The following is a 275730-nucleotide window of genomic DNA, read 5'->3' as shown; positions in this document are numbered from 1 at the left end:
TCCTTTAGGTCTCTGTACTCTGCTAACATTACTAAACTCATTTTCATAGGTTAATCTCTCTAGAATTTGAGGGCTGGATTTTCAGCCACTGGTTCAGTACACTCTGCATATACAGATCCCTGCACTTCATTTTGGAAGCATTCTGAAGAGGACTCATAAAAAATAAAATAAAATAAAATAAAATAAGGCATGGTAATCCAGAAATAATCTGGTACACTTTTATATATCTGCACTGCTGAGAAAGAAAATAATACTAATTTAGTCTCTTTAAAGGCATGAACATTTTAAAGATCAGAGACAAATTTGTAACAGAAAAGAATATATTTGCTTTATTAAAACAGATTTGGAACACATGTGAACTATATGGAAAAAACAGCCGAATGTGTTCATGGAGTAAGATACTCCCACACCCCTTCAGTGTTCCAGCTACTTTATGGAGCTGATGACTTGGCTTCCCTCCACCACCCATACATACTTCATGTCATCAGATGCATGAGTCACTCTGCTCTGCTGTAGAGCTGCTAAATGTGATGCCACAAATGTTCATTTGAAAAATGGATGAGCCCTTGAGTCATATTTCAGTATAGCTGGTGTTTTAAGGAAAGATCTTTTAGTAAACTTGTTACATATAGTCCACAGGACAATGGAGCTGTAATTTGTATCATAGTAATGAAAATAAACATGGATAGTGGTGGTGACAGAAAACCTGGAAAGTCTCAGGGAAGGAGGGAGCATCTATTAAGGATAGATATTCTATGCAAAAGCAGTATTCAAAAAACCTTACAGACTAAACAGGAGTTTCCGTTTTATCCACCACTACAACAGGTCACTTAAATGTAAATTTAAAAAGTAACTTGCAATGTCATTGGGTTTTCCCTCATTTTGAATGGGCACAGTTAAGTTGCTGGCAGAACATTATTTAGCTGATGAATACATTGTTTTATTCCTTTGGTCATGAGCAAGTGCATGTGACTAGACATAAAAGAGTATATGTGTGTAAAACTCAAAGGGATGTTTAAATCCCACTCAGTAAATGGTAAAACCACAAGTCTCACTTTTATTGGTCTAGGGGTTCAGTGTTCTGGCAGAGGGTGTTTTTCTTAGATGTAGGGGAGGGAAAATAAAGCAGAAGAATTGAGATGCAGAACTAAACTGTTTAATTAGCTTACGTAGTTGGCCTTTAAAACTCTTAAAATGTTTCAGCTAAGAATATTTTAAATGCCTATAGTTTTTGCATAGGTAATAGTCCCAGATTTGTTAGGGCATTTATGTAGTAGCTACTTCAGCTCCATGTCCAACAGCATTCTTGCTGCAAAGAAGAACTAAAGAATAATATTCATGCTTCCATTCTAAATCAAATGCATAATTTAGATTAATTTTCAGACATGCATACGAATGAATTATTTCTTTGACATATATTCTTGTGTATTGGTTGACTTTATCCCACTTTCCCTAAACCAGAAAAGCTAAAGAGCAAACCTGTGTTATCATAAGTCCTGTCTAAAGGCTAAGACTTGTGATCAACTGGGGAGATACAAGACCAGCACAGCTAAGGCCTGCATAAACAAATTAGACTGTTTTTCATATATTGAAGAACATACAACAAATATATAAAGGTCTTTCCTTCTTCTTTCCCAGCTAGAAAATTTGGCATGCTTTGTATGATGTATAATAGAAAAGTCCTATGACTATATTTCTGAATATAAGACTACGTTTTTTTCTAAAGTGGAAAATGCTTTCTCCTCTGTCACCAGTCAATAGAGTTATTTACATATATTTATAGCAGTTGGAGATGCAACAAATGAGTACAAACAACCCTTCTATTCAAAGCAGTTGTTTAGAAAATAATTTCTTCAGGAAATAATTGCACTTGAAGCACTAAGAATTAATTTTTCTCATCTAAATTTAGCCAATATGCAAGCTAAGCCTTTAGTCTAAAGTAGTCTCCCATGTTTCTACTGTGTGTCATGGAGAGAGATGAGTGATTCACTGTACTTACCTTGGACATCACACCTAAGGGGAATAGACTTCTTCCTATAGGATATCTGCTCACTCTGGGGAGAGTCCAGATGACTGTCTTAGGTTAGATATTCAATTTTAAGGTACGACAGATGAGTGAAATGAGCTATGCCTGCGTTATTTGTTAACAGCAATCCCAAATCTGCCCTGAAGATTAAACTTACCCATTGCCATATTCACACATATGCAGCACATTTTCAGCATTTCAAAATCTCTGTGACCATTTGATCTCATAGTAATCAGACATGCCTGGACAGGCTGGACACCAGGCAGCATTGTGGAGGAAAAGTTCCCTGGACATGAAGCACACTGCTCATATAGCTGTTTTGTAAGTTGTGCTTTTAATTGTGGTGGAAACATATCTGCTATCATCTGACTGGTTTGAAGGAGAGAGGAAAAGCAGTCTTTTGCATTTTAAGAGGAGCAGAGGTGAAATTCTGGGGTTTTGTGTGTTCTGAAAAATTTCCAAAACCAAGCTAGAGCTTCTGCTCAGTACTCATAAGCATATGGTAGTTTTTGCAGGATCACATTTAGAATTCTGACTTGCTATGATATGAAAGAGAAAAATTTAGTTTTTGATATTGCTGCCTCATTATAATAGCTTGACTTCAATAGCCTTCTGTTCAAAGAATTGGAACAGAATAGGGTGTGAGAAACTACTTAGGACTACATCACTCAGCAATATGCAGAAAATAAATTGAACAACTCTTCATACTGTATGGCTTCTGAGACTTACTTTTTTTTTGAAATTCCTAAAGTGAAAGACCGTTAATGGAAGAAGTTCGAGTTACCTGATCTTTTAAAAGGATATTGGAAAGATGGTTTAGACAATGAAGGAGTATTTGGCTTGTCGCTCTTGGATGGTAAACACTAAAGACTTCACAAGCTGCAAAGACATACTTCAACTACCCAAGAATTTTTAGAAATCTAAAGCAAAAAGGACCTACTCTTCCTCTGAGATTTTGAACCTTAAATCCATGTTTCAAAGGAAGCATATATGCTCAGCAACTATAATAGCCAGGCATTAAAGGATACAGCACTCTGGTTGACAACTTAAGCAATGAGCTGTGGTGGTTTTGGAAGACAGGAACAGAAGAAAAAAGACAGGAGTATGGTTTTTCATCACTATATGGATCACCATATCTATGTCCTGCATGTGGCTGCATTCTTTTAACCAGTTGTACCTATGTGTTGGATGGTTTTTACTCTGGTTATTTTCCTTCATCTGACTGTAAGGATTTGTTACCTCTTTATGCAAGAAGAAAGTTATTTCTTTGGGAGAACAACCATCTCTTGTTTGTATTTATATAATATGTCACAGGATATTGTGGTCCATGACATTAAGCCAATTACAGCAGTAGAGCTACATTAGTCACTGGTGATGGCACCTGGATGATAAGAAAGTCAAGGAAACCAGCAAGACTCTAGAAGTCTAAATTAAGTGATGAAAGCATAAGCAAATGCCATTACTAAAAGGAAATGTTGTGATGGACGGGTTAAGATTCTACTAGTCAATTACTGACAGAATTTGACTGACATTCAGGTTTTCCTCTACTCTGACCAGTGCTTCTCAATCAATCACAGTACCAAAACCTTTCCACAATTTGAAAGCTTATCATTTTGGAGTGATGTTTAAAGGAATTGTATTTTAAAAAAATGTATTTCAATTTTTTGCTGGAAAATGCATATATCTTTACAACAGGTGTTTCTCTGGTCTGTGCTGTTATTTGTGCTTTGTCATTGTCATGTGTCTCCAGATATTGAACTTTTTTTTTTCCCTCACCTTTTTCTTAAGATATTTAGAAAGTTTAAACTTATAAATTAGCTTAGTTGTAACTTAGTTTTTAACTTATAAATTTTTATAATTTCATAGGAAAGTCAGAAACAAACCCTGAGGAAGTACAGTTAATAGACAGGAGGTTATCACACATTTAAATATGCTGCAGGGTCTAAATATATAAATACTGATTACACAGCTCTCCTGAACTTTGGACACTGCCACCCAACACATGAAAGTACTCTAAAAACTGGGAGATATGTGCAGAGCTCTCAATTTTTGCAGGGTTTTTATAACTGTAAACCACAAGCTCTTGTGAAATAGCAACACCACAAAGGTTTGTTCTTGCTTATATTTCACCAGAAGCTGTTACCACAAGCGCCAACTGTCTACAGATGATACAGGAATTAATTTGTAAAGAAGGAGATGCAACAAATTATCAAGAAAATACTTTTACAAAATCACTTGGGGTGTTATTTCTGCTATTGGGACTACCAGGTAACAAATATGATTTGTAGTGATATTTTGCTCTGCTCGCAACCACAGCAAGCCCTGACAGACCAGTAACCTTGAATCTTGTTTATTGCACACCAGGGCATGAGCTGGGACTTTTAAAACATTTCTGTTTACTGTTCTGTCTGTGGAAGCTCTGCCAACTTCTCCCTTCACTCTCTAGTGTGTTTAGTAAAGAGTTTGCATTGCTTTTCTTCCAGTTCTAGGCCTTAAGTTTACCTGGTGGCTAATACACATCTCTGTCTTCTGCTGGGAAATCAAACACCACCTCAGATTGATGCTTCTGAGATTGTTTCCATCCTAATAAATCAGAAACTTATTATGTATTAATCTTCTACATTAATGATTGTTTGAAATGTATTTACATTTATTTTAGACAGACAAAAACAGGGAAAATAATTTCCAGAAATATTTTCTTTGAAGTTTATATTACTTTTTTTTTTTGCAAAGTTTGATCATAAGTGGACATGTTAAAACTAAACATTTTTCTTGGTCCATCCATTTCAATCCATTTAAGATTCTTGTTTCTGACAGAGATAGCTATTGTATTTCAGAAAACAAAATAAAGATTGATACAGACAGTTTATGATGTCCTTCATTAAAAAACCCTCTATCCAAGCCTTTGGATATCACCACACAATAAGAAACTGTTATGAGTTTTCACCTTGGAGACATCTCCTGTTGAGTTCTACCCAGCAAAAATTTCAGCCAGAGGTGAGTGAAGTGCTTCAAACCTCATAAACTGTGAAAACAGAGGAGACCTTGAGGTATCAATGTATGGAGGAAAATTTGAAACTAACTTGAGAATTTTTGCTTGAAAATGTCATTCTTAAAATGCCCTAAATGTAGATGATAAACTGCTTGTGAAGCTATTTGCCTGTGTTTATATCGAAAGGATAACATATTAGCTTTCTTTAGATTAAAAATAAAACAAAACAAAACAAAACAAAAAAACTGGAGAAAAAAGGAGTGCTGTTTCATATTTTTGGTCACTTGATGGCACTAAACTAACACTGTATACATATTAATCACCAATAGCATAAGAATATTTCCTTGCCAGTGTTTTGTTTTCTTTTTTTATTACTTGGCCTGATCAAAGTGCTTTGTTTGGTTGAGGGCAGATTTCAGACACAATGAAGATTAAAATAAACAAACATAAACCCAAGAAGCAGTAGTGAAATCTGGCTGATTGTGTTCCGTCTGTCTTGTTAAAGTTCATGACATACTGCAAATACCACAATGGAATGGAATATGTAGCATTTCCTAGCAAAAAAAAAAAAAAAAGAAAAAAGTCAGTTTTTCACTGTAATGCACCAAAGACCAAACCAAGTTTTCCAATACAAAATCTGACAGAAGTACCTGCAAACTTTGGACAGTGGCATTTGCACCAAAGTCTGTGGCCATCAGGTGGCCACCCACACAAGGCAGAACGTATGGATATCCTGGACTTTTCCATATCTCAGTGACTTTGGGGAAAATGCAAACATTTCAAGGCTAAATGTTTGGTTTATTGTGTGAATTGGAAGTGAAGCAGGGAGCACTTTGCTTGGATGGTCTCAGTCATGTAATAGGAAGCCTCTGCTGTGATATATGTGTGAAGAAGGGATTGCAGGACCACTGTGTCTCCTAACAAAGGCATGTCCTCACAGACTGTCCAGCAAACTGTCTGTATTGTATTTATTTGTACTGAAATCTGAGAAATCCTCAGTTAAATGGATCTTTTTGGGGTGACTTTTCGGTATCTAATAGAGTAGCAAGGGAGCATTTTTATTCAATTGTTGGAAGTTTTGCCTTTTCAACATATTTTCCACTTCTACAAAGGAAACAAAACTGAATTTTTTAAACAATCTTCACAGATCAGCAACCATAAATACTTTTGTTGGCTCAAGGAACATATTTTCTCCTGATAATGCTTTTTCTCTGCATGTTTTAAACTTCTTTTTCAACACAAAGTTACTTGCATTTCAAAATCCAACTTCAGTCCTACCTGGACTTTGGCCCTTCTAATTTTCTCCTGAGTTGCCTCCCCTTCTTCCAAAGATCATAAAGTCTGATTTTTTTCCTCAATTCCAGCCAAAGCTCTCTGTCCAGTCAGGCTGGTCTTCTTCCCCATCATCTTGTCTTTTGGCCCTTGGGGACAGCCTGCTCCTGAGCCTTTAAGATTTCCTTCTTGAAGAATGTCCTGCCTTCCTGAGCTTCTTCTTCAGGACTGCCTTCAACAAGTCTCTTATATAGGCCAAAATCTGCCTGCTGGAAGTCCAAGGTGGCAGTTCTGCTGGCCACTTTCCTCATTTTGAGAACTGAAAATGTAATCATTTTGTGATAGCTGTGCCCCAGATGGCCTCCAAGCATCACATCACCCAACAGTCCTTCTGTGTTTTCACAAACCATAGATCCAGCGAGTGCATTGCCTAGTTGGCTCACTCACCAGCTCTGCCAGAAACTTTTCTTCCACACACTCCAGGACATCCTGGACTGTTTCATCTCTGCTGTGTTTTATTTCCACCAGTTATCTGGTAAGTTGAATTTCCCTATGAGAACAAGGCCCAGCGATTATGAGACTTCTCCCAGCTGCTTATAGAATATTTATTCTGCCTCTTCATCCTGATTAGCTTGTCTGTAACAGAGTCCCACGAGGATATCTGCCTTGTTGGCCTTCCCTCTGGTTCTTATCCACAAACACTCAACCCTATCAGCACCATCATTAAGCTCCAGACAATCAAAACCTATGCTATGTGTTTCCATTCTTACTACCTATTACATTTTCATCTATGTGCAGTGTGGGACACTTGGATGGTACTCATCCTGAAAGGGAAAATATGCATGATTTCACCACTTCTGGAACAGTGAAATATTTATGTGCAGGGTTTTTTTTTCACTGTGTTGTGGTTTAACCACTGAAGAGATAAGGCCATGATGGACTTCACTTTCTCATGTACTCATAAGCTCCTATCTTCAATTATTCTGCAACTACTGAGAAATAGATCACAAATCACAGAATATTCTGGGTTGAATGGGGATCCACAGGGATCAAGTCCAACTGTGAAGGGGCTGAACCAACAACCTTGTGATGTTACCTCCCTGCTCTAACCAACTGAGCTAAATAAATATGGTATTTTGGGGGAGTTTTTTGACCTTGCAAAGAGTTCAATTAAATTGAAGATTTTCAACTTTCTAGCCAATGAATCCATTGTCAAAATTTTGGTTGCATTTGTCATCTCATATGATCTTAACCATGATAAGCTTAAGGAAAGAAGTTGCAAAGCATTGAAGCGATTTCCACAGTATGCAAAACCAATCTCAGCTCTCCTTTCTACTCATGAAAGTTAATGGCTTTCCACAGGAGGTAAATGAGGACAAATTTGGCTATCTTGGTTTAAAAAATACCTTGTTTTCATGGCTATCTGCACTAAATTTAATCCAACTACAACAAATGAATCTGTTCACAAAGTTGGATAAATGTGAGCTAAGTTAATATAAGCTGTGTGAAAAGTCACCCTGTTCTATGCAGTACCAAAAGCATTTGAACTTCATAATATAGTATAGAAATATATATTAAAATCTTTAAAATAGTAGATGAAAGTGTCGTTTTTAGATGCATGTCTATTTTTATATGATAAATAAAATCGTAAGATGTCAAATTTGAATTTGCAAGCTTGCTGCCAGAGAAGCAAAGAAGAGAAATGAGCAAAAGCTCAAGAAAATGTCCTTTCAATATCACACACTGTCAATTAAGTTTTTCATTGTTGCATTTCTTAGTCCCTTGTGTTTCATATGCATGTGTTGGAATCACATAGCACAAATCCAAATTTTTTATGGGCCTGGTAAAAAAATCATCATAATTTTAATTGCATGTGAAGGTTTGATTATAGTTGTAAGTATGCAGCTCAGAAACTGCCCTCTCCTTATGTTGTTTTTAAATCATCTTTTGTTCATGCAGCATACAGTTGGTTCTACTTCTATAAATTTCTAAAGGGTTTTAAAAACATTGCAAACTTAATCAGTCTGTAAAAATTTTAATCAAAAATCTAGCATTCAATGGAAGAGCTGCTAGAGGGACTTTCAGGAGGACAAACACAGGGAAACTTAGTGGCTCTGCCTGGTGGAGGGGTGAGTGCACTGCCTGAATGGTGTGGGCCCTGCTGCTTTGCCTCTCTGTGTCTTCATGGAACCTTGTGATCCCTATTCAAACCATTTGGATACCATTTCTACCTGAATAAAAAGGGATAAAATGCAGAAATGACTGTGACTTAACCAGAAACATTCCTGGAATCTCTTAGGAATACTTTCCATATCCACTAACTCCATTGCTTATCCCTTTTAGCCCTGATCAGCCTTTAGCTACCTAACAGGTCAGACCCACAGCTCTGCTGCATTCAGGTCTATCTTATAATTATGTACACACAGATACACTAAGATGTATGCATCTGACAGATCTATAGCCTAACTAACTCTTTAGGTATAGGCCATCCTGACTGGACAATGTGCAAATGAAAAGGTGAATCTTCCCTTCAGAAAGCCTACTAGTTTTCAAAAATTCACACGTCATATTTTAAAATATATATATATTTTTAAAGGCATCAAGTTACAGACTACAGACAAATTATTAGTTTATGAGTACCAAAACGAAAAAAATGTGGGGAAGCCAGATACTATGCTAATGTGACTTGATATAGCTCCGTTAACATCAGTGGAGTTCTTCTGATTTACACTAACTGAGAATCTGGCCCATAAAAATATAACAATAAATCTACAAGTACCTACTAAATTTGACCTTTGTACTTTGAAATATAAAGCAGACTTTTTATCCACAGGTCTGTGCAGTCCTTGGTTAAAATCCACTGGGATTAAGACACATTATTTTTGGGCACTGGAAGGTGTTAATATTGTTCACTGAAAGAAACAGAAATGTGTTGTGAATTCAAAAGAAAAATTAATAGAATTTTAAAAAGTCATTAAAATAAAGAAGCCTGTGGAGTTCAAATGAATCACATTCCTTCAACCCAAATTAATAGCTGTGTGCATGAAGATCTGCTCAAGAAATCAGACTTAATTTATCTGGCTTCCCTTAGCCCTTAAGTGTGGTAAAAGGAGCAAAGACTTTCTTTGCCTTTGTTGATAACTGCTCATGCTCCTCTTAATCTCTCAATTCCAGTCCTGAATAATGTGTGAAATTTTGGAAAGAGTTATCTTTAGCAAAGAACTGCAATTATAGTTGTGTGCATTGCTGGTGACGACCCTCTCTCCAAAGGAAGCCTTTGCAGCTTCTGTGCCTGTCAAGAACCCCTGTGCCCTGCAGCCCCTTGTACAAGCTGCCTGGGAGGCTGTAAGGTCCCAGAGGAGACCATGGCAGAGGGCAGACAGGCACAGCCTCTCTAAAATTACAGAATTATAGAATCATTTAGGTTGAAACAGTCTCCTCAGACTGTTGAGTGCAATCATGTAACCTACTACTGCCAAGCCCACTACTACTAAACCATGTCCTTGAGAGTCCTACCTTGAGTGTCCTATCCACCTACAAGTATTTTGAATAACTCCAGGGATAGAAACTCAAGGACATGGATTGGGCATGTTTATGAGACCAAGTAGAGTGCCAGATTTCAGAGCTGAAAATAGGCATGGCTTCCCAGTTATTGTGGGTTAAACTTGACAAAATGAAAGTTTTGACTTTCAGTCACCAGTGGAAATCAGGAATAATTAGATAAAAATCAAAAATCAAAGTTAATGGCCCCATTTGGAAAACTGACCAGAGGATGTTCTTACTCAAATAAATGCATACATCCTAATGCTGCACTCTTGAACCACTGGAAGCCAGGGAAGTGTGTAACACACACCCAGCTACATAGCAGGAGTCATGGAGAAACTCACATTCTGTTTAGCCAGTAATCTGCATGATTACTCAGTAGCCTGCTGGCATGATTTTTTCCTGTGCCAACTGGCATGCTCTGCCATAAGGTCAGACTCAGATTTGGAGTGTGGAGTCATTAAGGACCATTCTCAAAAGGGCAGTGTCAATAAGAGTGACACAACTTGGCTCCCTCCACCCTCACCCTCCACAGTTCTTGCAAACTGTGCTAGCAGCTAGCAGCTTTTTAACTTCAAACATATCAGCATTTCAAATCCAATTTGTGTAACCCTAATTTTATTTTCATGCAGCAAAAGCATTGTTTTGGTAAGTTGCAGTGCCTTCTATATTACAGAGAACAGTGTGAACGCTCACAAATACGATGACAATCGTATGTTCGATCCTCAGAGGCACCACACTGGCCTGAAGGAGACCTGAAGGACAGGAGATACCTGGTGTAGACAGGATCAGGCCAGGCCACCTCACTTCAGAGCAAGAAAATGGTCCCTGAACAGGGGTTGTTTGGCAGTTCAGCCACAGTCACAACCACTGCAGTATCAGGGACAAAGAATGGATGTTGGTGTTGCCAAGTAACATTTCTCTGAACTGAAATGTCACCTGACAGAACACAGCAGGTACAAACATAGGAAAGGCCTTTATCCTACACATGGTTTAGGAAACCACATAATGCAAACACATAAAAATAAGCCATGATATCAAAGTAAAAGTCTACCATGCCCTTTTCATTACACTAATTCTTTAAAAAATATCCCTTTTAAAATAAAGTCCTAAATATTTAACAAGCACATCTCATTGATATGCTGTATTATGCCTAGCAAACCAGAACCCAACAATAATAAACCTCAGTGTTTTATTGGACAGAATGCATAATGCAAACTTTTCCATCTAGAGAGGTTCCTTTTTTTCTCACTGGGATGAAGTAAGAATATGAATAATAAACTACGTGGTATATGTAAGAGACCAGTGTTCTTTCTTTCTTATGTAAGTTAGAAAGGCAGGGAATAAAAAAAACCAAACCAAACCAAACCAAACCAAACAAACAAACAAACAAACAAAAAAAAAAAACCACAACAGGAAAAGCATCTTCTACCTGAGAGATGGCTATTTTTGAAAATATTAGGTAGGAGAATAGTTAAGTCCAGGTAGTCATTACTCAACTATGCTCACACAATTTTTATTGCCTTAAATGTGCATTTAGTGCTGATCTGTGCACTGCAACTTCTAAATATTCATGTTCAGTTCTTGAGAGTAAATATTCTTGAGACAGAAAACTCAAAGCCCACTACAGAAAATCCACTTCAAGTGTAGCTGGAAAAACATTACAAATCCTGGGCCTGGAGAGACAGAAAACATCCCAGCAATGAGAAATCTATATTCAGAATGACCTTTAAATTAGTTTCCATTGTGATAGACATCTTAGTCTAAAAGGGTCAGATTTTCTTAGGAATTTCTAATCAATCTGACTATGGGCCTGATCCTCATGGGACAATTTAGATGAAATGGTGTTGAGTGAAAGTCACATTTTGTCAGTGTAGGGACCAAAGCAAAGTCTCACTAAATCCATTAGATGACTGGTTTGAGCAATCATTTGTCTACTTGCTTCATGTATACATGTAAATGTGTTTAGAAAATTATAAAATTCTGTTTGACATTTTATTTAAGATCTTTTGCCACATTGCACAAAAACTTTCTTAGGACTGCTCTCTGCTCTCTCCGTCTGCAACCTGCAAACAGCATGGAATGTACACAGAAAAGTGCATGGGGAAATTAAACTTTCTGAAACACTTTCTCCTCTCAGGGATAGATAAATAGGGCAATTAAAAAATATTAGCTCCTGAAGTTAGGCACCTGAGTTGTCAAATTTTAAGATTCTTAGTCCTGGTTCCTGGTGAATTTGAGAAGAATAAGTCTAGTAAATAAAGGACTAGTCACCTAATTCTTAGACAGACAGAATTCCATCTAAAAATTAGGTGACTAGTCCTTTATTTACTGGATTTTTAAAAATGCAGACAACTTTCTCCACTGCAAGATGGCTCACTGTTTTGCAGATTAAGTATTCATAGCAGATTGTGCATTCCTAGCAGATTGCATTTGGCCTTCAGTTATCGATTACAAAAGCATGAAAGCAAGTAAGTTTACATGTATAGGTTTAGCTAAAATAACAACAGCAAAAAAATCTTTCTTAATCCTGTATAAGGCAGTAAATGGTAACTTAAATAATTTCCATTTGCCATATGGTCTTCAGGTGATTTGATGTAATTCAAAACAAGCATTCAGTAGCCTAATGGTTTTAGTGTACCACAGATGTGTCATTCCCTTGAAATATATTTTTAGTTTGCTTCTCAGGCCTTGATTCTGCTGGCATTAGAAGTCCAATTACAGAAGCAAAGCAAATTCCAAAATCAGTCCACAAGGCTACATTATCAAAACCCTTTCCACTGGAAAAATATTCATGTCAGGCTTGAAATACCTTAATCATATTTCTCTTCATTACCCAACACAGTATATGAGGATATGATGTAGAAGAGCTAGGAGCTACTCAGGAAAAACTCTTCCCTGTTTTGTCCAAGTCATTTCAGTGAGCTGTGATTTGAGCCTGAGCTAGGCTCATGGGGTCACAGTTTTAACATGATTATGCACATGCATGACTAGCACCCATATTCGAGTGCACATACTGCAGATTTAAAGTCAGTGGTTCCAAACACATCTTAGTTTGCTTTGTTGTTGTGTCTAAAGCAGTAATGATAGTTCTGTGAGAGGCTTTAGGGAAGAGGTTTTTTTTTTCTCTGCTGTTTTTATTTCTTACAAAAACAGAAGTATTAGAAACATTTAAGCTCAGATAAGAAAATTCTTAAACTGAATGACTATGTATTCATAGACTGATGAAGTTTAGATACCTGTGAAATATGTGCATGAAACCTTGGCTGGGCAAGTGCACTTCATTTTGTTTGCATTCAACTATATGGATCAAAGGTGAGTGTAACAGACATCATAGATGGCAATCCCCTAAGAAAGCATGTCTTTTCATTCAGATGCTTTTCTCAGCATTATATCTATTACATCTAGTATATACTTCAGGTGATTTTATTTTGTTTTAAATGACTGGGATTACTTGGTTGGAACAATGACAGAGTCACTGGTTCTTTAAAAGATTTTCAGATTCCTTCTCAAAAATTTCCAGAACTACCATTAGCAAAGTGGGACTTCACACACACATCTCACCAGGGGCAGCAGCATATACGAAAGCAACTGCAATGAAACTGAACACTGTTTCTAACCTTTCATTAATGAGATCACTTTGCTAGCTCAAAGCAGGTGATAGTTTGAACAGAGAAATTTTAATGGTACACAGAATTACTTATTACATAAAAAACAAAAAATTTTATCACAGACATGTTGCTTCTTGCCAAGCTCTTCTTGGTATTCCAGGAAAATTAATAACTGACCTACTATAAAATGCTATTCTTCTATTACTTTCTTAAAGCTTTCATCAAAAATAGATATCTTGAGTGTCTTGGATATTTCTGGTTCTTTTGAGGATTTGCTGTAACGTTAATCTCCACAGTGCAGTTGTGTTAACACCTTCCTGCTGTTAAACCAAATTTCACCTTCAGACACAGGGGGACTGAATTTTTAGACAGGGATAATCCAGGACTCAGCAGCAGTGGATTTTGGAAAAGTGAGTGAAATATAACCCAAGCTGGGCTGATTCGGTTGGCAGGCTGAAGCTGAAACAGCTTAACAAGAAATGAGTCTTTAAAGATCCTGTGTGTTGATACTTCAGAAGTATGTTACTTTTTCTGAAATATCCAAGGGACTTTATGAGGACTAGAAAATGTTATTTCATAGCTGCAGAGTAACAGGGTTTTTTTTCCTTAGAAACAAGGTATGTCCATCTCAATCAATTCTGCCTCATCAGCTGTTTTGACAGAAATAATCATTGGCCCTATTAAAATGTCTGCAGATTCCTCTTTCTTCAAGAGTACATAGAAATTAGAGTTGAATGTTTGCTCATGTATTACAAGTTACAGGCATTACAGTGCTATGCACTGTATAAGATTGATAGATGGATAGGCAGGCAGATAAACATGGAAATGTTCTCAAAAGTTGATGCCATCAGGATATGTGTGACATCAATTAGATGCAGGTGAACCTCTCCTCAGGCTGCAGTCTGGGTAAGGGATTGCTTGGATGAGGCTAGACTATCAGAGCTGCAGGTTGTTCACTAGATAAGAGCAATTCCTGAAGGACACAGTGGAGGTGAAATCAGAATTTAGGTATTTCTGTAGCTATTGCAGATGAGGAGGGAATTTTGTCCAGTTACTTGTACCTCAGCTCTGGTAACAGGAATAAACTGCTATGGTGGTTCATTGGCATGGGAGTGTAACTTTTCCATTCAGCTCTTAGAAGTTCATTATGCTCATACACAGAATCACAGAACCACAGAATCTCAGAATAAGCTGAGTTGAAAGATACCCACAAAGACCATGAAGTCCAACTCTAGGCCCTCCACAGGACCATATATATGTGTACACAATACATAGCAATGTGTTGTGTCACCCTCTGCTTGGTAAAAAAGTCTAAGAAGAAACTCCAACTACCAAGTTTATTTTGTGCATCTTGTTTGTGCAAAAGAGTTCTTCCATTCATTTAGTTTTTGAAATAACAGATTGTCATTTAACTTGAAAAGCTCTTTGGCTACAACTACCTTAGCAAATATGCAGATGAATCCAGGAGTGGCTCTGCAGACATTTTAATTCTATACATTTCAGAAGGTGTTGCTTTGGGCTCATTCTATGCTGATCATGTAGGCTGAATGCCTGTCAGTGACTGAAGTGCACTAGGTGTGCTGTGGAAGGGGATTCCTTTGGGTTTTTTGTTTGTTTGGTTTGGTTTTTCGTTGTTGTTGTTTTGGTTTCTTGTTTTTGTAAAATAAATCTGAGAAGTATCCACAGTTCTCATTGTCCAACCATTATCCTTTGAACATTTGATGGGTGGATCTCAAGGAGCTTTGTAAATATTTGCAGCTTCAGAGTGGTTGAAATAACTGCTGTTATCACATTACATTCAGGCAAAGCAACATACTGAAGTATTGTATAACTTGCCAATACAGAAAGTCTTTGTTTGAACCAGTTGTATGTGCCATATCTGTTGACTACCAGCTGATTTTTAAACTACTCTTCAGTAGTTTAAGCACAGCATCTTTCACAGCAACAAGCCACTATAGATTCCTACTTTAGCTTGTGTAAAACAGTACTGCTTATCACCTAATGAACAAAATGGGCAAGAAAGAGCTAGGCTGTATATCAGATTTGTTCTTTGTGATGATATGATGTGAAAGCAAATGCCAAACACAGCCAAAACAGAATGGTATTTCAGTCAAACCACATTTACCTTGTGTACTCTGAATATCTATACAATGTGCAGGATTATAGAAATCAGGCATGCAACTTGAAAGCAAAGATATTCACCAGTAAAATGTAGCAACTGTCATATTTAAAAATGAATGAATAAAAAAGAACCAGACTGGGCAATAAAATAACAGAGATTTTCAACCTCAAAACCAGCAGTGACATACCTCTGATTTACAATTTTTCATAAAGAAAAAAAACCCTTTTAAATCTTGTTGATGTTAAAACTACATATGCAGTAACTTTTTGTCTTCTGCCAAAAGCCTGCCCTCTATTAGATCAATGGCATTTCCTTTGAAAAGCATCTGGCTTCTGAGACTGCAGTGTCCATCAATGAAATTCCTTGTTGTGAAAAAGCAACAAGGAGATGATATAGCAGGTAAGGTTACTGACATATCTCCAAATAGGATTCCCTCTGTGGCAGTCCTGAATAGTCAATTTTGAACATTTTTTATAAAGAGTTTCACAAATAGTGAAACTTCATTATCTGCAACTGGTGAGGAGATAGAGTACTCTAGAGTAAAATAGATGGCTACCCCATTCAATCTATCATCCTGCCTACACGGGTTCATTGTCTGATTCTAAAAGTATAAAAAAAAGTCTGCACAACAAAAACAAAATACACCTGGTCAGTTGTGAAATGCTGATTTACTAAAACATATTCCTTTCTGACTTATATAAGTAATGTGTTTATATCAAGAAGCATGATGTTTCATTACACTCAATTATCTTAGCATAATTATAAATGCTAATGGTCACATAATTATCTAGATATTTTTTAAAATCCAATCACTCAACTCACTATTTCACTCGAAAAGTCTCTTGGGGCTGTAAATCCCATGCTTTGCATGAAATAATATTTCCCTTAATTTGTTCTTAATTTAACTGCCATTAATTACATCATATAACATCTTCTCATATTTTGGAATACAGAAATACTGAGTGCTTATCATAGTTTTGTATTAATAACACTACATTTCAGTGCCTGTTTTATAAGTTAAAACCATAAAAGAATACATAAAAACCTAGTGAATGAGATGATGACAATAACAGAAAATAACAAACTTTATGAGCTCTGTTACAACTGCTACCTTAAATCATCATACAAGCATTCCTGTTCAAAAATATGTTGGGTCTGCAGTCAGCTCAAAGTCTAAGTGTGTAGGTGAATGCTGAAGAGATGAGTCCAGACTTTAGCACTGTATGACAAGCATTTTCTTCACTATAGGCACTATAGAGAGGTCCTGCATAGTCTGAAACTGTCAGGTCGTCTCACAGACCCCAAGACCCCAGACCATCATAATCACAAGTTGATAGTTAGGAAGTTTTTACTCCTTCATTTTAATGTCTCAGTTCTGGACAGTCCACCTCTTGTACCATTGTTGTACCAACCATAACAGTGTTGCCCTTCCTTCTCCCCCATGGCTCCATGACACCGCTGCTGTCATCACACAAATTTGGTTCATCCTCACAAGTCACTGAAATCATGGCATTTTTTCACTTCAGAAATCTGTCCCTTACCATTAAAGCCCACTACAGGGTCTCTTTAATTAGCAGTACAGGGACCTGCACCAAGCAGAGCAGGGAAGTCTACATGCTGTCCCGAGGTCATTGTTTTTGCAGCCTGTGAATGCCACCCTGCTTCTTGGGATCTCCTGTGGTCAAGATGACCCCGAGGTGTGTTAAAAGTCTCTTTTCCCCGCCCCAGCTGTCAAAGAAGGAGTCAGAAATCTCAAGGTTGTTTATTATTTCTTATCTAAAACATTTTCTGTCTGGCCTGCCGAGGTCTGTTCTGGAGGTCAGGCTGAGGCACACTGCCTGCCCCTGGGCTGGTGTTGTCTTTTTATACTATAAACTACATATTCAATATTTACAGTTATGTCCCAATACCTATCACCTATGCTGGACATTGACTTTCTACTTTACACCAATCCCAGAGTGTCACCATCAGCAAGAAGATGGAGGCCAGGAAGAAGAAGGAAGAAGAACAGGACAACACCCAAATCCCTCCATCTTGCCCCCTAGACCCCCATAGTAAAATTTTTCCAAATTCCACTTTTCACCCAGTGACAATTACTGTTATGCTACTTAAATTTTTGTGGCCTTTAATTCTTCATACAAAGGCGGTAATTTGTTCCAAGGGTCGAACTCAAAGCCACAGGGGTCTTTGGCTGCATGCCAGGGTCTCCGACCCCCCTGCCAGGGCTTCAAAGCCCCCTGGCTGGGGCTCGGATCATCCAGGACCATCAGGGAGACGTCCTGGGCTCCGACACCTGCTCTCCACTTTTAATAACTACATCACCTTGCCTCTCTTTCCTGCATTTGTACAGGTCAGCAAGCAGACTTGTCATCTCATCCTTCAGTGAGGCAGGGTTCTCAGAAGGTACTTCTGAAGATTGTCTAGGTTAAACTCACATGTTCAAGTAGTGTTGAATAGAACAGGCTGCCTAAGACCATGCCCAGAAGGGTTTTAAATGTCATCTCTCTGCTGTGCTCTCCTATCTTCTAGAAAGAGTTCCCATTCATAAGTTGATAGCCCATGAGGCATCTGGAGGCAAAACCTAAACATTAATGCAACAGGCAAAATATGCTAGCATAGATTTAATTTATGATGGTTTATTCTTGTATTTAATATGAAAAATGTTTGTAAATTGTTGTGGAATCCATGGTGTCAGCTGTTGTTCTTGAACTTCTATTTGAAGAGGAATTTGCTTATTTTTTTTGTTTTCATGTAAAGTTGTAACAGAGGAATAAGGACTACATAGGTATATGTGTTTATATGTGTATACACATATCCATACTCATATGCACATATGTATATATACACACATATATGAATATAAAAGGGGTATACTTTGCATACATGTGAAAAATATTGTCAAAAAATTTTTTACTGCTTTTTCCCTTTCATCAGAAAAAAATTAAAATTGTTGCCCTGTACACAAAAGCACAAACATCTGCCCAAGCTGCAAATGTTGAACCAGATAAACTTTGAAATAAATTTTATTGCTGTGCTTTGAATGGCACAAAGAAAAAAGTAACCTTCTTCTGATACCAAGCAGATTGCAGAAGAGGTATGTAAGCTAAAAATGTAGGTTATGTGGTTAAAATGTGACTAAACAAAATCATATAGACAACATGAGAAGAGCTATTAAACATTGTTGATACAATGCCAATATTGTCTCACTCATAAGTACTCCCTTTGCATTTCTACATTCTGTAGGCTGATCACTGCAAATGTTGATCATCTTAATGCCTTCTCTACAGTGAGCAAATTTTGACATTAATGGTGTGATCATGTATTGGCTGTGACCTCTTCCCAGAGAAAATCTTGGTACTGAGTTGTAAGTTTTGAAGATTTTTGCTGAAGATAATTTTTCAGTTCTGAGGAAACATTCAGCTTTATTCAGAAGTTATATCACTGAAGATAATTCTGATTAAGAAATATCTAGTCAGAATGCAAAAGCTGCTTTCAGATTTATATTCTTTCAAATATACTTACCTCTTACACAGCTGCACTGGATCCACTTTTGTTTATTATGTTGAACATAAGATACTTGTATTTGCCTTCATAACTCTTCAAATTCTCTTGATTTTTAGGCCATTAGACCATAATAAACTGACACAAATACTTTGTTATATTGTACATTTCCTCTTTATTATATTGTGCAGCTGTGTAAATGTAGAGTTTGAGGAAGCCAGACATACAGAACTAAGTAATTTCCAAAAATTTCTGAAAAAGCTGGTAGTAAGTAATTGATGTGAATTATTAACTCCCAATGATTATGAATATGGTATCCAGTAGTCTAGAAACCATATTTTCCAACTGAAAAATAAAAGCCTAAATCAGTTAAACTTACTTAAAGAAAGGATCAAAATTGTCCCACTATATTTTCTGAGAAAGGAGATATTGCTCATACTAAATATTAATCATAAATATCAATCAGAAATACTGATTTCTGAAATGATGACAAATTAATGAATAACGTGAAGCCTTCTAAAATTTGTTAATGCAAAAATGTCGAGCTATGACAGTACTATACTACCGTAAACAAAGACAAACATTTCTATTTATATGCATGTAGAGTATATAGTGTAGAATGTATCAATGTCTCATATATACTCCCCAACTGTAACTGAAGAATATGTCAGAGAACAGCTGTGGAAGGAGGAGGAAGAGGGTGGTTTCAAATCAGCAGTTTGATCATCCTGTACACATGAGTTTAAAAGAGCTGGCAAAGGTAGTCAATGAACACAAGTGCTGAAATTTAGTCAACATTGAAGCACTAAAAAAATTCCATTAGACATTTTTAACAGTTCCCATTGTATTTTAACAGGCAAGAGGAAACAGTCTAGGCAATTATGGACTTATCAGCCCCGTCCTGTTCAAACAATAAGCGCAGAATAAGTAAACCTGAGTGCTAATACAGTTCTGTGCTGTATCTCCTTTAAAGTTTTAATATGGTACTAATGAAGTTAACATTAACTCACATGCACACATGGAAAACAGATCTGGTCTGAACAGCCTGATAGTTTTATTTTAGGGAAGCTGGGTGATAAGTTTACTGGTGCTTGACTTTTAGAAGTTTTTGACAGAGTTCGGAGCAACCTTAGGGTTGAGAGCTGGAATGATAGAAAATAACATGGTATATATAACTGAACAGAAAATTTCCTAACTAGTAATGTTAGGAATGTAGGAAACATTGGGCAAAGTTACTTGTTCCCACTGGGACCAGATCTGGAACCTTTCCTGTGTCTCTCATTTCTGACTGTCTGTGTCTCTCATTGCAGAAATAAGGCATGCTCTGGGAAAAGGTGAGTGATGAAGAGAAAGGGGTGAACTGCTCATTGTAAACAAATTTTATTTTTCAGACAGTCAGATATAATGTCTCTCAAGTTAGCCCTCTGTGCAGATGAAATCACCAAGTAGTGAAGAAATAGGTCAGCTCAATAGCAGTGCTTATTGCATGGCAGTGGGCTGCAGTGCTGATGTGATCCTTGGACTGTAAACAGAGTGATCTTAAGAGCTGGAAAAATATATTCCCTCTTCATTTGGCATGAATCTGACTGTTACTGCAATCCTGTGCTAATGTTTTCTCTGCAGCCTGAGGAAAATGTTTGCAATTTGGAGAGGATTCCAGGAAGAGTCATGACAGACACAGAAGGACAAGTAAACATACCTTAGAGAGAGAGAGAGAGAGAGAGAGAGAGAGAGAGAGAGAGAGAGAAAGGAATGCAGGAGCTCTGTCTGTTTAGCTCAACAAGGAGCAGTTAGGAGGATGCCTTTGGTCACAATCTACAGCTGACTGCAGGAGGAACATAGGTTAGAATAGAGGGTTCTTTGGTTTGGATGTAGATGCATGAAAATATCCAGCTTTGAGAAGTTGAGGACACAAACACTCCATGGTAATTGAAGACTTTAATTGTCATTTCCAAATGACTTCACCAAAATCCATGGTGAAGTAATTTGGAAATATCTAAGTTGAGATCACATGCTCTTTACAGTTTTTCATTACAGGCAGGAACCAGCTGTGTGAAGCCCAATGGTCTATATCTGAATGCTGGTCTCTGAGTCAAATCCTAGCCCAAGACTCTTCCAATCAAGCATATTTAGCACTGTTTGGCAGGAGAGGAACACCAGCCATTTCAGTACCTTCTCCTGCACACAGAGAGCCTCTCAGAATCAGGAGCTTTACATTTGCATGAGCTAAACAATTAGTTACTGAGCAATTAGTACTGGAGTCATCTCCTGTGGCATCTGCTGATGGCTCGGCGCTCAGGACTGTGCCTGCATTGGAGCATAGATCAAACAGGCTTGTACTACACAGGCAGGAAAGCAGGTTAAGTGATCATGCTGTCTTCTCCTTACATAATCTTTCAGTCTAGTTAAATGAGACTGTGTGGCTTTCTTTAGTATAACCCTTTAGCAGGACTGTGGATAGCAAGTTAAGGTCCATTAGGTCAGTAGCACCAGAGGCAGCCTTATCTGGGCAGTCTAACAGCAAAATAACCTTACACACAACAAAAAGCTTCATATTTATCTGAGTGCACCAGTGGGTACTAGGTGCCCTTGCTAGACTTGGTGACTCGAAAACATTTCTTGTGATAACTTTTCCCTAACCTAACCATATCTTGGGAGATGATTTAGAGTCAGTGGACGAACCATTTCTGGGAAAAAATAACCCCTGCTTTTAATCTTCTTCACTTTTATCTTTACACTTCCAATGTAATTTTTTTTTCATTTACTAGTTCCAGAAAGTATGTAATGTGAGTTTTCCTCTCTCAGTGTCTGGGTCCAGTTACCACCACATATGATCTTTGTACAACACATGCATAATAGTGTTTTGGGCATTTAGATTAAGAATTGCTGATAGTTATCTAGTCCCATCAAATGCGAATTTCAGGGAAACACTTAGCTGTTGGAATAAAAAGAGCTTTTCAAAAAATTTCTGTTCTCTGAATATTGAGTTCATAGTATTACAAAAGCCTGAATTCTCCTCAACTATTTGTCTGCACTGTTGTAAAGCCCAGCTGTTCAAAAGACACTAGAAAATAACATAATGTTGCTTCTCTAAATCACTCAGATATAGCCACAAAGGATGGCAAACACACCTCATTGCTTTAGTAAAGGCTTTAATCTCAGAAGGTTGGAAAGAGATCTCTTGAAAAGTTCTGCTCTTTGGTCAAAACTGTAAAAAGCATTCAGACCGAAAATCAAAAAGGGAGATTACACTGAATTTTGCACAGTTTGGGAAGGAAGATTAGAGGTAGGTAGAAAATTACGTTAGATTCACAGTCCAGCCTAATTTCCAAGTAAAACGCAGCTGTCAGTTATTGTGAAAATGCTGTCTAATCCCAAAGTTACCTGCACACCTTACCACAAATATTTCTTAGAACTTTCCTTCAGGGTCATCCGCTCCACTGAAGGAAATCTTTCAGTCCTGTGTTTGGGATATTGTGCAACAATAGGTTTGTGTTCTCTTTGGAAACAGCTGGAAATGAACTCAGATTGTCTGCTCTCTGGACAGAAGGCTGCTGCTGCTGCTGTCACCTGAGAAGAGGAATTGGTCCCTCCTCAATGCTTTAGAAAGCTGTTTGGAGAAAACCCAGGGAAATCAGTGAGTGTGTCCTGGCAGCACAGAACCATGTGCCACAGGGCAGGAGATGGGAAGATGTACCTCTGTCCTCAGCTTCTCCCAGTAGCTGCCTGAACTCTCTCAGGTTGCCGACTGCTGTGGAAGCTGTTCTGAGACACAAAGCTTGCCCTGTGATCGCACTGAGTGCTTACTGCTAACTCCACGTGAAGGCTTTCATTTCAGGAGTCTAGACACATAAAAAGTAGGAACCTACTTTGGCAAACTGCTGAGCTTTGTAGTCTCAGTCTTCCTCTTCATCTCATTAAAAGCACTGTAGCAGAAATTGTGCTTGCTTGATATATCAGCATGTAGTTTTTGTACTGTTCAGGTGAATAAAGTAAAGCCTATAATCTGGACAACATTTGTTCATATTCTGCAAGGGAATGACCACAGCACTAAAATAAATGGCCATGACATTTCCTCAAATATATAGAAGGGTGTGAAATCCTTAGAGCTCTTGTAGGACACAACCCAACAAACCTACTTCACTACATGGAAAAAAATTCAGGCCTTCCCTTTCCCCACTGTTTTTCAGCTGGGTAGATTCTTCCTCCAATTCTGCTTTTTTGTTCCAGCAGTTTTCTGAATCTTCCTAAGTTCTTCAATCTCCATGCTCTCTTCCTTTTTATGGACAAAACATAGGTGTCCACATGACATCTCACCTGCTACACACGTTGCTTCTTTCTCATGTTGTTATCAAATTTCCACATAATACTACAAATATGTAATGAAATCTGTTTTGTGTGATATTTTTTCTACACTGTGCGTAGGCTACTCAGTGTGAGAAATTACCTTACTGCAACCTTTCAGGACGATATAGATATCCTTCAAGAATGCCATAGAATAGATAATGACCAGCTTTGTCAGCCCACACTTTGTAGACTGCTGTCTGCCTCCAAAGATTAGGTTTTATGTTCTATGATGACTAATGGTTCACAAACACACAATTTTTTACATTCATTCTTTACCCTTGCTGCAGCACCAAGCCATGTGCTGTGTGGCAGACCCTTGAGCACAGACATGGTGCAGCACTGACTCTCGGTAACAAACCCATTAGTGCATGTGGTGATGTTCCCACTGCACAGCCAGAGAGTTAATTTTTCATTGAAAACTACAAATCTCTTTATTTGGATCAGCCTTGGATTAATTTGTCAAACTAGACTCACAGGGCTGCTATTATCCTTTCCAGAGGATGGTGATTAGATCTGTACATACGTTGGGGGTCTAATCACTGTCTTATACAGTAATAATAAATATTATAACCTTCTTTGCTTTATGTTTTTTCCTGGCTATGCAATCTGTCAACCAGTTTATCTTCTTCACTAATTAGGCTGGGGGCTTTGGGGGAATTATACTATAACTCCTAAATCTCCTTTATGATTAGCTCCATATTTACCTTTATGATTTGTTTTGATAATTCTTTCTATTATTTTAATACAGAGTAATATAATTATTAATATCTTAGGAGAGAGGGCATTGGTACCTTGACTGTGTAACAGTGATGTAAATAGCTAAACCCCTGCTGTGCTTTCCTAGTGCTGAAAGTGGCTTTAAATGTCAGTAGGAGAACGGCTTCCCTGTGCTTCCAGTGTTTGTCAGTACCTCTCGAGGACGGAGAGTGGTTTTTCGCTTGCATTACATTTTGGAAGAGCATAAAGAAACAGATTTGTGTGGTAGATCTGTGGATTTATCCTCCAAAGCAATGGGGAGTGAAAGTCTTTACTCTGCCAGGAGACAAGTTTTCAGAGGGAGTGAAGGCACTGCCCACCAGACTGCACAGTCCCTGGTATAAATGACATCCATCATTTAGCTGACCAGCAGTTGGTGATAATGGGAATTTACCCTTTCAAGGAAAGTACAGGAAAAGTTTCCCAAGCATAATTTTGGCCCTCTTTCTTTGGGAACAGAGAACTGTAAGCAAGGGACCACATTAGTCGCTGTTCAAGGAAAAGCAAAAGGTAGAAAAAGCACTCTGAAAAATGCATTCTAAGTTTAAATTCTGAGTTTATGACTGAAAATGTCAGACTGCACATAAAAAAAACTTGGAAGAAAGTGCTTTCTATTTTTCAGGGGCAGTGTTTTAATGAGGTAAGGAAAGTATGGGCACCATAAAAATGCCCCTTAACATAGGAGCTCATGTCCAAAGAATCAATAATTTTCTCAAATCAAATTGCTCCACTATTTTTTTTTTAATTTAAAAAAATCCAACCCAATCCAGGAAATAAAATACAAACCTAAAAAAATCTGCATAGAAGAAACTTAAAAACTTGAAAGGTGTGAAAATTACATTTCTTACAGAAGCAATGCCTTGGCTGCAGAAGGCATATACAAACTCTTCTGTGTGCTCTTTTTCCAGTGGTATCTTGATATGCTGTACTGTTTTTGTGTGGTCAACAGCTATAGGAAACATAATTCAATTATATCTGAATATAAATGGTGGAAAGCTAGCACAATATTACCAAAACTGCTTGGATTTAATAAAGATCTGGAATGACAGAGAATCAGATTAATTGTGACAAAGCCCTCTGAGTGGTGCTGATCTAGTTTACAGACAAAGGAAATGTGAAGTAGTTGGGGAGCACAAGATCTGATAATCCTAATTTGGGGAATTTAGATTAACTGTGAGCTCAGAAGTGCCACTGGGGTCGGGGCCACCTGAATGAAGGGTTTGCTCTGTCCTAAGGGATACTTAACTCTGCTAGTCCCAGCAGCAAGTAATTTTGGTTGGCAGCAGCAAGGTCTGGGTGGGGAGGGGACACGGCTGCAGTCAAGGGGCTCTATGGTACAGTCAGTATGCAGGACACCTAATGCTGCTTTACTCAAAAGACAGAGAAAAGAGAAAAAGAAAGGCAGTACCTCAACAAGAAAGAGATGAGTACTGTGGATGCTCAGTAGATTTTATAGAATTTCTTCCTTGGGTTCAAATTCTAAAGGGCTTGCAGTAATTTCAGTCGGGGCAGCTTAAAAAGTGATCAACAGAGCAAGCTTGGGTGTGGATTGATCCTGGAAAGGAAAGAGGAGAAAAAGTACCCAAGAGCAGCTTGAGTGTACTGTGCCCAGCTCGCTGCCTGTGGCAGGGGCTGCCAGGGAGGTGGGGAGCCAGAGGCAGTGCCTTCCTGCAGGGCAGCAAAAGAAGTACCCCTGGGACCAGACAGGAGCAACAGGACACTGAGCACAGCAAAGGGACCAGAGGGGGAGCAAGCCAAAAGAGGCTGAACATTCAAAACTCTGTTTTACTGCCTTGACCACAGACAAATCTAGGGATTTCCAGTTAAAAGAAAAAAAAAAAAAAGGAAAAAAAATGAAAGGAAAATTGAAGAGAGATTGAACCACCTAAATCTCAGTGTCTGCGATAACAAGATTTTGAATAAACAGTTTTGAGAACTTCAGCTTAGAGCATTAGGAAGAAGAAATCCTCAGATTTCATCATAATGTGTTTGATTTTTTTAATTTTTAATATAATATAGCATGTAATTGCAGTGTATGGCTACTCTTGAATGCAGTTCAATAGACTGGCATGCTGAGATGGCCATATGTGGGGAAATAAACATCTTGGTAAACTCCTTGGCATGTGACCAGTATTGAGTATAAATCTACTGAACAAGGAAAGGCAGCCCTTTGTGTCACAAGATTATTTTGAACTTGAGCTTTCAAGTGGCTATCAGAGATTACCTCTCATCTTTCACAGTGTGAATTTCATGTTCGTATTGTTAGAGTCCTGAACAATATGGAAAGCAAGAAGGAAGAAAGGAGGAATTAAAGTACCTAAATCAGCTGAGTCATGGCTGAAATACAAAAAGGATTTCTGAAGGGTTGAGATTGAAACAGTAATGAAAAAAATCCCTATAGCTATGGGGTTACTTACTACAGTGTTTTTGATGGGCTTTATGACTCAATTCCTGGGGACTATCTTGCTTCAATTAATTAAACTCACACTGAGATGACAATTTCAGCCCTGCAATGATTATTTCTTTTTTCATGGGAAAGTAGGAAATGTGATTTGAAAAGAATTTGGTGACCCTTTTTTTCATTTTCTGATGTTGGTGACTTTGAGTGGAAACTAGAACTGGAAGCACAGACCTGAGTCTGGGAGCAGAGCATGAGAGGAAAGGTGACAAGCATTGAGGGCCATCACTGCAAGAAAACACGGACAAAATCTCTCTAATAACATCACCCCTTATATCAATTTGTTCCCCTTTCATATTTCTTTTCTCTATTCCTACCACTTTTTGCCTCACCTTGAATTCCTTTTTGTTTCCGAGTTCCAAATTGCTTTCTCCAAAAAGATAGTAAATTGTTTTTGTTCACTTATTTATTTTAAAGTTAGAGGAAAGGGTGAGTCTTCCACTCTGGAGAAAAAGGAATCACACTAGCTCCAGTGACTGCTAGGCAGAGTAATAGCTAACTCATTGGAGCTGGATGGTCTTTCAAAACAGTCTGTTATTCTCCAAGGTATCAGTTTAACTGCTATAGGAGACACCACTGCCCAAATTTTGCTCCTTTCCCTTTTCTCAGAAGAAAAACAAGTTACTTGGAACTATCTTCCATTTTGGAACAAGACACCCATCACTGCAATGTTCTCTCTCGTTGAAGTTGGACATACAGTAGTGCCTGTGGCAAGTATGAAAACACCACTGGGTGATAAGAACCCTACAATTAAACCCATGAGTGATAATGAACAGATGCTTCCCTCCCACAGATGTTTTCTCATATCAAATGAAGTGTGGCTGCAAGATTTTATCAGTATGAGGTGTTTACTCAACTTGAGAGAAAAATGTGACCTACCTCGATAATCCCCCATATGGTTATCTTTTGCCCCAGGGCTTTTTTACCTTTCTGGGTAAGTTTTTATTGCTTCTGTTAAACTGATTTTTCTGATCTCAGCAAAATTAAGAACAAAAAGGCATGTGATTCCTTGTGGGTTTACAATAGACAAAGCCAGTGCACATGTACTAGCTGATGGTGGATCTTACTCTGCTCTCATACTAACCACTCTTCAGATATTTTTCCTTTAATGGGAGTGGACAACGATAAAATCTATCAATTTGTATCAGTAACATAGCAAGGAGATGCCGGAAAAACTTATTTGTCATCATTTTTAATCCAGGAGTGGCAGGATGACTTCCAGGAGCAATCTGTCTTTAACATGTTGAAACTTCACTTTGCCCTCTGGTATTGCCACACTGTGGCACAGCAGGAGGAATCCCAGCTCATGCCTAGGAAGTGACTGGGAGCTTTTGCACTGGGGCCTGTGCAGGTCTCGAGGAGGCTGGGAAGCTGTGAGCCCCTGCAGGTGGGGGTGGTCAGTGTGGCCAGGAGGGCAGCACAGCACCCGCCAGCTCTCCAGGTCTGCCACTGCTCTGCTTAGAACCCCTGGTCAACCATTAACTTCTCTGTGCACCTGCTTCTTTATTCCTTTTTGTCTGTCCTGATGTTTTAGATGGGAACCTCTGTAGGTGAAGGATGCATTTTATCATGTGTCTCTCAAGTGCCAATTTTGGCTGGGAAATCTCAGCACTCCTGTGATATGAATGGTAATTCCAATAATAAAGGCAAAGCCTGGCCATCTGGCTGCTATTATGGTAATGTGTTGCTCTGTGACAGTGGGACAATCTGTGCAGCTGCTTCTCTGTCTCATTCGGTATTGGAAAAGACTGCTCTTAGGCTTTGGGCTAAAACTCCATGGCTTGGAGATAGAAAAGGCCTGTGGTAATGTCACCTGACCCGGGTATAGAGGCTGAAAAGAACCCCACCATCTGGAGAGTATCACTCAGAATTGTATGTCCTATGGTACTCAACTGAAAACAACTACACCACTGGGTTTACCCCCAAAGTGAGTGACAGTCACTGCCCACAAGTGAGCACCTTCTCAGACCATTCTGTCCATGCCTACCTAGGCAGATAACTTTTTTCTGTCTCCAAAGAACTCTCCTGCTTTTATTCAAACATCTATGATAATGACAGGAATCTCACTGAGTAGCAAATCTCTTCACCTCCAAGTCAGCTGCAGATCTGGCTGTGCACCCTGCCCACCTCACTCCATTTGCTGCTTGCAAAATTGATGCATTTCTGGTTGGCACATAGCAGACTCTTCAGTGCTTTGGGACTGAGGTATCACTACAGCCATGAATCACAAAATGAAACAAAACATAAATTTGAAATTACTTATAAACTGCATAATTTATGTTGATCAGAGTTATCAGACATGGCCTTTTTCATATTATAAGATGAAGCATGACAGGATAATAATTCATATGGCTGAATATAGTACTACTGGTAATAATACTTAGCAGAAAGAAACTATCAAATACTTACCCTTGCTATTGTATATTATGTTCTCCCATTAGCTGCTTTATTTTATTCCATCTGGAGTTTCCTTCAGTTTGCATGCTATGTTTGTCACAACCTACATTAAAAAATGATATTGCATTTACAAAATTATTTTTACTCTCTCAGAGAGATAGCTTGCAAACTCAAAATTGAAACTAAAACTCCTTTGCCCTTATGTCTGCATACAACTCCAGAAAAGGTAGGGGCCTAAGCACAGCTGGGTGAGAAAGAATAATTTTAGCAGTCTCTTTTCTGCATGGTGTGCAAAGCTCAGCACTGCTGTGAGGCTGATGCCTTGCTCATGGTGCTGGCCAGTGTTTTTCTGGGCCATTTAGTCCCAGTGAGTGGGGCACAGGAATGGTGCAAGGGATGGATGTGTCTATTTACCTGTGCTGCGACTAAAGGCACAAAGCACAAGGAACCACCTGGACCTATGTTTGGTGTGGTCCAGCCCCTTCCCACCCAGTCCAGCTCCCTCCCACTACCCTCAGGCAGCCTGGCTCTTCACAGCCCTAGTGCCAGGGACACCAGTACTCCATCCTATCCCAGTGCCACAACACACAGATACGTTTATATGAGGATTTTGTAGCTTGTTGGAATATACAGCAGGAAAGATAGGCTGTGTGTGGGAATGGGAACAGGCTCCTTTGGGGTGATGGCCATTATGTGGAGAGTGCTGGGTTTGGCACAGTCTTGTTCATCCTCAATGAAAAAACCAAAGGGTTTCTGTAGGAAAATGGGCTTAAAACCATACCAAGCCTGGAGTGAAGAGAAATTTCTGGACTTCATGAAGGACATGTCCCACCTGAGCAGCCTTGTGGCCGTCTATAATGGAGTGACTACAGCAGTGGACAAGGAAAGGCCTACAGATGATGTTATCTACCTGGACTGCTGTAAGGCCTTGGACAGAGTCCCCAACAACCTCCTTCTTCCTAAATTAGAGAGATGTGGATTTGATGGATGGACCGTTTGGTGGATGATGAATTTGTTGGACATCCCATTCCTGAAAACATTCAAGGTCAGGCTTGGTGGGGCCCTGAGAAGGGATTAGGTCAGGATGGGTCCTGAAAACATGTCCACACCAACTGCAGGGAAGTTAGACTAGATGACATTTAAAATGCAAGCTATTCAGAGATTCTATGATTCCAAGAAAGAACCATCAAGTGAGAAAGTTAAGGAGAAACTTAACCACTTAAGAAACACAGATATTAGGGTCCAAGACGGAACCGGTAAAATAAGTTATTTGGCAATGCTGCTATAATTTTAAATCCCAAAGATGCACTGAAGTGTAATACAGATTTTTTTAACTTGTATTTTTTTTTTAATCACTGTTCAGGGCAAACTTGCTCATATCCAGAAATCATCACAGGCTGTAAATTTTTAAATCCCCATGGAGATCTTGCTGCAGCAGTGTCCTCTGGAAGAAGGAAGGTTCTCTGCATGGCCCAAAGCAGGTGGAGCATTCATATGTCATATTGCAAATTGGATGCTTATTCCTTTGGGAGCTCTTCCTTTGTGTGAGGCAAATTAAATCTCTGGCTTGTCTGAGGGCAAGGAAGGAAGACTCTATTTTGAGGACAATAGGGAATTTTGTCTCTCTCTTGAAACACAGTTTCATTCATTTTAAGTGTTTGCTTCTGTGCCTTTACCAATTTTATCTTTTTCCCTTTGAAAAACAGCATACCATGGAATTAAGGCATTCATTCAACACCATTCAGTGCTTGGTTTCACTCGTATATTTCTGCAGGTTATATTGGTTTTCTGCTTTTTTATTCAGTTGCATTCAAAACAATGGCAAAAGTCCCTTTAATTTTGATTATAGAGAATGAGGTCTTACTTGAGGAGTACCTTCTTAAGCTTCTTCACTTGCATGTCTCTCAAGAGGACACCTGATTTATTTTGGAAAGGGCAAGAAAATCTCAAGACCAGTTTCTTTTCCAAGCAAGGTAAGAGGAACCATTTGGAAGGTAACCAATGCAGGCAAATCAGTTGCAACAGATTGTTCTCAAGATGAGTTACATTGTTTTTCTGTTTGCAAATATGTACCATGAGCCTGGTGTTTAAACAGGTGAGATGGCTGCTTCTGGGTATGCAGCCCATTCCTGAATAGTTCATTGTAATTCAACTCATAGCTCTTTTGAGGGCACACAGGTCATGGTTTAGGTCCATTTTCTCTGACTGGATACACATTATTCTTTTGGAATCTGTTTCCCTGGTATAAACATTCATCATCACAGATTCACTGTAATGATTATTTGCTGCTGTGATGAGAGTTCCCTTAGAGCACAGGTAGGAAGGGAAGTTCTGCTCACCCAAAGGAATGTGCTGAAAAATTTCCGTATAATTGGAGTACAATTCCATAAAATACCAGCCATAGGGATAGTTCTTAGTCCACCTCAGTTTTACATAGCACACAATAGTTAATTTTTCAGGCGTGACTGAAAGAGTTGGCAATGGCTGATGACCCAATTTCAAAGGCTGATGACCCATTTGACTTCAAAACACAGAGGGAGGAGCGGAGATAAGATCAGAAAAATACTGGAGGAGAACGATAAATGAAGATGTAACTCAGTAGCTTTGCCCATCCACCTGCTGCTGCACTGGTGTGCTGATGCAGCATTTTAGGTGTGGAAATCCCCCCAAATGCACTTATTAGACTCCTTACCAGCCTGTGAGAGATATCTCCTATGGTCTAAGTGTCTGCTGTACTCCTGGGTCTGGTGTCTGGGAGGGCAGGCAGTGGGACCAAGGCATTATGGTGGAATAGGGATGCCAAGGAAGGGAGACACTGACCCAAAAGAAAATAAATCTTGAAACCTTTACCTGCTGTCAAATGGAAAGCTGAGGTTCATCAATGACAAATGGAATTCACTAACTTTTAACCTTGGCAAATGGATCCACATCTCACAGTCCACACTGAGGAGCATTAGATGGGACAGTAATCTATTTCTGGTGCAAAAATCTCTGTGGGGTGTAGGTATGTCATCCAGACCTCATATATAAGAGATGAGCTTACATCTGTTTGGATTATTTTGTGAGGAGATAAACACCACAGCATTCCCATTTGCCATTTTCCTATCCAACTTTTTCTCTTGATTCAGGAGGCACACCATAAAATAAGTCTTGGATCAGCAGCTATTTCTGACCCATGGATTATTTCTTTTGCTTTTGTTTCATATCACAGGGTCTTGTGGCTGTCTTGGCCTGGCTTAGATTTTCCTGGTGCTGTTCATTGAAATGTTTAATTTTCTACTATTGCCTGTAGGCACTGACATGGATTAACCTTGGCAACACCATGCAGGGGGCTTACACACCCTGGTGCTCACTAATTACAACCTCCTGAACATCCAAAGAGCTGTAATAATACAGTGATGTATATATGAAGTCAGGGCCTGTCAATGCATTGCCCCTGTGGTGTAAACCCTGCAAGCAATATACTCATGGCTGGAAATCCCTTTATTGCACGGAGAGTTTTGTTCTCCTGAGTGGTATCTATTTACATATGGCCAGGTTCTCTGAATGTCCAACAGAATGTGATACTTCACCAACCCACACCTTGAAGACAGATGAGGATTTTATTTCCTTTTTTTACCCCTTTTTTATTGCTTTTGACTCCCTTACCTTCATCTTCCCACAGCTACTTGTCAACATTTTTTCAAACACAGTACCTGAAGTGCCCAATCCAGGAAAACACATGGAAGGTTTATTTGTTTGTTTTAAAGCTCTGTGTTAACAGTTAAAGCATTTAGCTTGCCAAATATTTAAATACCTGTCAGGTAAATACCTGTGAGGGTCTACATGTGAGTTCATCCACCTAATTGCTGGTGTGTGGATTGCTGAGTTATAGGTGATGAGGTGCAATGCAGGGGAAGACAGCAAATTTAGTCCCATGTGAAATGCCTGGACTTTATGCAGAGGAGCTGTGAGAGCTTTGCTCTCCTACATTTCTCCACCCAGCTGATCAACTCCTACTCAGCAGAATTATTTCCCAGTGTAGACATAGGTATTTAAGATCTCCATGTGTTTTAGAGAATTAGGCAAAGGAGAGAGGATTTTTTTTCCTACATAATATGGCCCATGGTGGGGCATATTATTCTCAGGCTGCAAAAGGAGGCGACGTTCCTAAGAGTGTTCCTCCATCAGGTGTTACTGTTAGGTTCTGTTGTTCTGCAGGACCAATGGGCTGGGTGCTGGACACCCCTGAGCACCTGGAGAGCCCTGCTGAAATGAAAGAAAACAGCGAAGAATATCTCATGTGGGCCAACCATGATGACTATGAAGAGATCCTGCTGTTTCCCATGTTCGCTTCATTCAGTCCCAGAAGATTTCTTTGAGTGATAGGAAGACCTCACACACGTAAAATTGCTCAGGTATGACCTCCTAACCTCCCCCCAGCAAGTGTAAAGCAGAGCCACATTAATTTCGATGCTGGGGTAATTTCCTATCCCCAGAAACTGGAGAGGATTTTGTGTGTAATGATAGTGAAACCCCTCTGGTTTTAACACACTGGATGTATTCTCCAAAGTAATGACACCAAGACAAAAAAATAAAAAGGAAAATTAAGAGTTTGCATCATTATGCTTGACAGAACATATACAGTACTTTTTTAGAGATTGAAATAATCATAACTAAACTCATGGAAAATTGCAAACACATAAAGGTTGTATGAAAAGATGCATAAATCAGATTGTGAAGTAATTTTACTGCACTTTTTTGGACATAAATTCTTTTAGAGGACTCATCAACCACATTCTGATATGAATCTTATGTGATGATGATGATTAAATTATTAGACACCAGTGAAAACGTCTCCACTTCTTAAAAAAAAAAAAAAGTTATATCTAAGCCTTGAGGCAAAAATGTTAAAAATAGATATTTCTTGTATGAATGTATGAAACTATTTGCACAAATGAAACTAATAGGTTTTTATCTAAACCATCTGGTGGAGGAAAAGCATTAAAATGTAAAGTCACATATTGAAGCCCACAGAGATTTATTCTGAATGCTATATGTTCAAAAAATATAAAAAAAGGAAAATTGTATCTTTTCCTTCATTTATCTGAGGCCTTGCTCTGCAGAGTCCAAGCTTTAATCAGTTAGTTTTGCTTAGGCAAAAGCAATACACTCCTTCTGGTCTTTGCTGAAACGTTGTACTCCCAATAATGCAATCTAAATTCATTTCAGAAAAGTGATTAGTGGATTAGCATTTATGATTTGCTTGGGAGGTTTTTTTTCCCCCTTAAATAAACCTCTACAGGAAACTCAGATAGAAATGACGTTCACTTTTGTTTTTTCTGAACATGTAAAACCAGACTGTGAAACTTCAGTTTAAAATAGCACAATTTACTGTAGCATGAGATGTGTAACAGGAAGCAACCAACTCTCACTCCCTTCCACAATCTGAGGCCAAACAACCGTGTTCTGCCGGGTTTGTATCCCATGTGTAGGGGATTTGGTGTGAAACTGAATCACAGACTAGAACTGGAAGGGATCTCTGCAGGTTTTCTGATCTATCCTATGCCCAGAGACAAAGCTGGTATAATTTAGAGCGTGCTCTTCAGGGCTATCCTGTAGACTTTTGAATATTTTAAAGTATGGAAATCCTACAGCCTCTTTGGACTCCTGTTTCAGTGTTTTCAACCTTCCCCTATTGGTTATTTTTGCCATAATATGCAATGAGGACTTCCCTTATTTCAGCTTGTGTCTGTTGTCTCTTGCCCTTCATGTATGCCTCCAGAAAGATTTGGGCTTTGTCTTCTCTGTGAAGATCCACTGTGCAGTCACAGGCTGCAGAAGGAGCTCCTCTCCTTGAGACTAACCAGATTCAGCATTCTCAGCCATCCACCTCAGCCCTGTCTTCCAGTTCCTGACCATCATGGTGGCCTCCTCTGGCTTCACTCCAGTATGTCAGTGTTTTCCTTGTACTGGGGTCACTTCTGGAAAGGTTCCCACTTCCAGAGTCATGTTCCTTAGTCTGAAGGTGACAACAGTATGAGAAGATAGGATAGCCTATTTCTGACTTCTGTTCAAATTGTCCTCAAAAAATGCTCCCTTGAGAGTTTAGAAATACTCAGCCTTGAAAATCTATCAGCCATGTGCTGCAGAGGCAGGACCTTCCCTCCAGGAGCTCACACTGTGGCTGCTTCCAGCCTGCTGGCAGAGGGCAGCTTCTGCTGCGGGCTCAGATGCAGGACAGTCCCATTCAGCTGCCATGGCTCTCTCCTGGTGAATCTAATCAGTTTTCTGGGTGGCAGATATATGTTTGTGTATGGCGCTCTGTTAGGTCTGATGTAGAAAGGTAGGTAAAAATCTTCATTGACTTCTAGGCAGAAATTCTGAAAAAAAAGAAAAAAAAAGAAAAAAATCAGTTTCAGGGATATGAATGGTATAGTCAAAATTCCAGTCTCACAAGCTTTGATATTTTAATCAAAGGTTCCAGGAACCTGGAACCAGAGATTATTCCGATGTCACTCTCTTTTTATTTTACTTTTAAAAAATTAATTTACAGAAGTTTGAAAATAGCACTCAGCTGTCCACATATGACTTAAAAGTGGAAAACTGCTGAAGACAAATAAAACCTGGCAACTTTTTCCTATTTATTATTTGTTAAATCTCACTTAAGTTAAAGCTGTGCCCATGGATCTGAGCACCACTTCACATATTTTGAACTTTAGTTATGACTAAAGCAGAAGACTGTTTTTCAAAACTCTCAGATCTCAGCTACCTTTCCTCTAAATTACTCTGTGTCCTTGGGCACATCACTTATGTCCTTTCATTTTCATTTCTTTAACAAAACCATGCAGCACGTGCTTGTATGCCAGAGGAGAGGAGAGGCTCTGCTCATTATTTTGAACTCTGAGCAAAACATGAAGGCTTCCTCTGCTAATTAGGGCATCAGCCTTATTTATTCAAGTGGTGACATGTTTTTGAATGAACTTTGGATCTTCATGTTGCTATCTAAGCAGTGCTACATAGAGAGCAGGAAAAAAATCTTTCTTGCATCTTCAGTATTTAAAAATAGGATTGTACTGATGGCACAAACAAGGATCCAGGTGTTTCACTGAAGAAAACTGAAATTACAAAAGCAGTTTGTGGGCTTTGTATCTGCAGGGGGATTATGCTGCCACAGGTATTGTGCTAGCACCCTGTGTGACCCATCCCCAGCCCATATTGCAAAGGTTTTGGACTTTTCTTTCTTTCCACTGAAACTTGGCACTATGGGAGCACCAAGGTCACCATATATGCTGTGCATAAAGCTGGGAAATTTTTGACTCCATGTATCAAAGTATGAGAAACTTGAATGTTCAGTGGAGGTTTTCTTTGTCTTCTTTTCTATTTTATTTTTTGAAGGTATTGGAGACAGGTAGATTGTAAGGCAGGACTTCTTAGAAAGCAGTTTAGAGCAGCAACCGAAATGTGGGATTCTTGGAGCCTTCAGAGACTTCTGCATTACAAAATGTGTGCCCAGCCTTCTGTGAAAAAGTGGTCCATGGAATCACCTACTTGGATGTTTGATTTAGCTAAAGAACATGGTTTATAAAGATAACAAAGACATCCATCCTTGATCTGACATTAATTTTTTTTCCCTAGGCAGTTGTGTATACACCCTGCTGTTTGGCAAATTCAGAGTTAAAAGGGAAAGTATTTTGGTTTGAGTTTGAACTAAACATCCAGCCTCTGGACACGGCTCTGAGTTTTCTGGTTCTGCCTGCTGTGTGCGCTCGGTGTCTGCCGTCTGCATCCTCACTGCTCAGCTGGCCGGCAGTCTGGAAAACCCTAGGCAGTTGTGTGAATTTGCCCTGCTGTTCAGCAAATTCAGAGTTAAAAGGGAAAGTATTTTGGTTTGAGTTTGAACTAAACATCCAGCCTCTGGTCACAGCTCTGAGTTGTCTGGTTCTGCCTGCTGTGTGCGCTCGGTGTCTGCCGTCTGCATCCTCACTGCTCAGCTGGCCGGCAGTCTGGAAAATGCTGATGTTCCAAGGGTTACTGGATTACAATTGTTCTCTGCAAACAAAATTCACATCTGTTCTGACAACTTATTTCAGCCTGATGCAACTTGAAAAGGTCGAGATTAATCCCAGAAAATCAGACTTCTATTTGAAAGGCCAAATCAACTTTAATTGTAACACATGGCTATTTGTATTGGCATTTAGCTGCAGCCGTTTATCCTTCTTTCCACTGCTATTATTTGTTTCTGAGCTTGCTACTAAAGCCTACAATGCCAGCTGAAATGTTTTAAGTAATGTAACAAAAATAACAGCTGACATCTTTCCTTTTACAGGTTTCCACTGACCCAGGGTATTTTGTGTGCATGGCTTTTATGACTTTTGTTTATCAGCAGTCTGGGTAAAAAAGTCATAGAAGAAAATGTTGGTTCATTTTATAAAGATTAATGGTGGCTACTATACCCTCCTATCCTGTTGGCTTTATCCATTAGAGCCCGAGGGGATGAACCACGTGCTCTGGAGTTCTGCCTCCTACCCAGTTTGGATGCCAGACATTAAAGGGTTTAGAGCCCCTTTGCATAACACCAGTTGCAAGCTGTGCTTTTCCATGTTGGTGAGGTGACTAAGAGCAGCACCCCTGCCCTAGGCATGGTGTAACACCTCTCCAACCACCCTGCTTCTCCTGGCAGCTGCTATCAGCTCAGCCGTTCAGCCATCAACTGATAGCTGAGCTCTCAGATCCCCTGAAAAGTGACAGGATGAAAGAGACTGGTTTGGAAATACTTTGCTCTTGCTGTTTGGCCTGGAGAAAGATACTCTAAGTGGTAAGATTGTTTAGCAACAGCTGGCAAGCACCCGGGTGTGAGCCTGATTTTCAGACATGACAAGCACTTATAGGAATGTTGCCAGATACAGCTGTTTAAAAGCCTTAATAAACAGCAAGTCAATACTAATCTTTGCCAAATTAATCTTTTCCTTGACAGCCCATCAGAGCAATTATACTCAGACTCGTTGTAAACACACAATTGTCAGAGGGTAAGGATCTTCTCTGCAGTATACTGATTTTTGCACACAGATTGTTTTCCAAATAGGTAGGCTTCCTTTTCTTTTCCTTTTCCCACCCTCTCTCTTTTTTTTTCCCTTTTCCCCCCTCCTTTCATTTTATTTTCAGGCCGATTATATGATTGCCAGCTTGGTATTAGCCTGAACAAAATTTCTTTGTTAAGTGTCTATCACAGCAAGTCCTTAATAGAATGTGAAATGATGACAGTCACAGGGTCCATGCAGATGCACATTTGCTAGTGGGTTTCTCTAATTAGGCAGTAACTGTGACAGACTCTGAAATGTTACAAGTCATTGTTCTCACTTGTCCTCCTGTTGGTGAAGTAAGAGCTACATTTGAGATGTGATTTAATGTGCTGCTGGGTAATAATAAAATACACAGGTTTGCAAAGGAAAGCAAATGGTGTCTGTGAGACCTGACACAAAGCACCTCCTGTTCTCCACGGTGCTCAGCACTTCCTGCAGCATTGCCAGCATGCTGCTATACCCACAAAACAATATTTTATTTTAATGCAAAAGAGCTTGAAAACACCTGAAAAAATAATTAACAGGATAATGGTTGTTTATCTGTCTGTCTCCCTGCCTATCTATAGCTTTTTTGACTGTATCTGTATCTCTATATCTACCTTTCAATTGGAGTCCAGGGGAGTAACTCCAGTATGGGCTACATAACATCTCTTTAGCTAATTCTCACAGTATGTGCAAAATACGGATTTTTACCTACTCCATTTTCCAGAGCACAGAAAGATATCTCTGTAGATCTGCCATGTGTTTACAGGACTGGGGAACAAACAGGCTTGGAGATGGTAGTTCAGGGTGGGGTGATGTCTCGAAAGGCTAAAGAAGGTGGTAAGAGCGTGTTTTACCTTCCAGTAATGAGCTCTGTTTTTGTTGGGTTGCCTGTTTACAGAGGAGCCTCAGAGGGAATATTTGGCAGACACCACTGGAATCAGGAGCTGGTATTTGGTGAGAGAGAGAGAAGTGGGCATGAATACATTACATTTCCCTGTGAATGGCTGGGGCCCTCTATGAATACATTACTCACTTGCTGCCTGCAGATGAGTGTGAGGGGAAAATCCTATGGCAGGCCCATTTGAATTAGAATTTGGCTTCTTGGGTCAGAGGCAGCAGCTGGATGAGATTTCTGCTTGGAGCACATGTGAGTCTGGGGATAGAGAGACCAGGATATCTCCTGTCACCAGTATCTCATGGTACACTGAGAGCAGCAGTAAAATCAAAGAGCTTTTCCTTTTTAAAACCTCTGCTTACCTTGTGCAAGCAGATGGAATTTACAACCTGCAGAATGCATATGTTGCCAACTTTGCATTCTGTTTACCATGCTCAAAAAATAATTTCAAAGTATATTATTTTCAATGAATGGCAGACCATTTCCTTTGGTTTCTATCACTGACAGATGTTTTTATTATATTTTCTTGCTGTTACTGTGTTGCTTCCATGTGCAGGTTGTTTAATTCCCGTGTGCTTTCTCATTATCATGGTTAGGCCAGATGGTGACATACAACCAGTGACTGGGGTGTCTGTGTTACTGTGGTGCCCAAGGAACAGTGCTCCAGTGAAGGATGGGGCACCACTTCAGCAATTCCAGTGGAGTTTCACCTGCTCACAGAAGGATCTCTACCATTTATTGTCAATTTATGTCTGTCAATACACAGCTGAAACCAAACAGCATGGGTGGCAACCGTTTGTTTTTCTGAGGTCAGACATGAAGAATTGACATCTATGGATTGAATCTTTCTTTTGGGGAAAAAAATGGTTTCAGTATACCCATGGCCAAAACCTGCTGTTCTTCCAGCACAGTCGTTTCATCTGAGCAGAGACTGGACACAGAATCACATACAGAGCACTGGATGGGTAAAGTGCTGCACAGCAAACACTCCACAGGTTCCCATGCTGACAGACTGAGACACCAACTAGCCAGAGGTTCATACAGAATAAGTATTTTATTCATGATGTATTTTTTTATTTACATTAAAGTTTTCTTGTATTTCGAACTCTGCTTGGATACCGAAATTAACAACTTTATGTGACTGCACACCTGCTCTAAAAGAAATGAAGATAACACAGTTCTTTTCCATAAAAGAAGAAAGAAAACTGCCTGTCAAAATCAAAGTTGATTTTTCTCATTCTCAGTAATTATCTTTTCTCTTTAGAATTAATATGAGTGGAAAATGTAGTTTACTGTAATATAATAAATAGAAGACATTGGGTAATTAGTAGTGCTGGTATATTTCTAAAGTACTAAACAGACAAACAATAAACTGTGAATTTAATCACAAGTTCTCATACAGTTTCAAGACAGGAAAATTAGAGCTCTCAGCTACAGTTATTTGAGTAATCACATCTGATCTGCATTATTTATTAGTTATTACATGCCAAGTGATTCTGATTGTACATTGCCTGAAATCATTCAGAAGCAAGCATGCCTTTGTTTCTGTTTTGTTTTATAAAGAAAAACCAACGGCATTGCCAAATGTATGTTCTATCCGAATTGCTTCCTTTATTTCACACAGAAAATACAAATCAGTGGTGGTGTCCATTAATGGGACAGGCATCTGGGACAAAATCATCCAAAAATATATTTTCAGAGATATCCCTGATCCCAAACATTGACAAAATACCTTCTTTTGGATTTTTTTATCCCTTTCCCTGTGGCTGTTGAACTTACCTTTCATTTTAGGATATATTTCTGATATACTTCCTAAAATTCTGCAGGACTTTTGCATATATAATAAAATGGCTGAAGCATATTTGGTAACATTTCTTTTGGCAATATGTTTATTCCACTTGAAAAATTAACAAAACATTATGAAGTTTCAAGAAGCAGTGTTATGCAGTTTTATTCAGTTAGTTTTGTTTGTTCAAGTTTTAGTTTTGGGGAGCTTCCTCCTACAATGCTTTAAAAAGGGAATTACTTAAAATACCTTTTTTTCATTTTCCATAACAACCAAAGAAATAGAGAAATAATTCTTGGTTACCTTCATTTTCTGCCATTAAAGCAGGTTTGTTGTTATATTTGTCACTGTAAAAACTAAATAAAGTATTCACATCATCAGTTGTGAACAATTTGTGCCAGCAAAAGTTAAAGCGTCAAAGAAACCTCTTTAAAATGCTAACAAATTTACTTACAAACACCTATATTTATTATTTCATAAATAGGCGCAACAGGTTCCATAAAAAAGATTAAATACAGACACAGTATGAAGAAACAATAATACATAGCCATATGTAGAGGTTATAATTTAGCTGTCTCCAATCTGTTTCTGCATCTAATAAAATATCAGGTAAGCATTTGGCAGTTTTATACATAAAAGGACTTAAATGACGTTTACTAACCAGTACACATAAAGTGATTTTCTTTAAAAAAAAACCATTTTTTTAGGCAGTACAAAATAAATGTTCTTGCTCTTATCAACATTAGTTTTTTCTCCTAAGTTTTTTTGTATTTATTTCATGAGACAAAGCCAATATTTTTAATTAATATAATTTGGGACTACTTTACTTTTTTTTTTCCAAATACTTTGAAAATATAGACTATCAGTCAGTTGTTTAAAAATGAAGTAAAAATATGAATGTTTGCCAATTTTACCCTTATTGTGAAATCAATAAACTGGAATGAGCCAGTTTCAATTACAATTAGCTACAAAAACATTCACATTTTATACTCTAGGAGAGTGTAACATAGATGCTATTTACAAACTTGCTATGACTGCTACATCAAGCCATTTAAAAAGTCTTTAGTAGTTTCATATAAACACCCATTATGAAAAACCAATGGAAAATCCAGGACTTTTATCCGAGACATCTACAGTTGCTAAGGCAGTTACTACCGCAGCACTTCACAGCAAAAACCAACATAAAATCTGAATGGTCCAAGTTTCCTTCAGGGAAGAAGAAAAGCAATGTCCGTTATAGGATCTCAGGGAAGGGGTGGAAAGGAGAAAGAAAGAGAAAAAATGGAGAAAAAAAAACAAAGAAAAGGAAAGAAGCAAGACTATTTTTTCCAGAGTGGGTGACCCACAAGCTCAAATAGTCCTAAGTGCTTAGCAACTTGTATTTTCTAATAAAATGCAGAACTGCCCTGACTGCATAAAGCAATCCATGATGAAAAGACTTCCCTGCATTCCTCAGTGAAAGGAAAGGAGAGGTGTTTCAGATTTTCAGGTAAGGTAGAGTGCTTTGTCCCTCTGCATGCCCCTGTTCAAAGAGAAAAAGAACAAATGTGACTTTTTTTAATATTTGAAAAATTTTTAGTTCTATTCTTCAAGAAAAAAAAAAAAGATCAGCCCCACAACCCCAGTGCATGTCATTAACTCCAAGCATATCACTGAAGTTCAGCTGCATTGCCATGGTAATAATAAGAAAAAGTCACAGTAACTTACAGCAACCTGGAGACCACATCTATGTTTAAAATTCCACAGGACTTGAACATGGGTTTGAGCACTGGTTTAGGGTAACCTGCACTAGTGGGCTGGTGGCACTGACTATCAAAAACTGCTTGGAGCTCTGGATTTAGCACAGGTCTTGGAATGATGCTCCATAAGTGCCCTATAAGAAGCAGCCAGTGTCCTTAGGGGCAGGAGAGCTTCATTGCATGAGCATGGGTGTCAGCCACTTACTGAGCCTCTGGCACATTTGATTCACCAGTACAGATATAGACAAAATGTGCTGGCTTGGCAGGTTCAGGTAAGCATTTGCAAGGGGACAGCAGAAGCTTAGCAAAGATAGTTTAAGTTCACATGGATTTACAAAGGCTCATCTACACAGAGTGGGCTATCTACAGGCATACCTTCTGGGGATGGGAAGTTACACCCACTGCACACCTGGAGAGCACTTCTGGGAACAATGACACATTGCTTTGTTCCAGAAGAGACCAGAGCTGGCTGTGGCTCGTTTGACAGGACAGTCTATTCAGAGGTCAGTGTAAGTGGTTGTAAAAGTCTGTGGGCTGGATAGCCTTCAACAAGGGCCTGCAGCACATGTCTTGACATGGTGGTAGAGCACAGAAGGGAAACTGTTCTGCTGAACAAGTGGGCAAGTCATGGAGCAACAGTGATAGGCATGGGAAAGAATGATGCTGCTGTTCAGACTAGCTAGAGTCCACCTCAGTGTCAGCAGATTGTAGCAAGGTGTTATTCTGAACTAGTAGCCAGAAAATTATTTTTATTCCATTCTAATTTGAGTTCCAGAAACAATTTAAAACAATAGGGCAAGTGAAATTTTTGGTTTAAGTAAATGTAATAGATGAAACTGGTCTTCAGTTCTGCTTTCTATTCATTTGTCTGGGCTAGATTTGGCACTTTGGGAGCAACCAAGAGCTTTTATCTGCCATTGCCTTGGGGATTAAGGCTAATCAAAGGGAGCTCAGGCTGGTGGGCATGTTCACAAGGCACAACATCTATAATTTAAAACTGAAAATATACCTTCTGTTCAGGCTTAAATGTTTCCAGGCAGTTCCTGGCACAGTAACATGGCTCCACAAAAACCATGCTGCCAGAAGTTGAAGGTTTGAAGGGGTTACTAACCTTATATTGAGGACATAGGGCTCCTACAGGTATGGTGTTTTGTTTCTGGTTACAATCATGTGTTCTTCATGCCATTCTCTTCCATGTATCTTGTATGCCATGTATCAGCCCTGCTTCTCACTGATGTGGTTTTTCATTATCCAACTTAGTTATTTTCATGACCCAGACTAGAAAATAGTTCATGTCATTTGCCTCTCATTGAGACACAGTGATCTTAAAACTTTTTTCTTACTCCTGAAATCCCTAAGATTTCAGCTCTGATCTTCTGTGGAATGCAAGTTCTCTGAGACCTAGAAAGTGTATGTGCTGTAGTAAGGTGACAACAATGTATAATAAATGTATGTATTGAACAATTGCTCTCCCACAATAGACTAACTGCTGAATAAATACAGGGCCATCACAGATGCACTTCAGAAACACTGTGGGGAAACGGGCAACAATGCTGTTCCCAAATTCTCTATCATATACTCGTGTCATGAATGTTGCTCAACACAAGGTGGCATTCACTGGCTGCTTACCCATTACTGCAGTAGTCATTATTCCAATCCACAGTCTGTGCTGGAGGATTTCTGCACCCTGAACGAACATACTCCATTGCTTGGGTCACAACTTGTGCAGCTGTTGATGTTGGATTGATGATATTCTGATAATCAGGCTGAAGAGTAAATCCCTAGAGGAGAAAACAAGTACATTACAAAGTTGGAAAAAGAGTAACAGGTTGGGTGCATTAAAAAAAAGTAAAAATGCAGACTGTACTGTGCAGTGGTAAAGAATACTTCTTTTCCAGGTGTGATTTTGGTTATGAAACCTAAAATAAGCCAAAATATGTAGGTTTTCTAAGTTTTAAAATCTTTCTTCAGTTTGAGAAATGAAACACTGCCAAAGTGTTGTTCGCTGTTACACAGTCACAGGATGGAACTAAAGGACAGAGCAGAAACAATTCAAAACCAAGAGAACAACTCAATCAGCACTGGGACAAAAAGGTCTGTTTGCTCCTTAGAGCTTCCATTTAGATTAAATGTAAGCATACACACTAGTCACTAATTCCCAGAATATGCAACAGAATCTTTTTGAAGGATGTAGGCAGCAGGTGGCTGACTGTTTTATTAGACTACACCTATTCACGTATTGTTCTCAAAACCCTTTTTCTTCATTCAGTCACAAAGGGACCATCTGCTGCTTCTTTTATTTGCACTTCTCTCTCAACTAAACGGAAATTCAACCAAAGCTTTTTAACAGTTGTTGGACTAATGTAGTGAAAGTAGCACAGAATAACTTGCTTTTGAAACCAAGGAGATGAGAAAAAAAAGTGGAAGTTACAAAGAGACATCTAACCTGCTCCCTGAATTTTCTGTCATATGAAAAGTCATAATCATTTTTAGTCCTTTTGATATATTCTGATGTTTAAATATTGTGTTTAAAACCCAGGAGAACAATTGAAATTTCAAGGCTAGTGTATCTGGTTCACCCTGTACATCATGTTCCTGTAAAGTAGGAAGAGCTGTACTGGGTAAATTCATAGGAACGTTGTATTAAAGCAATTGATGTCTACTGAAAAAATCCAGACCAAACTCCTTCCTGGGGCAAGGGCATACAATTCCCACTGAAGTTAACTGGATGTGTAGCTGCTAAATCAGAAATGGAACTTGCACCAAGATACCTATTTTGGAAACTCACTTCTTCCAGCCAAAGCCCACATACAAACAGATAGAATTAACTCTCATAGCTTTTTGTTAATTCAGTGTTAGTGCATCGTGTGTGATTGCTTTTCTTACACAGCCTTCATTAGCCTTCAGTTTTGTGGACAGATGTTTTTTCTGCAGGTTTAAGAAGGCCACACTACCCTTTGTCAAGATAAATGAACATTCTCATTTTTCACATGACCCATGTCCCACTTCATCCACAGAAGTTATCTTCCTTCAAATAGAACATCACTTCCTTCTTTTCATCTCTCTTCCTTGGCTATTCCCTGAGGTTCTGCAGGTGTTTTGCCCCACCTCTCATGTGCACGGCCACCTTGGTCCACTCATCCTTATCATGGGTGTTACTCTAGACCATAAATGACTGCAACTTTATTTCTTAATCTTTTCCATATAGAGAATACTCTGAGTAACACTTCAGTACCTCAAACACTCTTGGAAACCTCACTTTGCCCCTGTTAACTCCAAGAAACAGACCATTAGTAGTGAGCAAGTTCACAGCTGAATTCTGCATCTAGTTGCCAAGTGATTTATATACTGCCCTGTTAATAAGATTAAATAAAGCCTTCCCATGATGGGTATTACACCCATGGGGACTGTAACCCCCATGCTCATGCACTGCCCTTTCACCAGGCTCTAAACCTCTGCAGCAAGCTGCAGAGACAACCCCTATACCTGCAACAGATCCAAAGGAAAGAGTAATTGAGCAGATTTCCCAATGCCTTTAATTGGAGTTTTGTGTAATTAGAAGGCAGAAAATTTGGGTTTGTATACTATCTTCACCATTTTTATATAAAACATCAACCAGAAAGCCTTTTTAATTTAGTGGTAAGAGGACACCAACCACAGAAACACATCCTACCCCCAGGCACTCTGATTTACCTATGGTAGCATATCCCCTGATCTATCATATATACAAGAAAAACACTACATAGGGACAGTAACCAGTAGAAAAGCATGCAAGTGAGCAGGCACAGAGACTCAAGTACTCCTAAATCATAGAATGGTTTGTGTTGGCAGGGACCTTAAAGCTCATCTGGTGGGCAGGGACGCCTTCCACTAAACCAGGTTGCTGATAGGTCCATCCAATCTGGCCTTGAACACTTCCAGGGAGAGGGAGCATCCACAAACTCTCTGGACAGCACTCATGAAGCAAGGACACAGTTCCTCAAAATCCAAGGAAGAAACCACCAATAAAATATTAATTCAATTTCTTCTGGACTTAGGATAAATAAATAGCTTAGATGTCAGAGAATGGTCCTGGGTTTTAATTTAGGAACTGAGTGCAGATGCATTCTCATATTTTTTCAGGTTTTCTGTGTGACCACAGCCAAATTGCTTTGCCTTTCTCCAGCAAAGCACGTGTGCAAGTGTGTTTGGACTGAATTGGTACCTCTCATGTCAAGGTTGTGGCTGCAGAGCCAAATTTAATTCTTCTACCTGCAGAATAAGGCGTAACAATGCTTTCATCTTGTACCTCACAAGTCTATTTAGTTTACAGCTTCCTGGGATTGGGCTCTGTTTCTTAGGGCACATCCAGGTGATAAATGCTAACATGGTGCAGGGGTATCTAAGCCAGGCTCCAGTGCTAGAAGGGTCTCAGTGATCCCCCTGGAGGGTTGAGGGATACCAGAATACCTGCACTGTGGGTGATGGAAAGCATGCTGGTTAAAGTCAAATCATTTAAGCAACCTCACCTCAGTATGAAGGACTGATAAAGTATGGTACTGTTTAAGATGCAAACAAAAATTACTTCACCTTTTTCATCAACAGAAAAAGCTTTGAAAATATAAATCTCTACAACAGAGGGAAACACCTTGTACCAGGCTTGTGGTAAATATTTGGGTATTATTTATGTAAGCCTTTAACAAACAATGATGAAATAAAAAGTGCTCAGAAAATGAGTGCTTCGAGGTCTAATTAAACAATGCAGAATGTTTTTGCATTGTAATGCTCAAGAGAAAATCACCAACTGTTTTGCAACATGCCTAGAATTTTAAATTTCATTTTCTTGTCCCAGATTGAAATAAAAATAGGGAACTTGATAAAGATTAATTTGATGTCAGGAGGGACATTTGCTCTTTAATTAGATTTCTGTAGCCCTAGCAGTTTCGTTGTGCCACTGTAGCAAGTCCTAAAAAGCCTGCAGCAGAACTGAAGAGTGATCCTCATCTCCACACTTTACTAGGAACTAATTTCATTTCCTGCCTGTCTGGAGAGGTATTTTCAACAGGCATCAATGTTTTTGTCTTCACAACTGATTTATTCATCAATCTCAATGTGATATTTTAAACCTTTAAATTACATCCAAATCCTAAAGCATCTGTTTATTACACAAGGAAATTGAAAATCTGTCTGTGTGATATCATACAAAGATTTTTCCTTAAGGTTATAAAGGAAGTTGACAGATATTAATGATTTTTTTTTCTCTTGACCTCATTCGAAGACAAAGCTTAACAAAAAAGAAGAAGAAATCTGGACAAATCCAGCAGGTTCCTGAGTTTGCTGTATATAAAATATATACCAGAAAAAATGAGGTTATTATTTTTGGCAGGCTGTGCAATCATCTTGCTGTATACATTTGTTTTCTAAAGAAAAAAACCCCTAAAAGTAGACTGAAATGAGTTATTATTAAAAAAAAAAAAGTGGCATACATTAATCTTCTGGTGCTTTGTTTTGCATATGTACTTGCAGCCATGGCTACTAGACATTAAGAATCTGGTTTTGCTTCCTATACCTGTGAACTGAAATGGGACAGAGTTGGACATGGGACTGACCATCCCATGCAATGCTTGGGTGGAGGATTTTGAGTAGGGAAGGTGATGCTTCCAGTCAGGCTACTTAAAAGTGTTCTTTAACAAGATCTGGGTGTATTAAGGGGGGAGAGAATCCTCAGTTTCATCACTCTTCTCACCAAAGAGCACAGTGAACAGGCTGGGTAGAGGTGAATGCTCAGAAAGAGGCACAAATATCCATGTGAGTAGAGAAAGGAAAGAATAACCTTGCAAGTGAAAATAGGCTGCAGCTCCAGCTGCTGTTTCAGCCTGAACTTTGGAGAAATTATGCTGATTTGAATGACAAGGGTTAATAATCAAATCATCTAAGGCCAACTGAGTAAAAATTAAACATCATGTCAAACCCAAGAAACAGACTCGAGAGAGAAAACTATGTATCAGTCAAAAAATTTTACAGTGATTAGATGCTCATAAGAGCATTTAATGAAAGAAAAACCACACTCCTCAAATCTACTGTGAGTCTACCTGTATGTCAAAGGTGGATAAAAAAAAACTACAGCAAAGTGGATTTTGACTTTGAAAAGTAAAACTTTAACACAGTTCCTGTTAATGATATTTCAGAAAAATACAATGAATTTCAGAATTAGAAGTTAAAGAAAATAAAAATCAGGATCTAATTTTAAGCTAAGTATGAGAATAGAGATAATTGTAATTTTTTTACAGTTTAAAGGATTATCGCTGTAAACAAGCACCACAAAGGTCTACGGTAGTGACCCTTCTAAAATTTATTCATTAACTGTTGGAACAGAAGAGAAAAAAGACAAAATCGACTTCTGAGAAATTACAATTTAGTTAACTCAAAATAGAGAAGATTGTTTAAATGAAATTAAAAAATAATTACTAATGCTAGGCATATGACTAAAATGCTAATACCATAATTTTACATTGCATTTCAGAACAATTTGGATGCATTGCATCAGCTGCATACTCCACAGAGTTAATTGATTTTAAAAATATCAAAAATTGTGTAGCCACTGTGGTCTTTTGGCTACCAACATTTCTGATATTTTTAATGTTCTGTCGTTTTTGTGGATCCTCAAAGGAGACTGCCCTCCTCCAGCTGGCAGTCACTCTTGATTTGGCAGCTACACACGTGCAGGCAAGGAGTGCTGGATATGGAGAAGGACATGCTGTTCCCTGCAGAGCTGATCACGACCAGCTCATTGTCCTGGAAGCAGTGGGAACAGAACTGTCTCCTCAGGTCAGCACTTCTTAGCAGACCCTCCTCAAAGTTTCCATAGAAGAGTTTGTGAATTTCACACACAATGTTTTTTTGAGAACTGTGTTCCTGCCTGCCAGGACTGAAATCTGGATCTCTTTGTGGATTTTCCTGGAGCTGGCAGTCCTTCAGACATTCAACAAGATGGCCTTTGATATGAAACTATCCTCCTTTTCCTGGAGAAAATGACCAAATGTCACAGAGCCAGAGTTCAAGCAGGGGATATGTTGAGAGCAGGGATTTGCAGAGCCTGCTACTGTTGAGTGTCACACTGGTGAGACAGAAACTATTTCGAAGAGAGATGTTTGGGAAAAAAAGGACAAAAAAAAAAAGAAAACAAAAACAAAACAAAACAAAACAAAACAAAAAAACCCCAAAACAAAACAAAAAAAGAAAACCCACAATTGATTTCTACTTCTAACATGCCTCCAACATAGTCTGCAGTGAAGCTGCCCAGCCAGGTGAGCCAACACCTTCAGTAGAAAACTGCTCTGCTGGGAAGCTGTTGGCAGACTTACTCTTCTCTTGCCTATTAAGCTCCATGGATTTCTACTTCTAACATGCCTCCAACACAGTCTGCAGTGAAGCTGCCCAGCCAGGTGAGCCAACTCCTTATGAAATTTGCTTTTTTTTTTTTTTTACTATAGTGTATTAGTCTATTTAGTAACCTTCAGTAGAAAACTGCTCTGCTGGGAAGCTGTTGGCAGACTTACTCTTCTCTTGCCTATTAAGCTCCATGCTGCAGTGTGACATTATGAAATTTGCCTTTTTTTTTTTTTTTTTTTTTTTTTTTACTATAGTGTATTAGTCTATTTAGTATGAATAGTGCTGAGGGTTCCAAAGAGGAAAATGACTCCTGTTGCAAGTCACTCTCTAGGGAGTGGTATGTTAGCTGGTTTCTGCTCTTGCTGCCTTCATGCAGTCTTTGGAAAGGTTTATGGTGGCCATACCTAAGAATGGAGGAAATAAAACAACTTGAGAGAAGAGGAAGTGAAAAAAAGTTGCTTTAAAAGCAACTATTGCTCTGCTTTCTCAGAATTGATATTCTCCCATTCTTCTTGGCTTTTTATTCAGCAGAGTGCTCTACACAGCGTTGTTTGGGACGGAACATCACATCCAGACCTCCCCTTTCCTACTCACCATAGGCCAGACAGACAGTATGGTGCCTCCTCTTTCTACCCACTGCTGTTGACTCTGAGCTGCTGGAAGAGCTCCATTTTTCTTCCATTACATCTTTTCCTCTTTAACAAGCTCTGTGATCAGCAGAGTGTTTGCTCTATTTCAACCAGGAGGGAGAGCAGAGTCCTTTGACAATTGAGTCAGAAAGGTCCTTACTTTTAGGTTGTAATCTCTTGACTTTTTGCTATTTGCCTCCTGGTGACCAACTTGTCTTCTATGTTCTAACACAGTATGAAATCCTGGCTTTTTGTTTTCTACCATTTCTTGTCTAAAAAGGGTCATACCTAAGAAACTGAGCAGGATACCACTGTTCTGTTCTGTTCTGTCATGGCAAATCATGGTATTGTTAGTACACCTCTAGCCCTATAATGTAATGTATATTTTGCTACATTTAAATTCGAATCACAAACTCTATAAGCTGTTGTATGTTAAAAAAAACCCCAAACAAATATTCCAAAGTGAAATGACATAGACTTTCCAGAGCTCAAAAGCGGCATGAGTGGAAAGCAAAAGCAAGAGTGTAAGAAATATTAATGGCTTGTAGATATTACAGTGATTACAGAGACATGTAGGTGAAGCATGACAGTGAAGCATTTCAACAAGCCACAAGCACCTTGAGTGAAACAGAAATATCTCACCACGGTATCTTCATTAAAAGCATCAGCCTTTCTGACTAAGGAATATGAGTTGGTAAAAAGCATTTGACCTAAAATTTTGTGAGTTTAACAGGAACACAGAGGTACAGCATTTTTACTTAACTGTAATTTTCCCTAGTTGCAAAAAGACTCATCATGATGAAGGTCTACATTCTGACTTCTAGAGACCTGTTTTCTACAACCAAGTGTCCTGTATGTTTTTCTTAAGGTAAAAACAAGTCAGCTGTGTGCCGTATATCCCACAGATGACTGAAAGTACTTTCAAACCATGGATGCACACACCTTATGCTACAAGCTTTCAACTTGGCAAAATAAAACATTAGCAGATTCATACTACATTACGTTTTCTGCCTAAGAGTTTATTCATACAAAAATGATAGTTCACGTATAAATATGTAAGTATCTAACATCTGCATGGCATCTTTTGCTAGCCCCAACTCTACTATTAATTCATGAAATAGAGACAGATTTTCAAATCTATTCAGTAAATTATGCCTAACAATTCTGGAAAAGACATAAGGAATTCTGCATTGGACAGCTAATACACAAGTGACACTGAAGCTGGCAAACAATCTGAACTTTGAAGACTGAGTGACTGTGCAGTAAAAACTCGTTGAAATATAGCTATAGGATCTCAACAGGTGGCTGTCACAGATGTAATTTCTCATGTTTGGTAAATGAACCAGAGTATTGCTTTGTCTCTCACTGCTCTGAGACTTCAGGTTCAACCTTGTTAGCAAAGGTGAATTTTTAGAGAAATATAAATCATTGGAGCAAGTTCATGATTATGTATTATCAGCTGGTACTGACAAATTTTGTGTATACAAATTTTATAGATTCTTGCAATTCCATTCAAAAAAATTTGTTAGCAAAGGTGAATTTTTAAAGAAATATAAAACATGGAGCAAGTTCATGACTATGTATTATCAGCTGATACTGACAAGTTTTGTGTATACAAATTTTATAGATTCTTGCAATTCCATTCAAAAAAATTTTCATTTTAATGCCACTTTGCAAAGCAAGATATTATTATTGATAGTCAGATCTCATACAATACAAAAATAAATTTTCTCTCATGCAATCAACAGTTTATCTGCTCTCTTTATATTCCTCTGTAAGCCTGGAAGGCACAATACCATGGATGGTCTGCATTAACTCAGAACTCACAGGAAATATATTGAGAATCAACTCTCTAAAACATTCAGAGTAGGGGAAAAAAAAAACAAACAAAAAAGCCCCATATTGGGATGGTGGACACAGCCCATTTATTTCCAGTAAAAAGAAGGTATATCTATTTAGCAAAATGAAGCTGTGAATGTGGAGTAATGTAAAACACTCATGTTCACTTAATCTAGCATGTTCAGTGCAGCCTGGGTTGCTTTATGTTTCCTCTGATAGTTACACATCACAGTCAGCACAAGAATAACAGCATAAGCTACAATCATATTTTTTCTAGACATGCCTGCATTTTGTTTGCAAAGTGTGACTCCTGAAGGCTTTGCATTTCACTGTTTGAGGGTAGTCACAGATTTGCAGACAGATCTATGGACAGTGATGGACATTGTCGCTAGCACAAACACTTCTACTGCAGTTTTCCATCACCTAGTTAAACTCCTTTGTTCTTGCCCCTGAAAGACCAAGCCTATAGTACCATGGTTTTGGAATCTGTAAATTAAAGCTAATCTAAATCTCTCTCACTATGCCAACTTCTGGATGACTCCCCTCCCCACGCCCGCCCCAGAAATAAAATAATTCCCAAGAGAACTGAAAAGCCCCAACTTACTTGCTGCATTGTAGGTGAGTGTAAAGCAGACTGGACCTGCATTGGTAGCTGGTTTCCAATGGACTGCTGCATTGGGATCGGCTGGTGCTGCTGGATGTTGAGATGCTGGTGCAGAGGGGGGCTAATCTGAAGCGGTGGAGGAGGGGACACAGCCATGTTTGCTATGGAAACAGTCACTGGCATTTGGTTGTTGGGCTTGGGCGCTATGTTCCTGGGGATATTGGCATGCATGGCGGTGATGTGAGGATTCATTCCTGGTTGTTGGTGGTAGTGGGAACTGAGGTACAGTGCGGAGTGAGCCTGGGCAGGCCCATGAAACACTGACTGCTTTGAATTCATCATCTGAGGTTGTGGGTTGGCTTTAACATCAACAGGTTCGCTGTAGCTCTGTTGGGAAAAACAAAAATCAGAAAATGCTTAGAAGTCACCAAATATGGCTGTTCTACCCCCCTGAAGTCTGTTTAAGAGCCACACCATAGGCAAACATTTATCTGGACCATCAAATTTTCCTTGAAATGGAGTTTGGTTATTACTCTAGAAAAATAATTGCACTTTTACCTTCAACATTGTAAAAATACCCTTTGTTTCCTGGTCTACCTTGGCATTTTCTTTATCCAAACTTGGAACTGTCATCACTGATCTAATATGTTACACAACCAAGGCAACCAAGCCTGACACATTTTTTCACATAAGCAGCCACTATTATTGTCCTCAGATTTCATGGCCTAGTTGAAAGGAGAATTAGGAGGGTGGGTTACAGCAAAACTCTGTAGTGATTTTTGACATGCCTTGTTTCTCCACCTGCAAACCATGGATAAGATTTTTAAGGTCTTTCACTATATACATTGATATTGCTAAAAGCTATTTATCAAATAGTTAACATGATGAAGAGGCTAAATCCCATCCTCAGCTGTTCTGCTGCATGGAACAAATACACTAGTTGCTGTGCCAATGTCTTTATTTTGAAATATTTTGTGTTGGAGTGCTATCCATGTCATCAAACATATTACATAGGCCACACTTTAAGAGAAATAGGAATACTCTGAATAATTTCTCTTTTAGCAAAACATGCTTTATTAATCCAATTCATAAGGCTCTGAGAATTCTGTTTAAAACTTATAGCTATATAAATGTTAGCCTGCACCAGATATAGGAAAGTAATCTTTAGTCTAAAAGTAGAAGAATTCTACTTAGACAATGAGAAACCGCAGTTTTCAGAAATATTATGGTCTGACCTGATTTCTTAAAGTTACTAATAGTAAAACTTCTCCATTAATGAATATGAATTTTAATAATACTTTTTGTTCTAATATTTATAACTTGCTACATTTGGTTAAACTCAATTTACTCAATTGTTTTCATACATTTATTTTCTTAGATATCTGGAGTGCTGTGTGCTCAAATAAATGAGAAAAAACATTAAGAATTAACTCACATATGCTTATAGGTAGGAATCATAATTTGAAGTTAAGTCATACTGGGATTAATAGTCAGTGAAAGGTGAAACATGCTGGAAAAAAAAAAGGCAGAAATGTCCCTCTGGAGAAAGTCACTTCGTCAAAACAAGGCTGAAAGAGGAATACACGCCCTTATTCTGTGATCTCCGTGTCATGTTTGCTCAGTTTACAAGTCAGAGTAAGTTTCATGTTACTCTCAGCACTCCAGGGTCAGTGAAGTCTATTTGTATTCCTTCTGAAGGATGCACCATCACCAACAATCCATTGATATGAGCATTACTGAAATTGCTTCATTATATGTGATGATGAAGATGAGAATGATAACTTCCTTCTCCCTATGTGTAACTGCAGTTCCATTAGTCAAAAACCCCTTGTTTGCTTCAGTAAATGAAGGAAAATTAAATGAATATTAAAAAATTAATGCAAATCTCTGTGGATCTGCCTAGCTCTGCTCACATGTGGGTGTACACGTGTGCAATATATATTATGTTCATGTTTCCAGGATTCAGATGCAGACATAAAAGCCTGAAAGTAGCTGAAAAATCTGCCATTATTTGGATATTATTTTTTAAACACTGAATTAATGTTCATGAAAACATGGGAAGAATTTTTTTCCCCCTTCCCAGTTGTATTTTTAGAACACTCTTGAGTGTAGAAGCAATGACTGGTAGGTTTGCTGAAATTTTAGCAATTCAGAAGGTTTGTTAATTAGCAGCATGGTCAGGAGACTCCTCTTGGGTGTCCCATGCTTATTACACATTACAGGAGGTGCAAGCTGTGTTCTTTCTTGAGAGACTTGGAAGTTTTACTGAGAGCACAGTCCCCTCATGGAAACAGTTTGTCTTTCCATGATGTAGCTGGCAGGCTCTCTGTGGTCCAAGCAGGGATAATTGCTCCTGAAGTGTCTAAGGGCAGATTTGCTAAACTAATCCTCCTGGTGAGGTGAGTGCTGTGAAAAGCCTTTGCTGACATACTGATATACACTTCTATTTCATTTGTAACTACAAAGATGCTGCCATATACTCTTTAACAAATTAACAGGGAACTAATCTAATTACTGGACAATTCTGAGTTCACACGTAAGTGGTGGATGCATGGCCCACACTGATAAAATTACAGACATATAGATAGTATAATTTGATATTTTAAATGCTGAATTGTATTAAGAGAAATTGCAGAGTCTCTGGTCAGAGATGAATAACACTTATTATACCTCTGAGAAGAGCTCTGCAAAGTGATCAAAAGGGACTTTCAGTTGTCTCAAGCTATGAATCAGCTTTCTATATATTTCACCACCTCTTGATCCAGTAAAAAGCACAACGCTTCAGTATAAGACCACATATTTTGCTGTAACTTAGGATGCTTTAAGTCATATGTGATCTGAAACCAAATTGTCCAATATCAGTGTAAAACACATCAATATTATCAGTTACTGGAATCTTGATAAGTGAACCCATTGAATGACATTCTCCAGCATCCTGCACTTTCAGCTTTTTTCTGCAGCTAGGTCAGAAACACATATTTTGTAAGTATTACTGGACCTAATAAAATAGGTGGTGTCAAGTTTTTCAGCTTTGTGATATCACTTTGCTGTGAAATAAAACAAGAAGCATGTATGACACATAGGTCACACTATGATTTTGAGCCCAATTGCTGCTTTCACAGACTAGAATGGGCATTGCACCGATCCTGTGCAGTATCAGTCTTAGACAAGGACTTTATTTATAGGTAAAAATTTGAATTAAGAAATAATGGATTTGACTGTCCATAAGGGTTTCAAATACACACTTACATTCCCTGCTTTGCAGGTTGGATTTCAGCCAATATTCTCTTCACTTATCCAAGGATAAGAACACACAACTTAAAAAGCTCTCCCAAACCTCTAATTAATCTGCCCCAAACCAACACAGACACTTTACATCACTAATTTATGGGATGAAGTTCTAGGACAAAATTCAGATATATGCAGTGGAGACCAAAATTACAAATCCATACACACAGGCCACCAAACACTGGGGCCCAATAAATCCTAAATCCTAAAAAGTCTTCTTCTAGACATGTAGTGAGAACATCTTCCATCACAACTAGCTGGAGAATGGTGGTGTAGACCCACCACTAGAGGGTGACAGAATATTACATTTCGTTAATGGCAGGTGGTGGTATTTTACACGTACATTAGTGAACATACACGAGGGCGACAAATTAGTTTTTCTTAACAGTCCTTTATGCTCTTTGAGTGGCTTATACTTGTTCTGGAGAACAAGTTGAAGCCTTACTGTAAATCTCAACATTCTTCATAGTCTAAGAGAAGGATTTCCTGTGTACCTGTCTCTCCTTCTAACATCATCACCTAATACTCTTGTCTAAATAAATAAAAAAACACAAAAACTAAGAAGGTGAAGACAAGGTAGGTAGGCCAAGGCAAGGGAATGGTACAGAGAAATGATGACTGCCCTTTAGGCACAACACAAATCCCCTTCCCATCCCCTCCCCCCAAAAGAATCTGTTGTTTTACTGAAGCACGAAGAAAAAAAGGAAGAACATTTTGAAATGCTAACAGAAAGATAATGAAAGCGGAAGAGATATAGGAAAAGGGACGGAACAAAATAAGTACCACTGTAATTCTGATGGTAACAAGTATAATTATATTAACTAAAATTACTGGTGGTTCATGACCCTTGGTCCACAAAGTTATTTTATTTATATAATATTTTCAAGGAAGTGTGTGATGATGCAGATGAGTGCTGTTCTTAACAGAAAGTGTTCAGGGTGGATAATTTTGCACAAAGTTTGGAAAGTGCTGAATCAAGTTCTTCCCATGATTTTCACCAAACTCATGACATCCCCTCCAATTTTAGTGCAAAGACAGCTTTCCCATGCACTTCCCTTACCGTGTGCCAAAACTCCTTATGCTTTACTGCCAAATTAAATAATTAAATTAGGAATAAGGGGTTAATAATTGCTCAGTTAGTTGTGCTATTCTTTTCTGAAGGGAACTGCCCTGGGACTAGTGGTCATTCTTATCACACTGCATTCAGGCACAGGGAGTGTGTCTGTTCCTTAGAGGAAAGCAACATTGGGATTTCCATCACCCCATTCAACTCACTCCTGTGGTTGAGAAATTATTTTTGGTAAAGACATCCTGCTCAATTTAGCTGTGTTATAGGAAAAAAAAAAGCCTAGATTATGTCATTTTGGCATCTCCATATTTTTAGGATATAATTTGAAAACTTTGAAACATTTTGAAAACTCACACTTTAAGCTCTCACCTATGTATCTCTGTAACCAAACAGCTCCTGAAACCTACACATGGGTATTGATTCTCTTTCTAAATTGTGCCTGCCTTCTGGCTGCTGTTGGAGATTGCAATCCCATTTCTGTTGGAACATAAACATCCATGTGGTTGAAAGTAAAGCAAGGACACGTTTCAACAAGGCAGTACTCAAAGGGCCTGATCCTTAGACTACTGAATTTAAAGGAAAATCTATTATTAATTCAAACAGAATTTGGATCACAGCCCAACACTGTTACTGTTACTTAAGTATTAATGTTTGGATGTCCATTTTATTTTTCATGAAAACCAGGTAGGATCTGACTAATAGAGGCTGAGAGTCATTCCCAGTTGATGATCACTACTTTTGACCTCTGATCTGTGCATGGATCAGAAGCAGGCCTAGAATCTACAAGTTACTTATTTCCATTGTTAACATGTTAATGCACTTTTTGTTAGAAATGTTGCCAATAAGTAGAACTACATAGATGTATTCACAGATGATGTATATGGATATCTTCAACTTATATAATTTATACATGCTTCATATTCAGAATTATTTTCTACCATAGAATAATATGTTGGAATTAAATAGATTTTTACAATAATTTCACTCTAGTATGCAGTGCTCAACTAATATTTCTTCTTGCAATGTAAAACTAAAAAGTCAGTGTTGTCCCAAAGAAACCAGAGATGTTCTATTTACAGAGAAAAAAGGGTTTTTTTCTTGTTCTACTGATTTCAGAAAATTAACGATCAAAGCCTTTCAGTTGGAGCAATATAACTTCAGTTGTTTACAGATGAGATATTATCAAAATGCTTCTTTATTAATAACACCAATTAAGTTCTCCTTTGCAGTAGAATACTCAGTAAATACATTCAGAATGTTCAGTAAATGTTCTTGGTACTACTGGAAGCTTATGTGTCCTTTAAATATATGCTGAGAGACCTCCTCAAGGGGAAAGGGAGCCTTATGGTCAATATGCAAACAGTGTACAAAAAGTGTAAGCAGCTTTACTTGTAGGCAAACACAATGTATTCCAAATTCAGAATTATTATTATTATTATTATTATTTTTTTACAAAGCCATAATGGTGTGACATGTGTATTCCAAATTCAGAATTATTATTAGTATTTTACAAAGCCATAATGGTGTGACAGTTCTATTTTAAATGAGAAACAGGTGTTTCACAAAGCCATAATGGTGTGACATAGTTCTATTTTAAATGAGAAACAGGTGTTTCTCTTTAAATAAGAAATGGAGGTCCGGCCTTCTCTCTCCACACACTGGAACCTGAACTATGTGAGGATTTCAAAGCCTGGAAAAGAGCTAAACCTAATTCAAGGTTTACATGAACACGTGTCATAAACATTTGTGGCTGCCACACCGTCCCTTTCCATGATGGTGCCATGCTCACACCTGGTGACTGGTGTCTGTCCTTGAGCCATGCTGAGGAATTCAACAATCTTCAGACTCTGTGACCAGAATGAAGGTTACATTCAGGAAACAGCAGTGATTATGTCAGCTGGTACCAGGATGGTCCAGGCTGTGCAGGCTGTGATCAAACTTAGGCAGGCCTGACTCAGCTTAAAAATGAGTTATCTTCAGTACTGTGACCATTACAGAGGCAGATAGAAGGAAATTGGCTGCATATTTATGCAGCTCCTACAAAGCTTACCTAAGCTTAAGTTTGCATCTGCTGTCTTTGCTGTCTCTTTGGTGGAAAGAGCATCTTGAATTGTTTATTCCTTCTCTCAGCTTTTCTGTGTTCACATAATCCTGTTTGTTTGTAACATTTTTGACATTTTAGGTGACTTCCAACCCCAAGCCTGTCCTTGAGAAGAATCCCTTTTTCTAGCTTGCATGGGCTCAGCCATTTTATTAATACCCCTGTGAAGATGTTTATGAGAGAATGACTTCTCTCCAGCACTGCTTTCTCTTCCTGCTTAGCTCTTTAACTCCTACAGAGCCCCCTTTGATTTAACTCTATCTACTCCAGTGGATAACATATGCATATTTGCAGTGCAGCTGCCTTCCTACCTAACTCACAAGAGGATCTTATCAAATGACATTTCCTATTTTGTTAATTCCAGTCACCTATTGCAATAACAACATCTGGGACCCCAGAGAGTTCAGAAAGCTTTTTGACACATTCTTGATGTTTCAGAAACAAAGGAGTAAGCCATGGGTTGTCATTTATAATTAGTCAAGGTGGCTCAGAAGAACATCTTCAAATCTAAATATACATTTTGTCATCATCTACAGGGGATTGTCATGGATTCATTTAGGATATGTAAGTAAAAATGGATGTTTTATGAATGTAACCTGGGTACATGTGATAAAGGATATGCAACTTTAATTTGATACAAGTGTTTTAATTCCCCAAATGGAAGCACTAGGCTAATAGTGAAATCTAGTTTTATTAACTCACTTCAAAAACACAGTTCCTCTTCAAATCAAAATCTGGCTTCTATCAAGATCAAGACATTTCTGCCAATTTTTGGCAGAAATTACGTGAGAGTATCTCTCAGTTTTTGCACTGCTGAATGTAAAGCATCACATGATTTAGCCTCAAATCAAATTCATATCACTAACTTAAATACAGTTTGCTCTTTGTTTTCAACCGCAGTAGATCATTGGTTTCCTTGCTAGACAAAAAAAAAATAATGTTTGGACTTATGATGAGATTAGACAATTGTTTTATAAACACACATTTACTTAGCAGATACTCTGATGCATCACATATTTGCACATAAAGCATTTAATTTACGATTCTTTGAAAATTTCTGACTACACCATAATAATTCCAGAAATTATGAAAGAATGAGGTATCACAGAAGCATGAAGTACCTGCTTTGGAAGTTTTTAATCAGAGTTTTTTTGATCTAGCAATTCTAATGGAAAAAGGTAAAACTTGTATGTGTATGTCATCAGTCTGGGGCTGTTTTGTTTTTGCTTTAAGAGGAATATTACCATATGCCTTGTAGCACTTGTAGCTACAACAAAAAAATCATGCATCAAACACAACTGTATTTTTTATTTATTCTTTCTCTTATGCTTTCTGAGGCACCTGCTTCTGAGAACAGCCTAACTGGTTCATGAAATTCCAAAACATCTGCATGGACTAGGGCTAGATATGATGTAGGAAAAGCTGTTCTCAGAAGCAGGTGCCTCTTTGCCAGCAGCAGAAGGGATGCTGCTCTCCTTGCATTCAATAGCCAACTTGCTAAAGCACTGACCAGAGACAAGACAGTTCAGTCACTAACTCTTGTCAAGAGATATTACAAATTTTATTCCCAAAAGAAATGTCCTAAACCCCAGCAGCTGCTTATTTAGGGGAGGAGTGAGCCAGGATACAGTGCCCCCCTACATCTGAAGCTTGGCCACTATGAAGCTATGCAGTTAGAAAACACAGATTGTGGAGAGAGCACAACTGCACACACACATTTATTCAGAAGTTGGGAAATGAATGATCAGGGAGACCTAACATATATTTTTGGTTTTTTATATGTTAGGCAAATGCTCTCAGACATACATTTATGAAATTGGAAAGTAATACCAATTTTATAATTTTAGTTTTGGGTTATTTTTGGGTTTTGATTTTGTTTTTGTTTGCTTGTTTTATTGATTTTTGTACTCATTTTTTCTTTATGATGGTCTCCATATTGCTTTTTATGAGAAGGTCAAATGTTTTTATTTATGTCCACTGCATTTTTAAGAGACTTGAATTCCTTAGGCTGATCATTTTTATTACAGCACAGGCAATGTAACAGATACTTTGGGTCCCTGGAACTCTCTAGTTACAAATTGCTGGGCTAATGGCATTAAGGCAATGTCAGTCTTACAGATACGACCTTTAGTTTTTTTATGAACCACAATTGCAAGATGATGGACTAGGAAAAGCTAAGTCTGCCATAAGTTTCGAGAAGCAATTTTACATGTCCAAAGGATTTGCACTGTCCACAAAACTGAAAAACGTCCAATGTGTTCACTTCAAAGTCAAATGAGGACACCACTTTGACTTAGATACAGCATCTGAATTTTGAAATATGCCTGAGTATTTTGAATTTGAATAATATTCCCCTTGCTGAGAGGTTTTAGCTTCAGCCATAGTCACTTCATGAAACTTGAAATTGTGTCACTACACAGAGAAAATTGAAGATTAATCTAGTCAAAAAGAATAAAAAGGAATGAGAAATCATTTTTGTACTACTGAAACAGGTACAGTTGTTCTGTTATAATTAACACACATATATGTATCACTTATATGCACATAAATAGGCATGTTGAACACATAATGTGTATATATTTTTTATAAATATTCATAGATGAACCTATGTAATATATGAAAGTATTTAACATTTACCCATATACATCTGTATTAAATATATATATTTGAAAGATGCAGCAAAAACTCTAATGTCAGCCAGAAAAAAGGCTGGTTAAGCTAGAAAAAGTGCTTGTTTTATGAAAAAAGTAAAATTGCAATTCACAGCATTTTATGTAATGCTGTACAAATTACCAGATACCAGAGACTGCATTTCTGGACCTGAATAGTACTAAAAGTTGCAACTAAGGGCAAATATAAAGACACTTGTTTACAATGCAAAGGCTTAGTCAGTACTATAAGCAATATGGCAATCTGCATAGCAGAATATATAATGCTTTGTTATGTGTTTTTACTTCACCTATCAATTCCTACACACGTGAACAAACTCAACAACACACCCATTAATTTCAACCGGTACAAAAAAAAGAGAAAATACAGGAAATAGAAATGAATAGGAATTAATGCATACTGACATATTTATGCAATCTTATGTTTACCGTATTTACTGGGTGGTAGCCATATCTGTCCTACAATGACATCCTGAAAGTATTTAAAAGTGTACTAGAAATGGGCTGGCAATCCTATTACCAGAGTTTCTGGTGACCCTTCCACTCTTTTCAGCTAAGATTTTGTCAAATAACACAGTCTGATATGATACAAACTATGGGTGTGTGTGACCTCTGTGTCTGTGAGACAAACCCCAAACAGAACTGCTCAGCTTTCTAAACAGTGAACAGGGAGGGGAGAGCAAAATCAGAGTAAAGGGGCAAGGAGCTGAGTGTCATGGAGAAGGCCACTCTCTCCACCTGATGCTCCACATCCACCCCAGAGCTTGGTATGAACACCAGTGTGTCTGAATTTCATTATTCTGCTAGCAGGCAGAGACTAGGAAGGGTCCTGGCTGTAGGATTTCTTCCCTGTTCCTCTGTAATCTTCTACTTTGACTATTCTGGAATTTCAAATGGCCAAGATGGGTGACATGAGTTCAGCTCCAAGTCTGGACCACTGAGGTAGAACATGGCATTTGTCCAGTCCTTGCTTTTCAGAAAAGAGAAGACTTGTAAATAAAAGCAGAAAAAAACATGCATAGACTCTTGTATGCTCACTAGTTTAAAAATCAGTAATACTTAATGAAAAAGGCAGCAGAATCAGTGTCAAAAAGATAAGAAACAGGAAAAGCAGCTGCTCTGGGAGGTCTAAGGCACCTGCTGAGCTGGACAGAGGGGACTTGAGCAGAACCATTGCCTCCTCGTGCCTGCCTCTTCCTGCAGACAGAGACCACTAGGAGGGGATATGAAAGAAAGTTTGATAATTGGATAACATTTGGATAGCCAAAGCATATCCTGATGGGATAGGAAGCATAACTGAGTATCTCATAGCTGCCACCCCAAAGTCATTGGAGCTCTGCTATGAACATGAAGGGCTTAATATTGTTCAAATACTTTGAAGAAAAGATGTTCCAAGGACAACACACAAAATTGATGAGAACCTGATTTCATGATTATTTGTGTTTGAAAACATGGACTGTATAAACTTCCTGCTCCCACGTATTTGTGAGAATTTCTTTACACCAAAGCACTGTTAGAACGAGCAGCACAGAAAATTCTATAAAGCAGAAAGGTTAAACAACAGGCAGTAAATATAACTCAGGAGGATCCAGGGTGAACACCTGATTATAAATGTGAAGTACCACAGAGTGAGGCACAAAGCACAAAATATATCTGTGAGCAAATCATTAATATGGTAAAAAAGAATTTTTGGAAAATTTGCGTTACTTTTGGCATGTCTCAGCTTTTGATAATGAGGTCCTGGAATCTTAATAATACCATCTAAAAGTAGTTTTTTATGGATGGTAATGTAACAACATGGACATAAAAGACCACACTGACTCCAAATAAACTTAATTATGTATTATATATATTTTCTCATGCTTACAGGCTTGTCTAAAAAACTAAAACTCTTCTGGTGCCATATAAATATTTAATAATGATAATGTAGAATATACTGATATTATATTACAAAGGGTTATTTTACATCCTTATACCAAAATGGACTTGCTTTAGTTACATGCCAGCTCTTTTAGATTCATTGAGTGTGTTCATGGGAATAAGCAATCAGTACTCAGCTTCATTAAGTTTATATTTTTATACTTTCCACACTAGAGGAAAACATTACATTATGGGCAGAATTTAAATAATTGCTTAAAAGTTAAGAAAATGCTTCAGTGCTTTTCTGACTAACAACAAATTTGAATATTTGCACTAATGGATTCAAGCACTGAACTGATCAACAGTCTTCCAAATTTTTTTCTAAAAAACAAATTTCAGAAAATGCCGTAATATACTCTTTTGTTGTTAAAAAACAAAACAAAACAAAAAAAATCACATTTTTTATATTGCACATTTCAAAATTAAGTCACATAGAGTGTTACGTAAATAGTTCATGATGTGCTGAATAATGATAGCCAAGTTATCTTCTCAAGTGAAAAGCTGGGTTAAAACTTGGTATATTTTGATCTTTTTAGACCTATCTGCTGCCAATAAGCAAGCTACTTGAAAAAGATTTACTTGTGTTCAGAGGGTACTCTTTCTGAAGGCATTGATTATTTCTGGAACCAAACAGTCCCAATATAGAAATGAAAGGTATACTGTAAATTACTTTAACTAATTGCAGGAGTATTTCTAATGGCAGCTAAAAAATGGAAAGTTATAGGACACAACCCCCAAAAATTGATTAGGTGCCAGTCATATTTCAGACTTTTAAATTCAGAAGAAACACTGAACAAATATGAAGATAATGCAGTAACATGCATGAAAAGTCCTTGCACAGCTAATCCTTGCTATATATATATATATAGCAAACCCCCTGAAAAATTAATATAGTATATACAGTAATATTGCCTTCAGGGCCCCAAAAATATTTTGAAACTAACCAAGAAGTTTTTCTCATGTCCTATATACCAGTCCCTCGTACTGTGCTCTTTACCTCTAAAATTGATTTTATTTAAGTAAGAACAAAATTCATCTAAATTTGTTTGGATAGACCAAAAACAAGTTGTTCTAACTGGTATGATTCTGAAGTTTCTCAATGGGTTTTTCACATTGACATTACAGTATAGTAATTGCACATTCTTCTGCATATTTAAAAGTCTATTACAAATTCTAAAGAGTCTACTGCAAAATTATGGGTACTGAGTTTGAATAAATCTATTTAGAAAATTGCTACTGGCTGTATATTTAGTGTGTTCCAGTAAAGAATGTTCCACCATTGCCTTAGCGGTGACCTACACCATGCTCACATTTGCTTGCTGGACATAAAATGGAAATTCACATTTCTTACAAAAATCTTCAATATCATCTGAGCTTGAGCTTTTTTGTCTTGTGATTGCAAGGCAAAAAGCAGTACTAAAAAAACCCCACAAAACCAAACCCAGGCATTTTGTGCATGATATATATTTTTTCCCCTTTTAGGCAGCACAGCGGCTGCCTGGCATGTTTGTTATATGGAGGTCTGTTTACCACTACCTCCTTCCCCTGTTGAACTGGCGTGTTACTCCCAAACTGAAGTGCTGTCTTGATGACCAGGAGGGAAAGGATGTCTTTATGTGGACAGATGATTGTGTTTATTGAGCATTTGCAACTTAAACGCAAGTTTAAGGTGATAATAAACAAGGCTATTTGCACTAAATACTGCAGTGCTCAGCTGAAAATGGTTTGCAATATGTCACTATATAGATGTGTGTATGTATATACATCATGTGTTACCTTGGATACAAGGCTTGCTCTGTAGGCAGCTAACTGCTTCAGATACTCCTTCTTGGCAGCTTCAGTTTTCTTTTTGTATACCTAAAAACAAAGAATGGCAAATTGGTAAATTAATCTGGTTTTGTTTTTATATATCACTGGTGTGTCTCTATGTCTTTCTAAATAAACAGCCTTTCCTCCCCATATTGCTTAAAGAGTGAAATAATAAACATCAAATATTTTAAAGAAAATATTGTTCCAACTGTGAAGCACCATTTAACTAACCAGCAGTACTGGAAAAACAATATCCCTCATAGAACCTCAGGTTTAATTCTCAAAATGAAGTATGGGACGTACTTTCAAATGCGACCTTTTGGGATGGGGGAAGGTAGGTGTGACCCTCTCCACTGGCTTCCACCTGTGAGACCAGTTAAAACCCTCTGGGGAAGACAAGAATTTTGCAGAAAGACATTTGAGCTAAATGAAGGAGGAGATGACAGCACCACAGATTAGCCAAAGAATTCCTCTCTTCCCTGGGTGAACTGATGGGGGCAGTCAAAGAAGCCCACAGAGCTGCTAAGGATAATAAATGTTAGCCATTATTCCAGTCTTGATCCCATATCGGTCTAATTAACTTCTCAGAAGCATGGATCTATTTCTGTACATTTCTCTCAACTCACCAAATTATTTTAAATGTGGCATGTGCACAATCTCATAATAGATTAAAGACCTTGGAGAATCACTTCAATTCTGCCCAGATTTCAAGACCAAAGACAATGTGCAGGGTTAAGCTGGACCTCATAGCACTACAGCAACATGACGTTACAAAAGCATGTGTAGATATTTAGGGTTGAAAGCTCTCAGGAAGAGAACTAGGTTCTGACCCATGGAGCCTAGCTAATGACTTGCTGTTAGCCATGTCAGTGACAGATTTAGGAACAGCTCAACATTTCTGTTTGCCATATTGCCATGAGTTTCTCATTACTTCATGGTTTGGGTTTTTTCCTGAAAGGGTAGATTTAGGAGTCATGCATGCATCTGGGCTTCATGTAACTAAGCTGCTCATCTTTCTTGTTGAAAGGAGAAGTTTAGAAAACATCCAACGGTTTAAAAGTGAGGGAGAAAAATAAAGGGAAGGAAAATTTACTTTTTTATTGTTGTTATATTTAATGATTTTTAAGTCAAGTGCCAAAGGTTAATCCACATGTGGAGGGACATTTGGAGTTCATAATATTGCACAAAATGAAACTGCAGCTTTGTGTATCCGTTGTCCACTTCTCCAGCCAAATGCACAACCTGGGCACCTGTGGAAAGCCTCCATGAGAAAACTAAAGACTTTCCATCTTCCCCCTCTCAATCCTCACTGGCTGGTTAACTGGGCTATTGATTCAAAGCTAAAAGACAGGCAAAGCTAGGAGGACAATTTTGGGGTGTTCTTCTGAATTCCACAGCTAAAAGCACACAGGAACATCTCCTCCCCAGAAAGAGAAACTTTATGGAACTTTAAAGTGTTCTCTTTTGATCTTCCAATGCTTCAGTAAAACCAGTCCTGTAATGGAGAGGACCTGGCAGCACAGAGTGTACACACAGAAGACAATACAATTGCAGACAACAAAGGGAGAGTGGTAATGTCAGGCTGGAAGGATCCAGTACAAAACCATTTTTATAAAGAATGTACTTGTGAAACAATTTTTTGTTTCACTAGCGCTTTACTTTCAGACATAGAACAAACCTCAGATACAGGCTGGCAAAACTCAGAGGCTGTCTAAAAGGATTAAAGATTTTGCTTCCCAGGGAAGCAAAAGATCACAATGGAAACAGAGAAGTCTTAGGCTTCTAAAACTGTAAATATAAAGACAGAGAGGGAAAAAAATTGGTTTTAGCTGTGCAACTGTATCTTTGCACCTTTGTAATTTTGCCAGATTAAGATAAATATGTAGTGTTTGTTGATCTCCTATTGTTCTGCAAATAAAAAAAAAGGTAGCAATTTGCTTCTTAAGTTGTTATCATTTGTGATTATTAGGGGAATTATTATTTGCTTTGAAAAAAAATAAGAAATTAGTCAGAAGTCTAGCTGCTAAAATTAATTCAGTGTTTAGCAGTGTTCCTAGCTGCTAAAATTAATTCAGCTTGACCTACAGAACAAAGACTAAGTTATACTGCTTTGTATATTGCAATGCCTCTGTGTCACCCTGATAGCCAACTTAAAAAACAGAGCTGAACAACGAATTTTACACAGAACAATGTTCTTCAAAAGATCACGTATCTACTGCTTCCACATTGGGTTTTATTTTGCATTACACAAATATAAAAAGTAGACACTCCTGCTGTGCTCTTACAGTCACAGCATAATTGAAAGAGTCCTCTGGGACCTGACTTTTCCCGCAAACAGTCATATTGCACAAGGTTAACTCAATAATATGAAGCTAACAACAATTCTGCAAATCTCCTTCTAAAACATCATTACTTCATAGAAACATCATCACACCATTGTTATTTAATTACGTCCTACCTATGCCTCTACCATGTTCAGTGTACACACTGCCTTACCCTCTTCTCTTGAATCTTTTGGTGAATGAACAATAATCACGTGAACAACATATCTTCTCTAGCACCATAAAATTTACTGATTTAACAGGAGGTCATTACAGTAAAAAAGTCCTTACTGGGTGGGAAAAACTTTCAGATGACCCCAGTCTGCTTTGATTTTTGCATTGGCAAGAATGGCTCCTGCAGGCTGGCTTGCCTGGAAGGTGGTCAGCTCACCCCAGTTTGTGCCTGGAAAAGCATTGGTGTGTCCTCTGAGGACAAGAGGTTGGGCTCTCACTATGTCCTTCCCAAGGTGCCCACTGCTTAGCTTAGCATACAAGTAGGCTGATGACCCTCATGCTGGTTTTGGAAATTGATTTGCCATGGCCTAGACTAAAAATTAGAGTAAGTTTTGCCTGTCTGGGGAGTAAACACTTGGTAACATAAATAGCAACCAAGTTTGGTCTGGCAATCAATATTTTTCTCTGAAGACAAATGAATGTGGCCCCGGCAGTGGTACCAATTCACTGGCTCTGTGCTGGACTGGACTTGAACTGGGAGCTTATGGAGGCAGGGCAAGGGGGGAATGTCTTCAGCAGCAGCATCTCAAACAGGTATGAACAAGTCAGCTGCTTCTCTCAAACTATTTTTACATTTTTTTTTCTGCAGCTGTGTGAATTTTTTAGCCCTCAGGCTTAAATAGTTTTGTGTTGCTGTAAGTATAAGACTTGTATCCTTGCAGCACATTTGGGGAGGAAAGACTTGTGTCATCATTCAAGTGTGCTCTAGAAAACAGCTGAAGGTCTTTTGAGCTTCATGCTTAAGACAGTGCCAAATTATCAAACACATCATATCCAATAATACAATTAACATTTTTCCTGTATCATAAAGCACGGTTCTGTTCTGTTACTTGTCTATATGGTATAGTGGGAGTATTTAATTTTATTTATAGCATCTTAGAAATCTCCTATAAGGTTATTTTTTTGTCCTCTGTCAGGCAAGCAACAATTATTAAATAAGTAACTTGACAGGAACATATAGTTATGGAATTAAGTCATTTCCATTTTGCTTTAATTCAATTAACATGATAATTGAACATCAACTGATTGTCACTCAGACAGCAAAGGCCCATTCTGATTCAGTGGCATATTTGTGTCCTTACACACTATTTTATTTTCTATATTGTCCCAGTTGTGGCAAAAAATGAATGTTGGCAGAAAAAGACATTATTTTGTATATGCAAGGTGGGCCAGTTTAATTTATTCTTTTCCTCTTCAGCATGTTATAGAAACCCCAAAACACCAAGACTGCATACATTTATCTATAAAAGGAACTTGCTGGCATTATTTTCTGACTGTGCTACACAAATGCAAATGCAGACAGCATAATACACAGGTGCTCATTTAGTTGCACTTCCAAGGTAGCTTCAAGTTCCCTTACACTGTACAGCAAAGCATGTAAAAAGGAGCAAGCACAAAACCATCCTTTGTGCATATATTTATATTATATATAAATATAAATGTAAGTAGAAATAGAAATACAAATAAATAGAAATAAAAATATATTAATTATGTTATGTTATGTTATGTTTATATTATATTATATTATATTATATTATATTATATTATATTATATTATATTATATTATTATACTATAATGTCTTAAGCCAGGATTTTGTTCTGGCCATTTTCTCACAATGAACTGACTTCCAACTTGCTTGTGGAGGATTATCAACACGTCACAACACAGTAAGCAGTGGGATTACTACCCTGTCACTTGTGGCTTGCACCCTTATTGCCTGAGTGGAACAGATCTCCCTTCCTCCAGTCATCACAAGAGCCCAAACAGGCACTCCAATGTCTGCAACCACATCCTCAGTTTTTGCTATCAGATGATAATGGAAAATTATTGCTTGGGACTACAGTCCCCTTTCAGACTAGAGATGATACTAGACTGGGAGACAGTGAACTAAAGTGACTCATAATTTTAGAAGAAAAAGAGACCTTCAGAATTTGTGTTTTATGGAAGTCTGCAAAAGCTCTGTGTCTCCTAGATGACAAAGCAAATTACAAAGAACCATGCTATTCCCTGGCTTTGCCTAAATAGATGGTATGAGGATGACAAAGAAAGGGAAATTTTCTGTTTATCTTGTGGATATCTCCTTAAAGTTGGGACTTGCAAGCAAGTCATATTTGTCTTTTTAAAATGATGTAAAAGTGCCCACATTTGTTTTGGTGGAAGTGTTCCAGAAACCCCACAAAACAGTATATGCAAAAATAGTAAATCAAAAAGCAACATGAATGATTCTGTATTCTTGGTCTCTGCAGTGTTATATCCCATGGGAGTGTCATTTTCACGGACTACAGTTACAGGAATGTCATCTGATAAAATACAGTAGGCTCCAATCCAGAATTAAATTCCACATTCAGATTGTCATTCCTGGCCCTAAATATGTCAGCTCATAGAGAAAGCTTGTATTTTTTTCCAAGTGGGAGACATATCTCTAGTTTTAATCTCTTGATTTTGCAGCAAAGGCACCTAGAGCTGCACACACTCATCTAAAATATGGACAAAGATATTCCCACAGCAGTCAGAAAAAAAAATCCTCAGAATTGCTTAATGGACATTGAAATATATTACCATTTGATTTTCAATCTAAGTACATACAGTAACAAAGAGGCCCAGGGCAAGCTATATGGCTCAGTAGTCTCTTTGACTGTAGAGCATGAAAAAGACACTGATGACATATTAGAGGCTTAAGGGGAAAGAATTCTGTCTTTCTGGCACGTGGGGGAAAGATCACAGGCCAAATTCAGCTCTAGCACAAACAATGAGGCTCCTGGAGAACACTGGAAATTGCAGCCATTTGTGCCAGGCCTAAATTTGACCTTAGAGTTTTGATGCTTTCAGCTTCCATGGGCAGGACTGCACACTTTATCAGAAGCATGTTGGATGAAAGTTGAGTACAAAACAAGTGACATTAAACACATGATTTATCTAGTGATTATCTCCACCTGCTGGTACTCTTTTTTTTTTAAAAAAAAAGGATGTAAGCCTGAATGAAGGTATAATAATTGGGCCTAAATCCAGTTTTGTATGCAAGCGACATAAAAATTATGTTTCTGTTGAAGTCAAATGTATGGCTAAAAGCTGGGGACGAAGAATAAGTTGAAAATTAAGGCTATTATTTATGCACATTGATACAACAGTATTTGATACCCAGGGTCCTTTTGGCCCAGCTGCTTCCAAGTACAATAAGAAAGTGGAGTTAAAGTCAACATTTCATAATTCAGGAGCCTTGTGTAATATTTCTTTAGGAGCCAAGTTTATTGTGTGCTGCAAATGGATATTAGAAATCCACCCCAAGCAAGGGTGTCTGATGTTCCCTGTGACTTCACAGAGAGCCTGATACTTGTCTCCTCTGAAGTCAGTGGAAGTTAAGGGCTTCAAAGATTGGCCATGTAGAAGCCAGGGCTATAGAAAAACCTGAAGATATAAATTTACTTATATGTAAATAGACATGAGCTGTAGCTGCACATAGTATATGCCTATTATTGGCCCATTTGTGTTCCAGCTCATTAATGCAGATTGCTTTCAGAGGAAGATTAATCCAGGTACTTTCAGAGGAAGGGAGAAGAAGAATACACCAGCATGAGGATCAGTTGTTTTGAAATCTCAATGCCCCAGTCTAGACCTTCAAAGGGTAGAGATGCAATTTCAAGACAGAAATTTGTAAAGAAAAACAGTGCATCTCCCAAACACTCCTAAGATGCAACACTGGTGAAAACACATAGGTGCAAGTAGCTGGGAGGAGAGATGTAAAGTTGCTGTCTGTTGTGCCTATTCCAGAATCCATTTTGCTTATAATTCACTTTGGCAGTGTGCACACACAGATGTGCCTTCTCTTCCTATTCTCATTTACAAAAATAAAACAAAGCTAAACCTTGTGTGGTTGTTTATCTACTAAACTGGAGGTACATTCTCATCCTCTTACAATTGTGTTAGTTATTCCTTGGAGATTGCTTCATTAGCATGGAGCAAGGAAGGGTTTTTAAAGGGAGAATAAGAGATAGATAAACAAACGTCTGTGTGAGTACACCAGCACGTATAAGGGAAGAAATTGAAAATTTGTTTTAAAAATGCTATTGACTACTTTGACCTCATGGTCATCTGAACATCTCCTGAAGCTGTTTCACCAGCCAGGCCCCTGAACTATCTGACGCCCTGACACCGGGCACCCCACATGCATGGCAATGCAATGGGGACACGACAGCTCTTCCAGCCATGGGGCAGATGATCTCACTTCTCATGTCAAGGAATGGGATGCCATCGCACCCTGGGAGGGAGGATCTAGGTTGGGCATTCCCAAAGAACAGGCAGAGTCAAGACCTCTTGAAACACTGATCTGACTTGTGGTGTCTCACATCATGAGAGAAGCTATGGAGATATGAGGTTTTGGCCAGCATTGCTTGTAAATCCCCTCCTGATCTACCTGGTTCATCCCAGCAGTGGATAATGTGCTGCTATGTCTAAAACATCCCTGTGGTCAAAAGAAAGACTTATAAAACATGCTTTGTTATTTTTCATGCCCAAATCAGTCTGGGTTCTTTTAGAGACAAAATAGAAACCTCTGAAACCTTGGGGGTTATAGTGAAAATGGTAACAGCATTACAAACATTGACACTAATGCACAGGGATTTAGTTTTACATAAGTATTGGTAACATACAATCCAAGTTCCACCAGATATTAAAGAATAAACTGCAGCTTTTATCTAGTGGGTCTTTGAGCACCAATGAGGAGTAAATGATTTGATTTTGTGAGCTCGGAGGATTTGTCAGCTGCCTCATATGTATAATTCTGGCTCTTCATATTCCTGCTGCTTCTAATTTAGCAGGACAGGCTCATAATTGAAGCAAATTAACTATTTACACTTGCCACTTCTACCAGGGGAAGAGGACACATCAGCGGGAAAGAATGAGTGGGAAATTAAATTCTTCCCACTTGTGTCAGATCTGCCCTTATATAAACACATTAACAGTAATTTCATGAGGCGTCAACCATAGGAATAAATACTGAGGGATAAAATAATGAGGTGTTGCTATTGAGCTGAACTGTTGCAGCTAATATTACTGTCTATGAATTATGCAGCCTGAAAGAAAGCATCTGTCACAGCACTCAAACAGTCACTTCACCTGCTTCTTCTGATTGCTAAGTTTTGGGTGCCTGAGGTGAATCTCTCCTTCTCCCAGCTGTAGGACCAGTGCACAGTTGAAGCAAACACACAGGAACATACACAGACACAAGTATGCACACTGAGCTGTTCATAGGAGGCCAAATTAATTCCTACTAGAATTCCAGTTAAGTCACAGAAGTAACACCAGAGATTAATTTTGTTGAATGTTGAATAGACATTCAATTCCATTTTTAGAATAACAGAACATTTATTAAGGTCTTTGGCTGAAGTTTTAAAGTTACACTAATGTAAACAAGAACATTTTGTTTGTAATTTGCCACATCTATTACAGCTTTACTAGGACTCCAATTAGAAACTTAAGGTTCATTTAGTACATCCACATCTGGTACTGATTTAAAATTACTTTCCTTTTTCATCTAAGGACAGAAAATGACCTAAATAGCCTTTTTACCCAGTTTAAAGCAGTGTTCTGTCTGAAAGCCAGTGACTCAACCATTTAGCATGCTGATCCCTCTTTCCTGGGGGCTGTTTATCTCCCCTTTGCAGTAAAAAAGTGTGCAAAGGGCAAAGATGTACATAGATAAGCTATAGAAATGGGATGCACAGAAGTATAGTACTAAAGAGAAAACACTGTTTGTGATCATAAGAGAGGAACTGGAAAAGTCTCTGAAAAAAAAAATCCCAGTGCTATGCCTACAGCATTGAGGAGAAGATAAGAATGTATCTCAACACAGCTGTTTGTGATCATAAGAGAAGAACTGGAAAAGTCTCTGAAAAAAAAATATCCCGGTGCTATGCCTACAGCATTGAGGAGAAGATAAGAATGTATCTCAACACACTACTGCTACAGCTGCCTACTGTTCACATATTTATTAATATGAACAATTTTAGAAAGCATCTACAGTGAAAAATGAAGGAAAATGTACAGTGCCTGCTTCTGATCATGTATAATTATTGTACTCTATCCAGAATTTGAGAAGTCCATGACAAAGTCCACCATGACCACTAAACTCCTTTTAACTTCTAGATTCTGCGTAGATAGAGCTGGACAAACAGCATACAGGCACACACCAGCATTGTTGCAAATGGGCTTTTTACACACAGAAATGAATGGGAACATATGATTTAAAAATTCAAATATCTTCATATGTAAAATGAGAGGGAAGTACACTGGTATCTCCTTTAGTGTAATGAATTGCATTATTCTCATGGTAAGAGTATCAGAGTGCAATCCATTTTAAGCATAACCCTCCCCTAACTTCAGTAAGACCCCCACCATCAGCTAGTTCATAATCCCATTTCCTTTTTTGTCATTCAAATCCTATTTTCTCAAAAACACTTTCCTAGTTCTTCACAGTTTGAAAAACATATGTGGTTATTGCACAAAGCTTTTCAATATGCCAGGTTATCAAAATTTTGTTGCAAAGTCTTGGACATACATATATTGCCCGTAGGTCATTATTGTACTGAGTTTCTATACTTTTATTTATTCTGTGGTCAATCTTCAGGAATAAACAAGAAGAATTCTATGCATTTCAGAAAAAAATGGCTCAGATCACAGCAACAAAGAAGATTTCATTTTAGCATGAAAATATGAGGCTATTCTTCTTTCTCAATAGCCGCATTATGTTCTACTTTCTGATTCATTTATATTTACTATGTAAATAGGAAAAGGAGTTTCAATTCAGGAAACATAATTTGGAAATATATTTCTATTTAAATTCCAGAATAAGCATTAGCTTCCAAAACATAAGCCAGAAGCTTTATGATAATTGAATCCTTTTCAGCAAGTATAATTCATCAATAAAGTTGTCCTCTAATGATGTTATTGTTTCTTTATTTAACTATTTTTGGATTTCTGAAGCTTCTTCAATGCCAAATACCAATTGCTACATTAATCACTTGTATTTTTAGAGTCAAATTTTCCTACCAGATACATAGATTTCATAACAGTTACTAATGCTCTGGATCTGAAAAATTAGGCCTTTAAAATACAGATTATCTAGTCAGTTAAGATGCCTTGTAATCATTACTTTGTACTATTAGATCCCTAATGGAAAAAAAAATTAGTTTAAATTTATTGTAGAAAATAAGATTGCCAATTTTATTTTTTTTACATGGGGACTATCTTTTATTATTTTTGTACAGGGCTAGATTAGAACAGGCTTGGGCCTAGAATTTTAAAAATGTACTTAATAGATGATAACGAATGGGCAAAATGAGTCAAAAAGCAACGAAGAGATGCTAATCCAACTCTTTAAATAATTGGCTTAAGAAACATAGTTGCAGCCATTTTTACCTGCATGTGTCATATGGATTCCACAATGCATCATTCATCTGTGTTTCAACTTAAATTAACAACAGAGACAAGGAAAATAAATTTTGTTCTGTTCTTACAGCATACAACTTATTCAAATTTTGCTCTCAGCCATGAATAGGAAATTGAAGTTAAGCTGGAAATTTAGGGTTTCATGAACTTTTCTTCCACATTTCTATGGAGGAGATTTAATACTTTGGTGGTAGTACTCACATGATGAGCTTGAAGGAAATGTGCATTTTACAGTCTTTGGCCTTTGCTGGACATATTAAAAAAGGGAAAAGAAAGACACAACACACCACAAGAAAATAATGCTAATGTGCCAGTCAAAGTGACTTTTCTGTTCCTTGTGTTCAGAAAGTTATCTCTTTTCCAGCTAAACTTTCCAAACACTGGCCTTATTCATTGGTGAATACTAGATAACAACAGGTTTCGTTGTTGTTTTTTAAAAATTTATTTTCTCAATGAATGCCAAATCTCGATTCTTTTCACACTGGTATATTTAGCAAGGATCTAGATGTACCTACACCACCCAGTTATTAGCAAAGTAACCCTTTCTTTTTCCTTTTACAAGACCAAATAGCTTTACATACCAATAAATCATTAAGAAGTTTTCATTAATTCTTAGTTTTTAAGTGTAATTTTGTAATAACAGTGTATGAATGAAGGAGATTCAGTTCATTCCCAGTACTTTTCCACTCTGTGCTAACATCAACCCTAGTCCAGGTCTCCTGTAGCCAAGATAACTCTCACCCAGCACATCCTTTCCTTCCATATCTGTTGCCTTCTTAAAGTTCCCATTCCTTTATCAATCCAATCCATTCTGTTGGCAGTAAAAATGCAACCAATAACAACAGAAGAGCTATGGCATGCCACAGTGAGGATCCATGGTATTTGCCAGCTGTCACCACTTCAGTGTGATGAGCTTCCAGAGTTGCCTGCTTTTACACAGCTTTGACTGGCTTGGAATTATTTCTGCAACGTTTCAGGTCCAGCTCTGCTGGTCCCATTGCAGAACCAAGGCCTTCCATGCAAGACAGAAGTAACCTTGGGACGTGATTTCCACAGCCCACATACATGCTAGAGGATGCCCTTTGCCCGCATCCACCCTAGGTCTCTTTGGGTCAACACATCACTAACTTCTTTCATAAAAGGTGGTTTGGGAGCAAATGTGAACCCAGCTTCACTCCTGGCATCATGGGATCATGGGGAAGGGAAACATCTACAAGTGACAGCTCAAATATATGCCATCTCCCACTGCACAGATCTAAGCTTTGGCAGCAAGGTCCCCTTACACGGCAGTTTCATGTAAAGGGCAATGACATTGCAAAATCCTAGCCCCACAGATTTCAGCATTAAACATTCCTAAATATAATCTTAAAACTTGTGCCACATCCCAAAACAAGGTAAACTCTTTTAGTGGTTTCATACAGATAAAATAAAACTGTACTCTCCTTATCTCAGTCTCTTTAAATCATATTCCTGAGATGGCATATATTCAAGTTTCATCCTGGCTAACAAAAGAAGCTGCCTACAGTGCTCAGATGACCCTGATAACACTTTCCTGAAACAAAGCCCCTAAGCTGCAGCACATATTGTACCTGTTTTTGTTCTTCTCCTAAGCCGTCCCACATTGAAGCTACAATTTTAGAGACTTCACCAAAAGTAGCATTGGGGTTTTGGCCCTTGATGGCTGCTTGAGTGTCTCGAAAGAATAATGCATAGGCAGACACAGGCTTCTGTGGCTCATTTGGGTCCTTCTTCTTCTTCTTTTTGGGAGTTTTGGGTTTCTTTCCTATATCTGAAGCAGGTCTCTTCTCGCCACCGTTGACCTGTAACATAAAATTAGAAAAGTACTATTAAAAAAAGCCAGTTTAATTCACTTGGACCACTGTACAGCCTCTATGATGCAAAAACATTGGATTTTGCATGCAGAAATGGAATTTTTGTTGTTATGTTTGATAATTTAAATGTTGACACAATCTGCATGAGTTGCATATATAAAATTCACTGTAAGTATTTTGGATAATGCTATTTTTTCCCTTAAACACTTTATATTTCTCTTTCATATAATTGCAATAATGTCTGTCTGGTCATCTTTTGACCTTTTCTAAGTTTCATTGCTAGTGGCTATAACAAGAAAATAATGAGAAAATTCAAATGAAATTAGTTTCTCTATAGCCCGAGTATCAGTTCAACAACATGAACCATCTGCAGACAGCAGGAGCACTCTCATTTCTACATTTGCTTATTCTTGTCCTTCCATAGAATGACCCCAGACTACTGTTCAGATCAATTTCTTCTGCAGCTGGTGGTACATCTTCCAGGGACTTTGAAGAAAATCTAGCTGTGAACCATGCAATTCAAGTTACAGACATTCCCCTAACACATTTTCTAAATAAAGTCTGAAGAAACAAACTTTTATCAGTATAGACAGTTTAGAGCCCTTTAAAGGATCAGTTTTTACCTATCTGGATTTGGCTGAGTAGTTTTTATATCTGCTCACATAAAAGCAAATGGTTTGAGGAAAGGAGTGAAAGAGGAATGGTGTATGGAGGAAAGCTCATGTGCCTTATTTATTCAGCACCTGAAAAAAACCCTGCACATGAGCATTTGGGCAAATGCCAAAGCACCCTATTTTCTTAGTGAAGCTGGTGAAGGGTCTGGAGCTCAAGCCTTTTGAGGAGCAGCTGAGGAAACAGGTTGTTTAGCCTGGAGAAAGAAAGGAAGGCTCAGCAGAGACCTTATCACTACAACTGATACAACTGCTTGAAAGAAGGTTGTACCAAGGTGAGGGTTGGTCTCTTGACCCAAATTACAATCCATAGAATGAGAAGAAATGGCCTCAAGTTGCCCCTGGGGAATTTTAGATTGGATATTAGGAAAAAATTCCTCACCAAAAAGATTGTCAAGCATTGGAATGGCTGCCCAGGGAAGTGGTGGAGTCACTCTCCCTGGAGGCATTTAAAAGATGTCTAGATGTGGGCTCATGGGCACATGGTTTAGTGGTGAGCTTGGAAGCGGGAGGTTAACAATTCAACTCCATGATCTTAAAGGTCTTTTCCAACCTAAATTATTCCAAGATTCTATGACTTAGAAGCACATAAAGGGACAATAACCTGATTCTTCAACACATTGGAGCTCCATGGCAAAGTAGCTTTTCTTGATATGATCACTTAATTTACTGTAACTGTAGAAATGGTGTGTGATCTTACAAGTGGGTTCAAAGGCTTTTTTCTTTTGTCGGCATGACCAAAGCACTGTGCATCATAAGCATTTTTAAGAGAAGAGAAGATCAAGAGCATAAATGGTATGCTCTAGGCTAAGGATCTACTAGGCATGACTTCTTTCACTTCCTTCTATTATTATTTTTTAATAATGCGTATCAAGTGGCACAGGAGGATACAGGTGTTCAAATCATTGGAACTGCATGAGGAAAATGGCTGGAAATCCTCATTTTGAGAAAAATAACTTTTAAATTTTCCTATATGCCTTGATATGTGGTGTCCAATAGAACCCAAGTGACTACAGTAAAAAATCTGAATCTCTGTGGATTACTAAAAACAACGACACAGTGATGACCAGAAATTGAAAATGAAGTTGCTTGTTTTTTGAGCATTATGTTACAATAGCTGCAACTTTAATACAAAATTAATAGACATGCAGCCTATTGTCAACATTTGGAAAATATGGAAAAGCAAAATTGTCCCATCTTTTATTAAATTATTCAGATTTTTGTCTCTTGCAATAGCAATTCTACAGGATACACAAAACTAGCAGTTAAAGTATAATTAATTAGACCTCTAATTTGAGAAAATTAGTCTAAACTTTTCAGAAGACCAGTGCAACTGAAACATCACGAGCAAGTAGACTTTGAAATAATTAGTTCTATAGTTAAAATTTTACCCGTGTGATTCACTAACATTTTTCTCCTTTCAGTTTATTGTGATTTAAAAGTTCTCTGTATGTTAGGATACCACATCACTTCAATCACACTTAAACTAGGAGATATACTAGAGAAACTTGTGTAAGTGCCTTCTGGTAAGCTGTTCTGTGAACAGCTCTAAAAACTTATTCTCCAACCTTAATGATCAAGAGACTTCAAAAACCCACTGTTAAAAACAGAGTACTCACAGGGGAAATTCTGTTTGTCTTATATGAAAATAACAAAATAAAAAGAATACCAGAATTCCAGTACTAATAACCTTGCAAATGGCTGAGATGATGGTCTACCTTATGCTCCCATCAGTCTATCAGCTTCATAGACTCCACTTCTAACCACCAAGGCAGAGACAGATGGAAAATAAAATAAAAACCATATATATTCTGCTAGGCATAGACTTGTGCCTCAAAATCCCTGGAGGTGTAGTTAGCTCATGGTAATCCACCTCCTGTCATGGCTTATTGCTTAATTATGGTGATGTATTTAACTTATTTATCATAAGAAAGCAATAATATTTCACTTTAAAAAAGTGTCCATTAACCATGTTGCACACCTAATAGATCACAAGAATATCTAGTGTAGGATTTAAAACTATCAAGTAAGGCACATCGTTGATATCTAAATGTCCCTTGAGAACCTGGAAAATGTCTATAAGCATATTTAAAATAAACTGCAATAGTACCAAAGCCTTTAATGGAGCTAGGAGAGCTGTTTTATGCACACTATCTTGCAGTAATCGCTGTAGTTTAAAATAGATTTTAATCAAGCACCATCTGCATAATAGGCTGAACAGACAACACAGAATTCCACTTATAACTCCTATCATATAAAGTAAATATTGCAAAACCTCTGCCACATAAGGAGAATATGCTGCAGCAGTTCTTTAGTAATTGTATTTCTGTTATTTAATTCTTGCTACTTGCAGTCCTCTTGCTATCTTTCCTCTAAAATGCATTATTTGAATTTCTCTCATAAGTGATATGCAAATTAACATGGAAGAAGACCCTGTTACCCATCTATGAAGAAATACTTATTTACAAAGCAGTAATGCTTCCAGCAGCTCACAATTATGCTTGGCAATAACAAAGTACAAGTTTAATGATTCAACAGTGTGAATTATGGCAAGAATTACACAAATTTAATATTCCAAAGTTGAGGTGGTCAGAATAAGGCTAAGTGGCCACTTTGATTAGAATGTTTTTGTAGTTACTTGCAACTACTAATTTTTAAGTCCTCCCTTTTTTCTGCTTCTAACGATAGGCCCACATATGAGATTTGTAAGTATTAAGGAGCCTTAGTGATGTGCACCCTTCGCAGAGACAATACCCTTAGTCTGAGTTTCCATTGCACAGTTCCATGGTCTTACAGCTCCCTGAATGTATATCCAGCCTTACAACTATGCTACAGTTGTCACTGATCTCATGGTCAAGCAACCTCAGCTGTCCTGCTTTTAGAGCCATAACATGAAAGGAAACTGAGCCCTCTATAATGCAGCTCCTTTCCCTTCCAAGGGAATATAGGACAGTTGAAGTCTGAACAGCCTATATGAAATAGTTTTTATGAGAATGAGTATTGCCAAACAACATTTAGCAGCTGCTGCCATTAGTTCTGTGTATGTTGGATAAGGCTTACAACAATTTGAATATTTATCGTGTAATGAACATCCACGAAGCTCCGTACATGAACAATTACATCAGTTTATAAAGCTTAATACTGGAATTTGGAATATAAGTATTCAATATATATATAGTCTATATATATATATATTGAATTGAAATGGTCATTTCCTTCATTCACGGAAATCAGTGGTTCATAGGGCAATAATTATACTTTTAGTCCAAATGTGTACACAAAGTATGTATTTTTTACACCTTCCATCATGCTCTTTCTATAAATTCATATAAATATTAACAGGATATTGAGATCTCTGTATTTTTTTTTTTTTTTAGATAGAAGTAGGTATAGTTTTTAGGGACCTCTCTACCAAATATGCTATGAAAAGACCAGTGGCTTCTCTTTCACACATTTCAGTTGGTATAAACTAGAGAGAGGTCATTTGATATTGAGGTGATTTTCCATTTGGAAATGTACTTTGTCTTTTTCATCAATGTGGGTACACAGTCAAACATCTTGTACCACTGGATAAATAGAGAGAATGTCACTATTTCTATTAATGACAAGATGAGTTCAGGGGGAGTTGTTTTACATACTTTGTGTACACATTTGGACTGCATTTTTTTTATGCAGTGCTCATGGCAGAAACATCTCTGACTGCACAAAGTGAACTCCAACAGCGACCCCATGACTGCAGCATGTGCATTCCTACCAAGGACTGGCTAATGAGCTCTGGCCCTGATCTATTAAATAATACCACACATCTGCATGATAGTTTATAAATCAAAGAGAAAAATCCAAATTTCACATTCAGTTAAAAGACAGATGTTCTCACAAGAGACAGAACAGTCGGTCTATCTGTTCCTGTACCCATCCAGTGCCTTCTTTCACTTGGAAGAGGATTTCTGGAGCGAGAACTTTCACAGGCCCCTCCAAAGCAACTCTGATAAAATGTAATACTGTTGTATCTGGGGAGAAAGATCTCCACAGCAAACTGGTTTATTCTGAGTATTCTTATCCACTCATTGGCAGCTTCCAGGAAGAGCAACGTGACAAAAAGATACACAGTGGAGAGCTTTAAATCTTGAAGTACAAGACACAACTCCTCAGGCTAATTATTCAACCCCTCTTGTCTTTTACAGAGGAAACTACGGAACCATTCCATGGGATCAGGTGTGCCAGCCCACAGCCTGTCTCCATTGGTGGCCAGCCTCAGGTGTTTTCATGAGGCCCTAAGAAATCCCACAGAAGACATTTATAGCATTATCTGCTCCCCATGAAGCTTGCTGTTTAAACCATACTCAAGGGAGAAGACTTTAAGCCTCTGTCAATATTAACAAAATGTAATATCCTTTTAAACTTAACTTTTAGCAGTGAAATTATAAATATAATTTTAAGGCAATGTATCTACTTTAACATAGTGGATTTAATTTTGTGTCATGCATTGTGCCATTTGTCATCTTTTTCTGCTTAGACTAAGCATGAAAGAATTTTAAAGAAAGCAACATCCTTATTAAAAGTTGAATGCTATATAAACTGGTTTTCACAAAGAAAATACCAATTTTACTTAGTCTGCAGTGCTTTGTATTTCTCTATTAAAAACATTAGCTTCAGATAACTAATACTTGCTTTAAATCACAGCCCTACACTTCTGTTAGTGCTAGCACAAAGTGCTACAGTGAAAAGGTACTTGAAATATACAGATTAAATAACTGAAGTACTTGATAGAAGTAGAAAGGAAATCCAAATTATTTGAATGGATATTTTCTCCAGAAGTTTAGAGCATCTTGCACACTCTCAGAAATGTAAAATATTAGCAATGCAAGAGGAGTAGCAAATAAATTATTCTGAAAAAGTAAAGGCTGCCTGGAATTATTTTTACATAGCTGTAGTCTAAAGTCTCCTTCAGTAAGGAAGTGCTCATTTAAAATGTATGAATTATTCAGTAGTTTTTAAAACCTAAAGTTTGTGAAATCAGGGGAATGTCCTGAAATAAAACTTTTGAATCAGAATTTATTCAAAATGTAGTAAAACATATGTCTCCAATTACATTATTATTTTATAGCTCGAGGCATGAAAAACAATATAATGTTAAAACAAATCAGACTCACATTTCTTGACTGGATTATACCTCCTCAGTGACTCACAATACGTTTTCTTCTCGTTCCCTGCAAGTCTGCAACTTTTCCCCACCAGGTGTCTGTGGTACACACTGCACTGCATGTGGCACAAACTGCACTGCAGGAGTGCTCTAACAGGATTGCCTTTTTCCAGTAACCACAAAACAGAGCAAAGGAGGTCCCCAGTTTCTACATACTATATTCCTGGTTTAAGGGATGACTTAGTACAAAGTCCCAATCTTCCCATGTCTCAGGTTTTCTATCTGCAAAATTAAGATAATAGACTTGTGTATTTCTGGGAAATTTTCAGGATTTTGGGAGATTTGGGAGATTTTTGTATGCAAAACCTGCTATATAGATTGACATTTATCCTTTAAAGAAATTTATTATGTAAATTTCTCTTATCACTTCATTCCTGCACTGACACAAAAATGAAGCTTAAACATGTCATGATGAAGTGTTAGCACCTCTCAAAAGTATGAACGCATACAGGGTCTTCCAGATTTTCAAGGTAAGGTTTTTAAAGTTCATAGGATCTTTCTGTTCTGGTTGCTATGATGTTCTGTTTACTCATCCTGTGACCAAGTAGCAAAGACTAGCATATTGCACAGACTGTTCATACTTTTTATAGCAGTAACTTGATCTTTAACTGGGAACAAACATCCCTGCTATGCAAGCAAGAAAACTCAACCCTTATATTAAAGTCCTAAAGGAATGACTATCCTTTCAGTGTTCAACAGTATTCCAGTTTGCTCCCACAAAGAGGAATGATGCAATTTACTCAAGCTGCCTGAAGAATTGTCTGGAATTGTAAGTTCTGTATTCATAACCCTTTATTCACTTCAGTGAACCACCAATCATGTATAAAGTATCACCTTAATAACTGTGGCCATATCATTCATTTAGCAGGTCCTAAAAATATCCACCATTTACATAGTAATCCTAGCATCTAAGCCTACCTTAGAGCTATCTTCTCCTTCATCTTCATGGACTGAACTGGATGGTGAAGGAGTTGCAGATTTGCTTCCAGGTGGAGAGGGCGAGTTGTGAGGAACACTGTTTCCACCCATATTCAAACCAAGCTGTGCACTGAGCTGGGACTGGTTAATAGTAGTCAGCTGCCCATGCTGCATCATTCCTGGCTGCCTAATATCTGCAGGTTGAACCCTTGGCCTCATGGTTGCCATCTGAGGATGGGAACTATACTGGGCTCCTTCTGTATTCCGTATATCTTGCATCTACAAGAGGAAAAAAACTGTATTAAGCATATCACTAATAAAGTGTTCTGTTCCTTTAGACCTCGGTTGGCCTGATTGGCTATGTAAGGCTTAAAGGAAATGGCAAGTACTTAAATAAACATGTAAATACTGAAAATAAACATAGTAAGGATATGATTGACATTTGCAAAACACTGACTGTTATAAAGAATTCAGGCTCTAGCCTCAGCCCTTGGAAATAGCAAAAAAAACAATGTGAGCTCGGGTTTTTTCATGGGGGAACAAAAGGGCACTGCTTGCTGTAACTATGTGTAGAGTATTTCTGAAATGCTAACAAACAGGGACAGCTTTGCCATCTGAAGTTCAGACCTAGACCAGAACAATAACATCTTCAAAATTCAAGATAACTTCCAGATCCTGCTTTTTTAACTTAGGATTTTGGTGGTTTTGAGTTGAGATTTGAGACCTGCAGGGAATTTTCAGAGTCTGAGTATCTAGTATTAGGTCCAAATCTATTTTACCTGGTGCTGCCCAAGGAGAAACTGGACTTTTCAGGATTCAGACCATTGACAAGAAGGATGCATTGATAGACTGATTAAATGATTTCTGAGTCGATTTACTGCTAAGACATATATGAATGGAAAGCTCAGAAATCGCAGGATTGACAAATGAATCCATTGTGCTATGTGGGTCACAGCTTCTTAGCATTAACGAGACATACTATTTGAATGCAAGCAACAGATTCAGCCTCTGCAAGGATAAGAAGTAAAAGCACTGGAGGATGAAGCTCCTTTCTTGTCCAGAGGTCAAATGCACCATACACACAGACCTCAGCAGATTGCCTGTAACCTCTTTTCAGCATACTCATACAGAAACATGACAAATAGCAAAGAATATCAGAGAGAAGCTCACATTTAAACTAAGATGTTCTGTGGGTGATTTAAAATGGAAGTATCAATTCAGAGCTGAAAAGAAATAGATATGGTTGTCTATCTGTGCATCAGACAAACATGTGTGTAAGTATAAAGTAGAATCTGACAGAAGCTACCATTGTGTAAGTTCCATTATGATAAGGACATGTGTTAGTGGCTCAATATATTAACATAGTCACATTTATTCTACTGACAATCTTTGTTAGACATGTCATCTGAATTATCTAAAGATTACTCAGATTTCATTTTTTTAAAAATCTTTTTATAGCTCATGACTTCTATAACCTATGTCTTGCTCATATACACACTCCCACATATCACGGCAATCTGTAAGATACCTTTCAACCAGTAACACATAGGAAAAAGTAACAATAAACCCATAACTGCATATTTTCTCTTATTATTGACAGTGTAAAAATGTATCAATTTTTGGGAGTTATTTTATTTTATGAGCTTGGGGATTGATTTTCATAAAGGTGACTGGTAGGCAGTAAATCAAGCCAATAATACCATTACTTATGGCATACTTACCACTTTTCATGTACTTTTGTCTCTGAAAGAGAATTGGCTTCTGACAATGTGACATCACAATTACACCTGTATTTATGTTATTTTAGAAATTAATAGCTTTTGGTAAAAAAGAGTTATCGATACAAACTTGTTTTCCAAGTTCATTTAATGACTAAAGCACCGAAGGTGATGAGCACAGAGAGCACAGTGGATGAAATCAATTGAAGGCTGAAATTTGAATCCTGGTAGACGTTTATATTTTTAAATTACTACTGATTTCTTGGTCCCTTCCCTCCAGTATCAGCTCCCTCCTTGCCAAGCATATTAGCCTTGAAAGCTATTATCATTATCTCTGCCTCCAGCAGACAATCTGTATCATGACAGTTGTGCCCATGAAGCTGTAACTGCTGCTCAGACACTTTGCTCTGGATCCAGCTGTTGAGCTGGGCAGCAGCTGGGGAAAGTGGAGCAGCACTGGGGGGTCTCCAGGTCCTCTTGGCCAGCATGGGGCAAAGAGTAATGGGAAGGGAACTCACACAGTCCCTCACGTGCTGGGCACAGAGAGGCAAAACCTTCCCCAAAGCCTTCCCTTCACCCTGTCTGCCACACTCAGTGTGGGTGTGTGGCCTCCCCAGGCACTCTTCACCCTGCAGGGGCTGAGCCCTTGGGTTTTCATGAGGCAGCATCTCATGGTGTAGAATAAACCCTTTCAGGAAAGGCTGGAAAGGCTTGACTGCTTTTTAGGAAGGGTAGGCATCCTAATGATTTTATGAACTCTAGAAATGCAACAACCACTATATGAAACTCCTATCTATCTCTAAAAGCAGAGCAAGGGCTACCATTTTCATTACTTTCCCTCAAATAAAATATGATACAATTGTTTTAACTGATGCACAGGAAGCTCTACCTGAATATGTGGAAGAACTTATTTATTGTGTGAGTGAATGGGTGACTGTTCACTGGAATAGATTGCCCAGAGAGGTTGTGGAGTCTACCTCACTGGAGATACTCAAGAACCATCTGGATGCAATCCTGTGCCATGTACTCTGGGATGAGTACTTATCAGGAAGCCTGGACCAGATGACCCAGTGTGGTCCCTTCCAACCTGACCTGTGATTCTCTGATTCTGCTATTATTCAAAAAGGTCTGTCCTTTAAGAGCTTCAAATATCAGATAGATAATACAGAACATTCTGTATTTGTCTTCTTTAAACAACATATATTTTTAAACAGTCTGCAATACAATTTTAACTCCAGTACTGAACATAGGCTGTGTTTTCAGATAATATAACAACTGAACAGTACTGAATGTATCTCCATACAAAATACATGTGTATATATATTTGCAAGAGAACACTTCACCAGGGAAATTCGGAGGACTGCAAATGAAGTGGTGGAGTAAAAAAACTCCAGTATTTTCTTTTCACATTAATTCAGCTTCTCTCCTGAATCTTTAAATCAGATGAATACCAGGCCACCTTCAGAAAACCAGATGTAAGCAGCAAATAAGCTTGTTTAACAGTACATTTTCTCTTTCAGATGCTAAGCCAGAAACTCCCACCTAAGGGATCTGCCTGCAGAGAACAAGCCAGTCTAAGTCCATCTCACAGTGCTGTGGCACTCAGGATCCACAGATGTAATTCACATCTGCTGGTGAGGCTTCTGGCTCACCTCTTTACCATGCACTGCAGAGCCTGCTTTCTCCCATCCTGTCTCTACCTGGTGAAAAAGTGGGATTGTCTAAGAAAACGGAAACTTCTCATTCCTTCAGTAAGAATGGGCAACTAATCACATAAATGTAAAACGTTGTGACATCACACTGTGGAAAACATGAACTTTCGTGTTCCTAAAGGATCAAGAAAACCAAGAATTGTCCCATCTCCTCTGTAAGTTCAAGAACATACTCAGCCACGAAAACTAGACACTTGGGTCACTGCTGTGGCATAATGGTGTGTCCCTATCACTGATGCTGTGACAACCTCATCTCTGCAGACTAGTAACACTAATCAGACACACACTCTGTCAAAATGTATGACCAATTTCTTCTAAATTACTTCAAAATCTGAAACCTCATATTCCTTGCTCCTCCAGATGGAGTTTTACAAAGCGCACTGCTGTGTGGCTGTGCTGGAGCCATATTCAGTATGCAGAGGCAATACTGTGAACACATTCCTGCCGAATGCAAAGCTGAACCGAAATCCTGACAGATGGCAGAATGCCAAATAGAAGAACAAAGTTAGAGAGTTTTGAGTGTTACAGAGGATAAGGAGAGTCTTAAACTGATGTCTTCAATGGTCTCTGTGATGAGGTAATAATGATAATATCTGGCGCTTTAATATCATTCTCCATCTGTCAGTTCCAGGATGTTTCACAACTTGAGTTATATTCAGTTTTAGAACATGCCTGGTTTTATTTTGGTTTTACTAATGGGGAAGCTATGATACATTTCTTTTCAGGGTTATTTTTTTTTCCTGTTTGCATTTTGCTTATAAGCAGAAATTGAGCGTTTAGCCAAATAATTGTTTGTTTGCAACTTAAAAGACAGTACAAGTCCCTAAATTCAAGGTGTATACCAAAGCTCCTTATTGACACATGGGTAGTGCAAAACCAGAACAGGGCTGTCTGGTTGAAGATGAGCTCCTAATGCCCTGCTCAAAGCTCCTGAGGTACTAAGAATAAGTCTAAAGAGCTTTAAACATCAGACTATTGTTCATCCCTTCAGCTTACAGTAAAAACAAAGCAAAGCATACAGTGATATCATCCCTGTAATGAAACATCTCATGGCAGGACAATGTGAGTACAGTATCCTCATCACAGAATCACAGAAAATAGTGCTAGAAGGGACCTCAAAAGGTTATTTAGTCCAACATTATCTCACAGCAGGTTTAGCTATACCTAAATCATTTCTGACATATGTTTGTCTAACCTCTTCATAACCTCCCTAGGCAATTCTTGTGCTTAACTATCCTTATAGTGGAAAGGGCTTTTTTCCATAATGTCTCACCTAAATCTCCTGTGTTGTAATTTAAACCTACTAGTTTTTGCTTTGCTCCCAGTGGACATGAGGAATGTTTTTCTCCTTTACAGAAAAGTAGTGCACACTAGAAGGCTATTATGAATTTCCTTTCAGGTTTTTCTTTTTTACACTAAACAACTAAACCTGAAGATTGAAAGACTTTGTTTGTATGTTGTGTTTTTTACACCTCTTATCATTCTTTCAGCTATCTTCTGGACTATATCCAATAACCTTGATATTTCTTGAAAGATTGTGCTCTGAAGTCCACAAAATACAGATATTTTCATCTGACACAGCATTCAGATAGAATCCTTCATCTCTCACAGAAGGTAGCACATAGCAATAAAAAACTCCAAAATGAATTATCAGCCTTTTGATACAAGCTGGTTAACACATGCAAGATGCAGAAAGAGTCAAATTGCAGGACTCTTAACTAATGTCCCAGAATGTAGCTTTAGGAAGCAAATAATTTTCTTCTGAGAAGCATCAGACAGGCAGTTTCAAAGGGAATGTGCTGTTAGCAAAATAATCCACATTATTTTTCTAGTATAATTAATAACCATGAGGCAACATATCTCTGAAAAGCTTCAGAAGTCTCAAATGCCCCTCCCTATTTAGATTCATTTATAATAAATGTTATCACTAAATGAAAGAGGAAAGACAGGTTGCCTTAACAGATCAAAGTAAATACAACAGGTCTATGTACATGCAAGAAACACTAGGGATAATTCACTAGAGATGAAAACATTAAAACATAAGGAAAAATACACAGGGCTTACTCACTGAAGCAAGTAAAGTTCACATATCTCACTACTCTGAGAAAATTAATATCAAAGAATGACAGACATTATTACTGTTACCCTCGTCAGTTCTTGAGATGATTTTTGCATAGTGTTCTACAAGTTGAATGCTCTTGTGAATATTTTTGATGGACACTGCAGGAGGGGCTGACAGTCCTTTGCTTCTTGTCTGAGTGGTCAAGGCAAGTTAGAGAGTAACAATTTTTTGGACTATATGAAGCTATGGTTCAATCAATTAATTAAAAAAAATAGGAGAAAACCCCAGGGGATCTTGTTATCTGTGAAGATACCCACAGTGTCTTTCTTTCTTCACTGGCATGACTCACCTGAGTCATCAGATGCCTTGGACGTTCTTTGGTAGGCAGAGGGGGTCTCTGTTAATAGTAGTATTCTCATTTATATTCCCAGGAAACTTGTGCCACTACCTGCGCTGTATTAAATCTGAATGTTTCTCTATTCCCAAATAACACTACATTAAATGCAGTATTAGCCCTGGTTGTGCCAACCCCCTGAAAAGCTGTGAAATTTGCTTAGAAATGTTACTGCTTTTATTTCAGGCATTTTAATTATCTTCTACCATAAGCCAATGCACATCTGCAAGATGTTTTTCAGTGACACAGAGATACTCATTAAAAAAGAGAGGAAAAAAGTAATTTCTACATAATCACTTGATTCTGTAAGTGAAGGCTTCAAAAGAGAAGAAAAGACAACATTAAAGTTGCCATCCAAGTTTGTGACAACAGGCATACTGAGAACGGATTGTGTTTGGAAAATGATACAATTTAGGATCAACACAATTGATAAACCAAATAAACCGAATTTTTTATTTTTTAAATTTTTTTTAGTTGCTACAAAATACAAGCAATAGTCATCATACAAAAGATGAACAGGCTCCCTAGGCAAGTAGTCACAGCACCAAGCCTGACAGAGTTCAAAAAGTGTTTGGGCAATGCTCTCAGGTGCATGGTGTGACTCTTGGGGATGTTTCATGCAGGACAAGGACTTGGACTAAATGATCCTTGTGGGTCCCTTTCAACACAGGATATTCTATAGTTCTGTACAACCATACATTCAAACTTGAAAGAGTGTCTAAAACCACAGAAATGTCCATTTTAGACACCTTTTCTTCAGTTCATACAGGTGATCAAGCAGTGGTACCTCGTGGCTGTTCAATGCACGTTGATGGTCAGGATCTTAGATTAGTGGCAAGGGAATCAAAAGCAAATCATGCAACAAATCTGTTGTTTTCCACTGTGGTAATGCTCTTTCATGAGAGAGCTTAAAACTTGAGATAACTTGAATTTCTGTATTTATACATGGCAAGGGAATCAAAAGCAAGTCATGCAGTTTTATCTGTTGTTTTCCACTGTGGTAATGGCTCTTTCATGAGAGAGCTTAAAACTTGAGATAACTTGAATTTCTGTATTTATACACCAGAGAAAAAAAAGTGACCCAAATATTTGGAGGTCTGAAACCTGACAGGAAGTTTGAGTTTACTGATTAAAGTGACTAAAACTGGTACTTGGTATGTATGTCCTGTCATGAACAAAGAGTGATCAAACCCAAAGAGTCACAATTTATGAGGTCTTTGTTTCCATTAAGTCAATGGAGAAGTCATATTTCCAACCAAGTCTTGTTTTAGCATACCTATAAGTGAACAAGTGCTAAAGAAAGATTTTTCAGGTCTTTTTTTCCATTAAGTCAAAGGAGAAGTCATATTTCCAACCAAGTCTTAGTCTTGTTTTAGCATACCTATAAGTGAACAAGTGCTAAAGAAAGATTTTTTTATGAGAGTCAATGTTATTGTGAAATGACCACAAAGAACCATTCAAAACACACTAAAAGGAATAACTCAAAGTACTCCTAACAGAGGGAGGGGAGGTGTGTTTTCACAATCTCATTTTTATAATTCTCTTCTGTACAGCTAACTGTATAATGAAAGACTAAGTTTTAAAGTAAGTGGGTATTTGGGGAATATTCTAGTGCTATACACAGGAGTATTTTATATACTACACCCACTGCATTTTTAGCATTAATTGAAAGGATCATTCAAAATTTCTGTTGATTAGGAAAACAGTCTTAAAATTAAACAGCAGAAACCTCACATGTAAAGAGAAGCCTAAACAAAAAATAATAAAACCCTCCACTCCCATTAAATCTACTACACTAATCTTTTCAAAATCATTCTGTTAAAAATTAAACCACTTCAGGTTGTTTTATATAGTACTGGATCTGTAAGTGATCTTAAGCCCCTTTAAAGCTATTATAAACTCAAACTTTGACTGCAAAATTTTATAGTAAGATCACATAATGACAAAAATGCAGTCATATACAGTTTCTATATTTCTTGGTACACAGTTAATTTGGTGACTATTAACTTCTTTTCTACTTTATGTTTTAATATCCTTTGAGCCACATAGGGCCAAGGTCTCAAAACTAATCATAAAAAACTACCGACTGCTATTCACTCTAATATAATAACCCTTTATTTAAAACAACTTCCAATAAATTTCATTATAAGAAGTTATTAAAAGGGTTAAAAACCTATTAAATGTCAAAGAATTTGCCTGACTCAAACTTCTAATAAAGAAACAGAATAGGCTTTCTTTCTGAATTATTTAAATCTTTACTGACTGTGCACTGAACCATGAAATTAGAAAAGTGTTATTAGAAGTGTTCTCTGGTTTTTATAAAAGTTGTAGCATAGAATATATCAAACCACAGTCTTTAACTAGACTAGTTAAAGAAATAGGTTTTTAATCCTGAGTACATGGTTTTCACTGATATAAAGGGTCATAATTAAAAGTCTGGCCTGGAAAGTGAAGATAATAAAATTATTATTACAGGAGCATCCATGTTCATTTGGTATATTGTGGATGCATGTTTCCATTTTAATTTGGACAAATATCTTCAATTTTGTTTGATCTTGCAAAGTCCAGTAATTTGGACCCTCTCAGCAAACAATTAAGCTTTTAATAGTGACTCATTTTAAAGAATTAATGGTGAATAATTTGTGTTATCTTTTTCTCTTTTTTAAAGTGCCTAATGCTTAACAGCAGGTATAGGTTGACAGCAGACAAATGGAATCTAGGAAGTACAAGACAAATATTCAACCACACAACTCCTGATAACAGTATTATCACTAAAGCGGTTTTGTTGGTTTGTTTGTTTTTTGGTGGTTTTTATTTTTCAAATGACAAAAGAAAAATTTTCTATTTCAGCAGTTATTTGCATAAGGAAAACAATAATGCATTTTACATTTATCTCAGTGATGCTAAAGAACTCCTGAGTAAGCAGTATATTCACAGATTCACTCAAACACACCTGAATCAATAGTCTTTTGCCAAAAGAAATGAAGTCAGAAAGATGCCTGAAAGACATAGTATTGTCTCCCCTTCTTTGATACAATAAAAATAGAGGGATCCAGAGGACATGAAATGTTTAACTCTAGGAATACAGACTAGATCTTTGGAAATAATGTTAACAGTGTGCTTGGTGTAAGGCAGGAGAGAAAGGGGATGCAGGCAGCTACTGTTGCCTTTGCAATGCTTTGCTCCTGTGAATGATCAACAACAGAGACACCAGTGTGAGGCTGCTGTAACCTTCGTTGGCTTCGGTTCTATTGTGTCCCATTCTATTCTGTTCTGTTCTGGGGCTTTTTTCTATGGTGTTCAGCACAGCAGTGACAAACTCTTCCTGCAACGAGTTGGGCAGTGTGACTATTACCTGTCACATGTCGTTTGCTGTACCTGCTTTAACACACAAAGGTACCCTGACCACACCACCCAACCCTCCCTACCGCCAAGTAAAGGAATTTGTATTGGGTACATCTCAGGTAATGCATAGCAATGTATAGTGATGTCCATGTGGGAAGAGTGAAAAAATTCCTTCTGCTTAGAAAGTCACACTGAACCAGCTGTGACAGCTGAAAGGTTGGTACAATACTGGGGTGTTTTGTGCCTCCTATCTCTACAGGAAAACCCTAAACAATCTAAACTGACCATCTCAGTCACAAGATATGCCAATTCCTTCCTGAAGGAGAAGCACCTCAACCAGAACAAGGAACTTTTAAAATACTGTTGATGAGATTTAATCTAAGTGCTACTTCTCTGAAAAAGTTTTTGCAATGGAGGAGTGGCTGTCTTTTCAGTGTCATCCACCTCTTTAGGCATGGAACAGAAATACAGGGCAGATGGAACCTCAAATGAACCTCAGTTTTGAAATTGAGGGCAGAAGGAACCTCAAAGAAACCTCAATTTTGAAATTTCATTTTCAAAGAATGAAAATTTCTGTCACACAGAAAGCAGACAAAGGACTAAATTCAAAGTCTTCTATGTGCTCTAGTCCTCTCGTTACTCCCATCATTAAGTTTATGAGAATTTCTGCCATTCTGCACAAACATTTAATGGATCTTGTTTCCATTCCAATGGGATGAAGCTGGATTTTTGAACCTAAAGTCACACAGGCAGATCTAGTATGCCATTTTCTATATTCTTCCTCTTGGGCACTGTGATGGGGAGCATCTTGAAATTATTTCCTGGAGCCATAGGGTCCTGTCTGGGGTTGTGACTTACCAAAGGCATTGTGACTGCAACAGAACGTCCTACAGCATTAATCACTAAGCAAAGTCTGAACATGAGTAACTTTAGGCACGGCTGGCTAAAGGAAGAGTCAGGTCAGTGCCCTGAAGGCCCATTGATAAATTCCACCTCTGTCTAAGCAAACTGTTCTGCCAGCCATTTTAGTCCTGGGTAGGATCTGTGGTGCTGTCCTTGCTCTTGCATTCCCATATGCAGCAGTTGCATGAAACCAGAGGAACCTTCCTGTAACTCCCTGCCACCCTGGTACTAAGATGCACAGAATTATGAGTGTACATTATTTATCATTCACCTGAAATCCACAGTCATCCAGGTTTTGTTTGTGCATTTACTGAGTTTCTAGAGTAAGTTAATTTTCCTTGAGAAAGATATATTTCTGGCTGATAGCAACAGCTCTGAAAAACCACACAATATCCCACATGAATCTACTTTTCATTAAGAACAAAATCTTTAAAAAAAGTAATTTAGACTAATAAAAATGAGTTGAATGTTTTAAATTACATTAGTGAAAGAATCTTTTAACAAATATTTCTGCTGCTACATTGCAGTCCTGTAAATTCTCAGCATGAGTGATAGAACTAATGGAAGTTGAAACAAAAGGACTGCAAAATGTTTAACTCAGAAAAGATTGCTTTTCATACATATGATCTTGTTATCAAGTGATAAACTTACTGATATTTGTAATTGTATTGTTATAATTTCCTCTGCAATATAAACTTAATGCCATTGTCAAATATTGTGGGTTTTGCAAATGTTAAGCACATGTGTTACTGCTGGGCAAGACATTTTTTCTAAGCTATGAAAAATATGCTTGGCTCTCAGGGAAAAAGCAATTTAATGATATGCTAATAAGTCCATCATTCTTCTGTATTGTATTATTTACAATTTTGTCTCTAAAACCTATTTAACATCTCTAGTATAATTATCCATCTGCATCTTGCCAAGTCCAATATTATAATTCTGAAACAGGAAAAATCTCAATTATTTTATTTTCAACTATGTAGAAGATGAACAGATATCCAGCAGTCTCAAAAGCTGAAAATTATTAAATTTATTTTGCTTAATGTCCATTATATTGGCATGTGACTGAAGATAATTCAGGGAACCATATTTTTAATTAAGAATATATCTTTATTTTGCTGGTTTGATATTTCTAAATGTGGATATCTTACTTAATAAAGCCTCATCATCTTACCAAAACAAGTTTAGAGAAAACAGCAAAACCCATAACTTCTTGAAAAGAAATACTTTGGGCAATCACAACTTCTTATTTATTTTTAAACTCATTATTCAGTCTATTCTTTTTGATTATAAAGCTCTTATTTTCCCATTGTTCTTTAGAATAAAGCAGCAACCTTGGTTTGGCTGAGAAAACTCCCTTTTTTTCATTCATCTTACAAATTTGTACTTTCAACTGGTTGCTGAGCAGCCACCAACACCTGGGAAACCAATATTTGATGATTATGTATACGGTGATTTAACTCCATCCCTGAATGCCAAGGAAGCATAGTGGAGTGTTTTGTAAGAATGTATTGTGATATAATACTTGTTCTGCATATCCTAACACAGATAATAGAAAAAATCAAAGAAAATCACCTGATTTGTATGAAACCCACTACAATACAGAAAGGTTTCATAGTGAAAATAGGGAGGAATCAATTGCTGTCTGCAAGGGAGAAAATAGTGAATAAAGAAATTTACAGAACATGAGCTCAGGACATTAAAAAAAGCCATCCCAAAATACAAGAACTTTCAAGCCTTGGAAATGACATCTTCATGGTGAAAAAAGTGATGGATACAATGATAACATGACAGATTACCTAGATCCTCCAAAGTTGGTCTTTAGAAAGAATTCCTCAAGCTAGACAAGACTGTAATCACCGTGTGTTCAGGGTGGTGTTGTCCACAGAGATGACAACATTTCAAAGAAATGGCTGTGGTGTTTTCTCAGCCCCACAAGCTCATCAAAGTGTTGAAATGTTTTAGTCTGGATTAATAATTGTGTCATTTGATAGAAAATCTGAAGACCTCTAGGATGCATTTCATTTTTCCTTTTCTTGTTGGATGATGGTCTACAGTCATATTATACTTCTCACATCTGTTTAGACCATCTAACCTACTGTTATCTGTAATGAAACATGATAATAGTTGATAGCATTCATACAGCACAAAACAGAGCTTCTTACATTTCCCAGGCTTGTGAGCACACCATGCTTGCTCTGAAATCCCCAAATTCTTCTGCTGCCCATAAATCAGATTTGTTAACAGAGGCCTTGGTTCTAATTTTCAAAGTATTAACAGGTCCAATCCAGAATAGTGTAATTGGATAAAATGAACCCAAATATGAGATGGGATCTACGTGCCAAGCTTTTACATTGCCAGAAGGTAACCCTGGAAGCCTCTCTGACCAGGCAAGTACTCACATGCTATGGAAGAGAATAGTTAACAATTTGAAAGCTTAGAATTCACATAATCCTTAAATGACACAACAGAGGAACACCCCAAGTAACACAAAGGCATATCTGCAGTCTTTTCTCTTGCTCTCATGCCACTGGGTGCCTTCATATTAGGTGAGCTATTCACAACATTCAACCAGTGGTGTTAGTACAGCTCTTTTAAGTTTCATTAGTAACCTAGAATAGGGTCATCCTCTGCTAGTAGTCATGAGTTTTGTAACTACCTTATCTTCTCATGATTTTCTTGGCAAAGTAATGATTTTAGTCACTTCATGAAGAAATTTTAAAACGTAATTGTCGTGTGTGCAAAACTGCATCCATGACTGTTCACATAATTGCTGCAATTATGAATGCAATTCGGGTAAATATGCAAGCAGACTACTAGCTAAGTCTCTAACTGGTAATTTATGTGTGCCTTTACCCAATTTGCATGGGCAATTTTCTTAATTACCTTCCCAGGTTTAGTACATAGATCTCGGGACTAATGAATACTAATAACTAATAACTAACGGAGGAATGATGAAGGATGCATGAGCAACTAGTGGAATACATTAGAAGCATATGGGAAAAAAAAAACAAATGGAAAAAATTCAACTTCAGCATATACATTTGCCTTTTTGTACATTTTATTTTGAAAGAGGAGGATATGAGTAATGCAACTAGAGAGGTCAAGTTCCTTCAATTATCCTTTCTTCTCCTATTTTCAATATGCAACATACCCCTTCTGGTAGTCAAGAAGCCAAATGATTTTCAGACAGACAAGCTACATATGTACTGTAATTTACAGTAAGTGAAATTGTCATTTTAAGTGTCTAGCTCTTCATCTGAGAAAGGCAGATGTGCCCCCCATGAATGTAAGGCGAAAACAAGGTCCCAGTGGTGTTTACAGATAAAGCAATTGAATGAGTCTACAAGTGTCCTCCTTCTCTGAAGAATAAAGGAAATACACTGCATTCGACTTAGAGGCATTTCAACAAATTATTTATCTATTGCTACATTTAAAAAAATATTAATAATGAAAATCTTGGCTTTTTTGTTTTGTTTTTTAGGAAGACAAGCAAATAAAAGAAGATCATATCTAGATGCTTCTGTTAGCCTTGATCATTAACAATAAAAGAGTTATGGAGGTAATGCATTGGCATTGCATTTACATTCTAGAATTTTAAGGAGAGCTGTACCAAAATAAATATAAAATATGCATGTTAGAGAAAAGTATGGACCCTAAGGCGCCTTCCGTAACACTGTGTGAAAACTGCATCCCACTACGGAAACCTTAAAATCAAGCCCATGCATTGAATTACTCCTAATCATTCATAAAGCAAATTTTAAAGAATTTTAATTCCTATGTCCACAATATTTAGGAAAAAATATTGAAAACTTAAAAAAATTATATTTAAATGTAGACAATGTAGAGATTTATTTTGAAAATTCTGAACTGCTTTTACACAGTGCACATGAACGCTTTATGGTTGGAATTTATGGCTCCTGAAAAAATCACTTTTATTCTCAAAGTTGAGAAAACAACATCTGCCACAAGAAGTGTGGGTTTTTAAGAGAGATTGTTCAGATATGGTCATATGTAGAATACTTGCTCCCCTTGATAATTCCAATTAATCTTTTTAGCTTATTAAATTTTACTCCTGCCAGCACTGTAGAGCCAACAAAACCATAGGATAGTAAGTGGGGCTCTATTTTGCTAAGAAATGATAAACTGAGTTTTTAAATAATTTCTCTGCCTCGTAAATCAATCCCATTGCAGCACAAAAAAGAGATAAAGGCTGACATATACAAGAAAACAAACAAACAGTCAAATCCCTGTTCATAAACAAATAATGCCTCTGTCTCTTCAAAGTATTGCTAAAATAACTTAGTTTTTAAAGAATGGAAAAATGATAAGCATCGCTTTATATCATACTGCATCAGTGGTATTATATTATTCTGAAAAATAACTACACTTTGCAGTGTTGAACATAACAGATGCTAAATGTTATGTTTGAATGAAAAATGTTTTGCATGTAAGTAACAGCCACTGCTAGTTAGGAAGTACAACAAAAAGAAAAAAACCCCCAACATTATGAAAAGAAACAAAGAAGTAGTGTCTTCATCTTTCTACACTGAGGCCTAACATCCTCTGTATCTGTTGCAGTCTGGAGTCTGACAAGCTGTCCTTGCATCCAAAATGCTTTCCTTAATTTTAGAAAAGATAGCAGATTTGTGACTGATTAATCTTGATATGTTTGCAAACAATGTTGGTAGATGGAACACACAAGAAGTCCTATTGAATGATATCAATGTGATGCTCAGATTTTTCAGCTTGAAATTAATTTTGTAATTTCAGGACGAGCAAAAATAAACATGCTCAAAGGTGTTAGAATTAATTGAGTAATTTTCATTTCCCCAGCTGAACTATAGGTGAGTAGTTGTGCTCACATACAAGCCATGCTTTTCAGCCTTATCTCATTTTCTAATTATTTTGCTTTAATGCTTTTTTCCCTCACACCTCATTCCGTGCTATTTACTAACATTGATATTATGGCAGCATTCTAAGACTGAAATTTTAGAATATGTAGGTTAAAATTCTGAATCATCGGAGCATCCCTTTATTGCAGAGTTATATGCAATTTCTACACTTACTCAGTGGTTGTCACTTGTGATAAACTTTAAATTCTGACTGGACCACTGTAGCTGGCAACTACTGAGAAAATCTTTACTGACTTAAAAGAAAATATTCAGTTTTACTGTCAACAATTTAACAAGAGACATCTTTCTGTTACTGCCTCTAGCAAATCCAGATGCTGTACTTAATATTGTAGAAAGTACAATAGGAAAGTCTCTCCTTCTCCTGGAAGAAACTTATAGAATTTGCCAAAAAAAAAAAAAAAATCAGGTAGCCCTGCATCTGAGAATGGTTCTTTAGAGTAGTCTGTGATGTTTTTTATCAGGGACAGAAAAAAACCAATATTTTTTTCTTTCTTTTGACACTGATGGGATATAAACCAGGGTTATAGTTTCTTATATATTTAGAAATACCAATCTTAATGAGTTATTTGCACACTATCTTGTGGACATCTTGTTTTCCTAAACATATTGGTGAAATGCAAAGCACTCTCCCACACACAGAAATAAATGAATTTTTTTTAAAGAAGCAGAACAAGTACTGTAAATCTACATTCTCTGAATTCAGTTCTTGTAACAATAAAGTTACAGTGTTTTCTCATGGGAGAAATAAATATGTTTCAGCACTTAATGTAATTAAATTAGGGAGATCATCAATACAAAAGAGTATTTTAAAAAAGTCATGTATGGAATAATATATACTGATAGGAAGATGAGAGATGATTTAACTATATCCCCTTCTAAATGGAAGAAAAAATGTTTAATAAAATGTTTAATAACTAAATTAAGCCTTGACTTTAACAAAGAATTCAGAAAGTATGATCTAGGTGCAAATTTTAAAGAGACAATTTTGTACAGTTAAGCTCCCACTTAAACTAGGAATAACAGTAAAATACAGTAGGTGGAATTAGAACGCAGCTTTCATTTTCTGTGATAACTCCTGGAAACCATTTAATTTATGTAGCAGATGTTCACTGAAATGAGTGCCATGCTACTTAGTCTTCTAAAAACTGCTGAATGAAGCAGCTATTCCTAATTGCTATCCCACTGTTACCTAATTTGTTCCTCCCAAACTGCAGTGTGCAGGCTGACCTGAACAATCTATCCATGTGTCCTGCTCAGAGGTGTGGATACATGACACATGGCTTTGGGATATTTTCCAGTGTAGCTCTGAGATGGCAGGTCTGGCTAGTTAACTTGTGAGCATTTGCAAAGCTTGATCTCATCTGACATGCTTAAGAAGAAAAGCCTCACTAAACTGCATATGAATCAAGGAGCTAAGCTATACTTTGGCTCCCAAGGCCTCAAAAAGTCAGGATCAGAAATGTATGAACTGCTATGTTACAACATATCAGGATGATCCCCCAACATAACTCACATTTAAATGTACACATGGATTTCACTGTTGTATATAGTTTTGCTTAGCTTTAATAATAGTCTAAAATATTCTGAAAAATGAACCCTTGTGATTTGGACTCCAAGCTGCTGCCACTGGTGGCCATCTCCAGAATTCTGTTTAAAAGCAGCACTATTCTCACCATCTTTTCTAAAGATTACTTTTTTTTGTTTGTTTGTTGTTTGTTTTTTGTTTCTGGTTTGTTTGGTTTTTTTTCCCCAAAGCTGATGTTCCTGCCTCTTTGGAAGACTGTGTTTCACATACATTTCACACATTACGGCACACATGAGATTCTAGAAGTGAAACTATCATCTGATTACCACTGAGCTTTGTAGTGAAAGTGAACAACTCCAGGTCATGGTGCACATGATGGTGGAAGAGCAAGATTCTTCCCACATTTCCAGAGGTACCATGTCTGCCTCTGGCACTGTCATGCCTGAAGCAAGGAGGGAGGTGATCACTCCTGGGAGTGCAATATATACCTCCCTTGAGATGTCTGAAGAAACATTTATGCTGGATTACCAGACCTCAGCAGATGTGGTAGCACACATGCTGGAGGTTATTCTTGCCTCTTTTCTTCCTGTCACTTTGTGAATCCATAGTGTTATAATTTAGCATTCCATGTGCAGTTTCAAACAAATTCCTTTCAGATGGATACATTCACAAAACTGAAAATGAAACCAAATCCAGAAACAAAACCCAGGTTTCTACCTCAGTGTACAAAAACTCACCATTATGGTCTTGCCTATCCATTTCTTATTCAAAAGCTATATAAGCAAAAAGATGAATTTGAACAGCTCCTAAGTTGATAACATTTCCCTAGCTTTTAACTTGTCAACAACAAATGTACTTTGGCAACAAAAAATTATATTTTTTGCTTCCAAAGCAGGAGATACTGAACAAAATAATAATTTTAAGACAATGTAATGTGTATGAAGACCACATTTTGTCTACTGAATTTTGAAATTTAATTTATTTCTCTAGATCATTACATGAGAGGTTAGATATAATTTTCCACTTATTCATACAAAATAACATCATCAAAGACATTTACAAAATCTATTAATGCTTTCAGTTTGCAATGAACATTTGGAAATGGTAATTATAGAACTGTGATAACTAACTTAAAGTTCAAGAAGACATGATTGGCACAATAAATAATTGGTTAGCTCCTACTTAATCTACATTAATGTAAACAATAAATCTTCTCTTAAATAAAGATTGTGTGAATCTTCATTTATCTTTTATGACAAGAGAGCAAAGGTTGTAGCTTAATGAATGGAAAGAAGCAACAAGGTCAGATTTAAAAGCCTCAAAGGTCAAATTTCTGACATCTCTGAACACTGAAAAAAACCTCTAACATGATAATTACTATTTTGGGCAAGCCACTGAGGTCTATTTTGTATTTCAAAAAGAAAGGCAAAAAGCACTATACTTCAGAAACTTGAGAACCAGCACTTGGTACATACAGTCTGTAACATTTAACTTCCCTGTATTACAGACTCCTTCCACGACAGGAATAAAATACAGGATACAGCAATGAGAATTTCATTTGAGACAACACATGTCTCTTAAGTAGCCAGTGCATATCCATACCTGGAAAGTGTTTAGAGAAAAAAATGCAACAAGCAGTCTCTCCTAGAACTGTGACATTGCTTAACTTTGAATATAAAATATTTCCAGGGATTCCTATTTCTGAACCACCCCAGCTTTGGTGAAATTACAAGTAGTTCTGAATCTGTGCAGACAAGGGGAACATAGGCACCGATAAAAGCACCAGAAAACCACATAATTTTATTTTACATATGCATTGATTCTTGCCCAAATGGAAGACCTCTGTCATCTAACAGGGTTATCCATAGATTCAAAGAGTTGATCAGGGTCATTAATAACAATAGTAAACTGATCATCATTCCAATAGGACTTGACAATGGCTTTTTTTCACAGTGGATACTAATGTATTGATGCCTCTGAAGTTCATTACAGCAGTAATAAATCATTAGCCTCCAGAAAATGATTTATAAGTTGGTTAAAATGCATTAGAATGGACTGTCAAGCTACTCCACTGAGATTATGAGGTTGGTACTGAAGATTTTTTTCAGGTTCTCTAACAAAAATGGTGATGACTCAAAGTAATCATATCACAAAGACAAAAATAAAACAAATCACTGTAATGATTTACTTTAATAGCATGTTTCAATCTTCATAACAGGGTGAGTGAATTTTACTTTGAACTGCTAGATACATCCCTTTTATTCACTGCTGGCAGCAAACTCTTAACCTACAAAGCTCCAGTACTTACCCCCATGATTATATTTGTGTTTACTTTAACCAAAAGAAAGGTACTGTGTGTGTAACTATGGTTACTCTGCACGGGTGCCTGTGTAATAACAGTTTATTATAATGTATAAGTAGCTTGTCAGGCATGCAGCTCTGAGCCATAAGATTAGCAATGATAATATCACAGGAAGTATATGGGCCACAACTTGATACTCACAATGTTTAGGTTATGCAAATCTTTTACTATATCACATACACTACTTCTAGTTGCTTCTTAAGTAGCTTAACTACAGCTCAGACCTATCAATATGCAACTCCAATTTTTTTTACTTTCACACATGCTTTTTAATTAATATGTATTGAACACTGAACAATTTATGCAGCAAACTCCATATTAAGTCCAACATTCAGTCTCACAGGTTCCTCTGCAATATTACTGCAGCCATGCTAAAGGCTCCCTGCATTAAACATAGTCCATGACCAGTCCCCTCCTTGGCTACCACCCACTGCCTCATTCACAGGTGCTGTGCAGACCTGGCACCTCGTGCTCTTTCTCATTGCTGCCTGCTGTGAGCATTGCATGGCCACACAGCGTGGGAGTTGTGTGGGAAGACCCACTACCACACAGGACCAGGCAGGATCACAGCCCCGTCATTTGGAGAGGCAAAGGCATTGCTCTCTTTCCCTCTGGGACCATGCCCAGGATGACAAAGATGGGTTGGGAGAGACACAAGTGGTCATCCTTTGACCCAGGTGCTGGTGAGTAAAGACAGCACTTGGACAGACACAAATGCCATAATGGCTCTGAGTTTCCATGAAAACCTATTTCCACTTAATTTTCTTCTTCTTGCACTGTATTGTGCCTAAGTGTCAGAAATAAGCCCCAAGTGATTTGTCTTTACCCATGTGAACAGTCCTCACTTCAGCAAGTGGCTCTTACACAAGGAGCCCTTCCAGAATAAATACATTAAAGGCTTGCCTGTAATGCCAAGAATCAAATAAAATAACGTCTTCTGGAAATACATGATAAGAATTATTACCAACCCTACAGAAGACAACACAATAACATGTTATCCTCTCTCTGTAATTCAATTATAAGGGTGCATTGCATAAGGGCCATGAAACATTTAGGACCAGATATTCAAAAGGCCAAGTCTGTATGTTTACAAGCTCAATTTTGTGTTTGCATTCGGAAGTGGGAGGAGTTGTGCTTCTATCTAACTAATCTGGCTCTCTTAAGGTATCATTAGTGGTAGAAGTACTTTGGAAATAAGAATGCCTACAAAGAAAAGAACAAGGTGATCTGAATAGCTTTGAATAGTATAGTTAACAGCACTAATGTTATAAGATAATTTCTCTTCCTGTATTTACAGTGGAATCTCTACAGGCCAATTCTCCTTTCTCCAATTTGTAAGAAATCCCCTACAGGAGGATGACAGGTTCCTCTGAATGCAGAAAGAGAGGGGTGGGCATGTAGTCAAACTTACAGAAGGCTGGGGGATTTTTTAATTGCAAATTAAAACTGCCATTTAGCACAAAATGGAGCTCTCAGACCAGCCAACAGGGATGGGTAGAATTAAAACATCCACTGACAATTTCATCCCAAGTAAGCACTCGGCGAGAACCAGAAAATATAACCTTAAAATATGATCATTTTACTCTTAGTTAACATTTCACTGGTGTATTTTAAAAAGCTTTTCCTCCACAGAGGCAAATGGTAAAATAAGGATGCCAAAAGTATAAATGAACACTTGCACATACTAACAAAGAAATCACCAACTAAGTAATCAGCATAGAAGTCTTAAAAAGTAATGAAAATATCCTTAAAAACTTCTAAAATTGAGAGTATCTCTATTAGAAATGCCAGTAGAAAATGTTTAGCTGGTTCTAGTTGGATTCAGTTGATGTGTATATTTTGGAACAAACCCCAAGTCTTTTACATGGTTATGAAATTACATCTCACAAAGACTCCTTGAAATATCCCAAGTCAAGGCGGTACTTTAATACTCGATAAGCATAACTTGGCATAGAACAGAACAACTACTAGTGGCCAACACAAGCTTAATAGCACATAATGAGAATTTTCACCCATTCAAGACATGGCACATAACTTGCTGGCCAGGTTTCCTTTAGAATGATTAAAGTAGTGCAAATCACACCAGCCTCTATCTGGCAGGAACACTAGCCAAAATTTGCCTAAGTCTATGCTGCTGCTACATCCAGATACAATTCTACCAAAACAAACTTTCCTCTTGGCACTCTGCTTATGTCCAGTCTTTGCAAATGAGTCTGTGGCTGTTCTCAATTCTTGCTACTGGACTGCTCCTCTAGCCAGGAGTGGATGGCTTAGTGAGCTTATAAAAACATACAGGGACTGAAGAACGGGTACTGGTCTCACCATGTGAATTATAAAATCTTCACAAAAGCATCTTTATTCATGCCAGAAAAAATCCCAGTGGCAAAAGAGACAACAATCTGGCTCTCTGCACAAATGCCTTCCAAAAAACCAAGACAATAAATAAATGATTCTCATGTCAATGTAAAAGTTTTGCTATGGACTGAAAAGTCTTCAGTTAAACTAAAAGGAAGCAAAGACATTAAATGCCTTTCCATCCTCATCCATGTAAAACTGTGTTATCATGGTTTTAATAAAGCTAAGTCAAAGGAGGACAATATCCAAGGTATGCTACTTATTGCAGTTTTTTTGGGGTCCAGTGAAATGCTGCCATCAGGACAAAAAAAATCTAAAATTATGGACTCTAGAACTAACGAAATGCAAATTATTTCCTGAGTGTATGGTTTACTTCCTCCAGCAAACAAATGTTTGAAGAGCTAAGTGAAGAGACAACACAAGACATCATCTTCTGGCATCAGGAATGAGTCTGAGCATTACAGGACAGATTTTAGACAGCCCTCCAGTGGCTCAGTGCCCCCCTGCAGGCCACCACCATACTTCTCCTTCATGAAGCAGTTTGAAGGATCTCCACATTTCCCAGGCATTTTTTAACCCTTACATGTGCTCCTAGGTGCTTTTTTAAACTAACATGTGCTCCTTACTGCTGCCACCATACACCTGTATCCCCACTTTTTGAACCATGCCAATAAACCAGGAGGATTTTGTTTATGCTGTCCTAAGCCAGCACACCTCTTGAGGAGGATTCTCTGGATACCACATTCATCCTAACGAGGGATGGCCCATGAGCAGAAGTGTACAGGCACACAACATTGCACAGATACACAGACACAGCATAAATTCTTACTTGCTTTTATAGCCCATTCTCTCTACAGGGGAAAATTTTGGCCCTTTATACTCTGTCTATCTAATACAGACACTTACCACCATCTCCTCCAAGTGGAATGTGCACCTGCAATTGTTGGGTGATAAAAGACATTTATCTCAATCTGCTCTGGAAAAACTGACAATGAATGAAGATGAGAAATCCTCGATTAAGACTGGGAAGCAGAGACTGACACAAATTTATGAGTTTTTTTATAATATCTGTATTGTTTGGTGGTGTGGGTTTTTCCTGTACTCAGATACAATACATGTAATCCTTCAACTCAAATTCTGCATTGAGGAAGAATACAGAAGCAGAATAGCTTCGGCTTTCTCTAACAAAACAAACACGTATAAGATTAAAAAAATGCATTAACTTCACAATGAGAAAGGTAAAGAAGATAATTTATTTGTACAGGGGATCCATAATACAGGATTTTTAAGTACAAAAGACTTTTTACATACAACATTTTGAATCCCCCCACTTTATTTTACGGCACCCTCCAAACACTATGTGCTGGTAATGCAGATAAACATCTTTTCCCCCATTTCAGACAGAGAAACAGAGGTACAGACAGAAATTTCTCAAGCAAAAGTAAAAACCAAGATAAGAGCACTTCTATGCATAACAAAGGTTTAACTCTAAGTCCGTCAGAAGCATTGCAAGCCTTTCCAAATATTTTTATGGGATTTGAATCATGACCCAGAAGACAGATAAGTAGCCTTCTGTGTCAGTTATTAAGTCCTCAATCTGATCTCTTCTTCCTTCATTCACTTTAACCTTTCTGTATTTTGGACTGTGATCCTGTCAGAAGAACTATGTGGATTGCAGAGAATGATGCCTCAGATTTTAGCTTTAATATTTTTCACATTCTGTACTGCTTTAGTGTGTAGTTTTGAGCTTCATATCAGGGGATAACAGGCTCTCTTCACAGAGTAGGTACACAAAACAATTCCTTATCTAGTTGGGGACCAAGGACAACCGATCCAAATCTCAGGCCCAAGAGCATAATCAAAGGTGGAATGAAGAGAGAAAAGCAAGAAGGTTGGGACTTCATAACCTAAAGTTTAATAACCTAAATTGGACAATTAATTCCATTATGCTAATAGACCAGAACTTACAAAAATCGTCATTCATTTTGTGACCATTTTGGGTTCATCTTGGGTGTAGCCCTGGCTGGACTCTTGTACTGCCCAAGGTGTATCCACTGAGGCCTTTTAATAAATACTTACTTTATTTTTTAGCTCCATCTAGCCTCTGTTCTAGGTCAGCCTTCACAAGGCATCAAGAAATGCAATGGAAGCATGAGACCTTCTCTGAAGGATCCTTCAGCAGCTCACCAGAGACATCATGTCTCCATTCTGTACTTAGTGCAGTAGACAGTAAAGCTAAAGATGGAGATAAACACCTGTTCTGAAAAGATCTTAACATGATTTTTCAGCTAAAGGTAGCTTTCCAATTGCATATGCTTGGAAACCTGAAGGCTTAGGGCTGGGAAATCAGGCATGAAAGACCTCATTCCTTCTTTCATATTAACACTTCATTATTTTTTTCCATCTTTAACTGTAACTGACAGATTTTTACTTGATCTTCTATACTAACACCCAAAGAATCTTCTCTCCTTTCAGATATGTACACACATTATCGTTGACTGTAATGTCTGTATAAAGGCAGAATTTAAATCAATCATTAAACTTGTAAATTCATATTTGACTGTGATACTCTCCTACTCTGCATGTATATGAATAAGTACTGATGAACACTATGATTTACATTTTCTAATAGCTAGATGTCCATCGAACTACCCAAAATGTCACATTTAACCATTAGGGCATCTAAGAAACATGCAGAAAAATTGCTCCTGTGTGCACACAACATATACAGACGGATTCTAAGCTGAAAAATGAAAATACAGTACAATTGTAAAAGGAAATTAAATATCTCCCTAGGTAAATAGACATTATGCCACGCACAACTACTTTCCGTGTTTTGGAATAGCTGCTTTTCAAAACCTGACATGTGCACTTCCTTTGCCTTCCCCTCCTGCCCCACCCCACGTTGCTGCTGGCCATTATGTCAGTTTTTGACGCATACTCTGAACCAAGCTTGAGATTTTGTTTCACTGTATGTCTCCTTCTGAGGGCTAAACAGGCTAGTCTTTTTAGCCAATACTTTAAAGGACTTGGCATAAACCTAAATAGAAACTGTAGAGATGACAGGAGAAAGTTGTCTTTGACTAAAAACGGAGGCAATAAGACCTGAATCAGCATATATGTTTTCAAGAATTACACTGAATAGAAATTTCTAAGGATTCTTCATTTACTCGTGAGAACAGTAAGAATGTATTAACTGCCTCTCTGGTCATTGCCCAGAATTTGCCAATGTTTTCTGGTTGGTAACGCAGCAAGGCAGCATTTCTTGGCATGTCTGTGCAAAGTGAGAAGAATATCACAAGGTGGTTTTCTTGGCTATGATGCTCCCAACAGACTGCAGCATGTGTCAACAGAAAAACCAGAGTGACATGCCTTCCACTTTAAGCGACAGATACATTACATGCCAGAAAACAGCAAAAATATCCCTTTTAATGTAGCCACTAAAAAGATATCTAAAATTTGATCTATGAAACAGTTCTACCAAATAAACCATGTTCACTCATGATGTGTTTGACTGTATTTAGATTACTCATTATATAAAGATCATTATCCTTGATATAAAACTGTCACATATTAAAAAAGACCCTATACGAAGATAAAGGTTCCCCAGAGAGCATCTCAAATTCACACCATATTCCAGAGCTCTGTATCTCATATTTGGGGCTTTTGAGTTAACCAGAAGTCATACAAAAGTACATGTAACCAGACAGCTTGTTATTGACTTTGTTTCTGAGGAGGCTTATGTACATTATTTATTCAGAGAGCTGTAAGAAATAGAGTGCTCTTATGCAACATGTTTCACATTTGATGGATTCACATAAATGTATGCAGTGGTTATATCAGTGCATTTGGTCAAATCACATTCTGATTTTATTATATTCGCATGCAAAAAATGCATTAGGCTAGTTGCTCTGATACAACAAGTTCTTTTGGAAGAGGGCCACAGCCAAAAGCATGGCAACAGTTTTGTGGTTACAGCTATATTCACACACAAATATACATTTTGAATCCTATTTTGGTACTGTTTGTGTCTGGGCATTTCATAAAATAAGCCTTCTCTACTCCTTTAACTTTGCTCACTGCTTTACTGCAACAGTGGTTAGTTCCTTGTTCAATAATTCTTGCTGATGTGCAACATCAGACAGGATTGACTCTAGTTCTCCAGCTGGCACAACTGTACATTTTCATAAATTACACTAATATAATTCCTTATATAATGTAGCTGTGAGCAAGAACTGCAGACCTGGAACTCTACCTTTTTCCACAAAGCATGAATAATGATTACTTCTTAGGTGGGTGTGAGCACATTCCTGTTTTATTAGATCAGCCTCACAAAAGAAGGACTGCACTGTGAATGCCAAGATTATTTTTACCATACTATCAAAACCTGGAAAAAGCAGTGGCTATCTGAGGCTACTAATTTATCACATTTTACCTTTATCACTCCCGATTTATTATCTTTTTTTTTTCCTAAGTAAATATCTGCAACGTGTCCTATCTAAAACTTGGGGAATCTTACTGACAGGAGCAATTTTAAAACCTCTACTTGCCCACCTGATTTAAAAGACTTGAATATGTCACTGCAGCTGGGCTGGAGAAAAGAGGTCACCAATTCTAATTTTGTAATACTTGCCAGTCATTTGAGATGTTCAATAGGACTGCAATTCCTTTCCCAAACTGCTATGAATTTCATGTGTTCACACAATTTTGAGACGTTCATACAAAAAAATCCAAAAATCCATAAATTAAATCCTCCAGAGGGTACTGAGGAGTGGAACAGAACACGGTAAGTAATAATGCTACTAAATCACTGGAATCACAAGTGGAAAAGAAGCAAACATCTGTTCTTCTATACATATGAATGGAAACAATGGAACAGAGTAAATGAGCATGAAAATATCTCCTTGAGAAGTAGTATTAATCCACCAACTTCAACTGAATAATCTCCTCATAACACCTTAATACTAATAAGAAAATAAATTATCTGTTTAAATGGAACATTTAGTCTGCATTCAATACAGTCTTGTCATGTTGACACTAGTAAGTTAATAAACAAGTGGGTATTAAATTAGAATACAGGAATAAAATATACACTACTTGAATCATCTGAGGGAAAAATACTTATTTTCAGTCATCATTTTAAATTGTTATAAACCTATTAGACAGTAAGATCACAGCAAATACACAACTTCAATATGCTCTATTTCTGTGCAATTTATGAGATTTAAGCAAATATCAGTGAGAGTTTTAATTTGGATCTCCCAATAGCTAGACAGGATTATTGTGAGTGTAATAGTTTTATGTTCAAGTGGGATTCTACTGTATTAAACTCTTTGTTAAACAAATCAGTCAAGCTCTCTCTCTGGAATTTTAATTTGCACCTTTGTAGATGACCGGAGTTTCACTTTTAATGTTTGATTATTAGCACGTACTTTAAAGAGGCAAGATCTTACTGCTTAATATCAGTTTCCTTTCATTTTCACTTGAGTGGAATTATATTTTAGTCCAAAAAGGTTATCGCTGTCTGTAGCTATGCATCTCCCAGGGCATTTAATTTGCAGCAAAAAACGCTCTGTAAAAAAATGTTGCTATGTTGTCAACATAACTAAAATCTGTTTTTTGTTAGGCTGCCAACATTTGCTATCATGTTAACTGCAATAGTTCCATCCTTTCCCAAGAGCAGTTGATAGTAGTGCTCTCAGCAGCATCACCAGAATCCATATGGAGACAGAAATACAGGTCAAAAATTTCCATGACAAGGCAGCTCACTGCAAGACTCTTCAGTTTTTTCAATGATGTCTCACACTGGCTCTTTCCTGACAGGTAGGTAAGACATAAATAAGTCTCATCCTGATTTTTATATTTGCTTTCTTACTCTAGCCTCAGTCCAGAATTTAGAGGTACACTTCTGAGACAAGAAGGCCTTCTCCACAGCCCCGGCTTCCCAAATATTCCTCTCAGCTGCCACCTGGACTCACCATGCAATCTGCACCCACACAACCTCGTTTGCGTTGCCAGAGAGTCCAGCTTGCAACGAAGACTCACAGAGAGCTCAGGACAATCTCAACAGGCCACAATTTACTGATTCACCCTGCAGGAGCAGGGTTATGGTCTCTTCTTACTCACATGTTCAACAGAACCATTTTCAACAGTAAAATAAGTCTGAAGCCTTTGTTTGCGTTGCCAGAAAAGTCAACAGAGAGTCCAGCTTGCAACGAAGACCATTTTCAACAGTAAAATAAGTCTGAAGCCTTTTGAAAAACCTTTATTAAATTGTGTAAGAGCAATTATGACATTGTCTCGAGTCTCACAGGAAATACTAAACTATTAACTGATAAGAACTAATCATTTGGGCATTTTTATGGAGTACAAAATCAAAAGGTTAAGCTCTTTGTCTAAATAATACTGTGTAGAAGCCCAAGATTTGGTCTCATATATCCAGTCAGATGTTCTGGGTATTTTAGAATGGGCAGGTCTCACTCTTGTTTGATCTCCCTTGGTCCTGACCATGCAGACTCGATTCTCAGAAAATATTAGCAGTAAAAGATTAAATGCAACTGATACTTTCCCCTTGCCTCAACTCTGGTTTCACTACTCCAGCATTTTCCAACAAAACCTTTTTCTGCCAAAAATGCTCATCCAACTCTGACTGCTGTTGAATGCCCAGAGAGTCTCAGGGGAGAGTGAAGCATCTCCTCACTGTTGGATGGAAGCCTATGGTGAGCAAATTTTTAGCACAGAAATAAGTAGTGAATGCTAGATATGAATGTGCAAGTGCTTCTGAGCTTCTCTGAGACATGACTACCATACTGTCTGGGAAGAGAGAAGAAAACTTACTTCTCTCATGATGAATCCACGAGATCAATTTCAAAACTCTCCTTTTTGTCACTGTGTATTGGCCAACTGTCTCAAACTTTCCCTCAAAGGTAAAAATGAAGTTTAAGTCCTAGCTAATATAATTCTTAATTAGAAATGAGTAATGACATACCTTATATAAGATTTTATTCCCAACTTCAAAAGGAGCTACCTAGGTTTCCTTGGTGTCTTTACTTTGAAGAAAATGTCTTTTATTACTTATTTTAGTACAACACATTAAAATCAAATATCTCCTGTAGCAAAACGATTCAAGTCTCTGGAACTCAAATAATTTTCTAATAAAAAATGCATGAGACAAATAAATGCACTTTATGTTCCACAAGAAAAGGCAGTTTCAACAGGCTAATGCTCAGAGAAAATTCATTTTATCAACCAGCCATTTCATTCTTTGGTGCTGTTACAAGCTCCCCGCGGTTGCTAAGCAACCATAATTCATCGTACCTTTTAATGGATACTCTGCTACTGCTGAGAACATTAAGGTGAAGAGAATAAATGCCTTGGGTGAATCTTGAAATCTTTCATTATGCATGTCATTCTATTTCTGTAATGCTATAATGCTGAAATGTTTCTGTGGCAGGAAACTGAGTTGTGGTAATTGCATATTCCACTCATATATGTTTTGTAAGCAGAGCAGCACGTACTTGTCTAAAATGAGCTATTTCTAACATGATTGAAATTGGACTTTTCTACTTCTAAAGGTAGTAAATAAATCTGAGGGGGGAAAAAAAGAATGAGTCTGGAGGAAAATGTCTTAAAATTTTCAGCAAGAGTGACAAAATCTTAGGGCAAAAATTGAAAGTAATCAAACAGGCTTGATTGTAACACAGAGTGGTATGTGAATATATAGTACACAACTGAAAATGCAAAAAACAAGATGAAGAAACCATATATCCTGTGCAACTTCCATATTTTTAAAACACATGACATTCAAAGATAGACATATGTGCTAGACCAGGCATCTCTCTTTGCATTATTAAAGCAAACCTCAGGTTTCAGCCAAATGCAAATGTCCAATATTATGTACATTTGCCCCCTTGTTTTTTCGGGCCTTTCCTCCTCCTGGGAAATACTTCTTTATACCAACCAAGTGGGGCCCTTGTATGAGCCATAATTAGACCTGTATTTTTCAAATACATAGTGAAGACATTAAAAGGTAAGATAGAGTGCTCAGATAGTGTCAGTGATGTATAGCATCACAAAACCCTAAGATGGATCTGTTTCTTCGGGTTCAATCTGCATTTCTTATCCTGGCTATCTTCTCCTTCATGCCTATACACACCATGTGATGTACTCTTAAAAAAGCCACTATATGCAGGTCAGATGTGGATTATTTTTTCCTTGTTTTGAACATAAGACTCAGGTATATGTTTCCTGTATGTTAGAAAAAAAAAAAAACCCAAAACAATCAGACTTGGGGAGAATCTGGTTCCTTTTTTTTTGTATGCACTTTTTAATGTCACTTCCCTATTTACATGTGTGGACTTGTCATTGGAAAAGCTCAGTGACAAGCACTATTTTAAGTTCTCTTTCTTGGTCATTTACAATCTAGCAGACGATGGTGACTTCAAAGTCATGCTGTAGCTGCACAGGCAGTAATCCTGTGTTGTCCAGAGAAGACCAGTCAGGGAACCCTTATAGCCCTGTTTGTTTTGATGTTGGAAAGAAAGAGCAAAGTCAACCCTTTTGCTTACTCTATTAGAAGTGGTTGAGGTGCAATTTAAAATTTCTTTGTTAATCTGTTGTATTTTTATGTGACCACTGAATTTCTGAATGTTTTGGCAACACAATTCTTTAACCACATGGGGTGAAGGTGGAAGACCCTGCCTCTGACAAACCTTTTGAAAGTTATTCCTCAGAAAAATTATTTGGAGGAAAAAGCATATATGCACACAAATGAAGAGAGGAGAATTGTTGGGCATGAAGTAAGGAGTCGGAGACTCTGCATCAGCCTACTCTGCAGCGATTGTACTTGTTGAAAAGCACAAGAGGAAACCAATACACAGTCGTAACAGGAAACGTAATACAGAGTAAAGACATTTCAAGTCAAAGATAACGCAAAGTTAAAACAAATGCATAGTATGTTAGAACAAATTATTTCTTTCCTTTTCTCCTTTATTCAAGTACTCTCAAGTATTCAAAAGAAGTCTCTTTACACCAAAAGAAAGCATACTTTGTGGGAAATGGATTTATAGAAAATACTTGACTTTTCTTACTATTTTTTCTTATCTTTCCCCTTCTTATTTTATCTTTGTCAACTACTTGTGAAAAGAACGAAGACTATATGTTTTATACCACTGCCTGATTATTTTTCAGTAAGGAACATGTTGACTTTCCTCAAACCACTGATGTTTCCTCCAAAAATGTCCCCCAGAGTAAAAGGAGCAGTAGCTTTGCTGACTCATTTTCAAAGACTTTCACTCTTTGCTAATGCAAATCACTCCTTTCCTGCACTCCAAATATTTTCTGTGTGGAGTTTCATTAGTGGGGTTACATGCACTTGAAGAATGTCCCAAAAATTGTGTCTCCTAATGATTCTTCTTGCTCTTTTCTACTTAATAGAAGGCGGTGGTATCAGAGAGAAGTTACAGCCTGAAAAAGTCTTAAGAGGCTGAACCATTCAGGAGTTCATATTTTTCTATGTAGTTTATCAAAACTATGGGAACAAATGGCAGTTTTCCACACAGTTAGAGTTGATCAAAATTATAATTCCTAAAGTTAAGAACATTCATGCTTAGGTCACATTTCTTCTGGTGCAAACTTGCTTTGGCAGTATCATGCAGTTTTAACAATGGTAAAAAACAATATAATAAAATAATGGAAAATTAATGTTTAAAGCTTCACAGTGAGGTAAAAAAAAGAGAATACTTAATATCATGTATCAAAGTAGGAAGAGAACAGCAAGCTGAGACCTAACCACGAGAAGGTCACAACCAATAACTTTTCTGCAAATGGAAATTGGTTGCAGAAGCATCAAATGATAATTACTGTTTGCTGGAGAATTTTAATAGAGTTCTACGTCACACTATAAAATGTTTAATTGTAACCCCATTTTAATAACACTATCTGATTAAATGAAAAGACGCCTTGCTGATTGCAATTACAATCTGTCAAACTGCATATTTATTTACAGTTTGGTTTCCCAAAACCACAAGATAAAAAAAGGAAACTCTATTCAGCTTGTCAGCAAACTATAATTATTGTGTATCCTTCTGTCAGTTTCTGCATAAAACTTTTGGTTCTAAAATGGATCTAATTATAACTACATCAACATTTTTATAAATGCTTGCTTTCCATCTTTCCCTGTCTTTCCCTCCATCTCTAGCAGTGAATTCTTTGTCACAGAATCAGAAGGAAAAAATTCTTCTAAGCAAATAACCCTTGTTTCTCTGTTTTATCCTTTCTATCCTAAATTGCTGTTAAAATGCAGAAAACTCTAGTCAATGTAAATATTATTTATGGCAGTGCACTGTCCTAGCACTGTGCTCAAGCAAAGCCATGGGATTAGGACTCTATTGGGTGTTTTCTGCTTCGGCATTAATGTCTGGATATCAGCTGAAAAATTCTTTCCAAGAATATCATGTAGCTCATCTTCTGCAAAGTCTATTTATTGTAATTTATAACCTTTCACAAGAAACAATTTGCCAGACAAACAAGAAACAAGTCCAAATATCTGAACACTAGTGTATGTATCAACCAGTTACAGAAATTATATCTCAAAGAAAGGTCTCCTAAATCATCCAACCCATCTCTCAGCCAGTGCAGGATTTTCCCATATGTACATGTTCCAGCACTTTAACACTACCTGGCAGACTATTCTAATGGCATTAAAAGGGTTTTTCCCAACATTCACCCACAGCTTATTTTTACCCCATTACTTGCAGTGACATTCCTTAGGTATCATAATACATCCATTCCTTCAGCCTAACTTTCTAAGTAATGGATGATGAGAAATAAATATTTAAAATGTGCACATAATCAATTTCATAAAATAACACTATAGCTGAACCTTCAAGAAGAGTTATTTTGCTCAGTGTAGTTCATGAGCTAATACAGTCCGGATCATGATTATACACTAATAAGATTTGGGGAAAGCTGATTATTTTTCTACTGTTTCTTAAATGGTCAAGTCAGCTATGAACCAAAACAGCCTGAGTTAATATACATCTTCTTGATTATTTATTTCCTAGCTGTTCCATCAACAACTATTACTTATCATACATTCTTAGATCAATATACCCTTAATAAATATAAATAGAAAAATAAATATAAATATATAAACACAAATATCTACATCTATAAACACACCTTAAAAATAAATAACAGAATATTAAAAATATTAAATGATCTTCTTTAACCTCCACCACCTGCTGGATGTTATGTGTTGTGATTTTTTAAGAGTGAGAACCTCTATCCCGAGATTGCATGACAAGTCTAGACAGATTCTCTAAAAAATAAGTTAGATCTGTCAGAAATGACAAAGCTATGGAGTATCCTGCTTTCAGTGAGATGACCTTTTAAAATCCTATCTTTGACTACATTAAATGAGGGACATTACAGTTCCCTCTGGACCAATTTCAGTGATTTGGTAAGTAACACAATATTATGGCAGCACTGAGCTAGGCTCTATGAGGTCAGGTTACTCATGTGACTTTTTTCTGTTGCACAGCTATCCTACATTGTCCATAATTATATAATAATCAAAACAATAAAAATTGTTTCCATACAGGACATTAGATTATGATTTTTTGTTTCAGTCTTGTTGCACCGTGCACTGTTTTTTCAAATTTTACAAGAAAATAATTTCAGAATCGTGATGGCATTATGAGCATGGATCATTATTGACAAACAATTTTGTTGACACACCTTCTTACATAATGTAAAATCTAAATTCTCACAATTTATAACGAAATTAAAGCATCTGTTATAGAGCTAGTTCTACTTCTTTTGAAACTCTGGGATAGCTAGAGTAGGACACCGTCAACATTAAGCCAGAATATTTCAGAATATTCCCACTGAGGTTTTCAGTCAGTCACAGAGCTCCTAAAATGTACTTCAGAGGCAGAGGCCAGAAATGATGAAATCAGTGCAACAATGCCAGCCACAATTAAAATTACATAGGCCAGGCCCTGAGCAGAGAACTTCCCTGTTTTGAGTTTTCCTCTGCCTGCATTCACAAAAGCTGATGACAAGTGAGAAGAAACACATGTGCTATGGAACCGGCCCGTAAGGGCTTGGACTGGAAATCTGGGGCAGTGGAACATCGCACTCTGTGGTTAAACAGATACTTCACTTCTCCCCAGAGCTGTCTGCATTTCAAGGACAAGCAAAGCAATGACTGCATCTTTTTTATGTCTCTTAAATAAGGTTGCTGTATCACTTCCAGGTTGCTTGAGAGCTTAAGATTCTCAGCTACCATAATTGCAATCACTGTAAAAACTTTATATTAGATGTTTAGCACATGGCAGTTAAGTCCAGTTTTTATTACATGTGAGGGTAGCTGCTAATTCTAATATTGAAAGCTGACTCTCACCACACTGCTAACCACCTTTGTGTTACTGAGCATCAAACATGAAATTAGCTCCTGGTAACACTTCCATTATTACGGGTCCCCCTACGTAGTCATTTTCATCCTCCTCGTTTAAGATCTTTCTTTTTCAGCTTGGGATTCATTTGTCTTTGTATACTGTGAATTAAATTTTGCTATCTTTTTAATAAAGTAAGTGGTTTTCTCTCCTGCAGTATAGTACTTGACAGATAGGAGGGACTGATATTGTGAACATCTACTTGCACTGTTACGAGTAAACTACCTTCTCAGCTAATTACTGCAAAGCACTTCAAGGCACAAGAAAGGTGCTTCAGAAGAACAGAGTGCCAATGGCATTATTTTTCAAATGCTGTCAGTTGTTTTGTGTACAAAAAATAACTTTTAGAAGTTTTGCCAGTGGTTATTTTACACTGTATGCTTTCTGTCAGGTAACTTAAGCTGCACTTAATAACCAGATAAGGACTAAGCCTATTGCACTAAACAGTTTTTATGCTCCCACATAAGAAAGGGGAGTGTCATAAAATTCATTAAAATGAGATCCCACACTTGAGTATTTAGGCATGTCTTGGAAATCAAAGCTTAGTTACTGGGTTAATCTCGGAAATTCTTTATGTGTGAATGAAAGTAATCTTAAAATGTATTAGAAGGAAGTTGCATCTCCAAATAAAAAAAAGCATTGCATTCCCATCAAGGGCCTGATCCTGTAAATACTCCATGAGCAGGCCTTTTTTTAGTTAAGGGACCAGAATATCTAGTTTAAAGGATTTTTTCAGTTTAGATCATTTTTGTAAGGATGAAATGAAGATACTTATAACCCAATATCATTACTGTCCAGAAGCAGAATTTTGAAGATGTGATATGAAGTTGCTTCATCTTGTTTCATTTTATTTCCCATTAGGTATGCCATGTCTCACTTTAGCAACTAGGCTACTTCCTTCATAAACTCAATTAGCAAAAGTACCCATTATCAAAGTTACTTTCAGGCACTGTAACCTCACTTATAACTCAGGGATTTGGTAAAAAAAAAGTATAATGCAGCCATGTGCAGTACATTAATTAAATCCACTGAATTTAGTTCAATAATTTGGCTCTAGTTCGGTCTCTGTTTAGCAAAAACATGGATCCACAATCTGGGGAGATGGGGGATGTTGCAGATGCTACATCCTGTCTGTCACACTCCCATTCCAGCAGAGGGCTTCAGTGATTAACAGTGTGGTATGTATTGATATGTACATACACAGACATATAGATGTTCATACATATGTATATACATGTATCCAGGTATAGAGATGTATGCCTGTATGTACTCTGAGCACTGCAGTCCACTTCAGATCTGGGTCAGGGCAAGCACACAAAGTGCCCATCACCACCTATAACATCACTTTCCACTCTTTTATGACCCTGCATGTTTGTTGAAAGAGGAATTTTGGATATATCCTGATAATATGTAAGACAAAGTGAAATTTCCTTGTTCACTTTAGATGAAAAGCATTCATTGTGGGGATTTTTGTAGCTGAAAGATATGCACAAGCATGCCTTAGAGGTGTTCCTCACTCCATAATGCTTCTTGCTGCCACTCTATACCATAAGTCTTTTTTTCTGACTGCATCCATCCATGATATGCACAGAAAACTAATTAAGGAAATTAATTTTCATATCTTTAGTGTACAAATATAGAGGCAACAGCATGTACAATGTGCCAAAAGTGCAGTTCAAAGGTGTGTGATTGAGGCTACAGAGATTCTGGGTCACATGCTTATGCCTGAAGTACAGCATCACAGGAGCAGTGGAGGTTAAAGATTTTACACGCTGCCCACAGGCAATCCCAACGTGGCATTTACATAGAACAGGCTTTGTACAAATGAAGAGGAGGTGGAAGGGGGAACAGAGGGGCAAATATCAATCTAAAATCAATCTTTATGTTATTAAAAAGATTAGGGAAGACTAGACATCCTTACACTTTTAGCACTTAATTGCCTTGTGAAAGAAAAAGGGATAAAAATAACAAATTAGTTATTTTTTACTTCTGATTATTTCTTCAGATCTCAAAACACAAACACGTAGAATATATTTCTTCCTTTCCTAATGTAAAAAGACAGTGGTAAACTCAAACAACAATACTTAAAACTCTGTAAAAACCACTAAAAGAGATAAAAGCCCCCTGAATTAATGGGGCGATTTAAATTCCTTCAACTTGGAAAACCAAGAATGTGGTTTTTCCCTCAAAATGAAGAAAAAAATGTGCCAAACATCTATGACTCTATATATGCAAGATTTAAGGAGGAGAATTCACACTCTAGCAGGTGACACAGCTGAATTTCCAGCGTGCACATGGCACCTAGAGTTAAGACAGAACATTCTGTAATGGGGCTGCTTTTGTCCACATGCCTTTCTGGTACTGAACAAATGATGGTGATGCAGTTCAAATCTATGAGGGATCCGTAGTCTTCTCAGCTGCTTTTGAGTTTCAAAGAATGCAAATTCATGCATTTAAATGATGAAACAGGTGGAAATAGAGGCTACTCCACCTGATGCACAAAGCCCTTCCTTTCATCTGTACTGTGGGCTTCTCCTTCCTTTTTGTCTTCAGAGAAGTATGTTCACAGTTTTTGAGAAAGACATTTCACTTCTATTCCATATACAGGACTTAAGATCACTAAGATTTTTTTTGCCAAAGTGTGAGTCTTCAGAAACATTTCATTATCATGCTGTTCTCGACAACTACATGCAATGTTAAAAGCAGCAGATTAAAGTCAACAATCTCTGCTGCTGAAGCCCCCGAATTTCTGACATTTTCTGAGAGTTATGTTTCCTCTATTTGCATACTCTATTATCTGTTTTGTGTGACACTTGCAGCTATGATGCTGCTTATGCATTAATCACTCCTGTGAGTATTTTACATGTGAGGTGTTGTATAATCTACCACCCACAATTGAAATCTTTCTCTCTGCACCACATTCATCTTGTCTTAGACTGTGTCTATCTGGTTAAAGTCCAAGAAAAAAATGAATACAACTAAACTTATTTCTTTTCCTTACTTTTTGTATGTAGCAAATAAATTCCCATCAGACAATGGGTAACCACCGTGAAAAAGGTCACCAAAGTATTTTCTATAGAAGGCTGTTTTCAAAAACAAGATACATGGCACCTTGTTATTTCTTCTTGTATTATCAAATTATACTGAAGTTGTTTTCTGACTGAGTTTGTGAAATATGTGAGCCACATAGAGTCTCAAAAACCACACTCAAATAAGCAGGATGCTGTGTTTCCCAGCTGACAGTAAATCAACAGCTTCATTTTCAATTTTAAAAATGAGACATGGAATTATTCTAAAAAGAGTGTACAAATATTTTCATATTTCATTGGTGTACAAATATTTTCCTACAGTTATGTGCAAATATTTACTTGATCTATCTTTAAGGCAAGCTCTTAGTAGAGACTGAGAGTACAGCTTTACCAGGTACTACTGAAGGACCAGAAAAAAATGCTCCCCAAGCACTTTCACAGGAATTCTTGTCCAAGTTGACCTGAAGAAGGTGGGGTCCATCAGTAGCCTGCATCCACAGAGTGCTTTCTTTTACTTTACAACTTTACCAGGTACTACTGAAGGACCAGGACCAAGCACTTTCACAAGAATTCTTGTCCAAGTTGACCTGAAGAAGGTGGGGTCCATCAGTAGCCTGCATCCACAGTGTGCTTTCTTTTACTTTGCTGATGTTCTCTGGGAGGGAAAAGCTGTAGAGGTGCTGCCAGCTGAGGTGGTACCAGCAACGCTGCCCCTTCCATGAATGCATGGACTGCTAGTTTCTGCTGAGAAGGCCCCAGGCACAAGGTGACCCATGGGAAGGTTCTGGTCCTGCTGCTGTAATGTGAGGTCTCTAAGTCCAGTTCCAGACAGAGCACATCTTTTTTGAGAGATATCCCATTGGAATTTAATCCTGAGGCACAGAGAACCAATCACCTGCCACAGTACATCGTAGCTAAATGACATATCTCTATCACTACTAAAAATGCATGCTTTGTTTCCACTCTGATTTTAAACAGCTGTAATTTCTGACATCATAAGTTTCTTGTAGCACAGTAAAGACCCTTCTAGTAGCAGATATGCAATATTCAGGTATTTATGAAACCTTGATCAAATAACATCTTAATCAGCTCCTCACATATCCTTTCTGTTGTCTTTCTGATAACAAAAGAGTGGAGCAGATATCAGAAGAAAGAAAAATATAAAAATTATGTCTCTGGGTCCTTGATGGAATAAGCAAACATAATTCTACCAGAGACAATAAGGTTATGCTGACAGACATGAGCTGGCCAGGGTGTTTGACAAAACATACATTAACTACTGTAACCTTTTTCCGTGCAAGGCTTACTTCAGTGACCAAAAAAAACCCAAAACAAACCTGCTTGAAAAACATGGTGTTGTTTCTTTGCTGCTGGGTGTTTTTTTTTTGTTTGTTTGTTTTTGGTTTTGTTTTTTGTGGTTTTTTGTTTGTTTGTTTTTGCTTTTTGGTTTTTGGGAAAAGAAGAATACGAAGTTTCTTAATAAAAGAAAAAAACACAAACAACTTTAACACAAGATGTTTCATGACCTTAGCTTTATGATTTGATGGTTCTGATGGCAATAACTCACTGCAATAAACTTTGGGGTAGCAGCAGGTCTGTGCAGCATAACAGTAAATTTTGATGTAAACTGAAGACCAGAGACTGGTAATGAGGCACAAATGGGAAGTATTCACCAGAGACAAAACGTATCTGCTACCACTGGCATGCAATACAAGCTAGAAAAAAGTATCCAAACATGATTCAAATCTCAACACTTAGGTTAAGAGACACAATTTATTTTTTTTTATGAAAGTCATTCCTCTTGTTTATCAGAAATAATGAATTTCTGTTTGACGCAGTAGTTTCCACTAACACTTAAGGTGCAAGAAAACAGAATCAGCTGTATAGGTCAGCCTCAAGATGAGTCATGAATACTGAATTTAAACTAACATGTATGAAACCAGTAAAACAAAATCTCTTAAATGCATCCCAGGTACAACAACAGTCTCCTTTATTGCATTTATTAGCAAATGTACTGTGAATAAGAAATACTAACTTCATTCCACCTGAGATTAAAAATGGGAAAAAGAAAAGAAGTAGCTGTCTGCTTTCTTCTCTGTTATACAACGGCACATTTTGTTTAAGGTATTAATCTCTCACGGGTTGCATATCTAAAAATATAATTCATGAGAAAGTATAATGTAATTGTTCGGGCTTTGATGAATTGGGGCATAATGTTAAATAATTATTCATTGCCTTTATTCTTCTGTCTAAGTGTGCAAAAAAAAAAGCAGCTTTTTATTGCTTTTTTTTATATAAGGACATGGGTCTTTGTGACGTGCATTTTATTTTAAACTAACGCTTCTATTATTCCACATTTGAATAATTATAGCTGACATCATCTACTCTTCCGTGACCTAGAAGATCTTTAGCTCTAGCACACTGTTACATATTTTATGCATTACATGAAATAAAACACCTCAAGATTTCAAAAATATTTATTTTAAAAACAGCATTGAAATTGTCTGTAATCACATTTTCTGCTCTGCTTTGAAAGCAGCATTATTCAATATGCCAGTGGTCTTTTCCATAAGAGCAACATATTAGAAATTCATGCTGCTCTAATATATCTGAATTCCTTGATGTACTGCACTCCCTACAGACCTAAAGAAACATTTTGGCTTCAGTTTCATATGTCCTGCACATTTCCTACTGATGTGGTGGTTGTCAAAACAGTTGTACAGTAGCCTTTGAATTCAAAGTGTGCCTTGACTGTATACTAAAAATGACAATAAACCTAAGTATATACATTACGCTGGCTTTTGTTGCTAGCACAAGTAGAGCACCTGATTTTATTGTCTTTTAACATCTTTTGAATTTTAAACTTAAAGACCAGAAATTTGAAGCATTTCAAGAAATGAAATCTTCTTTCTTGTAAATTTTCTATGGTATACCATCATGAGCCACATTTTCAAAAAGATCAGCACAAGATTACAAATGAAAGCATTCCAAAAATAGGTTGGGGTTTTTTTCCAACTATGTCAAAACAGCACTGTGATTTTTAACCCTGGTTTCTTGCAGAAAAAAACTAACTATCTGTAGAATACACTAAAGAAGATAGAATGTCGATAATTTGATTGATACACAGAAAAAAACATTTTATAGAACACATCCAAAAGCATTTTTATAGATAAATGCATATTCTCGCACAACATGCATTTTTTGCAAATGTTAGAAGGGTAGTTCTTGTGGTCCTTGAAAATATCCTTTGGGATATTTCAGGAAAATGCACATCAACAGAAAAAGGCTGGCAGGTCAAGCCCCAGCTGGGATCTAACCGAACCCACACAGTCTTCAACTGGTAGGAAAGCAGGAAGGGATCCCTATTCCATTATATAGAAGCAAAGATGTTTACAGGACTATAAGTACATTTTAATTAAACAAATACTTCTATCTATATCAAATTGCATCCAGTTAAGAAGCAGGAATAGAAGTCATATCCGTTTTGAAGAAGGATTTTAAGGGCTCCATGATGGGGCTGGACTGTGGGTTAATACCACCGTGACTCACATTCTGCACAAATTTTGTAGATTTCTGAAGCCCTGATATCCAGATATAATGAGTGCCTAAAGAAATCTGTATGTGACAGCATGATAGAAATTAATGTACATGCGCACATGTATATTCTGTATGTCAACTAAGAATACAGAAATATACAAACATATAAGTAAATATGTGAACTGACAGCAGAACAACAAGAAGGAAAATTTTAGTGGTTTTGTTGTTTGATTTCTTTTTTTTAAGTAGTTGGCATGCAGTATGAAAGCCCGATCAATCAAAAAAACTTCCAAGAAGGTTAATTCCAAATTTAAGATACTGTCAATGGCAATGAGAAATTTTCATCTCCCAGCACTGCAAAGTTTTTTTAGAAAGAATTCCCACAGTGTAAGAATCTGTAAGAAGTCAATCCCTAGTATGAATTCACTGAGCTGGTAGTGGGCTCTCATTGTGTGTATTTAAGCACTTCTGCAGAGGAGAATTCTTAGAGAGATTGGGGTAAATCCTGCCATCCTTACTGAAAGGGATTTTATCTGCAGCTTGGAGGGAGTACTGCACAGTGTGAAACAGGGACTTCTGATGGGAGGAGATTTGACGGGGTTTTAGGAAGGGTACATCCTCAATTTTCAATCTGTCCAAAATCACAAAAATCCTCATCTGAAAACACCTGGTAGTTGAGATGGAAGAAAAACACTACACTTAGTGTATGAACTATTTTCTAACTGTTTATGAGCTCACTGATATTCCTTTCTTACATTTGGCTAGTATTAAGTAATGTTTTGTCTGTAAGAACACAAACTGAAAAACACTCACTAGTTCTAACACAGATAAAAGAGAAGGTATTATTGCTAAAATACCAAAATGGGTTAAAAACTAGCTAAAAAGAAGGATGTTTAAAGTAGAGAAAAAAATAACCAAATTCTATTAGAGGCACATTGGAATGCAGCTGAATTTGTCCCAATGTATGTAAAATTTGCTGAAGATGTGAAATTAATTAGGGATAGAGAACAGCCAACAGATTTGCTTCTAAGAATATTTTTTCTAAAAATACCCATTAGTGCCCTGAAAAATGAAATGAGACACGTGTTTTCCAAGTACACAAAACGGTACTTGATATACTAGAAAATATATGGAACCAAGGGTTTAGACAGATTGGAGAAACTTATAAATTATGTTCTGTATGAGGCAATATAGGAGTGATTTAGACAAGAACATATTAAATGGATCAGAGTTTGATGAGATAGTAAAAAGGAAACTTGGAGATGAGTAATACCACAGGAAAAGAGTCATACTGAAAAAAAGCTAAATGTTCTGGATTATAAAGATTCAAAACCAAGTAAATAATGTTAACTCTACAAAATCCCCTGTTTTTCTTCATCAGTGCAAAGCCAAAAGAACAATGGGGTCATTCTATTAACTGAAGAAGTCACTGAATTCACTGAAGAGTTAAATTATTTCCCTCAAGTTAATTTCTCTCAAGTTATCAAATTCAAATCAGAGGAGCTATACTGCCAAACAGCGTTTGAACTGTATGAAATCGAGGTGTTAACATTGTACCAGTTGTATTAACATGAGATGTAGCTTCATCCCCTGCACAGACAAGCCAGCTTGAGTTCAACTATTGCTAGGTAAGAGCCGCTTTTGTGCAAAAAGGGCATGCAAGTTAGGGATAACAGTTGACTTAGCACATGACACTTCAAGGATCATGCTTTATTTATTGAACAAATCCTCAGAAATTATAACCAAAATTCAGCACATATTTTCTTGACATCTGATTTTCATCTCTTCTGATCTTCACTATGTTCTAACAGCAAAATTGCCTAGCTATATTATTCAACTTTTTTGTATTTTCCCTCAATGCGATTATTCACTGCGATGATCTACACACTCTCAAGGCCCTTTGTTCAGAGCTTGTTGCAAAAGGTTAATGTGAAACATCACAGCTTAAAAGAATGCATAGTTCTGAGCCATAGCCATGGCTCAAAAGAGGTCAATTCAATGAAATACTGCCTGTCTTGACTAGAGTGTCAAGCATTTCTTTTACTTTTTCAAGTCCTTTCATAGCTCTGATTCTCAGAACCCCACACAAGATTTCACTCAAGCTCTTTAATGCATGCCATCAGCTTTGCAGACAAGCAAGGAAAATACAGGCTCTTTCCATAGAGTATATTTATATTTCTCTATATAAATCTGCCTCTCCTCCACTCCTCCCATTATTGAACATAACCCTGGGGTCAGATTCTGACCTCAAACACAAAGTGTGCCACATCCTAGTAAATCAATAACAACTGTGCAACATATAAGAAGCCAATACTTGTGCCCTCTGCTTTTTTGGACATCCTCAAAGGGAATGCAGAGCTCCTCAAAATCAAGGTAGCTTTATTTTAATTAAGTTGCAATGAAGCTATATGACAAAGCAGATTTTTGTTGTAAACTAAGTCTTTTCCAGCCACCATGTCACCTGACTCTGGGGCTGTTAGTCTGAGGGGCTGATGGGAGCTAAACCTAGATCCCTCACTATCCAAACCTACATGTGTTGCGTCAGCTCTCAGGTTCCCAGGACTGATTTATGTTTTTTAGATAATGTGGTGGGGAGCTAGCAAGCTGGGAAGCCTAAACAGCCTCAGTCACTAAGTGCAGAACTTTTGGTGAGAAGCCCAGAGCCTATATCTCTAGGAACAGCAGATTCCTATCTATGGCTGTTGGGATCTGCAGCTCCTGGGCAGCCCATTTAGACCACCTAATGTTTGAAATGCTGTGGGATATAGAAAATGTTAGGCTCCATTCTCTTTCATGGGATTTTTAACTCTTTGGGTTAGAACTGTACATCAATGCGAAATAATCTTGTCTGGAGCTCCTATGCAAGAAGTATACCAATTAATTGTAGAGCCCACTTGAAAATGTAACATGTAAAGTAGCTCTGCAGTTGTTGCAAGCAATTTAACATTCAAATAAGTGATTTATAATATCAGGCTTCACAAGATTACGACCATAATGACTATCTGACAGACTTTATAAGCAAGTTGTCCAGTCATTTCAATTGCATTCTGGCTGGCTAAGGACTGGGAACTGTAAAAAGGCTGTAAGATTTGGCCTAGAATCAGAAATAACATTTGCTGTTTTCCAAACGTGTGGTAAACAAGAAAGGAGATATTAAATTTTTGTACATCTCTCAGCACATGCAAATGAGAATGGAAAGAGCCTCATCAGACAAATACAGAACAACAGCCATCTGGATCCAAACTCTGCTCCAGCAGAAGTCAGAGCCTTGAGCCTCTTTCTGTCATTATTTACATCCCTGTAAAGGATAACCTTCTACCCAAGGTGTAGGAAGGTAACACTCTGGCTTTGAGGAACTCAGCTGAAAATTCCCCCTCACCTCCGCCAGGGTGAAGATCTGACACAGGGAATGCAATGTAACTCCCAGAGTCAGGCCAGGGCACTCCAAAATTTGAGTGGGGCACATGTCGGTCCCCTTGCAGGATTTCAAACAGGTCTGTATTTCCATGATTTTGCACTTTAAACAGAACAGAAGGGAAAGACTAAAAGTGCTTACCACAGAGAGGGAATTGGAAAGCAGTGTCCCGTCTTGGCCAAGCATGTTGGAAACTGTAATTTCAGGTAGATCCATGTTTTGAGGATGGAAGGGAAGGATGCCATTGTGGTTCATGGGATGACACAGAGAGTGGTACCCAGACTCTATCTCATTCAAGTGCACCAGGGAGTGGTCAGGCAATGATGGAGGAGTTATAGGAGGTATGTTAAAATCTTCACTTTCGAGACTTGGGCCAGGAAAAGACTGGAAAAAAACCAAACAAACCAACAAACAGAAATTTCTATGAAAATCATACGAGCACTGGTCAATCATAACAACAAAAGTCACAGAAAACAAACAAAAAGATCCAAACTCATACTTCTAAGCACAATCTACAATTTAATACAAAATATTTTCAAGACCCATATATTATACAAGTGAAGTCTCACCATTATGTATAGAGGAAAAAATACCTCTAAGGCATAAGAATCTATGATACTTTTCCCTTAGAAATATTTTTTTTAAGAGAAGGTGAACTCAAACAGATTTCAAGGGTCCTATTAAAATTTTCCGAGAGTGTTCATCTAGCTGAATGCCTTTTTCATGGGAATTGTGGAAAAGGGAATGCAATTTATAAAATTAATATTGGCACAAAATGGTTCCTTTTGCTTCCTGCTATTCAGACCAAGAATTACATAGTGAAGAAAGATACCACTTTTATGCTTATGGGAGTGCCATGCATTTACTCTGCTGGAAAGAAAAAGAAACAGTATGTAGTCAGTATGAGTATACTTAGTATTTATAAAAATGCATTTGAAGTTTCTCAAAAAATCAATTTTTTTTTTCCTTTCTTAATCTATAAACTGAATTTTACCTATATTTTGTCAGTTATCTGAATTAGTTCCTCCACCAAACCGCTGTTAGTCTTTTGTTGTCTGCTGCCATTAAGTCATCCAACTCAATCTGATCCAAGGAAAGCCACAGGCAAAGTCAGAGTAATGCACCAAGGTGGATAATTGCTATTATTTATCTACAGTTTTTGTACAGCAGGTAGGCTCATTTGTGGGATAGGGTGGGTATGTATTTCTAAAAGGAAAAGGTGAGCATAATAAAGGGTTAAAGAGATGAGTTGCAATGGCTCAGCCTGAAAGCCTGCTCTGCTTTTCTGAGAACAGCCAACTCCTTTGCAGAGTGATCAGTCTTTGCACATCCCATGCCCACAGTCAGGAGATTTATAGCATAGTGACTACTCCCACCCTTCCTGCCCCTCTTCAGCACAGCAGTCCTGCTCTGAGTGCTGCTTTTGTTAATTCGGGAAATGCAAGTATTTAAATACATTCTGCTCCTGAAAAGTATCACCAGAAAGGTTGAGTAGGAGGGCATAATTTCAAAGAGCAGCTATTGGAAGAAAATGTTTTCCCCAATATGAGTTTCCAAATAGAGGATAACATGATGTATGAATTCATGCAGAAGGACAAGGGGACAATCAATGGCCAATTATAAACAAAGGGATTTTTCATTAGTCATCATAGTAATAACGTTATCCTGATGCCTGAGGTTACTCTCCTCTGTACAAGCATGTATATATGAACTTAAATCAGACAAACCAAACAGTATTACAGGTTTCCAGTGAGCTGGTGAAAAAGCTCACAGAAAAACCTCCTCTTATGGACATAATTTACACTGGATGGTAAAGCAGCCAAGCAGCCATGGTTTTGGCTGCTTTTTTTTGTTGTTTGTTTGGGGTTTTTTTTTGTTTTGTTTGTTTGTTTTTGTTTTGTTTGTTTTTTTTTCCCCAAAAGATTTTAATCTCTTTACCAAATATCTTAGTATGAAATACAACAGGAAGTCTAGACTGGAAAGGCCAAAGTAAAATTCCCAAAAATGAAAAGAACAGAACAGGGTTTGACAGTGTTTGACATCACTGTTATTTGTGAGGACTTTGATTCTATCCATGCATTCCAGCTGTGTTTCTCACCCTCAGCACAGGAATTTGCTCTCCCTCTGCCCCTGCTTTCTTCTTAATGGCAAGCTGGTGTGAGTCTACTGACCTCTGTAAGTTGCATTTTCCCCCACTTTCACAAGCCATGATGCAGCCATTTCACCAAGGGGAAATACAGTAAAATGGACCCTCACTAAATGGAGAGAAGGCTTAAGCATGGCAAAGAGAACATCACATTTACTCAATAGCAATGCATAAATTTTGCAAAACCAAATAAAAGTATTAGGGACAATGCATACACTAGCTAGTTGCTAATTACTCTTATATAAAATCCATGACAAAGGAAAAGGTGTCTAAAGTGAGTTTAAGATGTAATACCACAGTAACTAAACAGCACAAAAGAGAAATGAAGGAAGGGATGACATCCATAATGCTCTCCTGGACCAGTGCTATCCCTGCAGGTACACTTAGATTTGGTAACCATAGTCCTGGTGAGCTTGGATCCATGTAGCCTACATCTTCCAGGAGGGATTCATTAGCTGTGAAAAGATGACTTTATGTTCAACAGTGTCTTTTCAAATGTCCCAAAAGACTTATGGCCTCAAAAGAGTTTTCTCTCTCTGGATTTTGCAGGTAGAAAGTATTAACATCTATTTTCTCTCTCCTGCACTGTCCTGTGAGACTTAAGTTTGCTAGTAAAAGCAAATATTCCCAAACCAAATATTGACAGGATATTGAAGGCACTTAGCATATTTGTACATCTCTTTTTTGCATGTTATATGGATGGACCAGGCTTTACTTTTGATTCTTTGTGTTTGACATGTGTCTTTAACTAGTAATACTTCAAAAATAGTGGAATTAACTGCCACTAGGACACTAGTTTCACTTATTAAGAAGGAAGCTCTAGCAGCTCCACAATCCAAGATCATGTGTAGGTATATAATAATGTTATGTATATTATATAGGTTAAGAATTTTAAATAAATGCCTGCTCTCTGATTAATTAAAAAAACCCCAAACCACACAACGGTTGTTGCTTGTGAACCATTTAAGAGAGTATTTGATCCCACATCACTTACAATATCACTGTTCACAACATTAAAAGTAGGATTAGAATAGCAAAATCTGTAATGACACACCAAATAACATATAATTCAAATTACAATACCTCTTATGTTTCTCTATTTTCAATTTTTTTCTTAAGACATAAACTATTGTACTATTTCAGTAAAGCTGGGCAGAATCCAAGTTATATGCTAATGGTATGGACAGATATTCAAAAGCATCTGCAGAGCACCCTATTCACCTTACATTTTCAGCCAATTTGATATTTCCAAGCTCAGTATTATGTGCATGTAACACATATAGACTTAGCTTCCTCAGGGAAGTTACTTCAACAGTGATTTGCTGGTATTCATTTGTCTCATCCAGGAACTTGGTTCAGATGCTTATAATGACTTACCACACTGGCATATCAAACCCAAAATTCCTAGATACATCTGCAGCAAACCAAACATATCCCAGGAACAAGGCTGTTGCAACTGTGCCTGGAGGAAAGGCACGAGGAATGGGACATGTGCTTGTCCTGTGAATAGCAGCTACAAGCTTCAAACACCCACTCCTACTTTCCTGCCACCTCTCTCCTTGCCATTGGAAAACCTATTTTAGTAACCATCTGGGGTCCCCTTGATGCAACTTTCCACTGCTGGCAATGAGCTCTCCTGGAATGTTGTATTGTCACCTTCTTCGGTAAAGAGAAATTTTAAGGAAATTTACCAAAAAGGAAGTCTCGAGTTTAACCCTGCAGCAAGAACTCCCACTCCCAGACCAGTCATCATCCTGTCCCAGTCTCTGGACTTCCTTAGAGCACCACTTATTCCAACACAAGCTGTTTATCTGGAATTTCTAATTGAAGCACTTATCTAGCATCCAGAGCATCAGGGAAGGCTGTACTCCCTGTATCCAACAAGAAGTCATAAGTATACCTCATATGTATTCATAATAAATGGTGGCCCATAGTTTCAGCTCTGTTAGGTTTTTTTTGGGGATGGGGAAGGTTAGGATCTTTCCACTCCAAGGGTTTTTCTTTCTTAGCTGTTTTTCCTATCAGTAGGACTTGCTCTATTCAGAGAGACATGGAATAGCTCCTTTTTATTCTACTGGTCACAGAAACCTCAGCAAGCTCACCTTTTCACTTTTGAATAAACAAAACCAAAACCAAAACCCCCAAACAAGCAAACAAACAAAACTAGCAGAAATGCTTTATTTTCTTTACCACAGAGATACTAGGAGCTTTGCCAGTGATTTCACTTTCAACTCATGACTATAGGAGTGAAAGAAGTGTTAATCAGCTCTTCAGTTTAAGGGAGTTTCCTAGGCCTTTATTACATTCCAGAGAGAAAACCCTCTGCAAATTAACACCATTAAACCAACTGCACAGCACTGAACAGACACAGCCTTAAACTCTTCTTTGTTTTAAAGAGCATTTTCATTACACCTGTGTTATAAACAGATACATTACACCTGTGTATAAACAGATTTCAGTCTAGTTCAGATGGAATCTACATGGTGGGAACATCAGAACTGATTATCTTTACATTTGAGATATCTATAGACACAATGTTATAGAAGATTTTTGAATTAAGAATGTCTTCCCAAATTTAGAGGACTATATTTTATGTTTCTGGCTAAATATTTGTGACATTTCTGCTTGAAATTATGTAAACTCCATAAAACAGATGATTAATATGCCCAGTCTGAGATCAGGAGGCTTATCTATATGCTACCTTGGCATATCATTTTATAAGAAAAGTTTGCCAGAATAAAATTATATAAACAATGAACCCTGACTCACTGTCCATCCCAAATCCAAGCTTTTGTTTCTGAAAAAGACCCCATTTGCTCTCTTCAATTTACTTTTTAGGCTGCTCAAATCCATCACGAAGCTATGGAAGGAGGGGCAAAACTGGGACACTGAGAGGAAGTGTATATCAGGAATCACTTCTTACTTATGTTTCAAAATAATTTTAATATAACTCTAAAAAGTGATAAAAGAAGGCAAATCAAAGGACGAGGCTCAAACAGACTGACCACAGGAGGCAGCAAGCTTTCAAACACCCAGTGTAAATCCCTTGGAAAGAGCAGAATTGTTCATATATGACAGCCCAGAAGACAACATTCACTAAGTAAGTCTGATTTGTGTGCTCAGTGGTTGCATCAGTCATCATGCATTTACTCAACAGAATCTCATATTAGCAACAGTTCCTTAAAAATTGGGAATTTGCCTATAGATATTTAATTTAAATGATATGAATGGTCCTGCCAACTATGTAGAGCGTGTCTTAATTTTTCATTTGCACCAAGGCTTCTGTGTCTGAACTGTGGAAAGATGCCAGTTTTTAAAAGATAGATGCTTCAGGCTGTCTCCTCTTCTATTATTGAACACGTTGTTACATAACTGAAATACTTATGAATCGAGAGTAATGTACAAACAATGAGCTCATTAGAAGGGGAAAAACAGCCACGTACCTTATACAAATTTGAAAGTTAGGATAATATATTTGTCAGCGGATATTTCCAGGAGTTTTAATAAGACCAACCTTATCTCTAATTTCTAAATGGAAGACCTTCAGAAGCAAGTGTTTTTTAGCTGCTTTTGTCTCTGCATGAACAAGGCTTGATAACTTGAGACTATAATGCATTACTGTGGAAACCTTCGGTCTGTTACATAAATCATCTTAACACTCAGCAAGAATTGTCCAACAGTGCCATTGATATGTTCAAGTCAATGATCCTGAAAACAATTTTTTTGTGTTTCTTCATATGGTAGACAACAGCAATAAATCATATTCATTTAAAAACACACAATATACTAATTTATCAAGCCACAGCTATCAAAAATGTATTACAGGGGAAGGTATAACTTTTTTGTATTGTGTTAATCAATTTCTCTAATTTGCATTAGTTAAAGGCCAAAGCCCCAAGCAAAACATTAATTTTCCTCTACCAGATGAATTCTGTTTTCAAGAAAGAGAATATGCTGACAATTATATTATTAATTTTAAACAATCATAATTTTCAGAGTGTACAGAACTATGTAAAACAACAGACTCTTTTTAAGATTTCACTCTTGAGGGTCTTTTCATTAATTACATTAATTTTATGCATATAGTGTAGCTGTTTGCTGGGAAATGTGTTTTCAATAGAGGCTTTAAATTGAAACAGTTTAAAGATGACTATACGTAGGAGCACAAATATTATAAGAGGCTAAAGGATCTGGGGCCTGCAAACACCAATACTGTTATTGAAGCAGTTAAACTTCCCTTCAGACAAAAATACAGCTGCACACTTTTCCTATTTAGAACACTTGAATAAACTTAGAAGTGCAAATCTTTTATGAATTACTGACCAAATGGCCAAAGCAGTTGTTTAGGCAAGAGCTTTAGGCACAAATGGAGCATCCTTAGCCCCCAAAGTGGAGTCTTGTCCCTCTAACCTGTGACAATCTTTCCTTAGCATGTCCCCAGTGGGCATCCAAGTGTGGTCATTGTCCAACGCCCTTGTCACCCTTCTCTCCTGAAATGAAAGGTATTTTCTCTCCCACAATGTCTACTACTACTGCTACTACTACTACTCCTCTAATTATTATTCTTGTCATTATTTTTGTTCTTATTAATACTACTATTACTACTATACTTCTACTACTAGTACTGCTGCTGCTGATGCTGCTACTATTACTACTACATTTTAATGAAAGATAAAATTAATAAGGTAACTCAGGGTCCTATTTGACAGGCTTTGGTCTGTACTATAATGCAGGCAGCATCATGTATGCTATAATCTTGAACTCAGCACTACAAGACATACTTCCATAAATCAGTTACTATGTGTGCTAAATATTCTTTCTCAACTACAGATAAAAAGCATATTAGAAATAAAAAACTTTTTAGAGATCCTCTCTGCAAAACATATCCAAATTATGCTCAGTACAAAGCGCTGGGTAATAAAACTAGCAATATACATATTTAATAAGCAGAATTGAACTAAAAAAAAAATAGAAGTCACATCTTCACAAATCCTGCTGCTTGAAAATATAGATGATACACCACATTTAACCTGTCAGAAGCCTCATTAGCATCATAGCATAGACTCTAAACCAGCAATCAAGACAGTGTGCTCTTCAAATGTTTACATTTTTAAATGCTCTTAAAATAGCAGTACTATAGATTTACATTTAAGTATATCTGTTTAGGGGGCAAATATTCTGTCTAAATTTCCATATCCCTTCTGAGAAAGACACCAAAAGATGAAACAGTATTATACTTAGGGCACACAATGAGGAAGGATATAGGATCCTTTTATTTTTTGTTCGGGACTTTTTTTTGCCTTCTTTCTCTTTTCTTTCCTTAGAAAAGCTTAGAAACAATGGATTGCTTCTCACTATTCAAAAGGAGAGTGGGTCCTACCTGTACCATGCTTCTCCTGAATGACTGATGAATCACCAGAAAAAAATCAGATTTAATGTAAAATGTCACCACTTGAGAAAAGGAGGGTCAAAACAGAGGCACGGATACTCTTTGCAATGATGATGTAACTTTTGTTTAGTCCTGTGCCAACCACAGGAAAAGCTGAAAGCTGAGGCAGATCAAAGCTCCCAATTCCTACCAGTGGTCCCCCTGGCTTTAACACCTAGATTTTGGACCCAGCACTTTACAGTAAAAAGGCCAAGGAAGTGCTCAGTATATGAACGAGTACAGATTATTTGAGCAAGTAAAAGTGGCAGGATCTGGCCCCCTCTCTTATTAAAGTGTCATGTAAGCTTGGGACTGCTGGGACCCCAGTAATAAGTTCAATCGTACTAATGTCATACAAACTATCAGCAGTGTAGTACCTATTAAGACATTTTTATAAACTGCAAGAAATATGCAAGCTATTACAAGATATAATTCTGAAAAACAGACTTCTATGTAAGAAGCCAATTTAAGAGGAAAACAACATAAACAATAGTAACTTGCGTGCTCAAGTGAAGCATCTTTTTAATTTTGAGTAATGAAGATGTCAAGCCAAATGCTAGAGTAGTTTAACTTAATTAGGTGGCCTATTTTTCCAGGCAGCCTTTCATTTCCCATTGAAAACTCAGCTTGTATGCGAGGCAACAAGAGCAATTTTGTCTGTAATGAATACCTCTGGGACTCCACGGAGTGATCATTTGAATGTTACATTGAAGACTGGTTTGAGTAACTAGTTTGGGCTTGTTGAGATGCCAGATTTTGTAAAACTAACTAGATTAATCAAAGACTGGCATCTTATCGGTTTATTCGGTCAGGGGTCAGCAGGTCAAACTGACTCTACTGTGGCAGCCTTTGCCAAAAGGGACAGTATAATAGTAATTGGTCTAATTTGTAGTTCAAATTCTCGTAATTCTTCCAGACGTTTTATGGACCGAAAAAGGTTCATTTTATGTGAAGCTCAGATGAAAAATACTGCCTTTAACATTTCCCATGGTTACATCCCATAATTCATCCACGCTGCTGACCTGTAGCATTTCCTGGAAAGGAAACTACATAACTAAAATATATGATGTCTGTAATCTGTTTTCACATGCTAAAAAAGTTGTACATGAAGGAGCAGAGGGAAACATTTTGAAGGATATTTTATACTGGCTGCTCATTAAACAGAAAGTTGTCTCATGACATGCACAGCAAAAGGCAGTGCCTTTTCTCTTGTGATATATGAAAAAATACCTCTGGCTTTTGGACAGAGAATTCATCATTTGATGATTGATTTTCTGTTTACCTTTTTCATGGTAAAATAATAGCTTTTGTTGTTTTTACCTTATTGATTTATTGCGGGCCTATCACTGAAGTTGCTGTCATCCTCATGCCACAGCTAAGACAAGATGCAGTGTTTACTTTACTTCCCTCTCATCAGCAACTCTTAAGAAAAATACTTTTAATTGATGCACAGAATCACTGTGCATTCAACAGGGCCAAGTTCACAATTTCAGCATTAGTCTAGAAGTATCTGACATTTACTTCTAAAGCCCAAAATTCTGTAGCTAGGCAATTACCCTCCAAACCTGTTTCATTAAAAAGTTTTCTGCCCACATGGCTGCAAAGAAAATGTAAGTGCAAGATTTCACAGCCAGAAGACAAATAGAATGCTGAAAAATTTGTTATACTTGCTGAGGTTTCTGATATGATCTCAATTTTACAGATTCACGCTAATGATTTTTGAAGGCTGGAGAGGGACATTTTTGTTTATACAGCTGTAATTATGGGGATGTTTGCTTAGGATCCTTAGGGACTAGATTTTGCCCTCTATAGTGTTTTTATAAAACGTGCTATAGAATAGGCATTAAATGAAAGAGACATTAAGTTAAGGCATGTTTGAGTAACTCATTTTTCAGGGAGAAGTAGGTCGTATACATTTCTTCTGGTCAGAGTACAAGTTCCACACCTACTGAACATAACAGACTAGAATGAATTTGATTAAAAAAGGGTAAATGTACTTCACCTGAGTTACATCTTTAAAGTGAGATTTGTAAAAGCTCTTAAATTCCAGCCAACAGGCCCTAATTCTAACTTCTATTTTTACAAAAGTTGAGGCATTTGATTACAAAAAAAACCCAACAAACCTTGAAGATATACACAGTACATGTTCATACACTTTGAATTAAAGCTAAAGACATTCATACATACTTATATAACACATCCCTGTGGAAAAGGGCTTGGGGACACTGATGGATGGCAAGTTGGACATAAGCTGCAATGTGCCAGCCTTGTTCTGGGTTTCATCAAAAGCAGCACGGCCAGCAGGATGAGGGAAAGGATTCTGTCTACTCTATTTTGGGAGAGCCCATCTGGAGTACTGCATTCAGCTTTGGAGTCTGCAGCACAGGAAAACATGAACTTGTGAGTTTGGGTCTGGAGAAGACCACAGAGGTCCAAGGGCTGAAGAATCTCTCCTGTGATGAAAGGCTGAGTTGGGGTTGTTCAGCATAGAGGACATTCTAAGGAGACCTTATAACAGCTTTCAGTATATAATGGGGCTTATAAGAAAGATGGAGACAGACCTTTTATCAAGGCCTGTAGTGCCAGGACAAGCAGCAACAGTTTTAAACAGAGGGGACAGATTTAGACTGGATACAGGAAAAAATTCTTTACTGTGAGGGTGATGAGACATTGTAAGAGATTGTGCAGAGAATTTGTGTGTGCCCCATCACTGGAAGTTTTGAAGGTCATGTTGGATGTGGCTTGGAGCAATCTGATTTAGTGAAAGATGCAACTGCTCATGGCAGGGAACTGGACTAAATGATCTTCAAAGATGCCTTCCAATTTAAACTATTCTATGATTCTAAAGATGTATATCTATAAATACATAGCCTTGTTAATGCAACTGTTGGTGTATTTTTATCAGGAACTCTGTTCTTTCTAGACTCTGCCTGATGTCAAGATAATATTAAAAGACTATGTTTTATTCAGAAGTGAAAGGCAGGGTAAAATTATTACATCTACCTGTAGCTGCTCATTCAGGAGCTGAAAGGCCCACCTGGTTTTTTTCTTTTCCTGAGGCCATTTTAACCTATGACCATTTTTTTTTTTTAATTTAATGTGGCATTTACAGAGAAATGGAGAATCAAGAAGTAGAGAAGTAGACTCCCTTCTGCTGATAAACTATTTCTGAAATTAAAAGACAGTGGATCAGGAAGAGGGAGGTGGAATATGGTCCAAAACAGCCCTGGACTGCAACCACTCAGCAGACTGCCCAGGTGGCATTGCCTTTTTGCTGCGGAGCAACCTCTCAAATAATGAGCAAAAGTTTTCCAGCTTTTGGGCAGGATTGTGCTAGACTTCAGGTCAGGGTAGTGTGTACCCATGGGACTACAGAGGACCATGTAATGATTCTCCATCTGAGAATGCTGCTTTTTCTCAATTCTTTCCAAGGCAGGCAACTCCTGCCCTGCTCTGCCGATGGAGACTGCTGCAGGCAACAAGATTGAAGAGCTGCATCTTCTGGCAGTACCCTGGAATTCTAGCCTACCTACAGGGAAGGACCAATACAGAGCAAGAGAGGGAAGCTATTAGGTAGCATGTATCCATCCCTACTTCACATGAGCAATAGTTATGTCATTAATAACCTAAGACATTATGGTATAAAAATGTAAAAAAATACATGAGGGCTGTATGTAGGAGCATGTGCATAAGGCAACATTAATATGAAAAATCTCTCTTTTGGATGTCATTCCATCCTATTTAACCCTGTAGCTTGTACAGGACAAAACAGTTTTGATACCCATGGTGCCCCCTCCATCAAAGAGCATGCAGATACATTTTAGGTAGATCTCCGTGGCATAGCTCTGGGAAGCAGGAAAATACCACCTCTGAGCAATCAGTATTCCTTCCTCTGCCTCAGATCTTTTCTTCCCGGTGGGACAATAGGGGTACTGCCCCAAATCATCAGCTCCAGGCCTGTTCTCACCCCTTCCCTTTGGATGTTTAAGGGAATTTGGCAGCTGCACTCATTAACCTTAACATTTATCAGGCCTCAGGAAGGCTACAAATGTGTTAAAGCTTTGTGCAACAGCATCGTGAATTACATTCTATATTGTGACTAGGAAGAAATGTGAAGTAAGCAATATAATTTTACACTGTGCTCTGTGGGGCCCACAAATTACAGGAGGAGGAATAACATAAAGAGTAATTCATGTCCAAGGTTTCAATTATAGGTATGGGGAGAAAACAATAATTGGTGGGAATCTCAAATGCAGATCAGTTGGCATAGTTTTATCTTAAAATTATAAATACTTTCAGATCCAAGTGCAATTAGTAGTGAAAATGTCACAGTTTTACTGTATATGTTTGTTAATATGGCTGGCATAACTAATTTAGGAGATGCCTTCAGTGTAGAGTCCTGTACTACATATAATGTAACCAAAAATGCAGTACTTACACATATATATAAAATGTACACAGAGACAACATTGCCAAACAGCCTTTTGGGACGCTCTAAAAGAATATCATTAATTTTTACTGTACACTTACTCTTCTGGCTCAGTTCCAGCACTGGCTTTCTGTAAAAATCATTTCAAGTATAGAATTATGCTATTTGCTTGCAGCAACATCACAGGAACAGTAGTGAGCCATATGTTGCTACTTAGCAACTTGGTCTGTAAGTCCCAAAGCATGTACTGATTTGAAAATTGAACAGAAATGATAATTATTGTTGAGGGATGCTGTGAGGCAACTTGTCTTGGATTACCAAACTATACAGATGTTTGATGTTATACAGCAAAAGGAACAAAACTATATTTTTTCCTGTCTAATGGCTGAGCTTTTATTTATGTTAGCCTAAGGGGGATAAATTGATTAAAACCTGTAAAATAATATAAGGTGATGTTTTTCTGGATAGGAACACTTTGGAGCAAACAGAAGAACCGAGGTGCTTGTCAGCATGTATCAGGACCCCAGCAATCCTGCCTCTATGGTCACCTAATCCTGAAGACAGCCAAGTGGAAATCCATTGGTCCTTGGTGTTACATACCATGACTCAGTCTGCCAACCCACTTCCCAAATAAGCTATGACAGACTCTGAAATTAAAAAATTATGCTCATGTCTGACTCAGTCAACACGACCAGAGCTTCAATAAAAGTTTCTGATAGGACTATGTATCTCCTTACATGTGGTATTCATATTTTAGTTAACAGACGAGAATGAATCAAGAAAAGCAGAATAATTAACTCACTTCTCATTCTGAAAGATTCAACCCCTATCTCTGATCTTGTGAGGGAACAGCCAAGTTATTAAGGGTGGGAAGGAGCCTGAATTCCTCACACTGAGATCATGCAATGGCAAGACTCATGAACACAGGTGCAAAATAGACATAGGACAAAATTATGATTAGAGTAACTATGCTGTCTTCTGAGAGAGAACATTTCCTTCTCTCTTTTTAAGGCATCATGTCTTTTACATCCAGTAACGGTGACAGGAAAACGAACAAACAGTCCTAAAACTATGATCAGAAAATATAATTGCATCCTTTACTGTTCCTCTCCTTATCCCTGTAAGTAACACAGTCTTTTGTGCTTTGTTTTCAGAGCAGGAAATACTGTGGTTTTTTCCAGTTTTAACCACCAGACTGGATTTTGAAATTGTAATCATTTCACCACTTTTGGCTGACGACCAAATGCTTATGCCCAAGAAAGGAACACCACCCCATTACAGTCAGTGAAGACCTCACAGATACTGCCAATTGTTTAGTTCCTTTGAGGAATGACTAGCAGCTGTCTATGTCAGGAACAGGTTTAGGAAGGCTCCTCTCACAGTCGCAGGTTCTTGATGAAACATGAGAGACAGGTTTCCATCACACCCCATATTCCTGTTCTCAGTGGAGTTGTTTTGTCTCCTTTTTTTTTTATTTTTTCAAATACTGTTATTATTACAGGCTTTCACATATGCTCCAGCCCACACAGAGCTGGAACACCTCTTCTGTGAAGGCAAGAAGGCAGGCTAAAAAATGCTGGGGTTGTTCAGCTTGGAAAAGATAAAGCTCCAGGGAGATCTTAGAGCAGCCTTCCAGTACCTAAAGGGAGCCAACAAGAAAGCTGAAGAGTGACTTTTTACCACAGCCTGCAGCGATAGGTCGAGGAGGAATGGCCTTAAGCTGCAGGATGATAGGTTTAGATTAGACAGAAGAAGGAAGCTCTTTGCTATACAGGTTGTGAGGCACTGGCACAGGCTGCCCATAACTTCCCATAACTGGAAGTTTTCAAGGCCAGGCTGGTGGGGCTCTGAGTAAGGCCAGGGCTAGTGGAAGGCTCCCTGCACATGATGTGGGGGTAGGAACTAGATGATCTTTAAGGTCCATTCCAACCCAGTCCATTCTATGAATCTGTGTATTCACTTAAAACCACTGCAACAGTGTAGGCACCAGGAGAAAAATCCCAGCAAGGGAAAGAAGGTTGTGACAGCCCAAGGCTGACAGCTATTCTCAACCAGGCACAGAAGGCTGGCTGACTGGTGCACACTTGGTAACAAAACACTCTGCCTGGCAATTGACCTGCTTCTTGCCACATGGGTCCCCCAGCAAGAGACAGAGGTTGCCTTTGGGTTTTGGGAGCCAGACACCCCAGAGTTCCATTTTGCCATGGCCAGATTTTAAGTCTGTAAGCCTTTTCTTGATTCCAGCCTTTAGTAAAAATTCAGGGTTTTCTGACATCTTTGAATTTGGAAATGCCACATTTGATAGATTTTTTTTTCCTTGAAGACAAAGTAATTTGCATTTAAAATACCTAGGCCTGGCTCTTTAAAGGTACTTTAAGAACCTTACTTTCACTTCAACCAGAGTGTTAGATGCATAAATATCTCTGAGAATCTGGGCCTTGTTAGCACATGTAGAAACCGCATAAAAGATTAAAACTTATACTCTTAATTTTTCAATACACCATTTAAATTATTTAAACTACATGCATACACAGTACAAAAATATCAACAGAAGAAAAATAATTCTGATGTATAATGTGGATTTGCAATTCTTTATTCAAAACTATTTAAGACAGACATAATGATCCTCTGAAAGGTAGCAGCTGCCTGATAACAGCAATCATTCACAGAGTTTGTATTTCTACTGTTTCAAACAAATTCAATTAGCCCTTGCACTTCAAAACCCTTAAGGCAAGAATGAGATGATACTAGGCTGCTTTAATCTAATAGTAATACTAAAACTTGTCAGTACAGTTTTTGGATTAATGGTTAGAGAAAAATTAATAATATAATTTTTCATTTTTTAATCAAACAGTTCTATTCTAAACTACCTCTGGATCTTGGTGGGTTCTTAGCTGAATAAGTTCAATCATGCACAACTACTAAATGCAAAGTACTATTGGTCTCTAAAGGTATTTCAGAGTGACTTCAACAGAAAGCAGGGAAGCAACATGGTGGAACGCTTTAAAGATGGTCTTTTTGATTGAACCATGTACTCATCTCACACAATCTCCTGCCCCCAAGGCACCTGTGTACCTGAAGAACACTACTTCATGAAGACATTTAGTTTTGAATGCACACTTTCCAAAGCTGTTGATTCCTAAGTTACATCTAGTTATCTGACATAATTATCTGAAGCTATGTTATCTGGACATAATTACTATTCATTCAAACTTATTTCCTACCTAATAATAAGAGTTTTACACATAAGCCTTCTGGCTCTGTCAGGCCAGACACCACTGGCCTGAAATATGCATGACATGGACTACAAGTCTGGTTATTCATGGCAATTTCTGATGCAATCTAACTGATCTGCAGCACCATTCCCACCACTTACTGGAGCAAAGTTAAACTGAAACATGCAAAATAAATGAAAAATTCCCCCCTACATATAGACCTAGCAACAGGTAGACAACCCAAAACTTTCAAAACTATTTTTGCTTTTTAAGGAGTAATTACAAGTGTAATTCTTAGAAATCTATAGGATCTTTGAGGTCAAGTGGAAAGGTGGAAGATTTTTTAATTTACATCCAGTATCAAAATTTAGTGTTCATGGTTCCCCAAAAGGGAAAGGGTTCAAAAATACCTTTAAAGAATGCACATCACATTAAGCCTTTTGGCCTGTAGGCTACAGAAGACTAAGTCACTGCCTTAACTCCACTGCTAATTGTGTAATAGCAACATTCCTCAGACACAGGATTAGTGCTAAAAATGCAATTCTTCAACTGTTCTATGTGTGATAATTAAAGATATTTGTGACATGTATAGCTTATAATGATTAACTTGTCTGCAGTCAGATAAACAAATAACCTGCACCTGTAAAGACTTTATTTCCTGAAGGTAAAACAACTGTTTAGGAAAGATCATGCTGGGAAAACAGCTGCTTGCATTCTGGAGAGGAAACAAGGTAGTATCTTTCAACAAACGCCAACTCTGGTGTTTTATCAGCTCTATCTCATTAACTGGAAACAAGGCTTAAATGCTTTGTTTATAAATTATGATTATTCCTGATTGCAGCAGTTACTGATAGTGCCACTCATTTGCAATGCAACTCTTTGAATTTTTTTAATTACAATTTGAAACAAGGCAGAGAAGATTAATTAACCCACCTGGCTGGCTGGCACGTAGTCCTGGCTTGGTTCTGTCATACTCATATACATGTTCTCACCGTCAAACTGCAAAGGAAATAATAGTAAACATTCAGCAAACTCGATTTTTTAGCATTGACTGAAAAAAACCCAGTTGCTATAAAATAATATTACAGCCTGGTTTTAGAGACTTGTAATTGCATGTGTGCATCTTGTCTTTGATGTTCCTGTTGTCATCCTTATTGACCCTGGATGTCAGTGATTTGGAGTAATTAGCGCTCTAGTAATTACAGCTAGCAAGGAAGAAATGAATGGTTTCCTTTCATCTGCAATCTGTTTTAAAACAAAATGCCTCATTTTGTGCACCATGTATACATATTGCTGTTGGTTGCAATGAAGTACTAAGTGAATTGCACACTTACTGAGAAAAGAAAGATGAGAATAGAATCTGCACTAAAATGCATCTTAATGGATTCCAACTTTAGCTTCTGAGTAGAACTAGAATTGAAATTTCAAAACAAATTAAACCCCCTCCAATTGAAATGTTCCCATGTCAGAAAATAGGAAATACATTTCCAGACAGCTTTCAGACATCTGAATGTATGAAAGAATATACCTCCCGACCGTATGGTGTAAGAGGATAGTTTGCTTGATGTGTGAATAAAGTAAACATTCATAATCAGAACTGCAAAAATAACCATCTGTAAATGATAAATACCATTCCTGGAAATATATACAATATATAAAAACCTTATTTCCTTTTCTCCTTTCCTTTTTATTTCGGTTTTTTTTTTCCTCCTCTCAACTGCAGTTAAGAAGTAACGGAAATGTCATAGAAAGGAGTTGATTAAAATCTGAAGGTTTAGATGGAGAAAAACTGTCAGATCTGAAGCCTCATCCTGTACCAGCACAAAGAAGTGTAAAACTACTGATTTCTTACATAGTCTGGAAAATGTCCCCACAGAACTCTCATCACACCCACTCAAGTGGCAGTACCAACAGGGCAACGATAGTCCCAGTGTCTGCTCAGGAGCTAGGGAAAATCTTTTCAAACCTTTTAAGCAGAAATTAACAACAGCAGGAATTCCTATCTCCAGTCATGAACCACAAATTTCCAGCTGTTATGAGGTCTGTTTGAAATAACTTGCATCCGACCCCTTGTGTGAATGCTTAGAGTGACATATTTTGGACATCAGCCATTGTTTTGCATGACACAGCAGATTTTTAAGAAGTCCCTACTACTGAGATTGCTCTGCTCCCACAGAAGGTGACTGTGAAATATCCCATGGATACTTCTTGATCAGTGTTGAGCTTCTAGGGATATTCTACCTGCAAGGTGCAGTATATTCTACTAGCCTGAGGTGGCAAAGTTAAACTGTATCTTTGGCAGATAGCTCTACCAATTTTTGCTGAGGTGGCTGAAAAGGTTTCTGCTTCCAGCTGTTCATCCTCTTTCTCTGCCAGAGGCTACAAGGCTTGTAACAGCAGCAGTAACATGAACAAGTGCCAGCTCCTGGCACAGCAGCTGATGGTCTGCCCTTCCTGGCCAGAGCTATTTAATAGTCACAGACTATCTGTCAGAAGTCCTAGTTTCATGGGAGGGAAAGGATTATGCCGCAGACACAGATCTGCCATAGGGAATAGAGGATTTCTAAATTTTGACAGAATAGAGATAGTTAGATTAGATCACAATATAGAGATTGATGCTTGTTCCTTTTTTGTTTTTGTTGACATAGACCATTTATTTTAGCTTTCTCAAGCATTCAAAGTAGAGTTCTGGAGAAAAAATTTTAGTATCTGGATTGGAAAAAAATTCATTGTTACTTCTACTCAGATGAACAGGCGAAATTCTGAAGAGAGATTTCAGAGCCAGTAGTGGGAAAGCAAGCACTCCAGTGCAAGGCCTACAGGAGCTCAACTTATTCAGCTTGTCAGACGAAAGGCTGAAAGGTGCCTTGATCACTGTGATTGGTACTTACACCCTGGAAAGATGTCTGATAGCAAGATGTCAGCCTTCCTGACAGTGGTATAATGAGATCTAGTGTTGAGAAATGGAAGTTACAGAAATTCAGCCCTGAAATAAGATACAAGTTCCTACTTTAGGAGGTAATTAAGCATTATGTCAACAGCAAACTCATCATTTCTCAGACATTTTAGAATGAGGTTTGATATCTTTTTTGGAACAGATTCAATCCATATCACATTTCCCATGGACAGGATAGTTACACTTGCTGGTTATGGGAGTCCTATCTGCCTTGGAAGCCATCATTCCTTGAATCTCCTCCTTTGAATTTCCCTCGTTATCTTCATACATTTGTTGTGATGCATTGCAAGCTTTGCTATAATTCAAATACTGTGTTGCATGTGTTTAGTTGCAGTGAAGAAATTTCTTTTCTTTTCTTCCTACTGGCTAGATGCAGTCAATTATTATTTCAACTTATTTTGCCTTCCGTAAAGCATGAGACTATGATTTAAGAATTTTTATGACATAAAAACTTGTCTTTCATATAATTCCCTCTTTTGAATGTTTGGTCATCTGTCCTTGGTCCCAAGCTTAAAATCACCAAATCTTCATTATTTGAATAATTTCCCTAAGGTTCAGTATTCCATGAATACTGAAATTTTTATAATTCTGTGTATTGTTCTTGGATTATCTACCTACCTAATCAGTGACTTGCTATTAGTGATCCCCCTGATATGACAGGATATTGGATCTCATCCTCTCCTGTTTGTTGTTCGTGGCCCTCTATTCAGCTCTGATATATTTTTTATTTCTACCATGGTCTGTGAGCTTTATGTGAGCATGTTTCAGAGAAACCAAAACAGAAAAAATATGTGTAAATTTAAACATCGTGGCCTGTTGACATTACATGAGAAATGTAAGGGGATTGATGCTTACATGAGAAAAGATATTCTCCAACATTTTGGATTAATTTGTTAGGGTAAATTTTTAGAAAAATTAATCGATGCATAATGCTTATAAAATCGGAGTGACCTGTTAACATCTAAAAATACCGAGCAGCTGTCTGATTTGTTACTTAATTTCTTTAATATTCAAGCATGGAATTTAGTCACTGCAATATTTAGTATCTGCTTGTCAGAAGTATGTGCAAGATGTTGTGTAGTAGGTTATATAGGTCAGCAAGATTTGATGGGATGTGTATTTTTTGTAGTGTTTATCTATGTAGAGTGTGGACTGTAATGCATCAGCTGACAATAACACTCTTGCCATGTTAGTGTTTGTACTACATTTACTGCTGTTTAAATTATTATCTGCCCTCAGTCCAGTGCAGTGGGGTGCATGGCTACTTGGCAGTTCCTAAGACTTTGGATATGAGCCTGAAAAACACCCATAAACTCAATGGATGAGACATATACACATGCATTTTGTACAGCAGGTATTGCCAGGAGATACCTCCTTCACGTTCTCAATGTTTACTAAAATGTTTATAAAAGAGTGAAAATATGATCTTTGTATACCAGAATAAAACAAAATATTTACTGCAACGCTGATTTGTTTATTCGTCATCCCCTTTCCCAACTACCAAAGCAGTGTGAAATAGAGATGACCTGTACATCCTACCACAGCCAAAACAAGGGTACACAAGCTTTCAATAACAAAAAGTTCAGAAAAACTGATGCAGCTCACCTTGCCCAAACATGACGATCCCACATCAAAACAATAAACTGAGGAAAAAATGCCAACAACTGGATCAACTGGAAAGTTCTATTTGTATTTTCCCCCATCTGTTTAGAAGCTTCCAAAATGTGCCCCTAAACCCCAGAAATGAATATTGAATCATTTCACCTTTAATAGACTGCTTTGTAACGTGCAGGCTCTGCAGCATGGCACTTTTCAACAAGTCTCCACCTGGACCCCTTAATTCATGCCATATCCACCTGGAATTCAGCTTTACAAATAAGGTGATGTATGCAACAACAGTTCAAGCAACCTATCTGGATCAGAGTGAGTCTAAAGATGAGCAGATATGGCTCAAATATGTCTTCAACTACCAGAGTGTCCTTCCAGATTATACTCTATGCCTCCAAAATTGTCTTATTGTACTCATCATTCTCAGGTTGGCAATCTCAGCTTGTATTCCCTAAGCTTTCCTGCCACTCACTGTGCTTGATTTCAAGCAAAGAAAATGCACAAGCGTCACTTAACCCATGGATGATTCATCCCAACAGAACAGAAGAAACACAAAGGCAGGCAGTTAAATGAACTGTCTTTTATGAACCTATGTATGATGTATATATATCATATGACATTTCATATAAAGCTTTCCCAATGTGTCTCCAAGATCCCTCAGTATCATTAAGACCAGGTTTCAAAATATTTCCTTTTAATCTATTAAATGTGAATGCTAATACAATATTCTGGTGTGTGATAATAACTACTCTTGACAACATTTCTTTTCACATTAAAGTGTAACTGCATGAGAAGTTTGGGTGAGAGCAAATGAAGAATATGACTGCATTGTAATATGAACAGAAATATAACTGGGAACTAATTCTAATATAAATTCAGGATTGCATAATATTCTTTATTTAAATTATTATAAATAAAACATACAGGCAACACCATGGCATGGCCAGTTAGAAGCCCCCTCAGAATGACCCTTTGTAAGACAAGCTGTAGTGTTCAGCAACCAATATGCACAAAATACCCAATTGCTGTTATTAAATACAATTTACTCATAGAAGTTAAGAATGTAATTGCATAAACATTGGCTGACTGTAACTAATGCAAGTATGACAGAGTTCAACAAACGCCCAAAGTGGTAAAGGTGTTTTAAGAGATCCATGGCTGCCTTCTGCCTTCCATTAATGTGACATCATACCAGAGTCACACAATGTATGGTCAGGAACCGGTTTTCATCTTCCCATTTAAATTGTGGTAAACTTTATCAGCATTTATAGCAGTGATTATGAAGTAGCAAAGCTTGCAAGAATAGTATTTTTTAGTCATTCTTAATGTGCTTTAAATTAAATCACCCCGCATGTCTCAAAGATACTATAAACAGGTTGAACAGACAAAAAAAATTTCTCATGGTAACACTAATGAAGAGAATGTTTATTTTATCATCTAACTAGACAGAAAGCTTTGGAATACAACAAGGAGGGTGCAAGACAGAAGAAAAAGCTAGAAGGGCTTGAGAACCCAAGAGGAAAACTGGAAATAAAATTTTTATACTGGTAAATCTATGTGCATATACAGTTATTATAAATGCAGATAAATATCTGCATTAGCTTCATGTATCTTGTTCAGATGACAGCTACCACACAGACACATATGTTAAACAAGCTTTCAGCCTAGCTTCAGGTTCTCCCCTCCACTTAAACTACCTTCCTATACCAAGTCACTCTGCTTTCATTGCCAGGATCACCTGTGCTATCTGGATTACAGGGAGAATGACATTTCTTCCCTCTAACTCTCTCTTCTTGCTTTGTAACATTTCTTTGCTGTTGTTGTGAAATGAAGGGTTTATTTTGCTCCTTTTTCATCCAGTTTTTGACTTCTGAGGGTATTGTATAATTGTTCTCTCTTTCTATGCATATATATAATGTGTGCCCTAAGTTCTTCAGGCACAGTTATATGAGCTATGGGAAAGAAAAAAATCAAGCACACAAATGTTAGAGCTTCTTCTCATTTATACTGAAGAAGAGCACCATGTGCCAGTACTGCATCTCATCCAGCTGCAGTGTGGGTAGGGAAGCACAAGGAACATGAGCCCAAATGGCTTTTGATGCCAAAACACACTTGGGACAGGGGTGTGGAGGGGGAGCAGCTTTGGAAAATGTTCTGTGCACAGATATATCCCAAAAGTTATACCCTAAAATGTAAATATTAAAGGAGGAGAAGCAAGGGGAGAGATGATGATATTGGTGAAAGGTGCTATGTTTAATAAGTTTATCCTCTGGGTAAAGGCACTTGGACTTGACATTCTGATTTCTTCAAAGCATCTTAAAGGTCTTCAAAGCATGTGTTATTAATCACATAATCTAAATACAAATTTCTCCCATCTTAGATTTGAACTGGAAGATAGATTTAGGTTTAAATATAAACTTTAGTTATATCATTAAACCATAGTTTACCTTACTCTGATGGTGCCCCAGCACAATTTGTTATGTTTCATTTTAAGAAGTTGCAATAACATTGTGTAAAACGATTATTTATTTCTAGTGATTTAGTGATTTCACTGCTTACAGGTTCTATATATCATTTGTAACTTACATTACCTAAAAGCCACTAATCCTGAAAAATCTTTAAAGCTAGGTAATTTTGTTTATTTTAAACCAAATGCCAAGAGTGGATATTGTCTCATGTTGCTTGATGACAAAGAATGATATTTTGTTTTACTCAGAGCTGCTGAAATGACACTAAAATAATAATAGGATACAACATAAATCATCAAATTGCTATGCTAAAGAAACAGTTGATCTTGTTATGGCAACCATTAAAGATAAAACCAGAGATGCTCTGTAAACATTATACACAGTGGAAAATCCCTTTCTTGACACAGTTTGGCAAAGCGGTACATTTGTATTAAATTGAAACTCCATTTTGTCTCCTGAACTCCATTTTGTATGCTGTCTTTGAATACGTTTAAATTTGCCCAAGACAGGTTACAGTAATGCATTCCAGACAGGCACCCTTCCCAGGAAAGAGGCTTGACACCTCACTGAAGGACTATCACAGGGAAATTGTCAAAAAACAATCTAGTACTATCTACTTTGATTGTTCTGCCGTCTTCCCTCCCTTCTTCCATAAACCTTGTTTATCAGCAGAGGAACGTACTGAAAAAGCACGAGATTGGGTGAAAATGACTGAATGGCAAAAAGAAGTCAAATTCTTTGCAGAGCTGGATGCCTCTCTGTGGCCAAAGGGAGGTGATTAGTGCAGACTGGCAGGATCTGGAGGAGTCCTGTCCCATCTGGAACACTAGGAGCCCTCCAGTATACAGAAAGTTTGATGAGTCAAGCAATAGAGTAGAGACTGCATGTCTCAAGACTATTATTATTAATTATTATTATTAATAATAGTAATAATTTTAATTCTGCTACTAGTTTTCAAGAGCAAAGTATCAGGAAAATCCTTTATATCTCCGGTCCTTTCATCTTCTTACAGGCTGCTGAAGATTCTGAACCAGGACTATGGGGTATACTGTCTTTATGTGGTCCAAGTGATGTCTGGACTGGGCAGACTGGAGTTTGGAAGGAACCCGCCCTGGTCTTAAGGGCACCCACAAGGTGTGTGAGAGCACTGGCAGCAGCCTTAGAGCAGGAAGAAAGGGTGCTGCCTCACAAGGAGATGCTGTCAGACATTTCCTATCTTAGACAAAGCTAGAAACAACCACAAAACTCACTTTGCCCACAACATCCAACAGACTTGGACCCATTTGGAGCTTGGATCCAAGTGTGATAGGGCTTACAGAGCAGCACTGCTTTTTCTACCACCTGGCTTTCAAAGACAAAATGTTTTGTAAATACACTACTTGATTCTCCTCAAATTAGACAATTTTTTTTCTCATTTTCCATTTATAACACCTGCTATTGCCTCAAAAAATACAGACAGTGCTGTCAAAGTTTTCTCTCAGATTTTTATGCCTGTGTCATAAATACCCAATCCACTATTGCATTCCTCAAGCTTACTCACTATTTACCTCTCTCACTGGGAGAAAGGGAGGAGACAGAATGTTTGCTGAGTTATGTCCTCATAGGTGGAGAGCTGGCTGAATATCTAAATATATACTGGTAGTTAAAACCTGAATAATGGCACTACAGCATTTGTGTTTTTCCTGCACTTAATAGAGGTTAATGTGAAACTGCAGGAAAGGTGAAGGGGAGTGTTTAGCTTCCCGCTTGGAGCCTGCATGTGTCAATGCCTGACAGAGCCTTGAAGTTGTTAGCCTGCATGCAGAGCACTAGCTGAATGAGGTTACAGTGCTGAGCACAGCGGGCTAAAAGAAGTAGGATCAGACTGGTAGGAGGAGTGGCAGAGTCCAGGCACAGCAGAGTGTATCAAAGACAGCCCAGGGGAGAGCGGGTACTGTATTAGTCCTTTGTGTACATTTAAATGGAAGACAGTGAACATGCAGAGATGAACTCTGAACTCTCTCAGCTGGGCTCCTGCTCCTTTTAACCTTGGCTCTGTAAATAAAATAAAATAAAATAATAATAAAAAAACTAAAAAGAAATAAGGTAAAATAAAATAAGCCCAGTGCACTGGGGTCTGGACTCCTATGCTCAGCTATTTTTTGCATATTGAACACTCATTAAATAAACATACCGAGATCAAAGTAGCAAGTGCTTTTGTTATTATTTTACTTAATTCACACTAAATTATAGATGTAGACACCCACTGGGAAAATTGGGTGATAAGGTGGAAAGGTTTGAGCAACTAAGATAAGACCCTTCTTCTTCTGCCCAGAGAAGCTGAGGAAATTTGTTTAACCTGGTAGGCTGGTAACATTTTCCAACTGCAACAGACCAGGCCAATTTCATTACAAAGTCTGATCCTGCATCGTGGAAGGTGAAGGGAATTGTGCCATTGCCAGCTGGACAGGAACTGGATGAGGAACCAGTAGACTGGTAAGGGAATAGGGATCTTCTTCGAGTTTCAAAGTAATTTTTGTCAATGTTCATCTCTGCCTCATCATGTAAAGTGGTAGATTATGTAATGAAACACGGGAAAGCTTAATAAAAAGGATCTACACAGGGCAAAGAGATGACTAAAAAGCATTTTTTATATATCCACATAGAGAGCCCCTGTGCTGGAGTATAGCAAAAGAGAGGTTCCATGGACCATAGTCAACGAGTTTTGCACAACTAGGACAGAACCATTGCCTTGCATGAGTACAGCTAGAATATCGTAGGGATCCATGGACAGAGTTCTATCTACTGTGCTATTTATAGTGAATGGGATACATATAGTTCCTATGGGTAAGTACATCTTCTGCACAGAATCTTAGAAATAAAAAGGGACAGAACAATATCAACCAAAAACCACAAGCAAAATTCTACTACTATTCTGAAAACCCTATGACAGAGGATCTTGAGAAGCAAATAAAGGTGTCAATTTCCAACAACCTTGCCTGAATGACTCATGTTTGAAATATTAAGTGGGAAAAAACACATAGCATATGTAGAAATATTTTTTTTTACCTATGCCTTATTTAAAAATCCAGTTTTAAATATTATCACCTAAGAACTTAAGTGCTCTAGACTAATGCAGCAGGCCATTTAGATCACATGTACAACATGTATTAAAATTATCCTGTTGAAAGGAATGACAATGTGAAAATACTTCAAGTCAAGCACCCATTCAAATATCTAATAAAATAGGACCCAAGAGCTCATGCATTTACAGAAACAGGAATACAATATTTAGGTATGTACCAAACTCAGATGGAAAAAATCAGCTTAAATTTCTGATAGACCGCATTATTTAGCACAGTCTGATGGGATCTCATTAGATAGAACTAATTCAGACCTGGAGAGAGTGATAACAGAAATGACTAATTGCAAGGGCTTAGGAAAACATGGGCATCTGTTAAATGACAAGAGTGTTGTAGGGCTGATATACAATCATAGTTTACCAAAACAGTTACTGTGGCAGCCATGTGGACAATCCTACTTCCATCCACAGTTACTCTGGTACTTAATTTCAACAGCATTATTTTCATTAAGAATGTCACATATGTTTATTTCTCTGTCTGCATCAAATAAGAAGAGGGAGCCCCATGAAAGTTCATAGGAAGAATCAGAACCAACATGGATTTTTACACTTACACTTGCAACAGATTCAGAACCTTGACAAGACTTGTAGCTTGACTTACTACTTTGCTAAGATTGTCTACAGATCAAACTGAGATACCCTGGCAGTGAAATGTAGAGAACTTAGCAGTATTCTATCCTAAAATAGGTCATTTGGGAGTAGATGTGGTTAGAAATGTTCAAAATATTACTCAAAAGCAGAAGAGGAAAAGTTGTTTTACTTTTTTTTCTTACCAACTTCAGTGAAGACATGTCCTTGATGTGAGATCACTTATCTGTTCTCAAAAATTCTAAGTGTTCTCTACACCTTTTAAGATAAAACTTGACCTTCAAGTTCACTTTATGACTAAATTATTCCATGACTGTTTTCATCTTTTCTTTGTATTTTGCAAAGTTGCACTCATAATAGCTTTTTTAAAGAGTCTGCAGCAGTGTTTCCTTTATACAATTGATATATTTTTTTTAACAGAAAAGAAGACAAGTCTATGGAAATGTATTCCAAGCTTTTCTAAGTTTTGAAGGTAAAGAGCTAAAATATAAAGCTACAGTTGTACCTGCCACTCTCTTATCAAAACCCTCTAAAGACAAAAAATGTCCCACATCCTCCTCCCTACTGTTTGAAGAACAGGTGCCATGCTCAGCACTGGCTGCTGCTTTTCCTACCAATATACTATGAATCTAATGGTGTTGAACACTCCTCACAGCAAATCAGAAAGTTACTCAAATCTGGCATTACCAGCACCATGGCTGTTTTCTTTCTAAGAGGCTGTGCATATCAGCTTGAGACATTGACATTAGTGCTGGAAGGAAGTCCCTCGAGCAGGCAAAGCCATCCTCTGAATGAACAGCAGAATAAGTTTCACAGAACATCCACAAAAAATTATTGTCAATTCCTGCCTTAAACTCCAGCAATGGCACTTTCATACATTTTCCTCTTTTGGTTCAAACTCTTCAGCTGTTTTGCTGTTCTATCTCAAGGCCTTTTTCCATCCCTCCAGTCTGCTGAGACAAATGACTTCTACCTTTTACTAACCCTTGTGAACACAAAGACAGATACTCTATCCTCCTCTCAAGAAACCCAATTTAAATTCCTTTAACCTTCTCTGGCAACATGTTTTTTTTTCCAAGCATTTCTTCATTTGTAATCGCTTAAGTGCTTCCCTTTACTGATGTCCATTCCACCATCTCATGTGCTGTCCAAAATGAATGTAGTGCTCCAGTTAGACATGGATAACTCTGAACAGGTTCTTTTTCATCCAGACCGTAGGTATTCATCAATCTCTTTCTTCCTGTACACGTTATTATTTAGAAAATGCTTTGATTTTTGCCAGCCCTTAATAAACGAAATCTTTGAAAGCTTATCCTGATTTATACAGTGGTATGGAAAGTTGCCAGATAACTAGGGTACATAGCATGATCTATGACAAATGGTGTAGCCCTAAGCTCCACGGATTTTGGCCTAAATCAGAGCTCTTTGAATTATTCAAATAAAGCGTTTGCAAGATGAATCTTATGATGAAGATGACTTTTAAACATTTATATGAGAAAGGAAAAAGACACTTTGATCAGAAGAATGTGGGAGTTCAAGTACACAGTAGCACTGTGGGAAACCTTGTTTCAGTCCTATTCTGCCACTCTCTCACACATCACCTGCACTTCAAGGCCATAGGCTGGGTCTTCCCATATCACATATGTGGCTGTCAGCTTCCTAAAAATATCTGTTGATGACAACTTGAATTCATCTCTTTCACATCTAATGCAGTGTTCTCACTCACAGAACATTATTTACTGCTATCAGTCTTTCTAGCTTTGAGTAGAAATAATTTCAGGTCCTTAAGGAATTTCTTAAGAAATTCCTCTTAAGAAGAGAAAAAAAAAATTGGCAATTATCATCTTGTCAAATTAATATTGACACGATTTTCACTTCAACATTTGCAGCATGATTTACTTCAGAAGTCCCTGAATGCAGTGAAACAAGCTGCATTCTGTTACACTGGCCATGCAGAGACGTGAGGGAAGTGCTTCATTTTTACCACTTACCATGAAGGGAGCACCAGGCTGGGCTTGCTGCTGGCTAGCCAGGGCTCTGGTTCACTGGCAGTGATTCTCCACCTGCAGCTGCCCAGAGAGACACAGGTACTCCAAACCCCATGGCTAGAAGAGGAGTTATGGACAAGGTGGATACAGGCTTCCCTCATTTTAGTCGAAATTAAACCAGCCAGGCCTTGCAAAGTGCGTACCAGCAGTTTTGAACTGGACTATCACACCAATGTAAAAACAAACCTCTTGAAATACAGATAATCCTATGATTCACACAGTGCAGCCTGTGCTTCAGTGCACTGAAATAGAAGCAGAACTCAGTATTTGCTAATCCTACTCTAATTATAACAATCTATGTTCTAACCCCTGCTAATGAGCTAACATAATTTTTTTTAAAGTGTGTATTATAACAATGTGATTAAAGCTTGATGGAGCTGTTCTTATGCTTTTATGACACAAAAATGGTTTCTTATTAGCTTTTGATGTTTCATTTTCCCCACAGCATCACAATATCTGCTTCTGTTTTACTCAATTGTACAATAAGTGTTGTTTAAATTCAGCAAACTCATAGCCTAGTCAGACTCTAACCATTTGATTGATTATTGAAAATACTCTGTAACAGTAATGCCATGGAAAACATGCCTTATCATTTTAGTGTTCCATATTATATTCTCTCACCTTTCTCTACAAGCTACTGAAATATTAATACACTGTCCTCAGGATTTGATAAAACGTGTGTTAAAAATTATCATAATGTTTTATGCCTAAAGACCATTAAATTAGCACACATTAAACTTGAAATAAATTGCTTCAATAATTTTTGTTTAAATGTGTTGTTTTTGTTTGGAAGACTGAAGTACATGTAGAAAGTTTTACATTTATGGAGGAACCTACTAAAAATTACAGCTTCAATGGTCATGCCTAAGATTATGTCTCTGCTGTACATACACAGAATAAGCTTTCTTGACATAGTCAAACTCATTTCCAAACTAAACTTTCCCAATCTAGAATAACTTAATTCTGTGTTTATTAAGTAAAAAATCCTCAAAGCCAAACCATTAAAGAGGGAACAAAGAAAATCAAGTGGGCAAATTGTACTCAGATTTGCAGATATACAACTCCAGCAGAAACACAACAGCTGCATAAATATTTCCAAACCCATATTTGGCTTCTTCCCTCCCACATTAAAAGGCAAACACAGCACCAGTTGAAATAATCATGTATTTTCTGATGGAGCAAAATGTCCTTGATTTGAATGCAATTCAGAATTAAACACCTTTTCACAGATGGTGCCGGTACCAGGACACTGGTCTGGGTCTATATTGGTATAATCCAATTGCTTTCAAGACTGAAACTGATCAGTCTCAGAAAATTTAACTCTTATTGAGGTGCAGTTTTCTTTTTTTCCTCATTTTTAGGAAAGCCATTACACGGGCTCATGCATTCAGCACACAGCCTCTTTCGGTGTCAGCAACAATCTGTTTTGTGATATTCTTCTAGAAGTATTAAGAGACTCCAAGATTTTGCAGAGGCTCCTGAGTCTTAACAGCTGTATTCATAAATTGCTAGCCATACTGTATCACTGCTTCTTCCTGTGCTTTAGAGATCATTTAAAACTCCCCAATTTCCCTTATGTCAGTGCCTACAAGTCAAAAGTTCAGAAATAATAACAGAGTACAGATATGTGCCATCATTAGATTCATGTTTTGATAGAAAATTAATTTGGTGTTTTATTAATTTGTTTGAAATAGTAACTACTGCCTTGAAAAGCATAAGGTGAATAATTTCCAATATTTTCAGATCATATTAGCAATACACAAGTGTTTTGACATGCCTGATAGTTGTACTCATAATCAAGATTTTGCAGTTCAGAAATTCTTTTAGCTACATGAGCCAGAACCATACAAGCTGAAATAGTCAGAACATTGATTTAAGAGCTGGGGAAGTATTTTAAGTATTACAGGGCATCACTGAAGATCTTTTGCTAACACAGACAGCAGTGTGAATTATGCATGTGATTTTATTTCTTACTTTTAAACACAGCTTATTGGAAATATATAACCAGCTCCTTTTTAAGGATACACAGTAAAAGCAATGTCATGTATTATGCTACAGCAGGTAATCCAGTTCCTTAGATAGGATTAGCCAACAGATTTATCAAGCAGTCTCTAAGGAAAGCAGAGTTCAAGTCTAGGCTCATCAATAATACATAAATAAACTGAACAATTAGGTACAAAGTGGCTATCTTGTCAGACAACTTATTAACCGATAAATGATATACTCACTGCAGACAGTGTAAAAAGGGGAGATATTTAAGGATAGGAAAGACCTGAAAAGGGAGAGGAAGGTACTGTACTCCTCAGTGTGTTTGTGGACTTGATTCTCTCCAACCCTCCCTTTTGGGCTGAGAGCTATGATGTCTAGAAAAAGGTGATTCAACAACACCTCACTACCAGGAATCACTTGGGGTTTTTCTGATAGCTAAACACAAATATATTCCTTTGCTCTTTAATCAGTGGTCTAAGGAAAAATATTTACCACTTTTCCAGTGATGGCTACTATGCCTCAACTTCAACTTAATCAGCAAGTTTTATGTAATAAAAATTACATAAATACAGTCATCCCCAGTGTGTAATATCACCACTGAGCATTGCTATGATACAGTCCTATTACTTAGATGCATCAGTTCCTAGAAAAGGGTAGATGAAAGCAGTCAGGCTTACAACTGGTTTACACAACAACACCAACAGGTCTTAAAAGGCAAATCCATGGTGTTAAGTATCAAAATATAGGACATTTAGTCCTTCTTTACTATCAACAAATTCAAATTAGATTTTATTTTCTGTGCTGCCCTGTACTTTTCAGACAGAAAACAAGAAACCCAGAGGTAGGAAGGACTGTTGCTTTTTTCCCCCCTCAGCCAAGCAAAACAAACAAAAAAAGTCTCCTTTTCATTTAGATCAACAACTAAGCAAGCAAACTTAGTCCAAATAAAATCTTTTCATATGCACATACCTGCCTCAGCTCAGAAATCATGAACATTTGAAGTACAGATTTCAGGATTTAACTCGGAATGAAACAAATATTTATCCAATATGATGTTTTTCATGCTCAAGTACTCCAAAGTGCTTTGCAAATATTGACTAAATTCTGCTTTTTTTTCTGTGTGCAGCACCCCTTGACTCCAGTAGCCATTTTGAGGGGTATATGGAAAAGATGAGTTAAGGCCTGACATGCTTTGCTAATAGAAATGTAAATTATCAGTGAAACACAGCCACTTCTGTAGCGAAAAGGAGATATTACCCAGAATACCCTCCAGAGCAGTATATATTCAGGAATTTATAAATATCCTTGCCAGATGGAAAAGTAGTGTGGATGAACTGAAGAAATCTGTGGTGACTATGCTCCACGGCCATTGTGCCTCAGTTAAACAACATGGACAATTTTAACAATACTCACTGTCATTTTGCTCTAGACTCATTTGAGTGAAGAGTCCTTCCATTTTGCATCTGACTACCTCTGAAAATGCACTTTTATGTCTTGTACAAAGACAGGCAGAGCCTGAAGAATAATGTTACCCTCTTACTTACAGGGTAAACTAGTTTTCAGACCCAGAACATCACCCCTATGGGTTCCTGAACCTCCTCCTGTGTTCAGAGGAGGCAGATGACAGCTAATGCAAGCACAGCGCCTGCAGAAAGACTGGCATGCAAGCTGGACTAAAGGAGGATGCACACCTGGGTAGGAAAGTGGGGAGTGAAACAAAAGATGAAACGAGAAGGTAGACAGGTAATAGAGCTGATTTTCCATTTCTGGAAGCAGGTTTCCATGACAGACCAGCTGAATTGTCTATATGATTTGCATATTTTTCTTCTGCTAAGCATAAAAAGACTCTAGGGCAAATGTATCAAACTTCAGATGTGTAAAAGTTGTGATCCAAACTCCAAACAGTGCCCACGACAAAGTGAATGGGACGGTGAAAAGTGTGCATTAACTGTCTCTGGGACCAGGTGTCCCCTGTGCCCACCATCCCTGAGGAGCTGAAATGGCATCACTGAGGCATTGTGGAACCACATCAGAATCCAGTTCTCTGCTTATTCTGAAGATCAGGGCTAGGGATTATGAAGAATCCATGGGATGGTTTTGCCTGCTGTATTAAAGGATTCCTTTGTCTGAGGGTGACAGTTTTGTGTGTGTGCCGCTTTTCCCAAGAGCAGGAAATAATAAAGAGTGGGTTGGATTGTGGGATATAGATGCAGGCATTTTTTGCAGCACTACCTGAAGACTCAAACTTGAAAACGAAGTCATGAAGTGAAAAATTTTCATAGTTGCAGTCAATCTATGGACAGGCCGTTGGCACTGCAGCATGAAAATATTGCAACCCTGCCTGCAAACACAACCCATTATTTATTAGTTCAGACTGTTAGTGAAAGAAGAAACAATTTAGCACAATGCTTGGAAGTAAAATGGACTTCTGAATTGCTACAGGATAATTTGCACCCAATTTATGAGTTTTTGCAGAGCTATGAGATGCTTTGATCTGTTTCATATAAAACTTCGTTGAAAATATGTTTCTTAGTGTGAAGTATGAGGCAATAAAAATGTGATTAAGGTGTTCTAGCAATTTTATTTTGGCAACTTTATGCTGTGCCTTTGAATTCCAGTATATATAAAGTTTGGCTCTTTTTCAATTGATAGTCTATCAGCTGAAGACTCTACATACACAAACATTAATAAACTCACAGACAGTAAAATAAAAGCAGTCTAAAATGACATGCTATAATCTCTCTCTTTAAAAATAAATGTAGGAAGTCATAATGTATAGTTTATAATTACGATATCCAAAGAATTTCAGTTCAGTGAAGCCAACGGAAATTGCTTACTATGGAACTAAGAATGCGATAAAAAGAAAATTAGGCACTGGCCCTGAAGCTTAAAACCAAACTAAATCACATATTTCCTCAAGCAGAAAGGGAGTCTCATTTTTCATGGGGAAAAACTTTCACAATAATGCTAAAACACAGAAGTCCAACTACTAATCAGAAGATACACATTAAAAGTGAACAAAACCACTTCTAAAATCCCTTAAATTGTAAACATATTTCTTTAGACCCCAACAGTGATAAGCCTAAAGTAATTGTGGGAATCACTTTCAAATTCTAAACTTGGACTTCTCTTTCCTACACAGAAAATTCACCCTAGTCAGAGTACTGCTTTAATTAATAGCTGGCATAACACAAGATATCTTTCAAGGTTTCTTGTCCCTATATCCTTGTAAAATGTAAATGAAAATTAACCTTCACAGGGTTATAGTAAACAAATGTTCAGTGGAGGCAAAAAAAAAAAAGTTTACATGTAAAACTATTACTCTCATATCTGTATGTGTAAAGATACTTTATCCTCTAACAAAGAGCTAATCCATGAAGAGCTTCACTAAACATTTTCTTGTACTATTCACATTTATGAAAGTGATTTCTGGAGCCTTAAGGAAGGTTAATGCACTCTCAGACTCTAATAAATGAAAACAGTGTGATTTACACAATCTATGTTCTTTGTCAAATGTAAGCAGTGTATCACTGCAGAAGATCTTTTGCTGACAGGAGCTTACCATATGATGGAGATGCTGGAATCCTCCGTACACTGGTTGTGTCCGGCATACCATGCTGTGCCTGTGCAATGATAAAATTAAAACTTGCAGGACAACCTCAGGCTATCCATCTCTGATGCTCAAACTAGTGGATATAGCTCACCAAAGACATGTAGAAATAGTTTTTTCACAGAAGAAAATGGAATTAAAACAGAATTTGACAGGTATGGGTTACCTCAAAATTATGCTACCGAAACCTAAGAATAAAAAATTCAGTCTCTCAGATGATTACAATTAAATAGAGATTGCAGACAATTAGTAAGCTCCTGCCTCCTATCACTCAGTACCTAGAGATGAGGACTACTACCGTAAGCATGGTGTATTTAATGACTGACCGAGTTCCCCGGTTTGAAAACAGCACTTAAAAAAAATTAAGTATTTCACAGAGCTCATCCATTTCCCATCTCTACTAGGAAAAAAAATGAAACCTCTCCATGAAGTTTGTGTTTTCTGGATAACTTCTGCAGTCACAAACAACTGCTTGCCCAAGGTGCAATATAGGTAAAGCAGATATACATTCACAGCCTGACTAGCTTACCTGAAGTTAGTGCATCATTCATACTTCTACATGCCTATGCCAGCTGACATCCTGAACCCATAAAACACATGGAAAACCATGCAAACAGAAAAGGTATATCTCTAGAAGTCATGTGAGGCTGGAGACCTTTTTTTCCCTGTTGGTCCAAAAATACAGAATTACTTGTGTAAGAAAATAATATTGTTGTGAAAAGTTGTAACAAGATGCTGAAAGATACTGTTCATAAGAAAGGTTCACTTGGAAATGACATTATTCATATTGAACAAATAGCAACTCCTATTAATGACCTTGAAGTCAGTGAATTATGCTAATCTAAGTGATTAAAAAAATTTAGTCCAAATATAAGGAAGCACTGCATTAATATTTAACTGTTCCACAGTGTATCTGTTACTCTTTAGCCAAATCTAAAGGCTGCCATGAAGGTTTTATGTGTCTGTTTGGTCATTTCACTCCCTATTAGAACCTTTGTATGCTCCAATATTCAGATAAAAACAGAAATCAAGCAGTGTGATCACTTTAGGTAGAAGAAATTCCAAAGTAGGAGATAACTTAGAAATGGTTGCAAAGATAGTTACTAAAAAAGATAATATACATCTTAGGATTTTAAGCAACACATTCTGAATGATGGGATAAGGGCTTGTTAGAGAGGAGGTGAAATTCTTCCTCTTCTAATCTGGTTAACATTTTCTGAAGAAAGCCACAGGGAGTACTTAGGTTTGGAATTTGCACAATAGGAATTGTGGTATCTGCTACAGCGTTCATCCTTGTGTGAACCATTACATACCCTAAGTAAAGTAAATGAGCAAGGAATCATGGTGTGGTTTTACGGTGGGAACCGAGAATTATTTTGCTTGACACATCTAAACCATTGTTTTTAATAAATTTTTCCTTGACTTGTCTTGATTCTTCATTCCTCAGTGGAAGGCATGTAAATCTTTGCATTTTCTGGGGACACTAATTTCCACAAGAACACATTCACATAAGGACTTAAAACTGAATACACATTAAGTTATATTTAGGTCTTCAAGTCTTAACACAATACTGAAAATGCACTAGTAAACATGGACAAAGTATCTCCACAAGTTCTACAGAGACATGAGAAAAAAGTCCAAATAAAGCTTACGGGTAGGGTGAAAGGTTAATAATAAGGGTAACAGTAAGGCAAATTATTTTTATGATATAATGTAATGGGTTCAGAAGTTCACTAAGAAAAATAAGGCAAAAAAAGGAGACCAGACATTCAAACTGATCTTTCACTTATCGCACATCTCATGTAAATCTTTGCCATAGTCATTAAGATTCTACTGCTAGAAAAAGACACATTCTAGGGGTACACATTTCAGTGGCTCTTAGATCTGATGCATTTCTCCCTCTATTCATCACTTTGTAAGCTTAGGAGGTATGTGTACACACACAAATTACAGGAAATATTTTTCAAATGGTACTAATAAGTCTCATAGACTTTTTCGGCAAATACAACAATATGACACATTTGGGAAGGAGTGCATTCAATTCCATTTGAAAATGAAGCCCTATCAGTCAAAATAAAAAGAAATTTATAAAGGTTATATCATATTTATGCATTTACTAAATATAAAAGTCAACATATGGTGCAATGTTACCATATGCTTGATTTTGTAAGAGCAGATTTCCAATGTAGTAGGAGAGTTCCCCACAATAACAGATCATTAGCTTTGCATTTCCTTTGAAACACTTCTGGAAAAATAACAGCCAAAAAGTATCCAAGTATGAGACACATGATCTATATGCATACCTACAACAGATTCAAAACACAAAATGGACCCTACAACCTTCATTTGCACAATGTATACATAATGTCTGTTTATTACTTCTTAATAAGCTCTTATTGCTCACAATACAGCAGAAGATAATGAGCATTTTCTGATCTACTAGGTGTGTGAATTTGAAAAAGATGTCAAAAGAAACAAAGTTCTGATATGAAACAAGAACTATAAAAAACCTCTTTCAGAATCAAATCATGAGGAAATAATATTTTTTGTTGTTGTTCACTGAGAGATTATATAAAAGCCATAGTTTGATATGGTCAATTTTGGTTTGGACCCCTGCCATAAATTACCTCTAATGCAGTTTAGATATTCTGCAATAAATGTAAGTGCACTTTAAATTTAAGAATAAATTACAAGCTGTCAAATATTTTACAGAAAAATGATGGCATATATCAGAAATCTAAATATTTAAGTGGAAACACTGTTGATCTCCTGAGTTACACTGCTGTACACCTGGTTCTGGTTGCTTTAAAAGGCACCTCAGCTCCTTCTTTCTAAAGAGATAAATATTGCCACTGGACAGCCAGTGAAAAATTTGGAAATTCCATTCTTGGTCCTGTTTTTGATTTCCCAGTGTGAACTTAGGTTAAATATTTCTTTATGCCAATGTCAGCAAAATAATACAAAAATACAACATCAATCCCTATTTTGAGTGCTTTGTGGAAGACGTATTTTTAAATGTCTTTTGAAAGCTTTTTGATCTCCGGTGCCAAGCTGTCAGAAAAGAAGCCAAATAAATGCCAAAAAAATACCCTGTTACAAGTTTTATTTTGGTGCTAGCACTGTATAAAATGGGAGTATTTATCTATTCTGCTAGTATTTAGCAACATCTGTAAAGCATTACAGGTGAGTGCACTGGAGGTAATGTTTGAGGATCCAACTTGGCTAATTAAAGCTGGACAAACTCAATTTTAAGTGGTGAAGAAAACATTCCTTGAGAGAATGAAACATGTATTCTAAAAGACATAGCAGTAAAACTAAAACAGACAGAAAAAGAAAAGCAGTATCACCCTCATAGGCAGCAACTCAAAAGGTGAAACTCAGGCCTTTTCTCAAATGGGTGTCTTCCCTCTATGGTACAGAGCAGGCAAACAAGCAATGGATTCACTCAAGCAAGGACCAGTCATGACTGTAGCACAACCAGGGGCTGTGACAGTAGTTGACTAATACATATAAAATACCATGAGCATTTTTCAAAAGAGAAGCAGAAGAGGCCTCCATCACCCCACCTATACACTCAGACAACACTGAGTTTAAGGCCAGATTCACTTTAGCCTTGTAAGACTAATGTTTCCAAAATTAAACACAGCAGAGACTATAGTCTCTACAAAAGGGAACATTAGGATCAAAATAAAGATTGCAGAGGCTTAACAATGTCAAGGATTGTTTCCTGAAAAAAGGAATAATAATGGCTCCTGAAAAGTAGTTGGCGTCATGCCCTTTGACAGATTCCAAAATGGTCCCTGAGCTTCTCTGTTTGTCTGCTCTTTCCAATAATTTATTCTATAGTTCATAGCTAGAAAGTGCTCCTTTACATCTTGTAAATGTAACATTTGATGATATCGAGGAATAGTCATTTCCAACTTTGTCAAGCTTAACTTTGTTGGCATGACTGCAGATAAGGCCCCTGGATCTGGATCACCCAATCTACAAAAATATTTTAACCTTTTTTTAGCAAGAAGTGTTCAAATCTGCTGCCAAATGCTACCAGGGTACTCTTAGATCATGAATCTGTTCAATGCTACAGCAGTGAGAAGAAAATATCTCTGCATCTTGTGCATATGCTAAATGATTGGAAAGACTCCCACATTTACTTCTATGGACTTAACATAAAGTCTTGAATGTTAAAGAGGCTAACCAGATTTGCAGGGAAACAAAATTAAACTAATACTTATGAAGAATGGACTCTGAAGAATTCGTTCAGATGAAAAGGATGGCATAAGAAACTAAAAAGTGAGAATTTATAGTTATGCAGTGAAGAGCAGGGAAAGTAAATTCACTGGAAAATTATCATTAAAAAGATGGATACAAAAAATGGAAAATTGTTTATGGATAACTCATAAAAACTAAGAAATCAATATAAATTCACTCGTCCGGTGAGTTCTGCTTATAACACTTGGCTTCTAATTACAGATTTCAACATTGTCAAATTCAGACAGGATTTTACCGCCATTCACTTCAGCCACAGATTTGAGTGCAATTAACTCAGTCAAAATCTTACAGAGGTTCTGTTGATGAGTCAACCTGGCATAAATCAAAAAACTCTTGGCTTTTAGGAGTATTGTCCACAAAGAGCTAATACATACATTATTTGTAGTTTGTATGTATATATATATAAAACTACACACACACAAAAATAGCTACTGCAAAATCTGTATGCAGTTTTCTGTTCTCACTCCCATGTCACATTTAGTCAATTTACCAATCAAAACAGCATCTCTACAATTTCGAGCCTGTAGGGTTAACAGAGTCAGTGTAAAGAAAACTGTCTTTTGTCTTCCTGCATCACTGCTAATGACAATCATTCTATATAATTTTATTTTTTAAAAGAGAAATAACAATGTCCAAAATAGAATGAGAATCAAAACAAGAAAGTGTAGTGCTGAAAGTCTAAGCCATTTCTTAGGTTTCTTACGCCTGTGAGAACAATGGGTAGTAAGTAATAAATGCTATTTGGCACCAATGCAAATAGACTACGGTGTTCACATTAACTTCACTGCAGTTCCTCTTCAACTCCACCTGAAGTAAGAGGAGCTTTGCTTCCCATCCTACCATGTTCTTCTACAATGCACACATCAACAACAGTAGCAAGCACAGCAGGCATATGAAGAACTACTTAGCAGCAGAGGCTTTCGTTGCTGCCTGAACAGGCCATTCTCCATCTCCAAGACAGACATGTCAGATTCTCTTTTGCGTAACATTTTTGACTGAAACTGCTTACCTGAAACATGTCCACTTCATATAATGCTTTAGCAAAAGTACCTTCAGCTCTAACAGTTATAAAGAACAGGAAATTATTCAAGAAAGAATAGTAAAATGAAGCATTACTTAAATAAAAAAGCCATACTTAAAAACCTAAGTTAAACAGCATTAAGCTACTAAATAAATTATTCATCCCGGCATAAGTTTTATTTGAAGAATGCTCACAGCAATTATTTAATCAGCAATTTACTCATGTCATATACTGAATAAGACTGCAATAGCTTCTTTTAGTAATGATCAGTTTTAAAAGTGTGCAAGAGATCTCTGGATTTGTAGACGACACTCAGTAGAAAATCTACTGACTGACTATTTGACTGAAGCAAGATATCTGTGAAGACACCCAAATCCACTGTATTTTGTCGTCACTAGTCCCAAGAACATCCACACTGGTCCTTGGAAATTCTCATGACTATATTTAATTACAAACCATTACGAAAACATAAGATTCATGAAGTGCTGGCAATATCAAATATGAGTGGCAAGCTCCCAGAACCTGTACAGACCTGTCTAGGTTCAAGTCACAGACACATTCAGGTTGGAAGGGACCTCAGCAGGGAACTTGTCCAGCCTCCTGCCCAAGGTAGGGTCAACACTACTGAGATGAAGTTGTTCAGACCTTTGATCAGCTCAGTCTTGAAAACCTACAGCAATCAAGATCCCACAGTATCTCCAAGTAACTGGTTGCACAGGTTTAATTATCCCCACTGAGAATTTTCTTTTCTGTCTATCCAATGGGAACACCCCATATTTCAATTTATAAACACCCTGTCAATCCTGTGTGCAGCTCAGTAAGAACATGGCTGTGTCTTCTCAGAAATTCTTTGTGGATTCTAGGTTGGGGGGGTCTACTCTTAGGTACCTCAAATCTACCTCTTATTTAGGTTAAAAAACCTTGGTCTCTAGATCTCTCTCTGACAACCTTGTTGGCTTTTCATTAAAATTGTTCCAGTTTACAAAGTGTTTCTACATTAACAAGCCCAAACCTGGACAAGTCATTAAATTATTCTGTGCTCTAATGATTATGAAGAAAAAAGGAATAATGACACACTTTGATCTAGTGGCAACAGACTTGTTGGTACAGCCCAGTAACCTGTTAGCCTCTCCCACTTCTACAGCACATTGTGGGCTAGTGTTCAACCCACTGTCCCCATTAGGACCCCCAGATCATTTTCAGCAGCATACCAGTCAACCAGATCGTTGCTGATGAGACCCCAGCCTGTACCAATGCAGGGGTTGGTTCAGCCCAAGTGCACGGCTATGCATTTTGCATTTTGAATTCCTGACGTTCTTGTTGGATGATTGTTCCAACCTGTGTAGGTGCCTCTCGGTGGTGACGCTGCCCCCAAGCATGTCAACAAGCCTTTTCAATTCTGTGTCATTTCCATACCTGACAAGATTGTGTCAATGAACTCCTCCAGCTCTTTGAAAAAGATGCTGAACACACTAGGTCCCAGAAGAGACCTGTGAAGACCTCTGCATTTAATGAAACTCAAGGCAGTATGTGGACCATTAACTGCTACACTTGGAGTCTGATGAACCATCCAGCTCCTCACACATCTATCATTCCACCCTTCTAAACAGTACTGTTCCAACTCAAGTACAAGGATGCTGAGGGAGATATGTCAAAGCCTTCATGAAGTCAAGATCAAAAATCCACTATTCTCCTTTCACCCCCAGATTCAGACATTTCAACACAGACGGCAAGAGAGGTCACTGGGCATGATTAGTCTTTAGGAGATCCATGCTGCTACACCTAAGCACCTTATTCTCTTGCACGCGTGCAGAAACAACGTCTGAGAGGGCACACTCAATTATTCTCTCAGGAATCAAATCAGCTTTAACCAGCCTGTAGTCCCTTAGGTGATCTTTCTTGTCCTTTTTGAAGACATTCCTAATTCCAGTCATTAGGAATCTCTTCTAGCCCCTCAACAACAAAGGAGAATAGCCTCTCAATGCTTTCAGCCAGTCCTCTGTGTCCTGGCTGCTCCCCATCCAATCCTACGGACTTCTATGGGTCAACATTTCTCAAGAGGTCCCTGACTTGATCCTCTCCTACTGCTGGTAAATACTCTTTTCCTTGAATCCTGCCTCTAGCCTCAAAGGACAATGTGATTTTGTCAGTGGACACTGAGGTAAAGATAGCATTGATCACAGGTTTATCTTCCTTCACTTTTACTATTCACTTTCATCCCTGACTTGATCCTCTCCTACCACTGGTAAATGCTCTTTTCCTTGAATCCTGCCTCTAGCCTCAAAGGACCATGCGATTTTGTCAGTGGACACTGAGGTAAAGATAGCATTGATCACAGGTTTATCTTCCTTCACTTTTACTATTCACTTTCACAATCACAATTCATGGGTTTGTTTTGTTTTGTTTTTTCTTTTTTATTGTTCTTGCAATAACAGAAGCTCTTCTCGCTGTCACTTTTTGCCACTTTAGGTGTGCTAAATTGCTAAATTTTTCTCAACACCTCACTCGTAACGTCTCCTGAGATTTGCAACATAAGCTCCTAAAAGTATCCACCAAATGCCAGAGATGTTCTAGAAAGCTTGAATCCTGCCTCTAGCCTCAAAGGACCATGCGATTTTGTCAGTGGACACTGAGGTAAAGATAGCATTGATCACAGGTTTATCTTCCTTCACTTTTACTATTCACTTTCACAATCAGGATTCAGCAGCACCCCCCACATTTTCTTTGGGTTTGTTTTGTTTTGTTTTGTTTTTTCTTTTTTATTGTTCTTGCAATAACAGAAGCTCTTCTCGCTGTCACTTTTTGCCACTTTAGGTGTGCTAAATTTTTCTAAACACCTCACTCATAACGTCTCTTGAGATTTGCAACATAAGCTCCTAAAAGTATCCACCAAATGCCAGAGATGTTCTAGAAAGCATTAAGAATCAATAACATATTCATTTTGAAATTCATTGATGAAAGCTTACGTAGTTCCAAGAGGCTTATCATAAAACTCCTGAATCAAAACTTGTATTACTGTTTTTCTCTTAAAAAACTCAAACCCTTAAGCACAAACACACTGCAACAACTGAAATAAATGACAGGTGGAAGAATTACTCTTCAACAGGAGCAAGTTCTCCAACAAATCTCCCTTGCAAATGCAACAGTGCAAGTCTTACAGATCAATACAGTCTTCATGCTGTACCTGGCTGTACATGGGAATACAGAGGCATGATTTGGTGTTAAGCAGCAGGTTACAAAGGCAGTCTGCAGCAATTCCACCAAAATCATCAGGAACTGCTCCCAAACCTTTTTGGTGCAAAGAAAGAAGCTGAACATTAATTATGCCATTCTCCTTAGCTCCTACTTCATCTTCATTGCCCTCTCCACAAGCTGGCACTGGATTTGTTTACTTTGTTGTTTACCTCTGATGAGAAGTGTATTTTCATAGAAATTTTTCAGCACAAAGGTATTGAGAAGTACTCAAAGAGATTACACTTGGATGAAACAAAACTGCCAGATGTACTGCAACTGTTAATGAGTGTTAGATCCCTTGGACCAACCAAATTTGAGCTGATACAAAGTCACACATCTCCAAAAAACAAATATAACAACAAAATGCACAAAGCCCATGCCTGGTCCTGAGCACCATCTGTTTAATTCCACACACCTGTTAACCTGCTGCTGAAGGTGTTTTTTAAGCTCTAATAGCTTAATCTACTGCTCTAGACTAAGAGCAGTAAAGTTAAGGCACTTTCTTGCCACTCCTGATGACTCTGAAGCCATAGGCTATCACAGAAATATGGATTTTTCCTTAAAACATCTAACTGTTCAAGATTATGCCCAGGAAATATGCATCTCATGAAATTATTAATGTTTTTAAATTAAGTGTTTGAAGTACATTTTATGATGTCAAAAAACCTGAACCTGCTTTCCACTTAATATTCTTTGTTAAATGACATTTTAGGCAATGAAAACGGACACTTTAATTGTTCTGAAATACAACCTTGCTAGGAATGAAAATATTAAAATTTGTTTTAAATTTTTTTAATCTTTTTTCTTGTTTGTATGATGAAAATACAGCCTTTCCTGTTAAGTTTTAGAAATAGCGATATGACAATTGGTCACTCCTAAATACAGAGGAGTACACATAAAATTTAATACAATACAGAACCCCATAAATCAGCTCATTACATATCTCAAAGATTTCATGAATTTGAGATGTTGGGACTCAATAATATAAAATAAATCTTGGATTTGACACTGTATCCTCAATCCCAAATAAAAAAAAAATGTTATAACTTTTCACGTAATTATTCCTATGAAATAAGAATTCCATAGTGATAAGATCTTATGGACATACTATTGGTAAATTTTATGGATTTCCAAATTTGCATAAACTATTATAAAATTTTCAGTTCCCTTTTTTTGAACAGAAAAATTCTATTTATTCAATTTGAAAGGCATACAATTACCTTCATCACTTTTAATACATTTTTAAATTGAAATTAACTGACTATGTACTATAAAACACAAAGATATTAATTTTGCAGCTGTATTTTTCTGGAAGAGTGTCAAATGTTTTGAGGTTTTTTTTAATAAATGGAGTGTGAAATGACAAGAATATACAAGTACAGTGCTGAAAAGATAGTATTTTCTTACCATGAAGAAACTTTTCACTGCAAGTGGAAACTGGATGCTACACAAAATGGACTGTCAGGACTAAATTACAGTCATCCTCATTCTATCATCAACTCATATACAGCAATATCTTTGTACTTTTGCCAGTGCCACACATTTGCATTCTAGTTAGAGTAAAGTAGAAAGACCTATGCAATTCCCCAGTTTAATGCAGAAGCTTGCTGCTACAGCTGCTCTGAATGTGACCCATATAAATGTCTGACCCTCACTTCTAAACAGCCTTTGCAACTGCTAGCAATTTATTTATTGGTTTAGACTCACAACAAGAAAACGATCCAAAGTTTTGTCAAAGAGGAAAAGAAATAAATGTTGGTGATGTTAATTAGCATGCTACAGCTGGTTTAAAAGCCGATATCGAAATATTTGTTTAAATTATATGAGAATAATGTCATTGACAAGCTCTGAGAAGGAGACAAATGGTATTGGAAATTATATCCATGATGATCCCCTTTTGTAGTCTGTAGTCTTGTTAGGACACATGTTGGGCATGTTCCAGCAGATCCTGAGAGAAGATACAGAACTACCATCATTTAATGAACTTCAGCATTTTTGCTGAGTTCATTGAACAGCTCATAATTGTGCAAGGTATAAAAATAATACTCAGTTACTTAGTTATGATACATTAATGAACAAAACAAGGCAAAGAACAGGACATGATTCCCAGCCATCTTTAGGCTCTAATGGTAAAAGAGCCTTGTCTGAATCTAGAACCACCATTCTCACCATAATACAAATTTGAAAAACACAGTAAAGCCAAGACAACTTTTATCTTGTAATAATTAATAGTTCTTATTTTATATGCTGATCAACCTGTAAAGGGAAGTGAAATATACATTTTAATACTTTATATTACTATCTGCCAAATGATGAAGACAAGAATTTGTGGGAAGTGGTGAGTCTTAAATTTAGTTTGACCACATTAATCAAAGCCTTGCAAGTATTCTGTGCTTAAGCGGATGAATTGTAGTCGCAGCTCTGCTAAAAATCAGCTTGCACAAATACTGAGTTATCTCATACATTTATCTGCTGAGATTACAGTTTTCTGTTTTCTACAGTAATAACAAACCTCATTAAATGCTCAGCTTTGTTAGCAGGAGTCAGTGGAAGGTCTCCCTTCTCCTCGGAAAAGAAGAGAGCATGCAAAGTTTGAATATGAAACTATAGTTCTGGCATAGTCTGGTCTGTGACTAAATGGTACCCTTTCAACTTAATTGCCATATGGAACAGCTTTCTAAGGATGGAGCCTGATCAGTAACAAATAAATATTCAGGATCAGAGTAAATTGTGTCCCACTTAGTCTAAAACACTCCCTTCATTAAACAATTATTTTCAAATATTTTAATCATATTTTGAGTGGTTTTACTGGGGATTGTGTGAGACCATCTGAGATTTCTTCATAGAAATACTTAGGGAAAATAATTAATTGTCCAAAATGCCTATTTTTTAGTAGTAATAGAATCATAGACTCATAGACTTGTTTAGGTTGGAAAAGACTTTCAAGATCAGGCAGTCATTAACTGAACACTGCCAAGTCAGCCACTAAACCATGTCTGCAAGTGCTCCATTAAGACAACTTTGGAGTACCTCGAGGGATGGTGAATCCACCATTTCCCTGGGCATCCAGTTCCAATGCTTGACTACACTGTCACAGTGATGAAATTTATTCTAATATACAATCTAAACCTCCCCTGGTGCCACTTGACACCATTTCCTTTGGCCTGTTCCTTGTTTCGTGGGAGAAGAGACCAACCCTCACCTAACTACAACATCCTTTCAGGTATTTCTAGAGAGTGATAAGGTAATCCTTGCATCTTTGCTGCCATGTGGATTTTCATTCCCTACCTCCAGACAGCAGACCAAAGGATCTCACTAGCCCTCTGTCTGTCAAACTCTGGCACGCTGCCCCCAGACTCAGCTTTAGTGAGACAGGTTTTAGCCCTTTCACCCTGCCAATTTAGTTTAAAACTCTCTCAATGAGCCCTGCTAACTCCTGTGCAAAGACTTCTTCCCCCATTTGAGGCAGGTGTACCCCATATTTTGCCAGAGGCCTGCTGTTGTGCAGACCGACCTATGACCTCTCCCTTTAGAAAACTTGAACCATGATAAAAAAAAAAAAAGTTAACTGGAAAAATCACTACAGTGATTGCCAGAGATACGATTTCACAACTCTGGTATAGAACTGACAATCTTAGCTGAAAGACATCTTCCAATATGAGCCAAGGTTGGTGATAACAGAAAGTGTATGATGATAACTCTGGACTCCATAGTTCTAAGATAAATGTAGAAATGAAAAGATGGATTCAAAGTTCATTAATTTTAACTTTTAAATATCCCTAGAGCACCATATTAGGTCCAGACATTCAGTTCTTTTGCAGACATTTTTGATAAGAAAGGACAAGCTTTTGATAAAGAAAATTATGTGACTTCATAGTTAGCTCTGTTTATAAAGGCTAACATAAAACTATGAAAGACCTTCTGTGTGATGACACTGTCATGGTTTAGCCCCAGGTGGCAGCTAAGTACCACACAGCTTCTCACTCATCCGCCATCCTCCTGGATAGGGAGAATTGGAAAAGAAAAATTAAACCTTGTGGCTTGAGATAAGAACTCTTTAACAATTGAAGCAAAATAAAATATTCTAATAGCTATTATTGTTTTTGTTGTTGTTGTTGTTGTAATGGAAAGAAGAGAGGAACAAATCACAAGACATGAGATAAATGATGCCCAGTACAGCTGCTCACCACCCAAAGACCGACTCCCAGCCCATCCCCAAGCAGTGATCTGCCAGCTCCTCCCAGTTCACATACTGGGCATGATGTTCTATGGTTTGGAATATGATTTTGCCTAGTTTGCAAAGAAGAGAGGAACAAATCACAAGACATAAGATAAATGATGCCCAGTACAGTTGCTCACCACCCAAATACTGACGCCCAGCCCATCCCCAAGCAGTGATCAGCCCCTTCTGCCAGCTCCTCCCAGTTCACACACTGGGCATGATGTTCTATGGTTTGGAATATGATTTTGCCTAGTTTGGATCACATGTCCTGTCCATGTTACTCTACCCTCCCAAGCTTCTTATGCACCTGCTCACTGGCAGGGCATGGGAAACAAAAAATTCACTGCTTTACAGTAAGCATCCTGAGCAACAACTAAAACCTCAGACTGTTATCAACCCCATTCTCTTACTAAATTCAAACCAAAACAGTGTATCAGCTGTTAGGAAGAAAATTAACTCTATCCCAGCTGAAACCACGTCAGGCACTAAGGCAGGCAAACATGAGTCTGGAATCAGAACAATTTTTCAGCTAGGTCTTATTTCAGGGCTTGCTGCTGTGTAAGCTCAGCTTGGCCAGGATCAAGCCCCAGCTAATGACAGACACCTTAGGCAGACTGGGGAATGCCTAGCATAGCAGAGGAAACAATTTATATGTTGTGCTTGTAGGGGTTTGACACTTTTCTGTGTAAAGCTGAATCACATTTTTGCCCGTCTGTCATGAGCACCATGAAGGCTGCAAGTTCCTCAGGGCAGGAGCCTGTTAAACACTTAGCACAACACAGGAGCTCTGAGCTAATAATTACCATTGCTATTAAATACACTGTGGCATAGCTGTTTCAGTAGCCTTATCTTCTTATTTCTGTAAGGCTGTCAGTATAATAATGTTATACTGAATTCAATAGAGAGGTTTGGGGAATGTGAGGAAATGCTCTATCAGTTTTCCTGATCTCCTGCAGTGCTAGGCAGCACTTTTGACACCAATAATCTATGGCCTCACTGCTGCCAAGAATGAAAAAATGTGTTCACACAATTAACATGTGACATCACACGGAATCACCCACCAGGAAAACTCTTAGCTTCCATGCATATTATAACTGAAAAACAATCACATTTGTTCCCAAAATTAAAAGCACCAGCAATTTAACCACCTTCAGTTCAAACTGAAATCACAATTCCCTGCTCCATTTCTCCCTCATGCAAGACAACTCTTTGATGGACTAACATAGATAGGAGTCCCCAGATGAGATCTAGGCATGAAATGCATCATTTACACTCAGAGTTTTGTTCTGTATCTACAAAGAGGAGAAGCATACTGCCTTTTCCAGAATCATCCATTAGAGCTCCCAAACCCATATGTGGCAGTGGAGTGGACTGGCTGAGCAAATGCAGTCAAAGCCAAAAGTTGAGGCCCATAAAAGCCCTTCTCACATGTATGAAGTAAGGAACTTACACTCATTGTGAAGACATTGCTCGGATGGAAGCACATGATTTGCAAAATGAGAATTCTACTGCAGAAAGTCAAGGATATTTTAAGATCTCAGGCTTTGTTTCTCTTCATCTTAGGCTTTTCTAGATGGGACATATGGAATTAGGAAGATGCAAAAAAAGTAATTTTAAAAGTATATTGCCCAATCAAAATTTTGATTGGACAGCACATGCACATCTCAAATCTGTGTGATTGTTTTAATACAGAAGTATTGTTAGAATTCTAAAAAGCTTTTTTCTGTCCTTTGTTTACACACCAATTCTTATTTATATAGATAGACATTCCACACAGAGAATTAAAAATGTTAAATGAGGCTAGTATTTTCCTACATGCTTCTTTTACTGCATGACTACATAAAGGAACCCCTTCACATATACACATATTGCAAATATGCAAGCTAAACTCTATGTGGAATTTTTAATAATAAAATAAAAATTCCAGGTTTGTAGATACTAAATTATTGATAGATTTTCCATTTAAATGTAAATTTGACTTTTGGTTTCAATGGAATAAGTATTCTTTCCAAAATTTTTCAGTAACATTCTGAAATGTGGGAGAAAGCTGGCAGTATGAGATCTGTCTAGGCTTGCTTGGTATAATTTTTAGTAAGATAATGTTGGTGCATTTTCTTTTATCAATTCATCCAAGTTTTTTATCATTCATTTTTGAAAAGAAAATGAAGTGCATTGTACACCTTCCAGGTTAAGTAAAAATAAGACAGTTTACTTGTAGATTTTTGTGTTTATGGGGTGGGAAGGAAAGTGGATTTTGCAAAATAATGATCTCCTGGTAGTGTAAAATACAGGGAAAAGCAATGAGAGTTCAAGAGTTGCATTATGACCAAAATTCACTATGTGTTTTTTATTATGTCGGAAAAAAGTCTTTTAAGAAATGGAAATCACTACATTCTATTGATTCATGCACAGAATCTTCAGACATAAGTCATCAGTGTTGACACTTTCAAATACATAAAACGTGACATCTGCTCCTACAAACTCACTACACAGGCTGTAAATCATCAAAGAGAAAAACAGTTCAATGTCATTTCAGCCACTGTAAGCTATGGTTTACAACTGAGATAAAAATAGTCATACTGTCTCTATGACATCTAAACCACTTTTCTACTGCAGTATTCTATGTTCTGATTTATCTTTCTGGTTGAACAACACACAATCAATTGTAAGCAACTAGTGTAGTTTGATTCCAGTCAACAGCAATTTTCTCCAGCTTTATCTTTTTTACCCCTCACTGCACTGACTTTAAGTGATCTCCCAAACCCACCCTTTTCCATGCAGTGTTTTGTGGAGTCTCTGAGGACTTATATTCACCATTTTAAAGTGTAAAAGTACAAGAAAAATGCATAACATATTTAATGGTTTCCAAATACTTGTAAAATCCTTTTTGTGTTACACCAATCTGTGTTCACACTAATGAAGAATGTATGTATGCATTTTTCAACACTGATAGCAGGGATCACAGTAAAAGGTACTTTTAACATGCACCATTCCTCACCAAAGAAAGCAGTATCAAATATCTTGATCTTTCCTTGAAAGAAATGTTAAAGTGCTTCCTATAGCTACTTTGTCAACCTAATTATTATTCAAACCAATATTCAATTTGCATAAAGTACTAAAACAGTTTTTCAAACCTTCAGTGATTTACTTCATTTAATTATGAAGTGAGAACATGACTATTGCAAGTGGCATATTTTGTTATTATTAGCACCTAAGAGATCACAACATGCATTAGGATTCAAATATTTCTTGAACAAGAAAAAGCCCAAGGAGGTGAAATATTTTAACCACACGTATTTAGTCTTAGTGTTTGCAGTAGAAATAAAACATTTATATGGCTAATGAAAACGTAAAGAATAGGCCCATCACTACAACAAGTGACACAGTGATCTTGTAATACACCACACATGGGTAACTGCCAGCAAACAGAAAGCAACAGAGCAGCACATTAAAGAGCCAAAGTCCAGGATGAGCCAGAAATAGCTTTTTCCATTTCCAGGTTGTAAAATCTTCCTAACGTACATGAAGACAAAATCACATTCCTTTCAATTTCATTTTATTTTACTTACAGACTTAGTTTTCTGGGCACATCCCCTTTCTGGAAAGGACATGAGCTTTACCCTTGGAAGACCAGTGTCCAGAATCTCACCTTTAAACAACCTGGCAGCCACACCAGAATCTATTTCTACAAGCATGCACTCACCCAAAGTATCAAGGAATCCTTCCCACACAGAATTTCACCCAAACAACAACAGTAATGCAAAAAATAGTTTTACTAGTGAATAAGTTAACAGTTTTCCAATGACAGGTAGTACAATTAGTTCTTAAAACAGTCTAAATGTGTTGTGAGTTTAAGTATGAAGACTATGAGAATTTTATCATCTTTCCTTCCTATTTAATGCACTGTTTCATTAATTTTGATTCCATAAGCTGATCTTTAGATGTCAACATAACTTCTCTCTAAATTCACCACACAGGTGTACATGAATGAAGTGGGGAAGCCATCCCCAAGTTTCAAATTTAATAATTACAAGTCAAATACACACATCTGTGAACTTGCAGAACTACAGTCCTCAACAGTTTCCTTCAGGAGCGCTCCTGAAAAAACACCAAAAATCCAGTACAGCGTGAGCAGCACTGCCTGCCTCAACCTGTTGTTAAGGCTGTCCCCTTTTGTTCACTCAACCTGTAATTAACCCCAGGGAAACTCTCTGTGTTTTCTGGCTAAATGCACTATCTATCCTAACCATATACTGGTGTCTATAAGGTATATTCTGCTGTATTAGTGATTGAAATCTGATAGCAAATTCATACAGACTATTACGTGCATGTGCTATCATGCACATACACACCGTCTGCTGAGTTTGTCTCCCTAACCTGTCTGTAAATTCTACAGCCATTGCACTTTGGTTTTATAAATCCCAGCTTCCAAAACCAGATTTCAGAGATTTGGCTGCAGTGGTGTCCAGAACTTATCCCATTTACTGTTTTGTTCTCACTAAATACTTGCTTGCACATTCCCAAAATACAGTCTGCTGTCAGCCAAGAAGCCTAGAAAGCTAAATCAGATTTGAGACATTTGCACCAGCGGTTCTTTCCAACTCTCTAACATAGTCATATGGTCTAGCTCATAGCAAGATTAGAAAGGCAACATTTTTTCACACATTTCCACGTAAAATCTTGATTTGTCATGTGCGTGCGCACATACACGTAGAGGAAATGAAGGCGCGTGTGTGTGCACACGCATGCACATAAAAGCAGATTAGCAGATCTTATCTCTATCCACTGAAATGTCTCTTTTCTTTCCAACTGTTCCTCTGCTGAATGCTACTTGACTACATGCAAAGTGTTCTCAGTTCTCACTGAAATTCAATAAAACTATGGGGACACTCAACAGTTCCAAAATACCTGAGGCACAGACACACGTATAACTACATGGAAGAGGAAGAACAGTATAATTTATGGTCGTGGAAGAGGATAGGTCTGCACCTGAAAATATTTATTAACCTGATGAATAGTCTGTTTTGTGAAAGCTAATCTAATTATGTAATCCGTTCCAAAACCATAAATTATCCCCCCATACGCACCATGCCTCTATGCTAAGAATAAAGAGGTGTCTTATAATTTGTAACTAGATATTTAAAAACATGAAAATACTAATTTTAACAATATCAGAACCAGTAGGAGTATTGTAAAACTTCTTTTACTTTCATTGGAAAAAAAATTACTGTATATTTGAATGTTTATTTCTGTATTTGACTGGATGGCAATGATGCATATTAATAACCCTCTCTCATGAGAGACAGTCCCAATGGCATTTCAAAGTAAAACATCTATGTTTTTCCAATTTTGTAGTTCCAAAAAGCTTTCCTAGATGGATGAGTTTTGAAAAAATTTATACGTCGGCTTCACCAATTGCCATAAATATCCAGGATTTACCAAAATTTAGCTGCTTCAAGCTGTAAAAGGCTGGTATATATCTCTGATAGGGGCTGCATGAATTTAGAAACACCAATCCTTAGACGTCCCAGTGATTTTGGAAATCTCCACCTAACACTGGATCTGTGAACACGCAAAAGCATCTAAGAATTCACCTACTTAGGCTACAAAAATAAATCCTGTAACGTCACTGACTTCCATAGTTGCTTCCTAATATGTAATGCTAAAAATTATCTCTATTCTAAAAATTACTGTATTCACAGAGTAAGGCAAAGGTACTTTGCATTATCAAGTCCCTCATCACTTGCTAACAGTTCTGTGGCAAATCCTTCTGCCCATAAAGTGGAAGAGAAATTCTTCCATATGCTGTTCTATTTGCAGCTAGTTTCAACAAAAATTTATTTGCAGGAGAGGGGACAGTTATGTCAGAGAAATATTGAATGAACAGACACACTACTTTTTCTCCTGCACAAAGTCTTGGAGCTCAATCTTTGAGGAAAACTTCCCCACCACCTTCATTGGGAGACCTTGGCACCTTGTGACAAAAGGCCCATGGGGCAGCCCTCTCCTATCCATGAAAACTAACCAATGCAAGCAATCTCACTGTGGCCAAGGGGCTTACCTGCACAAGTAATTTGTTCAATGACAAAATAAAGGCTGAAGACTGAGCCACCACATACAGGTGATGGGAAATTGAGGACAAAAAGCAAAAGGCATATAAAATGTAATTTATCTAGCATTACATGTTATCTTTATTATTTTCATTTTGTTGCTGAATTGGTAGAACTAGCATATAACTGGAAAAAATTACTAGTGACAAATCTATTAGTGTATAAAGGGAGATATTTCTTAAAAGTACCTAGAGTTATATACAAACCTAATGCTGTACACTGAACTCCCACTGACACAAATGAAAGCTTTACACAAACAGTAAGTACAGAATGCATTCATCAGTTTGTATGCAAAAATCTGCAGCTGAGGAAATATTCCACCTAACATAGGAAATAGCTGACTGGGATCATCTGGGGAACAGACAACTCACATCTAAAGTACAAGAGTTCGTATGCAAAATAATGGCTATTCCTTTTTCCATAATGGCTATTCTTTTTTCCATTCACAACACATGCATTGACATAGGCATTATGTATAAAAAGAAACATTATCAATATATTATTTGCAATTTCAAATTGGGTTTCTGTGACTTCCCCTTTTCTGGATAATACAGAATACCGTCAGTACTGGTTATTTTTTCACAATAAAAATACTTGGCAAAGGGACTTGGAGTTTTGACTGAAACAGACAAACTGAAGAAGGTTTGGAGTTTATGTGGCAGTAGTTGTGTGCTTTCCAGAAAAATACTTCTTCAGAAATTAAGTGTCTTAAATGATATCTCAAAGAAAAAAGAAAAGATACATCCTACACCTAACAAGTTTAAGCACTGAATACTTACTTAATTCACTATCAAAACCATGTGGAAAAATGAAAGATGTAAAAAGTTATATTGTGAGACACTAAGAACTACTAACAGTAAGAAAAGTGTTTCTTTGTTCTCTATATCCCTGCAACAGGCTCAAAAATTTACATGTACAGGCAGCAATAAGAGATGATGGTTTCTAGTGACAGACTCTCCTGAAAGCACCTCAGCTATTTGTCCTTTGCAATTTCTAGCCCATTTTACTCCAAAAAGCCTTGGCATCATCTCACCACATTTCCTCATGAAATCACATATGGCCATGCAAATAGAATATTTCTCTCCTTGAAATCTGCCATGTTCTGTGACTGTGTATGCAAAGACTTAGGCTTTTTTATCATCCAGCCCAGTTAAACTTCCCTTGGCTCTCCTTGTAGATGTTTCTAAAAGGGCTGTCAGACACTGAGCTAGGCCAGGTTGTCATGCCCCAAACCGGACACCTGTTCCAGGCTTCTGGGCAAAGAGCTTCCCTGCTCAGTGGCAGAAGTCTTTAATACAGTCCAAACCTTCTGCTCTTTACCAAGTCTGCATTTTGCTCCATCCATCTGTAAAATAAGGAACATGAACATTTTTACGTTTCCTGACTACTGATGGTCGACCTGAAGTATTTCACGCCAAACTACATGGGCACGCGGTTGGCTTCTTTGGGAACGGCTGTTTTCTCTCCTTTCTCTATTGGCATCCTGCTGGCACCAATGAGGTGCATGTAGTTTAATAAAAGCACATAACACATCTGCTTTCTCTTGCTGTAACAGCTCTGCCTAGCTGTCAAGACATCAAAAACTTGCCCTTCCTAATTCATAATCTAAAAATCATACAAGAAACAATACATGATTAGTCAGTGATATATGATGTCTTGTATATGATTTTGAGGAAAAATCTAAGATCACTTACAAGGGGCTCTCAAAGACACTCCCAGTCTCATAAAAGGATCATTCATCAGCACATTCTCATCCGTACACGGATGCTCAGATTCCATGCACTGTTACTATGTAATTTAGGATTTAGGATTGAGTTTATGGCTCTTAATGGGATTACAGATAATTTTTGAGACTTTGGGGTATATTTTCAGGATAATGTGATTTGACCACAGCAAAAGTTTGGTTTAATTCCGTTTAAGACTGCGTTCTCATTGGGGGTTTAATTACCTATTGATTTTGGCAGAACTGCTGCCCATCATCATAGTAGACATCTTTTGTGTAAAATCAATAGCAATATTAAGTCTCTTTTCAGTGTAAGGTCCGGACTGTGGGCTAAAGAAGTTTGTTCTCCATTTCACTGTTCTTACTCAGATTTTTTCAGATAGTTCTTAGAGAACTGTACCGGAATCCAGAAGCCATCATCCATACAAAATGTTCCTATCAAAGACTCATTTAGATCAACTCTTTTAAATGTGTTAAAATTTCCTACTCTTGACCTGACAGTTTCAGCCACTTCTGGTTTGATCTGTCTTGTGACTTCTACAAAACAAACCTGCAGGAGAGAGGAATTTACCCATGCACTAGTGCAGTGAATTGTTCCATGCATTTTTAGTATTTTATATCATCTGAAGCCAATTCTGAGTAAGAAGCATTCTTTATCTAATCCAATTTATTTAGTCAGTCTAAGCAAGAAAAATGAAGTCATCTAGATTTTTTGTGTTTGTTTGGCTTACATGATTAAGGAGAAAGGAATAGAAATGATATTCCTTTTGGGAGTAAATTCAATTCAATAGTATTGAACAAATTCTGTGCTTTCAAGGAATCTTCCAGGAAAGCACTCCTTACACATTTTCATTTATCATTTTGTGTTTCTCTAAACCCTCTTTTTTCAAGTTACATTGGAGCAGAAATTGATTTAAACCAAACCCATAACTTTCATGAGGCTCATTAAATTGTAAAATGCATTCTTTGCTCTTGTTTGTAAAACTGATACTAAGTTTTTAGTACAGGTACTAAATTGTTCTTAGTGCCCACCAATATTTTACAGGATTTCCTCTGTATATAACCTATGAAAAAAACCAAGTGAGTTCAGCTATGAAATATTTGTTAGAGAAACTTTACTCCCACAGAGCACTTTTGCAAAATTTGTGATATTCTCAAAGTTTAATGTTCAAAGATCTCCTTGTGTTACTTCTGACTCTACTTTTTCTTACATCACAGATACTCTTGAGATTTTCTGGCACAGATATTTAATAGCTTTCCTACTCTTAACTTCTTTGAGCAGGACAAGAAAGCAAAACCACAGATTAATTTCAAGTAGGCTGAGATCTCAATCCAACTGATGGTACTTGAAAAAGCAATAGGAAAAATACAAACATCTCAATTTTTTCAGAAAAATAATCCTATTTAAACAAAAAGCTTGGGGAGGATCAGCAAAACCAGTGGTGAATAAAGAAGTAAATGACCCTGTGGCAGATATAACATTTGTATGATGATGAGAAATAGACACCAGTTAATCTAGGCTATATTCCTAAAATTTATTTTACACTGCTTTGAGTTCTTGGGCTTACTATTCACTGAATATGCCCAGAAAAAGGCAGCTTGTTATTACACGTAACAGTTGCACTGTATGGATGAATGGTGCTACAGCACTTAAAATTACACATGCACAAACATGATGGAAATTAGTATTACTGTAGATATCAAAAGCAAACAGACCTAATTAAAGAAATAACTGCAACAAACCCAGATGCAACCCAAAACAAAAAAGGACAACTCCAAATCTAATGAATCCTTTGAATATTAATTACAGAATTCCTAACAATACACTGGGAAAGCTCTCTTGGAGAATTCAGTTTACTGTTTAACAGTTTCTGACTAATTTTATTAACCTGTACATCTGAGAGGATCAACCCCCTCTGGGTTTAATTAGAAGAAAATTCAATTTAAATCTAAATGTCAACAGTGGTTACTAATTATGGCAGGGCCCTGGACGAGACATCCAGTCTGTAATCAGGCAGTTCTCTGCTAACAATTAACAGTTTCTTTCTGAGTTATGAGTGCATTAGGATTTTCCTTTTTCTAAATAAATATGATTCAGCATGGGGCACGACTAATATTAACAGCACCTACTGCTACGTGCAGACATGCAGAAGAGGTTGCCAAATTAAATTACAGAGATTTCTCAAACATATAGCTGAATAATAAGCAGCTACAAAACTAGGTCAGGGTCGCAAGCAGTCAACCACAGCCCCTCCCCCCAACATGCAAAATAAATATACCCACTATCTCTGAATAGAAATCAGTCTTTTGTTATGCCCTTTGTCAGGAATATGTTACTGCAAAATGATATTTATTTCCACAGTCTTCGCAGCTGCGAGCAGGACTGAATTAATCTTTCAAGAACTGATTTCCTCTTCAATTTCATGTTTATGATTATGAAATGTAAATGTATTACTCTAAAGAAAAAATGATAACAAAAGGCATAGATTTAAGAAAGGCAGCTTTATACCCACAGCTTTCACTTGCCCTTTACTAATGAAGAAAACAGGCAACTAACTCTTAAATAAAAACAGACGTTATAAAAATGCATTGTAGAGAATGTGTAGAAACATAAAAATTGGGGAGACAACTAAAATTAAATCATCTGAAAATCTAACCTGAGCAAAAAATGTATGAGCTAAGACAATTACCAGAAACCAGAAACATGACCAAAACTAGGGTGAGGTTAAAGGGCTTAGTCATTTAACTTCTAACCAGCCCCCACACTCTCAATGCTGCTGCTAAGGACAATACCGAAAATGCTGATTACAGCCGAGAATTGCCATTTCTCATCTTGGCAATAGCTTCTTACAAAAATGACAATAGTCTTTTCCAAAGCATTTCATTTTGATGACCTACTAATTAATTACATCCATAGCCATAAACTAGTAACCATGCTGGGTTTTGTGGAAGCTGTTGACAAATTTGTGTCATTTCATCTTGGGACTTACCAGCCATCATTCTCAAATATTCCAGGCAAATATATTTTGGGATTTGTTAGTGGTAATTTCTCAAGATGACTATCTATGACAGGGAAAGCAGAAATCAGAGGGTATCTGTATGGAAATACTGAGGAATGTAAACTAAAACTATTCTATGAATAGTTTTAGTTTACACAGTATAACCATAGTGATCAAACATGCAGGACTTGGGCTGTTCTTTGCTAAACAGGAAAGCTGTTTTCTTTCCATGCTAAAACCCAAACCAATATAAAATAATATTAATAATTATTAATACAAAAGAGGTTTGTAGAGAATATATTAAAAATATGCATTGGATTTTACTTTTGTCATTTTTTTGCACCATTTTTTGACCAGAGGTTACCAAGTTGCAAATGAACATTCTAGCATCATTGATGATAAAAGCTTGTAAAAAATACTATAATTATAGCTTCAGACACATTCTTAGTAGTAAAGAAATACCAATCACTTAAGATGGTGTGAATACAGTTATTTAACTTAATTTAGACTTAAATTTATATATTTCAAAATAAACCCTAAACCTAAAATTCCATAGGCATGTGCTTGATTTTAAACCTGTGAACAGTCTTATGTCCCCCCCAAGAGTATTCACAGAACAAAAATCAAGTAAATATGTATATATGTATTAAACACTTCTAAAGGTGTAAGCAGGTGGTTATTGTTAAAAAATAAGTAAGCACCTCCATTTAAGAAAGTACTTATGGATAATAACCACTGCATATTACATATATTATGTAAGGCTTTCCTGAGTAATGTTAAATCAAGGACATCTCAAAAAGTAAGCATCTTATTTCCCCTATTTCTGAACCAATGTGGGGTTTTTTCTTCAATAATGAAAGGATTATTCACATTTTAAAGTATAATGGAGAATATGGCTCTTAAAACCTTATGATGAAGTGAGTGGTTGCTGAAGATGTTCTACAAATGTAACACTTGAACCTGACAAGAAAATTATGCAACCATGACTACATTTGGATGCTCCAACTCAGATTAACTGCATGCTCTCCATACACACCAAAGCCTGTTGATACTGGCAGCTCTCTATACAAGTGAACTTTTGCAGTCAGATTGAAAGTGGGTGTTTTAAGCCTATTTTTGTCATAACGAACATTATGATACCTGGCCTCCCTTGCACTACTGGCTCCACCCCAGCTCTTCTACAAAATGGTATGTCTTTATCCAGCAAGAAAAAGGGGACCAGGACACCTCAGCTCCCAACCTTACTGTGTGAATAAACATGTGAAAAAAGGCAGGATTGATAGCATGAAATATTTTGCAGCTGACATCTGAATTGAGCTCCTAGGGACAGAGAGAGGAAAAGAGAAGAAAGGACAAGGGACTTTCCTCCCTCACTGCTTAAGCTGTGCAAAAAAAAAAAAAAGTCCCCAAGACTAATAAGGCCACAGATGAATTGCCAAAGGGTAACTCTGCATCTCATTGGGACCCAGGTCCCAGTCTCCCATCTCTTTAATCACTTTATTCTTTGGGACCCTGGTCACAGTCTCCCATCTCTTTATTCACTTTATTCAGTGTCTCCTGCACTCTGGAACAATCCAGGAAGTCCAAGCACCAGCACAAATCTAGGACTTATGTGATGTTATTTTCTCTCCACATTTTTCAGTAAACGGATATTTGTTTTAGGGTGAAAAAATCAGGTTTTTATTTGAATTCAGCTTTCCCCTCCCCCCACCCCTGGGTGATTATTACATTTCTCAGGTGGTTAATTTCATGGTTCCTTTAATTTCATGTCTTGTAATTCTTCCTGAAACATGTAACAGCCACACAAAAATACTCAGCAGGCTGCTCTTTCTTATTTTGTTGTAAAGGTTGTGCAAAATTTTGGTCTCCATAAAGTAAGCAGAAATTTTGCTCTCAACTAGAACAGGGCAGAGCTTCACACTTCATGTTTTTAAAATACTCTGTTTTCAGTTCCTTTAGTATTTCTATTTTAAACTACTATTGCTAAAATTGCAAACTGTGATAACCAGTGATGTAAAATATTTTGTATGCTCAAAGTTTCAACATTAAATCAAGCTAAGGAACAAAAAGAAACATTTCTGTCTTCTGCCATGCCAAAATGCAATTTAGAAAAACTATCCAATCACAACAACTAAAACTAATGTTAGTTTTCAGACTTCATTAGGCAAAGGCAAGTGCCTCTATGTATTTTCCCATCTCTGAAAGCATCTATATCTTCTCCATGTTCAACTGAAGCTATAGTTGAGATCTTTTTGATAGTAACAAAAAGGAAGTTCTTTTAACCACAGCTCAATAATAAGATGAATGGAAAAACAGTTAGTTTCCTTCTGCTTCAACTGTTTACCTTGATCTGTTTTCAGCAAAGACAGCCTGTATATATTCTTCATTACATAACAACCACAAGCTACATAAACAAAAAAAAAACCCAACACCATAAAACAGTTTTGTTTTCATGATTGAACTCCTACAATTGTAATTTTTCTAAGCAATTCTACCTCAGAAAAAGAGACTTAAGGACTTAAAATTACCATCTAAAATACATGCTAAAGGGCCCCTCAATACATAGCCATAAGATGGAGACCTAATGGAAAATCACTGTAAACAAATTAAAGTAAGGGGAGCTATAAATTGTTCTGTGAGCAACAAAGAGAAATTAGAACCTACAGTTAAATGTTTGTGAAATAAAATTTGACATGATTTGGTAGGACTGAAACCTGGTATGACAATTCACATGACAGAAACTTATCAGTAAAACCTAATAGGAAAGACAGCCAGTAGAAGCAGGAATGTTGGACACCACATTAAAAGTGTTATTTATATGCTTAAAAACTACAGGCTAATTCAGGATAGTGGTACATGATTGTCAAAAATATCGTGTTGTTTCTAGCTGCCAACACGATGAAAAAATAGAAGGAGCAAGCCTCTAAAAAGTACTTCTAAGTACATATAAATATGTAGAAATTCACACAGGTTTCTGAAGACATATTTTTGATGCTACTGATAAAGCATTTTTGAAATATCTAAAATAACACATCTATTCCAAACATAAAGAGCAAATCAGGCAGCTTAAAATCATTTTGTGCTAGATCTCAGTGTGATAAATAAAAGATCATTGTCTCTAACTGGCCTGTGTTAGAACATTCACAAATGAATTTCAATTACAACACACAGGAATTGTGACATAGGTTTCTTTCTCTGAAAGAATTCAGTAATCCCAAATAATTTAAAAGAAATTGACAAACAAAACTGAACAAAGTAGCTATTATAATGAAAAAAAAAAAATCTGCCAATCAAACTATAAAAACTTTGCAATTCTGCATCATGAAAGTAGGAATTTTTTTGGTGAATACCCATCTCAACTGAGAGGAAAAGTAGTAAGAGCAATTTTTTTCTTTCATATATGGCAAAAGTGAAAATGTGTAATCTTACAGAAATAAATGAAAATAATGAGTTTGCAAACATAGAATACCAATAATAGAAGCCAGAACTCTGAAGAAGAAAAGCAATTTCTGGTATGATCAAATAGTGTCAGTAAGCAATGAAATCTGGGCAATAGCACAGCTCGGGTCCCAAAAGTTGATAATGAGATTAACTGTAGTGATACAGAAGATAAGTGAATCTAATACATATTTCAGAAAATGATACATTCATCATTTGCAGTGACAACTGAACAATTGTGATTTCCTTTCTAACTATGTAGGATACTAAACACTAAAGTAAAGTGAAATAAAATATATAATGACAGTGAACCAGAGAGATTACACCCAAGGGTTTAGAAAGGATTGGCTCAGGAGATCTTGAGCCCTCCCTTGATTTATTTTTTTACTAAATTTTAAAACACTGGAGAAGTTTCAGTAGACTCGGGTCAAAAACCATAACACACCAACATATCAGAAGCGTAAATAGGATAAAATGCATATTAGCCTGAATCTGGAATCATTAGACCCTATTAAACAATGCAACACTAAATAGTAAAACGGCAAGTGAATCAATGGCATTGAATTTTATTTTACAGGAAAAGGGTATTCCCAGAACATCCATTTTTATGACACCACAAGCCTGACTAGAAAGGACCAAACTGACATAATGTAGTTGTGTTTCTTGTATCATTTAGATTTCAGCCCACATTTTTTGAAAATGGTGTACAAACTCAATATAACCCACAATATACAGCAAAACCCTGCTAACTGACAGACCACTAAAAATAACTGCAGTTGTGGAAATATCATTGTGAGAAATGCTTCAAGGCATGAAGTTCTCAACCTGATGCTCTGAAGTATCTCTATCTCTCACCCAGTAAAATCTGGAGGAAATGTAAATAGCTGATGAAGTCACAGATACCACATGGGGAAGATGAGCCATAGAAAAGCATTGGAACAGTGCACTCATTTGAACTGCATTTGAACACAGTTTTGTACATGTTGCATTCATAAATGAACAATGGCAGATTGGAAAATTATTATCATGTAAAGTCACCTGCACATGAACTGCCAGAGTAATTTAAGTAAGAGCCAAGCAGTGAAGAGCAAGCAAATAGTCTATTGTAAGAAAGGGAGTAAAGAATGCTAGCAGCTCTGCAACAAGTCTCCAGTAAGACCAGTACTGGAATCTCACATCTATGCTTCAAATAATACCCAAAAGCATTAAGAAACAATTGGGAGCTGAAAGAATAACACAGTGTCAGACTATATGAATCTAATTTTCAATAATTTACCTTGAAATAAGGTTATGAGATGCACTCAACACAAACTGCAAGTATCAACTCAAGAAACCTGTGCTACTGACAATTTCTTTATCGATCAACAGAGGAAGAGAAACACTTGAATGTTTGGAATAGGTAATTCATGCCAAAGAGAAAACACACATATTTGATTGAGAACAACACCTCACAGAAGCAACTTATCTAGGAAAGTGAAATATTTTCCATAAATAGAACCTCTAAATTCAGACTATACATACAAAGCAGAAGTTCTGATGCAGAAGTTTCCCATTGTGGTTGTTTTCTTGGCCTCCGTGTGAGCTTGAGGTCAGCCCTATGCATGAGAACAGCACCTTATAATTCTAAAAGTCTATGCCTAAACCACAGATTAGAGTTACCAACAAAAGCTGATCTATTATCCAGGGTGATATGTAGCAGCTCATCTGTACTGCTGAGCGTAACAAATTCAAGACGACAAGAGTTTTGTCAGGTAGACAGAACCTTACCCAAGGTTAGAAAGCCAAGTGTTAAAAGTTGCAATTTGCATCCTTTGAGACTGTACATAAAAGCCCTGCTATTATTTAGCAATGGATAATCTTAAAAAATTCTAACATCTGCCTTTTCCCTGTAACGTGTACGGGCGAATTCAGTGAGTCTAGTAAGTGCCTGATTTAAACACCTATGTCCTCATAGGGTAGATAATTATATCACCAATGACAATGCCTCAGTACTTTAACTGTTTGCTCAGAAATAATGGCGATCCATGTCTCAAATGATCTCCAACCTCTTTTACTGAAGCAGAGCTAAGTACGCGGCTTTCCACTAATTACTATCAAACCTATTCCAAGAGAAAATGCCCTATAATGACAGAGTTATCACAATATTTATAAGTATTCTATTCCAGCATTGTATCTTCATCCTTTTTACAAGCTGAGAGTTGTTATCAACTCTCATCTTCATAAGTTAATAATCTAGATCTTTCATACTTCTTGCCTTTTTTTTCCTGGGCTGTGCCAAATTTGTCTTCATCCTTCCCCATACTCCAGATGTGTATGAAGTGTTAACTACAGTTATATAGTTTTTGATGGGAAATACCTAAAGAATTACAGAAATGTGGAGTCTCGAATCCTCAAAAGAAACTTAACATTTACTGAAGTCTCTTGGCACTGGACACTTAATAATTTGAAGATTGAGGGTATGTGAAGTTTGGTCTCAAGAAGTAGTAAAAATATTCCTTTCGAGGTCAAGTCCCAGAATTCCGTCTGGTCTCAGAAAAGACCAGAGTGCAAAGAAGCAATTTATCTGTAGAGCAGTTGGCTAAATTGCTTCAGCTGTTGAGTAGAACTAATAACAGCTTACACTATAAAGCATACGATACATGTTAAACTCACCACAAATCTCCCAAAGGTTTGACAAGGCCAGTTCACAAGGTCCTCTGTTCATTCAAACTTTCAGTAAAAAATACACTCAGGACAATTATAAGGCCAATATTGGGAACAGTTTTTACATAGGTACACAGGATAAAAATCTTTTAAGAAGGTAATTGCTGTGCTGTCACTGTGAACAGGTGAAAACGTCAGAGAAAATGTCCAGTAACATAGACTGAGAAACAAAGGGTTTAGCCCTGTACAACTGACAGATTTAATGCTAATTGTTTTGCTTTGTGCAGGCAATAAGTAAATAAAAAATCAGACTTGCATGGACCGAGTAGCTTTCAATTGCCTCCTAACACAAGTGTTGCATAACTACAGAAAAACCATGAAAATCAACACTCTGGACTCGATACCTGAGATCCCTCTTCAAAATACCAGTGGCACCAGGAAAAGGTGCTCAACCAAGAATGATTTCATGGTACTTAGGCCTGAGAAAGACAATGGTTACTCCACACTAGTAAAAAATGAGCCCTTCTGAATGTCAGAATAAGTATCACTTTAGGCATCAGGGAACTAATTTTTCAGAGTATGTAGAAAACCTTGAAAATGGCAGCACTGTCAAGCTGGGTCCCAGCTTCAGGCACGGGTCTGCAGTGTTAGGGGAGAGTATGTGCAGCACTCATCCTGTGCAAACCTCCATCCTACTCTGAAACCATGTGGTGAAAAGGGTAAAAGACGTTGGTTTACACCACAGATGTCAAAGAACTTAATAGCAGAGAAACCCCTGTGCACTAATCTGAAGGATCTATTATTGCACCGCTCTAATTTATCCAGTTTCTCTTGCTCCCTTAGCATATTCTTATTTGTGAGACTACAAACAAACTTCCTGCTAGAGCAAAAATCGTTCTAGGGTTTAAGCACTGTGATATGTCAAAGTATTTCAATTTCCTTCAGATTCTGAAATAAGAAACAAAACAGCTTTAATATTTATGTTTTCAAAAGAATGATGATGACTTTGAAATTTTCAGTTAAGGAGCTACCTTGAGACTGTTACAACAGCAAAAGAAAAGAGTAAATTGCACAATCTTGACCTTTTAAAATGTTCTCTTATATATCATGTAAAAAAAAGTACAGTATTAAATAAGAAATTTGTTAGCCTTCAGCACAGAGGCAGGTTTATTAGCAAACAACTAATGGAACAAAACTAAGTGGAACAAAAAATCTATAACCCTGATCTTATTGAAATAATTACAGAATCTTTAATGTCCCAGTAGGCATATACAGAGAATAAGATGGAGCACACAGAAAGAGCACAGTAATGAAAACAGACAGAAATAGGCCATTCATCCTACCTTTTACTTAGTGCATACAAACGACTGTCAGAAGTAGAAGACAACACAAAAATGATTACTGACCAAAAACCAGTCAAAATCTCTTTTATATTACTAAATTTTAGGAATCTGTGGAATAAAATTAAAATGAAAATCCACATTCCTGACAAGCAAATATTCTTTCATTTATTTCTATGCCTAAATGGCACTTCAAAAAAAAACAAACCTCTGTAACACTGAAAAGTCAATAAAAATCTATTTGAAAAGTACCTACCTAGAATCAGAAGAATCTCGCCATTTAACCATTCTGTATCTTGTCCATAGTATATTCAGTAGAGATTTAAAATCTACATTAATGAAGTTTACAAAATTTAACCAGATGAAAACACATAGATATATTCAAATATCACACTGAGAGCAAAAGATCAGCTATCTGGCTAGCTACAGCATGCAGAAGTATATGCCCAAGTAGTAGCAAACTTAACTTTTGAATTTCCTTTACAATTTGTTTGGCTTTGAGTACAAAACTTAATGGCGCAGAGGAACTTTGTCACAAGCCAAAGCAATAAAGACAATGCTGCTGTAGACTGGAAAGCAGACTTCTCCACCTGGGATGGACTGACAGATCTGAGGATGCTCAGGCTGGAGACAAGCAGGCTCTGAGTAAACATTTTTCAGCCTTTCAATATAATAATATATTGTTTAATTAAAACTGTTTAATATCTTTATTAATGACCTAGCTGAGGGGAATGAGGCCACCATCAGCATATTAGCAGAAGACACCAAATTGGGTTAGATTGCAAATCTGCTGGAGGGTAGGAAGACTGTAGAGGTATCTGGACAGGCTGGATAGATGGGCCAAGGCCAATTATATCAGGTTTGACAAGACCAAGTGCTGGGTTGTACCCTTTGGCAACAATAACTCCTGTAGCACTACAGGCTGAGGGCAGAGTGCCTGGAAACGGGCTGAGTGGAAAAGAATCTGGGAGTGATGATCAACAGATGGACAGAAGCCAGTGTGTGCCCAGGTGGTCAAGAAGGCCATCCTGGCTTGGATCAGAAACAGTGTCAGCCAGCAGGACCAAGGCAGCAATTGTTCCCCTGTACTTGGCACTGGAGAGGCTGCACCTTGAGTCCTGCGTCCAGTTCTGGGTGCAACAATTCAGGAAGGACTTTTAGGTGATGGCACAAGTCCAGAGAAGGGCAATGACGGTGGTGGAGGGTCTGGAGCACAAGACTTTCAAGTCTTGTGAGGGAGCTGGGGTTGTTTAGCGTGGAGAAAAGGAGTTTCAGGGAAAATCTTATCACTCTCTACAACTCCCTAAAAGGAAGTTGCAGCCAGGTGGGGTTCAGCTTCTTCCCCCAGGCAACCAGTAACAGGACAAGAGGACATAGTCTTCAGCTGTGGAAGGGGAGGTTTAGGTTGGACATTAGGACACATTCCTTCCCAGAAAGAGTGCTGTGACTTTGGAATGGGTTATCCACTGAGCTGGGGGAGTCACCGTCCCTGGAGGTGCTTAAGGAAAGACTGGATGTGTGGCGCTCAGTGCTGTGGTCTAGTTGAACATGGTAGTGTTGGGCCATAGGTTTGCCTTGAGGTCTTTTCTAACCTAATTGATTCTGTGTGATTCTGTGATAAGGGGGGCTTACAAAACAAATGGAGAGAGTTTTTACCAGGGCTTTGGGTGCTAGAAGGGGCAACAGTTTTAAACTGAAGAAGGTTAGATTTGGACTGGTTATAAGGAAATGATGCTTCACTATGGGGGCAGTGAGGCACTGGAACAGGTTGCCCCAAGAAGCTGTTGATGCCCCATCCATGGCAGTGTGCAAGGCCAGGTTGGATGGGGCTCTAAGCAACATGGCCTAGTGAAAGGTACCCTGCCAATTATAGGGAAGTTGAAATTAGAGGATTTTTAAAGACCCTTTCCGACTCCAACCAGTGTAGAGCTGAATTAGATTAAGCTTTTGTGGGTACAGATAACTTCAGACAGTTTGTTGTGGGTACTTGAATATGGAAGGAGTGTGGAGGCTTTGTACAAATTACTTGCCACATGCTGCAAAATACACAATGAGATTTTGGTCTACAGAACAGGAAGCTACGTTCCTCATGCTTCCTTTCTTCCAGGAAAAACGAGATACTGTGCAACCCTAAAATAAACTGGCTATTTCCCCTTTCCTGTCTTCCCCCATATGGGCTAAAATTAGTTTGATTTTTTTTTTTAATCAAACAACCTCAACAATGCTTTGACATAAACCTATGGTGAGCCTTCTTCACCTTCACAAGGAAATCTGTAAAATGTCTTTTACGAAAGTGAATGAGATAAAGGTAAATTATGCCTCAAACCACAATGCACATTGTGGGCTGCTACTGAAAGCTATTGAAAGCAACTCCCTGTTTACAGAACTCAAACTCCTAGATGTCATTATAATAGAAATATCTTTCCAACAGATAGGGAGAGTAAATGCTGTTGTGAGGGAAAGGCTAAATTAGACAGAACACAGCATAATGCAATTGTAAAAACACTTCAGAAACAATCTGAACTACAATCTTTTATTTACATCTTCCACATTTCATGCATAGTGGTATCCATTCCCATCTTTTCCCTCCACTTGAGAGGAAATACTAACAATCTCACATGTAAAAGGAGACAAAGAAATATTTTCAGGACAGCTGCCATTCCCTTTAGTTTTCCTGGAGAGAAAAAGTATGTCACATTATTGTCGTAGCTGAAATAAAGAAATTTTAATTGTGGCATAAGTTTGCAAAGGGAATGGCTTCATTAGGCTCTCCTAATTCTACTAGGCTGAGATAACAAACATGTCAGTTATTTTTTTTTTTATTGCTTCTCTGCACAGTAAGTAAAGCTGCAATTGCTTATGGGGGTTTATGTCTATGCCAAATGCCAGTTTCAAAGTCCTGCCTGTTTGGTTTAATACTTTTAAGCATTTAGACTTTGGTGCATTTTTTGAAATATGGAAAGTACTTTTAAAAATAATTTAAACTACCTCTATATATTGCAGATTTCAATGTAACACTTACTGTTTTCTAGAGAATAACATCTGCTATTTTATACAAAAAGTGTTTTTAAGATCATTATGAGCAAGGTTAGTACACTAGCAGCCCATATCCTGCTGTTTCAGGAACTACTGTACTTGTTAGCCACCAGAGCCATAACAACTTCTCTTGTCCATATGCAATTGCTGGCTAGGTTGTAAATTCTACTATGGTTCTTTCACCCTGCACTAGCTGTGCAGCAGCTTTCCAGGGAAGGTATGCACCCAACAGTCTTTGCCTGTTCATACTTTGCTTCTGCATGGTATAAAGTGCCCCTCCCAGTAGGAAAATACCTGAGGTAACCAAATCACATTACATCTTGGCAGGAAAAAGAGAGGGAGAGTGGTTTGCTATTTATTGTGAAATGCCAAAAAACCCCCCAAAACAAAGCCAAAAACTCCCAAAAACAAAGCCAAAACCAAACAAAAACAAAACAAAAAACCAACAAACAAACAAACCGACAACAAAAAAAAAACCAAACAAAGTAGCATAAGTTACTTATTTGGAGAAGATACAAAAATGCTGAATAGGAAATGAACATTATATTTAACCTAGCTACATGACAACTTAAAATTATCTTTATTTATTGTGATATTGCAAATCTTCAACCTCTTCTCTGCAGAGGTGTTTAAATTTGTGTTAGTGATCAGAACAAGTTCTCACCATAAAATTCTATGGCTCATTCTGAGTGAGCCCTTTAGAAGAAATTAAATGCTAATATACAAGGTATAATTAGAATACAGTATGCACACTGGAGCTTCTTACAACTTATGAACATTATTTTCAAGGTATGTGATTCCCCTCTTTTGACTGTGAGGGCACAAACTAGAACAAACACATAGTGAAATGCATGAAATTTATTATGCAGCTTCTCAACTCCTCACAATATTCCCATTAAAAATGCATAACAGTGTTCTTACAAAGGGTCAACACTGTGCACTTTGATTTAACAAAGAAAATGCTTTGCTGAATGTTTTAGACATTTCTCTGTGGTGCACAAGAGTAGCAGAATTTCTGCTCTGCTCCTACATTGTTTTTATTTGTAAGACAGTCCAGTCTCCCGATATGCATTAACAAGAAGGCAAATATTTACATGTTAATAAAGACTTAGCTTACTCTAGTCAGGGAGGTTCTGTTCAAACCTGATGGGGACAAACACCTGCCAGGGAAAGGGATTTTAAAGTGGTGGTATGTGCTCCACAGAAGCATGGAATGAACTCACACCTGGTTCCCATACCACACTCTTTCTCCAGACACAGCTGCTTACTGCAGGCTGCACCATCCACCTGTCAGCACACCACAAAGGACAGTCTGCTGGGTCCTTGGCCCTCCCTACCCTTTTATTTTCCTGCACTTTGCAGGATGCAAGCCTCAAACAGTGTGCCTACAGTCACTGTCACACAATGAATCATCCACAGTTTACTAAGTTTCAGTTAGACCATCTCCTGCATACCCAAACCACATGCCTCTTCAGATAGGAGAGCCTCAGATGCATCAGAAACCAAAATAAATTGCTATAGATTACTACTTTGTTTCAACAGAGGCTGAGACTCATTACAGATAATGCTTGATTTTTTGATGTCTCAGAAAACTATCACAGTTTATAATCCAAAACTAACAGACAACTGATTTTGACTGGAGTAGAGTTAATTTTCTCCAGTGTCTGGTGTGGAGCTGTGTTTTGGATTTGTGCTGGACACAGAATTGACGGAATAGAGTTAATTTTGTCCACAGTGTCTGGTGTGGAGCTGTGTTTTGGATTCGTGCTGGACACAGAATTGATAATACAGAGATGCTTTTGTTGTTGCTGAGCCGGGCCTACTCAGAGCCAAGGCCTTTTCTACTTCTCCTGCTGCCACACTGGTGAGGAGGCTGGGAGTGCATGGGAGGGCGGGAGGAGACACAGCTGGGACAGGTGACTCCAACTGACCCAAAGGATATTCCACACTGTAAGGCATCATATTCAGGATTTACAGCTGGGGAAGAAGGAAGGGGGATGTTTGGACTGATGGCATTTTTTCCCAGGTAACTGATGGAGCCCTGCTTTCCCGGAGATGGCTGAACACCTGCCTGCTCATGGGAAGCAGTGAGTTAATTCGTTGTTTTGCTTTGCTTGTATGTATGGCCTATACTTTCCCTATTAAACTGTCTTTATCTCAACCCACAAGTTTTCTAGCTTTTACCATTCTGATTGTCTCTCCAGTCTTGCTGGTGGGGAAGTGAGCAAGTGGCTGTGTGGGGCTTGGTTGATAGCCGGGGTTAAACCACAACAGCAGACAAGAATTAGTAAAGTTTTCCTGATTTGTCTATGAACTGTCTAGTTTCCTTTTACCATTTAACATTATGTTTGCAAGAGCAAATACAATCAGGACACAGTTATTCATCATGAAAAGTGTAGGTGAAGCCTGAACCTCCACCTGTAACTTCACTGGTTTTAGCAGAGCTAGCCCAGAATTAGGCTGGAGGGCTGTCACATGCCATACAGCTTAGATGGAGCTCATTAAGAGACAGATTCAATTTTCCTTCACTAAGGCAGCATGCAGTGACATGTCTGCAGCCACCTCTATTCCAGGGATCTTCTCCAGGACAGCCCAGTGATCCCTGTGAGTAGCCCTTCTCTCCCTCATTTGCTGAACCAGGATGGAGAAAAGGACACTGGTTGTGTGTCACAGTCAAGGGATGAATCTTAATCCTAGAGAGCTTATGCACCTGCTGCATATTTAGGGCAAGCTAGGTAAAGCAAAGAACCAGCAACTGAAATCCAGATGTTCACCTCATCTCAGACTGTTGTCTTGCTTACCAAATTTTCAGGCCACTCACTTAGCTGGACTGTGCACTGATCCTTTCTGTGTGACTGCAGTGAGCCAGACAAAAGGTTGAGCTCCCCAGACCTGCTCTGAGATGGAGTTGGGACCAGTCCCAGCACACTCTAAGCAGCTCTGGGAGTCAGAAGTGTTTAGACTCTCCCAGCTGAGCCGCCGTCTTTGAGGATCAGGTTCCTAGCCATCAAACATGAATGGAACAACCAATTGGTGGAACAACCAATTATGTTGCATTACTTTGGCTCTCAGTGCAAGCTAAATCAATTATAAGATCATGTGCAGCCTGTTCTGAGGATTTGACAGCTACTACACACTTTCAAGTTGATTCCTACCAATTTGGAGCTTCTCAGAAACAAACATGGACAACCTGCAGAGAGAGATTCACACATTTGGCAGAAGACTGAAGTTTGTAAAGAGAGTGCTAGTATTAAAGCACTATAAAAAAATACTATGAAATTAAAAAAAAAAGAAAAAGTAGAAACAGTTTGACAAATTATAGCCCAAATTCTGAAAGCAAAAAGTTGCTGAAGGTATGTAAGCCTATATGTAAATAAATGTGTGTATATATGGGTATAGATACAATATGAATGACAGATTGAAGCATCTGATCTACATACCAAAATTTTTTGAGCAGATTGCTAATTTATTTTAAACTGCATAGTAACACTTCTAAAATGCACTAATCACAACAATGTAAATACTCCTTAAGATCAATGTAACATACATATTTAGCTGATTTCCTTTTTTCAGGGATTAAAAATGCAGATATAAAACCTTTTTATAATTTGATGTGCTATCATCCATGAGAAAGATTGAATGCCATCAGGAGATCCAAGCATCTTTGGCAAAAAGAGTCCAATACGTATTCTTGAAATATGAGACATTAACATTAGTCTAACTAACATGTTATCCTTAAATCAACTTTAGATACTATTTTACTGATGTAATTGTCAACTGTGGGAAAAAATATAGTGAGAAATGAGATTTTGAGGATCAATAGCCTGATCATAGTTAAGGACTGTGCTACATACCCCTTGGGTTTATTTTGTTGGCAGGAAAAACATGTCAAGGATCATGCAGTTCATTTAAGTCCAGCAGGAAACGTTTGCTTTTACTCTTAGCTTTATTTAACCTTGAAATTTGGGGGTAATTTAAAAAGTATTGTTTAGTTGTACAGAAACCTAGCCCACCTGCTCCCAGTCAAAGCTGCGCTTCTTTCTAAAGATCCCTTTTGAGACATGATGATTTATTAATTTCTAGATAGTGAACCACACACATAGACTTTCACCCTCATCTTGATATTGTATGGTCTTTCCTCTCAGATTTTCCTTGACTATGTCTCCACTTTGCTGCTTAAAAAAAATCTGAGAAAAAGAGTTCAGAGAGCTGGAACATCATGAATCAAGTATCTAAAATGATACTTACACAGGTTTTAAAACAGAGAAATTGAGAAAATGTCTACTCAGTTCATGTCTAACAATGAGAGTTTAGGTATCTATTTATTTTCTGATAATACCCAGATGTGTAGTACTCCATCTTTGAATACAAACAGAGGTTCTTAAGTTTCATAAAGAGAACAGCTTATCTGATAATTCATGTGTAGTTCTAAAAAGTCAACAATCAATAAGTCCCTCTACTTAACACATTGCATCACTTCACTTTTTTCCTGGATTAAGCCAAACACTATTTTGTATGAGAAAAAAAAAACACTGCTAAACTGCCATTCCTTATTTGTTTAGTAGCACACAGTCATTAATGGCCATTTTTATTAGATGAGATCTGAGCTTACTATACTAGTCAGTTACACAGAATCAGCAATTAAAAGCATCCTGTCTTGTCATCTGAACTCAAGAAGGAGTTCATTTTTGCTCTCACATTCTGAAAGAACAGAAGTAGCCTAAAGAGGAAGACACTTTTCTGGATGTCACAGGTTCAGACTAATCAATCTATAGGTACCTGTTGCACGTACAATCGAATAGGGAAAGAAAGCTGCAGAGCCCTTCATCCCTCCAGGTTCAGCTAGGTCTTGCCAAAGTTTCAAACAGCTTATTCACATCCAAGGTCCAAATGCAACCTGGCTACACCATGCCTAGTGTTTCCTCCTTGCCAGAGACAGCCTTGAGAGCCACATGAAAATGTACATAAGACAGAGGTCCTGGAAAAGCAAAACTGAAATATGAAGCCCACCTTAACACAATTCCATAAACTGAAAATTATTAGGCACAGGTCTGCATTTCTCAGCAAGACAGCCTTTAAGGAAAAACTGCTATTCACTTAGAGCATTTCACTGTACCAAAAATCTTCACCTGCAATAAAAGATTACTTGAAAGAACTATAAAACCAAAGTACATAATTTGCTTCTATGTAACTATTGATTTGAGAAAAATATCAATAAATCCTGTAAAATAAGTATTTGATTTTGAGATAATAACAATGACTATTAATTTTGTATTTAAAGAAGCAAGACTAATGCTCCAGTTCTTTGTTTGGGAAAATATTTTGATAATCAAATTAACTAATGGCATGAGTATAAAACATTATTCAATTTTCACAGCCAGGAAAATAATCTGTATCAATGATTTGGAAGAGTGATTCATATCATTTTTTTAACTAGTAGAGATATTGAACATTGTCATGTTTATTTAATTAGATTATTTTATTTTGTTTATAAAGATTGAATTTAATAAGGAAATTGGAACTATATAACAAAAAAATCTGCTTTTAATAAAAATGCATCATCTAATTATTCATTTTTAAATTCATCTATTTTAAGCTTTAATCTTCTCAAATTTATGCTCAGGAAATGTAAACGAGCATTGAAAAAAATGGGTATACAGGTCTGTTGTAGTTTAACTCCAGCTGGCACCTAAGTGCCACCAGCTACTTGTTCACTCCCCCTTCCCCCCAGCAGAATGGGGAGGAGAGTTGGAAATGGTAGAACTGGTGGTTTGAGATAAGAACAGTTAAATAATTGAAACAAAGTAAAATATAATGCTGCTACTACTACTACTAACAATAATTTTAATGAAAAGAGAGTTAATTAAAAGAGATGAAAAACAAATGGTGCCCAATACACTTGTTCAACATCTGCTGCCTGATGCCCAACCCACTGCCCCTTCCAACCACCCCCCCCCAGTTTATATACAGGGGATTACACTGGAATGGAACATCTCTTTGGCCAGTTTGGGTTGGCTGCCCTGGATTTGATCCCTCCGTTCCTGTGCACCTGCTCAGTGGCAGAGCATGGGAACCTGAGAAATCCTTGACTTAGAGTAAGCACTGCTTAGCAACACCTAAACATCAGTGTGTTATCAACATGATTCACACACTGAATCTGAAACACAGCACTGTACCAGCTACTAGGAAGAAAATGAACTCCATCCCAACCAAACCCAGGACGAGGTCCCACAGTGAAACCCCAAGTTTCAACTGAGTAGCCTATTCAGTCCCTAAAATTATGAAAGTTAGGAATGAGAGGATGAAATTCAGAAAAATCAGCATTTTCATAGATTAAGCAGAAATTAAAATTTTTTGAAGTCCTTTCTAATGTTTAGAAGTCGCACCTGTGGTCAGGCATCCATTTTTTTCTTCTGAGTATATTTAAATTAATGGTGTGCCTATGACAGCTTTTTGTACCTTACCCTATAGTAAACCTTTCCAAAACAGAAGTCATGATGTACAAAGTGAAATAGGATATGACACCCAAAATTATCTTTCTGAATGCAAAACTTTCTGTTCTGTTTCTTAATGGTTACAGCTGTTAAGCAGGAGGGAACCTTTGGACTCTGTCCCTTCAGCCAGGAATATGTTTGTTATCCTTAAAATTGAATTAATGGGTAAAATATGCCTTGCTTGCAAACCCTGAGCAACCTTAAGTAGGAACAATGTGATTTTTTCAAAGAAATAGTTGCTTTTATGACTACAAATAGGACAAGAATGGAGCATCTCCCTGTGCATTTTCAGATGCAAAGATGCAATGTGTCTGGGTGACAATTCAGGGATTCTTCCTGAAAAATGTAGTTACTTAAGTCTCTGCATGACTGTAGGATAAGCATGGTATAAAACATATGATCTAGCATTTTTACTTTATCAACCCCTACCAGTAAGCCAAAGCAGTTTAGTTATTAGAGGTGTGGTGCAAACAGTGAAGAAAGTCTTGGGCCTGAGGACTTGCAGCATCTATGAAGACCAACTACAAAGCATCAGTGTTGCAGAATATCAAGAGCTGAGGGAGAGCAAAGGGCACTAGTGACAACCACTGATTGCATAAATTATCTGCATATATAATAATGTGTTCTTATTTGTACATATCAAGGATTTATTGTGATAATAATCTGCATCAAACACAAAGAAACCCAAAGCCATTTAGAGCCATCATATAAAAAGCAATCTGTAGGTTTGAGCATTTTCTCAAACCCAAAACACACTTTAGTCTCCAGATCCACCCCTCTATCTCTGAGTATCAGCCCTCACCTGGAAAACATGAGAGTCAAGGTTATTTGAGTATTTAAATACATACATACATAGAGATCACAAACAGAAGATCTATTGATGTCCAAGGAGGAGGGAGAATTTTAGTTAAATGTACAATGCCTAAACTAAAAATGTCAGCAGAACACTTGAAAGTAAAACTTTTGGGTTTAGTTTAAAAAAAAACAACTTTGGTAGGATGTATTATTATGCAAAAGCAAGATATTCTGTTTTCCCCCTGTAGCTTCATAAATGATGTATTTGAGAAATGGAATGTTTACATAACTACAATCATGCATATATTGTGCCTTTAGCAATTTCAATAGTATAGACAGAAAATGGAGTTATCTTCGTTATGAACTTCATATGGACAACTTCATAAGTAGCACTGCAGTTAGATAATAAAATGAAATAAAGATAGCACTTTAGGCCATATTCAAACCTTATTTCCATTTGCAGAGATCAAGGGTATAACAGGCTCTTTATTTGTAGACCATACCGTAACTTTACTAACTGAACTATGCATTTTTCCTCTAGCACAGTTACATGATCCATGAGCTTCCAAATAAAAAATGCGTTTAGCTCTTCAAAGTTATTTCTTATGGCTACTTCCCAAAGTTGAACCACATGATAATATCAAAAGACACTTGTTATTTACTGTGTCTCTCCACCACTAAAACCCCACCAGCCTTGGCAAGAACAGCAGTTGTTAATATAAGAGTGGGAATATAAAGTAATTTGACTATACTAAACTGCATGTCAAAAAGAAATGAGTACTATAGTTATCAGCCATTCTCCTAGTTATCACGTGCATTCAATATGATAAGAAAAGAGTATCTTAGTGAACCTTGAACTCTGCAGAGATGTAGATGAATTAGAGCTTTGAAGAACATGCTTTTTTCTTATCAGCATACAAATAGATAATAGCTTGTTTTTGGCAGGGATTCTTTATAGCTAAAGTACTTCCCCCTCAGGGAATCATACTGTCATTTGTTTTTATTTTCAAAATGAAAACAAATGGCACTGTAACTCCTAAGGGTGAAAATGACTTCAGTCTACTTTTTTCCCTGCATTGCCATCTATTCATTTTCAGTTAGATGGAATATAGATATAGTTTTTTTCCCCCCTTTGGCTTCCACTGCCACAAAATGTATTCACTAGCTGTACAGTAATTAACAGCTCTTGACTGGAAAACTGCCAACATGTACAACGTGACACTCTTCCTTTGAACACTAACAAAGTGCATAAGTAATTTATGTTGGATTAAATATCCCTAACAGGGACCCTTAAGTAACCCAATCACTTTAAACAGGCTCCACATGTATGCTCCTGTGCAGTGAAAATGTCAGACAGTGATAACCCACTAATAGCACAGTTCTAACTATATTCCAGCCATTAGCATTTTATGACATCAATTCTCATTAAATCTGGCAAGGAAAAAGATACTAATGTTTCCCAATTTTGCAGCCAAGGTGGAAGAAAAATTGAGCAAATGTAGACAGGTGCTGTCTCCCAAAAAAGGATTAACATTTTTTAAAATGTAGTTGCAATTTTCTGTTAGTACCTTTGTTTGTATTGAAAGAAAGACAACAAAGAGGTAAGGGCTACAAGGACCTCAGTGGAATCCAGCCAAGAGTGAAAGAAAAGACTGGTATTTCAGCCATTGTGCTCCCTGCTAAAGCACTGTGCCAACTCATCTTCCAACCCATTATATGAAATTTAATTTAACCTGCTATGCAATTAATTCAGATGTTCAGCCTATTTTTCTCATGGCAGAATCCCTCACACAATGCCTTATTTAAATATTAATCAGTCCTCTTTCAATTAGGACTAATTTGCTTCACAGGGTTTCTCTCATCTTCTGATTGCAGGAAAATGGAGGTAACTTGCAACGTTTGAGGATAATTAACATGGTATTTTTATAATACTGATACATCAAATGGGACCTTAATGAACCCCGCTGATTCCATTTAGTAAAGCATGCCTCAAAGTTATAATCAAGAGGAAAGCCATTGCCATCTGTTTAAAATACTAAGGAGCACAATTTAAACACAGAATAGTTGTTTCTTTAAACTGTCCATTGTAGGGGTCTGGAAAAGTCTTTTTTTTTCATGGAAACTAATTGTACAGTATTTAAATGTGAACCTTTTATAATATATATGCAAACAATATCTTCCTAAAATGCAGAGGGCCCTCTTAATTAAACGCTGACAAACTCAGATATAAGTAATGTTTGTTAATGTTAATTTTCCAAACATGCTGTGCATTTGATACAGAAGCAAACAGTCAGATTTGACTCTGTTCTAAGGAACATAATATTTTCTGCTCAAAACACAACAAACTACCCCATATAAAAAAAGAAAAAAAAAGAGCTGTAGCCTTTGCAAAATAAAGGCATATGTTGTTCATTTGTTGGTTACTAAGAAAGGCAAACAAGTTAACATTTACACATGACCAGTTGCTCACAAAATGTTCCATCTGCTACAAAGAAGGTCGAAGTTCATCTTTCTTATGTTTAGAATTGCTCTACTGTTCCTAGGTAACCTGTAGTCAAAACCCATGTGACTGAGATATCAGATCCTGACTTCATCATGAAAGAAAAGTCCTTAGTGTGAAAAAAACAACAGTGAAACACAGATCAGACCCCTTACTTCATTTTTGTTCCCCTGTAAATTTTAAAAGTTCATGATTAAGTATTGACTGAGCTGTAAAACTTGTTCTTTCTAAAGTCAAAAATATTAGTACATGCGACCGGTTAAAGATTCGGTATTTTGCTTTTCTTGTGTAAATATACTCTCCTGAATATGTGACTATGAAAAAGGAAATGTCATCACTCTGTAAATGTCAACAATTTACTATAAAAGAACATGGTACAAACCCAAAAAATTTAGTCACAGCAATTCTGAACTTCTGAAACACGATTTCTGGCAGCTCAGCTGTGTGTGGATTCTCAGGCACCTAAAAGTATGTTTGTGCCTTCATCAGTGCATTTTTTTAGTAATTGCAGGTCTACCAACAAACCTCTTCACAAAAGCACTGTGTGCTTTCACAAAACTTCATAGTAATTAATGATTTTGAAATTTCATTATGCTTGGAACAGACTAAGTCTTACTGGGAAAGACTGTTAGGCTGATAGACAACCTGAAAATTTAAAAGCCATGCATAATTCAGAATGGATCAAAACCTCAGCTCTGCTCACTGGGCCTCCATAAATTACAGCAGCATTGCTAAAAACTGCCCAAAAATGAAGCATGGACAAACTGTTGTTGCTGGTGGTTTTCTGCCCTCCCAAGGCTAGAGGGGACATCTGGGAGGACCTGAATACAAGCTAAAGGGAACAAAGGAAGAATAGTCAGCTTTCTAGCAATCTTTTTCTAAGTAGTGTCATCTCTAGAGCCCCTTTTGAGCCAAAACAAACTTGTATTGTATGTAAATTGAACTGTAGCCATCCCTGGGGACTGGGCTTAAGCCAGATAACTCTTCAATGTGGATACACAGAAACAAACGTATTTTAAGCAACTTTCATATGCCTATGCTCAAACTTTCACTACCTGGAAATCACACTAAAGAACAGATTTTTCTGTGATATATTTGTTTCTTCCTATAATTTTTTTAACAGCCACAGATGTGTTAAAGCCCACCTAAGGTCTGCCGTTGATAGAAGTGATATTCTTTATGAACTCATGAAAAGAAAAGGTAGAAGTATGGAAGTATGTTGAATATAACCTTGGCCTGAATGTGAAGGTTGACTAAACCTAAATAAACATTATGTCCAAGCATAGGAAGGCTGTTCATTTGCAAAAATAATGAGACATTTACTTCCATTCTATACTCTCTTTGGTGGTTAATTTTAGCAACCTTTGAGTAACCGAGGTCACTATTTGCTTGAATTAGATGTGTGGATCTGAGTACTTCAAGGCATTTAACTTTACAGACAATGTAAGGAAGCTTGTCATTTGGGGAACCATTTCCCAGTAATCAAGAATTACTCAGATTCTTCAAAGTTATCTTTTCATTCATCACTGCCTTTATCTGGCTGAACTTTGATAAGCTTCTCAAATCAGTTTCTATTTTCTAAGGCAAATTAAAAGAAAAAAAACCAAAAAAACAAAACCAAACAAACAGCAAATTCTGATGTTGTACTTTAATAATATCAAAAATACCTTCTTAAGAAGGATATCTGATCCAAAAGGGTAAGAGACTCTTGCAGACCACATTATCTAGACATTACTGGATATGCTGGACCATTGCAGTTTGTTTTCGTCACTGTTAAAGAATCAGAAAATACTTGGCAGTAGAATTATAACTTGTAGTTGTGAAAATCTCATAATTTCAGATGTCTCTGAAAGGAGATTTGTAACAGCAACCACATGTGGTAGACAGCCAATAAACAACATATTTCTCTCAGGGCTGAAAGTTCCCTAGGTAGAATGATTATCAACTCTTTAACATGAACATGACTAAGGCCCCACTTTGTATAGCTAGTGCCTTTCCCATGGTCTAACCAGAACTAGTCAAAAAAGAGTTCTAAATTGTCAAAATTTATCAAAATTATCCTGGTTGCAGCCTACAGCTAAGATAATTCCAGTTCTCTGCTTTGGAATTTTCCTGAATAAATCTTTAAGATACATTATCACTGACTATTCTGTGGCTTCTCTTGTAAAGAGTAAAGGATTTCTGGGTTACATCAAAGATGTAACAGACTCTAAAAGAGTTTCTTGTGCTCCTGGTAGTTGACATCCAAGTGTGTCTTGTATCATTCAGTTGGCTGTTTTCTGCCTTCATGCTTCATCTGGCACAACTCATCCCTGTCTATAGAGGCATTCAGAAAAAGGAGGTGACAGGCAGCCACTGCTGAGAGGAGTGAAGACTGTAGTGTTTAATCAGATAGTCCATGGGGTGAGTCTGTGCTTGGGTGCGATTTATTGCAAGCACTGGACACTCAAGAATTTTGCTGGGTCCATGAAACTTCATCATCAAAGGTCTATATTTCAGAAAGAATAATGAGAAAATTCTCACTTTGTAAAGAAAGCATAAAAGCAGATCAATGAATTGCACCCTTGAATGATATAGCTAAGGTGAACGCATTCAACTGAAAGACTGAAAAACTGACTGAGACAACTCAAGAGGAAACCTTACTATCCTTTGAGTATATATGCCCATTTATCAGAATTATTACCCAAATAATGTTTATATCTTTTCTTATGGTGGCTATAGCATCTCCAGTTCCAGACTTAAAGGCTGCTCCATAAGCTCCATCTGGAACTTGTTCAGTAATAGGACAGAGTTTTTACCACCCAGTTCCTGTAACTGACCTTCGCAACTCACTTATTAGCTGAGACATCTCAAGGAATAGTAAAACTGTATGTGGAGAAAGAGGTCTGCATTTATTTTAGATTTAATAAAACACCTGTAACAAAACAGTAGGGCCGCTTAAAAGTGAAGTATGTTTGACTTAATTGTAAACAGATTTCTATTTTCAAATATGAACTGCCGTTTACATGTATGCTAATACATTTAAAATGAAAAAATAAATATATTAAAAAAACCCACAAAAAAACCCCACTGCAACATTAGAACAAAATCTGAAACAGGAATAAATGCAATTATTTTAATTACCGGAGCAAGTTTAAAATTCAAGAGTGCTCATTTTACCAAAAGTACACATTTACCAAAATGCCCATGCTGGAAATAGTGTGACTTTTTGAAGAGAAATGTGTTATTTCCAGTCCTTAGTCCTGTATTGCTACCTCCTTTCTCCTGTTCTAAACATGGGACCTAACACCTGTTGGAGTAAGCCATAGTTTACACAACACTACATTGTTTTGGAAGTGTATTATACTTCTTCTTCCTCCTTTGTTTCCTGAGTCCATATATAAATTTTGTAAATAAACACTGCCTCTTACAAGAGGGAAGAGTTTTTCTTTTTTTTTCTATTGTCTATGACTCAATTGCTCACAGCACAGCACTAGCAAAAATTTTTTTGTACCATAAGGAAATATATAAATAGCATGTTGGGAAATAAAACAGATCTAACTATTTTGGTGCAAATTTCAAGGGGATTATATGAAAAATAATGAGTTGAATGTATTAAAAATATCATGGCACAGTCTTAGAGTACAGAAAGCAAACATCCACTCTTTTTACATAAGGCTCATCAAAAAAGATGGACTGCAGCCATCAACACTGCCAGAAGTGTCAATAATTAACAGATTTGAAAATATAAGTAGCTTATGCCAATCGGACACATTTGGCAAAGGTGGCAGCCACATATTTGGCAGTTGCATGTGTTACCTGGCTACTACATCCTCACTCAGTGTTCCACTTTGGCCAGAAAAAGCAGTTTTGAACTCTGTTAATACCATGGATGAAGGGCAGGTCAGGCACCCATATCAGAAGCAGGACAATGTCTATTCCTGTCAAAAGTTTCGTAAGACTAACTGGCAGGTAGCTACACACAACAGAGCTGCTCACGCACTCCTCTGCCCCAGAGAGATGGGGAGAGAATTGGGGAAAAAAATACATAAAATGGGTTGAGATAAAGATAGTTTTATATGACAGAAATGGATGTGGAAAAAAAAATAATAAGAGAATAATAGAATTGTGATTCTCAAAAAATTTATGCACAATGCCACTGCTCAGTGGGGTCAGCTGTCCTGGCTGCATTTCCTTCCAGTTTCCTGTGCCACCCTGGCCTCTGTGCTGGTGGAAGTAGGAGAAGCTGAAAAGTCCTTGACTCAGGGTAAGCACTGCTCAGCAACAACTAAAACATCAGCGTGTTATTGACATTATACTCACCCTACATCCAAAGCACAGCACTGTACCAGCTACTAGGAAGAAAACTATCTCAGCCAAAACCACGAGAGCCTGATATACCATCTCCCTTCCTTCCCTTAATTATATTGATACTGCCGTCACCACATTGCAAGGGATGGACCACAAATGAGAACATTCCCTTTTGAGAAAGAAAAACATAGACAATTTCCTTAACTAAATATTTGGAAGCTCACTGCTTCTCAGTGAAAGGAGACTAACCAATACTTCATTAATCTACCCATGCAAAGAGTAGCCAAGTAGGCATTGCCTCAATTTGAAAACATTTGAAAGAAACATGTGCCATCTCTGAAATATAAGGCAAAAGCTCAGAGAACAACATGAAGTGGAGGTAACTACCAAATTCCATTATTATGAGCCTGTAGCTTCATTCCTGAATTACAGAAGAGAGACATTAAATGAGGAAGCAAATTATTTTGTCTCCAGAAGCAGAATGATAAAAGCAGACTGAAAATAATTTTACTCCATTACCAGAGGGATGGAGGTGAGTTCTACAAAGGCTTAGCTTCCAGTGGGAATGAATAGAGATTGAAGACAATGCCCTGTTCAATCCTGAGATATGCTTCCCAGTTTTGGATTTGCCAGTCTGATGCACAGAGTTGCCAGCAAGAGACCCATTATCAGATCCTTGGGAATGAGACCAGAACAGTTCCTGGCTGAAGCCATTTGCAGCATTTTGCATTCATGTCCCACTCCTCATCCAAATGCACTACATAAGAAGAAATGAAAGGTACCACTCTATTTTTTCACCATACTCTCATTTCTATTTACAGTGACTGAATCACCCTAAATAGCAACCTTCTTCTACTTCATATTTACACATATTGTGTTTTTGGACAACAAAAATAATGCCTAGAAAGAATTGCTGGAGACTCGGGTTTACAATCTACATGAGAAAACCACTCACTTTGCATCTGCAGCTGCATTGATACAAAAATTATTTTAAAAAGTGAAACTGAGGATTTTCAAGAACTAATAACTTCAAGTCTGAACATTCCAAAATAAATAGATAAAAGTGTCATTGCTAAAAGAAATCACAGCTTGACAGCATGGAGAAAATAAATATAAGTGCTTGCAGCAATACTTTGAATGAATAACACAAATATCTGACAGATGACACCTTTTTGTTACCCAGTTCAGGAACTGCCAACAGGTTGAGCTCTAAAGCAAATTCAAAATCATGTATTATGGCAAAGCGTATTCCTACTGTAGGAATTTGTCTGAGTTATTTTTCAGAAGTGTTGCCTGATACAAACATTCCAATTATTTTTGTGATGCAGTTAAAAAGTAATAAATTTACAAGATCATACATTAGAAGTATTTTCAGCTATAAAGATTCAGAAAATAAAATGTAAAATGGAGGCCTAAAAATACTTTTTAAAAAAGCTTTCATGATAAATCCACTACAAGGAGAACAAAAAGAAAGTAACAAACATTTTTTCCAACATCTCCGGGAACTTGATCTTTGAATTATAATAAAATGTGGTTCAAGATCAGATTTACTATTCTTGGGAAAAAAATAAACCTTATATTTTATTGGTAGTGTTTTTCCACAGCTGGTATTTTTTTCCATTTTGGGTTTTTCAACGTAGGTTTCATCTTACAAAAAAGCTACAATTTATTACTACCTAACGACTTAGTAAAGATCCTTGTTTAAGGTGGAATGTAGTTCTATATTGTGGATGCTACATTTCAAAACTTCCAATACTATTAAAATAATTTAGTTTAGGATTAGAAGCTGTGATGGGCAAAACTTGTTAGATTTGCTTGGATATCAACCCTCACAAGCTATTTCTTTACTATGAGATCACCTTTGAAAGGATTTCAGCACCTGCAGGAATTTTTTCATTTTTGGAGGAAGAGGAAGCCAGTGAGTAAAGGCAGGAACAAGGTGTCTCATACTTGATAAAGGTGAATGAAGACATGCTAGTGAACGAGAGCGCACTATAAATCTACTCGGCCAAATATAGCATGGATATGGAACAGCTGGCTATGCCTGCCACTCCCGCTCATATTCTGCTACATCCACTGACATCTAAATACGTACTAGTTATTACATGTTAAAGTCTGCAGAATCCATCCATCACTTCCAAGTATTAGTCTCAGCATATGGCTCTTTGGTGCACAGATGGATCCAGTTCTGCAGCCTATATTGTCCGTAATGATCACTACTAGTATCCTTGGACTTCACTGTGATCTCATGCAACTTTAATTCCACTGACTTGAACAAAATTCCCCTGATTTACAAAACTGCGAAGGAGCTCTGGACCCTTGTTTTAGTGACCTCAGTCACACAGGCACTATTTGATAAGAAAATGTTTATGTGATCATAAACTTTAACATACTGAAATATTAAATTGAAGATGAACACATTATGTGCAGTATTTATCAAGAAAACTAATGAACCGTTTGCCACTGAAAACAGCAAAATACATTTTATTCAGCTCAGAAAAAAAAAAAAGAATTCTGATTCTCTCCAGAAGTGTTGTTGGTTGCATATTGGTTTGGATTGTTTTTAAGTTAACTGTTTAAAAGGAAGGTAACTCTAGGGGATACAAGGCAATCTAAACAACAGTTGAAGTTTTAACTTCAGAAATGCAAAGCTTCTTAAAACATATTCAGGAAAACAAGCTGTATGTAAGCTGATAAAATTGTATGCACTGATAATTCCCCCGCATCTCCACTTTACTACAAAGTGAAGGCATTGTTATGTTAAACAGAAAAATATTTTTCAGTAATTCACTGAAATCCTATTTCCCGGCAAGTCTTTCATGACAGGCAATGTTATTGTAGTATTTTCACAATGCATGATTACAGAACTTGTTAACAAAAAAACTTAAATGAACAAAGAATCTGGAAGGAAATGGCAGGCATGGCCATCTCCAGGTCACCAGTACTGAAAGGTTAACAGATGAAAGGGAAGTTGTACTATGAATTGACAGGGGAGTAAGAGGCTTTTACCCCCATTAACACCAAGCTGCATGAGCTCTCATTTCAAAGCCAGTGCTTCTGCTCACACTGTTAACATGGCACCAGACCACCCAGCAGGATCACTGTAGCATCTCAAGGTAGACCTCAAATATGGCTTTTTCCCCATTCCACTGGGTAGATGTGTGAAATGTCGAGGAAAGGTCTGTGCAGAGACAGACACTGAAGTGGCCAAAACACTCTGAGCAGCATCTGTCATCTGCTGTAAATGCCTGTCAAGGAGCAGTGGTCAAGAAAATTATTTATGGCCTATTGCAAAGTTCCTCCTAAGCCACACACACCACTGGAAGAAATATGTTATGTTCTTGTCTAGGTTTGCCCATGGTCATGCATTTAGCAGCCAAGCAGTGAGATTAAATTTCCATTTTGGTAAATCAAGTATTTTCTACAGGCCCTAAATGTACCTCATCAGAAATGCTGAACATTTGCAATATTTGAACATGGAGTGTTATAATGAAGATATTACACGTGTGGAAAGATGACACTAAGCACATGGTGCTGTTTAACATTTCCTCTGAACCACAGACTCCCCGTGAGGATTGGAGTATTTGATATGGTTATATACAAACATAGAAAATCCAAATGTCTTCATGTATTTCAGCTAAAGAAAATTAAATGCTTACTACTAAATTATGAAAACTTGCATTTCTCCTGCAGTGCTAGCTTTCAGTGGAGAATCGGTCTTATCTGTTGCCTTCATGAATACTGAAACAATTAATTGATTAGTCAAATGTTAAAAATTGTTACTCAGGCTGTGCCATGAGATTATGTACTCACACTGAGAATCAATGGTAATTAAGTAGCTGATCAATGTAAGCACCTTTTTAATGTGTACAAAGCTCCAAAATACCAGGCCATTTGGAAAACCAAACACGACAAAAACTCTTCATTGAGAGTGAGTTTTCTTCACTGAAAACTATTTTCTCTTCAGTGTACTGCTCAAAAAGGTATTTTCCCTTTCTGACATGGAGTAGAGGACTCCATGACATTGACAATGTGTACAGTTTAGACTTAAAAACAAACTCCTCTATTAGGCATTATACCCTAGCATAGATAAAATCTGCCTAAAGTGACCAAAGCAGATTGGAATTCAAGCAATTCTGGTGCCAACTGGGAAAAAAAGGCAATGGAACATACCCACTTACCAGTGTCTTTAAACTATAAAGTATTGTAGAGATCACATTGAAGCATTTCTGATGTACACTTCTGTAATGTACAACAGCCTTAAAAATACTTCAAAAAATTTCTAATATGATTCCTATTTAAACTCTCATGTCATGTCATAAAATCTCAACTGATCTGCCTAGTCATGAACATGTCATTAATGTGTTGTACTGCCTCAATTTTACACATACATGCACACACAAGACCACACACATAAAAGTGCACTAAATTGACTGTAAAATGAGATGCAGCTCATTAAATCAGGAAACTTATGCTACATAATCTAAACTATGCACTTATTTAAAAATATTTTACAATTGGTTTGCTTTGCAATAATTACCCCTCTTTCACTAGTAAATTGTGAAAATATTTACAAAATCCAAAGAGGTATTCAGAATTTCCCATACTTTCAGTGACAACTTGAAAGTTACTTATTGTAACTTTCCCAAGTTCCAGTGGATACAGTCATAACAAAAAATATTATATAGGTAAATGGGAGTCCTCAGTGAATCTGAAGGTTATATATATTTTTTTTGTATGATGTGAACATTCCATAACCTGTTCCAAGAATGATGTCAACCTTTCAAAATAAAATCTACATCAGCTCTTTAAATCTAAAATGAAATGCTATATAGCTCATAACAACAGATATTCTATCTTGGTTGGCTTTTTGTTTCATCACAACAGAAAATAAAATTTTGGTTTTACATGATTATATGGAACTTGAACTAGACAGAGAAGGACAGCTCTAGAAAAAGTTTCAGAGAAACTCTAGGACTTAAAATGTTTCTTACCTATTTTTGCGACATGATCTGAACTCTATGTTTTAATCCCACAAATACATATAAAATACAACTCTGTGAAAACCAACATTTTCCTTTTCAATTGACTGTACTGAATATTTTACTAGTGCTTCCTCCTCTGAGTATTATGTAAGATATTTCTGCAGAAATATACATGTAAGGAGCATGTATAAATCCATTTGGATGCACAAATATAGTATTTCCATATAAATATCAGAATTTTTCTGCATAAAGTTGAAACAGGACTTTAAGACTACAAGTTTTGCTCTCGTTGCATACACATAGCTGTTATTGATGGCAAGGAAAAAAAAACAAAACCAAAAAACAGCAAGCCAGAAAAGCCTTGAAGAAAAATGCTTTGTAGACTGAAGAGGATTTAAATTAAAAATATAATGCTCTGACACTGAGTAACTTTAATTCTGCTGAAATATAGACACCATAATATTAAACCACATAATCTCTGTATAAACTGGGACAATTGCCTGTTCCTCCTCATTTCTTAATATGTTTGATTCATTAAGATAACAAGGCATCTTTTTTCTGGAGGTTCTCATCATTAGGCTAACAAAAAGGATGAAAAAATGATGAAGAACTTGGTATAGGTTTGCAAGCACTCTAAAACAGCCATTCTCATAGCCTTACTGCACCGCCTGGAGAATTTCAGCAGGTTTATCTAAGAAAATATATTGGCCTGTCCTGACTAGAAAAAATATAAACCATAATTTTAGCTGTTGTTTTCATTCCTTTTATACTGACCAATAACTCAGTTTTCTTATATCTGGCAATGCAGCCTTTATAACATAGTTTGGTTTGTACTGGCATTTTTTGACCATTTTTCTTTAGGTGTCATGTATCTCAAACAGCTTTACAGAATGAATTACTGCGTTCGAACAAGCATTTCTGCAGTATGATATGAAGCACATGGATCAATCTGTAGGTAGTAATAAGAGAAGGAACATGATTGTTTGTAGTTGTGGATTAACCTTTGGAGTTTTCAGATATGGAACTCAACAACCACCAACTGAAAGAAAATCCCAGCATGATGGTTTAAATGAAGGATAAAATCTGTAACAATACAACGTCACATAATCGAGTTTGCTCTGAGTCATCTCTAACTCAAGCCCTAATGGCATGATGTAGGTTCCAAACATACAGCCTTCCACTCTCACATGCACTACAAGCAATTCTGCAAGTCTGAACTTCTGGGTATTTACAAAGATGGAGTAATAAATGTTCTGGGCCTGAGATATAAGAACTGCTATAAGCCAACAACCACTTCTTTTGAGCATTTTCTAAGAATTAATGAGAGTTACACAGAGGACCCTGAAAGAACAAGTCCAATATTTAAAATATTATATCTCCTACTTTAAACATTATTTCTTTATCTTCCTTTGAAATGGGACTATACAAAATGATAACTCTACTTCCAGAGCCATTGGGTTATTAGAATATTTGTAATATCATGATTACAGATCAAAGTATTGAAAAAAGTAGACAAAAATAAAGACTTCCACAGATATGCCAGTATTATTTTTAAGTGACTATTAAAAAGCTTATTTTAATAATTATTCAATAGCCACATTATAATAGCAAAAAATTATTTCAGATGTAATTAACTCAATTATAAACATTTCTTATAAACATATAAAAGATTGAAATTCATTAGCATATAAAAACCACTACAAGTTTTGCTCTATAAATACACTCAAACAAGACTTTTAACTGCTGAAACCAAAATGCACAATATCATCCAGAATTCATGAAAGCCAATACAATGATATCAGGATATTCCTTCTATTTCACTTAGTCTTCCCAACTAGCAATCTTATCATTATAGCTCATATAATTCCTGCTTTGATATACTGTGAGCTATTTTCAGTCTCAAATTATCTCCAAAAGCCCAGCTACAATTTTCTCAGATAATATTTCTGTCGACTTCAAAGTTTCTCTGGTTTACATAGTGCAACTCAGGCAAGTATAAGATCAACATATTTATTACAAAGTTTTATTGCCTAAAACTAAAGTTAATTAACTCCTTTATGCTAAGTGGAGGACACCACAAGACTTATTGTTTCAGTAAAAGACCTCAGTAATATTTTCAGGAGAGGGAGGGAAGTCTAAGAAACAAAGAAGTTAAAAAAAGGTAGTATGAGAAGCAAGTTAAAAGTGGAAGAAACACCATGATCACAACACCAAAAATAGTTTTTAAGAAATGGTAGCACAAGAAAAAGAGCAATATCGGACAGCGCACAGCAAATGAAAGGCATTATGAAAACTGCTCACTCACACTGTATTTTGTTCTAAAAACATATGGAATTCATGTTTTCAGTCTGTTAGTATTGAACACTATAAATGGCTTTAAATTTCAAAAACCAATAACATCCATGACATTGCTTTCTATGACAAGACTTACGTACAATATTATATATTAAGTATAAGCATGAAAATTTTACTGTTACCAGCTGTGGTATCTAAAAAAACAACTAACCCATCTCTATCCACTGGCAGCAGGCAGCTTGCCTGCACAGAAGGCTGGAGAGGTGCTCTTATAAAATCCAAGCATAGGATTCTGAACTTGTCAGGAGTCTTTACATTGACTTCAAAGCACTGATGATACTTCACCTATATAATTGTCTTCTCCAGATTCCAGAATTCGTGATTCCATATGTAAGAGATTATTGTAGCAAAAGGAATTAATAGACCTAAAGACATTACACGCCCCTGTTCATTACAAAATGTGAATACACACCAGAGATATTATTTTTCTTCAAGTTCACTGAGTATGTTTTATTAATTTAACATTTGCTGGTATTTATGATTACTGAATTCAAATTAAGGCTTGAAATTAACTCAGCCCCTTTATGCATGTGAAGCTCTAAGATGCAGGAAATGAATGCTTACTCAAGAACTGCAGCTCCTTTCTGCCTCTCCCAAAGTTTAAGAGTGGGATAGAAATCAGTGAGAGGCAGACTTGGAACTTTTTATGCCCTCCTTCCCCACAATGGGGCAGCCCTGGTTCCTTCCAACAGGATGGGGAAAAACAATGGCTCCTGGAAGCTTGCTTTCACAAACTTCAATGCCTTTCACATGCAACCTTGTGCAATGGATAAACACTCATGCCAAGAAAGGAGAGGGACTACACTGCATTTCTTTCTTCTTGTCAGCAAACCCAATTTGCTCTTAAGCAAAAAACATCCTACTGCACTCTGTAAACTATCCCAAAGTGAAGTATCACGTAAACAAAAAGTAGGCAAAAAACAACAAATGTAAACAGAACACCTCAAATTAAATTAAACATAAGAACTACTCACTAATTACCTAAATACATGAGGATCTATTTAGGATACATAGAATTAAATTAGTGAGAAATTTTTAGAAACTTGAGCAGAGGAAGAAAACAGAAGCTGAATTACACATAATCATGCCCTCATGTCATCTCTAAGTGTATGTCAAATTAGAGCGCTTAAGAAAATTCAGGAAATCTAAATGTGGTCCTAGACGGACTAAACCTGGGCTCCATTTCAAAGGACTTTTTCTCCAATTGTCTGCTGCCTCTTTTAAACCTGATAATAGAGACTTGGGTCTGGTCAGCTTCAGACTGGCATTTGTCTTTGATGACTTATTCCTTCTGTGCCTGCATATCTCTTCAGGCAGCTAGTTTCTGATAAAGTTTACTCTAAAAAAAAGTCTAGTATGAACAAGTAATTTGAAACCAATCTAAGTACATTTACCCTTTCCAACATTAACTTCCAAATGATACAGACTAATGAGGCCTTTGTAATTTGCAAAATCTGGAAAATGCCAGAGCTCCATGAAATGATGATTCACATGGTGACAAGTTTTCATTTGTGTTCAAGGCATTGTCCTTTATTGATGGTTGCCCTGATGGCTGAGTAGTGGATTATGAAGGCTCTGCTGCTTGAGTTGGTGATAAGTTTTAACAGCTGAAGGTGATTTTTTTGAGGCCTCAATCTTGCAACCTCTTCTGCAAGCATGTTTCAAATATTCTTCTAACTGGTGTTTCTGCAAATGAAGTAAACTGCAGGATAAGACGAAGTCAGGGGCTTGATGTTATCTGGGGAAGCTGCTTTTCAAGCCTTACAGCAGATCCTTGGACTTCTATGTGTTTGTCAAGCTTGAATTATGTGAATGCATATGAATTTTCATATGAATATGAATTTCAGAAATATGAATATGAAAAAGAATTTCATCTGCACTTGAAGACATATTGTTCATTTTAGAAATACCGAATACAGTTTTCTAAATTCACCAAGACATTGTAATATTATTTTCTGCTCAACAAAGAAAATCACTGAAACATCTCTGTTAAACTGATACTATCAAAGTACGACTTAACAAAGCTCATAGTCCAAGGGCTAAATCAGATTCCTTCATGTGAATAAGTTTAGTAAAGCAAGCAGTCCATACTGCTGCAGACAAATTTCAGCTTTGGTGCTGCAAACTGTTAGCTTTTAATGCGCATGACTGCATTTGTGTCTTTAGGTGAGATTATTATACAATGCCAAAATCATACAAAATGTGACTACACTTCAGTGGTAGTGCAATGATTCCAACAGGTAATTTGCAGAACTGTTTTGTTTCCCACATAATAAGCCTGAACTTAAAATGTTCTTTTAGACTAGAACATGTGACTTTTGTCTTCAATTCAGCTGATCTTATCAGCCAAGTCCAGCTAACCAAGCAATTGGTTAGCCAAGCAATCAGCTATGGCTTTACTGCAGAAAAAAATCATGATCAACCTTACAGAAAAAGAGCCAAGACTTGCAACCCAAATAAAAATTTGATAGATAGATAGATAGATAGATAGATAGATAGATAGATAATACTGTAGCTATACCTCTATTAGAAGAAAAAAAAAAAGAAAAAAAAAGTCCATTTCCAGCAAAGGACTTAAATAGAACTTCTGAAGCACAGAAGACACAAGCCTAACTAGAAAGGTAGGGATGTGCTCTAGCTCCCAGCAATCCTAATGAGATCAGGAAGCTTATTTTACAGAATCCAATAAAATCACAGCCTTTTCTGGAATTACTGAATAGGCTGGTATAAGCAGTACTAGACAGTAGCAGATAACCTTGAAAAATAATTTGCCAGCAATAACTGATATGAAAGTTTAAGTGATATGACTGCTATATGTAGGACACCAATCTTAAATTAGAAAGAAAACACCCTCCCAAGGAGTTTGGTGCTAATTTAAGCTTTTTTCCCTAACCATACAAATGAACAGGTGCATGGTTGTGAAAAGTGCTGTTGAAGAAGTGCTCTGTTTGCCAGAATTCAAACAGAAAGAAAAAAAAAATCCATGAATACAGTCATAAAAATGTCTAAAACTTAACCTTTAATCTTCTTTAGCTAAATAAATGAACTAAATGTAAGATAGAGATTTTAACTCTAACAAGACATATTTACAGTGATTGACTTTTACCATGTAGTGAATTTTTGCTTATCAGATAAAATGTTTAAAAATAATATTATCCAGTATACTTAGATTTATACCCTCATCAACTTTCATTTGTTCACAGGCTGATGAGCAGAATTTTAAGGAAAATTATAAAGGCATGTAGTTGTTTAATGGTTTATGATATTTTTCCAGTTTTGTAACATAAAAGCCAATTATTTGAGATAGGGCATTAGCTGCCAATTGAAAGTATTCATGTTTTCTGTTTTTTCCCCAATCATTTTAAAAGCCTGAATCACATCACCAGTTCAGCATATCGCATAGAGCACTATGCAACTCACTATGAAAAACAAAGAGATTATCCTTCAACTTTCCTTACTCCTAGATGAGAAATAAAACCTTAGGAAACAATAAAACATGGTAGAGTGAGATCAGGCTTTTAAGCACAACCACAAGGGTACAAATTGCACAGCCCATGGGAATTCCCATGCAGCATCATGCTCCAGACAAACTCTGCTGCCTTTGTTGTGCCCATGCTAACACAGTGGCTCTTCATAAAACTCTACAATATTAATCACACTTCACAAAATCTGTGCAATGTTCTCAGCAACCTTGTTCACCTTTAATATGTTATGAGTGATTACTCTTCTCTATGAATTCTCCACCTATGAAGTTTCCACCATAGGCAGAAGTTGCTTTCACAAGTCACTGATGCAGTACACAAATTGCTGTTGAGCATGAACTTATGTTGTGCACACACAGGATCATTTCTTTCTCAAATGCACAGACACCCTTTGCTTTCTCTGGTTCCTCTCCCTCTATTCTGCACTGTGGCTGAGTTACTGCAGTACAGCCACTGAGACCCACTCTGACCCAGCCTAGGGGTAACTTGCATGCTGAAGATAAGCCCTAAAATGCAGCTCTCAGTCTCCCTGTTAATGTGCTGCCATACAACTGCAAACTACAAAAGAGTTTGTCCTTTAGGAATCAGGACACATAGGGTAGGCAATCTAAGCCTGGCCATCAAGGCTGTGATGAAAGCCTGTGTATGTAAATTTTGTTATTTATAATATCTAATTTGCAATTATTTGTAATGGGAGGAAATGTTCAAGAGAGAAACACATCATTGCTTGCTGTAATTAACTCCATAGCCTTTGCTGTAGTTTACAATGAGTTTTATTACTAGAAATATTTTTAGTGTTATTACTAAAAATTTACAAAATATCCAGAATGTTAAGAGTGAATGTTAGGTTATGCAATATAGAACATAGACCTGGCTTTTCCAAAGCTGTTACAGTTGTTATCATGAAGACCAAATCACTGGACAGCAGTTATCTGCTGTACTTCTACTTCAGTTATTTAGATAAGAAAATAACTGTAGTACTGGAGATGCTTACCAAATGGTGTCTCAAGTTATTTTTAAAATGGAGTAGGACTAAAAGTCACGAAAACTCTTGAAAATTACTGCTATCAATTTTTGAAGTTAGTGCCTTAGTGGTACAGATACTGAGCATCCTGCATAAATTAGAAGTATATGATGTGAAAGACAGCTGAACCAGGCCCTTACAGGTAAGTAATGGTGAAAGCAGATTGTAGTAAAAGCACAATTCTTCAGTACCTCTTCAGAAGTCTCCAAAAATACCTTCAGGATTTCTTCTTTTGTGGAGGCAACTTTCTGAGAGCTCTCCAGGAGCTGTGGACCTTCTTAAACAAGTAAGAATGAGTAATGGGTTTTTACAAGCAGAGGGGAAAGCTAATAATTCTTCACAAGAGGAGATAAGAAAGAGCATATTTTTTTGCTTAGCCACTCTAGTACTTAAAAAAAAAGAAAAAAAAAGAACTTTAAGGAAAACATGGATGACAAACAAGAGGGTTAAACAAACATAAAAAGAAATAAAACATAGAAGTTGAAAAGGAGGAAAGAAAATAAAGTAAAAAAGTTAAAAGTATTTCCGAGCCCTTCTGAGAACTAGATCACAAAATTACATGTCAAACTACTGTAATTCTGTCAATTATTATGTCTTAGGGGACACCAATAGTATTGCAATGGGAGTAATTATTATACATACACAGAAGATGCATCTAAGGGGATGGAAAAATATCACCACTTTAGGAAGTCTTACTAATTATATGACATTATATTCCAACAAAAATTAGAATTATTACCATGTTTTTCTTACTCAAAAATGCATTATGCTTTTTGCCTGGCCATATTCAAATGCACTCTTACCATGTACCTTTTCACAAAGCTGACCACTCACTAACTACTAAAATTATTCTATCATACTATGGTAGAAATATTAATACTGTCAGGAAAGTACAAAGCTCTGAAATGTTGTCAAAACAAAGAATATTGATCTTCTTAAAACACTGCAGTTAGTATATAAATCACGCAAAAATGATTGACATTAATATGTGCCTTTTGTGCAAATGCACTTTATCATGTACCTTTTTGACAGTAATAGCAATTTATTATACTGCATGGCACCTTAACATACTGTACAGACAATTTTTTCAATTTGAGAGTTTCCATTAAAAGACAAAAAAAAAAGTTGTTGAGCAAAAAGAAAATTAACTGTCTTCATTCAGCTTGATTTAATACCTTGTCAGTTTGGTGCATTTTTTACGATTCTTTGTATAAATAAAAAGTTGAAAAGAGCTATTCTAATGGTAATTTGGATCAACCTTACAAACATATGATTCCAGGTTTCTAAAAGAGGCCCACTTGAGGGGGCTTTAAAACTGAACAAAAAGAGCCCTAGGGCTCTACAACTCACATTTAACCTACTTACATGAAAAAGGAACTGCTTTGGTTAAGAATAAACTTCCACAAGCTCAGGTTCAAACCAAACATGCCAGCATATTAGTGAGGAAATGAAACAGCAAATAGTAACTCCTTTCATACTTGTAAAAGAATACTGTATTTATTTAAACGCTTTGGCAGAAATTCTTATTTTAATTAAATTGCATTTAGTGCAATAACATTTTCATAATTAAGAAAAAATAACCAATTTGTTTTAAAGACCTATGAAAAGCACAGCAAGATAAAATATATGGAGAAAACATGTAATTGTGTGAATAAATCTGTCTGACTAACAGGGGACATGAGTCAGGAAAAAACGATAGTCTGTTTTTTATGCTGGGCAAGCCTATGCAATGCAGTCACAGTAACTCAAAGAAATTAACTTCTGTTTGGAAATCATTGTAACCCGTACACAGTTTACAACTGTGGTTGTACTGGATGCATTTCTTTTCCTTCTAAATAAAATTTCTTGCTCCCATCACATGTGTTTTTTCTTTATGTCCACCTATCAACACAAGTGCTGGACTGTACTTTAGAAAAGAAGATTTAATTTATGTCATTCTGCTCTTCAAAGTGTAAAGAGAAAGAAGAGAAAGACACTTTCTTGTAAGATCCCTGTCACTAGCCACTACATCATAGAAATCAAAGACTGGCTGTGAAGGTTTTCTCTCAGCACTTTGTGTAGCAATGAGGTCAGAGACAGGGAAGTGGTTTCACTGTCAACACGACGGTGACGACATACATTTAAAATAACAGAAGCAGCTAAAAACAGAACAAAACAAAAAGCTAATTATCCTTCCATGAAATGGTCATGATCATTCAATCCATGTGCTGGCAAGCTACCTTAGTTTAAAACCTATGCCTACATTCCTGAGGTCCTCATCATGGGGATAAAATATATCAGATCAGTTGTAGGCATGTGTCATTGATTAGTTTTAATACTTATTAAGAAATCTTTGGAATGGAAAAAATTACACAGTCTACAGTAACACTTTCTATTTTACATGTTCACCATCCAACTGCTTTATCATTTCAATCTCATCCTTCACCAGGTCATTCAAATATATTTATTTGGAAACAATAGTGCAGCTGCTGCTTGTTTGTACTGTTTCTAGAGTTACTCAGCAATTTAACTAGTTCACTGCTTGCAGAAAGGAAGAGAAGGCATGGCAAAACTTCAGGAAAGAGGCACAAAAGCCAGTGTCTTCAGTTCCATCTGTAAAGGCCTAGTTAATTTGCTCACCATTATTCCAGCTGGTCAGGCAAGCTGGTCAGGCATCCTTGTTCACCAGCAGTTGATAACCATTTGCCCTTACATCAATGTTTTCCTTTCACTTAAATTGCTCTTTTCCCTCTCTAGAGTTTTTCCTCCCTCAGATAGTTATGAGTGAAATAATCTCCTCCCTCATCCTTCTTTTTTGGCAGACTAAACAAAGATGTTTCCTGCATGCCCCATGAGCTTGTGTCAGGTTCAGTCCAGATGTGGTAGCACCTCAGACACTTTCTGTGCAGCGTACACTGTCTTGCTCAGGAACCACGGCATGTCCCCTGCTCTTGGGGATTGGGTCAAAGCACCCTTGTTAGACACAGCTGTCAACATAAAAATAGACATTTTTTGCTCCCTGTTCCTTCCCATGATCATCTAACAGATCATCCCTATACTTGTTTCATTCAAACCTTATCTCACTTGAATCCAGGTGATCAGATACAGGTTATTACACCAGTGTCTCACATAACACCTTATCTGCCTTCACCTGAAATCTCCCCAGGCAAATTTGTGTATGTTTGCTGTAATTATTGTCATGGCTCATGTTGGCAGTTTTTATCCTTTAGCAGATGGCCCACTCTTCTCCCTGCTCCCTGCAGCCAGCTCTGCTGCTCAGCTGTGTGCAAGCAACTTCGTGGACCCACCCTTTCACAGCACCCCTGACACTCCAACCTTTAGTGCTGCACACCTTTTCTTGATATGCTGTGAGCTTTTGTAATGATGCTGCCTCTCCATTTTTGGTTATCAGCAAAATTAAGGCACTCTTATTTGTATGACTCATCATAGCATTCAATGACAAAACATTAAATAAGATCTCAAAATCAATTCAACAGGTCCTGTGATTTCTTTCACCAGTCCTTTCAGAATCCTATTGACTTGATTGTGATCCCCTAACCTCTCTTAAGATTATTCTGCACAGCTGTGTATTTCCACATTCCTCTACCCAACTACTCAACATTATTTTTCTTGACTGAATATAACATGTTCTGTTCAAGTGTTGAGGTGCTTATAAACAATTTCTACTCTCTACCTATATGTACTGAACAGCTGCTATACTTCTTTCCTAGGTATTTTTTTATTTATAAAGTTGAAAAACCTTGACTCTTGATAGTCATAGCATTTGCAAAGTCTAACATGTTTTATTTTTTAACCATTTTCTCCCCCCCTAACAAGACTTCAATCCTTATTACTTCTCCTTGTGGCATTAGTCTTCTTGGAATGATTTGGGAAGGGCCTAGAGTGGAAGCCATAAAAGGAGTGTCTGAGGTCACTTGTTCTGGTCGGCCTGGAGAAGACTGAGGCAAGAACTCGTAGCAGTCTACAGCTTCCTCGTGAGGGGAACAGGAAAGGCAGACACTGATCTCTTCTCTGTGATGACGAGTGACAGGGCCTGAGGGAAGGCGTGAAATTGTGTCAGGGAAGGTTTAGGCTGGATATCAAGAAAAGGTTCTTTATCCAGAAGATGGTTGGGCACTGGAACAGGCTCCCCAAGGAAGTGGTCACAACCCCAAGCCTGACAGAGTTCAAGAAGCATTTGGACAGTGCTCTCAGGTACATGGTGTGACTCCTGGGGATGATGATCGTTGTGGGTGCCTTCCAACTCAGGGTATTCTATGACTCTATGATTCCGCCGTCAGGCCCCGAGTTCTCAGAACTTAAAACCTCTTTTTTTTAAAGCTTCTGCTTTATAAATAAAGCTCAAGGTCTACATCTTTGACTGCAAAAATGTCCCAGTTTCTGTTTCATTTAATTTTTCAATTCACAGGTCTTTATTTTGAGATGTGTTTCAAAGACACTACAAAACACTATCTTTCTCCTATCAAAATGGGAAATGAGAACTCCTGTCTCCACATACTTCTCTTATTCAAATAAATCCTTGTAACAACATAGTATTTCTTTCTTTAGAAAAAAAGCCAAGCAATCCAATTTACCAGCTTATAACTGCTCAACATACTGCTTTGCTTTCTGCTTCTCTGGATTTTCCTTATTGCTCCTGGCTGCAATTGTTCTTTAGCCATGGTTTGATTTCTTTTCTTATCAATCTTCCTATTTCCAAATTGGAAAACATAAATTCAGGAATAAGACTTGAAAATAAGTGTACAGAGGTACATTAGGTGTATGAGTATGTGTACATACAGACTACTACTTGTACACAAATATAGGCTATTTATAGGCTACATATATATATATATATATATATATAGGCTTTGTGTGGTAATCTCACTCTGCAGCAAACTTTCATTGGATCACTGGGTTTTTCAAAGTTTCTTTAAGAAAAAAAAACACTCTTCTTTCTCTGATCTCTCAATTAAATTTGACTCTACCAATGATCATCCAGTCAATACTGCTGTTCTACTGAAATGCTGTCCTCTGAGTTTTTTCCCTAGACCATGGCAGGGATCTATGGCAAATGACAGTATTACCTGTCGCAAAATGAACTCTAGTCTGTAGATTGTTTTAGCTCCTCTGGTGCCAAATGCATTGAGCCTTTTCAAGAAGGAACATCCAACTGTATGTCATGCCTTTCTCAGATGCTGGTGGAGATCATCTAGCAGTCTGTAGCTTAGAGTTTCCTATCTTGTGCAATTTCTAGCTGTTTCTGGCTCCCAGCCCCTCTATTATCTCAGTCTTGCTTTCTAGAGATAGTATATCAAAAAATTGCTGCACCGCAGCTATCTTTTGACTGTTCATTTCTCTTCTTTATTTCCAGTACACCAAGTCCCTATCTTAGTTTTATTTCTTCCCCATTATAAGACTTTTTCCTCTGATTTGCTAGGGGGCCATTCTTTGCAACCAGAAAATCTCGGCCCTCCAGATACTTTTGCCCATTAGACACATGCAGATCTGTAGATGCTCATGCAGCTTAACTCTCTCCCTTTTTTTTTATCACACCTTCACATCCTCATCTGAACTACCATGCACATGGGCATGCACTTTCATTCCTCATCTCTTTTGTTTCACAGGTTTTACAATCAGGAGTTTTCATTGCTTTGGACCTTACTTTTCAGAATGCTATGTTTAATTTATTCACTGCTAAACTAAAACATCCTGAATATTCAAAAGTTCACACAGAGGAATGTTTTAATTAGCCAATACATACATCTGATATTTGTCTGATGTGTTTTGGATTTTGAAATGTATCGTATAAACTACAATGAAAATCAATTTACACAAATTCACATAGAGAATGAAATATGATTACATAAGGTCTCTTAATGCCTGAATGAGCATACTTCAGATTCTCTGTACAGCAAGTTGACTTCCATTTCTATCCAGACAAATAATGCACTGAGTCGCTTCATTTATTTATTTGAATTATCACTATATTAATGTAAATAATGCAATGTCCAATATTTATTTAATATAGAAACCTGAAACAATTTTAAAAATGTGGTTTTCCCCAACAGGTATGCACTTAGCAAACTAAAATTAAGACTTTGGTTAATTAAGTTACCATGTATTAAATAAGGAAAAAAAAGTGGCTTATATACTGTATTTAAAAAAAAAAAAAACAAAACAAAACAAAAAAAACCCACCAAATCCCAGCACAGGGGAAAATCATTAAGTCACACAAAGCCTTTTCCTTTCATTTTTTAAGTGTTTTCTTTAATGAAATTTTCTTCTGAACATTGGCCGGTATGTGGTATCAGATCTTGACTGATTCACTCCAGCAGTATTTTGTTTTCAGCTCTGGCAGTCTGCAATTCAATCCCTACTGCTTGGCAATATGGAGGCTCTCACATTTGCACAATTCAGAAGCCTGCACTTTACAGCCAATTACTCAGATGTAACATGGGCTTAAGTGTGCTTTTTTTACAGAAGGCACAATAAAAGATAAATGCCTTATGCCCTGAGAATGGGTAGTCTCAACTGCTCTTGGGCACTCAGAGACTGAAAGTCATGGGGCATGAGGCACTCCCTGTTTCATGGCAATGTGCTGGCAGAAGGCCACAGCAGTGTCTCCAGAACACCCTGAATGTGAAGTGTCCCAGGCATATTGCAAGAGGAAGAGCTGGAGTCACAACTGATCCTGCCTTAGACCATCTAAGGCCTCTACACCATTGCTATCACTATAACATAAATGAGAACAGGACAGACACCAGCTGACAAGAACTACTACATATCATATTCCTTTTTTCAAGTCGGAAAAAGTGCTGCGAATATTTTATGGCATATTTAGGACATTGTTAATTTTTTATTTTCTATCAAGAAATGAGTGAAGAAAATCATTAATTTACAGACAGCAACTGATGTGCTTCTCTTACATAGTGCATTTTGAGCCTAGACATCACGCTGACAGTACAACTGCAATATGAAAGGAATGAGAGGGAAGTATGTGTGGAAAATTTGTTTTTATCAACATTCTGACATTTTATTGTATCCCCCATTTCTGTTAATTCTACCAAGGAAGCAGACAGAAAATTACATGCGCTATGGTATGTGTGACTCTGAGAACTCAACTACCTCTCTACAGCAGCAATAAATACCTAAACTATGGACATAAGTAAGAAAGTATGGTTCAGGAGAAGTGATGATGCCCATCATGGACAGCAAACAGTCCAGAAGGAATTCCCAGATATGATCAGTTTAATCTGGGGTACAACTGCAAATAGCAGAACACCAATTTTTGCTGGGTACAACAAAATAAAAAAGAAAGTGCACTCCAGTGTGCATCTCAGTGCAGGCCCTCAAACGTGTCCTGGCTTCAAGGTGGAAAGACAGATGAGTGTCACCAACTCCCAGCTCATGGAATGAACCCATAGGGAAATCTACAGAAAAGAGGGGAGTGGATCTTCCATCAGGTCCCTAAAGTATGAACCGGGTCTTTGGGCCATCCTGAGATATGCTCTCTCTTCTTTAGCATGTGGAGGCACAAAACAGCATGTAGTGATTTTGCCACTGGCTCTCCAGCTTATATGTTCAGAATGACCCCTCTCCCAACCTCCAGGCAAACTAAAAACATGAACAAAAATGGAAGGACTCAGTATAAGTTTTCCCCGTCAAACACTGGTGGCCAGTAAAAGGCCTTTAGGTGTGTATAGTTTCAATCCAGATGCAACATTCTTATGAAAATAACAGCTATGTCAAAATGTAAAGGAAAACATACAAAACTTAATTTAAATTTATTTTGTAGTGCAAAACAAGGACAAAATTATTCCTAAGCCACCTGCAAACTGGAATAAACTTGGAAAATCCCTTCTGTACCAAAAAGCTTGTGGGATGTTTCAAAAAAGGATGGAATCTCTCTGCAAGCTTCTATGTCACTTCCTTAGTCACTTCTAGCCACAACAAGACAATGTGAAAATAAATCAGTAGCTTATATTGCTGAAAAAAGAGTCATTTTGAACACAGGTTATTTCAGAAAAAAGGCATGATCAAGAACTGGATATGTACTGATGTACTTGGTGCTGAAAGAATAAAAGTTAAAAAATATAGACTTTATCTTCAATGTTATGCTTTCTCCTACACTATTCAAAAGGACTGCATCTACAATATAGAGCTCATACTTAATCCATGAGGCTATGCAGCATAATCTATCCAATACCTTGGGCTATCAACTCTGTCCAGCTGGTCATTAATCCCCAGGAAATAATCTGCACCTCAATTGTTACTGCTTAATTAAATGTAGCGATCCATCTGACATACAGAATAAGAATAGAAAGAAAGCCTAATAGAAGGTGACTCCTCCAGAATTGGAACTCACTACCTTTCCCTTGTAGACACAATGTAACACAATGTTTGGTTACAGTTTATATGGGTTTCTGTATATTAAATTACTTCGGAGATTCTTCCTATTGAATGCAGTGTAAATATATGTCAGTACACAAATTTAACCAAGAAAACATAGAGAAGGTCAGATAACTCTTCCCTTCTCTTCTGTATCTATTCTGATCTTTTAAGTTCCTGAAAACAAGATCTGCTTACTCTTTGGATCTGCCCTATGCATACTAAGCCTAGTCTTGGCAAGACCTTATGATGATAGGCCTTTAGAACTACTAGCAAAGCTAGTACAGCTTGGCAAGACAGCTTAGAGCAGGTTTTCACTTAACAGTGAAAGAAAACAATGCCTTTTTACTTCAGAAAAATATGTGAACATGTATACACTTCATGGAGATGAAGAATTACTTGATCTTGCTATTGCCTCTTTAATATAAAGAAGATAACATCTTTACATTTGATCTTTCTCCAAAATTAAAAGAAATTACGATTCATGTGTTTCCAGATTTATCAGAACTATGTAAATGACAAAGCTTATTATATCAAAGCTGATTCTGTAATGACTGTAGATCTTCTGTTAACTTTTCTTGTATCATCACCATAACTCTCAACTCATTATTTCATTATTCACTCAGCTTAGGAAATAATCTTTGATTCTCAAGCAGCAGCAAAAAAAAGCAAACATTTTGAAATAAAGTAAAGAAGTAAAACATGACTAAGATAAATTAAAATAAGTGGGCTCAACCACACAAGATAAAAGGTACAAAAGGAGACAGGAATCCATTGCTTCCCTGGTACCTGAAGACAGAGCTGATGTGGCACCAAGTTAAGAACTGAATGCAGAAGTCCCTTCTTGAGCTATGGATCGGTCAGAGAAACAGAGCCGCATTTACTACTCAGACCTGATGGGGGCCCTGTTAAGGTATGAAAAGACAAATCCATCAGACAGCCCACACACTCACCAGCCTTGTTTTTAGTAAGAATATTCAAAAAGAGAAGGTCTACAGCAATCAGCGACAGGTTTTAGGATGTGTTCAACTATCTGTCCTGGGGAATTCAAGATCTCCAACTATTGTCATCTGTATTATAGGCAAGATCTACTCTTACTGCTTCCTTACAAACCAGAGTACAATTCAATCTTTGAAGTGTATGTCTCAATTCTTGCTCTTCAATTTCTAGAACTACTCACAGTTCTTTCAAATGCATGAAATATAAGAAATATTTCACAATTGTTCAAAATTCTTTTAGAGAATTCTTACGTAACAGACCTACTTATTTTTTTCATGGAGCCCCTTTCTAGTATTTATTCTGAATGTTGTTTTCATTTTTAATATTGTTTACACTGTCATTAATAAAAGATGAAACACTATAATTATTCCATTTTATTTTCTTATGTTATTCTCTGTTAAACAGTCACTAGAAAATTCAAAACTCATTCATTTTGTCAAATTATGTATTACTATAGTTTGAAAAATACTCAAAGTGAAGTACTTGTACTAATGAGAACTGATTCATAGAATTCACCTCAGCCAACAGTCTCACATTAGAAAGCACCATTAGGATATAAGTGATTTTCCTAGAGAAAGGGAAAAAGTAGTCTGAAACAGGTCTCAGACTCCTGTCTATAAGATTGAAAAGTTATAGCTTAAATAGTTGGCCTCCTTGCTGCCAGGGCACTGCTAACTCACATTCAACTTGCCATCAACCAGGACCCTCAGGTCCCGTGCCTCAGTGCCGCTCTCCAGCCTCTCATTCCCGGTCTGTCCATAGATCAAGGGTTGTCCCATTTCCAGTGCAGTCTCTGATACTTGCCCTTGCTAAATTTCATATAGCTGGTGAATGCCCAGGCCTCTAATTTGTTGAGGTCTCTCTGTAGGGTTTTCCTGCATTTGAGGGAGTCAACAGCTTTGTATGATCTGCAAACTTGCTTAGTATCCCTTCCAGTCCTGCATCCAAGTTGTTTATGAAGGAGCCAGTCATGTCTTGGGGTGCTTGAGGCACTGCACTGCCAACTGGTTGGGGAAGGTGATTGTCCTGCTTTACTCTGCACTGGTGCAGCCTCCCCTCAAGTCCTGTGTGCAGTTTTGGGTGCCACAATACAAAAAGGATGTAAAGCTGTTAGAAAACATCCAAAGGAGGGATTTGAAGATGGTGAAGGGCATAGACAGAAAGCCATATCAAAAGTGGCTGAGATCCCTCAGTTTGTTCAGCCTAGAGAAGAAGACACTGAGGGGCGACCTCACTGCAGTCTACATCTTCCTCACAAGAGGAAAAGGTGTGGCAGGCACTGATCTCATCTCTCTGGTGACCATTGACAAGACCTGAGTGAATGGCATGAAGCTGTGTCAGGGAGATCCAGATTCAGTATTTGTTAAATATTTTTCATCTAGAAGGCCCCCCAGGAAAGTGGTCACAGAACCATCCTGCCAGAGTTTACAAAGTGTTTGGACAATGCTCTCATGTATGTGGTATGATTCTTGGAGTAGTCCCGTGCAGGATCAAGAGTTGGACTTCCATCATCCCTGCGGGTCTCTTCAAACTTTCACACACTGAGTAACAGTTTACCATCAGGAAAATGGGTCTCAAGGATGTTTTTTTCCCCTTCATAGGTCCAAAACTCTATGTCTGCATATTAAAATAAGACCAGACCTGATGTAACTTAATATTGTTATTTACTATAACAAAACTCTGTGATACAGTCACTAGTTGATGGCTGTATTTAAAGTGGGCAATTTATAAATCCCTTAAAGGGCGAGATACAATGGTCCAATCTTCTGCAAGAAGTCAGACATCCCAGTTTCATCTATTTGTCTTTCACGCTACATTAAGTTAATCTGTGAATAATTTAAGTAGAACATAATTTTTCATGTGATAAATAAATTACCCCATGCTTTCATATTCTCAAACTTTCTATCCAGACATCATTCGCTACCAAATTGCCCATCTCCTCAATGCATTTTTAAATTGTATGCCAACCTGCAGGCCAAGTTCAGTCACCAACTCAAGCTCCTAATATTTAAATGGCTAATTTGGATATGCAACTTCTCTTCCCTGACTTCCAAGTATTCTCGAAGACACAGTTAAATGACAAAAGATGGGCCGCATGAAATGTAGGTCATGTGAGCATGATGCCCACATACTGTCAGGTCATGAATCTCCCCACCAATCTGGGGGATACCGTGTTTGTTTTTCACATAGCAAAATACAAGAGAATCTCTTTTTTTTTTTTTCTTTAAGAGGTAATGACAATTTAAAAAATTGTTAGTTGTGCTACAAAACAGGTGCACAACCCAAAATTATACTTCCTTATATTTTCAAAATTAACAGGTGTCAAGCTGTGAGTGTCCTTTTATCAGTTTACAATAATGATTTAATGCCTGACCAGTTTACCATAAGTAAATAAATAAATAATATGTTGCTACCATACTTGTTTGCAAACCCGAAGCGATAACCGCTTTTGCTGAGGTGAAATAAATCTGTGTTACTGAAGTACTGTAAAGCACAACATATTAAAGATTCAATCAATCCACCTCTCACAGCAGCCTGTAGCAGTATTTCAGCTGATTTCAGTGAGAGCTGTGTCAGTCTCTTAAGAAACCTTTGCGCATGCTCTCTGCTAACCCTCCTCCCCACCCAAACGAAAAAAAACACTGAACTCTGCTCATCTTCTGGTTCAACATCATGTCTTTCCCCTCCCTCCTTCTGCTGTAATAAATATTCCCTCTCTATCCCTGTTACTGACAATAATGTAGGTGAACTCTGCACCACATTCATCTGTCATTATTAATGACCACAGTGGAGAGAAACGATAGCTCACTCTTAGGAACCAAAAGGGCAAAATGCTTCAGAATTTTCCATTCACATTTTCTTTCTTAAGCATACTTGCTTGGTGACTTTCCAAAGTCATGAGCATGACTTGAACAAGAAAAATATCTCAGTGTTTAACCTTTGCATAGAAAATTGTTTGTTTAAACAGAGGGCACTTGTTACTTGGAAAGTCTCATTTGCTTATAATAATGCTATACACAGTATTTTACAGAATACACTAATACAACAAGATGACTTAGTCCACATGGTAAGTAATTTTGTTCCTAGCAGCATTACTTTTTTTTCAAAAAGAAGGCCTTAAATGAGATTGTTTTCTTTGTCATTCATTTCTCTACCAACATTTCTCAACTAGAAAGTACAAGACAGCATCTGGACTAATTATGAAATGCACTGGTAAAATGGCTGTGAAAGTAGACTCATACTGTACCCTGAACTCTTTCAGAAAGGCTGCCCTGATAATAGCACTTTACTGGACTGAATGTAAAGGCTAATTCTTTACAGGCAGCTGATGAAATCTTGAATATTTTTTCTCTTGAGGCAAGAAACAAAATTTGAGAAGCTATAGCAGTTCAAACTGCATTGCTGCATAAGCCTTTGTCCCTAACATAATGACCTACTCAGCACACCAGGTGCTTTCCATATAGAGAACACATTGCATAAAGGTGCTGCATGGGAGGGACAAAACATTTGTCTCTAGTAATTTAGTGTTTGGAAACACTACATCTCACACAGTGCAGGGGCTGGTTTATAACACAAACTACCTACATTACTAGGTTTTTTGCTCAACACATATAGGCCCAGAAGTCTCCTCTCTCCTCTAACATTTACACTGTAAATAGTTCCAGATATTTTCCTATCAGATATTCTAACCTCAAGTGAGACTTTGTAATAACCATTTGTTAGTTATGCTAGGCGTGCCTGAATGGACAAACATACTTAAGAGCAAATGTAGTGTTTGTAATGGCAAACACGCACCAAAAACCCCGTGTAAATGCTAGTCATTATGAGGTGACAAAAATGTTACCTTCTGTTTTCCTAGGTCTATATTACTTCATGAACACATTTTTTTTCTGCAAGGGTTAAAGCTTTTATTTACATTCCGTGTAGGCTATATGCTATACATATCTGTCACTCATCTTTAGCATTTATGTTGATGAAACTTGTCGTGAAGGTTATTGTGACTTACTAGAAATGGGCCTTTTCAGAACATAAATTTTAAGGCTTAAGCAGACACGTGTTAAAACCACTAATATGTTCTGCTAAGTCTCTCTTGTCTTCACTCAGCCTCCTTACAAGGTTTTAAGCAGTTTTATTGACATTTGAAATTCTGAAAATGTCAGCTCTTGGCAAGTGTCACAGTCTAAAAGTGTTATTAGTAGTTCTCTTAGGAAGTGTAAAAGAGTATTTTATAAGAACAATTTTGTCTTTCAACAAACCTTTTGGAAATTATGTGATAACCACAAATTCTTCACAGGAAAGAAAATAAACTGTAGATTCCTCAAATCATATTTAAGAAACAATTTTTTAGAAAAGTTGTATTATTTGGTGACTCAATAGTCTGCATTCAAGTTGATACAATTACCACTTCTCAAAGTAGTGCTAGGGAGAGTAAAACTCTGAGAAGGAAACCATCCTCACAACACGCTGCCTCCTTTCTCTCACCATCTCCCATCTGCCAGGTAAGTATTTGAGGGCTCTGACCCCAGACCTTCTCTAATAACAGTCCCTCCAGTCATTTTATGTTCGTTTGCAGCCAAAGAGTCTCCTGAGTGTTTTAGTCCTGTAATCCATCTCTAAGGACTCTGATCCTTCTAATATGAATGAGTACAGAAATGCCCTGGACTGCACCTTCTCCCCTCACTTGTGCACACCGTCACTGTTTCTGGAAGCCAAACTGTGGTGGGGATCAATGTACACCAAAGGTGACTGGTTTTTTAACCGTATGAGCAATGTATTAAAGTCATCCCAGGCAGAGGGGGAAGAGATTTGCATCACACATCTCAGGGAGCTAAGCTGCATGTGTGGGTCCCCAAGTAGGGAAATATACTGGCATACTCCAGTTCCAGTGCTCCATCTTTGAAGAAGCAAAGACTCTCTAGGGTCAGGGGAAGCCCTGTAATTCTTGCTGGTCACCCCATCTTCAAGTCATTTACAGCTCAAATGTCTCAACATATCATGGGGCTGGGGGCAGATGTGAGAGAAGAAGCATCTACCTTACTTTGAATAGCACTACACTTTAATTTTAATGCATTCATTCAAAATCTGAAAGAGTTTTGCCTAATTTTCAAACCACAAAAAATGCAAAGATCCATCAGTAAGTATCACAGGAACATAAAAATCATTAATTTCACAAAATTGTTCTGAAAGATTAGTGTGAATCACTTTATCCTTAAAACTGAGAAAACATTGTGGTTTTAAATACTCTGTATTATCGTCCAAGCAAATTGGCCCAGGTCAAATGAGCAAATCTAAAAAATGAGATCACTAAATTTTCTCAGCTTGATAGCTTAGTAATAAATAATGTGCTTCTATTCAATCTGTACATTAAGTCTTTTATGTGGCCTTAAGGCACAGTCTTATGGCCATGGCCATTACAGGGTAGCCATAGAAACTGACACATTTATTTCTTGGATTAGTGTGCCATTGAAAATATTAATATAATGCAGTAAATGGGGATTTGATCTAATCTACTGATGCTAGGCTGAAGTTACTAAAAGGTTGTATGATCTTCCAGTGGAAGAAGGATTATATTTGTGGAGTACAGCTGATGTTTTGGTTACAAACACCATTTAAACAACCTATCACATTTCACATACTCCACTGATTCAAAAAGGTTATATCAAACACATAGGTATATCCACCACGAAGGAATTGGTTTCATATCATAAACCTTCTTTCTAAAGCAAAAGTGTCAAAAGTGGAAGTTATAAAGGAAGAGAAAACATAGATACTCTACATATTGTGTAAGCAGGGCAACTGAAATAGCATCTCACCCTGCAAATATGCAGGGCTGTGCTCCATGGACACACCGTTAGCAGCAAAGACTATACCTGCAATACTATCAACATTTTAATAGCATTCCATTATTACTTTCACATTTAAAAAAATGTAGGGAAAATATTTTTTAAAGTCTTAATTCTTGATTTTCTTAATTTGTAGGTCCCTAGCAGGTCTCCATAAATATTAGGGTTCCATTTCAGTTCCTTGTAATGTTTCATAGTACTCAAATTCTGACTACCTTTTACACTGCAGTATACTACATAAATTCAGAAGATATATTCTGACAGATGAAGCATTGTTGAAAAGCTAAGTACAGCACTTTGTCCTTGAAATGTTAACATGTAATGCCATAAAGTATTCAAATAATAATTTACTCAATCTTTCAGGGTAATTAATTAAAACGGTTTAGGTGTTAGAGAAAATCACCTTGAGCTTATAAAATTGGAATGCCTCCTCTTTTCTTCTCTGCATGCAAGCTGTTCCAATGGACTTACCACATGCTTTCCCAGTTATGGTTTTTGATTTCAGCAGATAATAAATAGCCAGGATCTAATTTTGCCATGTCAAAACCGATTATGTTTCACAAGAAAAGGTGGAGTGCTCACCTACCAGATGAAGGTGAAACATAAAACCACTTTTATTTATGTGAAGTGTCCAAATTCAACTCAACTTGGCACTAGGTACTGGGAGTATGTAGACTTTAACTGTCATATGAATTTATGCATCCCTGGAAAATGTCAAATATAAACATAAATTTAATCAAGGAATGGAAACCTTTATTATCAAAGAAATAAACACAGTTTTTGACAACTAATGTAAATTATCTTAATCCATTTTCACTTATTTTTCAGAAGGTCAAAGAAAAGAAGAAGAAACACTGAACAGAGACATGGCTGATGAAAATATTTCAAGCAAGTCCCAGTCTAATTATTAATGCTGATGTTCCAAAAGGAATTTTGTGCTCTTTAGCAACACCATTGCATTCACATGTGAGAGTTCCTTTTCCCATTCATTACAATGGGATAAAACAGAAGGCTTACAACAACAGATAAACAAGCACTCTGTATTATTCTGTAGTTTTCCTCAGTTGAGTAGTCTTTGGACAGCATTTTAATGGCTGAAAAAACCCTGCACATGATGAATAAGGATGCCATTCTCAATTAACATGGACAAAGGATCATAGCCATATTTGGCAAATGAGGTAGCTGTGGTGTAAGAAAAGCAGGAGTATTCACAGACATTGCCACATACATCACTGTCCGCAAATCAAAACAAGTTAATGACATTTTTGTACATCTGCCCAACTACATGACTACACATTAGTCTGGCAAGTACTTATTAGACCCAAATTAAATAGCACAATGATTATAGTTCATATTTACTAAATATAGTGTTATTAATTTATACAGCACTAAATAAGGATGCTACCAGCATATAAATAAATGATGAGTACCGAACCAAAACGGTCAAAGTTACAAAATATATTATCTTCATTAAATATGCTTCAGTGCTACAAGCGCCCCTATACACTGAGTTTCCAGTAAAATATATACCGTGGAGGGACTGTTATCCATTCTCCACAACAAATGCACTGACAAAAAACTCAATCCCAACAGCTCCCCTCTCAGTCAGCCTCCACATCGTGCACTGGTACAAATAAAATCACCAACACATAAATATCAGCACCCATGGAACAGATGGTGAACTCATTGGTAAACAGTGGGGCAAAAGCCCCAAAGTTCAATCCACATCGAGTAAAGAATTGGATGTTACAACAAGGAACATCAGACAAGGAAGACCAGTAGCACACATCAGAAATCCCAGGTGTTTAGCATTAGAAAAATATTTGCTATATATAGATGCCTTCAATATGGAATTAATGGTTATGCACAAGCTTAGCATACCATGCATAAACTTCATCATCTTTTTAATAAGATATTACATTAATTTTAGATGCTTGGCAGTCACAAACTAAGACACACTGGCAAGCCAGATGAACAAAGAAAAGGATACTTTGAGGAAACATATGTCACCTATCTCTACTGCTAAACCATCCATGCCAGTTCTATGGAGGATTCCTACCCCAAAGCTTTGCCTGTATTTAAGCTTTAGAAAACAGACCTTTGGCACAATCACATCTAAGTCTCTAATTTAAATATTAACATCAAGGCAGTATTTGAAGATGTTCTGAAGACTGAGGAAACTGGTAACTCATTTCTTTAACCCAGAATTCTTGTTTATCCATTGTTAACAACCTGGATCCTAAACAATATCACTGCTAAACTTGCATATTTCTTTCTATCATATCATTACTTATTTGTCCAAATTTGTGCAACGTAGAACTTGGCCACATTTTATTTCTGTTTCATAAAAGATTTGACTTTCATCTGATTTTTTTTATCTTAAAGATCTCACTTTTCACTTTTATGGGATCCGTTTTCCAACAACTGAGCTTATCAGCCACATCTACACTGCTAGTAATTCAAAACCTTGGCATATTTATTGATTCCAAAAACCTATTACATGATATCACTTACATCCCTGTATTAGATTAGACTGAGTTATTGGGGAAACTAACAAAAGATTACTCAGAACTCCGCAGAGAGCTTATACCGATGTCATCTTACCTGACATCTAAACTACTTGCTCTTGCACCTCTAGGTGTTGCACACACAGAACAAGTTTTGCACAAAACAAGTATCTGAGGCAGCTTTACCTCAAATTTTTTATTCCACCATTAAAAACCCCAACTATAAGAGATAGGTTGAAGGTATAAAACATTTATCCTCTTCTTTCAGAGTATATTGATGAACAACTACAGAAAGTTGTATCGATGAGTAAGATGTATTATGACTGAACATCATCCAAGTTCAATTTAAACCTGAGCTATATACTACCTCTGAATATAGTATGTATAAGATATTTATATATGAGTATAAATTATGCACTTTGGACAAAAAATGCCAATAAGTTTAAAACATGAATATGTTAATTAGATTTAAATTCATCCATTATAGAAAATATTTTGACAAGTATTCTAAGAATAGTGTTTTTAAAACAGTTCAATGCATTAAATATATGCAAATTTTGACAGTCAAAAATGCATACTGCATATCTGAGATACTATCATTCTTCACAATCATTGCAGCCTCTAGCTAGATACAGATTTTTCATGACAGACAGAAACATTTCCTTCTGTGTACCTCATATTCTCAGATTTCTACTTCAAAATTATTCCTGAAACACTTTTAAAGCCAGACTTAGAACTACTGCAAACTAGAATGGTTGTTATACGCTCCAGTTAGCCAAGCCTGCCAACGCTGAACCATATTCAATCTCACTTTTTAAGTAGAACTGCTAGTCACTGGAATAACATCCACTGGTGAATTTCAGGATGTTTCATTCTTGAATTATCTGCACTAATAGTGCATATATAGGTTATTTTCAAAATATGCCTACGGTACACATATACATGGGATTTACACACAGAAACACCCATTTGAATTTGAAGCATATCTTCTGTTTTGAAAAATTCCCATGTAACTTTAGGGTGCAGACCCAGAACTGGCTAAAATCCATTTAAAATTGTAACTAAATGTGAATTCTGTCCCCTCTTTGCTTGGTACTTGCCCTGCAGACACATGACAAACCAGAGATCACCAGTCACAACAAGAACTTAGTATGAAAGACTAGAAAGCTGTAATGTCCATTTGCTTTCAAGACAGAGTATAGCTCCATAAAGGCATCCTGTGTGGGCATGGAAGTATCTGCATGGAATGCTACTCTACAACAATTGGTACTTGCCCTGCAGACACATGACAAGCCAGAGCAGATCACCAGTTACAACAAGAACTTAGTATGAAAGACTAGAAAGCTGTAATGTCCATTTGCTTTCAAAGCAGAGTATAGCTCCATAAAGGCATCCTGTGTGGGCACGGAAGTATCTGCATGGAATGCTACTCTACAACAGGCAGAGTAGCATAAATTCACATTACCCAGCACTCAACCACACCCACAGTCTGCTGTAGATCACAGCAACAAAACTGTAACAACCTTGTAGAACAAGGTCAACAAAGAGCACTGAACAAATTCCCTGTATCAGGAAAATACACTGATTCGTTAATTACATGTATCTACTTATACAAGGATTTTGAATTTTGAAATGGGGATTTAAATGAAACATTAAAAGCAAATTTTTACAAGTAGTAACAGTTGGTCTTCGAGATGTCCCAGGCAGGCAGCAGCCTGAATCACACTGTGAGAGCATCACAGCTAAGTGTGAGTCACATGTTTCTGAAAGATCCGGTGAGAACATGTGGATGGAAAGATGTGTAATTATTTTACAACAAAAACAAGATTTCTAGCATGAGTTTTCCCCAGCTACTGAAGTTAAGTGCAAGTTCCCTTACAACTACCAAGACTCTTTATCCTACTTAACAGGAAAAGGACCTGGAGGGGATCCTACAGGAACTGTTGCAGAGGCAGCAGATTTGTGGGTTTGTACATTTGTTTCTTACCCCAGATGCACAGCTTGTGTGGGCCTCTATCTTACTAAGGAAATTCCCTTTGAATTGACCCACTACACAGGGAAAATAAAACTAACTGATTGTTTTTTGAGGAAAGAGTAAATCAAATGAACTTCAGTCACAGTTTTGCAACTGCAGGAGGGCCAGATAAAATGTGATGTTGTAAGTGTGATAGCTAATACTGGGTTAATGTACTTATAGGAAAAACAACACTCAGTAGAAAATGAATTTAATGTTCTTAGTAAGATTTCTTTAGGGTCAGTAAGTATAAAATGCAATAATCTTGAAAATTAACCCCAGGTGTATAATTTTGTTAATAGAAGAAATGTGCAGGATAGATAAACCACTAAATTTTATGTAATGTTTTATGCAGGGGAAAAGGGTTCCTAAGACAGGGCTATATAGCCCACCAGAGGCCAAATCACACTCCTTGAAGAATGCAAAACTCCTCTGGACATCAGTAGCATTTTTCCTAGGGTAAAAGCTGCAAGGCCAAGCCAGTCACTGAAATACTCTGATACCACAAGGCTTTAAAAGCCAAAGCAGTGGTAATGGCAGAAGAGCTGTTATTTCTGTACCATAAAAAGAAATTTTCCAGAGATGTTATTACATTTAAATGTATTCTGATATTGCATTCTGCTTTTCCATCTCAGCAGACACTGTTCTATCTGAACAAGATGGACATAACATAGAGCACAGTATTTTCTATTAAATATAGTTATAAGGGAAGAATAACAACCTTGGAATGACTCACTTGCAGGACCAATTCATAGGTTACACTGAGTATGAAAGGCAATTTCAGAGTAGTGGTGGAAGAAAAGGAGTTTTATAACAGAGGTGATGCAAACTAATTTGGAGACTCAGATATACTGAGAACTAATTTGGAGACTTCGATACACAGAGAAGTACACAATGTACTATAAACACTTCAAGGGAGGAAAGAATAGGGACTTTTTCAAATACACTGGTATCTGCAAAAATAAAGTCCAATTCTGTTCAGTAACAAAATCATTAAAAAGGATGAAAAACATTAAAAATTCAACACTAAAAAGGCAGCAGCTTTGTACTTGTGCTGCACTGAGTCTAAACACAAGATACTAAGAATGGGGAACTGTATTAAGGGCAGGACTGGTGACAGACGCTGGCAGTCCTATACAAGTGGTGCACACAGAATGTAATGAGATATTCATGAGTGTATTTCAGCCTATATAATAAAGCACCAAGAAGATAAAGTTTTTCACATGGCATTACTTCCTAGGATAACGGGGGAAAAATGGTAAGAAAATACAAGATTTGTTTAACTCTTTCACAAACATCTTGTCACTGTATCCTAGATGATACAAATGATACACTGTATCCAGTTCTGTATCCTAGATGATACAAATCTTCGTCAGGACAAATATAATGAAGTTTACCTTATAAAATCTAATGCAACAGACTTAGCACTACTTCTGTGTGAAAACAGTATCTTCTACAAAGGAACAGTACCATAAAAATTGATGCTCATGAAATGTTAATATAATCTAAAGTCTAAAACCACAAAGCAAGGAAATTCTTTAAGTTAAGAGTTAAAATGAAACTTCATCCTTCGCCCACCCAAAAGTGTTTAGATATAGCAGGGCTTGCCAAAAAGTAATTATCCTATATACAAAATATTTTGCCATGACTAGAAATTTCAAACTAAATATGGAATTCCAGCTCTAATTCTTACCTTTCTCTTCCCTACTTTTATGGATATAAACAAGTCCTTTCAAGTCCTTCAGCACTTGTGTGATTAATAATCTTAGGCTAATGCTTTTTAACTATTGCTGTGCAGCAGAATTTTTTTGACAGTTTCTCAGCTAAACACTCAACCCAAGAAGTGGGAAAACCAAAATCCAAATAGTATAATTATCTTTACGGAGTACTGTGGAGTGGCCCTGAAGGAACAAGAATTCACATATCTGAGCAGTCTGCTCCTTCTACTTCAAACTCATCAGTTTTTTGGTTTTTGTTTTTGTTTTTTTTTTGTTTGTTTGTTTTTTTGGGGGTTTTTTTTGAGGGCTAGAGGCATAAGTTATTGAACCACCAGATAAGGACTGAAATAAGATCTGCTGTTGAGGAAGAACAAGGTTCTCATCCAAGTTATGAGATAACAAATTGTGATTTAGAGAAGAGTGATTTTTTCCAGAAATGGAGGAGGAAGGGGTGCGGGAAATGGGACAGGAGATGACATAGCATCTCACAGTGTTTCTCTAGTTCTACTCCACAATTAAATTTGTGTTGAAGAATCTCTACATCCATTTTTGGAGACTGCTCTTTCTCTCACCATGATCTATTTTTGGTTATACTACTTTTCCCCATTTCTCTTATAAGATCTTGTCTATATAATGGTAAAAAAAAAAAAAGATTTCCTGATTTTTTTGGATTTTACCTTCTTAAATGAAAGTTCCTGGTAGGAAATGGTAAATCAGTGTCTGTTGCAGGAGGTCGGGACTTTCTACAGAACATGAGTGAGGAAAGTAGCAGATAAAAGCAGCAGTGGAATAGCTAATATGACATTTCAAGGACTAAGACAAAAAGCACTTCACAAAGAAACCTCTGCAGCATGGGGGGTTTATCCCATAAGCCAGCAAATATTGCCTAGAGTCATGCAAGTTCATAGAAAAACCAATATCTGTACCACAAAGACTTCTGCAAACCCACATTCACATGACTTTTAACATCACCCAGCACTACTTCTGTTGATCTGTCCTGATCCTAATAGTTCTGCTATCATTTAAATCTGAATTTGGCTGTTTTCCTTAAAGCAGATGTTGCCCCACTAGGTCTGTGAACCTGAGACTGTCAATTCACCCCAAAGAACTCAGGGTGAAAATCAGTCTGTCTGGGCAGACTCCACACTCCACTTCTCCACTGTCAGCACAGGTACTTCAGGACCCTCTGGTGATGTCCCTGCTCATCTAGGAGTCATCTGGTCAGCTATCCCCTAAACTATCAGGAGATAGTTGAGGTGTCCATACTAGGTGGAAATGGTATCCAGCTTTAGCCAAGACCAGTCAGAAAATCTTATTTGTACAGAATATCTCCATATTTTCTTCTGTTGTACTATAAATTCCTAAATCTCCAAGTGACAGATATGCTGAGGTTGCAATTCACCTGCCTTTTCAGAGTTCAGCCTCTGTGTAGAGTGAATACTCAAAACATAAAAGGAGAAATGAGGGTCCTGGCAGAACAGAAACTGGTGTTCAGTAATGGTGAAAAAAAACCCACATTCTTGAAGCAGCATGAAGGATCACAGACCCAGCTCTTCTGCTTAGATGAGTTCCTTAATCACTCAGTGCTCCCCTTCCCTGCTCTTCTCTCTCACACTTGACTGAACACTCACTACCAGTGTGTGTGAAAAGCTCAAGTTTCCTCAAAACATTTCATCCTTATCCAGAACAGTAGGACCTGAAGATTATGACACTCTCCAATTCAAAATATTCTGTGATCCTGTGATTTTTTTTTTAACTACTAAGCTTTGTACAAGCTAAGTATTAATAATAAGGAAGGATTCTGATGAGTGGAAAATGGTAGAAAATTAACTTCCAGGGCTGGTACATCAATATGCCCCATTGCTTCAGAATATGCTTACACCTCTAGCAAAGACCTTCCAGCATTGCTAGAATCCATGTAGGAACAGACAACCATGTAGGAAGCAGCAGGTTAAGGGCTCTGTTGTAACAAACTTGTTCCTACAAAGTCTGCATTCATCTGCTCCAGCCAAAGCCTTCTAAACTCCTCCTAAATTCAGAACTATTTTACTCTGCAGTAAATATTAACATTTAAATTTTGAATTTCTGAAAAGAGTTAAAAAAACCACAGCCAAGTTTGAGAATGTTGCTTCAGTATTTCCACTGTAGTGTTCTGTTTGAGAAAGTCCTCTGAGAAAGCATTCTTAAAAGGGCAATGGATTCTGCTGAGTAACATATTTTTCTTTTTCAAAATTATTTTTTCTCTGAGCTTTTATTATTATATACACGGGCTCCTCTCTAGCTCCAAAGAAGAATTTTATAGGATGAGCCCTAAGGATTTTTAAACTAAATCCCCTGGTTTTACTAGAATTGAAACAATTTGTACAAATTTAGAAAGTTTAGTATAAGCATATATTTAACAGTTACCTCTTTAGTTATTTCCATAAGCATAGTAACTATATATATGATAATAAATACACTCACAATAGACTTTCTCTTACTTACAATTGTAGGTTTAACTACAGTACATGTGACTGCAATTTTGGTCACAATATCTGTATTTAGAGTTGGAGAATTTTTAGCCTTAAGGAAATTCAACCAGCTCTATTATCTGCAGGACATCTTTCGAATTCAGGAGAAAAAAAGATACTGAGATAGAGAAGTGCCTCTTGTTCAGAGACAAAGTTTGGAAAACACTAAGGCTTTAACTTATGCTTGAGTTCCTCAGCCCAAAATGGGAGCATTGTGACAAAATAATAATACAGGTATTCTCATGCGCAATCCAAAACCCGTAGAATGTAATGCATGAATCATGACAGCCTGCACTAAAGTACCAGAAAGAAAGGATTGGTAAGAGAGAGCCCAAGATCTTCCTTGCCACACCAAGACTTGGTCCTCACTTCACTCACCATGACAAAATTCTCTCTGCTACTAAAAATGAGTTAACTCTGCAGCAGAAAAATCTGTGCAGCAATGCTGAAAAGACTGACACTCCTAAGAGACAATAGCAATGAATGACATGGATATGATCAAATGAATCAGCAAAACACACAAAGAAATTCTTTTGAAACAATATTATTTGGGTTAGAGAATGATCAAAATGTAAAAAAATGCAAATCTGAGGCTGCCCAAAAGTTTTACTCTGGTGCAATTTGCAACTGCATTAATGATAAAGCTGCAATGGCATGATCATTCATTCCGCATCCTCTGTTTTGCTCAAATTCCTGACAATGATAACGTACTAAAGAGCAAAATCAAGGCATCCTTAATCTGCCTTTCCCAGCATTGAAGTGTTTGACTTTGTAACCTAACAAAGTCCTGAAGAATGAAGTCCTCATGGCATCAATGTTGCAATTTTTTAACTTTATGTCAAGAGCTACTATGGTGATTTACTAAAATGGCTCTGGTATTTAATGTTGCAAAATGTAAGTAGATTCTTTCCTCAACATTGATGAAAAAAAAATTAAAATTATTCATTTCATACAGGTTTAAAGTTTCAAAATCTGGACTTTTCCCTTCTGGACCTGGTGCTCTATTTTCTACCCACAAATCTTGACAACACATAGCAGTGTCAGATTCTAGTGGATGCAACCATCCATCAAATATTAAGTCAGAAGTGATCTGCTTCATTAGAAATAAAGTAAATCTAATTGCTTTTCTTCTTAAGGTGTTCAGTTACTTTAAGCACTCTTGCAGGTTTACTGATGTTCAAGATGCAGTTGGGTGAGATGATTCTAGTGGATGCAACCATCCATCAATTTCATATATTAAGTCAGAAGTGATCTGCTTCATTAGAAATAAAGTAAATCTAATTGCTTTTCTTCTTAAGGTGTTCAGTTACTTTAAGCACTCTTGCAGGTTTACTGATGTTCAAGATGCAGTTGGGTGAGATACACTTTAATCCAACACAGGAGCAAACAGGCTCCATAAAAGTGCCAGCGTGTTGTCAGACCGTTTGACATGCCTCCAACAAGTTGTGAGCATCCTTTCTTCCTACACTTTTTACACAAATATAACCTGAAAGTCACAGTTGGCCTTACACAAAGGGTGAAAGAGCAAAATTTGCTTTTCATTCAAAACAAACCAGGAGAAAAGAGGAAAGAAACTTTGTTACTAAGTAACAATTCCTTCCCAGGGGTCCTCACAGAAAAGTGCAACTGTCATCCTCCTTTAGATTTTAATGTCCCTGTACTGGAACAAAACACTAACTCAGCTAAAAGTTCCTCACAACTGTCTTGTAGCTGTGCTTTCAGTTGCTGATGCTTTATGAGCTTTAAAAAGAATACAGCCAATACTGTGGCTTTTGATGCAAAATGAAACCTGGAATCTAATTTAAGATATCGACATATAATTATTATTCATAATAATGAATATCTGACTTTGCTACTTTTATGTTCTTGACTATGAAAAATAATGAGGCCTGTTTAGCAGACCTTATTTTGTAGTGATGTATCTTACTGTTCTTAAGGAAAAAAACCCAAAACATTAAAGTTGCATTACAGTCGATATCAGAACTTGGTTATAGTATCAGACTTAAAATGAAGTTCTTATTGAGATAAATATCCCCCTAAATAACCAGTGTTGTCCAAAAAGTGTGTATCAAATACCGTATGAATAAGAAACTCCACTAGCTCTCAATATAAAGGAAAACTCCCATCATTTTCCTTTTCTCTATAAGGGGACAAGACTCAATGGCAGCCTGCCTCAGTAAATTTTTCCACTCACTTTAATTTTTTTTAACTGATTTTTTTCAAAGTACTCTTGAAAATAATAATAAAAAAATAAAAGAGAAAAAGATAAACTTCTAGCAGTCTTTGGTCAGTGTGGACTTGATATGAATTTACATCATCAAAACACCTCTTAATTGTGTCAAAAAATTATTGCACATATTTTTCTTCCAAAATTCACAGGAACCTTTTGCTTTACAGTGCCTTCTTCACTTTCATGCCCTTTTCCTCTCTCATTGGAAAATATATCAATTGCTTATTAAAAAAGAAGCATCTTGGCATGGCTGACCTGTAGAGATACAGAGCTAAGCAGAGTCAGTGAATCCACTCACTCTGATATGCACACATGATATGCAATTAAAATCTCCATTCACATTCCTACAGGGTTGTCAATCAAGAGAAAAGCCTTTTTGACAACATCCAGTGAAGCATACCAACTAACTGCTGAACAGGAACTTAAACAGTAACAGCTTTTGTTACTAGCAAGAACGGATTTCACCAAGATTGGGCTCGGTTTCCAAAGAAATAATTATGTTAAAATTTTGGGGGCTTTTCATTAAAAATTAAAATGTGTCACAAAGCTATTGTGTGTGAAGCTATCATATTATGTAATACATGAGGGTTATCAGATATATGTGAAAAAACCCCCTCTCTAACCTTTCTTGGCTGTAGGAAACAATTTATCCTTTCATATTTAGAACAATGAACAATGATTACAAGCTGTTTTTTAGTGAGACGAGAACATTATTCTAATTGCATGTTGTCTATCTGGTAGGCATCGAATATCTTTTATAACATGACATTATAAGCTGCCCAGACACAAAACTCACACTAAAAAAGGTCTGCTACTGCCAAAAATGATACTGTGAACAATTTATTACTGATACACTGGAAAATAATTATAGGTATTTGCAACTCCGTGAAAATATCCTACCTTTCAATTTACAGAGGAAAACAGAGGAAAAGTCTTTGATAAACATTGAAGATGCTAACATTTACTTTCTAATACCCAGTCACGTAACACAGGACTTGTAAGAGCATTAGGGTACTTTCAAATCCACTCAGTAAAGGTAAAACCAGTAAAAATACATTGATTGTCAATAATCTGATGTTTGTGTTTTGAGCACTAACCTTGAATTACAGTTTTCAAACATGCTAATATTATTAAATATTGAAATATTTGCCCTCTTGCTTATCACACTCCATAACTGAAGAGAGAGCAGATGCATCCTGACTATTAACAGTCATGACAAATTGCCTTACTAATGAATGTTACACACTGCAAGTGCCATAACTGATTAAACTACAATTTCCCACTACCAGATAGAGAGAGACTTGGGAACTCCAGCAGTGGACAACTCTGATGTTCTGCCAGCAGGCCTTCAGGGCACAGTGTGGTATTTAGAAAAAAACACTGTAAATTCCATATGAATATATTCTAAAAGACTATGTGTATACAACAGGTTTTAAAGAACATTAGATGAAACAGCTTAGGTTCGTAGCCGATGAGCCGTGCAAAATGGATGTGTTTTAACAATTTTAGAATCATTACAAGGCTGCGTTAGAGAATATTTCTGTTGGGTTCCTCTGCCCCTCTCCCCACCTCCCCAAACATTGCTTGTGCTTTGCTTTCACATAAAATCTTTCTTTTGTCAGTCTCTTTGTCGGTGCAAAATTGGCAGTGGTTCAAATTCAAAGTACTCCTATTCATTTACTGACCATTAAACCAATGTCATTCTAGTTCACATCAGCCAGAGAGCTAAGCTCTAAAAAACATAAAAGGCTTGCTTCACCACTGACGAATAATGTGTACATTTTTACAGAGCTTAAACCTTAATGCTTTGCCTGAAACTAACAATACAGTATACCTTATCATTCCTTTTTCACAAGCAGGCAGCTGCTGAAACGCTTGCCACTTCAAAATATCAATTGCTTGCCAGAGTTGTCCTCAACACACCCTGTCAAACTCACGTATATTGTGCAATGAAAATGGTGCAGGACTGAAAGCTAGAAATTGTGTCAAATTCTGCTGTAATGGTATGATGTGCAAAGAACAATGTATGACAACCGTAGAGACTACAAACAATAGCAATGGAGCCAAACACTACATATATCACAACTGTGCCTGTACATATTTTATTGTATGTATTATATATTTAAAGCATGACAAATGTGTCATTGAAGCTATGTGCTACACCAAAAAGAAACCCTTCAGCTACTTAAGTTTTTTCATTTCTCTTGATAAAAATGTAGTAGTATTTTTCTTCCCTCTAAACATTTGTTTGTAAATCACTCAGCATAAAAAAAAAGAAAATCAGGTTTTCAAAATGAACAGATAACACAAGACAATACTACAAGATGAGAAAATGAGATTTTGTTCAATTAACACTTTTGCTTTTCTCTACAGACACAGAAGCAGGCTATGTTGAAGAGTATCTGAGGCTATGCAAGACACATACAATATCACTACACCCATAAATTACAGTGTACCTAATTTTAATGTAGATAAGTGCTGGCCTATTGATTTGCATGTTTCCCTGGCAAAATGGAAATCCCATGTGAGTATGTTCTTTGTCTGTAGAAAATGCATTTTAAAAAACCTTTATGAATACAGCAATCTATGCTAAAAAGGAAAACATAAGTAACTAGTATAAAAATTATGCATGGAACCTAGAGGAAGTAGTGCTCACGTACACAAATGTATACATGCATGTTACTGTGCATGCGTCAATGTCTATTACACAGTCACATAGTTTTTTAGCACACAGAATTTCTACAGAGTGTCTTAAGTCATGAAAATTCAGCCTCTAGACAGAATCTTAAATTAGCTCAGGAAAAAAAAAAAAAAGAAAACTGCCAAACTAAGTAACAAAGCAAGTTGGTGACCATGAAGTGTTAGTCTTCATGCTAGTCTTCAAAAAACAACACATAGTTATGATGAAAAGTGTTTAGGAGGAAAGATAAGTGCAGCAGCCCACAACAGCATGTAGGTTGCAAAACCTGAGCACACAGTATTCCGTGAGGGTCATTAACTGATATAATCCAAACCAAAATGAATAGATACACCATTAAGGTGTTAATAAATATTTTGGAAAGAGAATGGGTGTTTTAGGTGCTCAGGGTTGCTGACCTTTGCTGTGTTTATTAGTGGGACAATGATGCATTATTAACACACAGCAGCTGTACCTGAACTGCTGCCATGAACATAATAGCCTTTTATAACCATCAGGGGAGTGAGATAGGAGGCCTTTATTAACCACTACACATGATTAGCACATTATGTGAACTTTAGTAGGCAAATTATCTCTTATTGAAATATAATGTTGGTTATAACTAATTGTAAACATGATTTAAAAAACTTCTCAATGCAAAACTGAGTTTCACTGCCATTTAGCTAATAAGTGGCTAAGCCACTAAAAAAATAATTCTTTTCCTTTGTTCAACCTGTAAAAACAACTGTGCCTCACAAAAAATTACTGCCCTATGAGAAAAACACTGAAGTGACTGAATGACTTCCGTATCTTGAACATTAGTTTTCAGAACCATAAAAAAATCACAGACATTTCCAATACAATTAAGAAAGCTGATGGTGAAGAAAAAAGAACTCGCCTTACATTTTCCTATGAAGACTACAAGCAGTTCTTAAAGAATCAGTTGACAATACATTTTCAAGAGTTAACTTGAAAAAATAACACCATGATTTACTTCAAAAAGCTTAGTTTTGGGAAAGATTATCCCATTAGCCTTCGCAACTGAACACAGCACTGAGAGTCCATTACGAGCAGTCTTTTATGCCCTAGCAGAAAGTCATTAACATAAAATAAATCATTAGCTTTGATATTAAGCCTCTACTATCTGCAGGTTTCTATGACTAATGTTCACAACTTTGCCAAATGATCAATTATATGCTTTTGAAGGGTTATCATCCCTTTTCACCATTATTTTTCCTTTTACTATTTATTATTATTTCAGATCGATGCAAACACAATGATCATAGGAGAAACAAAAGTTTTCTCTTATTCATGAACACAAACCTACCCACTTTTGGCAACTGTGAACAGAATATGACTTCAAAGACAATTACTTATAGTACATCTGCATTCTCAGAGTAAGTTTACTTCTTTCAAAGTCAGCAGTATGTGTAATAAAGCAGAAATCTGCATATGTGTATATATGTACAGAGTAGCATAGATACAACAGAAATTAACATGTTTACATAATCTTCTCTTCTAGCAGGAACTGTCTAGATAAATCTTTTACTTCACATTGCAGGCTTCATACTTCCTTTACTGACCCATTTCCCTAAGTACAGGTTATCACTGCCTGATTTCAGAGTTCTGAATTCTTGCATATAGAATAAGAACTGGAGCTCACTGCAGATTTTCTTAATATAACAAAAATACACACCAGCTACAGTAACTTCTATTTAACCTTTAAGACCATATAATCATCAACAACAATAGCAGGAGACAAAAGTACTACCACAGCAGCTCAATTTCCATGCTTAGCCAGCAGTACCTTTGAAAAACCCACTAGTGCCACTTTTGATTGGTAGAGAGTGGTTTAACAGTCAAGAATGTGAATGCTAAAACATTCTGACATTTCCACTAACCTGGATTTGTCAGATCCTCATGTAATTCAAGTATGTTTTGAAACTTAGAAAGCAGCGTGTTCCTTGGGAGGAAACCATTCAACAAGGGTCTGTAGCAAATCAAATAGCAGCCCAGTGAGAAATACTAAATGAACAGTTCAAGAACAGTGTTAGCATATGTGCAACTGAAAGATAAGATATAAATATTATTAGAGCCATATGAAATTCAAATGCTAAAAATAAATTGCTGCAAACATAAGAAGCAAAACAAAACCACAGACATTACAAATATGGGTTGCACCAAGATGCCTGCTGAAAAATAATTTTAAGTTCAAAGGTCTAAATCAAGAGCTAAACGTTTTATTTGATGACTTACTAACTGAAAACTGATTGTTACCAATGAACATAAATGGCAGATACTCCATTAGAAGGGGGGACATGAGCTCCTTACGTGCACTCACCACTTTGGAGGGGCAGAGTTTGTTGCTGCTGCTACAGCTACATAATCTGTGCCTAACCATAGAATAAGGCAACACTGCCATTTTCCAACTGAACACTGTAGGGAAAAGCATTACGATGAAGAAAATCTCATTTGGGCTGATGTGAATTCCATTCCTGAAAGTATTTTGGAAGCAGTGTTATAATTAAGAGTCATTTGGCGAATCTGCTACAAATCATGTTTTGAAGCAGTTATAACTCAACATTTTTAATGAGAAATCATTCTTTGGGCAGAAAATGGGTATGTAGTTGCATAGCTAAAACAGCAGAATAAACTATTTCAGTTGGAAGGGATCTACAACAATCACACAGTCCAACTGCAACAACAAAGCATTTAAATTTAGGTTACATTTAAAATAAGCATTTTATTGTATGCAATCCATGCTAGACATTTAAAGAGCATGTGTCCTCTTCAAAAAGATAAACAAAGCTGCCACTAATTGCTTCTGCTGTCAGTTCCAGAAGCCAAGGTCTGCACTGATCCAGGGACTATCCTCTCACCACTCAAAGTGGTGCTTTCAGGTCACTCTTGAGCAGTGCTGAGAGTAAAGTCAAAGGAAGCTTTTTACTTCCAACATCTAAGCTTTTTTATATCGACCATCAATACAGGATTTAAATACCCAACAATTTTAATCTAAATCCTACCATGATTAGGACAATTCTCTGCTTAAGTATAAATTGTGTTTTGCACATAGTCCATTTTTCAAATGTTTCCGTACATTTTTACCAAGACAACAAAGTCCTGCTAATGCGGGAATCTGAGGGCCAGAGGGTGCTCAGGTCTTCACAGTAAAGTGTGATCATCCCAAACACATCCCGAACTCAACAGAAACTGGAACTGCCCAGTCTTTCACAGCATCAGCTTCTCAAAATCAGCTCCAGCTCCTCTTTAGTTTAATGTAAACACCAAAGGTACTGCATGTGCTGTAGTGTTTAGTTAATTCAGCATTCTTAATAATTTACTGGTTTCATTTCTCTTTCATAAGGCCTCATGATAGGCTGATTGAGGGTAATGCTCTAGAGATGAAACACATCGTTCTGGTATAAGAATAAAACATAATTTGTCTCAGGGTACTGATATTTGGCAGAAAGAAAAAAAATAAATTTCTGCAAATGCTTTGGTTTATAGAAATCTTTGAGAAATATTTCTCAAAAGCACATACATAAATCATTTTCTATGTTTTACTAAAATTGGGACCACTTCTTTTCTGAAACACTGGAATTTAAGGAGGCCCACTTGAGACTTGCTCACAATTCTGAGACAACATACTAAGACATGAAAGAAAATACCATTTCCGTTCTTCATATGTGGTATTTTTGAAACTAAGAGACTTAACACTTGAAAATTACGTCAGCCCTAATGCAACTGTTTAATCTTTCCTTTATGGAACAGTAACAAATTTCAAGTATGATTCTAATACAATAGAGGACATGATATTTTTTTGGGGGGTGTGGGGAGGAAGTATGTTCAGCATAAACAACATGAGCATAATCTAAAACACTGTCAAAACAGCAATATAGTATTTTAGCTTTAGAGTGGTCCTTCAGAGAGCCTGCTAGCTACAACTCTGAGTTTGAGATAGAGACTGGATGGAAGCAAGCCCCTGGAAATAATGTACACTTTGTAAACAGCCACGGAACATTTTATTTAGAGTAGTCTGTATGGTAGGGTTCAGTTTACACAATAAATTACTCTAAATGCTGAGTATAAATAAATGCACTTTTGCTCCATGGAATTCTGATTACAAGCGGGATTGTTACCTGCTTACAAAGCATTGTATTATATCTCCTTATCCACTTCCACCCAATGTCACTCTGCTTTTTTCATTTTAAAGGTTTTGCTTCCCTCTCCCTCCTTTCTCCTCTTTATTCCTCTTTTTAAAAACAACTACAGTCTATCATTTTACCTCTGCTGCCTGGCTGTATTTTTCCACTGCACTGACAACTACCAGTGAATACAAGAAAGATGAGTTGTAGGCTCCTGTATTTTTGAACAAGGTAGCAAATCACAGAAGAATCCAGTGCATAATTCTGCAAGGCTAACCATTGGGAGCAGTAAAGACCATTATTTTCTGCCTACTGATGGCAGAGGTCAGCATCCCTGTCATTAGCTGTGTCAAACTACAATTATATAACTGCACTTTATGTGAGCAGATATCTGAAAACACTGTGAAGTTGCAAATATGAAAATTAAAATATACCTATCCTTCTTACAGTACTGATCAAAGTGGTCTTTGCAGGTGACACTTCAATAGGGAAAGCCTATTGCCCTTCAAAAGGGCTGTTATTTACTTCTCTGTACTTAAACATTTAAACTTATCATCCGACTCCTTCAGGCAGCTTGAAATCACTGGCCATATTCTATCAAATTAAGACACTTGGATTATCAAAGTTATTTCTTTTATATCATTCAACTAAATTACAGAACGTTTTTTTTCCTAAAATAAACTTCAACAGAACAGACTACTCATATTAGCCTAAACATATCTGAACTGCAATTATGCTTCAAGTTTCAACGGGTGAACAGTACAACCCCAACCCTAAATCTGTCCAGCATAAGAGCTCCACGATGTTATTTCAAAGGCTGACCCATATACCAAAGCATACAGTCCATTCTATCTGTTTGTATAACAGATACCTCTCACAGTTGTCATAACCAACATTGTTTGCATTGTTCCTTCACTCTTCTCTCTCCATGGGTAATGCAAGAGAAACAAGGAAAAGCCTGCATAACAATATATGCAGAGCATAATGAGCTTTCACAGCAGATAGAGAAATATTAGGCTAAGATGCTTAGAATGCTATTTTAGGTTTATAAAATAAAGATCTAAGCAGTCTTCTGAAACAAAGCCTGCCAACTGAAAATTGTAAGATAAGAGGTGATTGTTTGAATCTACATTATTTTCCTCTGGCTACAGAAAAATGCACAGTCAATACCTCCCATGCATGTGCCTGGGAACTCGTATGCTACAAACAAACATCTGATCATGGAAAACAACTAGTGCTAACAGAACAGTTCGAAAACTTAAAAGCTTAAGTATTTGTGGAATACATTCTAAATTACCAGCACTCAAGCAGACTTCAAATGTAAAGAATCAAAGTCTAGCAAATTTGTAAAAGAAAAAACACTACCAAAACCTAGATATGAAAAACAGGGCCAAATCCACTAGTAAGCGCCAAAAGCAAGTTTTAACTAACTGTACAAGAAACAAGAACCCAGAGGATCTTGAATGAGTCCTGAATGAGTTTTGCAGGTAGATGCCTAATGAAGACCACCATTCTGGCCCAGAACAAGGATCCATCACACTCCAGCCATCATCTCCTTTCCTGGGAGAGTTTAAAAGCAAACACTCAACCAAACACACTGAACAGAATTCTTCAGGCCTCCCACCCTTCAAACTCCCTCAATACACACAGCCTGAAAATGAGTGACAGAGCAATACTGTAACATGATGACATGTTTAGAACAAGTCAGATAAGTTTTCACAGCAATGTTAATCATGCTGAGCAAAGGGAGAGAGTGAAGGGGTGAAAAATGAAATGTTCACTGAATGTACGCCTCCAAGGGGCCTGGCAAATCTACTCTGTCCATTTAACGTTATCAATGGTCAGTGGTAAAGACATCTGAGAAAGACAATTGTTCTGTACTCGATATCTTATATTGAAACATTCCTGGTAAGTCTTTTCCAAGCATAAAACATATGTCTTATGACTGTGCACTTTTAAGCACATTATCAGTTCAGGCAAAGTGAAATAGAAGAGTTGCAACTTGTCTACAGAATGAGTGTCTCATTTGCATTTGAAAAGAACAGTTTGCTCCCTCATACATGGCATGACTTGAAAGAAGCTTTAACCAGCTAGTAAAGAAATTCTGAAAACGACTTTCCAAATTAATTTATTCGATTTGAAGTGCAGCACACCAAAAATTATTTAAGGAACTTAATTGGAAAATGATTTAATATATTAAAGTAATTCCTGATTTTCCAAAGCATTTAACTTTTAAATTAAATCTGGCCACTATCTCAAGAATGATGAGTGAAATGTGTATTCAAGTCATTACTTTCCTTCTGAAGCTTTAAATCATTGATAGGTTTAATAACGTTTGTCCAGTTTCACTGCCAAACAGGTCTTCAAACACTTTGGTTCTTATGGCATTAATATCAGCCCAAGCTTTTCACGTGGCAACATTTCACTGTTACAATTTACAAAACTGACAATAGAGAAAATAACAGCAAACCACAGATGAAAAGTAGCAATAGCCTCATGATTACTCAGAGCACTAGCAGAAAATTAATGAACACTTAAATGCTCCTTTGCATTTGAACTTTTCCTGCTGAACCAAGTTCACTCCTGGCACAAACTTCCAAAATATAGCGCACATTTGCCAGATGCTGCAGAATAGTTACTTAAAACAACGCTAACAGTCATACCTCTGGGATCTCTCTTGAAATATCCTGGGGCATCCACCACAAAGGGCCCGATTTATCCCTGGATTCTATAACTCCATTGAGTATATGTGAAATGCAGCCAGGATGAATTTGGTCCTTTCTGTTGTGATTGGTAGATGCGACCATGTGGGAAACCTTTCCTGAAAACTGAGAGGGCTTCACCGGGGCGCCGCAGCCTCAGCACAAGCACACTCTATTTTGCTGTTTATCTCTGAATCGAGGCAGCTGCCCGGGATGAAAGGGACGGCTCGGAACGTCTCTCTGACACGTGAGACCGTCTCGACAATAGCCGGGCGCGGGACCGGGCCGGGCCGGGCCGGGCCAGGGGCTGCTCCTCCGCGGCAGAGCCCCGCCGGCCCCCGCGCCCTCCGCAGCCGCGGCCGGCCCTGCGGAGCCTGCGCACGGCGGGGTTTGCGCTGCGAAAAGCCATCTGCTGCTGCAGCCCGCCACGGCGGGCTCCTAAACAAGAGCCCGAGCGCGCAGGTTTGAACACATCGCTCTCTCCCGGCTTGCTCCCCTTGGCCGGGCTGTGCTCCGGGTAACTCGCATTTTCCGATCATTTCCTACGGCCAGCGTTTTATTCACGTGCAAAGCCCATTCCGTAACAGCAGAGAAAGTGCAGCTCATACATAAAGCACCAGCTGGCTCAGGCTACAGCGGCAGTAACAATGCAGGAACCACAGCTCCCTTCCTCGGCAGCAAAAGTCACGCAAAGTGCTCCGGGATCGCAGCACCAAACTCTCGGAACCGGACTCAGGATTTGGGCTAGAGCGTGTATCCTCTGCGGTTCCTCCTTCCCCAGGGCTGGGGGACCTAAAACTTAGCTCTCCTCAGGTACTGACCCCATTTGCAGAGGTTTAATCAAGTTATAGAGAAATTGGGAAGGCAGTTGCACAGCCGGGACAAAGTGGAGCCGATGTTCTGAGCCGACTTGTAAACACTATGCACACTTATTATGCACATCGAGAGATGTGTGTGTGTGCGTGTGTATACACATAGATATGTCACACACACACACACACACACAAACGTGCTTTTCGGCTCTTTGACACATGAACTGCGGGGCAGAGTTTCTGCCGGTTTGTGGCGGACGCGATCTTTCTCATTAACAAGCCCCCTGGAAATTCAAGTCCCCCGCACCAACATCCCCGTCCACGCCGTTTCTCCGAAAAGATGTTATGGAAAATGCCTCCCCCACCCCCCCCAGACTACTCCGGGGGTTTAATTTGGGGTGCCTGAGGGGGAGCCGGCGTGTGTCCCGGCGGCAGCGCTCGGCGGCGGGCGGCACTGCGCTCCCCGAACCCCAAAGCCCGGCAAGTGCCGCTGCCCTCCCTCCGCCTCGCCGGGGAACTTGGTGCGCGGCTCGCCAGAGCGCAGCGCCCGCTCATGCAACGCGCCGCGACAACAGCACACACCGACAGCACAGATAAAACACCTCGGACGACACAAAACACGAGTCACCTTGTTGCAATAGTAGGGGTCCAGGCAGGGGGAAGGTCCCAAACAAGGCGTATCAGGAGCGGCTGCAGGCTGAGGAGGTGGTGAATAAAATCTTACGTCCATTTCACTAAAACATCAAGCAAACTCCTTTCCTTTTCTTTTGGTCGTTAATGTAGGTGCAAAAAAGGGGGGTGTGAGTGTGTGTGTGTGTATGTGTGTATGTGTATGTGGGTGTGTGTGTGTGAGAGAGAGGGAAGGGGGGGGACACACAAGACTGAGAAGAATAAAAAAAGAGGTGCCTGACTTCAGTAGTCAAACACCTTCCCTGCCTCACATCCGTTTGTGGTTTGTAAAGAGAGAGAGAGGAGAGGAAAAAAAAAATCTCTTCCAAAAAAGCACCGGTCTGCAGATGTCTGCAAGAGAACCCACGAACCCTCCTTCTTCTACGGCAGGGCAGGTAACTTCGAGTACTTATTGTTTCCCCCACGCATCGGCACCGGGGCGCTCGCTCCGTGCGTGCCGCTCTTTATGGGAGTCTCGGAGTTGGTTCGCTTCTCCCTCCCTCCCTCTCGCTCGCTCCCTCTGTTCTTTTCCCGTTCTTTCTTTCTTTCCTTCTTTTTTTTTTTTTTTTTTTTCTCTCTCGCTCTCTTTTTTAAAAAATTTTATTAATATTATTATATATTTGCTTTGGTTTGGTGGAGTTGTATTTTGGTCGCCCACCACACCGAGGGCCTTGGGGGGGGCTGAGGGGGAGGTGGCGACAGCAGCCGGGCCCCCCGCGCACCCCCGGGGGGAGCGGGGCGCCCAGGCGCTGCAATGGCCGCCCCGAGCCGCTCGGCTCTCTCGGCTCGGCCCGGCCCGGCCGGGCTGGGTTGGGCTGGCGGCGGCAGGGGACGCACCGCGCTCCGCCGCGGAGCCGCCGCTCCGAGCGTCCCTCACACAAAGGGGCCGGCGAGGGAAGAGCCATTGGCGGCCGGCGGGGGCGTGTGCTGCCAGGGGGGGGTCGGGCTCGGACTGCCGGTGTGGCCCCCGGCCGGTCTCTTGAGGTGCCTCTGTAAGACCCTCGGACCCATTTCCGCGGACCTTTGGCAAAGTTGGGGACGGGCGACCCCTCTGCCCTGGCAGCCCTCTGAGGCTGGTGTGGGTCGAGCTGTCAGCAGAGCCCGTCGTCTCCAGTCCCGGCAGAGTGGAAGCTGTCGCCCAGAGTTTGTGGTGGCACACATACGCTGTGATCCATGAGCGTGTCCCAGAAAACAGGAAACAAGTTGAAAGTAAAGCGCACCCGTGAAATACCCCGTCATCTGGGGTCTGCCCCATAAATCGCGACGCTCGGGCCTGGCCGCACAGGGTGACACCAGGCGCAGGGACAGTTGGGGAGATGGCCTAAGTGTGAGGGGAGGAAGGAAGGACAAGCGAGTGAGGTGGGAAAATTAACAGGAGCTCAATTAGGAGGCAAACAAGGGTGCTGACAAAGTTCAGAATCCAGTGGGATGCGGGAGGGGTATTGATGAGCATAACAAGGTTTAACAGGCAAAAACAATGAAAGAAAAGGTGACTTCAAGACACCATGAGCAATCCCACTGTGTTTCCTGCTGAGTCTTCAGTAGTCTTAATCAGGGCAGAAAGGATGGAAGAGAAAGAATACAGGAAGGACACTATGCTGAGCTTAGATAATGCCCAACAGAGGAATTGTGTTATGAAAAGAAAGGAATGCCTTTCCTTCTTTAAATAAAAACGAATTACCAAGTGCCACACAAACAAGCTGAAATGATGATGATTAACAGGAATGGTTACATTTATCAATACTCAAGAACATTTCCATCACAGACCAGTTACGAGCTAAGAAGACTTGTAATGCATGTTGCCACACAAAACTCTCTTCTCATCACTGAAAAAAAATTCCACTATAAAGATTTCAAGGCATCTTAGTATTGTGGGGGAGCAGATCACAAATTTCACGTGAAAAAAATCTCTGTGTGAGGATATACATATGTATACACAAAGATATATAATCTGAACCTCAGATATTTTGATATTTAGAGTCCTTCAAGATTGTGTTAAGTCATTACTTTCTTCCGTGTCTAACAACCTGCTTTCATTAAAGCTTAATTATCTGAAAAAAATACATAAGTAATGCAAATGAAACTCTAGAGAAAACAGGTTTGAAGCAATATTCCTATTTCAGGATTATTTGATCAAAAACATCTCTGAAGATACTTGGTTGTCAGTTCAACAGAATTTAAGCTTGATGGCAATAAATGTTTTTCTTAAACATGCAATTACAAAAGGATCTCAGTTGCTTTCTTTTTAATAATGTTTGAAACCCTTCTGGCCTTGGAGAAAAGCTTGAAAACATGACCTAGAAAAAGCTCCAGAAAGCAAAGGAAAAGACATTAACATATTAAAAAAAATAACAACACACAAAAAATCCCAAACCCTCATGATTTTTTGGCATCTGACTCATTATTTTACATGTTTGGGATTAGACATTTTGAAAGTTAAAAAATCCTAAAAAAGATTTTCCTTTGCAAGAGATGTACTTGACGCCTGACAGATATATCACTGCTGCAAGTGGCTGATATGTGGACCATAATTTGACAAAGTGAATGGGAGACAGATTGCAAGCTCCGTATTGAAAAGCTGCTGTTGAGAAACTTGTTATTCATGGACAGTGGATTAGTTTTCAGCCTGTTGTGGAGAGCGGTGGTAGAGATACAGCAATTCAAGATGAGCTGTTCTAGGCAACCAGTGTGTGCAGGTGCATACAAGTGCATGCAGGTACAGAAATGCTAATGCTGAGCTGGAGATGTCAATACCAGAATGACTAGAATATCTGATAATAAAAAGTAGAGAATTGGCTTTTTATTTATGTGAAATATTACTGACTGCTGCCTTAGGAAGGGCTTCGAGTTCCTCTGAGTCTGTAGGAGTTTACAACTGTACCGTTTGCTTTGCACAGCACTTCAAGTTATTTTCAGTACTTAATGATGCAGGCCCTGAGAGTTATAAAATTTTTGCTGCTACTTACAGAGATGATTTAATCATCAAGATGGTAAAACACCTGAGATTTGTGGCAGTTATCTGTACAGTTGGTAAAAATTAAAGAGCTATATATATTAATCTATTAAAACATTCTTTTGTTTTGTAGGGAACATATTCTCTATGGTTTTCAGAATGATGTGTTTGTGGAGACCGGAACTGAAATTGTTAATAATATTGTAGGTTTTGCCTCTATGGACTGAGAAAGCAAGGGCCGCTGCAGGATAATTCAATGGTATATCAAACTTGACCACTTTAGCTCATGGAAGTGCATTTTCCAGAGAAAGAAAAAAAAATTTGAAACAGATTTAAAAGAATGAATCAATTTTTAGAAGCTCAAAAGGAAGGAACATTTGTTCAGAAAGGTACTGAGTTTTTAAAGCCATTCAGCATTCAAGTGAATGTCTCCAAAATAGTCTTGAAAGAGGTTGCCATACCAGCATAGGAGAAGAGTGTTATTACTTTTCTTGTATAAATAGGAACAAATGCCTTGAGGAACATGATCTTTATCTGCCAATACTAAAAAAGTTATTCTTTTAAATGCTGTCTGCTGGAGTTAGACTGTGCAGTGTAAATACTCTCCATGCAACGGAGAACTCGTATGGCATCCTTGCCAAACAGCATTGTGGATGCAAGAGGTTTACACAGCAGACTGGAAACCTAAGAAGGTCATTAGATAGACAAACCATAAATGGATCAGTAACTCCTCTGGGCTGAAAATAGCTGGAGGTAGAGGACGTGGAAGTAGGTAATGGCAGTGGTTGCCCTCAGTTCGGGCTGTCACGTCTAGAGCCGTCATTGGAGGCAGAGTACTGGTAGGGCACACCCTCAGTCTGAACCAGTCCAGCACATTCTCATTTGAGAATGCACAGTCTTTGCAGTGGTCAGGTGAACAGAATTCAATGAAACAAGTAAATGTGTCTGATACGGCAGGTTATTTTCATATGTATTCTGTTGTCTGACCCAGCTGGTCGGTCTAGTGTGTTGGAGAGCCATCAGCAGATAACTAATGTTCTCAGCCAAAGAGAAATAAAGTATTTTGGTTTAAAAAACAGCCCTCAGTCTGAACCAGTCCAGCCATTGGCACATTCTCATTTGGGAATGCACAGTCTTTGCAGTGGTCAGGTGAACAGAATTCAATGGAACAAGTAAATGTGTCTGATACGGCAGGTTATTTTCATATGTATTCTGTTGTCTGACCCAGCTGATCGGTCTAGTGTGTTGGAGAGCCATCAGCAGATAACTAATGTTCTCAGCCAAAGAGAAATAAAGTATTTTGGTTTAAAAAACAATAGTCCAACATGTTTTTGTTTAAATCTCACACATATATACACAGTTTTATTTGGGAGCACTAGATATCTGATCATCTATTACAAAGAGCAGACTTCCTGGTCTTCCTAGAAAGAAGGAAATGTGAGACTGTGATGATGGCTTAGTATTTATTATACAAAAGCTAGACACCACAAGAATCTCTTCATGAAGTTGGCTCTTCTTTAAAGAAAAGTTTTCTGCTGCATATTTTTAAAAAGAGTTGGATTGGAAAATCATTTTGCTTCTTGTTTTGTGTGCTGTACATTGGTAGCCAGGAGGAACAGATAAGCTAAAAGGGAACCAATGAGATTTTGCTAAGAAAATCCCTCCTGCTGAAATTTTTGATTTGTGACTAACTCACAGGACTGTTTACCTTTCATAATAAAGGTCAATGCTCATCTATTTCTAGATAGTAGTTAATTAAATAATAATAGGACAAAGGGTCTGTCTCTTTTGTGTGGATGTCCTGTTTCATGTTCTTAAAGTGGATATGACATTTGGATCTGGGAAGATGCAAACGATAATGTATTAAGATTGCAGGATATTTTAAACAATATAATTAATCTGGTTGTTTCATCAGAATGAACTCAAATCCTTTAAGAAATTTATTAATTTTAAGTGTTGACATTCTGTGTGTGCATTTATAAGTGAGCGTAAATCAATGTGAAAAAAGAGATCTTCAATAAGGTATAAAAACTTAATAGGTGTAATGTATATTTCAGAGTATTTAAACAGTTTGTAAGGCTACCTGATAGTGTGTCAAATAAAGTGTTATCAAATGTGTAATGAAAGAGCTAGCTATTTTATTATTTTAGCTATTGCTCCTGTCCTATTTAATTTGTTTGTGGTGGAAATAATTAGCCCCATATTATCACACTTGTATGAGAATAAATTGTTCTCTATAAGGAAATACAAATCACTTCTAAAAGTTAAAGAAAGCCCCTGACTTCCCTTTGCTACAAAGCAGAGAGAAAACCTGAGTATTGCCATGTCTTCTTAGTCCAAAAAATGATACACAGCCAATTTAACACTAGAGGAGGAATTGACACATGGGTTGAAGCTGAACTGTGTTTTGCATCTCAGAAAAGATTCTTACAACTCATCTGCCATTTCCCACAGTAGGAATTAAGCACAAAATATCTCAGAGAATCAAGAACTTAAATTACCATGAAAGAAATATAAAAATGTAACATTCACCTTGCATATTTGCAGCTTTGATCCATTCCCATATGTCTCAAAGACACTGCCAGCTGGTTCAATTCAAGTTACCAAATTAAATGTGGCCTTGCCGACATGGGGAAGGTAGGCCAGTCTCCAAAAAAACCATTTTATTGGGCTTTAGATTATTTTTCATGGTCAGAGAAACAAAGGGAAACATGAAGTTCTTTTTATTCTCTTCCTGTATTTTCTATCTTATCAAGGTTTTTATATGAGCTACACTGTCCACATGGTATGAAGGCAGGAAGGCTCAAAAAATCATCACAGTGTGATGTATGCTAGTTCTCAATTGCAAAATATACTCAACTACTAAGGTTGCCAATTTTCCACTCTTCCACTTATCTTGTTAGATCAATCATGAAACATCCAGAAGTATAAGGAATCAGAAATTTTTGGTTTCATGCTGGTTTTTTTCTGAAGTGTACTGGAGGCCTGTACTGGGACTTCAGAAAATTCGATTTTTTTGAAGGAAAGTTATGTTTTCAACAATTTATTTTACAGTTTAAAAAGCTGTCTAAAGGCATTTTGGTTTCTCCTCCAAAAACTGAGGTTTCATATCATTTTTGTAAATGTTATCTGGAGACTGCATCATATACAGATGTCTTGAGAACAAATCTGTATTAATAGTTGGTACCATTAAAAATACTCATCTGTATTTGCAGGTATTTTACAAATGTACATATGAATGTCAGCTGAACAGTCAGGAGAAAGAAAAGACTGAACAGAGGGCTGGTCACAAGCAGAGGAAGGGTCTGTATCACCAGTTTATCCATAGTATTCAACAGGGAATTCTCATCTGCAAGACACATGCCAAGCAGGTGATTAATCAGTTTTCAGTTCAGAACAATGATGTCACCATTGTCCTATTTGATAAAACTCCAAACAATGCATGAGCTCCCCTGACATGAAGGGATCATTACAGGCTTGCTTAATACCTCTTCTTTTCTGTTTCAGATGTCTTCTGCTAGAGAAAATTTTAATTTTCATTTTTATTCACAAGGTCTCTGTGAAGAGATGGGTGTTTCTTAAATCTCCAGGCAAGGTAGGTGTTTCAACGGGAGGCTCTCACTCCAAAGCAGTGGGTTATAAAAGTACTCTTAAATGCATTCTTTTACATGGGTTTGATTAGCACTTCAAGCTCAGAATTATAGATGTTAATAGAGAGAGAGGTCTAAAGTCCGTTCTCTCTGAATAGTATAGTATAGTGAAATTCACAGAGTTAAAAAAAAAAAAAAAAAAATTAGGGCTAGAAGGTATTGCAGTTTATCTATTATCTCATTTTATTTTTTTAACCAGAGGGAAAAAATTACTTACTTGAATTTAATTTTCTCCCTTTGGGATTTATAATTGCTGTCAGAAAAGCACCACACAATGGGCACAGTTGGAATTTCAAGTGCAAAAGGTTGTGACTAAGGTACAGTAAAAGTTTGTTGGGGGTTTCCATTAGAGCTTCTTGTGGTACCAAATAAATCCCATTCCATTCACACTTGATAGGCTGAAACAGATATGCCCATCTGCATGTCATCTGCAGTCAGTTTTTAAGGGGCATAATAAACTGTTGGGACTGCTGACTTGTGAGCAAAATTTCCTTCCTTGCTGAGATTTTGGCATTTTTCTGGTGGATCTCTAGGAACATCAGATCCCCTTCCTTATAACTGTTATGGGGTTTTTTTTCTCAATGGAGCTGTCACTCTTAAGTCTAATAAAAACTCTCTGTCTTCCTTTTCTGGGCTTTCTAGTTTGACAGTTTTGTGTTATAACTTTGTTCCACAATAAAAATAAAAAAGCTCTGGGTGTTAAGGAAGTCCTTGGAAAAGTGTAAGTGATAGAGTCAGCATTTACAGAACATATCACAACAGGTCTGACTGACCTTGGCAGCAAGAGGAGATCACCATTTCTCATGGATGAGCTTTTCTTGAATGTCTGTCTTTTATGCTGTATAAGGCAGAAATACCTTTTCTGGGTCAAGGCTACTGCTTTCTGTTTCTCTTACTCTTTAACAGAGATTGTCTACTACTGTCAAGTATTATCTGTTTAAGGAATTCCTCTCAATCCCCTGTGTCTTGTTCTATGGTATCTTAAGATAAATCTACATCACTGGTATTATTTTATAGTCTTACACTGTTTTGTTGAGGATTATTTGTTTGAGGATTTTGAATGGTTTACTTTTATCACAGTCAGACTGCAAAGATTAATGTTTGTGGACGTCCTCCAAATCATCTCCCTTTACTCTAGCTACCAGAGTGCAATCAACGCTGTTTTCTTGTTGGAATGGCCATTGTCCTATCTTTTTAGCAGTTGGCAGGAGTACCAGTTGAAGGGAATGAATCATCTGTGTTAGCTGTTCGTCTTTAAAAATGGACTCTTCAGTGGCATGTGTAAGTATAACAGAATTAAATTTACATATGTATCAGATGCTATGAAACACGTGGAGGGGAACTCCCAGGCCACATTTGAAATTATCAAGTTCTAACAATTTGAATGCATATAGATTTATAATAGCTGCATGGAGAAAGTTGCCTGGCTGCATAATACAGTGACAATAATTAAGTAAAAACAAAGAATAATTTGAAATAAAAAAAATGAAAAGAAACTCAGACTCGTTTACTGTTGTAGAATATAGGAAAAAAAACCCCACCATCCTCCTAAGGTACCCTTCCCCTCCTCGCAGTGGAATTTCCCTGCTTTGAAGTTATCTTGAGAAGACACAATTTGCAATTTGCCAAAGAGGTCAGCAGGTCCAACCTACTGTACCACAGTGTAGGAGGTGGTTTCAAGGCTGACAGCCCCCTGGAAGGAGGATCTGCAAGCATCCTGCTTTCCTTTGAATAAAGTGTGACCTCCACTGGTCGTTGTTGTATTCAGGAAAAGGGGAAAAAGTCCATAATGGAAGAAGGCCCCAAGGCATTTTGTGGCACCAAGTCTTGCAGTGTAAACTGCAAGGTTCCTATTTAGTTCACTGGAGAAATATGTAATAGGTATTTACATATATTTAAGTGGAGCTGCATGGGGGGCAGGGAGAGAGCTGAAGCATGTGCTTGCACTTGCTGAGAGTCATGCATGTCCTACATCTGCCTGCCTGTCTCTCATGAGCGTGATTTGTTAGGTATGTGTTGAAAAATAAAAGAATATCTGGTTGCCAAGACTAATACATACATACTCTTGCTTCATTTTTCTCACATCTCTGTTTCTGTAATCATTTAAAAAAATGAAATTATAAAAAAAAACACAACAAAAAACAAACAAACAATAAAACCCCCCAGACTGTCCAGGGCAGAATTCAACCCACAAAGAGAATGAAAACTGAAATAACCTTAAAATAGAAAGTACCTTTAAGGAGAAATGTAACATAAAGAAGAGGTTTAAGGAACCTGAGCACAAGTCATTTTTGCTACAATGCATAGCCACACTGAAGAGAGTAAAGGGTAGGAAGACACAATATTTCTGAATTTCCATGTCTTTGTGGATTTAAGTCAGACCCTTAACCTTATTTGAATATAGTATTTTTGTAGTTTAATACATTTCATACGGAATGTATAAAGAAGATTTAATAACTGTCTCTTAGCTGTGGTCTATCTCTACCTCAGAGAAAGCTAAAATGAGTTTCTAGTGAAATGGCTGAAAGAGCATGCACAGTAAGTCTTCTATCAAATTGTTTCCAGTCTTGCTGATTTGTAAAAGATTTTTTAGAAAGATTCTGGCTTTCTATGTAGAATGTTAAAGTTTGATTCTGTGCCCAAAATTTATAAAGCGAACCACAAATAACCAGTGGAAGTCTAGCTTGCCATGTTCTGCTTTTTAAAACTCCTGAGATTACTTTGCTATCACGTGGAATTTGTGCTAGTATTTAACCCAAGTTTTACTCTCAAAAATAAAATTATAGTGAATTACATATTTCTGGCTGTAATAGCAATTAAATATCTTGGAAGAAACTAATCAAATCCCCAGGCCTCTCTGTCTTTTTTGTTTTTCTCTTTCAGAAGTGCGTCATAGATAATGGACTAACTTTGTGAACATACTCCTGCAGTAGAAAGGACAAAAATGAACAATTCTTATGTAATTAGTCACCCGACACAAGTGTTCCAGGATAAGATCTTCTGAAGTATCATAGCAGAAATATAAATGGAATACTTAGAGTTGCTGTTGTCAGCTGTTAAAAATGGAAGTATTTCTGCAGCATTTCATGTTCTCTGGATAGTTGTGCATCAAACTAAGGTATTCTTGTGGCATTGAATTGCACAAGGGCAGTTAACTGCTTTCCTTCTGCCCTAGAAGCAAAACAGCCCACTGGCACAATTTAAGGCAAAAAGATCAGGCTGGACCAGGCTTGTGTTTGCCCTGCTTCTCTAGATTTTTGCCTGTCTTGTTTGGTATAAAGGCATTTCTTACATTTGAATGTGCTGTGGTGGTTATTCAAATTGTTAATAGATGCAGTTTCCTAACATTCCAGCTCAAACATTGGAATACAATAAACTTGAGCTGACTGGGCATCAAAAGGCATAAACCAGCAGTGTTAATACAATCAGTGTCATGGGATCATTACTGCTGAAAACTGGGACTACAGCCCATGGGTATTATTGTGTGTCTTCCATCAGCTTCTCAAAGTGCACTCCATGCACACCCAAGAAGGCCAGACAATCTCTCCCTTAACCTATTGGAAAGAAATTTGTTGAGGTACACATGTTTTCACACACAGCTTAAGAGATATACTCCCATAATTACTAGCACTGCTTGTAAGTCAGGAGTTAGTGCAGGCACAGCATCCAGGTGTAGGATGTTATTACTGGTTCTGCTTTGGAAATATACTCAAGTGTGCCTCTCTGCCATCTGGCATTTCTGATTCAGGAGAATCTCTGTGTTTTCTTGTCTTCCTTGAACACTAAAATCAAGGGTCAAGGTCTGCTTTTTTCTTTTGTGCAGTTTGGTTCATTTGGGAGTTGTTCCTAACATAACAAAGCTGTGGTTTTACAGTAGGCTTCAGCAAATTTAAATCTGTGCTGCTGCTGAAGATGGTGGTACTGGTCTCTTTTCCTTCCTGCTCCAGCTGCATATTCTGCTGTCTCCGTAGGGAGAATGAGCATACTTCTGGCTTCAAGGTCAGCTGTGTCAGGAACCATCTGAAAATTACTGTGTGGCTCAGATCTCAGGTGGATCATTTTGGTATTTTTGATCTGGCGGACTCTGAGGCAGCATGAATACTGATGATGAAACAAGAGTGTTTACCTAGGGCTGAGGAGAGGAGGGGGAGGGAGGTGGTGAGTGGGCCTACCTCTTGGCACACTCCATACTTAAGGTAGCTTAAACCAATAATGAAGCAGCACCTAAGAGTCTGCTTGCTAAACTCAGAGGTGAAATGTGCTTCTGGTATTAGGGAAGACCAAACACTGGAAAATTCCAATGCTTTTTTTTTTTAAACTTTCTGTGCAGTGTAATTTCCAGAGAGCCTGAAGCAGAGCCATCATGCAGGAAAAATAAATAGTAGATATTGAGTGGAACAATAGTAAGAGCTAGACACTTCACACAGACCCAGTGTTCCAAATCTTTATCCATATAATTCCACTAGTTTTCCCTAAAGTGTTCTTTGGTGGGAGAATGTCGAAAATACTCTGAAACACACCAAAAATTATCAAAAAGTTATGCACAATTCATAAGCTTCAACTGGGATGAAAACTTAGTGAAATAAATTTTTTACTAACCTGCTTTTTTAAGCAATCCAATTCTTCTTCCTGCAATTCCTACCTAGACAGGCCCATGAAACCTGTGGTACTGGAGAGGAAGTGATGCCTCAAAGTTACTCAACATGTGAGTTGGGAAGGGAAAAGGGGGACTCTGAGGGGAAAGGAGGGGGAGTGGGTGAAATGTGGATGGATGGATGGATCTGAGAATTATGCTGCAGCTGAGATTGAAATAAAATTTCACCTTAAAATGGGGTGGCTGCTGCTTCTATGAAAGTCTTGGGGATAATTCATCTGCCACTTGCTAAATTGGCAGGGTTTCTTTCCAGGTTCTCTTTTCTATTCTCCATTATGCTTTGTATGTGTATACATGTGTGTGAGGTATGTGTATGTAATTTTCAAGAGATCTGGCCCTTTCTTTCTCCTTGGGTAACTTCTGAAATAGAGCTGTCAGGATGATTCCAGCATTTGGAGCCATATTCTTCCTGACAGAATATAACTCTTTTTCACAGTTTTCCTTTTTTATGGCCTGAAGTCAATGGGAATATTCAATGCAACCTAAGGTCAGGTTCCTGAATTTTAACACAATTTCCCATGAGAACTAGAAGAACGAAAATTCCTTTAAGACAGGGAAGAAAAAGTGGAATGGTAATGTAAGGACAAAACACTTGTTATATGGCTTTAAAAAAGCAGCTTGAAGAGATTTCAGATCTAGGGGGAGGTGAGCTTCATTTAATCTGTCCAGGAATTTAACAGCAGTCACAGAGTTATCAGTCACTTGTACAAAAGGGTTGAACTCTCATAGCAACTGGCTGTGCTAGCAATCTTGAAATTCAGTAGGCCAGCTGCAAGAAGATACATCAAGTTAAGTAATTTCAAAAATGTATTGAAATATAGCATATGCAGTCATATAAACCTGTATGATGTGGCAGGATTTTAAGCAATGCCTTAGCAATATGGTTGTATGTATAGCCATGGGCTATACAGAAATACAACCACTCTTTTCTAGAACATAAAAAAGGGTTGGTTATGAGCTGAACAGGTTTGTGTGATTGACTTATATCTGATCATTGATATTATTTGATGCCTTGGAAGGCAGAGGTTGTGAATGTTCAGTCAACAAAAAAAATTTGTAATACTGAAAAGAAATGATGATGTTAATTTATTTTCTGCAAAGGAAGAGGTTTCATGCCTGTGCCCACCTCCACAGAGTGGAAATTCACAGAGACCTAGTTTTTATCTAGGCAGAGTTTCTCATATATCAGTGGAAATTTTAGACTCTCTAATATCAGTTGTACTTTGAAAAATCTAAATTTTCTTGTTTTACATATTTCTGATGTCAAGTCTTACATTTTGCATTAGTGAAATAGGATGAGAATGAAGATGTTGCTATTTACAAACTCTTTGAAGATGTAAGGTGCTGTATATATATATAAATCATCACTTTCATATGAGTTTGGATGTGCTAAAAATGCAGTACATTTCATTGGTGATAAAGCATCATGATCAATGAAGAATCTGAATATTAAAGTTAGAGGAGAGTATTTTGTTTTTTACTGTGTCCCTGTATATGTTCCATTAAGAAAGACAAAATATGCTTTATTAATGTAGTATTTCAAGCTCTTTTTGCTTCCTGAAATGTCAGGTGTCAAACTTTGTTGCCATCCTTGAGAACAACTAAAAAGTGAGACATTTCTCTGTTTGGAGGCTCTTGCCTTCCAGTAATAACCCTATCTTATCAATGGTTTAAAAAAAAAGGTTTTAAATTAAAACATTGGCTAAAAATTATATCTTATTATATCTTTTGATGCAGAATTGCAGGGAGTAAAATAAACTCCAGAGAGTAAAACATGTTGTAGGTAAGAGAAGTGGAAGCAGTCCGGCTTGTGGCAAGGTGAACTACAAAAAATCCGGTTTTATAAATTATGAACAATCCCATTACATTTCAGATTTTTATGGAAAACCTATTCTACAGAATACTTAAAGTCATGAATTGCCTTTGTTGATTTTCTTTACTCTTTCCATAACAGTTATTTCTATTCTGTTTTCAGTCTGCTTCATGTTGCCTTGTCTTACCTTTCCATGCCTTTTCCCCTCCTCCACATCCTTTCTCTCTTTCTCATGTAATCTCAGAGCTGTTAGAAAAAATGCTGCTTTTCCTGCGTAATGTTCTTCAGCTTTAGCTATTTTCCATTTCACTTTTTTCTTGTTATACTTTTTCCATTTAATATTTTGGGAGAAAAATAATTCTATTTTAAGTTGAGCCAAATACACCATCACAATGTTTTGGCCCATGGTTTTTGGTTGTTTTTTTTTCAAATATAAAGTTTATTTGCAGTTCCCTGTGCTCCCCATTTGACTGCTATTAAAGGAGAAGGAGGGGGAAAAATATCTTAACTTTTACCATCAGCAGAAGGTGTATCTTTACAAATGTCATTTTCTTGTCCCTCATCTGTTTTGTAGTAGCATGGAAGCTCTGCAGGATTGTTTACACAGCCTGGGTCTCACAATAACATAACTTGTTTGTAAGATGACATTGGTCTGGAGCTAAAATTATTGCAATATGTTTAAGGGGATGATGCACTCTGAATGAGTTCTAAGGAGGGAAAAATTTGAATTATGTACTACAAAAAATTGTTAGGACAGTGTAGTGTTGTGTGGGCAGCTGTGGGTTATAAGAGCTGGTTTGGAGGTGGAATGCAAGTGATTTTAAGTAGAGTCCAGGATTTTTGAAATCAGAGAAGCTTTCATCAAAAGAGCACCTTCTACTAATAGCTACTGTATTTTCAGAGTAACTGAAGATTGAAGGAAACAGGATGATTAATTTTACTACTGATTAATGTTTATTGCTACAGAAAACATCTCTTTGCATTTAATCCATGACTGTTCTGTCCTGGCTGATACTTTCTTAGAGTTTATATAAAAAGGCTATATAAAAGTGGACAAAAATGATGACACCACTTATGATACAGGAAAACTGGAAAATAACTACGGGTGCCACAGCATTTAGGCACCATGGTGATAGGTGCCTTAGAGACACATGCAAGAGAGACAAACAGAATGAGTCAACGTATTGCCCAATTTGCATAAAATTTTTCATAAAATAACTTGCAGTGTTTGAGAAAGAAAATAAATATTTGGTGTTTGGGTTGCTATGGTGTTGTGGTAGGGAAAAAAGCAAAACTATGAACAAACAGTCTATGCTACATTATGAGTTTACTAAGCAGACAGTCTTCTAAGTAACAAAGTGAATATGAAAAAAGGCTTCAATTATGTAGAGCTTAGTTGTGATACCAGCTAGTGTAACGACAGCTTTTTCTGTCCTCTTCACTTAGGAAGATCTTAAACACTGATTTCAAGAAACTGAAGAGGATTGTGCAGCAAGTGCTGTGAATTTCTGTATTTACTCCTAAACTTTGATTTACTTCTTTGGACTTGGTGATAGAAACAGCAGGTTTTGTCAACCTCTGAGAGCATTTCTTGCTTTTTCTTTAAGTTGGGATGAACATTTACTCTGTCTTACTGTGCTTCTTTTTGATTCAGAAGCATTTTTAATATATTTTTCAATCCAAGGGGGATGAGTGCTCTCTTTTGCATGCTCTTCTACACTAACATCCGGTTTCAGCAGTCCTCTTAAACATATGTCTAAATGCATCCTTAAATATTTGGTTGGTCATATGCCTAATGGAGTACAGTAGGCACATTAAAGAGCAGGATATTCTTAAGTGCTTTTTTGAATAGGGACTTAAATGGGAATGAAACGACAATTATGTACTTTTAATTGCGTGCATTAATTAGCCAAGTATATATTTCATTTACTTTATCTTTTGTAGTTATATAACTTTAAAGATTATAGAAAAGTACTTAATCCAAATTTTGTTCAATATATGTGTTTTAATAAGTATACTTACCCTCAGTATAATTTAGCTGCAAAGGTGTTAATAAAGAATAAGAAGTTGTTTCCATTCAGCACACATATTTTCCTGGTAAATGAACTTGCAATACTAAGAAAAGGGTTTAGGGGGGATAAAGAAAAAAGAAAATTGAGAAATTCATTGTAACTTTTTCAAAGGTGCATCATGGTTTAAGAATTTTATGCCTTTGCTACAGTGTAATTATTTTTCAATTGTTGCTTCTGACTGAGCAGTTTTTCTGACTGACCTAGTTTTTCTGTTAGGCATGAATGAATGGACAAATTTAAGAATTAAGTACCCAAACAGAATAAACATGTCATTTTGTAGTTTCTGAAACATTTGGCTCTGATAATGCAGCTCAAGAAACTCATACTCTTTTCTAATGAGTGAATGGCTTGAAACGTGTTCTGTATTGCAGTCTGAAAAAAATAGTTACTTTATCTAATTTGCAATCCTTTTGCTAGGGGCAAGGCTAAGAAATTTAGGGATGAGTTAACATATCCATCCCTTTTATGAAACTGCATGGTACTCTTGTAAGCTTCCATAAAAGGGGAAGGGAAGATCCTGAGCAGAAATAATAGCAAAATTAGACATCAGTATTGCGCTAGAGTTACTCAAATTTAAGCTCAATAGAATTGTCACCTGAAATATATTTTTTTAACTCTGCTTAACTTTTTCTGAAAACTCTCTCAATAAAGGTATATTTTACCAATATTTTTTTCTTGCAGATAACTTTGAATAAAAGGAAACTATTCCCCAAATGCATACTTGTGTAAGCATTTGGAATGCAGTAAGTGTGTTTTCATTATGACTGAACAATTTCAGCTGTGAGCAACTCTACAGCAAAAAGTAGAAAAGAAATGCATCTTTGGAGGTAAATTAAATTGCTGTACCCAAAGAACTGGGATCTGCCTTTTATAATTTAGACATGAGAAAACTAAAATAAAAATAAAGGTTCAAACTAGATTCTCCACTGTTTTCAAATGCCTTCATAAAAAATGAAATTGAAATGGAGTATAGGAAATGACAGAACTTAAAAAATATTTTTCTCTGCATTTTCAACATGTACTCATCAATGTGTACTCTGTAAAGATTCTGTCTACAACTCAAAAAGCCCTTCTAAATGAAATTCAGCAAAAAACAATGGTCTGTCTAAGCAGAAATGATCTTATCCAGGACAGTCATTTGGATAGTGTATGGCAGTGTATTTGTGTACATCTATGTGTATGGAGCCAATTTAGGGAAGAGGTTGGGAAAAGGCAATCCTGATAATATTATTTGTAAAGTATCTCTCCTCTGAATGATGTTTCACCATCTAAAAGACTAATTAGATTGCATGATTGCATGACTCCAGAGTTTTGCATCTCAGCAATAAAATCCCCACAGAGTCATTTATCATGTCAAAGGGTAAGTGGTATTTTTTGGGGTATCCATCTGGATAGATGAAAAACAAACACTGCAGTTTGGAAATTTGTAGATACATAGGTATGACCTGTGAATGAGTGATCTGCAAGATTACAAACTGAATGCTCTTTAAATGGAAACATGAAAGGTATTTCTGTGTATAAATGCTAGCTGTCTCTTTTAAAAGTTCGAGATACTTTTAGTTACAGCCAGCCCTCAAACACTTCTGGATGTTTCCAAATGCAGTATCACAAAGGCAGTCAAAAAAATATGGAGTGAGTCCACAAAGGTATAAGGAAGAGGATTTTGCACTTTTGATTTTT

The 275730-nt window shown here is 37.4% G+C and overlaps 1 protein-coding gene and 1 long non-coding RNA gene across 4 annotated transcripts; one reads left to right on the top strand and one right to left on the bottom strand.

The window, feature by feature from the left end:
* Nucleotides 1–40060: 40060 nt before the first annotated feature.
* TOX (thymocyte selection associated high mobility group box) lies at nt 40061–258989 on the bottom strand. Of its 3 annotated transcripts, none has more exons than XM_039703089.1 (9): nt 258868–258989; nt 144298–144363; nt 128288–128530; nt 84416–84694; nt 77381–77611; nt 65759–65839; nt 52936–53322; nt 44122–44273; nt 40061–42275 (listed from the first exon to the last, which is right to left on the bottom strand). In XM_039703089.1, the coding sequence occupies exons 1-9, from the start codon at nt 258967–258969 to the stop codon at nt 42239–42241; spliced, it is 1578 nt and encodes a 525-aa protein (XP_039559023.1). In that variant the 5' UTR covers nt 258970–258989; the 3' UTR covers nt 40061–42238. The 3 variants fall into 3 exon arrangements, with proteins under 3 accessions (XP_039559023.1, XP_039559022.1, XP_039559024.1); XM_039703088.1 differs by lacking the exon at nt 258868–258989 and adding an exon at nt 257389–257681; XM_039703090.1 differs by lacking the exons at nt 84416–84694; nt 258868–258989 and adding an exon at nt 257389–257681.
* A 186-nt stretch (nt 258990–259175) lies between these two features.
* Nucleotides 259176–269602, top strand: LOC120499357. The gene is made up of 5 exons (XR_005626860.1): nt 259176–259303; nt 265077–265232; nt 265369–265456; nt 266710–266792; nt 268395–269602. It is a non-coding gene; the product is annotated as an uncharacterized LOC120499357 (long non-coding RNA).
* Nucleotides 269603–275730: the final 6128 nt, after the last annotated feature.

The sequence above is a fragment of the Passer montanus genome, unplaced genomic scaffold (assembly GCF_014805655.1).
Source record: "Passer montanus isolate IOZ18808 unplaced genomic scaffold, ASM1480565v1 scaffold16, whole genome shotgun sequence".
In the NCBI taxonomy this organism is placed as follows: Eukaryota; Metazoa; Chordata; class Aves; order Passeriformes; family Passeridae; genus Passer; species Passer montanus.
Note: the sequence above shows the minus strand (reverse complement) of the source record. Positions and strands in the feature narration are given on the sequence as shown.

Coding starts and splice junctions, on each gene's coding strand:
- TOX (XM_039703088.1), bottom strand. CDS start 257,532: ATGGTCGCATCTACCAATCACAACAGAAAGGACCAAATTCATCCTGGC. Junction 84,695..128,287: donor TTTCCAATTCCCTCTCTGTG/GTAAGCACTTTT, acceptor TTCCTCTTGTAG/ATGCAAGATATACGGAATAC. Junction 77,612..84,415: donor AAGGAGAAGATAGCTCTAAG/GTAGGCTTAGAT, acceptor TTTATGTTACAG/GTCAACGGTGGCGAGAAGAG.